General features: G+C 42.7%; 3 protein-coding genes and 1 pseudogene across 6 annotated transcripts; 2 read left to right on the plus strand and 2 right to left on the minus strand.

Moving 5' to 3' along the window:
* The first annotated feature begins 7,264 nt into the window (after positions 1-7,264).
* ALG14 (ALG14 UDP-N-acetylglucosaminyltransferase subunit) lies at positions 7,265-26,513 on the plus strand. 2 transcript variants are annotated; one of them, XM_073356994.1, is made up of 4 exons: positions 7,265-7,521; positions 10,844-10,995; positions 12,441-12,563; positions 25,356-26,513. In XM_073356994.1, the coding sequence occupies exons 1-4, from the start codon at positions 7,389-7,391 to the stop codon at positions 25,584-25,586; spliced, it is 639 nt and encodes a 212-aa protein (XP_073213095.1). In that variant the 5' UTR covers positions 7,265-7,388; the 3' UTR covers positions 25,587-26,513. The 2 variants fall into 2 exon arrangements, with proteins under 2 accessions (XP_073213095.1, XP_073213094.1); XM_073356993.1 differs by lacking the exon at positions 7,265-7,521 and adding an exon at positions 7,979-8,362.
* Positions 26,514-62,057: 35,544 nt separating this feature from the next.
* Positions 62,058-114,578, plus strand: CNN3 (calponin 3). The gene is made up of 7 exons (XM_073356995.1): positions 62,058-62,273; positions 106,847-106,968; positions 107,442-107,508; positions 109,302-109,439; positions 110,790-110,906; positions 112,674-112,820; positions 113,470-114,578. The coding sequence occupies exons 1-7, from the start codon at positions 62,217-62,219 to the stop codon at positions 113,815-113,817; spliced, it is 996 nt and encodes a 331-aa protein (XP_073213096.1). The 5' UTR covers positions 62,058-62,216; the 3' UTR covers positions 113,818-114,578.
* A 6,793-nt stretch (positions 114,579-121,371) lies between these two features.
* SLC44A3 (solute carrier family 44 member 3) lies at positions 121,372-195,174 on the minus strand. 3 transcript variants are annotated; one of them, XM_073356997.1, is made up of 15 exons: positions 195,044-195,174; positions 193,775-193,882; positions 189,945-190,087; positions 189,031-189,089; positions 177,113-177,206; positions 175,334-175,503; positions 172,732-172,821; positions 171,704-171,828; positions 169,992-170,178; positions 153,761-153,926; positions 143,695-143,851; positions 140,268-140,351; positions 128,782-128,919; positions 127,956-128,192; positions 121,372-126,367 (listed from the first exon to the last, which is right to left on the minus strand). In XM_073356997.1, exons 1-15 carry the CDS (start codon positions 195,068-195,070, stop codon positions 126,227-126,229), a joined length of 1,926 nt encoding a protein of 641 aa, XP_073213098.1. In that variant the 5' UTR covers positions 195,071-195,174; the 3' UTR covers positions 121,372-126,226. The 3 variants fall into 3 exon arrangements, with proteins under 3 accessions (XP_073213098.1, XP_073213097.1, XP_073213100.1); XM_073356996.1 differs by having other exon boundaries at positions 189,031-189,167; XM_073356999.1 differs by lacking the exons at positions 175,334-175,503; positions 177,113-177,206 and having other exon boundaries at positions 189,031-189,167.
* Positions 195,175-237,797: 42,623 nt separating this feature from the next.
* Positions 237,798-239,425, minus strand: LOC140916623 (transmembrane 9 superfamily member 2 pseudogene; annotated as a pseudogene).
* Between the last annotated feature and the right edge of the window lie 48,933 nt (positions 239,426-288,358).

Here is a 288,358-nt window from a genome sequence, read left to right on the forward strand (position 1 = left end):
AGTTTTGCTGGAGGACCTCTCGGGATCTCAGAGGATTTTCATTGCCATCTCTCACACATTAAATCGACAGAGTGAGGTCGGTGAATCATTAACAAAGAAGCCTTCCTCCCAGTTGTTAGTCACTGATGCTTACTAGGTGTTGCCAAAACAGAGTTTACCAGTTAAATAAAAATCCTCCACCTTCTTTTGGTGTAGACACATGCACAACTAGGCTGATGCAAACCAATTTTACATGGACCTAACTTTGTAGTGTAGACTAGACTTCAGCTGCTCAACATTCACTCACTTGACTTTTGTGATATTACCATTTCACTAGTTAGGAACTGAATTTCTAATGTTAAAGAAAAAAATAATTAAACCCAACCATGGACTTTTAGGTTGTCTTCGTATTAGGGTGAACAGGTGTCCCGATTTTACAGGGACAGTCACAATTTTTGGGTCTTTTTCTTATATAGGCTCCTATTACCCCCGCCATGTCCCGATTTTTCACACTTGCTGTCTGGTCACTCTACTTCGTACAAAGAACAAAAAGGATACAAGCCCATTTTCCTCTTCCCTCTTTCTTGGCAGATTGCCTTTAAGATTCTAAATCCACCATTGCCACATACAACTCATTAGAGAATTACCTTTTTGAAGAATTCAAGTTTACTGAAGCAGCCCAAATATCCTACTGTACTTTTCAGACCACTTATCTGCTACAATTCTTATGTAGAAAGTAAAGTTCCTGGGACCACTAATTCTACTGCAGCACTACTTTTCCCAGGAATCCAGTATTGGCTCAGAAATAGCAATTTCCTAAATGGTATATTGCCCTTCACAGAGAAGTTTTACATGACGTAAAAAGAATCGAATAAGAAATCTTCTATTATACAGAAAAATCTATAATCTATAGTTAATAGATGTCTTAATATTAACATGAATCTGTTAAAAGGGAACACTCTCAAGTTAGTGCACACCATAAGTCAGATCAATATATTTCAGCTTGAAACACATCAAAATCCAATGGAGCTAGAGAATATTAATAAGACATTCCTAAGTATCTAGGAAGGTATTAGAAACAAAAGATACACAGGCATTCATTTCAGGTTACTTATAATTTAATACTTTAATTTAAATATAATTTAATTTAATTCCTTCAACAAAACTTTTCACTTACCAATTAAACTGGTATCAGTAAAAACTACATCAAACTGTACTAAGAATGTCAGACAGGGGATCTGACCATTAGACAAGCAAAGTTATTTACAGCTCACTTTTTTGTCTCCTGTTAGGGTGAAAATACTTTCAGCATATTACATTTCTAGCTTTCCTCATTAGAGGAATAGGAAATTGTAATAGGACTATGAAGAGATTGAACTTGCCTCAATTTAATTTAACACTTACATACCAGTATAGTTTTCCAGATAGATATTGAGTGTACTAGCAAGCTCTCTCAAGGAGTAGTCACATTTCAAAAAGACAATGGTTTTCTTCTCCTGCTTTTTCCCCTCTTATCTTTGGACAACACAACACTGCCTTAGGAGTGGGCCATAAACCATCTTAGATTACAAGAGCATTTTTTCCATTCACTTGCTCTAAAGTAAACTGAATACATTAAGTATCACTTTCCTTAAAGATAATGCTGACTGACTTTAAGGTGGGAATGGTTTTTTTCTCCTAAATGAGAAGTTCAAAGCTAATTTCCTGCAGCCATGGCAGAGACTTTAATAGTACTCTGAGGTAGCCATTTGAAGTGACAGCCCTTATAATCATAATATAAACTATATGTAAAACTTGGCACTTATAGATCTCTTAATTCCAAAGCATGGTACAAACTAACTAATCAATAGAGACCCTTCAGGATGAACTCACACCTTCCTTTCAGACATTGTCAGGGTGAGTAGATTTCACATTCTCCTGGACTATTAATAAAAGTTTTTTGGTCCCAATAAAAGAGCGCAACAGTAGCCAACACCTTCCTTGGTCAAGCATCCAGATTTACAGGTACCCCACAACTTTTCAGCTAAAGTGGTTACTTTGGGATTTTGGGAGACTTACTAGCTCTAGCCATACACTGTTACTTGCAGGCATTACTAATATTGACTAATACTGAGACCAAGTATTGTACAAGGATTTAGTAATAATGATGAGGGCTACAACCAAAGACAAGATAGAGTTTGTCAAGGGGAATACGTTGGGGTCTACCAGCTACAAGGAGACTTGCTTCCTGACTCCAATGGCTCCATCGCCTACAGCTATCTGTATGAAATCCCCATCTGGTATTTGCTGGGACATGGAGCACCCTAGACTATTGAGAAATTGTCATAATAAGGAAACACAAATCTAGGTTACCATTTATTTAGAGCAGGAAAAGAGGCTGCTGTATCAGAAAGGGCTGCTAGAATAAGTCTTGATGTACCTCCTCCAGTCAGATGAAGACCAGCAGTTTTATTATTATTTATTTAGAATAAAAAGAAATGACCAGATTCTATTCCAGTCGAGATTTGCTGCCATTAGATTACAGGATTGTCCTTTCAAACCTCAAAGGCCTTATATTAAGCAGTTTTACTCAAACTTTGAGCCTTCCCCAGCGCCAAGCAGTCTGCTGTATGTACTGGTTGAAATGCCATACTCCTTCCTCCAGCAAAAGTCCCAGTGAGTAAGGACAGCAGCACTTGAGCTTCTGAGTTTATTCAGCAAGGTCACCAGTTAACTTTCCAGACTTCCTACAATTCACTAGCTTTTCTTCCCCTTCAAGGCCAGAGATCTGGCAGATCCTCAACATATCTCTTCAGCAGCAAGAGCAGGTTTTTCAAAGCAGATCCCTCCCTCCATGCTTCTCTTTTAATTTCACCCTTATTTTTAATAACCTGTCTTGACACAACACCCTTCCATTATTTAACTCACATTTTTGGATGAGTAACACTAGTCTCCAATAGTACGTGTTATCTAAAAAGAGGACGTATACAAAATAAGTAATGTGATGCTGGAGAAAAGAGGGAATCTGATGACCAAGTCTGACTCTCATGCTCTCACAGCTATTTATAGATTCCAAGATTGTTTCAACTTTCAGTAGTGGTTGCTCACTAGGCCAAATGATGAGGGGGGGAAAACAAGGGAAGAAACAGTGCTAGAAAAAATTATTGAAATAAAACAAATCCTACCTACCCTCTCTCCCAATGACCTGCAACATGAAGACATTTATTTTCAGAGAAAGACAGTGTTTTCCTCTTGTGCATTGTCTACATATAAAATTAGCACTTAAATTGCTTTGGGTGCTAATCATTTTATTTTAAAGGGTTAACATGTAAATATGGCACTTCTTGCTAAACACATGTTCCCTGTGCCTTACATTAGGGACAAAAAATAAGATTCTACTACCCCGTACTCCTGCTAGTGATACATAGACAACAAAGCTACAGAGAAGTAAGCAAGATTTTTTTTATCGAGCTCATGAGTCATCAATGGAGTTAAGTAAGAACCTGGTTGCTTCCCCCCATTAAAAAACCATCTGCAAATGACAAGAGAGGAAGAAATCTTTGTGAGGTCCCTCTTCATAGAAATCTCCCCCCAAATATTCAGTTGCGGTGGTGGAGGATCCATGCCTTTGTGCTAACTCTGTGTTCCTGATTTCCCCTGCCCCAGCAGAATGACTGCAAGACAATTGGTTGCATTTGTGTATATATGGACAGGATTTTTCCTGTAGAATCATGGTGCATTGTTACCAGATGTGCCCGTTACTTTGGGGTATGCTCATCTATTCGGGTTACTCTTTGGGGTGTTGGGGGTTCTGTAATTCTATTAATGTACTGCTTATGTCACTTGTGTGTTCATATGGAGCTCTACTCCTCCTTTCTGCAAGTCCCCTCCCAATGGGGCTATCCTGCAGGACCTAGGTTCCCCAGGACTGGGTTCCTCCAGCCCTAGAACCAGATGAATACGCACACACTAACAGAGCAAGTCTGAGCAGACCGGGTCAATCAGCACTCTCAAGCTGACCCCCTTATATGTCCCTGTACTCAATGGGCTGGGTCAAGCAGCACTTTCAAGCTGACACCCTTATGTGCCCCTGGTCTCAATAGGCTGGGCCAAACAGCACTTTCAACTGCCACCCTTATGTGCCACAGGTTTAACATGTCCCTATCCCCACTTTCATGTCACAATTGTACTGGTAGTAACCAACTTGATGAGCAAACCCCACAGTATTTTGGGCTCTGCAGGGATCTTTAGCTTAGATAAAAGAAGCGTTATTGCAGAGTAAATGTAAAAGGAAAACACAAAAGAGTAAAGTTTAGAGAGAGAGAGAGAGAGAAGCAACCAGCTTAACCATAAAAGTTATTTATTGAATAATAGTGATAACTACGCAAGGAGGGCTAAACAAACATAATGGTTACATTTTTAAAGGTTAATACCTGAGGTATAAAAGAAAACAGAGACGGGGCAGGGGGAATCTCACCCACTCCATAAGGCTTGAACTGGTGGGGGTTTTCAGGTGATGGTGGTAGCTCAGGGTCCTGAATGCTGGAGACAGGCAGAGCCCCCAGCACGATCAGTCAGGAGACTGAGTCCCAATGGAACTGATGCAGAGTTTGGATCCATGCATCAGAACACTGACTGGAGGGTGAGTAGGGATTTTTGTAGAGAAAATACAATGGTTTAAGGGAGAACACTAGATTTGTTTATAGATAAACTGATGACTCAAGTTTCAGAGTAGCAGCTGTGTTAGTCTGTATCCGCAAAAAGAAAAGGAGGACTTGTGGCACCTTAGAGACTAACAAATTTATTTGAGCATAAGCTTTCAAGAGCTCATGAAAGCTTATGCTCAAATAAATTTGTTAGTCTCTAAGGTGCCACAAGTCCTCCTTTTCTTTTTTTTGATGACTCAAGGGTTTTCTTTAGGCTAGACAATAGGAGCTGATCACTCTTGGCTATGGGTGGTGTTTTTTTCCCGGGGAGCTCACAATGCAACTACGCTGCTTCACTATTTTGGATATCAATCAAGGATTTACAGTATTACTAGAATTGGTCTGATAACTGCCAAGCTGGGTGTGTGCAGGCATAGGTTCATTAACATCTGGAGCAGAGATCCCCCATGATGCAGTACTTCCCTGCTTTTTCTGGTCCCAGAGTTCAGTGGGATTCTCTGTTCTCCATTCTGTATGCAAACGGAGATGTCTCCCTATCCCATCTTTCATCCAGATGAGGCTAGGGGAGTTGTCTCTGTTTTCGATTCTGTATGCTAATGGAGATGTCAATCTTGTCACCCTTGTCAGCAGGGCTCTAGGTGTGTCTCCCATCCGCCCTTTATTGCTCTCTGCAAGTCTTTTCTCAGATCAGTTTTGGTTTAAGCAGAGGCTGGGGGTGGGGGGGTCTTTAATAGAATCATAGAATATCAGGGTTGGAAGGGACCTCAGGAGGTCATCTAGTCCAACCCCCTGCTCAAAGCAGGACCAATCCCCAACTAAATCATCCCAGCCAGGGCTTTCTCAAGCCTGACCTTAAAAACTTGGAAGGAAGGAGATTCCACCATCTCCCTAGGTAACGCATTCCAGTGCTTCACCGCCCTCCTAGTGAAAAGTTTTTCCTAAAATCCAACCTAAACCTCCCCCACTGCAACTTGAGACCATTACTCCTTGTTCTGGCATCTGCTACCACTGAGAACAGTCATGAGTCAGACAGGCTAGATACTGCGCCCTGGTTCCCCAAAAACACAGAGCTGACTGGTATCAGCATTAGCCAGAAAGACTCAACTTACTTCAGATCCCAAGATGTAGATTGGCAATCAGAAAGCATATTTTTGTTTGTAAATTGCAGATTTTATAAGGAATCCATGATTGACATGAATCTTATTAAAAATGAGGATGAATTAATCTTCCAAGATTGATGGGCTGGGAACATGACCCACAAAGATTCTAAAGGGATGAATAATGGTGAGGGAGCCAGCCAGGAAGTAGGGTTGACAGGCAAGTGCAGGACTCTTTGGTCAATAGGAAGGCTGGGCCCGCAATAGGGTATCTGCAGTGAATTACTGGAGGAATCCTGTAGGGACTCACACTTCTGCATTAATAAAATATCTCCTATTGAAGTGATACTAAAGTAAATACCTTTCTAAATAGTAAAACCATGAAATATGTTACCTTGGATTTATACATTGTTATAATTCAGAGGCATATTAATTGCATGTACATATTACACCAAATATGTGTGGTTTGTGAGATCCTGAGGGAATCTGCACACTTCAATGGAACTATATGGATACTTCAGAGAACAATGGGTAGATGTCCCCATTCAATTTCTCATAATTTAAGCAAGTTGGACACTCCTTTCAGCTGACGGCAATATGCATGCCGAAAAAGATAAACTCGTAAGATTGGATAGACATACTACATCTCTCACAATTAAATTCAGTAGTATTTATTTGTACATGTTGCAGAATTTGTCACTGAAATAGTGTAGAATTCCAGGAACTCACATAGCTTAGCAACTGTGGCAGTGAAAGCAGATGCCAATTGCTGCTGTTCTCATTAATAAATGAAAATACTTGTAATTTTATATAGGTACAAACCTGCTCTGCCTTTTCTTTATGCAAAGTCTATTTCATTGGCTTTTATTTAAAAAGACTCTGGCGTTTGTTTAGGAATGCATATGTAGTTACTTACCTTCAATTGATACCTCTGTGCACTAATTAAAAACAGAACTGCAATAAGGACATTCTTAAAACATTTTCTTGATTACTAAATTTCAGTGGACCTACTGCTTAAGCAGCAACTACACCCACAGAGTTTGCTGGATCAGGCCTTCACCAGTTAGGATATGACACTGCTTTGCAAATGTGAAGCGCTAGACAGACATTTTTATTCCTCCCCCTGAGCGCCCGCTAGCTAAAAAGGACTCCAACTTTCTTCTTAAGCAAGTGTGCTATCCGACCCTGTGTTCAGTGAATACCGGCTGCTCCCAGCTCTGACCTAGCTGGTCCCACTTGCTCACATGCATCCGTCACCCACTGACTCCTTGTCAACCGCGGGCAGGTTCACAGAGCTTTTCACCAGCCCGCAACAACGGCGGCGCTGCAGGGCCCCCGGCGCCTCACACCGAACCCGGGCCTCCAGCTTCAGCTTCCTACTAGCTCACTGCATGGGAGCCCGGCGCCCGCTTCCGCAAGGCGCGCTGGAGAGCGGCGGGTCAGATGCGGGGGGGGGGGGAGCGGAGGCATTCACTGGGGCGCGCGCGGAACGACCTGCCTTGACTTTCCGGGGGGGGGGGGGGCGGGGAGAAGGGAGATGCTCGCTTGCCACATTACGAAGCGCATATACAGAAGCGAGTAAGTTTGAGCTGCTACGGCCCCCGTAGCTTTCGCGTCGTGTCTTCCTTGTTCTTTGGGATTCCGTGTCCGCCCCTGTCGGGCTTTGATGGATGCCCTCCCGGCCGCGCTGGGCGCCGCTGCCCTGCTGCTGCTGCTCCTCACTGTGCGGCTTTTCCTATCGAGGCGGAACAGCAGCCCGCGGACAGCTCCCCTCAGCCTCCTGGTGGTGGCCGGCTCCGGTGAGTAGAGGCGGGCCCGGTCCGGCCGGCAGAGGGCAGCACAGCGCACCGGCAAACTCCCACGGGCTGTCCCCGCCGTGAACTACAGCTTCCAGGGTGGCCTCCGAAGCCCTCGGGAGCGGCGCATGCTGGGACGTGTAGTCCTGTGGGTGGCAGCTGGGCGGCGGGTAGTCTGGGGCATGCTGGGAAGTGTAGTCCTGTGGGTGGCAGCTGGGCGGCGGGTAGTCTGGGGCATGCTGGGACGTGTAGTCCTGTGGGTGGCAGCTAGGCGGCGGGTAGTCTGGGGCATGCTGGGACGTGTAGTCCTGTGGGTGGCAGCTGGGTGGTGGGTAGTCTGGGGCATGCTGGGAAGTGTAGTCCTGTGGGTGGCAGCTGGGCGGCGGGTAATCTGGGGCATGCTGGGACGTGTAGTCCTGTGGGTGGCAGCTGGGCGGCGGGTAGTCTGGGGCATGCTGGGAAGCGTGCTCAAGCCCTGCGCGGCGGTGCTGCTTGGAGCTGTCGTGTTTCCGGGCAACAGCTGTGTCCCGACATGGAGAGCTGGCCGGCGGGGCCTGACTTCTGCGGCAGGGCGCCCGCCTCGGCGGGAGGGCCATAGAGAAGCAAGAGGCAGGGTGGAAAGTGGAGTGAGGTTTGAGGGACAATATGAGGAAACCTGTGGGGGCATTAACAGGGATGCCAGGGTGATGCTTGGAGATGCCCCGGGAGTCATGGGTCATGCTTCGGCAACCAGGTGGGCCAAAGGGCAAAATGCACCTAGGCTGGGGGGGGAGGCTTTTCCTATCGAGGCGGAACAGCAGCCCGCGGACAGCTCCCCTCAGCCTCCTGGTGATGGCCGGCTCCGGTGAGTAGAGGCGGGCCCGGTCCGGCCGGCAGAGGGCAGCACAGCGCACCGGCAAACTCCCACGGGCTGTCGCCGCCGTGAACTACAGCTTCCAGGGTGGCCTCCGGAGCCCTCGGGAGCGGCGCATGCTGGGAAGTGTAGTCCTGTGGGTGGCAGCTTATACCCCACACTACGGCCAGTAATGCTGTTAGTGCGCTGTTGTATGTTTCTGCTGTAATATGCAAGACTACTTCATCCACCACTAGGTGACAGAGTAGTATTTTATTATGTTAAGAGTGTAACTTTTCCATTGCTAGGATTGCAAAAATCAAGCTCCAACAGAGATGGAGCCCTTTCTGTGCTACCATGGTATACTTATTTATTGATAATATTGACATGTATCTCCTGCTGGGCTGGAACTCTGGGGCTGTAATACAGCTTGGCAACACTACACAGCTGTATGGGCAGCATGTGAAGTATAGGATGTGGAGGGAAATTACGTTAAATATGTCTTTTAGGACCTTGCTATGCTTTCAAGGAAATAAACAATAACTGTATCACTTATTCTTAAGGCACAGAAAACTAAGTGTGAAAGACACCCTATACAAGGAAATGTGGGGTTAAGAACAGATGGAATGGGCCTCTTCTGGAATGACAACAGAAGAGTACATAATACAACACACACAAATCTAAAGAGAAGAATTAAGAATGTGGTAGCATCTTTTGCTCCATTTTTAGCTTTTTTTTTTTTTACAAGCCACCTGCAGTGCATACTTAGGTTTTTTACTTATAATTTTTTTTCTTAAACTTCATTTTTGCATACTTTTAAAAAACAAACAAAAAACCACAAGATACATTATATCTGCTATGTGAAAATCACTCTCACATCAAACCCAGTGAAGGATTAAGGTAATTATAAAAATAAATAAACCACACTAATAAAGATACACGATTGAGTTTGAACCTGGGAGCCTCCTCCTATAGTGCCACTATAATAGATTTACATATAAAGATTTTAAACTTTCAATCCCACTACTGATCTAAGGAGATCTCCTTCAGAACACATCCAAAATATACTATGCAAAAATGTAAGTAAAATTGACGATTATGTGTTTTTGCATAGGTGCTGAAATATGGGAGTCTGGATACCATGGTTTTTTTTCTGTCAGTCTCCTGCCATGTATAAATGCCTATGGCATGCATCCTAATGGCATATATTGGGTGTTAGAGTCTTCCAGATGCTATTTGCCACCAGTGAAAATGGACAGCAGCTGCCAGAGTACAACTGGTTTTACTTACTTTAGTTTGGTCTACCTCTGCAATTCCATGGCAGAGTGAAAGTAACTAGAGCCCCAATCCTGCTTCATTTGAGTACATAACTGTTTGCAAGATCAGGGCATAAAATAGTACTGTTCTAGAGACTGATCCTGTATGCCCGAAGGACAGGGAATTCCTGTCAGCTTTAATGAGTGTTGCACTTGCAGCTTACAAGAGTGGGGTCATATTCAGTTTCAGTATTTAACTGGCTATCTGGGTTGTGTGTCTTTGCATATGAGCATAGTGTAACTGTGTGCCTGCTCCTCCTAAAAAGAGAGAAGAACATGCAGGAGGAAGAAAGGAATAAAAATGAGAGGTACCTACATTTTAAGACTGGCCTACCAAAATTTTGGTACCCAAAGTTGTCATGTTATTAATGTATAAATGAGGTTACGTATATAGAGTTGCATGAGGTTCTAATAACAGGCAAATTGACCATTTCAGGGATGATATGATAGTCCTCCAACTGTTATAGTTGTCTTACCTTGACATACAGGACCAAACTCTGTTTTAACCATATTATTAAAATCACTTTACAGCCCAGTGAAGATCAGGCGCTAGATTAGTTACACTGGTAGAAGCTAGTGAAAAGCAGGTGGCAGGGAAGAGTTGGAGTGATACAAGGACATTTGTAATCACAGTATCCCACATTGCTTCCAGATGGCCAGCATAGACCCAAAAGTGTTGGTGCTGGCTGGTAAAGGGATCATGACCTGGAATGGCTTGCATATAGTGATAATGTGTCGAAGGCTTTAAGTCTGACCATAAGACATAGTTAAGACAGGTGTCAAACCCCATCCTCTCTGCAACTGGCAAGTGTGCTATAAACAGGTCAAGATTAAACTGTGCTATAACCAGAACAGTTGGCTCAGCTGTATTTGTGGCATAGACAGGACATTGGAAAACAAAGTCTCTGCAGTATGTCCTCTGTATGGGCCTGGTCCAACTCCCATTTAAAATCAGTGAGTCTTTCAATTAACTTCAGAGAGAGTTGAACTGTCTCCATATTATCTTAACCATCACAAACAGCCCCTAATTAAATTCCCAGCTCTCAGAGGAGGGTAAGTGATGCTAATATTAGCAATGTTTCTTAAAGGAAGAAGTGACCCCCAGCACCATGTTTTCAAATGGAAGTTGCCAAATATTTCATATAATAACTAGCTTCGATGTTTTTTTTCCCCCCAGGAGGACACACAACAGAAATCCTGAGGTTACTCAGCAGTTTGTCCCAATCATACTCTCCTAGACATTACATTTTTGCAGACTCAGATAAGATGAGTGAAGATAAAATACGTACTTTTGAACAAAAAAGAGCTGAAACTTTCTCCAATTCCCAGGTCAGTTAAATACATACTCATAAGAAAGCTTGATCATTTGTACACGATATAGTACAGTAGAACCTCTGAACACCAGCATTACAAACTGACTGGTCAACCACACTCCTCATTTGGAATGGGAAATATGCAATCAGGCAGCAGCAGAGACCAAAAGAAAGCAAATACAGTACAATACTGTGTTAAATGTAAACTACAAAAAAAAAAATAAAGGGAAAGCAGCATTTTTCTTCTGCATAGTAAAGTTTCAAAGCTGTAGTAAGTCAATGTTCAGTTGTAAAACTTTTCAAAGAACCACCATAATGTTTTGTTCAGTGTTACAAACATTTCAGAGTTACAAAGAACTTCCATTCCTGAAATGTTTGTAACTCTGAAGTTCTACTGTAGTTTAAAATCACCTTTTAAAGGATTACTGAAAGACTCTGGCATTTGTTTAGGAATGCATATGTAGTTACTTACCTTCAATTGATACCTAATCTGTTCTATTACCAGCAGGATAGTGAGTTTGTGTGTGTGTTTTTTGGAGGGGCGTGAGGGGGTGAGAGAACCTGGATTTGTGCAGGAAATGGCCCACCTTGATTATCATGCACATTGTGTAGAGAGTTGTCACTTTGGATGGGCTATTACCAGCAGGAGAGTGAGTTTGGGGGGGGGGGGGGGGTGGAGGGTGAGAAAACCTGGATTTGTGCTGGAAATGGCCCAACTTGATGATCACTTTAGATAAGCTATTACCAGCAGGACAGCGGGGTGGGAGGAGGTATTGTTTCATGATCTCTGTGTGTATATAAAGTCTGCTGCAGTTTCCACGTATGCATCCGATGAAGTGAGCTGTAGCTCACGAAAGCTCATGCTCAAATAAATTGGTTAGTCTCTAAGGTGCCACAAGTACTCCTTTTCTTTTTGTAAATATTTTTTGAAATCGTGAGTAAAACAACAGAGTATGCTGGCCACTGACTCATTAGATTCTCTTCTTGATTACCTCCGTTTTTACGCTACTGTAAGTCCACTCCCCGTTTACACTTGCAAAAGTCAGAAAATTGTATCTGATGAGTAAAAACACAAAAATGTCTTAACAGTGCTTTGTGTTGTCCACTAGGTGGGGCACTAAGTTAACATACTGCAGATGAAGTTGCTCTTTATGTGTACTTTTATTGAGCTAGAAGTGTTTTAAAGTAATGTGGGATGGGATGAGGGAGCAGAGTTCTGGTATTCTGGTATACAAGACGTATTGTTTTTACAGCACCCCAAAGTGTATTATTCACTTTACACAGCAAGGTCCTTGACCAAAGGGTTTACACTCCAGATTTTAGAAATAACAAGTGCATGTAATAAGGAAACATACAAAATGAACAACAAACAAATGTTTTTATAGTAACATGGATATATATGCTGTCACATATTCTGCAGAAGGAATGTAATTTATTTCAGTTGATCCTACTCTCTTCCAGTTTACCCTTAATCGTATTCCCAGATGTCGGGAGGTGCGCCAGTCTTGGAGCTCTTCAGTACTGACAACACTGTACTCCATACTTTACTCCTTTCCTTTGACTTTCAGACTAAAGCCAGATTTGGTATGTAAAACAAACCTTGTTAATGATGAAATGCTAATCTGTTCTAAACGGGAGTAGCTGTTTGGGATATCAAACCATTAACGAATATACAATATGTGTACGCTTAGGCTTACGGTCCTTACTCAGGTAAAACTCCCATTAAGAAAGGACCACAGGATCAGGCTATAATGGTATGCTAGAACAAAATCCATGCTCCTCCTTACCAATCCAAAATTCTGTGTTTCTAGTTCACAATAGACTAAATTCTTAAACACATAAAGCTGTGTAGTGCTTTCACTCTCTACTATTTAAGATGCCTATGGTATCATCTACAGCGGCAACAGAATTTTGAACTGATGTCAGGGAAGATATTTCTCTGTAGTAGGATATCTGAGTAATACCCTGAACATGCTTAATAGAGAACCTTTGGCATTGTAGTAAGAAGCGCAGTTGTCAAATATGACACCGTGGCCTCACAGTCAGGAACTGCATGTTGGAAAGGACACCCTGCAGATTTCTTAATAGCCACTAAAAAGAAGGGAAGTGTTAAATTTTAGCGTGGAAAATCTACAGTTGGACTCCGTGGCTGGGGACTGGTAAAATATCTGTAGTCCTGTGGCTGTGGAGGATAATAATTATTTACTTTAGCACAAAATGTGGCTTAATTACTTATTGAATGATGTACGGCAAAGACTATTGTATGAAATTTGCCAAATTTAATTGACATACTGTATGTAATTTTACATATTTTACGGTAAAGTAAAATCTTTGTAATTGGCACTTTCAGGTGTCAAGTAAATGGTTGTCCCGATGAAGTGAGCTGTAGCTCACGAAAGCTCATGCTCAAATAAATTGGTTAGTCTCTAAGGTGCCACAAGTACTCCTTTTCTTTTTGCGAATACAGACTAACATGGCTGTTACTCTGAAACCAGTTAAGAAAATTTCTTAGCAGTATGGCATGCATATTCACTGTAATGAATTATTTAGTGTACTAAGCACCTAAGAATATATTAAAGTAAGTTTAAATCTCTTGTCATCCATATTAGAATAGGGATGCAGCAGGAAACAAACATAGGGTTGCACATTAGAAACCTAGGATACCAAAGTATCCCTTTAGGTTTGCAAGGTAACTTGGTAACAAGGTAATTTGTAAGGTAACTCCCTTCTCTTCATGTGTCAGTATATTTATGCCTGCATCTGTAATTTTCACTCCATGCATCTGAAGAAGTGGGGGGGTTTTACCCATGAAAACTTATGCCAAAATACATCTGTTAGTCTTTAAGGTGCCACCGAACTCTTCATTGTTTTTGTGGATAGATACTAACCCAGCTACCCCTCTGATACTTTAGGTTTGCAAGTAACTTAGAAAACTTCATTGAAGCTCATTGCACTCCCTCCATCATGCTGGTAGAAGCTGACACAGTCCAGGTTGCATGTGCTTCTTGATGTTTATCTCTGCAAGGAGTAGGAATGCAGTAGCACAAGCTACCTGCAATCCCTGTTCTTTAGCCTTGAGTGTGGGTGTGGCCCATCTGGGCAGGGAAGGTTCAGACCAAACAGGGATTCAGTACTTCACTTGAGCAGTACATGTCAATAGGGTTCGGACTACATTTTAAAACTGCCCTCTGTTTCTGTATTTCTCTCTTTGGCACAGAGCCTCGAGGCACTTACTGGCAAATCTAGCTTCAGGTGCCCATTTACATGAACTTTTCAACTACATGTCAATTTATTCAATTTTAGAGTCACTAAAATTAATTATTTAGCCTGTTCCCTGGCAATGATCTCATTTAAGCAGATATGCCACTTACCAAAATGTAGATTAGGATGTAACCTATTGTAGTAATTTTTTTCATTTGTCCTCAAATATGTAAATTCATGCTATTTAAAGCCAACGTGTTTCTGTTACTATCACCTAGTGTAATTTAATAAATCATAAGCAGTCACAATTTTGTCATTCTTGGATTTATGAATATATTTAGTAAAGATGCGCCAAACACAAAAATTTGAATTGGAACCAAACTTCCCCAAAGTTAGTGCGCTTGGATTCAGGGTTTTGGTTCTGACCCATCTCTAATATAATCTTCAGTTATCTAGTATACTAATTCTAAATAGTATCAAGATTAACTACATATGCAGTACACTGCAACAAGATAGTTTCTGTAAATCAGTGGTTCTCCACCTCTCCAGACTACTGTATCCCTTTCAGGAGTCTGATTTGTCTTTTGTATCCCCAAGTTTCACTACTTAAAAACTACTTGCTTACAATATCAGACATAAAAATACAAAAGTGTCACAGCACTATTACTGAGAAATTGCTTACTTTCTCATTTTTACCATATAATTATCAAATAAATCAATTGGAATATAAATATTGTACATACATGTCAGTTATAGTATATAGAGCAGTATAAACAAGACATTTGTCTTTATGAAATTTTAGCTTCAACTGACTTAGCTAGTGCTTTTTATATAACCTGTTGTAAAACTAGGCAAATATCTAGATGAGTTGATGTACTCCCTAGAAGACCTCTGCATACCCCCAGGGGTACATGTACCCCGGTTGAGAACCACTGCTGTAAATGATCTGTTTATGGGCCTGATCCTGATCTCATTGGCTTAATTGGTCCAGATAAGTTTGTGTCACAACAAACCTGACACGCAGTTTAAATAAAACAGAAGGTCAAGGAGAAGTCATTGTGGAGCCCCCTGCTGTTCTCTCCACACATTAATTAAAAAAGAAAAGCAAAGAAAAGGTAAAGTGCCTTTTATCCAAATTAAATAGACAGCCTGTAGGAGATCAGAGTAATGAGTACATTAGGAAATTTAATGAATATCTGTTTTATCGAGTTATCATTATGAGTGAAATTGACTGGAAAATCTAACTGAGCAGCTTAATATGCTACCAAAGGAGCCGACATGGAAAATCATATGAGAAGAACACTGTGAAGTAACTAACTGTTATATAATTCAATTGATCCTTTGTTTGTAAGAGGAACTTAAAATAACTGTGATATTTCCTGGTAGAATTGTCAGAACTTGTGTCAAAATTGCTAATTTATTGATAGTTTAGTATACATGTAATGCTTTTAACATTTAAAAAAAAGTCTGTCTTGATAAAATGAATAATAGTTTAAAGAAAGAGTACATCTTTGCCAAGGTCCATAAGCCCTCTGCACTGAAATCCTACACAGTTTTATTTATTAAGAAAATTTAAGAACATTGTAAATTTTTAAACGGCATACATCAGTGATCACTTCAAAATATGTGAGAATAAAAGTTAGAGTGCTTGTAAAGATTATAGAATAGTTATGAGAGCAAAAATAGAGACTAAAATACCTTTTTTGCCTATAAAAAGATTCTAGATGTGCAGTACGTGAAACAATTGCTTATATTTAACTTTCCTTGGGTGAAAATGTGGTTAGTGATCCGCACCTCCCTACATTCTTGGCAGAATATCATGTTCCGTACTTTATAAGACTTAGGAGAGGGGGAAATGAATACTAGAATTGAGTTGACAGCATTTGTGTAAAATTTCTGATATAAAAATCAGCACCCAAATATTACTTTGCTTAGTGTTCCAAAATTTATCAGATCAAGTAAAGAACCAAGTATTTGTAACATTGGAAGCTATAGAGACTTTAGGTTTTATCGGTGTAGGCAAATATTTTTCTGCTGTACTTTCTCTTGGGAAAAAGGAGGAGTTTGGAATACTTCTAAATCATTTATATACAGGAATGACTGATCCTACAAATCCTTGTGCACCTAAAACCCCTGCTGACTTCAGTGGAAGTTTTTAGGAGCATGAGGAATGCAAGATCTGGCCTTCGTGAAGTGAAACATGTCCTGGGCATCAGAAAGTCCCAAATGCAGCAGAACTGCTGCAGTTCCACTCTTCAGTAGGTGGAGAACAAGGAGAATCCTGCAGTGAGCTCCCTGTGTACCGCAAAGGCAAGCTTCGCAGTGGGTAGACTTACGATGGCATAACTAGTGGGTCCATGGACCAAAAAACTATAAGGGAAGCAGCAGACACAGCTGCACTTTTCAGAGTAGCAGCCATGTTAGTCTGTATCCACAAAAAGAACAGGAGTACTTGTGGCACCTTAGAGACTAACACTTGTGTTACGTGCCTTGTCTCTTAGTTGTGGGGAGGATAACATCTCCTTTCATACCTTGCCTCGGGCTCGTGGCAAAGCCCTGTAGCTTGTGCTTTGTGCTAGGGAGCAGAGTTCAGCATCCTATCCTGAAGTCATTAGGAGTTGAGGATGCTGAACAATTCTCAGGAGGCCTTTCCAGCTCAGGTGCTTGGTTTGAAAAAAAAAAAAAGAAAAAGAAAAAGCATTTTTCATAGATTAGATCTAATCCTTTTCAGACATATTCTGTGGCTAAGATTTTCAAAAGTGACTAGTGATTTTTGTTATCAAACTTGAGACATCTTAGAGGGGCCTGATTTTTAGAGCACAGTGCTCATCGTTTTTTGAAAATTACATCCCTTTAAAGTGTTGTATCAACCAAAATCACAAGTCACTTCTCAAAATCTTGACCTATATTTTTATATCCAAGTACAATACCTTAGAAATAATTAAGCATTGTAAGATGCCCAGTTCTTAAGCGAGTTAAGTTCACCATAACAAACGTAGATAAAGCCTCACACAATGAAACTGTATATGAAAGGAGACCGTTATTTCACTTAGCTAAGATTTTTCCATTCTCTGTACTATGTTCAAAATGTCTTAAGTTCACAGCACTTGAGCAAGTTGCTATGATGGACAATAAGTTATTGTTCCTTTATATCATGATTCTCATTAGATCTTTGTGGTAAGCCTTTCCTATTTTTCACTTTTTAAACAAGTGCACTGTGTGTGATTCTGCTAGTAAGGGGAATCTGGTAACTTGTTTTGTGTGCCAAAGCATTCCGCCCCACCCCCCATAGTTTGTCTGGTACTGTACTGTTTTTATATTATGTCTCATCTATTATTATCCTTTTTTAGATAAAAAACACTTAACATGTTCAACAGAAACCAAAGTAGGAAAAGGGTCAGCTGTGTAAGTTGCACAGTATATAAAAGGAAGGAAAGTTTAACAACACAAAATTAAGTCTAAGTTCTCTTCCGGGATTTACTAAAACATGGGGGAGTCTTCTGTTCTTTGTTTAATACTTTACACTTATATAGAACTTTTCATCTTCAAAGCACAGGGAAGGAGTGGGGGCAGAAAACCTAACTGGCTTCAAGACTGAGCTTGATAAATTTATGGAAGCGATGGTATGATGGGACTGCCTACAATGGCATGTGGCCCATCGGCGGCTACCAGTAGCAAAAATCCCCAATGCCCAGAGATGGGACACTAGACGGGGAGGGCTCTTGAGTTACCTGGGAAAGAATTCTCTGTAGTATCTGCCTGTTGGGTCTTGCCCACATGCTCAGGGTCTAACTGATCACCATATGTGGGGTTGGGGAGGAATTTTTCCCCAGGTCAGATTGGCAGAGACTGAGGGGGCTTTTTGCCTTCCTCTGCAGCATGGAGCACAGGCCACTTGCAGGTTTAAACTAGTGTAAATGGTGAATTCTCTGTAACTTGAAGTCTTTAAACCATGATTTGAGGATGTCAGTAACTCAACCAGAGGTTTGGGGTCTATTACAGGAGTGGGTGGGTGAGGTTCTGTAGCCTGAAATGTGCAGGAGGTCAGACTAGATGATCATGATGGTCCTTTGTGACGTTAAAGTCTATGAGTCACTTTACCATTGTTGACCAGTTCTTACAACAACATTACCAATTACATAAGTCAGGTCTCCAGAGGGAGACAATGTTAGGGTTAAGGATAGAGCTGGGTTCCTGGCTCCCAGTCCTATGATCAGCCTCTAGATTTAACTTCTTTCTAGGTATAAATCTATCTCACTCATCCTCTACCTCATGAAAATAATTAGTGTTTTACTTTTCCACACATCACATAGTTTTATATGTAGCATATCAATTGCTATCTTATGAACATGTTTATATGCATATAACAAAAGTCACACTTAACTACCTCAAAAATACCTTTTTCAAAGTTTCTGATCCATGCTAATGAAAGCCACATTGACAATTGTGTTTTTTAAAGTTCAATTGTAGGGTCGTTGTCAAGCAAGCATATGTATATACAGTTTTTAGGTTTTATTATTCTTTTTTCTCCTTGGAAGGTTTACTTTTTGCCCACCCTAGTCAAAAGAACTTCTTAATGCTATTTTTATAAGCTCCACATATTGTAATTTGCTGTTACGTATTATAAAACTTTTTATTTAAGTATTTTTATATAGCTCCCAACAGTACAGCATATGGGTGCCTCAGTTAAAAACATGTAGTTAAAATAAACTGCATACAATAATACTGCACACAAATGGTAGACAGACTGCAGCTGCTTTGGTACAGTGGCTGCCTTCTCTAAGGAATATCTGTTTTCTGAAAATTAATTCCAGAGTCTAGTTAGCCAGTTGTACCTTACTAGAGGGCCCGAAAGGCCACTAAATTGTGGCTCTGGTGATCTGTTTGATGTAGTGAGTTCCATAAGTGAATGTGAAAGTCCTCCACTGAAAAATGCTGTGGGCTAAAAAGTTTGGTCACTTTCAGTCATTTTAATTTCTTGATTTCATTGAGGATCCTGGTTTATTTTGGTAATTCTCTTCTTTTTCTCCATGGAAACTGTTTTTTGGCATTTCTTACCAATCCTCCTTTGAGAATACTAAGACAAACAACTAAAACACTTTTAAAGTAGTCCCTGTCTGTCAGTCTATAACAAGTTAGTAATATTTTTAAAGGCCCTATTTTTTTCTTGCTGACTTCTTATTCCTTTTGTACTTGAAACTTTTCTTACAATTTCTTAAATGAAGCCACAAAGCTCTTTTTAAAAAACAAAAACAAAAACAAAAAAACTGGAATTTTGCCTTTTTTGATTCTTTCTTATGTATAAAAAGAGGATCTCCAGATTTTTTCCCCCTTTGTTTCTTATTCCCTTCCTTCACTCCCCCTGCACTTGTTTTTTACCTTTAGAATATCAAGAATGTGAATTTGGGACTTCCCTAGTGTTGCTGGAGGACCATGGGAAGATCTCAGAAGTTTATTGTGAGCTTTCACACTTTAACTGAAGTGGCTGTGGTGTTAAAGATTCAGCAAATACTTCTTTTTCCCCCCAAATACATCAATTTGCCATTGAACTGTGTCAACAAAATCAAGGAGTTTTTAAGTAGTCTTACAAAATCTGTTCTCTGCACAGATCCTCAGCTTTCAATCTCTTGGCTCTTCAGAGATAAGTCTGGTTTTTTTTTCAGTAATTCTACAGTTTTCCAATCTAAATAGGTCCTACAGAAATTTCTAATATAAAAACCAAAACAACATTCAGGCCTCCACTGTTAATTATAATGAAGCAAAAGACCCCAGCCCATTGTTTTTCCCTTTAAACTCTTGTTAAATTGTCCTTTAATTTTTATTGTCCAGTGATAAGGTTTCACTGCAGATAAGCAATGCCATGTCAAAATTAGCATTAAAACAAAGAACCAATTGACAGGCCTTTTTCATTTATAATAAAATGATAGAGCATGACATTGCTTTATCCATCCATGAGGATACTGTTTATCCATCCATGGATACGGTTTCTGAAGGTTAAAGAGCAGTATTTCGTCTGGATCTCTTGCTGTTTTGGTGCACTGGCATGATGTAATGAGTTGTGATAGTTACCTATTTTACGGTATTTAATAAGCAGTGATCAAATACCAAATTTATAGAAGTGACTATCTGACTTATCATTAAGATTTAACCCTTTCACCCTAGCCTGTATCTTTTTTATAATAATCACTATAACATTAAAACTATATTAGGTACTTTACAGACAAATTTGAAGACAAGGGGTAAAATTTTCATAAGTGCCTAAGTCCCATTTTCAAAAGTGACTTGGGAATACAAGTCTTACTGACTTTCAATGGCAGTTCAGCTCTTAGGGTTATATTTTTAAAGATATTTAGACACCTGTACATTGAGTTAGCTTTGAATCACCCTGGTGGCACAAAGATGTCTGGAATCTTTGGGTGACACAGAGCCACTATAGCACTCTTCTGCCACCACCACTCCCATCCTGGTTTATTGTGCAAGCAACGAATTGGGAAACGGAGATATGGCCAATGCTTTCTTAGGCCTGGCTTATCCCCAGTTGCTATAACATCCCTTGGGGGTCCATTATCAACATAAATGGGAGAAGCCTGAAGCCTGCTCTAAGTCATAGGCCATTATGGAGAAGCTAAATGAATTATTTGCATCAGTCTCCACTGCAGAAGATGTGGGGGAGATACACACATCAGAGTTATTCTTTTTGGGCAACAAATTGGAAGTACTGTCACAAACTGATGTGTCAATAGAAGAGATTTTAGAACAAAAAATAAACTGAATAGTAATAAGTTACCAGTACCAGATGGTATTCACCCAAGAGTTCTAAAGAAACTAAAATATGAAATTGCAGAACTGCTCATTGTAGTATGTAACTAGCTCTGAAGTTAGCGTCCATACCAGATGACTGGAACTAAGAAGCCATGGGATAAGAGGGAAGGTATTACCTCACCACCTTGTCTCTCTAATATCCTGGAACCAACATGCTAAAAACACCACTGCAAATTAATGAAATTATTCAAGATTGTTAACTCCTTGCATTCTGCTTTGGACTTACAGAGGGCTCTCTTAAAACTAGGTGACTGGGCAACAAAATGGCAGATGAAATTCAATGTTAAGTGCAAAGAAATGCACTGTGGGGGGTGAATTCCACTATATATATATATATATATACACATACACACAATGATGGGTTCTAAATTATCTGTTACCACCCAATAAAGAGGTCTTGGAGTCACCGTGGATAGTTTTCTGAAAACTTCTGCTCAAGGCACAGCAGCAGTCAAAAAGGCTAACTGTATGTTAGGAAAGGGATAGAAAATATAATGCTACTATATAAATGCGCCCACACCTTTAATATTGTGTCTAGTTCTGGTTGCCCCCTCTCAAAAAAATATAGTGGAACTGGAAAAGGTTTAAAGACGGGCAACAAAGGTGATCAAGGGTATGGAACGGCATCCATTTGTGGAGATACTAAAAAAGTTAGGGCAGTTCAGTTTAGAAAAGAGATGGCTAAGGGTGGGATATGATAGAGGTCTATAAAATCATGAATGGTGTGGAAAAAAGTATTACTTACATTTTCATGCAATACAAAAAATGGGTCACTTCATGAAATTAACAGGCAGCAGGTTTAATACAAATATGAGGAAGTACGTTTTCACACAGTGCACAACTAACCTGGGGCACTCATTGCCATGAGATGTTGTAATGGCCAAAAGTATAACTGGGTTCAGAAAAGAACTGGATATGTTCAATGACTATTAGCTAAGATGATCAGGGACGCAACCCTGTGCTTGGGGCAACCCTAAACGTCTGACTACCAGAAGCAGGGAATGGAAGATGGGTGGATCACTCCATAATTGCCATGTTCTGTAGTCTTCCCCTAAAGCTGTGTTGGTGACAGGATACTGTGCAAAATGGACCATGGTCTGACTCAGTATGGCAGCTTTTATGTTCTTATGCCAGGAGCTAGTCAAGCAACCGGACAGCCTCAGAGTTGAGTGCACAGTTGTCTTCAATTCACTGTGTACACCACCTCCAAGTTATGATGAGCATTATCCTGACAAGTAGCAGAATCTATCCCAGAATACAGAAAAGCAATGAATTTCTCTGATATTGTCAGGCTCACAAAGAGCAAACTCTGTGGAATTTTCTAACAGAAATAAGAGAGCAATAGCTATTGATAGGTCTTACATTAATTTTTCAAATTTCTACTAAGGTTGTAGGGGCTTTGTTGCCCTCCTTTTGATTACTGAATTTTATGAACCTCAGAAGAGCTGAAATATGTAATTAAAGGTATAAATTGGAAAAATAAACTAAGTAAATATAATAACTCGCAAGTTCTCTGCTTTTGTTGGTTTTGTTTTAGCCCTTTGTCTGACATTTAATCTTTGTACGGCTGTGAGCTGTTTTCTGTGTTTTAGCTAGTAAATGTCATTCATTCTAGTACATTGTTGCATTCACTTACACTAAAGCAGCTTTCATTTGCAGTGGCTGCCATGTGTCAGAGTTCACTCTGTGCTAGTTTTGGGGAGGGGGAAACTACAGGTCCAGCTTGATGCCTTTCAACAGCCATAGAAAATGCCGCAAAACAGGTAAAGCAGTATTAAGTCAAAGTGTTTCGCTGCTGCCCTTAGGATTCTGAATAGCAGAGATCAAATTGACCAGATTATGCTGCTGCTGCAGTGCTGTGGGCTAGTCTACACTGGCGATGCTAAAGTGCTGCTGTGGCAGCACTTTAACGTGGCTTGTGGGGTCGTGGCGCAGCGACGGGAGAGAGCTCTCCCAGCGCTCTAAAAAACCCACCTCTGTGAGGGGCATAGCTGCCAGCACAGGGAGCGCAGCTCCCAGCACTGGGGCACTGTTTACACTGGCACTTTATAGCGCTGAAACTTGCTGCGCTCAGGGGGGGTGTTTTCATATCCCTGAGCAAGAAAGTTGCAGCGCTGTAAAGTGCTAGTGTAGACAAGCCCATTGTCTGTGTGCAGACTCAGAAAGAGAGTATCAGTTTACACTTAATTCACATTTGGAAGATTTTCTTTGTAACCATTAGGGGGTAGAATTTTTTTTAAATGAAAGCTTAAGTTCTGCAGACTTCAACATTCATTCTCAACAGCTTGGAGAGTGGATTTTCAAACCCTGGCGTAGGTACTCAATATTTAGCACAGCAGCAGTTTTGAAAATACAGCATATTATTTTGATTTTAAAAATCTAATATGTAGAGTTGTTCTCAACCGACTCTCATCTTAACCAGATTTGGGCTAGTATGAAAAGAATTCCACTGTAATTGTATTATACAAATATATTGGTATTTTGTTACTGCTTACATGTAACAAAAACATTTCATGGTTAATTGGGGCAATGCATAATACTCAGTACTTCTGACTTATTATTTCAAAGATTAAGAGAGTATAAAAAGTGTTACCCATTAAACTCTCTTTCCCCACTGTAAATGTTAATGAAACTCAAATGTGAATAATTAATTTCTGTAAGAACCACACTAAAAAGTGACATTAATTTATTTTGCATATAAGCTTGGTGGCTTATTTTTTCTCCCACGAGAAAATGTTGTCCTAAACTGTGTCATCCAAAGACTCCCAGATGTCTCTCAAACTTACTATATGTAACTTTCTACCCAAAAAAGTCTTTAAGAGTTGGAGAACTGGGAAAACAAAATTTAAGTGCCTAAAATAAGTATATTTCACACAAACTTTAATGGTCTGATCCTGAGAGTGCTGAATTAATGGGAGTTGCGTGTGTTTTTAATTAGTTTTGCTGACTGGAGCAGGGGACAGGGAGCCAAGACTCCCAGGTTCTGTGTTCCTGGGTACGGGACAGCTGTTCGATCTTAGCTAAGTCACTTTTGGCCAGAATTTTTACACGTGAGTGCCTAAAGTTTGGCACCTAAATATCAATTTAGGTGCCAAACTTTAAGTACTTAAATAAAAGTGGCCTGTTTTTAAGATGTACTGAGCACCTGTAGGTGTGAGAAATGCAGGACTGAGTCTATAACACAAATTATGTGACCCTATTATCTAAAATTATTCCTATTTTATATTACATCCCAGGGAAATAAAGTTGTTTTAGCCATAATAAAACACAGTGTCTCCATTATTTACCAAACAATCTGCAACTGTTCCAAATGTGCTGATAACAGTCTCATTCAGTTTGGTAACCCTGACCCCTGCCCCTGGAATCAGGCTACTTTTACTTAGGAAACTAATGGCTAGCCTACACTGGCAACGCTAAAGCCACCTCCACAAGAGGCACGGCTCCCAGCGCTGGTGCACTGTTTACATTGGCACTTTACAGCGCTGAAACTTATTGCGCTCAGGGGGGTGTTTTTTCATACCCTTGAGCAAGAAAGTTGCAGCGCTGTAAATTGCCACTGTAGACAAGCCCTTAATGTGGGTTAGATGGCTAAAGGCATCCTAGTTTGAAAATGTTGGCTTAAACCTCTCTGTGCCTCATTTTACCAATCTGTAAAATAGAAATAATCTTTATTTCATTAGAGTAATTAATGTTTGTAAGGCACAGAGCCTCTGATGACAAGTGCAAAGCATTATTATTAATTATATGCATGTAGCTACAAAAGAGCATAATGGTAACAAGTTTTGGTAAAAACTCCCAAGTGCTTACTAGAAAACCCCCAATAATTCAGCAGATCAGCTAAAAAGCCTGATAAAAGCCCCAATTCGGCAAAACATTTAAGCATGTACTAAGTGTTTTGCTGACTCAAGGCCAAAATTCAGGAGGTTTATAACTATATTGCCAGTTTCAAGAAATCCTAATTAAACTCTTCAGGCTTTATTGTACCCTAAGCCCATGCAGGGAACTCCTGTTATCATCAATGAAAGCTCTGCCTGAGGCCAGTATTTGACCCCTATGTTTTGCTAGTAGTGTTCCTGAAAGCTATCGAATTTTGATCCCTACACAAAAAAGTCCCTTCTAGGAAAGGAGCAACATCTCCCACCTTACGACAACATTTGACATTTAAAATATGTTTTTTGGCAGCTGTTTGTTTTCTTGTAAGCCCTACTGTAAATTTGCCTTTTCTTTTTGTTTAGTTTTAATAAATGTCTAAGTTTTATACATGTAATAGTTTATGGAAACATCTAAGGTCTCTATACAGTATAAGAAAATCTGATATTTGACTTTTGTTCTTAAATATTTTGTTTCTCTTAGATACTGTGCAATGGACCAGGAACATGTGTTCCTGTCTGTATATCTGCCCTTCTTCTTGAGATACTGGTGCTAAAGAAAGTTATCATTGTATATGTAGAGAGCATCTGCCGAGTGGAAACTTTATCCCTGTCTGGAAAAATTCTTTACTACTTTTCGGATTACTTCATTGTTCAGTGGCCTGCTCTGAAGACAAAATATCCCAAGTCTATATATCTTGGTCGAATAGTGTGACAACAAAAGACAAACTTTCTTTGTAATGAATTCACATTTCTGCAGGTAGCTCCTCTTAATGCTTAAAGGAATATATTTATTTTTTCCACAGGTACTTGATTTGAGATTTACTGGTTGTTGCAAACCAAATGTATAAGTCAAACAGCCAAGACTTGAAAGCCGACTGCAATAAAGAGTTACATTAAAAAAAAAAAAGTTATTTCTGCATACACATTTGTTGCCATCATGTGGATTTATTCACCAGCTTCCCTTCACACTTGTAAGGGAATAGCATTGAATCATCTCAGTCCCAGGTTTCAGCTAATTGTCTTGTGACATAAACAGGAAGATTTGTCTACAAATAAATATAAGAGTTTGTCTGAATTGTAGCATTTCCTATAAGGAAACTTTCTGTAGTATTCTAAAGGGTAAAAAACATGGTCTTGTTGTAATACAACAGACTGTTTCCTGTATGCAAGCAGCAAAGTGCCTAGCGAATCTTTGGAATATAAAGAAAACAGTTATATTAAGTTGGCTTCCATACAATTAGCACTCTACAGTCTTCCAAAACTCTGGACATTAAATCAGCATCATTTTTTCTCTTGATTTGTCAAAGCTGCTTCTGCTATCCAAAACATACCTCTTGTTTAAATTAAGATAAATAAGACGGTGACAGATATTCTGAGAGAGATGCAGTATTTGTATAGTCGAAAGATACACACTTCAAAATGTACATAAAAATATCCTTCGCAGCTTTCCATCATAGAGAAAACTGTCACAGTGGAGTATTGAGCTGTTTGGCCCAGTTTGCTGCTACGTGTATTAACAATGGCAATAGAAATGGGGAAAAATACCTCTCTTGCTTGGTGAATTTGATTTCTGTATATTTTGTTTTGTCTGTTTAAGAAAAGAATCTCTTTATTTCAGCAATACAATGCACATTTAATAAAAAAGGTTTTTTTCATGGAAAATGGCACTTCATATCCGACAACATTTAAAAAATTATTTTGTGGGAGAATGAAGTATGTGTAAGTGTACTTTAGTCTTTCAAGTTCATCTGGCAAAATGTAGTCCTATACAATGTTCCATGCATAAAGAAATATAAACACATCTGTCATCTGTAGATATACACACACGTATGTTTCTGGCTAGAAAAACACATACAGAGAAGAAAGCTCATAGAAGAGTGGAAATGCTTTATAGAGAATGTATGAACTGACTACAAGGAGGCCAAGCAGCAGCTCCGCAAGCAACCACGTGGGGATAAAGTTCTGAGGCCTTTTCCACTACACCAGAGGTCAAAAAAGTCATGGAGGTTATCTTGGTAACTAGAGCAAGGATTGGTTTATTTCCACAGAAATAGTGGTGCCTGCTTTTTGGAAATAAGGGTGTGAGGAGACATTTAACCTGTTCCCTGGAAAAAGTATCCTGGTATGCTAAGTCCTGTATGAGGGCCAGGTGTTGCATCCCATCTGCAGGTTTAATAATTCTTAGTGGGGGGAGGAACATAATTGCAAAGATTCCATTAATTTGGTCACTAATGTGTTTCAGAACCCTATATATTTTACAGGGTCTTAACATAGACAGTGACTTAACACAAAAGGAATGCTAATGGATTAGAGTTTTGTATGAAGACATCTTTGTGCAGTTTGTATGGATCACCACTTAGGTCCTTGAAAATGACCTGATGTGAGTTATGATGATATGTGTAAGTTTTTCCCTTGGTAACTGGAATGAGGACCATGTTATCAGGACTTTCTGCACAGTTGTAGATTGGTAAGAAGGGAGACACTGTTTTATTATGGCTAAAACTACTTCGTTTTATAGAAGCGTTACCTAACTTATTCTGTGAGCTGGATGCCGCCCTCTACTGCAGTAAGGCACTCGAGTTGAGGGGGGAGAGGGCATAGGGACCCTCTTCCCCTGCTCCCTGTAAAAGCAGCAGTGCAGGATCTCTCCCTAGAGCAGCGGTCCCCAAACTTTTGAAGGTTGTGCTCCCCATTACCCATATCCAGCTCTGGGGTGAGTGGGGGGAGACGATGGACGGGGTGAGTGGGGGGAGACGATGGATGGGGCAAGGGGGCCAAGGCTGGGGCCACAGCTGGGAGCGCGGCTGCAGCCACGAGTGGATCTGTGGCTGGAGCCAGGCCAGGAGTGGTAACATGCCGAGGCTGGGGACGGGGCCAGGCGTAGGGCTGGGAGCCAGGGACATGTCTGGGAGCAGGACAGGAGCAGAGCTGGGGAAGGGAGTGCTGGGTAATGGTCCTCCCTCCTTTGTGGGGGCTGGGTTGGGCCCTGCTGTGCCGATGCATGTTCCTTCATGCCCCCCTGGGGGGGCATACCCCACACTTTAAGGGACCTTCCGCCCTAGAGCTTAAAAGCCCACAAAAGGACTCAATGAGTGTTCCCTCTTATGCACCATGTCCTCAAGGCAGTATGGTCTGTTGATGAGAGGGTATGTCCAGTTCCCAGGCTTACTAGTATATATATACACCACAATCAGGAACATGCACTGCTGGGGTCACATGCTGTTCCTATTTAGAGCAGCAGAAAAGTGTACACCACCACACCTCGTACAAGCTCACCCCATAGACTCCTTGGGTAAGTAGGAGTTGTAGACTGGTGGGTGTATTATGAGCAACCTTGTTCCCGTTTCCAGCATGCCCAGGGCAGGATTTTACCTTCTGTATGGATTATCAAATGCTGTGTGGATGAACTGTGTCTTTGACGGAAGCCTTCAACAAAACTTGCTTTAGTAATCATACCAGGTACAACAAAGAGGAGGAGTGTTCCTGGCTTTAACTGTGTTAAGGGAAATTTTGTAATCAATTAAATCTTTTCAAGGAAAAAAACAAACCTCAAATGACTGTTCTAGTTCTCAAAAAACCTTGCAGAGCTGAAGTAAATTAGCATTCTCGCCTTTTGTTTGTAGTAGGTGGGTATAACCAAACTATCATTTTAAAAGAAAATCACATTCTTCCTGCTTTCAGCAGTGAAACATTGTGCTAATGCTCCACTCCAAAGACTTAAAATTAAGTGAATGTGTGAAGTGATTTTACTTGATTCTCTTTTGCTGTATTTATTTCCCCTTAAATAAACCTTGACATTCAGATAGACAACTTTGTACCATATACACGCCTGAGCGTGATGAAATTGTCATTAAGCTCTGAACCCAAATTAGTAGTTGTTACTTGATTCCAACAGGAGGAGAGAAGGGAAGGGAAAGGGTCGGTATTTAGTGAAATGTAAGTATTTAGTGAAAACACAGAATAATTTTTTAATCCCTCCCTGCTCTCTACCTCAGTTAAGGCACCAAAATCTGCATTTTTGCCCACAGTGCTCCTATTGTACCTGTTAGTACATGAGTGTGGAAAGTAGATCACAGGGAAACCACAACACAGTTGGCTGGTGTTAGGGAGGGTTATTTAGATGTAGGGATGCTTCCCTTCTTTCAAAAAATGAGAATATAGATAAATGCAGATTTGAAACAAAATGGAGCAGAAAGTACATTTTTAAAGAAAAAATATGACTTTATGGAAATATCGTTCCCAGAGTTGGCAAAAGATTCAGAAAGGAATGAAAAGCATGCAAAAGATTTCTTCATTCAGTTTGGGCCTGGGAGCCAAATTTGAAAGGAGGCATAGTTTTCATGGTGGGTAACCCAGAGGTTTATAATCCGACAAGTATGCTAGATGTTTAGAATGAATGATCTCTGTTTTCACTTGGTTGTCATCCTGCAGGAGCATATGCTAGGAGCAGCTAGAATGCGCCGCTCATTCCAAAATGCAATGAACTTTCTAAAAATTCTTGCTCTGATCCTACTTCCCCTCTCTCCCCACCCACTGCAAAAGCTAGGTGCCACTTAGATCATAATAAGAATGATAACAAAGAAAGGATGAGGAGTTATAGAGTTTGAAAGATGACTTCTGAGATGTGCCCCAAAAACTCGAAACAAAATCTCATGGCATTCGGCCAGTGAACCCAACTAGTGATAATTCTTGTGTAAGTATTCTGAGGTAAGGTTGTTCTATATTACAACATTTCCCAACCCATTAATGATTTTTTAGGACTTGAGTCTCAGTTTTGAAAGTGACCTCTAAAACTGCACCTATAAAAATATTCATATAGGTTTTTGCATGCACTAACGCCCTTAATTTCTGATGCAGAGTTCAATGTATAACTACCCCAAAAAAGAAAAGGAGTACTTGTGGCACCTTAGAGACTAACCAATTTATTTGAGCATGAGCTTTCGTGAGCTACAGCTCACTTTCCCAAAAAACTAGATTGTGACTTGGGCTACATGCGTGCCGTGGGAAGTAAGAAGCCTCTTGCATACCTGTACATGGACAACCAAAATTTGCATAGCACCTGCTTAGTCCCAACAGAACAGAGTCAGCCCCTCAGGTGAGCTGGTCAATGCACTTGACTGAGTGTGACAGGAGTCATAATTTGTTACTGGTATAAGCTGGGGCAATTATTACTCTTTTCAAGCAGGGAATTTTGTCTCAAAGGAGTGCCTGAGATATTCTCAGGGATACTCATCATATGCACAAACCCTTGATAAAGGCACAATCTAGTTAAATATATTTTGCCCTGTGTCTTTTAGACCTTTGATAACAGCATTAAATGTTTGCTTTACCACTGTTTCCCTCTAGAGACTTCCTCTCTTCTTTGTTCATCATCATGTTTTCTACAGCAACTTACTAATGCCTTCACAGTTGGCTCAAGTACATTGACTACACGGTTCTTGGATTTTCCTTTTGTTCTTCTTGTTCATGGAACAATCTCATGTATTAACAGTTTGTTACACCACCAGTCAGCTTGTAGACAGAGAAAGAAGTTACAGTAATAGCAGACATGAATTGCTGACTTTAGTGGCAAATTCACATGTGCTAGTACATTTATCAAGCTTTAGAGTAACAACAGAGGCCCTTTGAGAAAAAGATGTTTCACAAAATAATTGATCTTGAACACGTGACTTGAACACTATTCCTCTAGTGCTACTACCAAGTGATGGTGTGGCATGCCACAAAACCAGATCTTCCTTCTCTAGGAGAATTTTTTTGAGATGCTGATCCACCTAACAAGTATTTGAGACCCATCATGATTTAAAAAACAACCAACCAACCAAACAACAACAAAAAAACCCACACACCTCAGATTTTCTGTTTTGCACTGAACTTCTGACCTGGAATGACATTGCTCATCTGGAAGATGAATTAGCCACAATTCTAGAACACTAGTGATGTTCAGACACTCAGATTGTTTGTTTGATTTTTTAAAATGTTCTTTATGTAAAGTAAAATTGTCCCTATGCACAAATAGCTCCATTGACTTCAATGGAAACTATGGAACACAGCCTTTGCTGGTGTAACTCCATTGGAAACCAGTGGAGTTTCACCAGCAAGAATTCGGCCCCATTGGTGTGCATCCAAGGGTAAAATTTAGCTTTTAACCAGAAAATACTAAGTGAGGTGTTACACTTTAAAACGAGATGTATCTTTATGCACTCTCCATGAGAAGACAACTCAGTACATTAATAATAATATAGCAATTATTCAGGAAAAACATTACAACTAGAGTTCTCAAATCTCCACACAAACTGTTTAAAACAGAAAAATAAATAGCTTTTCTTACAGTGACTTTTGGAAAGATAAGATAAGAATATTCTTCACCTCTCTTAATTTAACTGGGCAGAGAAGAAAGTTGCACAGAAGTTCAGAACTATTCTTATGGTTTTCTTGCCCTCTATCTTGTGATTAAGAAATTCTGCATTATGCCATACCACTTCATGGCCAGGGGAATGATGTGTAAATTACACCTTCTGGTGCCCCAGCAAGGCTAAATTGTAGTGCTTGATACAAGGTCAGAGCCAGGAAGTTCATAGCACCTGTGAGTAGTTTTTCTGGCCCTGATGTCATATGTAGCTGCCTATTTTGAGTGATAACATCTCACTGGAGGCATTGGTAGAACCAGTGTTAGTTACTCAAAACATTTACTGAGGCCAGCAGTGACAGTCTTAAGTTCCTTATATATATTTGACATACACAAACTACGTATGTGCCTATTGTTTGTCCTTAAAAAAAAAAGGCATTGCTTTGATTAGATAATGTTTCTAGCTTCAAGGTTAGTGAGAGTGTACCACCAAGAATGATGCTAAGAGGTCAGAATGATGTGATTACACATCCTCTTCCATGAAGAAGCAAATGTATTTCAAATCTAGACAGCATAAAGCTCGCCGACATCCAGATGCCCAGCAAATGCAAGAGAAAAATGGCATAATAGGGTATAAAAATATTGTATGGTGTCAATCTTAAGATCCAGGAGGTTAAAGTAGGTCTGTCTGTATAGACATGATTATTGGTATTTATGGTGGGAGAATCTTAATGGTAACAATAACGTGAGTTGAAAGACTGGGGCCAATTTGAGAAGTGAGTCTGTGTGGACATAAGCTGATGCAACTTCCTACTTCCTGACTTTTCATTGTCTTCTATTCATTAAATTAGACAAGTGGTTCTCAACCTGGGGTCTGCACTTCCATTTGAAATTTTTTTAGGGGTCTGCAAATGGAAAAAAAGTCTGAGAACCACTGAGTTAGACCACCTTAGACTTCCCTAGACTCACCTTTGAATTTGTCTCATGGACTTCCCAAATCACCCATTTCTTCATTTTTCTTTCCGTTCCTCTTTCTTCTCTTCTGCTCTCATTGGCACATTTTGCATCATAGTTACCAGTTTGAAAACCTTCATTGCTCTTTCCCACCATTACTGGAGCTTGCTTTTTCTTTTTTAAATCGTTTTAAGAGGGTGCCTTTCTTTAGTGACAGATGAGTACCCGTGATGGTATTATATGATGGGCCAGTGCTTGTTTTGTGCTTCTCTTCTAAGACGCCAGTTGGTTTAATAGAAAAGTTATTTTGTGGCATTTTAAGGGATCGTATTGGCTGCTTAATTTAGTTTAATCATTAACTGAACTAATACATTTTAGAGTTTATTCTTTGCAGTATTTTCTAAAGTTCATGTCAATGAAATTAATACTGATTTAAGTCATCAGTCATTAAAAGCAGACTTGTGTGATGGTTAGTTTCCTAGATATGTTTTTATTCTTTGTAGTGAAAATGAAATTGTTCTCAGTGTAATATTAATTAACAGTTCTTACGTGCATTCTGGATGGAGTATTGGCTAGGAAGGTGGTGGAGTGGAAACGCATAGCTTCAGCAATGAGCCTCCAATAAACTTAGTGCTCCCTGCAATGGTGCAGGCAGGGCCAGGCTACATCATTGTTAGAAGCAGCACTTCCTTAGCCCATTTCTGTATTGGCAATTTTCCTCCATGTCATTACTCCCTCTCAACTTGAGGAAAGATAAAGAGCTTGGATCAGTGGAATTGAATGAATGTAACAGAGGAAAGTGTGACCTATTTTATCTCATCTTTATAGAAAACAAGTATTGTTTTCAATTACTGTCTTAAATGGCTGTCTCTGTTTAAAATTACTTATCTGCCTATATGCTTGCTGGTTAGTAACCATCTCTGTAAGACTTCTGCATCTTCTCTTAGGGATGGGAGGGAACAGTAAATTACTATATTTTGTTTTAGCTAATGGGTTACAGAGAAGCAGACACAGCACAATTTACATTCTGTTATAAATTAAGTGTGGGTGATGGTATATGCTTAGTGGCTGAAGCCGGTATGTACGATAAATCAGAGTTAATAATATGAATAGCGGGTTTTGGCATGAAGTAATAAAAAGAGGGAGAGAGAGTGCAAACTATAACAACAACATTTAACCAAACTGGAAAAAGGCTATTTCAGATCGTAATCATACTTACAGTAAGCTGAAGGACAGGGATTTCAATAGAGAGTTTGGTAGATTTGTAAAATGGGTGTCACTTTCTCACCATAAACCCCATTTAAAAGAGTTTATATGCTCTGCTTGGGGGGTGGGCGGGAAGAGAGCTCTATAGTGAGTTTAGCCTTCATTCTTCAGTCAAGTCCCTTTGTGCTATTTGCAAAATTCATCCAGAACTGAAGACTTAATTCTACTGTCCTTACTCAGGCAAAAATCCCACCAAAAATTGAATTGATGAGCTTCAGAACTTTACTCAAAAGTGTGACCAAGCTGCAGTCTCAGGCAAGACTCCAAAGGAAGCCAGTGGGAATTTTGCAGAAGTAAGGGCCTCATAATCAAGCCCTCAGTTTGATCATCAAAAACGGATATGCCATCTGCATGTGTACATTACTGATTATCAATGGACTGTTTGATTTAAATTTCCAAGGCAAGATTGACAAAGGCTGCTTTAAGAAACCCAGTGTTTCAGATTACAGTTCTGTTTCTGGTATTACTTAGCAAATCATTGGCAAGTAAAAATACTTCACACCTATTCCAGGGATTATTTTTCTCTCTCTTTCTCTCTCTCTGTGTGTGCGTGCACGCGTGCAATTGCCTAGATTTGTATCCTGAGGTAAACCAGGTCAAAATGGAGGCACCTAAGAAAAATTAAGTGAATATGAATAATAATAATAGTGAATGAACTTTCACTGAGCCTCTTAGCTTGAAGTGCTGTACACAGTAAATGCCTGAAGGACATTAAAATCAGATTACACACTTCATAAGTGTTCGGAGGAGTCAAAATCTGTGTGTTACATTTTGTAGCAATCCAATAAAAATAAAAAATAAAATATCAAATTATTCCTTTGTTTGGAGAGCTGTTGCATATTTTAAAACAAGTGGATATATGCAGTAAACATTTTTCATAATTTTTTAATATGGATTCTGATCAGCACTATAATTGTTCTATAGCATGGATTATGTTAGTGTTATTTCAGTGATGAGCTACTAGTCTAGATAAATGGTTGAGTCTTCCTCATCTGAGGGAGAGGCAAATGGTAACCAATCCAGTTGTAGGATTTTCACATCTAGTCCCTCCTCCTCCTCTTGACATTCAGGCAGGCTTCCTCTCTTTATTCCCATTTAATCTTTCTCTGCTAAAATGCCAATCATGATGCCAATTATTGCTCTGAATTTTGGGATGCAGATCCAGAACAGCAGAGTTCACTAGAAATTAGAGGCCACTGCACCTGTGGCACCAAACAGCCATATCAAATGGTAATGATCTTCAGTCACTACTGTCTTGGACTGGATTTGAATTTAAGACCTAGAGGTAAAAGGCTGGATCCCCCATTCTGAGTTCTGTGAGCCATCCATTCTTGAGGGTGAAAATTTTTCATTAAGCTTACAATTCAGGGAGAATAGTATTTAAATTGTGGAAAAGTTGTATGACATCAGGGATGTATTGTATGTAGTGAATACAATAGGCTCACTCAAGTTAAGCTAATTAATGGAACAGGATCTGCATATCATGTGACAGGAGGAAAAAACAAACACCAATTCAGATACTTCATTATGGAAAACAAAAGGGTTTTCAAAAGTGTGTGTTCAAATAACAAATTTTATTCTTTGATGGATTTGGCACTCATGGAAATTAAGAACTTCTATACTGGTTAAAGCAAGTCAGCACAAACTGCAAGCTTTCCTAATGTAGCTCTGACTAACTGTTTCTCATTCATGGTCTTCAGTATCCTTGATATCACAGTTCTGGCCCTGTTCTGTGTTGAGACTACCTGTTGTATTGATAATGATGGAGTGGTGTTTGAGGTGGGTAAAGTTAATCAAATTCACTTCCATTTTGCTGTCAGACATAAGGATTTGAACCCAGATCAATTCTGCTCTTCATTGGTTTTCTCACAATAAGAATGATAATCCTCTGACGGGAAGTGTTCGCTCAGTGTCAGTACTTTGCCGTCTCTAAGATGAATTCTGATTCAGCACACCCCACCATGAATTCTTGTTCAACATCCAGTTTCTTGTGAGCCGAATCCATGATCTGTTTCTTAGAATTATTCATCTCCAGCAACACAGCTTATACACTGCAGTGAGTATTGAAGGGCCAAGAGCAGCCAAAGTGCAGTATAGATTCAAAACAGCTCTTAGCTTAGACAAAAAAAAAAAAAAAAAAAGAAACCCCACCAAAACACCCCCCCCAACACACACCTTTTCCAACTCAAACATTGCACAGAATACATTCCATAATCCTTATTAGTCCAAATATGATTTTCAGTATAATATTATTTGTTCTATAAAGAACTAAATTCTGAGAAGGAAAAAGTATATATTTTATGCACACACCCCCTCTCTTTTTGTATATTCACCTGTATTTTTGTTATTAGTTATTTTTTTATTCTTAATGATGTCAAATGGACATTAGATATCCACAGATTTAGGGTAAGCATTTTTGGCTCAGTGAAAACATGGGATTATATCAGTTTCCTGATACACAAATTTAGAGCTGGAATGAAAGTATCTGAGGTACCCATCATTTCTTTGAATGAATTTGGAACGTGGACACAGAAGTGATATTTTGTGAGACATTCTGGATAGTGTTACTTTGGTGAGTAATATTTTGGACAGTGAGTTGGTAGTACTGGCCCTATTATTTGGCATTTCAGCGGAATCATAATGCAATCCTCATGGGTAATATAATATGCATTGAGTGAATCTATTGCAGATTGATGTCAAAGGCTTTAGCCTCTGATATTTCTGTATCCACGTCCTTGTGCCAAGCCTGTGGCAGATGATATATTTCATAGGGAGATATAAAAGTTGGAAATCAAATGTTTGTGATATTTTGTATATTGAAGGTATTACTCTATGTCTGTTGTATGAAATCAGACTAGACAGCTGGATCAAGATTTGGTGTAGAGTCTCTTAATTGTAGGGACATGTGAAATTGCTTTGTTTCTGTACTGTGCAGTTGATCAGAGGACATAAGAATATTGAGTCATTCAGGATTATAATCCTTTTATGTCAGATTTTTTTAATATGTATTTTCAGCTGCAGGGTGAAATTGAGAAAGTCTAAAAGGAGCATTTTAAAGAATCACTCCATAAAGGACAGAAGGGGAAGGATAGATATGAACATATAGTCTTATCAGTGTGTCTCAGATGCACATATTCCATCTACACATTAACTTCCAGCGAACATAATGAACATCCAGGTGAAAAACTGAAGCAGTAGGACATCTGTATATTTGCAAGTCATGTTGCACCTTACTTCGTTAAACCTACATGGTATTTATATTATAATAAAAAGAAGAGAACAGATCTCTGCTTGTTTGATACTCATTAAAACTGTGCAATGTATTTTAAGTTCTAATTTTCTGCTCACAGTGGTTCAATGATTAATACTTCCAGCTTTATTGTTATACTTTCCAACCAAGTTCTGTTGCCTTGAATTTTACTACTTAGTTTGGGATACTAACCCTAATCCAGCTTCTAGCAGTCAGAGGTTTAGGGACACCTGGAGCATAAGGTTGCATCCCTGACCTCAGCCAATAGCCATTGATGGTCCTATCTTCCATAAAAGTATCTAATTCTTTTTTTAACCCAATTATACTTTTGGCCTTCAAAATGTCCCCTGACAACAAAGTTTGTTATGTAATACATTATGTATTAAAACTAGGGCTTTCAAATAACAGTTAACTCATGCGATTAATTGCACTTATAACAATAGAATACCAACTGAAATTTATTAAAGATTTTTCGATGGTTTTTTACATTTTCAATATTGATTTCAATTACAAACACAGAAGTGCACAGTGCTCACTGTATATTATTTTTATTATAAATATATGCACTGTAAAAATGATAAACAAAAGAAATAGTATTTTTCAATTCACCTCATACAAGTACTGAAGTGAAATCTCTTTATCATGAAAGTGTAACTTACAAATGCAGATTTTTTTGGGGTTAGACACTTGCACTCAAAAAACAAAACAGAGTAAAAATTTAGAGCCTACAAGTCCACTCAGTCCTACTTCTTATTCTGCCAATCACTAAGACAAACAAGTTTGTCTATATTTTACGGAGATACTGCTGCCTGCTTCTTATTTACAGTGTCATCTGAAAGTGAGAACAAGCGTTCTCATGGCACTGTTGTAGCCAGTGTTGCAAGGTATTTACATGCCAGATATGCTAAACATTTGTATACCCCCACCATGCATTGGCCACCATTCCAGAGAACATGCTTCCATGTTGATGATGCTCATTAAAAAAAATATAATGCATCAATTAAATTTGTGACAACTCCTTGGGGGGAGAATTGTAAGTCTCCTGCTCTGTCTTACCCACATTCTTCATATATTTCATGTTATAGTAGTCTCGGATGATGACCCAGCACATGTTTGCTTTAAGAACACTGTCACAGCAGATTTGACAAAACGCAAAGAAGGTACTGATGTGAGATTTCTAAAATAGCTACAGTACTCAACCCAAGGTTTAAGGATCTGAAGTGCCATCCAAAAATCTGAGGGGGATGAGGTATGGAGCATGCTTTTAGAAGTCTTAAAAGAGCAACACTCTAATGTGGAAACTTCAGAACCCAAACCACCAAAAAAATCAACCTTCTGCTGGTGGCATCAGACTCAGATGATGAAAATGAACATGCATCAGTCCACACTGCTTTGGATCGTTATCAAGCAGAACTCATCATCAGCATGGACGCATGTCCTCTGGAATGGTGGCTGAAGCATGAAGGGACATATTTACATGCCAGATGCGCTTAAGATTCATATCTCGCAATGCCAGCTACAACAGTGCCATGCGAATGCCTGGTCTCACTTTCAGGTGACATTGTAAACAAGAAGCTGCAAATTGTAATCAGCCTTGTTTGTCTGAGTGATTGGCTGACCAAGAAGTAAGACTGAGTGGACTCATAGGCCCTAAAGCAGGGATCAGCAACCTTTGGGCACATGGCCCGGCCTGGCCTGCCAGTGGATTTCTTTGCTGGGCTGCGTGCCAAAGGTTGCCAATCCCTGCTCTCAAGTTTTACATAGTTTTGTTTTTGAATGAAGGGTTTTTTGTACATAATTTTACATTTGTAAATTCAACTTTCATGATAAAGAGATTGCATTAAGGTACTGGTATGAGGTTAATTGAAAAACACTATTTCTTTTGTTTTTTTACAGTGCAAATATTTGTAATCAAAAATATAAAGTGAGCACTGTACACTTTGTATTCTGTGTTGTAATTAAAATATATTTGTCAAGGTCAGGCTTGACAAAGCCCTGGGCTGGGATGATTTAATTGGGGATCGGTCCTGCTTTGAGCAGGGGATTGGACTAGATGACCTCCTGAGGTCCCTTCCAACCTTGATATTCTATGATTCTATGAAAATGTAGTAAGCATCCAAAAATATTTAAAATAAATGGTATTCTATTGTTTTTTAATTGCTTGACAACCCTAATTAAAACCAAGGTTTTAAATCAATTAGTTGCTGTACAGAGACTGCACCATAATTAACACTGACTAATCTATTGTTAATGGTTTCTGGCATAATCTTTGAGAATCTAGCTGATAAGAGGTACTAAGGACCACATTTAAAAAAAAAAAACAAGGCACCTAAAGTTACGGATAGACACTTTTGAAAATGCCAATAGGGGTGGGATCAATAGAAGTACTTAGGCGCCTATGTCCCCGTTTTGGCTGCATTGAGAATCACTGAACTCCTACCAAACCCTGTAGGTGCCTAACTCTGTTGGCACATATGTTTTTCAGGGTAAAAGTTCCCTCAGCACCCATGTTATTGCCTCTGCAGATGAACAGTGCTGCCTCTCTCTAGGCATCCACACATCTATCTCCTACCTAAGGCCCAGAGCAATCCATGAACCAGCGGAAGATGGGCATAAGTAGCCTTATGATTAATTTGGATGCACAATGTACTTGTCACCAATAACAGATTCATTCATGCCCAGCTCAGGCAGCCTCTGAGCCAGCACTGGCCACTGCAGAAGTCATAGAAAGTCATGGAATCCGTGACAGACTCACAGCCTTAATAATGAGTCATTCTCTCTTGCCCAGTGACTGTTCCACTATGGATAAATACCTGAATAGTGATTGGGTGAGAGAGACATGACATGTGGAAAAATTGGAAAACATCCAGTGGAGGGCAACAAAAATGATTACGGGACTGGAACACATGACTTATGAGGAGAGGCTGAGGGAACTGGGATTGTTTAGTCTGCGGAAGAGAAGAATGAGGGGGGATTTGATAGCTGCTTTCAACTACCTGAAAGGGGGTTCCAAAGAGGATGGATCTAGACTGTTCAGTGGTAGGAGATGACAGAACGAGGAGTAATGGTCTCAAGTTGCAGTGGGGGAGATTTAGGTTGGATATTAGGAAAAACTTTTTCACTAGGAAGGTGGTGAAACACTGGAATGCGTTACCTAGGGAGGTGGTGGAATCTCCTTCCTTAGAAGTTTTTAAGGTCAGGCTTGAGAAAGCCCTGGCTGGGATGATTTAGTTGGGGATTGGTCCTGCTTTGAGCAAGGGGTTGGACTAGATGACCTCCTGAAGTCCCTTCCAACCCTGATATTCTATGATTTTATGAAAAACCCCTTTATTCACATTAAAAAAAAATCACATTTAAAAACCTATTTAAAATGTTATAAAGTTACAATACATACACAAAAATAGGAATAAAGTAAAACACAATATTAAATATGGATCACTAAAGCACTATCACCACCAAGTTCACTCAAAATATTGTTAACACGTCAATGAAAAAGTTTGCAAGTCAAGTCCATTTATAAAGGTCTGATCAATCTGCAGCCAGGCCACAGTCAGTGTGTGGAACAGCCCTACCACATCACACCCCTCTACCCTAGCTACTCTGTTCTGGTGAGATTCAAAGCTGCCAATTTTGCCTCACTCAGCAAAAAGATAGGCAGGAAGACAGCCAACTGCCAGCACTGTATCTCACTCCCAGAGCAAATAGGAGTGTGGAGAAAACCAGTCCCCAACCTGAAAAGCTGCAAAAACAAAAAACAAAACAAAAACAAAAAACCAACCACCAAATGGGGGCAACAGAAGTGAAAATGGAACACCATGTCTGAAGCCAAACAAAAGGGGCACTGTGCAGACACCTCAAGGGTAATATAGTTCACAAAACAATTAGTTGCTATGATAATATGCAGGATCCTCCACTGTAAGTCACCAGAGCATCTAGGAAGAGGCTTGTACAATGTCCTCCAGGCCAGGGACAGTGTCACTCAGAAACATAAGCATCATCCAGGCTGTCTCAGGGAGATCAGAGAGGGTCGGTTGGCTGGCCTGGGATGACGGATCCTCCTCACTCCCCTCCAGGAGGTGTCGGGAGGGGACCGTGGCACAATTCCACACATGCCATAGAGCCGCTTCTTGGTCATGGTTGCAAAAAACATTTACCAAATTTTCAGGACAACAATCTACCTGGATGCATAAGGTTCTCATCCACGGAAGAGAAGCAACTAGTGAAGGCAACACAGGATTCTCCCCTGGAAGAACAATCCCTGCAAAGACTTTCTGCAAATACTGATCAGCCCCGTGAGGCAGCAATGTCTGGACTTCAGCGAGGACCTTATCCAAAAAAACAAAACAAAACAAAAAAACCCACCACAGACTGGATTCTAGTCTGAACAGCAAGAGCTGTTGCCAACTTCCAGCTTGACCAACTGGGAACAATTAGGTGGGACATCTTGGTCAACCTGGCCTGGAAAAAGACCATTATAGAATGGAGGCAAATTAAGGTCCTGTAATCAATCAGGTACCAACAAAAATAGGTGAGGGTCAAGCCCATCCCCAGCACAATGAAGGAGAGAGAAGGCAAGGAATTTTCTGGCCAGCAGGGAGTCAGAGTACAACAACTGCTGAACAGACCAAAGGGAAAAGGCTGCTACCCTGCTGACTAAGGCCACATCTACACTTACAGCTGTGCCGTGGTAAGATTGCTCATGTAGCTGTGTTGTGCCCACAGGAGAGAGCTCTCCTGTCGACATAATAAAACCAGCTCAATGAGTGGCGGTAGCTAAGTTGGTGGGAGAGCATCTCCCTCTGACATAGCACTGTGCACATGAGTGCGTATGCCAGGTGTGATGCACTCCATATGATTTTATGAAAATATGCTAATGAGCGTGAATATAATATAACTGGAATATGCTTCATGCAAAAGGTCTCTTGTAAGGTATCATTAGAAAGCTTATAATCTACTGAGTGTGGTCATCCTATTTGTGTAAATGTATCCTTGTATCTGAAACTAGAAATATGAAATATAACTCTGAGGTCCTATTGTAATTATGCAAAGTATAGGCCATTGTCACGGTTCCTCCCCCACTCTGAACTCTAGGGTACAGATGTGGGGACCTGCATGAAAAACCTCCTAAGCTTATCTTTACCAGCTTAGGTCAAAACTTCCCCAAGGTACAAAATATTACACCTTGGACTGGCCGCTACCACCACCAAACTAATACTGGTTACTGGGGAAGAGCTGTTTGGACGCGTCCTTCCCCCCAAAATACTTCCCAAAACCTTGCACCCCACTTCCTGGACAAGGTTTGGTAAAAAGCCTCACCAATTTGCCTAGGTGACTACAGACCCAGACCCTTGGATCTTAAGAACAATGAACAATCCTCCCAACACTTGCACCCCCCCTTTCCTGGGAAATGTTGGATAAAAAGCCTCACCAATTTGCATAGGTGACCACAGACCCAAACCCTTGGATCTGAGAACAATGAAAAAGCATTCAGTGTTTTACAAGAAGACTTTTAATAAAAAATAGAAGTAAATAGAAATAAAGAAATCCCCCCTGTAAAATCAGGATGGTAGATATCTTACAGGGTAATTAGATTCAAAAACATAGAGAACCCCTCTAGGCAAAACCTTAAGTTACAAAAAAGATACACAGACAGAAATAGTTATTCTATTCAGCACAATTCTTTTCTCAGCCATTTAAAGAAATCATAATCTAACACATACCTAGCTAGATTACTTACTAAAAGTTCTAAGACTCCATTCCTGTTCTGTCCCTGGCCAAGAGGACTACAGACAGACCCAGACCCTTTGTTTCTCTCCCTCCTCCCAGCTTTTGAAAGTATCTTGTCTCCTCATTGGTCATTTTGGTCAGGTGCCAGCGAGGTTACCTTTAGCTTCTTAACCCTTTACAGGTGAGAGGAGCTTTCCCCTGGCCAGGAGGGATTTCAAAGGGGTTTACCCTTCCCTTTATATTTATGACAGCCATTAATGATGGTTTGGAATCTTGATGGCTCCCATGAACTATGCCTCTGTGAACTGGGAAGCAGCAGCTAAGACCCCCACTAATCTTTAGGATGCTAAAAAACCTTATGGTACAATAAATATATGAAGAGAACAAAAGCTTCCAAGGTTTTTAAAAGATAACTGTGGTTAATGCTACCAAAGGCCTTATCCTAGTCCACTGAAATAAGCCCCACATCCAGATCCCAAAGTTTGCTAACAGTAAAATCACAAATTAAAGTTATACAAATTATAAAAAAAAGAAAATAGAGCACCTGGGAATAAACTATTTTTGATCAAGGTGTATCAGAGTCCAGCTCCTTCAGTTGGTTAGCTAAGGCACTGGATAAAATCCTAGAACAGAGAAGGAAAATAGGCCTCCAGTTCCATAAATCACTTTTTTTGTGCAGCAGGAGGATACCTGCCCTGCGGCTACTGAGGCAGCTCTTTTTCCTTGATACACTCCAGCACCACTGGAAAGAAGTCATGTCTGATAAGATGCCAGAGATGCTTATAGAATTCAGATGGCAGCTTATCAGTAGCTGAGGTCTTGCTTGCAGAGAGCTGCTAGATGGCAACAGAGAGTTCATGCAATGACAGCAGGTGGCCAGCCACCACTTTTCCTCATCGGTCAGATGGGTAACTTTTAGTGCAGCTCCTCCATTGCTGTACAAGGAATACTGTACAAGGAAATAGCTGCTTTCCAGATCTCATCAGGGTTAGCTGTCAATGACCATCCCGCAACTGGAGGTGAAAAAAAAAAAAAATCTGTCAATGGTCCATAGTCTTCTCCAACCCCCAAAAAAACCTTTTAGGAGTATCAGTTTCATGCAGCTGAGTAAAACAGGCCCAAACCACAGCTGCTTGCACCTTCTCTTCCAATAGGCAGCCCAGGAGCCAGTACTTCTCAGTTAAGGCTTGGTGAATCTGCACCAAGTTTCCCACATCAAGATTGCCATGAAGGCCCCAGATGTCTCATTCCAGGGCTTGATGCAAGGACTGCATGGCAGGCTCTACTTCTGGCAAAACAGTCAGATCTGAACAATTCTGACATCTCAGCACTGTCTAAAGGACTAATACAGCAGCTTTTGCTGATGTCAGCACTCCCAAAACACAGCAAACATCTACATGAAATTCAAGTCCTTAAACAATTTGGTATTAAGCGCCAGTGGGAAACACATGCAGGAAGAGGGAGAGATATTGATGATCAGACAAGTGAGTGGGTATTGGATCATATTAAAGAAGTTCTGTATTAAAATCACAAATGAATTTGATTCCCCATAGTTTAAATTCCAGGGTATTACTAATTAAGAGGTCTCTTGGTTTTTGGTACTGTTTCTCTCCCTCTATGTGTAAAACTTGCAAGCTGCTAATTGTGTTAGTACATTCTAAGACAGAGTCTGTTCTCAAAGCAATTCACAGAGAGAGAGACTCAAAGCAATACTCTAACAACAGAAACAGCACCCAGAGACTCCCCGCCCTTTTGTTGTAGTAACAATTGTGATTAAAATAGAGATAGAGGATGTATGTGGATGGATGCTTGGTGTGGATAATAACTGAATGATCACGGAGGTGCCAGCCTAAGAATCCAGTGTCCATCGGCTGAAGAAGGTGTCAAGTGGAAATAACCAGAGGACCCCCCACCCGCCCCCAGAGGGCAGACTGGAATCCACCCAACAGCCTCAAGAATGGGAGAACCAAAGAACAAGATAACATCTTGGAGCCGTCAGGAATGTGCTATCTGCTGACTGATTCAGCAACAGCATGAAGCAGCAATTCCCATAGACTGGCATAGGAATTTCTTCCTATAAAAATAGACTCTAAAAAGTGAGAACTTTGGGGTCTGATTCTGCAAACCAACTTCCAGGAGCATCAGATGAGCATCTGGCGAGGCCCTGCTCCCTCCTCATGTCCAGGCCACCTGGCCAGTGGCTTGCCATGAGCAACTCTAAGGCTGGTAACTATGATAACAACCTTGCAGAACCTGTGTGTGTGTGTTTGTATGAATGAATGTGTGAATAAATATGAGATTGAATGGAATGTTATAGCTATAACTAACTGCTTACTATGATTCTTTCTGTATTCACAATAAATGTGGTATTTTGCCTTTTTCCCTTTAATAAGATCCTGCTGGTTTTTATTTTATTGGTATAACATGGGAAACATGGAGAACAGAACAAACATATTCAAACTGGCCTTCATGGTATAAAAGCAACCCAGTCTAGACCCGGAGTTATGGTTGTGAGTAACCTTTAGCCAAGAGTACCGCCCAACAGTGGGATGAGAGAACCTCCGAACATCTACTATCCTAAAGGTCTGCAGGAGAGAATAGAGTTCCCTGGCTCACTGAGGGTGTGGCTCCTCGTGGTTCCCATCTAAAACATAATTTACAGTTTAATTGAAATCCCCTACCGGAACAGTAACATCAGGGTCAGAGCTAAGCATGGCATAGGCAAGTGTCTACAAAAAGGAGGCATGGTCTCACCCCAGGGTGGGAGGCATACACAGTAAAAAGATGGGGAGGGGTATGAAACAGTCCCAACATGTATCTCCACCTGGAGGAGCCAGCCCTGTACAGTTTCTTTCAGAGGGGATCTGTGCCCTTGCACCTGGAAAAAGAGAACAGCTACCCCTGCAGTGACATTGGAGCCATGGCTCAAGAAAGCTTCCCCTTCCCTCAACCAGTTCTCCTGATTATCATGGGCTGAGTGAGTCTCTTGCAAAAGGACAACTGCAGCCCATTTTGGGCTGAGAAATTCAAAGAGTTGTGCACTTTTATGACCATCCTGGCATCCATTAATATTTAGAAGTTGATCTGCATCATAGAGACTAGAAGGAGAGAACCAAGGAGCAGAGAGAAACAATGGAAAGTAGAAATACTTTGGAAAAAAAGCCACAGGGAAGCCCATAGGTGCCAACTTTTACTTTTCCCCAGGGATGCTCCACCCACACTCTACCCCAAGGCTCCACCCCCACTCCACCCCTTCCCTCAAGGCCCTACCCTTGCTCCACCTCTTCCCGCTCCCACTCTGCCCCTCCCCAAGGCTTCTGCCCACCCTCCACTCACTGGTCTTCACCCTCCCCCAAACCCCTCTCAAGCCGCCAAACAGCTGTTTGGCAGTGCCCTTGATTAGCTGATCGAGGATGCTACCGAACAGCTGTGGATGGTGGGTGCCAAGCACCCATTATTTTTTCCCCATAAATCCATCTCATCTGTGTGTTCATACCCCCATCTGTAGAGCAAGCAGAGACAGGTTCTAGAAAGAAGTGCTCTTCAGCCTCCAGGACTTGCTTCTCTCTAGGCACAAATGACAGAGTCACAACAGAGGCGTTCTCTGGGGGTGCTGCTCCCTGGATAATGGCAGACCACATAAGGCATGGGGCAGGGATAGAATCTGGCAGTGCAGATGTAGGCTCTGTCTCCTGCTGGTCCCTTGATGTCCCAGCCTCCTACCCCGCTACCCTGGGATCCCACATTCTTACCAGATACCCCAGAGCCAGTAGTACATAGTTAGAAACCACTCAAGTGACCAGGGTCACCACACAAGAAATATTTAAGGTTTTCAGAGATAGCTCTGTATTATCCACCACATCCATGAGGTCCTTTACTTCCAGTTTCAAGGGCTGTTCAGGGTTATTGAAAACCACGTAAACCTGGCACCAGAATGACATAACATGCCTCACATTTGGGTTCTTGCAGCTTAATGAATCATCCCTGAACAGCAGAAACTGCCTTCTCATAACATGGGAGAGCAGACATTTGTGTCTCATTGTGAAGGGGGGAATTGGAAAAGACCTCTTTCAGTAGCAGAAGTAAACAAGGGTAAAACTGGAAAAGAAAACTCCTTGCCCCAGAGCCCCTTCTGTACCAAACAATTCACAAACTGCTCCTGGGCCAGGAAAAATCATCCCTATAGATTTGCTCATTTGAGAGTCAGATTTATATTAGCACAGCCAATAACTTTGCTTACATTCAGCAACACATCCTCCATAGCTTGAGAGACAGCAGGTACACACTGAACCCCATGCTTGCAAATCACTAAACCCACCTGAAGTGGACCCCATGAAGAAGCCCAACACACTTCCCTCCTCCCCAAAGAAAAACAGGAGAGAAACAGCAATTAACAAAACAAGACAAACACAAACACAGCTAGTATACAGCACATACCAAAGATAGCCTCACTCTCAGCCAGTCCCACAATCCAGAGAGACTGACTCTGAAGTCTAGTGGTGAGAGCACCCACCTGGGAAGTCAGAGACCCCGGGTCTAGTCCCCCTGCTCCAACCACTCTTTATTTAACCAGTGTGTAACAGCTTCAACAGGAGAGATTGAGGGAGCCCCAGATCAGAATATTTCATAGCTCAGTGACTGAAAAACTCTGAGAGGTGGTAGATCCCTGTTTAAATCCTCTCTTCCCCTCTGGTAGAGCAGGGTGGGACAGGGAGGCAATTCACCCTGGGTCTCCTATGCCCAGATGGGTCCTGTAACCACTGGGCAAAAAGTTGTTAGATGAGGAGTAGCACCACCACTTCCTCCAGCCATTTTGTGTGGAGCAAGGCAGGCACCCAATTCATTCCCACAAGAAACACTTTAGGCACGTAAGCTATCTGACTCTAGGCGGCTAGTTCCTGTTTGTGAATCACTAAGCAGAGCTAGGCGTCTCCCTGCAGCCTGGATTTAGGAGCCTATCCCTCTTATCAGCAACTCTCATTGGCTAGGTTCGGTGGCTACATGTCTAGCTTGCTGGCTTTTGTGGATCATAGTCTAAGATTCCTACCTGTCCTCATTCATTGTATAGGGAGTCTAGGCACCTAACTTGGCTTTGTGGATTGCCATGTGTTCCTGGATTCTCTAGGTGCTATGATACTCAGCATTGCAACACCTATGTCCCATTTGTGGATCCCACTCTAGGCACCTATCTGTATCTTTAGGCACCTGAATACCTTTTTTTGAAATCTATCCCTAAACAAATAAAGAGTGAAAAACAATGCAATTACAATGCTGCCAGTGTACTTTTCTGGTAACTCGGGACTGAATACAAGCACAATAGTTGCAAGTTAAACAATCTGAGATGCAGTAGTTAAATCACTCAGGATTCTGTACTACACTGTAACCTAAATTATCAGATCAATTATTCTTAAATCTCTGTGATCCAAATTTGGATCATGCCCTCCAACATCTATTACATAAATTGAAACTTCTGTTGATTATCTGAAAATTTATTTATCCAAACAGACTCAATCTCTTTTGAGATTTGAATAGCTGAGTCTGTACTGTATAGGACAAAGGTGGCCAACCTGTGGCTCCGGAGCTGCATGTGGCTCTTCAGAAGTTAATATTGCGGCTCCTTGCATAGGCGCTGTCTGTGGGTCTGGAGCTATAGATGCTAACTTTCCAATGTGCCGGGTGGTGCTCACTCCCCCTGCTCTGCCCCCACTCCATCCCTTCCCCCAAGCCTGCCATACCCTCACTCCTCCCTGTCCTTCTCCCCCCCACCCCGGCCCCGGAGCCTCCTGCGCATGCGAAACAGCTGATTGCGGCAAGTGGGAGGCGCTGACTGGTGGGGCTGCCGGTGGGTGGGAGGCGCTGGGGGCTGGAGCTGATGGGGGGCTGCTGACATATTACTGTGGCTCTTTGGCAATGTACATTGGTAAATTCTAGATCCTTCTCAGGCTCAGGTTGGCCACCCTGGTATAGGATTTCCAGCAGGACTGTAGCAAACCTGACTGAGTCAGAGGCAAATGCTGCTACTTCATCTCATCCATTCACTCATCATGGGTGAAATTCAGCTTTTTATCCTATGCAGCAGTTCAATCTCACATAAGCCCCAGTGAGAATTTCATCCCTTGTGCATTCACTCCTTTATTGTTGAAATACCTTCATCGCCTCAAGACCAACATGTGAGTTCACAGGGGGAAAAAAAAGGAATAAGAATTGAAAACATTAAACGAGTAGTTACTAGAAAGTTTTCCCTCAGAGTTTTTGGACTGCCACCTTTAAGTGAGGTAAGTCCCTTTTAAATCAATACAAGCCACGCAATTTTTTTGGCAAGCTAAGGAAAAAGAAAAATGTGGTTTCTTTCCTAATCCTAATAGTATTTTTCACATGTAGCTCCCTTTTCACTAGCATTACACCTTTCTTTATGCAACTTGCAATGCAACGTAACTAGACGCCCATTTTAAGTTTCTTCGCCAAAAGTAATGTGCTTTCAGTAAACAGGTGCAGAGAAGGCTTAAATGTGATCAGAGAACATCCCTCTATTCTCAGCATCTTTCAACTTCCTGTAATTTAGACCATCAAGGAACTGATTTGCTGATTTTAAGTGGCAGCTATAAGGAATTATGGTTTCTTTATAGAATTATTTTACACTGGATATCCAATTTAAAGATGAAAGAATTAACTATATGACATAATTTTGATCCCATCTGAATGGTTTGCATCCAATTACAAAACATCAGTTGTTAAACTTAAATCTCAGATATTGAATTACCTATTAATGGGGGGTTGGAGTTGGGAACTGTATTGTTTGAAGGATTTGTGATGGGATGAGAGACTCTTCCCTCTAAGGCTCTGATTCAGAATAGCACTTATGCACATTGTTACAGGGAAACCCTGACATAGGCATTCTTCTGCAGCCAACCTCAGCAGCACAAACATGACCTACCTCAGTTTCCCCTTCATCAGCCTGTACAAAGAATATTGCATGTCTCAGAAATAAATTCAAACCCTTTGATTTGCATAGATAGCCATAGTCCACAAATCCCTTTTGGTAAAAACAGTTCTTTCCAAAACACTAAAGTAAAACAAAATTACAATGCAGCAGCTCTTCAATCCCATTCAAAGGTCACCATTCTCAGGCCACCCACAAGTTATTAACTATTCTGTCCCAGGGCCATGTTAGGGGGCTTATTCCTTCACCCGCTTCCTTCCCTGGTCCTTCTCGCATGAACAGAGAGCAACAATACCCGAAGTCCAAAGGTGCAAACAATTCGATGTTTACTGGGGTGAACTTCCAGCAAGCATGATTCCAGTTTCCTTCCTTAGTATCCTCCTTCCCAGCTCTGACAACACAGAGCCTTACACCTGTGTCCCTGTTCCCATTCCTGCCCTTAGCCAAACATGATTCCAATTTCCCCAGCCCCATTCCCTGTTCCCATTTCCCCTTTTAGCACAACATGATTCCAATTTCCTTACCCCCATTCCCTGTTCCCATTTCCCCCACCCGCATGCCCACCCCCCTACTTCCTGATTGACTGCAGACTATATAGTAAAACTTGAGTTCTGCTTTGCTATACCTTAACCAATCATTTTCCTGAAATTTAACTAACCAATCCTAACATATTGTAGCATGATTATGTAACCAATTATATCCCACCACCTTAAATAGTTTACACCCAGCAAAATTAATTATACAGTAGACAGAAACAATCACCAAAACAGACAGAGATTATACAGACAAACAATAGCAAAGTGGGAACTATAATGACAAAACAATACAGAAGTGAGGATTTCACATCCCAGCTATTGATAAGTGAGTTCTTGCCAGACAGGATGCTATCAAACTAAGTTTCCTTTTACATTTTCTAGGCACTTCCCTTTCTCTGGAGGTGATAGGCATTATCAGAACAGGATTGTATTCCTAACAGCCCAATAGCACCTTATTTCAATGTGACTAGTTTGGAATGTGAGGATGTGACCGTTCAATTCCCAGTTTATGGCTGCCTCTGTTGCTTAGCCAAAGGCCTTAGCCTAAGAACAGGGCCTCAGACTGTCACAGTAAGAGAAGGCCCTTACACCGGCAGACAGTGATTTTGATTCTTTCTTTTGTACCTCTATAACTAGCCAAGTGATAAGAATACACCTAAATTCTTAAAGTATAGGCCTTTACAGACAGGCCTGAATATCTATATCCTAACAGGCCACACCCTCCAACCTATCTACCTGAGAGTTCCAGGAGTCACATCTCTCCCATGAGCTGTCTCCTGAAGCCCCATGTCAGATCTCCCACAAGAGGACTCTCTGCAGCATCGCACCCTCAGCCTTCTTGCCTGTAAGTCCTACCCCTACTCTGGGGATGCTCCCTCTGGAGTCAACCCCCATCTTCTGGGCTATGCTTTCGCTGACCATGCTGGTTCTTCCCCGCATTCTTAGAGGCCTCTACACAAGCCTTCCTGCAACACAGCAGCATTCCCAAGATCTAGCCTATCCTCCTAACATTTTCCCTCAGAACTCATCACAAGCAGCTCACAGTTACTGTTGTCCTTCAAGACTTCTGGCAGCTCTTTCTTTCTCACTGCTGTTCTCAAGTATCTCAACTATCTTACTTGATTCTCTCATGGTTTGTTCACAGGGAGCCCCTTTATATGGTCCAGGTGCCTTCTCTTAAGCCCAATTGGGAGACAGCTGACCAGCCACAGATGCACTGGACCCCACTCCATCTTAAAGGGAGCAGTCACAGAGTGATACACATGCTTAACTTTAAGTCTGGACTTAAGTTTCAGTGACTTCAGTGGGACTTAAGCATGTGCTTAATTGCTTTCCTGAACAGGGATGCTTTCCTGAACTGGGCCTAAATCACCTGTTCAAATCAAGCCCAGTTTGGTGCTGACTAGAAGTTATTACCATCTGATGGCCTTTGGTAGCTTATGTTATGCTGTCAGTTGGATGGCATAGAGACCACCAAACCTGTTATGTACCTCTGTGATGTTCTGTCCTGAGCCAAATCAAATCTGGCACTTTATGAAGTAGAATGCCTGTGAGGGATAGATAGCTTTTGATGCCATCCAATTGTGTTTTCGCTCTTCTGGGGTGGCAGGCGAGGGAGATGCTCTTTTCCATCCTGCTTTAACTGGGTCAAAGTCAAAGATGATTCTCCCAGGGAAGTTGGTAGGCATTTGGAGCAGATGACCATATCACTGTAGGGAACACTGGGGGACCACTGAGTCTGCGGGACCTGTTTAGTTAGAACATGGATCTCTTCCTTTGATTTTAATTTGTACCATTTGATGTCTTCCATCATTTGGAGACGCTTCAGCTGAATTGTGTCTAATTTCTTTTCAGTCTTGACTGTGAGGGGCCATGTAGTAGCCTCAGTCCATTTCCTACTGGAGACCGAGTGATACAACAGAACTATCACTACATTAGGCAGCAAATTAACCTTTTTTGCAGTCTCAGCAAATGTAGGATGCCAATGACTGTAGAAGCCATGGAACCTAAACTGCCTCCACCCTTTGAGTAGACCCGCCAGAACAGGGCTGAGTGGGGAAACAACTGATCTGTGGATAAACAGGTACTATGAGGCACCTTCCAGACAATTATTCTCGTCAGAAAAAAGCACATGTACTTTATTGTTGCTTTTAGATACATTCTAGTCAATACTAGAAACATACAACAATTAAACAATTTAAAATAACTGCAATTTGTACAGGCTACATATCCTAAATAATTAACTCTAATTTTAATCTTAGCAATGAAATTGGATCTTTGAAAGTTAGTTAAGTGGCTTTGATATCAAAATGAAAGATGAGAGTATCCTGTGGCTTTAGAAATTCCAAATGTGTAAACTTTCCCTCTACTTTAGGAACAGCCTGTGAAAAGAGACAAAGCAAATGCTGACATCATCCGGGCTACATTTGTTCAAGACCACATATTTCTATTTATGGTATACTCATTCCAGTTGAAATTCAGGATTGTTTGTCACAGTCATGTAATCACAGTGGTAAATACATTTAAAAAAATAATGAATTATAATTTTTGCCTTCTCAGTGTGAGGTTAATTAGGGCCAACTGAGGACACCATGAGCCTGCTCCTATTGCAATCGATGGCAAAAGTTCTATTATTTTCCACGAGAGCAGGCTCAGGCCCTATGTCTAATTAAGAATATGTGCATTTGTACAGAACATCTACTTAAAAGCTCCTACAGTCACTTTGGAATTACAACCCAAATGGAATTTTAAGAATGAAGTCCTACTTTCCAGTGGATTACTGTACTGCTCTTTTCCAGTTAAAAGAAACGTCTTGTTTAGAAGATTGTGCAGATCTGCTAGTTACATAGATTTTTTACATTGTCACACTTTTTAACAGCTGTAACGACCTCCATCACATACTTCCTGGCAGTTAATCCCCCCCAGAAAATAACTCTATCAACAATTATTGCTTAAATTAAGACTTTTTTTTAACCTCTGTGATGTGTCTCTCTTGTTACCGCCTTTTCTTTTTGACACTTGAGCAGACTAAATTCCATTTTATTCAGCACAGATGAACTGATCTGACCTTTTAATATGATTTCTGAGGTTGGAGATTGTTGGGTCTGAAAACTAGGTTCTATTCCGCTCATGTATGACATTCCTTTTTTTGTGTCCTCCATGAAAACAAAGCTGGAAGATTTCACAGGCCAACAACTGTATTTTATATCTATTGGACATTACTTATGGCACACAGATAAGAGCATCCATTTATATTACACCTATATCTCCTTCACTGAATTTATTTCATTGGCTTGAGCCAAATAAAAATAATAAGACTGAATCCAAAAGAATATGGGTTTTTAGCCCTTCCAAATGACAAAACCTCACCAATGGATGGCATTATAGTCTTTTCAGAACTATATTGAATATGCTGAGTGTCTGTGGTCTCTTGGAAAAAATATTTTCCCTCTCTTTTTAAAGGGATTCAAAGTCAATATTTACAACTTCTTCTCACACTGCAATTTGCTAGAAGAGGAGTTAGATTAACTGAAAGAGAAGTATGATGGGGCAAGCGAATCATGAAGTATGCTATGCAGCATGTCTAGGTCCTTAAATGTTCAAATCCAGACTCCAGCGAGAAACTGCTGAATTGGAATTCATTTGCAAATTGGATACTATTAATTTAGGCTTAAATAGAGACTGGGAGTGGCTAAGTCATTATGCAAGGTAGCCTGTTTCCTCTTGTTTTTTCCTACCCCCTCCCCCAGATGTTCTGGTTTAACTTGGATTTAAACTTGAAGAGTGGTCAGTTTGGATGAGCTATTACCAGCAGGAGAGTGAGTTTGTGTGTGTATGGGGGTGGGGGGGATGTGAGAAAACCTGGATTTGTGCAGGAAATAGCCCAACTTGATTGTCATGCACATTGTGTAAAGAGTTGTCACTTTGGATGGGCTATCACCAGCAGGAGAGTGAATTTGTGTGGGGGGGTGGAGGGTGAGAAAACCTGGATTTGTGCTGGAAATGGCCCACCTGATGATCACTTTAGATAAGCTATTACCAGCAGGACAGTGGGGTGGGAGGAGGTATTGTTTCATATTCTCTGTGTATATATAAAGCCTGCTGCAGTTTCCACGATATGCATCTGAGGAAGTGAGCTGTAGCTCACGAAAGCTTATGCTCTAATAAATTGGTTAGTCTCTAAGGTGCCACAAGTACTCCTTTTCTTTTTGCGAATACAGACTAACACGGCTGTTACTCTGAAACCTCTCTTTTTCTGAAGAGAGCAAAACTAACTCCTTTGGACTTTTAAATAGCTTCTCTTCCTTTTAGTTTGTTGTTCCTAAGTTTATAATGTGATGGTTCCCGCTGTCCACCGACCTTTGGAGAACTATCCTTCTGTGACAAACTCATGAACCTGCTTACTATGATTATTATGTTTTGAGGCAGTGGAAGGTTTTTTTGTTTGTTTTTTTAAAACATTTTAGACAGATTTTGATTATGTTACAAATGATAAAATCTAAGCTATTACTATTTTTTCCTGTTTATTGGTTTTGTCTAGTTAAAAATAACTCAGAAGAAAGGAAAGGAGTACTTGTGGCACCTTAGAGACTAACCAATTTATTAGAGCATTAGCTTTCGTGAGCTACAGCTCACTTCATCAGATGCATATCGTGGAAACTGCAGCAGACTTTATATATACACAGAGAATATGAAACAATACCTCCTCCCACCCCACTGTCCTGCTGGTAATAGCTTATCTAAAGTGATCATCAGGTGGGCCATTTCCAGCACAAATCCAGGTTTTCACACCCTCCACCCCCCCACACAAATTCACTCTCCTGCTGGTGATAGCCCATCCAAAGTGACAACTCTTTACACAATGTGCATGACAATCAAGTTGGGCTATTTCCTGCACAAATCCAGGTTTTCTCACATCCCCCCCACCCCCATACACACACAAACTCACTCTCCTGCTGGTAATAGCTCATCCAAACTGACCACTCTTCAAGTTTAAATCCAAGTTAAACCAGAACATCTGGGGGGGGGGGTAGGAAAAAACAAGAGGAAACAGGTTACCTTGCATAATGACTTAGCCACTCCCAGTCTCTATTTAAGCCTAAATTAATAGTATCCAATTTGCAAATGAATTCCAATTCAGCAGTTTCTCGCTGGAGTCTGGATTTGAAGTTTTTTTGTTTTAAGATAGCGACCTTCATGTCTGTGATTGCGTGACCAGAGAGATTGAAGTGTTCTCCGACTGGTTTATGAATGTTATAATTCTTGACATCTGATTTGTGTCCATTTATTCTTTTACGTAGAGACTGTCCAGTTTGACCAATGTACATGGCAGAGGGGCATTGCTGGCACATGATGGCATATATCACATTGGTGGATGTACAGGTGAACGAGCCTCTGATAGTGTGGCTGATGTTATTAGGCCCTGTGATGGTGTCCCCTGAATAGATATGTGGGCACAATTGGCAACGGGCTTTGTTGCAAGGATAAGTGCCTGGGTTAGTGGTTCTGTTGTGTGGTATGCTACTACAGGACAGGCCTAACAAAGAAAATAACAGAACGCCACTAGCCGTCACCTTCAGCCCCCAACTAAAACCCCTCCAACGCATTATTAAGGATCTACAACCTATCCTAAAGGATGACCCAACACTCTCACAAATCTTGGGAGACAGGCCAGTCCTTGCCTACAGACAGCCCCGCAACCTGAAGCAAATACTCACCAACAATCACATACCACACAATAGAACCACTAACCCAGGAACTTATCCTTGCAACAAAGCCCATTGCCAATTGTGCCCACATATCTATTCAGGGGACACCATCACAGGGCATTTTTGCGAATACAGATTTTTGCGAATACAGACTAACACGGCTGTTACTCTGAAACCTGTCAGAAGAAAGGGACTCACTCTGTCACTTTTCATGTACTCTGAACACAATCAGTCTGAACTGTTCCCCACTTCTGAGTCAGATTGTCTGCGCATGTGTGTTTCTACATTTGTTATTTTGTTTTTTCCTTTTTGATTGATTGAAACCTCTCTGGCACCCACTATGCCAGCTCTGGTTACATTGCTGCTAGTGGATATGTAGCTACAGTATCATCTTTCAAAGGAAGGCAACTGTTGTCTCATAATTTAAGAATAAACTAGACTTGTGCCATAAGTTGTCTTTTTACATTAAAAAACAGTTTAAAAGAATTATGACTTATTTATCCATAAAAACTACCATTTTCCATCAACCATGCAGGAAGTAAGAGAAATCAGGACAAAGAAACATCTTATGTACTGGAATCAATGTCGGGGGAAAACAAACAAAGCACTGAACTGTGAATGCTGATGTAGATAAGTCTTTCAAGTTTGGGGTAAATGTAGTTTTATTTTCACTTAGGCCTCATTCCCGCAAAGACTTACACACATGAATAATTCCATTGAATCAATTGATTTACTCATGTGCACACAGGTAAGTCTTTGTACGATCAAGACCTTATGCCTCAATTCAGAAAAAACAGCGAAGACCATGCATCCTTCCTAAATAGGGACCTTAATTTGTATTTTATTATTCTATTGTCATATCATGGCCCTTGTCCTACACCAAAGTCTATGTGAGTTTTGCCATTGTCTTCAATAGAGCACAAATAGGCTCCATGTACAGGAATTCACTCACAAGATGTGAGTCCAATGCCATTGAAGGTAGTTACAAAATCAGGCTGAATTTGAGTCTGAATTTGGCCCTTTGTATTTCAGTGTATGGTGTCTTTTTTGCTTAGGTTTTCTTGATGATGATTTTGAAATGCTAGTAAATATCATTATGTCTAGTTTACGAGGTATTCATGATTACCAAGAAAATCTATCTTCTACAATCTGCTAGAAAGAAAGATGAGTGTGATACAAACACTTTATAGCATTAATAATTGTTCTACAAGGCAAGAGAAACTCTTATGGGATGAGAAGATGAGAGAAATCTGTTAAAGTAGTTCAGAGAGATACAGCACCATACACACAGTAGGGTATGTTTAATTATGGCACAGAGGGCATTTATTGCTGAGACTGTATGCACCAAGGAATTGTGAAACTAATGATCACATTATACTAAATTATATGCTTGGAAAATTGTAACAGATTTTTAGGTAACACATCAACAGAAATTATACAGACTTGTCTGGAGAAATATTAAAGACATTTTCAAAATTAGTTCAGATAAATTAAGTAACCAGGTGAAAGCATGGGTTCTGGTACTATAAAGCTTCATGTCTGATTATTTTGTAAAGATTTTATCCTTTTTCTATGCTTATTATATTGCTGCATACTAACATTTATTCTTAATTTGTGTTGACGGGCAAGTAATCCCAAAATTTGTTGGGGACAGACCCACAGGCCCCAATCTTGCATTGAATTCAATGGGTTTATTCATGTGCTTAAAATTAAGCATGTGCATAAGTCTTTGCAGGATTGGGGCCTAAAATAACAGCACTAATACCTTGTGAAACATTTTCTACAGCTGGGATTCTCCCCGAAACATGGGGTTAGTTCATCCCTGGAGAAAGGCTACTGAGCTCAATGGAGTTTGTCATGGTCTTTCTCCCTCTATCACACATCCTTGGGGTGTGACATCATCTTATATTAAACCCCTTATCATACAGATCTGGGATGGAAACTCAGCTCTCTGGCTGGATTCTGCTGGAGTTTCTCTCTTCTGAGGTTCAAGAAAAAAGAAAATGAGGAACGGAAAAACAAATGAAGAAGCTCAAACATACCACAGGCTTACCTTCCTTCTGCTTCTGATAAGATGAAGTTTGGGCTAATGTCCTCGGTAGGCTACCAGAAAGTGTCTTGAGGCAATCACTGGGGGTCCAGTCCACTTTTCAATCGGGGGGACTCGGTCCATCTGTAGCATATGACCGGGTTCCATTCTCAGCCAGGCTCCTACTCTAGAGAGGGTATTACAGGTCTGTCTTCCTCCCAGAGCTCTTCCCCCGCTTCCCGTTGCCTATCTTGGGGAGTATGAGTTCCCAGCCTCCAATCTTCCATACCCAGGTAGTCATCAGCACAGGTTTAGGGCCTGGGAGACTCTGCCCTCCGGAGGAGGCCCACAGGAATCTACCCCTTCCAGGGTAGTCATAGTTCCCAAAAATGGCAAAGAAAAACAAGCTAACTAATCAAAGGCAGTATTCGCATATGGCAAGGGGCCTCCAGCAGTCTGTAATAGTTCAGCACAAGGCAGTGGGGAGCAGAAGCTTGCTGTAAATGGAGAGGGAGAGGGAGGGGAGCTACTGAAACTTGGGAGTGTGGAGAAGTAAGCTCCGGGCTGGGAAAGGACATCACAGCAGTCTTAATACCGATCCTATGGCAGTTCCTCAGCCACTGGTGCCCAGTCCTTCACCCTTCCATCAGCAACTAGCATCCTGTATGCCAACAGCCCCCGGCCCCTCAGTCAGATGCCAGTGCCCTGTCCCTCATCCCACCAGTAGGCACACATGTTCCTGCCCCTCTCCTGGGCCAGGTGTCTCTGCCAGGACCTACAGTGGCTGGAAGGTGGGATGGAGCTGGGTCAGGGAGTCATATGACCATCCACTTCTCCCAGCCAGCTGGGAGCATACACTGTGTCATCCCTGTGCAGTCCCTGCACACCTCCCTGGCTCATTCAGCCATTGCAGCTGGCTGAGTGAAAGAAAATGGACAGAGGAGAGCTCTTCCTGTTGCCCAGCAGCTGGTCTGTGCTCATGCACTGCAGCAGTCCTTTGGAATCTGCTCTAGCCGACGCACTCCAACACATGCACACAGGGGCAGAAAAATAGCCAGGTTCTTCTCTTGCCTCCACAAGATATTGTGAGGGCAGAAAACATTGTGGTGGTTATGGGTGGGGCAGGAACAACCATAGCCCCTCCTCACACCCAGTTTCCTGGCATTAGACTACCCCACTCTCCTGGTTCTACACCCTCAGACAACTCATTCACAGGACTTCTAAAGCAGACATTCAGAGTTGAGCCCACCTGCTACTTCCCAGTTGGGGTCAGGAATCTCTTTATGACTTTACAAATAGTTGCTGAAGAAATAATTATGATGTCACAAAGAGGATTATGAGTTCATGTGGAGAATAACTTTTACTTTGTACAAATCCTTTCCTCACACAAATAGCCATAGTAATAAAGAATGTAGACAAATGATCAAAATATAAGAGATTTACATATAATGAGCCAGATTCCGCAGTATGCATCAGCTGGTTTGTACCACTCTGGATGGATTTATAGGTTTATGAGGTTCTTAATACAGTGTTTTCCAAAGTTTCCCATGAGGCATAAGTACACTACTGATCACAAAATCAAGGACAATTTGATTGATCTACAATTTGATGTCCAACATGAAAATGTTTGTCTTATTTACGCATTAAATAAGAAATTTGCATAGCAACTCATGAGAAAAGTTTTAAATGTCATTTTAAATGTCATGGATTCCCGCAACCATTTTTGAGTCTAGAAAGGATGGTTGAGAGCATTGTTACAGAAGGGCCTAATTCAACTTTAGTTGAAGTTAATGGAAACATTTCCACTGACTTAAATGGGTATTGAATCAAACCCTTGGTAATTTGTCCCTTGAGGTGCCTGAAAACCAGTCATCCCAAAATCAATGTCCAAAAAATTAACTGACCTACCTTATCCTTGACCTAAGTCATCATTTCCCTTCCCCATTCTTCAGTTCTCTCCCTTCTCATCTACAGTACAGTCTCTCTAACATGTCTGAAGGGGTAATTTGTCTGATACGTAGCAGAGATGAGTTCTGCTTTCCTTTAATTATGAACAACTCCGGCTGTTTTCCATAGAGGCTTTATAGAGTTGTGCAGTGGTTTAGGTTCAGCTGGTTCATGACACCACAACAAAAAAATCTTTTTGGCTACCCATTCTCTCTCTCAAGACTCTTATGGCCTGATCCAGCTACAGCTGAAACTTTACTGAAAGATTCCCATTGATTTCAATAGGACTTGGACCAGCGTTTATTTCTGTTTATAATGCCATATTTACAACACAAGACCCAACACAAACCAGTCTGTCTTGCCAGAAATCAAACAGAAAATGCCTCAGCCTGGGCTACTGCCTTTGGGCCCAACCCTGCAAACCTTTATGCACCAAGGTGTACCGTTAAGTATTCACCTTTTGACTGACATTTTCTAACTTATTAAATCTGAAATGTGTTTAATTTGATATTTATATTATAGATTTTAAGAGCTGTGAAGAAGATGGCAGAAAGATACAAGGCAGAAAAAGATTTTGAATAGCCAATGTGGTATCCTGGGTGGATCAAAAGGACTACTCATCCACAAAGAGATTAGCAAAGGATTGTACGGAATGCGCTCCCCTCGTTGCACACCTCCAGTAATGGAGATGCTACATAAGAAGAAGAAATGGAAGTCTATTATTGGGGTAAATATTCTGCACAGTGAATTTAGTCATGTGACTGACTAATGCTAACACTGTAGGGTGAACAGCTGAATGCTTACCTCACTGCATTAAGCTGAACAAGGAGTGACATCGGTGAATGTTATGTGCGCTGAATCGTGCAATACCATAAGCACTGCACTCTGTGCAGGGGCATGTTCACCTCTGAAACTCCCCAAATTCTTATTCTTTCTTAATCTCATTGCAGTTGTTCTTCCTCTTCAACTCTGTCTCACCTGCTTCTGAAGTTTTACTTGAGTGTGAATTCACTTATTGAAGTTTCAAGATGCCATAGTTACAGAGTGTAAAAATATTTTGGTTTTGTGAGTGACTAGTAGTGCTTGTGTAATGGTTTATGTCCTTTTAATTTGGTACCACTGTCCTATTTTGGATGGCATATAACACCTACTAGGGTCTCCTCCAATGGCTCAGCCAGTGGAATTATTCTTTTAATTTAATAGTTAGAAGCCCAGGTTTTTGTAGTCAGGAGTAAGGGCTTATCTCTTTGGTCATGATGTCACCCAAACTGCAAAATATCACTCTCTTTCTTTTCAAATTTTCTCAATTCTTTTGTGCTTTTTTTGACATTTTCCTCTTGTTGTGTTGGGACTTTTCAACCTATTAGCAACTGGGGGATGGGGAGAGAGGAATTTCTACTTAGGAGGGCTATGGTGGTTCAGGAACTGGAAAGGTGGGAATGAGGTTGTTTGCTGGAGAGGTTGTAGTAAGGTTGGCAACTTGGGGAGTCAGGTTACTCATCAGAGATGGGGACCTTGTCAGGTTGCTCCTGAGAGGATGGGGTGTGCAATACTCATGAATCCCATGACTAGTATTGCACACTCACTTCTTCACAAATCCATGAATACAGAGATGTTGAACTGTGACTGTGTAGGTCCTTAGTCATTATTTCTATTCCTTTTACATACAGTTGGTGGGCTGCCAACAATGTTAGTTGCATATGTAGCTGTGAAATATTGCAATGGCTCAGCAGAATAGAACTGGCAAAATACAGGTAGTGACATATAGCAATCATCATAATTCCAGATGTGAAATGGTTTGCTTAGGAGAGTGAGGCATTTGGTAGGTCTTTTGAAATAGCCAAGATTTGTCATGGTGGTGAGAGGTACAAGGAGTTTGGCAGAAGATAACAGAATTAAGGCTCCTATTACTCCTCCCTTGTAGCTTTATATCCCTTGAAGACTTTCTGGGGTCTCATCAAAGAGAGTGATCTCAGACAGCAGACTATGATTTCCGATTTGATTAGTAAGTCTCTTTCTCTCTCTGTAGATAGATGTAGCATGTGTTAAAAATTAGTGGCCGCTTCAGATTCCACAGCAAGGTTCCAGGGCACTGAAATGATTTTTCCATAATGCTGCTGCTGCAAGGTTTGAGCGGCTGCAGATTCTTTCCTGTTGACGTTTCCCCCAGGCTTGGCAAAGCTGCCGAGCAGACCGCTCTCCTGTTACCAGCTCCCAACCTGCCACCTCCCCGCGCTCCCCCTGCCGTCCCGTTCCCAATCCCCCTGCTCCCCGGCGCTGCCCTCTCTCCAGCAGGTGCCCACGCTGCACCTCCCCCAGCTGCACCCAGTCCCTGACCCACCCCCGCCTGCCAGCGTCTCCCGCGGTGCCCCACGCGCCCTCACCTACCCCGCGCCCCTCCCGCTCCCCACCCAAGCCCCCCGTCCGGCCTCCGGATTGGCCCGCGGGCTGCTCCAATGGCGGCGGCGGCGGGGGTGGGGGCTGCGCGCGGGGGGCCGCGGGGCCGCGGCCGGGGGAGGGACTAGAACTTTCCGCCGCGGCCGGGCCGGACTTTCCCCGCAGCAGCCCCAGCAGGAGCGGCGAGCAGAGCGCAGGGAGCGGCCGCCACCCGCCGGGGACACGGACCCTCCGCAGCCGCCATGACTCACTTCAACAAGGGCCCCTCGTACGGGCTCTCCGCCGAGGTCAAGAACAAGGTAGGGGTCCGGCCCGCGCGCCCTGGCCTCGTCCGCGCGGGCGCGGTGGGGCCGGGCGCCCCCTTGGGGGCGGGGGCGGGCTCGGGCTCCTCGCTAGCTCGCCCGCCGGCCCGCTCGCCCGCCCGCCGGCGCGCTCTTCCCGCTCGTGGGGGCAGGATCCGTCGTTGTCTCCCGGGCGCGGAGTCACTCCTCGCGGCCCCTGGTCTGCCCGCCTGTGATCGCCGCCCCTCGCTCCCTCCGCCCGGGCAGGGGTGCCGGGCAGCGGTCGCCGCGCCTCGCGGCCCGGCCCTCGCCCACCGTCTGGCGCCGGGCTCCCTCCGCGCAGCCTTGCGGGGCGCGCCAGACAAAGGAGGATGAGGCTCCTGTTGTACTGGCCAGGCAGCCCATCGGGGTGCGGGCGTCCCTCTGGTCTCCGCTCCGCGAGGCCGTGACCCACCCCGCCCCAGAGACGGTGGCCGCAGCGGGGAGAGCGAGGGATGCTCCGGGCTGCGTGGCTGGAGCCTGGCTCCTTGCTGGCGTTTGTGGCGTGACTGAGGTGCGCCTCGCCAGGGCAGCCTCCTGCTGAGCTTTCTGCCAGCCCAGCGCTCCCCCTCCCCTCCCCTCCCCTCCCCCGGGGGTAAGCGCAGGGCTTAATTTGTAACGAAGGGGGCCTGGAGCTCAAGCAATTAAGTACCAGGGCTTAAGCAATTGTTTTACTTTCACAAGTGATGCGACAAGCCCGGAGGTGCCTGGGCTATGAACTGCCAAACCCGGAGGTGCCTGGGCTATGAACTGCCAAGCTCTGGAACAAATTAAGGACTGGTCAAATGCCTGACTCTGCCCGACCACTTGGGGCATATTGGTCTAGTCAGTAAACGTCGTTGTCACGCTGAGGAATACGGTGTTTTCAAAGTTAATGTTCCCTCCTAGAGTTTCCTAGGAGCAGCCGACTTATGTAGTATGTGTCTGTTTGTATCAATGTGTAATATGCCAGCACTTCCCACTACATCTTCCTTCTCCCCCAACATTGCGACTCATTCCTTCTACCAGGCTGCATCACTGCTAGTGCCCCCCACCACAACCATGCTTATCCCTTCATGTATTACTAGCTTCTTCTCCCCCCTCCTCCCCACACACGCCCTTTCCACTCTTGCATATACTGTCCCTCCCGTAGCTTTCTAGTCTGCAACTTGCTAAGGGGATGAAATTCCTGATTCACCTTTGTAGCTTTTAGGATTTTAACTCTCTCCATTAGATTTGCATACAAACAGACTGTGTGAAAGGTGGTGGAGGAGCTGGGTGGTATTTGTCTCCATGTTAATTAGTGAACCCTTTGGTCTGGGAAACAGATGAGAAATCCCCCCCAAATAATTCCAGCTCAAGCTCTGATACATTCCAATCACATTACATCATGGGGTACTGAGGAGAGACCAGCCAATCGCGTGGGCGCTGTGCACAGAATGCTCATTGTCTCCTCTGCTGCTCCAGCCAAAAGGGGGTGGGTAGAAGAGAGGCACAAAGGAGGACTAGGGAGGGTGAGGCTGCGGCTGCAGCAGCTACTGCTGCTGGGGTTTTAGTTTCCATTAGTCTCCTGGGGAAGTAAAGCATTTCAGGATTGCCACCATCACATTAATCTCATTGCCTAATGCAAAAAGGCATGCTCTGGTGGCACCGAAGCCACAATAAAATACGTTCCTGCAGTACTACAGTCATGGCAGAGACACATGGTACAGATAATATTAATTCAGCAATTTCTTCTCCTTTTGATAGTGATTTAAATCTGTTTACGAAATGTGTGTGAAAATACCTCCCAAAGTACCTATTTTTTGATATTAAAACAGTTCTAACATTAGTAGCATAGCTGCTTCTGTACATCCTTAGACCTTTGAGCATTGTTTCACTGGTTTTCTTCTGTTGTTTTTGATTTGGTTGTTATCTCTGTTCCATTATTCTGCACTGTGAAAGATGCTTTTATTAGTATCCCATTATATCAAATCTTAAATGATAGTATTCAGAGCTGAGAAATTGTTTTGGCACAGGCAAAAATCTTTTCAACACAAAGTACACTACTAACACAACATAAAAACATAAGAATGGCTATACTGGGTCAAACCAAAGGTCCATCCAGCCCATGTCCTGTCTACCGACAGTGGCCAATGTCAGGTGCCCCAAAGGGAGTGACACTAACAGGTAATGATCAAGTGATCTCCCTCCTGCCATCCATCTCCACCTTCTCAGAAACAGAGGCTAGGGACACCATTCCTTACACATCCTGGTTAATAGCCATTAATGGACTTATTCTCCATGAATTTATCCAGTTCTCTTTTAAACCCTGTTATAGTCCTAGCCTTCACAACCTCCTCAGGCAAGCTGAGAAGTCCTAGCCTCTTTAATCTCTTGTCATATGGGACCTGTTCCAAACCCCTAATCATTTTAGTTGCCCTTTTCTGAACCTTTTCTAATGCCAGTATATCTTTTTTGAGATGAGCGGACCACATAGAATCATAGAATCATAGAATATCAGGGTTGGAAGGGACCTCAGGAGGTCATCTAGTCCAACCCCCTGCTCAAAGCAGGACCAATCCCCAATTAAATCATCCCAGCCAGGGCTTTGTCAAGCCTGACCTTAAAAACTTCTAAGGAAGGAGATTCTACCACCTCCCTAGGTAACGCATTCCAGTGTTTCACCACCCTCCTAGTGAAAAAGTTTTTCCTAATATCCAACCTAAACTTCCCCCACTGCAACTTGAGACCATTACTCCTTGTTCTGTCATCTGCTACCACTGAGAATAGTCTAGAACCATCCTCTCTGGAACCACCTCTCAGGTAGTTGAAAGCAGCTATCAAATCCCCCCTCATTCTCTCTTCTACAGACTAAACATTCCCAGTTCCCTCAGCCTCTCCTCATAAGTCATGTGTTTCAGACCCCTAATCATTTTTGTTGCCCTTCGCTGGACTCTCTCCAATTTATCCACATCCTTCTTGTAGTGTGGGGCCCAAAACTGGACACAGTACTCCAGATGAGGCCTCACCAATGTCGAATAGAGGGGAACGATCACGTCCCTCGATCTGCTTGCTATGCCCCTACTTATACATCCCAAAATGCCTTTGGCTTTCTTGGCAACAAGGGCACACTGCTGACTCATATCCAGCTTCTCGTCCACTGTCACCCCTAGGTCCTTTTCTGCAGAACTGCTGCCTAGCCATTCGGTCCCTAGTCTGTAGCTGTGCATTGGGTTTTTCCGTCCTAAGTACAGGACCCTGCACTTGTCCTTATTGAACCACATCAGATTTCTTTTGGCCCAATCCTCCAATTTGTCTAGGTCCCTCTGTATCCTATCCCTGCCCTCCAGCATATCTACCACTCCTCCCAGTTTAGTATGATCCGCAAATTTGCTGAGAGTGCAATCCACACCATCCTCGAGATCATTTATGAAGATATTGAACAAAACCGGCCCGAGGACCAACCCCTGGGGCACTCCACTTGACACCGGCTGCCAACTAGACATGGAGCCATTGATCACTACCCGTTGAGCCCGACAATCTAGCCAGCTTTCTACCCACCTTATAGTGCATTCATCCAGCCCATACTTCTTTAACTTGCTGACAAGAATACTGTGGGAGACAGCGTCAAAAGCTTTGCTAAAGTCAAGAAACAATACATCCACTGCTTTCCCTTCATCCACAGAACCAGTAATCTCATTGTAGAAGGCGATTAGATTAGTCAGGCATGGCTTGCCCTTGGTGAATCCATGCTGACTGTTCCTGATCACTTTCCTCTCATGTAAGTCCTTCAGGATTGATTCTTTGAGGACCTGCTCCATGATTTTTCCGGGGACTGGAAGAGGTGAGGCTGACTGGCCTGTAGTTCCCAGGATCCTCCTTCTTCCCTTTTTTAAAGATTGGCACTACATTAGCCTTTTTCCAGTCATCCGGGACTTCCCCCGTTCGCGACGAGTTTTCAAAGATAATGGTCATGAATCAGGTAGGCAACACAATGAGAACATTTGAAATGGTGTTTGCATCGGGTATAAGAGTTCAAATGTAATGGATTTTTAAGTAATTAGCATGAGCTATTTATCACCCTGAGTTATACTGAAGTAGTAGCTGAATATAAAAATAAAGACAATGATGATGATGTTGTGCATAAATTGTTCATTTCTTGCAGTGTTGTTTTTTTGTTTTTGGTTTTAAAGTCAGTGCCTAGGGAGGCTATCCAAACTGTCAGTGAGAATATGAAATATCTATGTGCTCTTTTTAAGATGTTCTTTTGTCATTTACAAGATGACGGGCTACTTCACTGCTAGCTTCGGTTGGGTATAATGCAGTGCATCCATAATGTAGCATGTCCAGGACATTTTAAAAACATACTGAACATGTTCAGCTAGTCTAAGGAGTCTCACCAGATGATTCCTTCCCTAGATTTCTCTATAGCAAGCCTATGAGTCTGTCATTAAGGCACAAGACTGGCTGTCAGGTTTTTACTTCTCGTTCTGCCATTGACTATGTTAAAGGGGTCTTTAATTTAGCAGGCTAAGGGTTAACAACAGCCAATGCCTGAAAATTAGAGCCAGACAAATTCAAATGGAAACAAAGGCACAATGTTTAGCAGAGGGTGTGATGAACCATTAAAACAAACTATCAAGTGCAGTGGTGGATTCTCCATCTCTTGATGTCTTCAAATCAAGACTGGGTGTCTTTTTAGAAGAGGTCACAGCCTTATTATTGGGTAACTTACTCTTAGAATTTCATCCAGCAACCCCTACAGGCTATGTTCCATGTTATACAGAAGGTCAGACTAGATGATCTAATTGTCCCTTTTAGCCTTAAATTTTATGAATCTATGCCTTCCTGTGAGACTTAGAATCATAGAATATCAGGGTTGGAAGGGACCCCAGAAGGTCATCTAGTCCAACCCCCTGCTCAAAGCAGGACCAATTCCCAGTTAAATCATCCCAGCCAGGGCTTTGTCAAGCCTGACCTTAAAAACCTCTAAGGAAGGAGATTCTACCACCTCTCTAGGTAACGCATTCCAGTGTTTCACCACCCTCTTAGTGAAAAAGTTTTTCCTAATATCCAATCTAAACCTCCCCCACTGCAACTTGAGACCATTACTCCTCGTTCTGTCATCTGCTACCATTGAGAACAGTCTAGAGCCATCCTCTTTGGAACCCCCTTTCAGGTAGTTGAAAGCAGCTATCAAATCCCCCCTCATTCTTCTCTTCTGCAGGCTAAACAATCCCAGCTCCCTCAGCCTCTCCTCATAACTCATGTGTTCCAGTCCCCTAATCATTTTTGTTGCCCTTCGCTGGACTCTCTCCAATTTATCCACATCCTTCTTGAAGTGTGGGGCCCAAAACTGGACACAGTACTCCAGATGAGGCCTCACCAATGTCGAATAGAGGGGAACGATCACGTCCCTCGATCTGCTCGCTATGCCCCTACTTATACATCCCAAAATGCCATTGGCCTTCTTGGCAACAAGGGCACACTGCTGACTCATATCCAGCTTCTCGTCCACTGTCACCCCTAGGTCCTTTTCTGCAGAACTGCTGCCTAGCCATTCGGTCCCTAGTCTGTAGCTGTGCATTGGGTTCTTCCGTCCTAAGTGCAGGACCCTGCACATCTGTATGTGGTATTCAAGATGTGGGCATACCATGGATTTATATCAGGGCAATAAGAGATTCTCTGTCTTATTCTCGATTCCTTTTTTTAATGATTCATAATATCCCGTTTGCTTTTTTGACTGCCGCTGCACACTGTGTGGACGTCTTCAGAGAACTATCCACGATGACTCCAAGATCTTTCTCCTGATTCGTTGTAGCTAAATTAGCCCCCATCATATTGTATGTATAATTGGGGTTATTTTTTCCAATGTGCATTACTTGAAATTTAATGTGGATAAATGTAATTTGCCATTTTGTTGCCCAATCACATAGTTCTATGAGATCTTTTTGAAGTTCTTCACAGTTTGCTTTGGTCTTGACTATCTTGAGCAGTTTAGTGTCATCTGCAAACTTTGCCACCTCACTGTTTACCCCTTTCTCCAGATCATTTATGAATAAGTTGAATAGGATTGGTCCTAGGACTGACCTTTGGGGAACACCATTAGTTACCTCTCTGAAAATTTACCATTTATTCTACCCTTTGTTCCCTGTCTTTTAACCAGTTCTCAAGCCGTGAAAGGATCTTCCCTCTTATCCTATGACAACTTAATTTATATAAGAGCCTTTGGTGAGGGACCTTGTCAAAGGCTTTCTGGAAATCTAAGTACACTATGTTCACTGGATCCCCCTTGTCCACATGTTTGTTGACCCCCTCAAAGAATTTCTAATAACTCTAAACCATGTTGCTTACTTCATAACTGGTAGTTTCACCTGTTTGTAAAATACCAAATCCAGCATCAGACTTAACAGATTCTAATATGCTGTTTCATACTGATTTATAGTCAAGTGTAAAATAAACATGCACCCAATGATTCCACTAAAGACTAGCCCAAAAATATGTAGAGGATTTTACAAAACATCCAAAATATAATTTTCTTCCTTGATATCTATTGACTTTTTAACATACTTATGTTTAGTTACAAACCTGGGGGAATCTGGCTAAGCAGATGCCTATTTCCAGGACTTTCTTTTAGATTTCTAGAATTGTTTGTCTAGTAAGGTTACAGTAAAAATGTGTAAAATATTTGAGCATGTTAATTAGAAATAATGCCTTTCTGCTTGATTGAGGTTCTTAGCTGTTAAAAGAAAAATAATTTTACAAGTTGTGGATTATGTACATGGAGTAGTAAAGAAGCTTTGTGTTCTTTCTTTCACTTATTGTCATCAACTTACTTAAACTACTGGGCCCCATGAATGTCTGACAGCAGTCCATAATACTAAAATAGTAAATAAAACCGTGGAACCCATTTCCATAGAGACTGAAATGTTTCACCTTGCTGAGTCCTTGTTATCTGAGTAATGAACTGGTTTCTCTGCTTTCTTCAATAGGATTGTCTTTCCAAAAAGATTCCCTCCGTATGCAATTTACGGTTGATTTCTATCCTGTCTTGTGGCTTCACCCAGTAACATCTGTCAACTCAACACCAACATAAAGGATTTTAGAATGGAGTTAATTTCTCTTTTTGTAGCACTGGGCATCTGTTCTCAGAATTTTGTCCTTAATGCAGAGATCAAACACAAGATATTATAGTGCAGCCAGACTTGCAGCTTATTTCCTAATAGGACTCTTGTGTGTGAAGTACAGTAGAACCTCAGAGTTATGAACATGACCAGTCAAGCGCACACCTCATTTGGAACCAGAAGTATGCAATCAGGCAGCAGCAGTGGCAGAGATTCCCCCCCCCCCCCCCCCAAAAAAAAGCCATACTGTGTTAAACATAAACTACAAAAAAGTAAAGGGAAAGCAGCACTTTTCTTCTGCATAGTAAAGTTTCAAAGCTGTATTAAGTCAGTGTTCAGTTGTAAACTTTTGAAAGAACAACCATAATGTTTTCAGTTACAAATGTTTTGTTCAGAATTACAAACATTTCACAGTTATGAATACCCTCCATTCCTGAGGCGTTCGTAACTCTGAGGTTCTATAGTAGGTCTTCCCTTCATGTAAAGTTCCAGAAGATCAGGAAGAAATGGCTCTACTAAGGTCCAGGTGATCCTTTCCCAAAACTACTTGTGTTTTGAGAATGGGCTTTGTTCATCAGTTGCTTGATTGATCTTTTTGACTTTAGTGACCCAGTTTTGTCACACCTTTCTAAAAATATTCATGCACATGGCAAACATTCGTTTTTTCCTTAAATTTTGATACTTGTCACTATCTATCTGCCCTCTGCTGAGGCAGGTAGTCTTTATCAGATTGAAATACTCAAACAAAACAAAACCCAAAACGTTTTCCTCATGAAGGAGCGATGTTACTGCTATGCCTTGATAAGCATGCTACACTAGGTCCAACTGAACTGGGTAGAGATGTCTCTTGATTTTGTTTTATTATCTCATTTGGCATTGTAACAGTTGTCAAAGATATTTGTTACTGTACTATTGTTTGTAAGAATTTTTTTTTTGAAAAAAAACAACAACACAGTTTTGGTGCTCCAAAAGCATTATTTGATTTTTTTAAGAGTAATTTGGAGTGTCAGAAGCTCCATCTACTTTTTGCATTACTAGACTCTAATTCCATGTTTACTCTGAGAGAACTTATCTTTTCCCTTTTGTTCCTAACCCCTTAGTCATTATTAGTAAGGTGCGTTGCCTCTTCTATGGAAAACATTTCTCCCCCCATTCAAACAGATGTCTATATATTTGGTGGTAGCATAGGTATTCAAAGGTCTTATCTACACAAGAAAATTGTATGGACTTAGTTAAATCCATGCAACCCCCTTGTGTGGATGCTTTTGTTTCAATTTACAAGTACCTTCTATCAATTTAGGTTAAGTTGATTACTTACTAACTTAAGTTAAACTGATAGAAAGTACTCTAACCAAAATGAGTGCATATATAAGGGAGTTAAATCACTTTGTACCAATTTAAATCTGTTTACAACTTTGTGTAGATAAGGTCTCAGAACAAAGGTTGATTGATTCCATATTTTGTGTTTCCTTCAAAAGACTGGACAGAGTTTTATATCTGTGGTATCAGTTTTGAAGTGGGGGCCAAATAAAACTACCTTCAGTCAAGATACAGACTTTGCCTGAAATTTGACTTCCCCCTCAGTGTACTATACTATTACAAATGAAATGGCTTGCAGTTGGCAGGAGTCTGTGCTTCCGTCTTGTGGAAAACATAAGGTGCCAGACAGTGTAGGGGGAAAGGGAGGAATTATTTTCTTGCTGGACCAGGGCCATGTGCCCATCTCTTTCCAATCTCTCCTCTCCTCTCTCCCCCACCCTCTGCCTCAGCTAAAAAGCAAGTCTCTTCCCCATCCTCAGTATCAAAAAGGCATGAGACCTCTGGATGTATGGACATTTTACTAATCTACGTTTTTAGGATGTGTTGACAGGCCCCAGCAAATGCCATTCTCAAATGCTATATCTGCTGCTCCTTTCTGCTGGGGGTTGTAGGTTTTTTTATACTTGTAGATTGTCTAATTTTTCCCACAACTGGAAAAGGAAGAATAGACACAAAGGGAGAGTGTTGAACTTATTGGGGGGAGGGTGTCTGTAAATTTGGCATGGTATTTTGTTCCCTATGTCTTATTGCAGGGATGAGCAAACTTTTTGGCCCGAGGGCTGCCTTTGGGTATGGAAATTGTATGGCGGGCCGTGAATGCTCACAAAATTGGGGGTTGGGATGCGGGAAGGGGTGAGGACTCTAGGGAAGGGGGCGGGCTCTGAGGTGTGTCCAGAAATGAGGAGGTCATGAGGAGGTCAGGGTGTGGGAGGGGGCTCTGGGCTGGGACAGGGAGTTGAGGTGAGGGCTCTGGCTGGGGGTGCGGGCTCTGGGGTGGGGCTAGGGATGAGGGGTTGGGGGTGCAGGAGGGTGCTTTGGGCTGGGACCAAGGGGTTAAGAGGGGTATCAGGGCTGGGGCAGGGGCTTGGGGCACAGAAGGGGGTCGGGGTGCAGTTTCCGGGTGGTGCTCACCTCAAGCAGCTCCTGGAAGCTGTTGCATGTTCCTCCTCCAGCTCATATGCGCAGGTGCAGCCAGGCAGCTGTATACGCTGCCCTGTCCTCAGGCGCCACCCCTGTAGCTTCCATTGGCCCTGGTTCCTGGCCAATGGGGCTGCGGGGGTGTCGCTTGGGGCAGGGGCAGCACGCAGAACCTCCTGGCTGCCCCTACATGGAGGAGCTGGAGAGGGGACATGGTGCTGCTTCCAGGAGCCATGTAGAGCCATGGCATGCAAGGAGCAGGGCAAGCCCCCGACCCTGCTCCCTGGCTGGAGTGCCAGAGCAGGGCAAGCCTACCACCCTGCTCGCCAGCGGGAGCTTGAGGGACTTGTCTGAAGGACTGGATATGGCCCCCAGGCCGTAGTTTGCCCACCCCTGTTTTATTGCCACATTCCATACTGTGCTTGGCAAAAACCATCAGCTCCAGCAGGAAATTGACACAAGAATAGTTTTTCTGACCCATGTGAAGCTTACTAATTTTCAGTTATTCTCTCTCTGCAGCTGTGACCTTGAAAGGGAAAGTGCAAGGATGCATGGGCAGGGGAGTGTGTGAAGTGTTTAATTTTAAGCTGGAGAGAGCTAGCTAAAAGAAGCTTGGAAATAAAACACCTTCTCCATTTTGAAAGTGTGCAGGAGTGGAACATTGCCCCTGCCTCTCTCCCAAGGAGAAAACTTGAAGGAATTTAAGTGAAAATTTGTACTGAATAATGCCAACAAGTTTGACTTTGTTTCTCCTGCAACAGCTGACAGAGAATTTTTTAGAGTGTGATATCTTCAGTTATTGTAGGGCAAACACAAAATCTTGAATTCAGTTCTTTGCCCACAAATGACCTTTTTCTGAATATTTAAACTTACAATTTTTATTTCTGTTACCTACTTAAGAGTTTCTTTTTAAAGCTTTAGGGTTAGTGATTTAGGAGTGTGTTAGAGTCTTGGGTGCCTCCAACTGGACAGGTTGGCCCTCTGTCCTCTCCCCTAACTTCACCTAAACTCAAATATTGTTGCCCCACTTATTTAAAAAATAAACTATTCACTCCTGTATATCTTTTCCTTCTCCCACACTGTATATACTTCTGCTTCCATGCTCTATTTCAGTTGCTTTGCCTAATTTTCTTATAGCAATAGAGGATTGCACATGTGCTGCTGCACACAGTACATCTCAAGTAGCATCACCTAGAGGAGTGTAATGAAAATGAATAATGTATAGGTCTCGCTGTGCTCATATTGTATCTCTGGATGAGTTGTGTGCAAAGGTATAGGAGATCTTCTGCAGTGGTGATCTAAAAATGTAGGATTTCTGCAGTCTAGTTTTTCCCTCATTGTATGAGGTAAACGTATACGTTAACACCTATAAAACATGCAAGAGATCTTAATTACACTGTTAAAATTCAAACATTTTCAGTTTGAATTATAGTCAAAGTTTTTGTTTCCTCTATATGGAGAATAAATTAAATCTGACATTATAGTAGAATTCTTTGTAAAAGAGATTACAAATTAAGTGCAATATTCCCAGAGAATTTACCAGATGGTCACTTGTATTTAAAACCCAAAGATATTTCAGAGTACGTAATGATGTGATGTTCTTATGCTCAAATAACAGTACTCAAGTCTCATTATTTTCACCTGACTGTAGCTCTTTAAATGAATAAACATTTGCTAGTTAAACATCAGTTTGATTGTGAGTAACACTAAAAAAATTACTTCTTGTCTTAATTCTGTAGTTTGTTTCCAAAGAAACTATGAAACTCTCTGGATCCATGTGTGAAAGGAATTGAAATACTTAAACTCCAGACTTTTTGGTAATAGGGGACTGCAGTGGAAATAATTCTGTGGTTGTAAAGTATCTTTGTGGTTTGTTAGGAGACTTCTCTAAATCTAATATTTGTATATATTAATCATAAGTGTCTCCATATTGTCCCTATTAGCAGTTACTCCTAAGTGTTCTCTGCATTAACTGATATATAGGGATTATGGAATATTGACCAGAGCATTTTTATTTGCTTTAGTAGAAGCTTAGCAATATGCAATATTTGGGTGCAGTGGACCCAGTGCAGGAAGAGGTGGTGCATAATTATAAGCATATTCTTGGAGAGAATGATTCAACAAGAAACAAGTTACAAAATGTAGATAACGTGGTGGTATAGTGAATCCATACTTAATTTTGCATTCTATTAAAGCAGTTAGCTGACACTGTCCAAAGAATGCGATTAATTATATACATTTACATCACTAAACTTAAAAGTTTATATATATTTTCTGACTTGAAGTTAAGATGAATTTCCACAGGTCCATGTAGGTAAACAAATGAATTGTCAAGAGTAATGTAGCTTACATAGAATATTCTAACTAGTCACTTCCACTGTTTCTATGCTTGGGCTGCGTGCACGCTACAGCTTAGGTTGGTATAAGGTACATCGCTCAGGGGTGTGAATAAGCCACCCCCCTGAGTGATGCAAGTTACACTGACTGAAGCGCTGGTGTGGACAATGCTGTGTTGGTGGGGGAGCTTCTCCCATTGACTTAATTACTCCAGCCCCCTCAAGTGGCTGTAGCCAAGTCAACGAGAGAGCTGACACTCTTCCGTCGGCTTAGAGCAGGGGGAGTCGAAGCGTTATTGGAAATTGGGGATGATTTAGAATAGTAGGTCTAAATCAGGGGTACAGATATCCATGGGAGTATTCAGAGGTATTCCAGGGGGTACATCAACTCATCTACATATTTGCCTAGTTTTACAACAGGCTACATAAAAAGCACTAGGTAAGTCAATACAAACTAAAATTTATACTGCTCTATATACTGTACACTGAACTGTAAGTACAATATTTATATTCCAGTTGATTTTATAATTATATGTTAAAAATGAGTGTAAGCAATTTTTCAGTAATCGTGCACTGTGACACTTTTGTATTTTTATGTCTGATTTTGTAAGCATGTAGTTTTTAAGTGAGGTGTAAATTGGGGGTATGCAAGACAAAGACTCCTGAAAGGGGCACAGTAGTCTGGAAAGGTTGAGAGCCACTGATTTAGAACAATCACAAGATTCTTGTCCTTGCTTTTTAGGCCTTCCTAACTAACTCCCATCTTTCAGAGATGCTCTAGTAACTTCTAATTTTTTTTTTAACATAGTGCTTAGACTAGCAGCCCTATTCATGGATCATCCTATTGCTAGACATTGTACAAACAGATGGTCCTTACCCAAAGAGCTTACAGCTTAAACTATAAAACAAGAGACAACAGATGTATACAGACAGATAGCTGGAAGAGTACAAGGAACCAGTGAGACAGTATTGGTCAGCTTGATGGGAAATGATATCAGTGGCCTATCCATTGTCAAGTTTTGCATAGGCAGCACAGCAAAGGAAAGTTTTTTTTAATTGTGACGTCAACCTTTGCACCACTCAGTTTCTAGTTTTTACTGCCCATCAGTCAGCTTCTCCTTCATACACATTTGTGCTTTCTCTCATGCTGCCCCTCATGCATAGGAAATCCCTCGGGGTAAAAAATGCGTCAGGGACTACCTTATTCCCCTGCTCCTGCCATGCTATTTCACTTCATCCTTCCCTTTACCTCCATTAGAAACAACCCCACATCAACACAACATGTAAATAATGAAATCATGCCAATCACCACCATGTTCCTTTGCATGGATATCTCTGTCCCCAACCCCATTGTCTGTCTTTGTCTTTTTAGGTGTTCCAGAGAACTTACCAGATGGTCACTTTGTATTTAGACAGTGGCCAGCACAGCGGGACCCCAATTCTGCCTTTGGGTACTCCTATAAATGTTTAATACTAAAATGTTAATATATGAACCAGACTTACTATAAAGTACTAAGCCAGTTGTAGCAAAAGCCGGTTGGCGTTCAGAGTTGACAGTCCATATTTGTGATTACACTCACGTTGTGACACCCTACTGTCTAGCCCAGGGGCAGACAAACTTTTTGGCCTGAGGGCCGCATCGGGTTTTGGAAATTATATAGAGGGCCATTTAGGGGAGGCTGTGCCTCCCCAAACAGCCAGGCGTGGCCCGACCCCTGACCCCTATCCCCCCTGCTGCTTCTCACCCCCTGACGCCCCCTCCTGCCCCATCCAACGCCTCTGTTCCCTGACAGCTCCCCCTCCGGGACTCCCGCCCCATCCCTCTCCCCCCCACCCCCTGTCCCCTGACCACCCTTGGAATCCCCACCCCTGACTACCCCCTGTCGCCCCATCCAACCCCTCCTCTCCTTCCTGACTGCCCCCCTGGGACTCCTGCCCCCATTCAACCCTGCTGTTCCCCACCTTCTGATCGCCCCGACCCGTATCCACACTCCCGACTCCTGACCACCACCCCCGCCAAACTCCCCTGCCCTCTATCCAATCCCCTTGAGCTCCTTACTGCTCTGCCTGGAGCACCAGTGGCTGGCAGCTCTACAGCCGTGCAGCCTGGCTGGAGCCAGCCACGCCACCACGCAGCACTGAGCACTGAGTCAGGCTGGGCTCTGCAGCTGCGTTGCCCCAGGAGCTCGCAGCCCCGCCGGCCAGAGCATTGCGCTGGTGGCGCAGTGGGCTGAGGCTGCGGAGGAAGGGAAGCAGCGGGGGAGGGGCCGGGGGCTAGCCTCCTGGGTCAGGAGCTCCGGGCCAGGCAGGAGGGTCCCGCGGGCTGGATGTGGCCCGCGGGCTGTAGTTTTCCCACCTCTGGTCTAGCCAGAGCAATGTGACAGTGTTTGTGCTGAGCCAAAGACTAATCCCATTTAAAATGAAATAAATATATACTTAGGAACTTCACAGATTTGAAGAGTACAAAGAACCTTATTAGTATCACACCCTACATTAATTAATAGAATTATCAAACAACTCCTGAAATTACTGAGAGACACTTGAGTTGGACACAGTAAAAATGGTGACTGTAAAGTTCTTAAGGTTGCCAATGTAGGACAGATAGGCAATCAGAATTAAGTTGCTAAACAGTTTGATTTTCCCAGAAAGCTTCAGCCAATCGTTGAATAAACCACCGTTTTGGTGTCATGAGGTTTCTTTAACTATTTAAAAAAAAAAAAAGTCTCTTGAAGTACTGACCATTTTGAAAGTGCCAGAACACCTATGGACTCTGATTTGAAATACTGAACTCCTTAAGTACATATTGGTAATCTAAAGTTTTAACAAACTAATTTGTCCAATAAGAGAAATTTAATCTTTATTGCAATAACTTAACTATTTGACTAGTCCTCCAAAGTCTTTACTGAAACTGTTAGTAATGGAAGAATATGAAGCTTGCTGAGTCTAGTAACATGTACAGAAAGGTTAGCTGCATGACTTAAGCTTATTGTCTGCATCATAAGACTGTTTGAATTAAGAATGTGGGAAAGACAATTTGCTTGAGTCCTGGTTGAACCAAACTGAGGAAGTGGGATTGGGGGTCTCTGAATTAAACAAGTTTAACTTGTATTTCAGTAATGATTGCTTGTTAAAATGTACAGCTGAAGTTGTTTTGAATGCACTGTCAGAGTATGACTTTATTTTGAAATTTTAGATAAAATTTTGCTATATTCTTGATGCCATATCAACCCCATAAGGGTATGACTCATTCATTATTTCATGCCGATGAAGTTTCAGTGAATTTGATTTTCTCTCTCCTTTATTTGTGAGCATCTTAAATCAAAAGACATCGCTTAATTTTTTGCAGTAACCTGCCTTTGAATATAAAGGATAGATAGAAGCTTTTCTATATTCAGAACTGTTAGCTTCTGTAGCTATGTAATGCCATATACAGTGTGCATCTAACACATCCTTTTAAGGAAAATTTTTTAGAGATTCCTATCCCCTGTGGAACTGTACAGGAAAGGCTTCCAATAAAACAGGCTGGAGGCCAGGACACGAAGGGCAATTTGAAACAGATTTTTTCTAAGTGAGATCATGTGAAAAATCACTTTCTTCCCTTTAAAACCTTTTTGCTAAAAAATACTTTACAAGTAGTCATTCTAAACACTACACACTGTTCTGCCTCAACCCGTCCCTCTTGTGTAACTGTTCGATAATATAAATTTACATTTGGGTAAGTTTGATATTTTTTTTTAACAGCATGTTTTAAGTTTGTTGTGTGACAATATGTTCACTGACCAATTAATCTGATGAAGTTTCTCTGCAGCAAAATAAAAAATTTGAAATACTATAAATATTTAAAGCTGTACTCCAGTTTGTTGCAATTTCTGAAATCAATGCAGAAGCTTCCCATATAGCGGATACTAAAAACCTATAACTTATAGGTTAAAAACCTATAACCTTTGGTTGTTTCCACAAAAGCTCATTTTATCTTTACCAGACATGACTGGATTTAACATTTCATAATAGATACCAAAACATAAAGGTTTTAGTCATGCTGAAGGAACTTGGCGGTAAAGAGTTTCCAAAAGAGCATTATGTTGAAGAATGAGTAAATTAAACTTCAGGTATCATATACAGATTTTAATTCCACACAGAAGATGTAGTCTGAGCATACCTGACTAAATGGCTTTTTCTTCAGTTGTGGAGATTTTGTTTTAGGAAACTTTTTATTGCAGCAGTGGTCCAGTCTAAATACAGTTAGTGAAGAATGGGGACTGTCTTCAAGAAAGTAGATTAATAAGATAAAATATCATAATGCTGCTATATAAATCGATGGTATACCTAAACCATGAATACTGCATGCAGTTCTGGTTACCCCATCTCAAAAAAGATGTTAGAATTGGAAAAGATATAGAGAAGGGCAACAAAAATGATTAAGGGCGTGGAACATCTTCTGTATGAGGCAAGTTTAAAAAGACAGATTTTTCAGCTTGGAAAAGAGATGACTAAGAAGGGATATGAAAGAGGTCTATACAATTGTGAATGATGTGGAGAAAGTGAATAAGGAAGTGTTATTTACTCATTCACGTAACACAAGAACCCTGGGGTCATGCAGTGAAATTAATAGGAAGCAGGTTTAAAACAAACCAAAGGAAGAAGTACCTCTATGTAATGCACAGTCAACCTGTGGAACTCGTTGCCAGGGGATGTTGTGAAGGCCAAAACTATAAGGGGGTTCAAAAAAGAATTAAATAAGTTCATGGAGGATAGATCCATCAATGGCTATTAGCCAAGATGGTCAGGGACACAACCCCATGCTCCGCGTGTCCCTAGACTCTGATTGCCAGAAGCTGGGAGTGAACACCAGGAGATGGATCGCTTGATGATCGCCTATTTGTTCATTCCCTCTGGGGCACCTGGCATTGGCCACTGCCAGAAGACAGGATGCTGGGCTAGATGGACCATTGGTCTGACCCAGTATGGCCGTTCTTATGTTCTTAAAGTTTAAAAAAAAAAAAAAACCTAAAATGCTGTTTCTCAGTAGTACCCTTTTAAATAAAAAAAAGGTACCCAAAGCACATTAGATGAAATATAAAAACAAACACTGAAATGCAACCCTTCTGAAATAGAATGTACTTTAACAGCACAGCAGCCAGTAACATCAGGTTAGGATGAAGTAAAGATCTATTCTCTTGAAAGATGGGAAAATTTGGAAGGCAAAATGTAACTAATTAACTTGGAGTTTGGCCAAGATACCAGCACACATTTCATCCTATAAAAGGGGTCATGAAACCTTTAAAGGACAAATGGCGAGGGCTTCTATTTTACGCTTCGTCTGAAATATGGCACTACCATGAGTGTAGTGCTTTCTACTGTATTGTTTCAGAAATAAGTTGGGTTGAAGAGTGCCCCTGCCTGTAGCATCCGGGTTTTTCTTAGAGGGGTTGGGCATGCCCAACCCCATAGGATTAATGTAGATGGTTTAATGTAGACCAGGGATTCTCAAACTTCATTGGACTATGACCCCCTTCTGACAACAAAAATTACTACATGACCCCAGGAGGAAGGACTGAAGTCTGAGCCTGCCCGAGCCCCACTGCCTTGGGTGGGGGTGGGCAAAGCCTGAGCCCCACCACCCTGAGCTGGGGGCCAAAGCCGAAGACCAAGGGCTTCAGCCCAAGGCAGGAGGCCTGTAACGTAAACCCAGTTGCCCAGGGCAGAAACTTTCAGGCTTCAGCCTTGGCCCGAGATGGTAGGGCTCGGGCTTCGACTTTGGGCCCCAGGAAGTCTAAGCCAGCTCTGGTGATCCCATTAAAATGGGGTGGTGACCCATTTGGGGTCCCGATCCACAGTTTGAGAACCACTGAGTAGACCATAGACAAATACAATGATCTGTGGTCTGACACTTTATTGTGAAATCAATGATATAGTGAGGTGACGGTGACTACTGACTTTTCATTTATTAGATTGAAAAAGATCAGTATCAGCTTTAGAATTCCTACTGCATCTAGGAGAACTACACAGTAGATTCCACTTATTAGCACCCCCTTAGTGGATGGTTAAAAGTTGCCAGGAATAGGCAGTTGCTAGTTAGTAAAAGGCAGATTTGCCAGGTTGTGTACAGGTACGAAGCACTGGGACATGCCTTCTGTGGCTGCAGCAGTGCAAACTGCTTGCAGCTGCTGCTCAGTGTGTTCCAGGGCTTCCTTTTAGGTTGCAGCCAGAGAAAGCAGCATTGGGGCTGTATGGTGCCTCCCACTGCACTTTGGGCTTTATCATGTGCTGGCACAGGGGGCCTGGGCTTGGGAGGTCCTAGTGCTTCCTTCCCTGGCTGCAGCCCTTGTTTTCCAAGGGAACCAGGGGTTACAGCCAGGGATGGAAGTGCTAAGATGCATGGAATCCTGGCTCCTGCTGCTAGCAGAGGATGCAGCCTGGAGAGCCCAGAGATACCATTCAGTCCCATGGGCCTCCAGTGCCCCCACTCCTTGTAGAAAGCCCTGGCATCAGGGTAGCAGCCCCCTTCTCTGCTGCTTTCATGCCCACAGCCTACCCTGGGGCATGGGCTTGGCACATCCCAGTGCTTTCATCCCTAGCTTTAATGCTGCAGACCTACCTGTGGCCATGCTTTTCACATGGAGTGAAGGTGCCAGGGACCCACAAAGCTGCATGGCACATAATAAAATTGCTAATAAGCAGCAAGCATGTTACCAATAACTAGACCAATTAACATTCTAGTCAGTTGGATGATTCCAGGTAAAATGTTTCTATTCAAGGAAAGTTAACAGGTTGCTGTTAAGCAGAATCTATTGTATAAGTAAAGACAGGGTATCAACAAAGGAAAATAGTTTAAAATACAAGTAACTAATCTTTCTTCAACTGTTTTCAGGAAATCTTTGTCCTGGGAAGCAGATGTTGCTTATTCAGAATCTATCAGATGATTGGTAATCCATTATATAAAAGGAGTTATTGTCCCAAAAATTATTAAGTGATGAACCATAATTAATTTTATCTTACTGGTAAGAGACCCTCCTGGTGTCATTTATTTATTTATGTAAAAGTAGTTTCATTTTAGATCATCTTACAGCTATCTTAAGAGAGAGCTTTCCTGGATGCAGACCTAATGATGTACTGTAATGGGCAGATCCAGAATATTATCAGGCACTGGACAATGTCTTTAGGGATACCAGGGTTAAGAATATACTTCTTTTCCATTTCCCCCATTCTTAAATCCTACAAGGATTCACCGTGGGATACAGAGGCAGCAGCAGATTCTTAAGGTGGCTGGTGAACCCAGCCTCCCAAGTCTGTCAGGTGCTGGGGAAGCAGAGTGGGGAGCAAAATGGATCATAAGGGTCTGAAGCAGCTGATGGATAAGCTCTTCTCACTCCCTGGAGAAAGGAGACTACATATCTTAGGCTTGAATAGGCAACTACACTCCCACCAGGAAACTGGCTGAAGAGTGGAGAAGGCGCATGGCTGCAGAGAATTTCTGTGAGTGCAGTTGAGGGTGTGGGTTTTTTCTCCCAAAACCTGCATGGAGGCTTGTCCTAATGGGCAACATTTCCTTACTTTCTCACACCATGTCTTCTAGCTTCCTTGCAATCCTGACCTATGGAGACTTGCTGTGGCCCCAGCAGTTAAGTTGCTCGATCCTGTATTTGGTGGACTGTTTGGGTTTTTTTCCTCCCATCTTTTGGATTCTAGAAGGTGGGGTGTTCTTGACAGACTGTTACAGCAGATGCCTGCCAGCTGCCTGAGAGCTGCCTTGGTCTGCCGTTTATGTGCAGTCATCATCCAATCTTTCGAGCAGATTGTAGAGGCATGGTTTCAAGACAGGAAATCAAATTTTAAGAACCCTGAATTGGGGTCTACTGTGCAAAGTTTCATAGAGAATGAGGGAGATACCGATTTTTCCTGGACATCATATGTACTTCAGTTTGCCTGCTTGATTGTATTCTGTGTGACTGCATGTCGTTAAATCAAAGAAAGCTGTCAGGAGGGAGACTCGTTTAAATGTGCTGATATACATATGCAGGCGAAGTCGAGGCACAGATGTGGTCTTTTGCTGCTATTGGTGCAGAGTGGAGGAGTATAGCTTTTCTCTGAGTTTTCATTCCGTTCCCCCCCTGGGTTTCTCGCCCTGAGGATATTGTTGCCTCTACACACAATAGATACTTAGCCAATCTGTAGTATGAAACTCACGAAGAAGACTACGTTTATAAGCAATTGCTGCTGCTTAGTTAGTGGGTAATATCAAAGGTGGGACAAGAAATCCTAGGAGACTAGAAGGGCAAATTAGTATTAATTTTAGGATAGAATGTATATTGGAATTTCTTGCAGCTGTCTATCTGAAGTTCACTAGATTGGTAGCTGAAAGGAAACTATTAAAACAACCACTGACACCTGATCATCTTGTTATTGTCTCACTTCTTTTTCCAACCCCCAATAGATAAAAATCAAATCAAATCATTGTGGTTTGAGAAAAAACGTAAGACACAGGAAACTTTGAGCCATGTAGACAGCATGATCTCTGGTAGTATAATTAAAGACTACACTTCAAGATTTCTTTTGTTCTGACTCAAGAGAAGTGTTGCACTCAAATATTTAATGGTTCCTTGTCTCTCCCTCCTGTTAAAGCTTTGATCTACATGATTTTCTGTACTATAAGATTTCCACCATGATGTTTAAAATAGAAAATTCTGTTTTAAAAGCAGAAAAGCATGTCTCATAATTAGAGGGCAAAGCAGTAGAGATTAAGTGAAGAGCTTGTTGGCATGGCAGGGTGTTAATTTCTGTGATGGCATGTCAATTTGCTCTAGTTAATACTATCTTGGTAATGTATCAGACGCATGTGAAGACATGGTCTGGAATGGTCTCTGCTACAGTGGCAAGCTATTTGTAACAGAAAAAGGGTAGATTAGAGTAGATAAAAGTAAAAATAAGATTCTGAATAAATCACATTCTGCTGCTGATAATTGGGTTTGATTTCTGAATACATTTTCTATCAGTTTTTAAAACTTTGTGTGGAGCATGGTTTGAGGATGGCTATCTTACTTATCCCCAGCTCTTAGCTTTGTTACATGTAATGTTGCTCATGACTTGTCTGGGAGAATCTTTTGAAGCTTGTATCTTGTCTCAGTCCAGGTTCCTCTGAGAAACTGGGCAGAGCCTTTTGTGGCTTCTGTTAAGACTTGCATACTAGGCAAGGATTTTCATGAACTCCCCTTCACTCTACTGTTAAAAACTTGAAAGAGAGTGCATCACTGATCAGGGCAACAGCATCATTATTTCCTCCTTATGGTCCAGTAAGGGCCCCCACTCTTAAGCGACGGCGAAGAAGCCAGAAACCTTTCTTGGGCAAGTCTCTCTCCCTCCTGACGGGGGTATTTTCAGGCTGCACAGATTCCTGCCTACACTCTGAATTCCTCAGCAAAGTCAGACTATCTTAAGCAGTCCTGATTTACTTCTCTCCTCAGAGATTATAAACAGTGTAATTACCCACAGTTAAGTTACCACACAGCTCTTTCTAAGCAAGCACACTTATTTTTAAGGTGAAAGCATTACAGAATAAACCTATTACAAATAACAAAAGAACCCACATGCATGCTAATAAGCTTACCAGAGATCATCCCAACTCCAGCAAGGACTCTGGCCGGTGAACAGTCCTTGTGACCAGAGAAAACCTTCTTTGTGGGGTCTGAAGTTCATAACAGCTTTTGTTCAGCACGTGCAGCCCCATGTATCCGTGAGTCACTGTTTTATCCAGTCTGAGCATCTGATCGTCACTGGACCTCAGTTAATCAGCAGATAAAAGTCCCCTCCTCAGGGTGCAGCTTCAAAAGGTTGAGTCAGGAGGTGAGAAGTTGCCTTCCCCTCCTCTCAAGTATTTCCTAGGAGTCCCATTTTATAGTGTTTGTCTGCTCTAGCACATTTGTTTCCAAGAGTCCTTTGAAGCTCATAACACTTCCCAGGGTTTACATTAGCTATATCTCCTCCCTAGAGATATTTCATTCAGTCCCACAATAATACATATACATTTGCATTTTAATAGACGTCTAAGATACTTGAAACTTAAATCAGTATAGTTTAAATAAATTCAGTAAGGTTCGTCCAGGATATTGCAGGAAATTTCTGTTATTACAGGAAGAATGAGAAAAGAGGCTCCCAGCAAAGACTATAGCAAAACAAATGGTGTAAACACCCATTTGCCTGTTTCTTGATTTGAAGAGGCCAAGAATGCCTTTTCTGAACACAGTGTCTTTCATGGCAAATTGCATGTTTGTGGGCCAATACCCACTAGAAACCAGCAAACTCAACTTCATTGATATAAGTCAGATTGAGAGAATGCATTTCCACTGTCCAAGTGAAAAGCTGCTCTGCTAACAAACTTGTCAAAACTTAACCCTGAAACTATACAGTTGATTTTTTTTTACCTTTATATTTGTTTTGTAATAGTTTGAGACTAAATGTGTGAGTAGAATATTGGTATTAAAAAAAAAAAATCTTAGCTGATCTGGATGAAATTTGGTGTGAGGTTAATATGTTCCTAAACTTCTCCCACCAGACTTGTGCCTCTGCTTCTCTTTTAGCAGAAAAACTGTAACTTATGTGTCATTTTAAACAAGGCTATGAACCCTGCCAAATTTTGCTATCACATATAGCACATATTGAGGTGTGTGCATAACCTCAAACATTATCCTTTTACTCAAAGAAAAGTCCTGGCCATGTCTCCAGTTCTGAGGTATGTGACAAAGTTCCTCCTCTGTCTTGATGGGTCCTGCGCTTTTTGGCGGATTTGCTCACCTCAGAGGTTCACGGCAGCCCTCAGTTGGGCTGCTTCTGCTAGAGGCTCAAACCTGCCCATACACTCGGCTAACCTCATCACTGACCAGCATGGGGGAAAAGGAGAACAATCTCCACAGTCTCTGTTGTCCCACATAGTGGGTCAGGGACAGGCCAGATCCCTTTCCAAATTAGATCTTCCCTTCTGGTGTTGCTCACAGAGCAGGCCAACTCCTCTTGTGTCTGATCAGGAGTTGGGGAAATGGGGGGAACCCAGGCGCACCCTCTACACCGGGTTCCAGCCCAGGGCGCTGTGGATAGCTGCTGTCTATGTCTCCTGTAACAGGTGCATGACAGCTACAACTCCAACTCCCTGGGCTACTTCCCCATGGCCTCCCCCCAGCACCTTCTTTATCCTCACCGCAGGATCTTCCTCCTGAAGCCCGATCACACTTGTACTCCTCAGTCCTCCAGCAGCACGCCTTCTCACTCCTTGCATGCACTCCACTAACTGATGGGAGGTTCTTTTTAAACCAGGTATCCTGATCAGTCTGCCTGCCATAATTGATTCTAGTATGTTCTTAATTGTCTCCAGGTGTCTTAATTAGCTTGCCTGTCTTAATTGGTTCTAGCAAGTTCCTGATTGCTATAGTGCAGCCCCTGCTCTAGTCACTCAGGGAGCAGAGAACTATTCATCCAGTGGCCAGTATATATGCCTTCTACCAGACTCCTGTAAGCCCACTGCTCGGGTTTCTCTTGACCAGGTCATGCAAGAGGGCACACCCTGCCCACCCTCCACCCCAGGCCCTCTGGACCTTTTCATCGGGCCCCTGCCCCATGGGCCTTCCTGAGTATCTCGCCCCTTTACCATGAACCGGCTGCACGAGTTGCAGCTGGTTTGGTTCCAGACCGCATCACGAAAACATCTGTACAGGCTCGTGCTCCACACCCTTCACATCCTCACCCTTGCGTCCTACCTGACGCAAAGTGGCAGGACCTCCTGCCACCTCTAGAGGGTGAGGAGCCCCAGTGGGCCAGCCTATACTCTACTCTGCTCCTGAGGCCCGCTGGGGATATCAGTTGGCGGCTCCTTCACAGGGCCGTGAGCACGGGCGTGTATTTAGCACGGTTTACCCCTGTCCCAGACACCTGCCCCTTCTGTGGCGTGAGGGAGACTCTGGCGCACATTTACTTGGAGTGCGCCAGGTTGCAGCCCCTATTCCGGCACCTCACAAATATTTTGTTACGTTTCTGGCTACGCTTTTCCTCTCACCTCCTTATCTATGCACTCCGTATTGTGGTCCCACAAAGCCATGGGACCTCCTGGTCAACCTCTTCCTGGCCCTGGCTAAAATGGCCATCTGTAAAACCAGGGAGAGGAGGTTGGAGACTCCTGTGACTGTGGGGCATATTTCCAATCCTCCATCCATTCATGCATCCTCTGGGTGGTGTCTGCTGGCTGCCTTTGAGGAGCAGTGGGCACTGTCTGGGGTTCTCTGTTCGGTGTCCCCGTCAGGTTCCCTTCGTTTAGCCCTGTAACAGGAACAGGAGTGAGGTTATGTCATTAGTTGTCCCCTGCAGTTATTTGGTATACTGGACCTGTGGATCCTGCCCTTAGGCTAGGGGGAGGTCCTTTAGAGGACCACTTCCTGGATACCAACAGGACCAGACTCCTGTACCCCACTGGTCTGGGTCTGTCACATGTGGCATGCAGTTAGTTGCCTTTTAAGGAAAAAGTGAAAATGAAGTGAAATGAGAACAAACTCCTTTCAGGGGTCCTGGAACAATTTGTATAATGGACATAGGCTCTGAGGCTGGAACACCCATGGGGGGAAAAAATGGCTAAGCACCCAGTGGCAGCCCCCCAATCAGTGCCTCTCCTCCCCAGCGCCTCCGGCCCACCACAATCAGCTGTTCCATGGTGTGCAGGAGGCTCTGGGGAGAGAGGAGTGAGGGGGGGGGACACGCACCCATGGGTGGGGTCAGAATGGGATGGGAAGAATCGGGGGCAGGGCCTTGGGGGATGGAGTGGAATGAGGGCAGAGCTGGGGGTGGAGCACCCCTCATTCACAAATGAAACCAAAAAAAAAAAACCCTCCAAGCTGCTGGTGTGGCAGCTCCTGCACCATTTACATTTGAAGTAGAATACTAATATTAAATAGTTAAGATTTGTGAATACAAGTAGTAACTGTGCTAGATCTATGGATCAGGATGTTTGAATTCAGTCTGACACATATTCTAGCACAGGGGTTCTCAAACAGCGGGTCGGATCCCTCAGGGCGTCGCAAAGTTATTAGATGGGGGGGTCGCGAGCTGTCAGCCTCCACCCCAAATTCCAGTTTGCCTCCAGTATTTATAATGGTGTTCAGTATATAAAAAAGTGTTTTTAATGTATAAGGGGGGTTGCACTCAGAGGCTTACTATGCGAAAGGGGTCACCAGTACAAAAGTCTGAGAACCCCTGTTCTAGCAGATAAAAACATCTGGCTCACAGAGCACATTCTTCAGGTGAAAATTACAGTTTATTGATACATATTAAATTCCTTTTTGAAAGAGAAATCAAAGCACACTAGACTGAAAATCAGTTGCAGACACTGCTTGTGCTCTGGTAACTTGCTCTCCATGTAAGACTAGCATGATCTAGTGGTTAAGAGTACAGAGCTGAGAATTGGGCGTTACAAGTTCGGATCCTGACTTTGAGGCTTAATGTATGAATCTTAAGTAAATCATTTAAATCTAATTGTTCCTTAATGCCAACTTGTTGGGGAGTTTTGAGACCTAAGCAGTTAATATTAAGTGGTTTTAGACAAAATACTATGTAAATGTTAAGTATTATGGCATCGCAGACAAAGAGCATCAAAACAATCTCCATTATAATCCTGCTTCCATTCACTGACAACTCTGAAACTCACCTTTGGATCTTAAATTTCCATGCTTGTATCAGGTTGGGAGTTGAAGGATTTTGAATTCTCATCATTCCATTTCTATAGATGGATGGGTTAGTCATTTGAAAATTAGCTGTCTGTGATATGAAGAACTCTGGGGTGAAAGGTGCTATGTAATAATTCAAATATGTAAATTACTCAAGAATACTTCATTGGACACAGTATATTGGTATTTCTCCAAATAAATCAATTTTAGCCTGTCATTGTAGTTTTATTGCACTAAACTTATTAGCATAAATTCAGCTAGTGCCAAGTTGTCTAATGGTCATTAACCAAGTATGAAATTCTATGTTAAGATTTAGAATGGAAAATATTTGTTGCCAAGCACAATAAAAGGTGGATTTCTTTCGTACCCAGGAAGCCTGTGCTTCAGGATAGCAGTGGTTTGGTGATGTTTGTATTATGGCACTACTTGCACTTTTTGCCAGCCAGCAGAGCATTGAAGTCCTGGTGTTCATTTCCCTTCCTCCTCCTACCCTTCCTGGTTGTTTTTTTTTTTTTAAAGAAACAAACCAAGTGCAAAAAGAAGATAAAGGGACACCATCTTCACATAACATCGAGTAAAAATGTTTTACACAAGAATACTATAATGAAATTGGAGGGTTTTTTAGTTTTATTTGTGAACTTGACAGCACTGAACATAGGTAGTGTCACTGCTTCCTTTGTATTGTTAGACAGTTTCTCCTTTTGATTGTGTGGGTCTTCTATACAGCATCAGGGATAGTGGGGAAAAAAGCCTTTGCAAGTTTTAGCTCTTTTTTCAAGTTGGTGTTTCTGTAAAGCAATACTGAAATTGCATGAATGTGCACAAAAGTCAGGAAAGGCCAAAGTTAAGTTTGCGTGTGCAACCTGAACACTACTTCCTTATGTATTATGAAGCACTCTCACCATGATCACACCTTTTCTCAAATAATACAGTAAAATAGCATATAGAATGTATTTCTGCACCCTTGGATACACATTCAGAGTGGCTTAAAAACCCACTTGTTACTCCTGGGGGAATTCTGTGCCAAAAATTCGGCGTATTTTTATTTGTCAAAATAACATATTCACGCCAGTTTCAATTATTTTTGGTCTTTTATTTCAAAATACCTGTCCGCAAGTATGTCTAACAATACCGACAACAAAAAAGATTCAGGAAATGTTTTTTTGACATTTTAGATTCCTTCCTAGGCATATTAATACAGAACTGAGTAATTCATTTAAACTACACTATAGAACCATATTTCCCACCCCCTCAGAAGCAGTGCAAAGGCTTGGGGGAGTCAGGAGTAACGAAGGAGCTGAGGGAGAGGGAAGCAATTGCTGGGAACTTTGGAGGGTGGTTTGGTATGGGTGGGAAAAGTATAGAATAGCTTTTTTTGGGAGGGGGGGAGGGATTGTTAGGGACTTCCCCCATGCAGACCCTGGCTGACCCCTAGCCTCTACCATTTAGTGAGGCACATCTTCCCTGTCCCCATGTGCCCCTCTACCCCCACACCTACTCTTCCCCCATCCTCATGTGGCCCTGCACCCCCTACCCCTGTCTTGGTGCGCCACTTAGCCACCCCACTGTTCCCCTTCCCTCGTCACCACGTGGCCCTGCATCTCCCTCCCCGTTGTGGCCCTGTGCCTCCACTCCCATTCAACCCCTGCCTCAGTCTGTCCTCCACCACTAGTCCTTACGAACCCCCTGTCTGACACCTCCCCTCCCACCCAGCAGTCCCATGCTGTCTGTCTCCCCATAGCTCATCTCCTGACCTGGCCGGACAGGCACTGTGAAGAAGGCAGGCTCTTTCTCTTCCCTAGCTGGCTAGGAGCTGCTGCTCTATTGCCGTAGCACCCTCTGGTGGGCAAAAGGCAGAACTCAGCAACTTTCAGGCCAAAGCCTTTTTCTGTGCAAAAATTTAAATATGCATGACTCATTAATTATGCACACACGCAGTGGTGCAGAATTCCCCCAGGAATAACTTATTGACTAGTAGGGAAGTTTCCAGGGGAAGTGAGTTGGAGAAGGGCAAGACAAACTTTTTATTTTTCAAAAAAATAATTAGCATTTCAGATATGAAACAAAGGTGGACAGTGATTTCATTCTAAATCTGCCGACTGTTTCTGTGTGTCTTTCGTACCCGGTGTTATGAAAATGAAAGTGTTAACATGCAAGAATGAAAAATTACAAAATTCTACATAAAGAAAAGGCGTACTTGTGGCACCTTAGAGACTAACACATTTATTTGAGCATAAGCTTTCGTGAGCTACAGCTCACTTCATCGGATGCATTGTATCTAACATTGTAGAAACATTGTAGAAAGTGTTTGCAGTATTTAAAAAATAGCACGTTCAATTAAGGACTGTATCATAATGCAGATGCTCAAGGGACCTAAGTACTTAATTGTACAATGTTAATTTAAATATTTTTAAATTAATTATGAACTTGTTATAAAAGGGTCACTTATCTGAAAAGGTTCCTGGAAACAATAATTTATAGCAGCATTTAAGACAAGTACTGTGAATGAAGCTGTTTAAGTAGTTTTTCTGTCTTCACTGGAACAGGCTTTCTTTTGCCACAGATGTAATTGTAAAGGCTTTAAAAAAGACCTTCTGATGCAACTACAGCACTTAAAGGATCAGATTTTGCCAATAAAATTGTCACTTGGCACATAAGAGATTCTTTTTTCCATTATTACTATTTTAGTACTTCTCAGTATATTAAAGCTTCCAATTTTCCCTCATAGATAGCCATCAAAAGAAAATTTGGAACAGGTCTGGCAGATTACTTAGGGAAAATTTGAAATATTCCCTAGTTTAGTATGTTAGGTAACTTTTTTGATCCTGTCATTAAGACCAAGAAATTGGGGGAGGGATAGCTCAGTGGTTTGAGCATTGGCCTGCTAAACCCAGGGTTGTGAGTTCAATTCTTGAGGCGGCCATTTAGGGATCTGAGGCAAAAATTGGGGATTGGTTCTGCTTTGAGCAGGGGGTTGGACTAGATGACCTCCTGAGGTCCCTTCCAACCCTGATATTCCATGATTCTGTGATATTATCCAGTATTATACACTTTTATATCTTTGACTCCTGCATCTCCTCACTCTATTTTCTCTTTTGCTTAACACTTGTCACATGTTTGAAGTTAGATTGTAAGCTCTCCAGGATAGGGAGTCAGTTCCTTGCTGTGCTGAGGTATTGTTGGATTCTATAAATTATAAATCCTTGAAGAAACTTTCACCAATTCTTTTCTTGGACTCTTGACAATCAAGTATTTCACTAGTCCAAGGAAGTTTGTGTTATGTGCCATGAGTGCATCATCTAATCCCAGAGCAGTAAAAATCACAATAATCTTGCATTATCGTGTAATCACTGAAGCTGACAATGAAACAGATTTTAGTGCTAATAAAATAAGACTTTTTCCACCAGGGATTTGGAGCAATCAGATTTTTGAATTGCTCCACTCCAACACTAATAGTGACTGTTCCAGCTCCGCTTCGACTCTGCTCTGCGCTCCGACTCAAATTAATTTTTAACTAAATAAAAAAGTGCATATTGTAATTTTGAAAAACTTTTTATTCAGACTTTTAAAACAATTTAAGTGTCATCAACCATTATACAAACTAGAATAATTCATAATTCATTCTGTAAAAAATTATTGCAGCAATTGAGTTCTTTCATAGCCTGCCGCAAATCATTTTAAATGAACTTTAAGCCGAAAACAGTCGCTCTACATAAGCTTGAGTTGTTGGCATGCTTAAAGGAATTCTACAGGCAGCCTGAATGCAGTGTGGGTAGCTGCGAATGGCCTCAGAAACCGACTTAAATTTTTAGCTTACCAGTAGACTCCATCGCCTCACAATCTTCCTGAAAGTTTCTCTCGAATAATGCTTCATTATGAATCGCAGAAACTCACCGGCGTGCGTCTTGTTTATCCAATTCCTTTTCGAAGGTGTCATCTTCTGAAGAATCGGTGCTTGAATTATCTCCATTTCCCTGTGATGGTTGAAGACATCTCAGGGATGGACACTCGAACAAGTTCAGAGTGGAGACGGAAGTTTGAGAACAACCTGCTATTTCTGAAGGATGTGAACTTTCTGAAACCGCAAATTTTGTTTGTTGATGATTCCTTTTGTTGTTTTTCGTTTTCTTCAACCTCTTTCACCAAGTTCAAATGTAGCAATAGATTTTGTTTTTCGAGTCGTCAAGCAATATCAAGGAGCCCTTCCTTTGCCTTTGGTATTTCCCTTGAGGTAAGAAGAAGCCAATACCATGGGTCAACATAAACTCCAGCAAGGACATGAATATTGTCAAAAGCTTCTCTTCGCGTTTCTGCATGGAGGATAGAATTCTTTCTGCAATTTGTCCACCATTTTCTTGCAAGAATTTTGACGGTTTTCACCATTCCTTCATTAAAACTCCCGGGGTTACAGCGACAGCTTGAAGATTCATGGTTGTTCGGTTTGGCTTTGCCAAGAGGTCTCCCAGGTTCTTCACTTCGTCCCATTCAGCTTTTGTTAACTTGAATTCTCTTGTTCCAGCAACAGCCACTTGTTCACAGTAAGATTGAAAAACGAGAAACCAATCAATCATAGCAAGTAGAACACTTCGAATACTTGGGGTTCATAGTTTGACAACAGCTTGTCGAATTTTTGCCAGTAATTTCTTTGCATGTTTTGTTCAGTCCATCCCAGATTGCCAACTGAAGAGTGTGAATACCACAACTCATCAGTTGGATTTCTGAGTCGTCCTCATTCAGCCATGATGGAAGTATGAGGCTAGGGTCATTGACCCATTGCGCAGCAGTTTCCATGTTGAGTTCGATTTCACCCATTCCTTTAGTTCCTTCATCAGGCAAAATAGCGTTAGTTCTGTCCACATCCCTGTTCTCAGAGGTAGAAATGGTTTCATTGTTCTCGCTCAGATTTTTGACGGCATATGTCATGTTTGCTGCATTGTCAACGCAGATGCTCAGCACTTGCATTTCACTGATCCCAATTTTTTCTAAAATAGTTTTTATTTGACTTTTCACATATGAAGAATTGTGACGCCCTTCAGTGTCGATTATGTCCAAGGTTTTTACCACAGCTTTATCTTTTCCTTCTTCGTAGTACTGAGCATTGATTGCAAGGAAATTTCTGTTTCTGCGAGTTGCTGCATCCGTTTTCAGGTAGCACAATTTTTGCTCCAAAGCTTTCTTGAGCTCTTCACAACCAGACTCAGCTGTGCTGACAACTAAATGATGAACCGCATTTGCCCCATTGAAACGCCAACCTGCTGACCCATTTCACCTGCAATTTTTTGGAATCTTTTGTTCTTTAGCCTGAAGGTAGTGAGTGGTGTTGAACTCAAGCAAACCATTTCCATCAGCCCTTCACGGAAAGTATTGGCATCCATGGTGACTGTAACCTTTGAGGATTTCAAATATGAGTCAAGTTTTATTTGCTCAATTTTGGATTCCTTTTCAGATGAAGCTCCGCAAAAAATCTTTTCTCCAGGAGTTTTCAAAGAGCCAGATGAATGTCGTTTAACCGTGTCAGCTTTCTGTTTTGCCTCCTCTTCCTGGTCCTATTTTGTAACCAGAGCCGCACAGTTTTCAGGATGGTTATGTTTTACATGCCGCTAAAGGTTGAAACTTTTCACGGCACTTGCTTCACTTGTCTTGAAGCTACATGGTTTGAGCTCGCCATTCACTTCCTATTCCACCTTGCACGTTGCCGATTTCTTCTTTGCTTTTCCCAAAAGCCCAAATGTGGGCTTTTCAAATTCAAAAGTAAAGACGTCGTTGAGATCCTTTTCCGTAAATCGACTATTAATCTTGGGGGGCAGATCTGATTTTTTTTGTTGAAGCCATGGCCAAAACTACTTGTGCTGCTACCGCATCCAAACGTTTCTTATGATCTTCGAAAAGCAATGAACAAAAGTATTACTTTTTTTATAATGTACCTGCTTGTGATATCTTAACCATTTCAGGTACTTCAAATTTATTTTGGATTTTCTGGACAAAAACTATCGCATTTTCTTTGTACACAAAATTATTAAAGTATATTTTAATATTTTAACATGTTTCTTGCAGTTTTAATAAAGTAAGAAGTATTTTAATATACATAATATAAATTTTTATTTATAAATTGCAAGTTAGTTTTTCATATGAAATTTTGCGGTAAAATATTTGAAATATTTTCCAAGTTCTTAATTAATATCCCAAAAATGCTTTAATATAGATATATCAGTGAAATTTGGTATGTGCCATAGCGTTAGTACCTGCTATTGCTGTTCTACAACTAGTTTCAGAGCAGCAGCCGTGTTAGTCTGTATTCGCAAGAAGAAAAGGAGGACTTGTGGCACCTTCGAGACTATGCTCAAATAAATGGGTTAGTCTCTAAGGTGCCACAAGTATTCCTGTTCTACAGCATTAATTGTTGGGATGTAACGAGGCTACATGTTACAAGGTTGAAAATAAACTTTAACAGGAAAGCAGATTCAAATTGCAAGCACAGTCCTTTTAGTAAAGAGAGCAAATTTTCGGAAATATGTTTTTTTCCTTCATCAGGCTGGAAACAGAGCAAACAACAGGTTCTATCTTGTATAATGTTTCCAGCCTGATGAAGGAAAAACATATTTCCGAAAATTTGCTCTCTTTACTAAAAGGACTGTGCTTGCAATTTGAATCTGCTTTCCCGTTAAAGTTTATCATCAACATCATTCAAATAAAATTATTTAAACTGCAGGCGTCATGAACTAGGGGACTGGGCCAATTTTATTTAGTATTTTTTATATCTTCGACTATTTAACAGATATGACCCTGGAATATGATTTAATGCTAAAACATGTATTAAAATTGTATTCTTAGTTTATTTTGTATAATTAACTGTTTCCGAGAAAACTGTTTTACAAATTTTAATCTGCTTAGAATGATACAAACAATTTTACTTATTACTTATTTTTCAACTTTGGGACCATAAATTTTAAACGTAATAACCAAAAATTATTAACTTATGATGGAACATAATATTACTGCTCGTAGCCAGGGGCAGTCAACGACACGCCTTTCGTGAAATATGAAATAAAAAATGACCAACCGCCAGTTCGGGACACCTATGGTTTAAATAATTTTGGATGATGTAATATGGTAGCACATACTAACACTAAGACACAGATATAATTTCATCTCTTTATATTAAAGCGTTTTTGAGATATTAATCAGAAATTAACTTTTCATCACGTCCTTGAAGGGACTGTAGCTCCCTTATGAAGAATTTTAGGACACGTGTTCACAGAAATGTTTTTTCTTACAATGACCTAGGGATTCAATCCCAAAGTTGTGTTGGACATTTTACAATCACTCTGGATATATCACAAAAATCACTCCTAATTTATGCAAAAATGTTTACTGTATATTTATATGCCTGCTGCACGTGACTTTTTCAGTAATTTAAAATTACAAACAACGCTACCAAAAGACCGTTGGACAGATAATATAAAATAAGTCCATATGGGATATGGGAGCATGTACAAATGAACAAATGTACCAGTAACGGCAGCCCATGTGAAAAATGAGCTTAAGTGGTTAATATCTCTTGTGATATCTTTATATCAATAAACAAAAACATTATTTTTTTGCAATGTACCTGTTTGTGATATCTTAAATGTTGCGTCTTGTCACATTTTTCCGTAATCACAGCGTCTCGTTGATCAACCGTTACAAAAGAAGTATGAACACACTTATCTAACTAATCTATGCGAGTACGCCTAACCTTGGCACAAGGGTGGGAGCACGCTGCAGTGTTGCCGGATGTCTGATAATTATCTGATTCTTTAATAAAACGTATCTGTACGTTAAATCTTGATTCGGCTGAAGCGGGAATAACTGTGACATATTACGTAAAGTGGTAAAGTAGATGTTAATTGTTATGTAATCTGAAACTTTTTGTCACCTTTAGGACTTTCTTGCTAAATATTCATTTTGGATTGAAAATGGGGGGGGGGGGAAACTGAAGCAGTGGAGCAATCAAGATTTTCTGTGCTCCGGCTCCGCTCCACCTCCGGGCAAAAACCTGCAGCTCCATTGCCCCAGGCTCCAGCTCTGGGCTCTGCTCCAGAGCTCTGCTTTCCACATGTATGATCCATTATTCATTTGCATCTTTAAGCACAGCAGTTACAGTTGAGAAGGCACTTTCATTTTATCCTCTTAAAATATTTTAAAACCTGTTTTTTAAAAAAAAAAAAAAAAAGGCAGATCAGGCCTGTGCTTTTCACTTATGCATTAAACCCAAAGTAAATATTTTTTCAGTAGAGTTTAGTAAAATTCCATCTGGATATTTCTGAGTTATGAGAGAATGGGGGTAGGAGGAGAGGTATTTCGTGATCTTTTGTGGTCAGCTCACCACTTCATTTTAAAACATCAAACTTGGAATGTGCTTAATATACAGTGAGGAATGTGTTTGCCAGCAAGTGTGGAAAAAATGGTTGAGAAATCAGCTAGACTTAATTTTTTTTAAAAGTTTTTTGGAGTATTAAAAAGCAGGTGTTTATCGAAGTGCCATGAGTCGGTCCAAATCTAAGTAGGTATAAGAGTGCATGACCATCCCTCCCCATCAATCTCAGAGGGAGGCCATGCCCCCTTCCTCTCGGGCCTCTCTTTAGGCAAAGATTGGTGCAGGATTAGCAGTGTCTAAGGCCCTGGCCCTCTAAGCGGGGCCAAGTGGCAGGTAGTCCGGAGTCCCAAACAGTTCGACTCCCTAGCTCTGGCAGACAAATGCAGGCCTTTTGACCTAACGTGGGGAGGCTGCCACCCCAGGGGTGGGGTTGGGGCACCCAGGCCCACCCTACTCCACCGGTCCCAGCCCAGGGCCCTAACAGTGGCGGAGTGTTCCGCCACTGGATCATTGGGGATCTGCCTGAAACATGGTGACCTGGATTGAGGCAACAACCCAACCAGACTATAGTCTAGTGTCCCTGGGCTTCTTCCTACCGTCATTTGGTACCTTGACTCCGTTGGTGTCCTCCCTCTCTCCGGGGTATATAGCCAGTGGCAATCCCCGCAGCTCCTCAGCATCTGGATTGGCTGGCAACTCTGGCAAGGGATCCTCTTTGGATTCCAGGCCCAGCAGTGGGTGGGAGGCATCTGTCTCCTCCAGAGGCTCCAGCCCAATTGAGCGGCAAGACCTGCCTTTTATACTTCCTGTCCCACCCCTCTGCTTCTGGAGGTGTGAGCGTGGCTGGCTCTGCCCACCAGAGGGTGGGTGGGGTTTCCTCCCTGTCAATCTCAGAGGGAGGCCATACCCCCTTGCCACAGTGGGATTGAAGGGGAATCCAGCATGTATGCTGGCCTTTCTGCTCATCCTGCATCCTCTATTGGGATGAATATTTTAGACTGCAGTGTGTTCTGGAGGCTAAGTCCCCAGACCCAATATTTATTTTTAACATTTGTTTGCACCTTTCCAAAATACCTGTCTACAATCTGACAATACTTAATACATTGAAGTTCTACTGTAGATCCAACCTTTAAAGTAACAGACACCTTGGGAATGCAGGTTGTCTCTAACTCTGAAATGTTTGTAACTGAACAAAATGCAGCTCCGGCTCCAGCAGTTCACACTCTGGGTCAGGTTCCAGAGGCAGCTAGGCAGCTTCTTTCCCTGGCCTGAGCAAGCTTGTCCCCTTCCCAGCTGGGGTGGGAGGGGTGAAAACAGCATGTTCCCCCCCCCCCCCCCCGAGAGTGTATGTGTGTGGAAACAGCACCCCCCAGCCAGGGGAGGGGGGTGAAAACAGCACCCACAAACACAGAGCCCAGTGCTGCTCCTGTTGCCTTGGGCTGGCACTGGGGGCTCACAACTTTGCCGGCAAATCTGAGCATCTTCAACTCCTAGTTGTAAGTGGGTGCCCTGGCTGTGGGGGTGCGTACAGGCAGCCCAGATGTGCCTACCTTTAAGATGCAATACAGGCATAGTACAGTAATTGCTGTTTGGTTTTTTTGGTCTCCGCTGCTGCCTGATTGGTTACTTCAGATTTCACATGGTGTTCTGTTGACTGGTCAGTCCGTAACTCTGGTGTTCATATCTTTGAGGTTCTACTGTATATAACTAGCAGAGTTGGAGGGGGCTTGTACAAGCCCTTGTTAACAGAGCAGGCCATTGGGCCCAATGGCAGAAAAAATAATTGGCCTTGGAAATATAAACAGGTGTAAATGGATCACTAGGGCTGAAAGGAGCATAAGACTTGGGACAGGGCAACTAGTCATTGTTTCTCCCTCGCACTCCCCCCCCCCCCCCCATGTAAAACGAGTCTGTTGTATCTAGAGTAAATTCTAAAGAATGATCTTCTGCGGAGCTGTATGATCATGGTGAACAGGAAAGTATGGTGGGGGTTATGTTACCTGTAAATAGATGAAAATATATAGAACATTATTGTTGTTTAACAATGACACACAGAAGCATTTTTGGATTAAAATCTCAGCAAATGTTGAAATGTAAGCCCTGAGAGCAATCTCAAGTAAGTGTGTGTGTGTGTGTGTGTTTCGATTTTATTGAAGAATAAGTTTTGAATCCACTTTCTTTGCATTGGAGCTGAAGGGTATTGTGTTTTGCCCGTGATCACTTACTCTGGCAGTGTTCCTAATAGTTTTGTAAAGACAACTGCAGGATGTCGGACTAGTTTGCTTCCTTTAGTCCCCTACTATGCTCATTTCTGCTTCCCCTGATTTTCTCAACTAGCTGAGTCTTGGTTGGTGGATCAGTCTTTTCCAGGCTTGCCTGTCCAGTCTCACTCCACAGCCACTCCATCCTCCCTTAAAGAGTCTACCCACCGTTATGTTGGCTGTCAGCTTCTCCACCTGCAAACTCTAGTCTCAAATGCTTCTTACATACCCATACCATCTCGGCCTCCTCTCTTGCACGTTCTCTGGTATTGTAGACCTTGGTCTCACTCTTGCTGACATCGTTCTGCACGTGGTCCGGCATTGCCACCCCTCTGTGCCATCAAACATCTCATTTCAATGGCATCTAGTCTTAAGTGCCTCTCTTTGTTCATCTCTGTCTGATCCAGACAGATGTGGCCTCACCCTGATTTTGTAGAGTTATCCCTTAAGTAGTCTGGTCATAAAAGTGGCATAAATCGCTCCACTCCGCTCATGTTGCAACTGACTTCCCCTGCACTTAGCAGATGCTTGGATTTCTCTGATTTCTCCATTTGCTGTTAACTACCCTGAAGTTACCCAGGGCATCCACCTAGGATCGCAGCTTCTCAGATCAATACATTCTTGAAAAAACTCCACTCTTCTGTTGTTCTAATTTGTGTACCTGTTGGCTCAAATTTTGCAGTGGTCTCCTAAACTTTTCTGTGCAGTCAGCACCTCTAATGCGTGACTTAGGGTATGTCTACACTACGAAATTAGGTCCAATTTATAGAAGTCTGTTTTTTAGAAATTGTTTTTATATTGTGTATTGTGTGTGTCCCCACACAAAATGCTCTAAGTGCATTAACTCGGCGAAGTGCTTCCACAGTACACAGGCTAGCGTCGACTTCCGAAGCATTGCTCCCACAGTTCCCATAGTCTCCACTGCCCACTGGAATTCTGGGTTGAGATCCCAATGCCTAATGGGACAAAAACATTGTCATGGGTCGTTCTGGGTACATGTCGTCAGGCCCTCCCTCCCTCTGTGAAAGCAACGGCAGACAATCGTTTTGCGCCCTTTTTCCTGGGTTACCTGTGCAGACGCCATACTACGGCAAGCATGGAGCCCACTCAGCTCACTGTCACCGTACATCTCCTGTGTGCTGGCAGATGCGGTACTGCATTGCTACACAGCAGCAGCTCATTGCCTTGTGGCAGCAGAGGTGCAATAGGCCTGATAACCATTGTCATCATGTCCTAGGTGCTCTTGGCCACGTCTGTGAGGTCAGTCAGGAGCGCCTGGGCAGACATGGGCGCAGGGACATAAATAGGAGTGACTCGACCAGGTTATTCTCTTTAGTCCTGCTGGCAGTCATATTGCACCGTCTTCTGCCAAGCAGCCAGGAGGTGAGGATGGCTAGCAGTCCTGCTGCACCGTCTGAGACCAGCCTAAGATGTAAACTATAGCTGGAGTGGATCAAAACAAGAAATAGACCAGATTTGTTTTGTATTCATTTGCTCCCCCTTCCCTCCCTCCATGAAATCAATGGCTGGCAATCGTTTCGGTGAGGTCTCTCAGGGGCACCTTGAAAAGTTTAATGGAGATTCAGTCCTACCTGGAATAGCAGGGGGAAGGATAGCTCAATGGGTTGAGCATTGGCCTGCTAAACACAGGGTTTTGAGTTCAATCTTTGAGGGGGGGGCCATTCTTTGTGACAATTGTTTTTGTTTCTCCTTGATGTAAAGCCACCCCCTTTGTTGATTTTAATTCCCTGCAAGCCAACCCTGTAAGCCATGTCGTCAGTCACCCCTCCCTCTATCAGACAAACGTTCCGTGCCTTTTTTCCGTGCAGACGCCATACCACGGCAAGCATGGAGCCTGCTCAGATCACTTTGGCAATTATGAGCACATTAAACACCACGCGCGTTATCCAGCAGTATATACAGCACCAGAACCTGCCAAAGCGAAATCGAGTGAGTAGGCGACATCAGCACAGTGACGAGAGTGATGAGGACAGGGACACAGTACGGCCCTGGCAATGTGGGCATCGTGGTGCTAATGGGGCAGGTTCATGCCGTGGAATGCCGATTCTGGGTCCGGGAAACAAGCACAGACTGGTGGGACTGCATAGTGTTGCAGGTTTGGGACGATTCCAGTGGCTGTGAAACTTTCGCATGCGTAAGGGCACTTTCATGGAACTTTGCGACTTGCTTTCCCCTGCCCTGAAGTGCCAGAATACCAAGATGAGAGCAGCCCTCACAGTTGAGAAGTGAGTGGCAAGAGTCCTGTGGAAGCTTGCAACGCCAGATAGCTACCGGTCAGTCGGGAATCAGTTTGGAGTGGGCAAATCTACTATAGGGGCTGCTGTGATCCAAGAGGCCAACGTAATCAAAGATCTGCTGCTATCAAGGGTAGTAACTCTGGGAAATGTGCAGGTTATAGTGGGTGGTTTTGCTGCAGTGGGATTCCCTAACTGTGGTTGGGCGATAGATGGAACCCATATCCCTATGTTGGCACTGGAGCACCAAGCCAGCGAGTATATAAACTGAAAGGGGTACTTTTCAATGGTGCTGCAGGCACTGGTTGATCACAAGGGACGTTTCACCAACATCAACGTGGGATGGCTGGGAAAGGTACATGACGCTCGCATCTTCAGGAACTCTGGTCTGTTTCAAAAGCTGAAGGAAGGGACTTTCTTCCCAGACCAGAAAATAACCGTTGGGGATGTTGAAATGCCTATATTTATCCTTGTGGACTCAGCCTACCCCTTAATGCCAGGGTTCATGAAGCTATACACGGGCAGCCTGGACAGTAGTTAGGAGCTGTTCATCTACAGGCTGAGCAAGTGCAGAATGGTGGTAGAATGTGCATTTGGACGTTTACTGACTCACTTAGACCTCAGCGAAACCAATATTCCCATTGTTGCTGCTGCTTGCTGTGTGCTCCACAGTATCTGAGAGAGTAAGAGGAGATGTTTATGGCGGGATGGGAGGTTGAGGCAATTCATCTGGCCGCTGGTTACACTCAGCCAGACACCAGGGCGGTTAGAAGAGCACAGGAGGGCGCACTGCGCATCAGAGAATCTTTGAAAACTAGTTTCATGACTGGCTAGGCTACGGTGTGAAAGTTCTGTTTTTCTCCTTGATGAAACCCCCCACCCCCTCTTGGTTCACTCTACTTCCCTGTAAGCTAATCACCCTCCCCTTCCCCCTCGATCACCGCTTGCAGAGGCAATAAAGTCATTGTTGCTTCACATTCATGCATTCTTTATTAATTCATCACCCAAATAGGGAGATAACTGCCACGGTAGCCTGGGAGGGGTGGGGGAGGAGGGAAGGACAAGGCCACACAGCAGTTTAAAAGTTTAAAACTTTAAAGCTTATTGAATGCCAGCCTTCTGTTGCTTGGACAATCCTCTGGGGTGGAGTGGCTGGATGGCCGGAGGCCCCCCCACTGTGTTCCTGGGCGTCTAGCTGAGGAGGCTATGGAACTTGGGGAGGAGGGCGGTTGGTTACACAGGGGCTGCAGTGGCGGTCTGTGCTCCAGTTGCCTTTCCTGCAGCTCAACCATTTGCTGGAGCATATTAGTTTGATCCTCTAGCAGCCTCAGCATTGAATCCTGCCTCCTGTCATCACGCTGCCGCCACCTATCATCTTCAGCCCTCTCTTCAGCCCGCCACCTCTCCTCATGTTCATGTTGTGCTTTCCTGCACTCTGACATTGTCTGCCTCCATGCATTTGTCTGTGCTCTGTCAGTGTGGGAGGACAGCATGAGGTCAGAGAACATTTCATCGCGACTGCGTTTTTTTTGCCTTCTAATCTTCGCTAGCCTCTGGGAAGGAGAAGATACTGTGATCCTTGAAACATATGCAGCTGGTGGAGGGAAAAAAAAGGGAGAGTGGTTTTTAAAAACACACATTTTATAGAAGAATGGGTACATTTTCACGGAAAACTTTGCTGATAACATTACATACATAGCACATGTGCTTTCGTTACAGGGTCGCACCACGTGGCTCCCCCCACCACGTGGCTCATCCCTCCCCCACCGCATGGCTAACGGCTGAACAGAAATGTTCCCTGCCACAGACAAACAGCCTAGCAGGAATGGGCACCTCTGAATGTCCCCTTAAGAAAAGCACCCTATTTCAACTAGGTGACCATGACTGATATCTCTCTCCTGAGGATAACACAGAGATAAAGAATGGATGTTGTTTGAACGTCAGCATGCTGCCATGCTTTCTTATACAATGATTCCAGACTATGTGCTCCTTGCCTGGCGTGGTAAAGTGACCTACCATGGTGGACAGAATAAGGCTGCCCTCCCCAGAAACCTTTTGCAAAGGCTTTCGGAGTACATCCAGGAGAGCTGTATGGAGATGTCCCTGGAGGATTTCCACTCCATCCCCAGACACATTAACAGACTTTTCCAGTAGCTGTGCTGGCCGCGAATGCCAGGGCAAATGAATCATTAAACACGCTTGCTTTTAAACCATGTATACTATTTAAAAAGGTACACTCACCAGAGGTCCCTTCTCCGCCTGGCAGGTCCAGGAGGCAGTCTTGAGTGGGTTCGGGGGTACTGGCTCCAGGTCCAGGGTGAGAAACAGTTCCTGGCTGTCGGGAAAACTGGTTTCTCCACTTGCTTGCTGTGAGCTATCTACAACCTCGCCATCATCCTCTTCCTTGTCCCCAAAACCTGCTTCCGTGTTGCCTCCCACTGCATTGACGGAGTCAAAGCACAGGGTTGGGGTCGTGGTGGCTGAACCCCCTAAAATGGCATGCAGCTCATCATAGAAGCGACATGTTTGGGGCTCTGACCCGGAGCGGCCGTTTGCCTCTGGTTTTCTGGTAGGCTTGCCTCAGCTCCTTAAGTTTCGCGCGGCTCTGCTTCTGGTCCCTGTTATGGCCTCTGTCCTTCATTCCCTGGGAGATTTTTACAAAAGTTTTGGCATTTCAAAAACTGGAATGGAGTTCTGATAACACTGATTCGTCTCCCCATACAGCGATCAGATCACGTACTTCCCGTTCGGTCCATGCTGGAGCTCTTTTGTGATTCTGGGATTCCATCATGGTCACCTCTGCTGATGAGCTCTGCACTCACCTGCAGCTTGCCATCCTGGCCAAACAGGAAATGAGATTCAAAAGTTCGCGGACCTTTTCCTGTCTACCTGGCCAGTGCATCTGAGTTGAGAGCGCTGTCCAGAGCGGTCACAATGGAGCACTCTGGGATAGCTCCCGGAGGCCTATACCGTCGAGTTGCATCCACACTACCCCAAATTCGACCTGGCAAGGCTGATTTCAGCGCTAATCCCCTTGTCGGGGGTGAGTAAAGAAATCTATTTTAAGAGCCCTTTAAGTTGGAAAAAAAGGGCTTCGTTGTGTGGACGGGTGCAGGGTTAAATCAATTTAACGCTCCTAAATTCGACCAACTCCTAGTGTAGACAAGGCCTTACTGGAGAATAACTTAATGTGGGTCTATTTGCCAGTTACAACCATTACCACCAGTGGTTTGTTGGGGTGTGACCATTTTGCGTGGGATAATCTTACAATCCTTAACCATCTTCTGACTTCTCTATCTACTATGCAGTGAGTATGGTAAACTAACAAAGTAACCAGAGGTGATGTTGCCCTGTTTAAAAAAAACAAAACAACAAAAACAAAAAAACAAAACCACCTCAGTCAGTTTCTCTCTTTTGGTTTCTCTTAAATGACAGAGAAGGTGGAACACAGATTTTTGCAAGAGCAGCAGTTATTGTGCAGGGTTGTTCATTGTACTGGTATACTTTTCATTTTGTGCTGAAAATGAGATAAGTAAAATCTGACAGTTTATACTAAATCTAGATGAGAGAAAAGTGAAGACTATAGTCCTGGTTCATGACTTACTCCTGAGAAAACTCTGTACCAAAAAAGTAAAATTCTGCACATTTTATGTCCATAAATAAATGTGGAGGCTCCAGCATGGCAGTGGGGAGCACAGGTCACTGGCTGTATGGAGGTGGGAGATCACCCTGCAGCCCCCTCCCCGGGTGGACTCGGTGCTGAGGCTGCACCCAACCCAGTGCAAGGGCCGGGCCTGTCCCAGAAACACCCCAGGGTCCTGCCCCTCCATGCCAGGTGCACCAAGATAGCAAGCAAGAGGGACAAACTCGTATACATGCCCAGCCCTGGCCCCTGATCCAGGTGAGGAGCAGGTAGGATCCAAGTGTAAAGGGGCTTGCTGTGAGGGGATCCAGGTGTAGAGTGAGAAGGTTCTGTGCGGGGAGCTTGGTGGGGGGGGTCTGGGTGCAGTGAGGGCTCTGGATCTGGGAGTTCTGAGGGGGGGAATGAGATTCAATGGGGGGATTTGGGTATGGGGGGGTCCAGATGAGTGGGAGTTGGGCAGCCAGCGGAGCAGCTCCCAGTGTACAGTGACCACTGACCCACAGCTGAGGAGTGATGAGGCAGGAATTGGGGGTAGGTACAGAGGTTTCTAGGGTGGGTCTGACCCAAACCTGGCCCTGGCTGTTCCTTGCAAGGGAAGAGGAAGTCCTGTTCTCCTCATCCAAGCTGGGACTAGCAGCTGAACCTGGTGCAGGTTAGGAGTCACCAGCCTTCTCTTCCTCCTCCTCCCCGCCCGTGATTTCTCTCTCCACCAGCTGCTCTGGGCGCCAGAAACATGTCTGTGTTGCTGAGGAGGGGCATGTGACTGCTTTTGTGGCTTCCCTGTCAGAAGTTATTTTTCTGCAGGGAAGCAAAGAAATCTGTGCAGGACATGAATTTTGCATGCACATCCCTTTAGACACCAAGATCTAATCAGAATGATGTGATTAGTGTTTAGTTTGGTTTTAGGCAGTTCATGTTTGTGGATTGTATTTGTTTCTAGTCTTAGTAGTCATTCATTTGTAGTCCTGGTAGTCTATCAATCTGATCAGTGCCATGCCTTCTCAAAGTGGTCACTGGTCTCTCTCTGACCACAGGTTTTTTTGGGGCTGCAGTCTAGGAGTGAATGGGACAAGTCTTAAGTAAAAACATATGTTACCTGGTAGGTATGACTTCCTTGTTAAGTAGTGTTTTGGTTCTATTCTTTAGCTGAATTGTCTTTCCATTAAACAGAAATATTGTGGGTTTATTTTCTACACTTGACTGTTGGGTTTGTCATGGCAATTTGTTCTTATGTTTATTCATGGAAGCTGTTACACTTAAGCCTCATCTCACAGTTTAGCTGGCATAGCTATGTTGGTGAGAAATATGAAGAAAAAAAAAACCCCTACATGATATAACTGTGCTGCTCTAGTGTAAAAGTACTACTTATGGCAAAAAAGTATAGATTCTCTTGACAGTATAGATTGCTTTGCTTTGATTGGGGAATTGGTACAAACTATACTAGTGTAGCAAGACCTTAGTAGTACTGAAGAAGTTGTTGGTGTAGATGGAAGGAATGTTTAACTGATCTTCAGTGTGACCTGTAAAGGAAAACAATTGGATTTTTGCCTTTTATGTGATAGTTTTAACTAGTTGTTTTTAATAATAGAAATTCTAGTTCTGCCTGTACTGAAGGCCTCTGGTTACTAGAGAACAAATACAATGATGACCTCAAATGTCAGAGTGAAATCTGTGTATTTGAAAGGGTCAGGAGGATATTTAGTCAGACCATTTAAAACCTTGTTTTTGTTAAGACCTTCTTAACTTCAAAGAATAACATAGGCTTCCTCCCTCTGAAGTATGAGTCAGCATGCTGTCCCTTTAGTTGAATTATGAGGTCTCATAATTCATACCGTCTTAGGCATCCAGACAATCCTCAAGCAAGCCAGGTTTGGTATTCCTGATATTTAAGGTAAAAGACAAGCAAGAGAACTCTATTGATGTGGGGAGGAGGCAGCAACTCTACAGTCTTCACAAATCATAGAGTCAAGAACGGGCATAAACCCAACTTAATCCTTTCTTGGTTACCTATAAAACACTTGTATAATGGCCAAAAGTGTCTAATTCATTATCTGAGCAGTATCGCCAATGGTGCTGGAACACTTTTTATAGTGGGGGTGCTATGAGCCATTGAACCAAACTGTAAATCCTGCATATAATGGAAACCACTTCAAGTCAGGTCTGCAGCACCCGCCCTGTACCTTTAGTTCCAGCACCTATTAATATCTCAGTGATGGTGCAGGATCCAAAAACCTTTGTTCTCATAAGATGAGAACATTTATTCATATGTTGCTATTTCACTTGCTGCTATTGTAGAGCTTGACTAACCGATTTCTACTGCATTGGGAAATTATCAGAACACTGGTATGTCTGAGAAATGTTATAAAATATCCTATGATACAAATTAGGTTTACATTTGGACTAAAATATTTCAGGGGAGAGCACAATGCCATCTCTTTTTAAGTAACTAATTTGTATTACAGATTGCCCTGAAATATGATCCACAGGCAGAAGAAGATCTACGCAATTGGATAGAAGAGGTTACGGGGCTGACCGTTGGTGCAAACTTTCAGTTGGGCTTAAAGGATGGCATAATCCTATGCGAGTAAGAAACAAATTTTCTTTTTATCTTAGTTAGTTTTGCTCTTTCCAGGTTCTAGAGAGCACTAGCTGAGGACTCCCTTTTGAATATATCACAGTTCTCAATAATTAGAATACAGTTACTACCAGGGAAGAGTCTGCTTCCATGTCTGCTTTCTCTTCCTTGGGCTCAAGAAAGACTGAGAATTGAACCCAGATCACCGGCATTTCAACAACATTTATCAGAGATATGACACTACAGTATGAAACTGGCACATTTTTATGGATTTGTGTATGAATTAAGAGACTTATCAGATTTCTTCGAGCCTAAAATAGGCCCTTTACATAAATCTAAATCTTTTAACCATGACCAGACATGTTTTGCATCAAGTCACTACATCTATGGTAGCATGAACAATAAAGATTTTTCCATAATGCCTGTACAAATAGTGTGAAAATGAGATTCACTATTTACACATTTCATTAATTTTTTCCCAGACTTATAAACAAACTGCAGCCAGGATCAGTGAAGAAAATCAATCAATCAGAACTAAATTGGCATCAGGTAAAAAAAATAAAAAATCCCACCTCCTTTGTTTCCAGAACTGACGTGAATGGGATTTTACTGCCTCTTTACTTAAATCTTTCCAGTGGTTGATTAACTATGTGTATGAAGTCTTAAGCAAATGGGTAGACTTGGTTGTCCTCTAAATGCTACTTCAGTACAAATGTTTAATAGCAGCTTTAATTACTAGCAGAAATTTCAGGTATTAGACAAATAGCAAGACTACTTCCTTAGGAGGAAAAATTTTTAAAATGTCTGTCTTAGTTAAACTTTTAACTAGAACTTTCCACCCAGCCAAAGCTGCTAAATACCACAGTCTATGCCATATGAAGTTAACAGCCCTGTATGCCATACTGTTCAAGGTTATTGCATGAAATGTCATTCTGCAAAATAGGAATAAATACCACTGAAATCCTTTCATTACGCTTTTTTTAAGCGGTGTTGGACAAAATATTGGTATATAACTCAAAAAAAGATTAAAATGGCAAAATGCACAAGCAGTAATTGTATCTCTGATATCCAGATTAAAATTTAAATTAGGCTACAAATTTGTTCTTGTACATAAGGATTGGTCTGTCTAGTACACAAGACAAGTTATGCTTGATAGTCCCTTGTAAATGGTCTAGGACTGGTCTAAACTAAACAGCCTTAAGAACAGTTCTTCTGTCATGCCTCTGAAAGAAAAGGCCAAATTTAGTCCTTACTTATGCTCTATGCAACCCCCCTCATCCTGACTGGGACCTAGAGGCACTACCCAAAAACAACTAATAAATAGTACCTGAAGTTAGGCTGAATATGTCCCAGTGAGTCAACAGTAAGATGCACAGTAAAAACAGGTATTTCACATTTGACAGGTTATTAATGAACCAGTTTAAGTTAAGTTGGACATTAAGTGCCTTCTGAAACACACCCGTTATTCCATAATTTCTATAAATTGTAGTTCTTCCTTCAAAAAAGTATTTTATAACACAACTCCGTGGAACTAGACTATTGGCACAGAAATTTGACTTTTTTTTGCAGGGGAGGGGTATTATTGAAACCAGTGGCTCTCAACCTTTCCAGACTACTGTACCCCTTTCATGAGCCTGAACGGTCTTGCATACCCCCAAGTTTCACCTTGCTTACAAAATCAGACATAGGTGTGCTGTGACACATGTATTTCTATTGCTGAAAAAATTGCTTGCCTTTCTCATTTTTACAATATAATTATAAAATAAATCAACTGGAATATAAATATTGTACTTACATTTCAGTGTCTAGTATATAGAGCAGTATAAACAAATCATTGTATGAAATTTTAGTTTGTAGTGACTTCGCTTGTACTTTGTACGTAGCCTGTTGTAAAACTAGGCAAATATCTAGATGAGTTGATGTACCCCCTAGAAGACCTCAGCGTACCCCCAGAGGTATGCATATCCCTGGTTGAGAACCACTGATTTAAACTAGAACATCTCTGGGGAAAACAGACAGATGCTGTGTAGTGCCTTGTCAAAGACATCTGCCAGGGATGTCAGCCACTAGCCACTGTTGGAGACAGTGGCCAGACTAGATGGACCCCAAGTCCGATCGGGTATAGCAGTTCTGTGTACAAAACAAAAAATCCAAATGCAGAATGAATGATTGTTATGTTAAGCTTTACCACCCATTTACTTTGCTCTATGTTGTGTCCCATCTGTATTACATCTTGGCTAAAGTCTTCAAGGCAGGGAGCTTGTCAAAGTTCCTACTGTACTTTTGAAGCTATAAATATTTTCCAAAATGAAACATTTGCCTCGACATGTTTTATTTTTCAGTTGGAGAACATTGGGAATTTTATCAAAGCCATCCAAGTCTATGGTATGAAGCCACATGATATTTTTGAAGCAAATGATCTTTATGAGAATGGGAACATGACCCAAGTTCAGACTTCACTTGTGGCACTAGCTGGTCTGGTAAGTATTTATCTACACAGAATATACTGTACCACACTGAACTGGTAGAAATCCATGCATTGGCCAGAATCATTCCTTCCACTCAAAAGCATAGAACACTTGGCAGGCAAGTCCTTCTGGTATGCTGCTCTCTCCCCCACGGGTCCTGCAGAAGCCACACTTTGGGTGCCTTGGTTTCTCCCTTGTCAAGGTAGGGGGTACAAGGATTGTGAGTAAGAGAGGGTTGGGATTATGAAAGTCCCCTGCTTACATGTGACAACCCAGGAAGGAGTTTGACACAGTATTAACTCATGCTAAATCTTCTCCACAACAGCTGTTGAGCAGCCACAGAGTAACTTTGCTAATGGTGGCTTGATATATACTAAAGCTATTCTTGCAGGGAGCAGAAGCCAAGAGGGTTAGCTGTCCGTACAGGACAATGTTTTTTCTGTGGACTGGGGATGTCCTAGGTCTGTGAGGTAGGAAGGTCTTGTGTGTGTTCTGAGTACAGCAGCCAAACCCCATTCGCTAGAGGAGAAGTCTGAGAATGTGGAGGTTAACCTCAGAATCCTTAATATCTTTAGACCCTCCCCAGCCCATGGTTTTTTCAGGGTGAATACGACCAGTGAATCACATGTATTACTCCTTCTGAATTTCACATGGCTATATGAATAATTACTATTGTGGTTAGCTATGTAAATAGTAGAAAAAATCCTGCCAAAGAACACTTACCTCATTGTACAGGATGACTGTAGTTGAATATTAGAAAATGTTTCTAGCAGTAAAAGATATACATACTAAATGTAAGGTTTCAGAGTAGCAGCTGTATTAGTCTGTATTCGCAAAAAGGAGTACTAGTGGCACTTTAGAGACTAACCAATTTATTTGAGCATCAGTTTTCGTGAGCTACAGCTCACTTCATCGGATGCATCCAGTGAAGTGAGCTGTAGCTCACGAAAGCTTATGCTCAAATAAATTGGTTAGTCTCTAAGGTGCCACTAGTACTCCTTTATACTAAATGTAAGACTTTGTCAAGTAATACTTTCTCTTTTCAAGCAAATCAAAAACTTGCTGGCCAATATTTTAAAGAAGTGACTAATGATTTTAGGTGATGGTTCTTTAGTTCCCATAGTGACACCTTAAAGGGACTGATTTTCAGAGTACAGAGATGCAGCACTTTCTGAAAATCAGGCCCACATAAGGCATCTTAAATTTGGGACCCAAAAGTTGAGGCACTCAACTATTAGTCACTTTTGAAAAGCTTAGCCTGCTGTCCTTGGATGGGGTGTAATTCCTTCAAGAAGTTCTAGTGGCAAGAAGTATGATTTGAAAAGTGAGTGTTCACTTTTTGAATGACTTATTTCTACTTAGGCAAAAACCAAAGGATTCCATACCACAATTGATATTGGTGTCAAATATGCAGAAAAGCAAGCAAGGAGTTTTGATGCAGGAAAACTAAAAGCTGGCCAAAGTGTAATTGGCCTGCAGGTAAGCATGAGATTAAAGTTTTGTGTATGGTAAACCAAATTGAGAAACCATCCTCAAATGTGATAGATAATTTGCTGTTTGAAAAAGCAATTGATTGTAAAGTGGTATTCACTTAAGGGCTTGTCTGTATGAACGTTTAGTGCATGGCAAATGTAAATCTACCACACGCTAGCCTGCTGTGTACGAACTGTCCATGTGGACATTGCCATTGCAAACTACAAGTTCTCTAGTGCGCTTTGTAGTATCCAGCAGCAGGCTCGCATGAGGTAGATTTATACCACAGCTTGCTGCGTGCTGTTTATGTAGACAAGCCCTAAAATGGGTTGCTGGTTTCTCACCTAGAACAAGTTCTCTTTCTGCTGTTAGTGTGCGGTTTGTGTTCTGTCCTTGTAAACAATTGATAGGATTTCTAAAATTGAGTGACAGTCAGTGAAAGGAGTTTCTTCCTCTACTGTAATCTCTAAATTAGGCTTAGTAGAATTAGATATTTATCAATAAATGTTAATTTCACTGTACACACACAAGTAGATAAAAAATATTTCCATTCCTACAAATGAGCAAAGAAAGAAAAATGCTGTTTGAGAACTTGAGTCCCACCTTACTGTTTATAAAACATGTTGTTTTACCAGCATTAGAAGAGCTGGAACAGGGGGTGCTGTTTAGGTAGCTTTAAACTTTTTGAATTGCAGCATCTGCTATCATTAAATAATTATTCATTGACCCCTTTCATCTCCCCATATGTTCCTGCAACTGTGAAAATTTAAATTGGCAAAAATGAAAAAAAAAAAAAGCATAACCTTTAATTTTACACAACTGAATATTTAAAAGCAATGATCATGCTTAAAAATAAACATTGATCTGTCAAAACTATAAAAAATAGAATTCTGCCAGGCCTAAATATAATAGAGATACAGAAGTGGGCTTAATGGTTCTTGTAAACATTGTTTCTCTATCCCAAAAAATAGTGGTTTAGAAGCAAGTTAGAAGCTTGCTGGATGCAGTGCTACTTTGAATTTTGAGGGGTCTGTTCTTTCCATTTTCTGTGCTAATCAATCAGAATAAGACAATAGCATCAAACGTTAATTTGTTGTACCACACAACTGCAAGTACAGTAGAACCTCAGTTACGAACACCTTGGGATTGGAGGTTGTTTGTAACTCTGAACAAAACATTATGGTGTTCTTTCAAAAGTTTACAACTCACTTAATACTGCTTTGAAACTTTACTATGCAGAAGAAAAATGCTGCTTTTAACTATCTTAATTTAAATGAAACAAGCAATTGCTTTGCCTTGTCCATTTTTTTTAAACTTTCCCTTTTTTAGTAGTTTACGTTTAACACAGCAGTGTATTTGCTTTTTTCTCTGATACTACCTGATTGCGTACTTCCGGTTCCAAATGAGGTGTGTAGTTGGCTGGTCAGTTCGTAACTCAGGTGTTCATAACTCTGAGGTTTTACTGTAATATGATATGAATTAGCCTTTCCATCATAGCTAAAATATGCATTAGTGCACAAAATGAAATTAGGTTTCTCTCTCTAATCAGCACCCTATTGGACATAGCCATTGAAATATGGCATTGGATTACTTGTCATTCTTTGCTCAAGAGAAGCTCAGTATCTGTTTAGAAGTGAACATTAAGGTCAATGGCCAAGCTGTAACTGCTTTCTCTATGTTAAGGTCCAACCAATGCAATTGTTGTTTGGATCTCTGTTCTTGGACTAGGTCTCCTTGAGTTGCTATATCACCCTTTTTTGTGTTTTTATAAAGATGGGAACCAATAAGTGTGCCAGCCAGGCAGGTATGACTGCTTATGGGACCAGAAGGCATCTCTATGATCCAAAAATGCAAACTGATAAACCATTTGACCAGACAACAATTAGCCTACAGATGGGTACTAACAAAGGGGCCAGTCAGGTAAGCAAGGTTACATGTGATACAGTATTTCAAAATCAGCTATTGTCATGACACTGCAACACTCCGGGGGGCAGGCAGATAGGTGACAGGCTGAAGGGGTGGATCTGCATCTTGCTAAGGAAGTCTTCAGTTGAGACCTTGGGGTGGGCACAATACCAGTAGTGCATCCTTGCAATGATTCAAGAGCTGAGTCTCTTGTGGGCACATGATCTACTTCCTGCTGCAAAGAACTAGAGGGAACAAAAAACAGTGCCTACAGCCAGCCCCTTTTTCTGGCTGTATTGTCAGAAAAATAAGGGGAAATTTCATTTCACATACTCACTAGCCAAAACCAAAATGAAAGACAGCTCCCTGGGCAGTATCCTGGTTGAATGTCCACCATTCCCTTTGCAACATCCAAAAGGGGGCATGCTGGGCTTCTCAGCAGGGCCTTCCTACTAGGGGTTGTAGAGCTATAGCTTAACCTTTTTCACTGCTGTGTTTAGTAGGTGTTAACTGTTGGTCCTGTAATATTATTGTATTTTAAGTCACTTTTTCCATTCAGCTTGTACAAGTGGATGCTGTACATACAGAACTCAGTGTCAGGATTCTTAACTGAATTTTAGAGTATCCTTACCATAATGATTACTTTATTATCCTGTTTCACTAGGCTGGGATGCTGGCACCAGGCACCAGAAGAGATATTTATGACCAGAAGCTCACATTACAGCCAGTGGACAACTCTACTATTTCACTACAAATGGGTACTAACAAAGTGGCTTCCCAGAAGGGAATGAGCGTGTATGGGCTTGGACGACAAGTGTATGACCCGAAATATTGTGCTGCTCCAACAGAACCTGTAATTCATAATGGAAGCCAAGGAACAGGAACTAATGGGTCAGAAATCAGCGATAGTGATTATCAGGCAGAATATCCAGATGACTATCATGGCGAGTACCAGGATGACTATCAAAGAGATTACCATGGTCAGTACAGTGACCAGGGCATTGATTATTAGATCTGAACCACATGCTCAGTATATTAGTCCATTATTTTATTCAGTAAAAACAAAACTAGCCTTGTGGAATTGTTACCCGTCTTCCTACACACTATGCTTAATGTTCCTAAAGAAAGATTGCCTTACATACATTCCTTTTTCCTTTCTCTGCCTTTTCCCTCTTCTAGTTGCCTTTAGTGCTGTAACAGTTGTAATCTACAGCATAACCAATAACTGCATATGAAGTAAAAAGGAATACTGTGAAAGGGGAGTACTCTTGTACAGCCAATTCTTTTAATAAAGATCTATGCATCTTCACAATCCCCTACTTAAATAGGTATTTACACACCACATCCACCCCTCCTTTTACTTATTTAGTACTTACCTAATTTCTGCATGGAACACTGAAAAGACTTCCATGCTTATGTTAAATGCTAAAAGTTAAGCTGCAGTATATTAGTAAATAATTACTTTATTTCTGCAGTATGGTTTGCTTTTTTAAAGTCAGACAGTAGACAGGATAAATGTGCATTTGTGATTGTGTATTCATTCCATTATCTAAACTGACCAAACTCCTAGAATAGTTGTCTTACTAAAAAGGGAGCTTGTACAAAGTCCTTGAGCCCACAGAAGTCCCATGTTTTGATGGTGCATTTATTTTTATTGTATGTGCCATAATATATCCATGTAGAAATGCTTTTTCTTCCTTGAACTGTATTTATTGCCACATTTCTCATCATAAACTGATCCCATTGTATTTTTATAAATATTTTTTTCTTGAAGGTGCATGACTTTGATGTCTCATTTATTTGTTACATTACGATGCTTAGAACATTAGTTACCATAGAAATTATTCCCAAATCTTATTCTTGGCTATGTCAAGGTAATCTAGAACCCCCACAGCTCAGGAAATGTTCTGAAAAAAATTCTAGTGGATCTATGTCAGGCCAGAGTATGAAATGTTCTTTTCAACATTAGAGTCCTAGAAAGGGAGGGGGTCCCCTGCCCCTGCAGATCCCAACTGGGAGCAGCATACAGAAGAGAATACTCTCTCCAATCCCATGAGCTACTGGGTGGAGCATCTGTAGGGTTTCACTAGGTGGTCCTCCCTAATGTTGAGAGCAATATTGTCTAACTACACATTCTGCAGGAATCTGCTCTGCTTACCCTCGCTCATTCCCCCTCACGCCTCTAGGTATGAAGCAGACATCAACTTGAAACATGGAGTTTGTATTGACCCCTATGAGAATAATCTGTGGAGGGGAGAATAGCAGTTTATGATGAAAATGCAATTACAAAATCCAGAATCTTACAATTTGGGAATAGGAGAGTTCATTTCTCAACACAATGAGGAGTTCCAGAATTACAACAGAGCCTCTGGTTTGGCCTATACCCTTGACATGGCAGCATGTATATTCATACTATATCTGCTACTCAGAAGTGGTGCTTCAACTAACGCTTAACAAATTGCCAGAGCATTAAGTGTAGCATTCAAAAACTACAAGCATACGAATCTTAGGCAGCTGCCAGCAAACCAAAAAAAAAGGGCATTATTTGTGAGTGGAACAGAAGGCTATCTCCCTCTGTGTAGACTACTGAGAAGCAACACTAAGGGTTTGTCTACACTTGAAACGCTACAGTGGCATCATTGTAGCATTTCAGTGTAGACATACTTATGACAGAAAGGCTTTGCCTGTTGTTGGTGTAGGTAATCCACCTCTTCCATCAACCTAGCACTGTCTACACCAGGGGTTAGGTTGGCCAAACTGTTGCTCAGGGCTGTGGATTTTTAAAACCCCTGAGCAAGGTAGCTGTAGACCAGGCCTATCTTATTTGCCTTCTCTAACCACTTTAACAATAGCCTAACACTAGGGCTCCTAGGGATGCTAACAAGGCTGTGCCAACATTAGCAGTGGAAGGGGGACAGTTAAACTGTAGATGGGGTCTTTGATGTGAGTACTTAAAGAGTCATGCTAATAAGCAAGCAGCCTGAGCTTGTGAAGGGCCCTTCCTTGAGGAAGAGAGAGAAACTGCTTGTTTGTTACAGAGTTCCTGCTGTTTGCTTTTGATATGGTTTGATATCAGACATTTTCAGCTGGCCTGATGACTCTAGCTTAGCTATTTATGTCTAACAAATCATCCTGAAGTAGCTGCTTGAGTCAACAGAATTAAAAATAACCATTTCACATATTAAGGGAGGAAAAGAACTGTCCATCAAACCTGTGAACTATATTTTTACTGCAGTTAGTTCTGTATAAGACAGCATAGGAGTTCAATCCCTATGAAAGTAATTCATCTCAGTGCCCACCTATCATGTTAAACAAAATGCTTAAAAGCAGTATTATGACTACTATGTCAGTTATGTCATATGGATTAGTTTCCTGGAGCTTGCTTTTTTTTTTTTTTTTAAATAAACTTACCTTGCTCATTAGGACCACAATCCTGGTCCAGCTGAAGTCAATAGTACAGGATCAGACTCAAATACATATAATTATTTTCTCCATTATGATGCAACAGGGAACAAGTTAATTAGCATGTAATATGCAAATCACTTTCCTCAATCTATAAACACAAGTTTTCATTTTTCAGTAGTTTAAGGTATCATGACTCTGAATTTAGTGGACAGTCCACACTAGGCATGAGGGAATACCCACATAGTGCTTAAAATAAACTATAAATTTCGTACCAGCTAACTAATTGGTACATACATACAGTCACAAATGTCATTACCTGTTTTCTTAAAAGCCCATGCTTTGTGTACAATTGTATTTCAAATTCATGTACTTTGAAATACACTAAAATTGATTAATACACTAATCCTGATGTCAGTCACTTAATGCTGTACTGTCATGCTCATGACTTCCATGTGGCAGACCTGTACATACCACACTAGTGCTGTACATCCGAAACAGACTCCAGTACAGACTCTTACCTGCAACATCCCTTCTGATTTTAAAGTTCCCCACTACGAAGTGTGAGTGCCTGTCAACTGCCAAATTTTAAAAAGACCTTTGTTCACAGGAAAGGTACTGTAAGGGCAGTGGCATTGCAGCCTTCACCACAATGTCTTAAAGCTGGTCTTAGATGAGAAGGTATGTTTTTCAAAACAGACCTTCCTTCCCTCTACCATTCTAGAAAGACTTATTGAGTCAAGGCCCTTACTCATCCAGACTCATGGAAATTCCATTTAGCAGCACGGGCCTTGCATTGAGGAAAAAGCTATTCTTCAGCAGTAACTGATACCCTCCTAACTTTGTGATTTAAGTCTTAATCTGGCTCCATTATGTTCTGTAGACTGATAAAATTAAGGGAATGTTGTTATAACTTGTTTATCAATTCTTAAGATAGTCCTTTTGGAAGTGGTCTCTCTGAAGAGTTCTTTAGAAGGGAAGCCCAACCCCACTCTAGCCACACGCAACAGGTTTGGTCCTGCCTCTTAATGTAGCAGATCAGAGGAATGGAGAGCCAAGACATATATTGGGATCAGATTTTACTTTTAAGAGCCTGCAAAAAATGAAACTGACCAACCTAGTTTTACAGCAACACGTAAACAGCATAAATGGTGAAAAGTAAGTAAAGGCAACGGAATATAGGACATCAAAAGACTAAAGGCATTAAGTTGGCAGTTGCACCTGACAACATTTGATATTCAAGTGCTCTAAAGTACCTTTGAAAATGATCAATTAGGCATTCTTTGAAAGATGTAGTTAAATGTATTCGGGAAGTGTATCTTTCACACAAAAGCTCATGTTCCTATTTAAATGCTTAATCTCTAGAATTGTCCTTCCTTTCCCACTTCTAACAGATGTAGCCATGGAAAGATGACACAATGCATAAGATAAACCAAAAACTCAAACAATAGGAAACCATTAAAAGACATCTGTGGGAGAACATGGAGATGAAACAATGATAGAGGACTACTGTTAGCTTAGTCTGGGAATTAAATGCAATATAGCTTAACTGTCCTCCAACATATTGGAGTGAGAGAAGGTAGCTAGTCAGTAATCCCTCCACACATTTTCTTAACATACTCAAGTTCTTCAGGGTAAGGAAAAATCTTTCCTTTGTAATAACACTGTACAAGTTTAAGGGACTATCCACATTATTATAAGACACGAACTGAAAATCCAGGACTTTCTTTTGAGAAGAAACGATATGTTGTTTGGTAGGATACTGAATGGCCATGGATACTTATCAGGTTTCTGAAGTCTTAAGATTTTCTGAATTTTGGTAGGGGTTAGAGCACTCAATTTTTTAAAATAGGAATGTACACAAGATAGGTAAAATGGTATCTTTTATTAAACCAACTTCTGTTGGTGGAAGGTACAAGCTTTCAAGCTAGATAGAGCTCTTCAGGTTCTGAAGAAGACCACCTCTGCACTGCTCGAAAGCTTGTACCTTCTACCAACAGAAGTTGGTCTAATAAATTACCACCTCATCCATCTTGTCTCTCATACATCCTGGGACCAATATGGCTACAACTCCACTGCAAACAACTATGGAAGATACTGTACTTAAAGATCATGTCTCCTTTTCTTTGGCTTTAAGGTCCCTGCACGGCTTTAAATTTACCATTATAAACTATACTCCAGTTTCTGACATAGCATCTTTTAAGTGGGAGGTCATAAGTTTTTTTCTATTTTTAAATTTCTTGTAAAATAAAATTTTATAAATGATTTTCTACTTTCCTATTGCTGTTTAGAAGTCTTTTCAGCAACAGAGAAACTGATTACACATAAAGTGCTATTAAATGCACACAACAAACTTACATGACAGAAAAAAAATCTATCAACTTCTTTAAGTTATAGTCATACTAGGGGTTGCTTGCATCTATCATGGTCACTAAGTTTTCAGTCAAGGACTATTTTCAAGATGATCATGTACCTTTAAAATAAGTCTGTGCTGTTTAATTAGGAAGGACTCTTGAGTGGGTTAAGTACAGTACATGCTGTCCTCTGTTTGGCCTGAAGGCTGCTGATCTAACAATTGGGTCACAGGACTAACCCTATATGAAGTTGTCCTGACACCATCTAAAGGTAGGGTAGATACTCAAAGAGACAAAGATAGAATACAAATGAATCATTAATGATATCTTATCAAAGATAGGTGAGAAAGTCTGTTAGCCTTTGTCTTTGCCAATTGGATAGAGCAGCTATTAGGGGCAGGCTCTCACATAGTAGGAATTCACTTCTGGGAGCCTGAAGTGAAGTAAATGAACTAATTTTAGGCCGCCTCACAAAATACCAGCATAGTTTGATATACTTCTGCTGAACATAGGTATAGACATGACTGGAGAAGCTTTCACGGTGTCTGGCTGAGGTATGTGCCACTTGGGTCATTCTCCTTTTACAGCAGAACCTCAGAATTATGATCACCAGAGTTACGAACTGACCAGTCAACCACACACATCGTTTGGAACCAGAAGTGCACAATCAGGTGGCGGTGGCAGAGAGAGAGACAGACACAAAAAGCAAATACAGTAGAGTACTGTGTTAATTGTAAACTACTAAAAAATTAAGGGAAAGCAGCATTTTTCTTCTTCATAGTAAAGTTTCAAAGATGTATTAAATCAATGTTCAGCTGTAAACTTTTGAAAAAACAACCATAACATTTTGTTCAGAGTTACAAACATTTCAGAGTTACAAACCTCCTCCATTCCCAAGGTGTTCATAACTGTGAGGTTCTACTGTACTAAACTCTCCCAACGCTGGACCCAATTGCCCTGTCCCAAGGGAAGAACCTCAGTAGGGGGCTAAAGGGGAAGAAATCTCCACAGTATTTCCCTTGTGGAATTTTCTCCCCAGTGCATGGGTTTTCAGGCCGGGCTTGCTGCCCACATGGAAAAGGCTGCAGGGCCTGCCCCCAAACCTTAAGTTCTCCTAGGACAAGCAGGAAGCTGGGTCCATCCTCATAGAGGACCTGTGTCTCTGACCACCCCAGTAGCAGTAGGGCTTTCACAGCCAGTGGCCATCCCTGCAATCCCTTATATACAGCCTCTAGGGATGATCCCACCCACTGCGTGCTCCCCTCCCCTGTATGGATCCCCAAACCTATAGAGAGTGTTAATGTCTGGCTGAAAAGGTGGGAGATAAGGAAATGCTGACACAGAAATGTCTAAGTCTCCTTTTCACATGGTGGGGGTAGGAGGGGGAAGAATCCATAGATTTCAGTGGAATGGTCTCACCAATTTTTATTAGAAGACAAGAGAATTGCCACCAATTGCCTTTGCTGCCTCTGATATTTCCTCAGTTACTAAACAAACTGTCCTCCTCCACCTCTGAGTTTGTTCTTTAGGGCAGCAAAGACAGGAACTTTCTCTTACCTGCAGAAACGTTCCAGCTCATAGACTGAAACCATCTGTACTGCCTGTATATTTCTGCTAGAGACACCTTCTGGTCTCCCACTCAATCCTGCCCTCAAACAGGAAGTTCAAGCAGCTCTGGGGAAGAAAGGGGGGGGGGGGGGGGGGCCGGAAAAAAAGGATTGTGTAGCACTGAGTAAATATCGACATCAGATCTAGATCTACGTGAATTTAAAAAACTCACTATAATATCCTGATCTTTTGAAATCTTCTCCAATTTCCTCCCAAAAGAGAAAAATGGATCCATGTATCTCACAGAATGAGAAAATTTTGACCTCATGAAAATGTATGACATCCAGGACCCAAACCCAACCCCAGAGCTCAATGAAACTTCAATTGTGCATAAAAAGACATTCCCTGATGCTCTTTGAGGGTTTTATTATTATTTAAAAGTTTTTGTCTACTCCTTCAGCATCTCTTCTGGAGGCTCCTCCTCTCTCCCAGAGTCTTCTTAGGACTCCATCCTTTGTCATCTTTTCACTCGCTCCCCATGAAGTAATTTCCTTCACTCCCCAAACTACCACTTCTATGCCAGAAACGTCCACATCTACTTCTTCACCCTAATACTCAACCTCTGTCCAATCACGTCTGCCTCTCTATGCCATTTAATCCTATGATCTCAGATCAACATAAAGAGCCCAGCTTATTTTCCCTGCTTTCTGTCACATACAAAATGTCTGTTCATTTTTATTTACAAACATTAGTATATCTAGAGGATTTATCCCTCATCTGCCGTGTAGAGAGGAGCCAAAGTGCTGTTCATAATTTTCCTCTATTTAAAACCATTCCTCACCAAAACCACCCATCCACCTGCACAAAAAACCCCTCCCCAAACCAAAAAACAACTGACCGACCTCCCACAAATCCCCATACCTCGTAGCCATTGTCTTGGCTGAGGGAAACTGGAGATAATTTCCTTCCAATAGCTTCAATGTTGCTCCTTAATTGGGTCTACAACGGGGGGAGGGGGGGGTTGGGTTGGGTTATTAAGGGATATTAAATGGTCCAAATGGGAATGATCTAAAAGAACCTTCTTTACAATTCAGTGCATCAACTGACCCAGGGACTACTGGCCAATATTTTCCATATAGGTGCATACAGAATTACTGGTGGGTCACATCAGCTGACTTATCAAGAAGGGCCGATACCAAAAGGATAGCTCTTAGACTTTGTCAACTTACGGTTTTTAAGCAGCACCACAAACCTTACAGGAGATTTGTTTATTAATTCAACTTTTATAAAACATCATAAATACTTTTACATTTTTTAATAAAATCAGATATGCTGGAAAAATCCATTACTGTACATAAAAAAATTAAACAATTAAATCTCTAATTTTTTCTTCAGTGCAAGAGGTACAAACCAGGGTTTACACATCTAAAAATTACTTTGTCCCAACGTATCTGTAACCTTCACTTTGTTTTGTCTGAATTTCTGCTATTACTGCTTAGCCTGCATGCTTTCAAGGTCAATCTCAAATTCAAGTCTACAACGGGGGGGGGGGGGGGGGGGGGAATCAAATATGTAGCACTGGCCCAGATAACTTTGTCAAAATATTTGTAAAATGTGATCTTTCAAGAAAATAAAGGGGGATTGTGCACTCTTGTATCTGTGTATCCAGGATTTTCTTTGGTGGGGAAACTATTTTGTATTCCACTTTTGTGCTTTTCAATAGGTTTTGACTAAATTCACCAAAAGTACAAAGAATGAAGACACCAAGCACAGACATTCATAATCAGAACAATAAACTTAAAACCATGAATTCTAACGGAAGAGCTTAGGTTATTTCTCTGTACAATAATGCCATGGAAAAAGTGTAAGGGCCTGAGGCCTGGTCTACACCTAAAACTTAGATCAACCTAGCTACATTGCTCAGAGCTGTAAAAAATTTCACACCCTGTGGGAGGTTAAGTCGACCTACCCCCCACGGAGATGTAGAGAGGTGAAAGGTACCATCAGCCTAGGCACCGTCTCTCAGAGGGTGGATTTGCTAGAGTGACAGAAAACCCCTTTCCATCGCTGTAGTGTCTACACTACGATGCTGCTGCAGTATTGCTGCAGCCCTGCCGTTGTGCCTCTGCAGCAGTTGTAGCACAGACCTACCCTGGGTCTGCAACCTCTGAAAATAAATCAAATAAAGTCACCCAAATATATGGTTATGAGCTGGACCAAACCTTCCTACGGGTGACTGGAAGGTTTGCCTCGGTATTGTGACAGGCAGACAGAACACACAGAAACTGAGGATAGACTCAGGCGATGTCTACACTATCACTTATGTTGATCAGGGGTGTGAATAAGCCACCCACTGAGGACCATAAGTTACACCGCCCTAAGGCTGGCGTGGACAGTGCTGTGTCGGCAGCAGAGCTTCCCTTATTGGGGGTGGATTAATTAAGTCGGTGGGAGAACTCTCTCCTGCTGGCTGTGAGTGGCTCCACTAGACACCTTACAACCGCAGAGCTACAGCGGTACAGCGGTGCTGCTGTAAGCGCTCTAGGGTAGCCGCAGCCTGAGTGAGTGACACTGACAGGCTGAAGAAGCAGATGACAGTGGGCGCCTCACCCTGGATGACACGTGGGGAGAGGTTTTTGGGTCAGGTGCAGACTGAAAAGACTGCTCTTGGTGCTGTTAGCAAAAGAAGCTGTTTCCTGCATGTTTAGAAAGACAGGACTTGGTACATTCGTTGTAAACAACCAAAACTGCATCAAAGAAACACTTGGCTTTCACCAATTTGTACTCCCACCTGGAACACTCACCAGGCCCCAAACTTTGACTAGTCACTTGGGTCAAAAAGGGGCAACAATACTGACTTTCTTTCTGTGCATGACACAATTTAGCAGGACGTGGAATGGGTGCTGCTGCTGCAGAACATTTATCAGCCAACCCTGGCTTTATTGAGAATTATATTTTGTGCTTGGGTGACAATTGTGCTGAGTTCTAAACACACGGAGTCAGATTCTCAGCTGATGTAAATTGTCATAGCTCCATTAAAGTCAACTGGCAACCTTTTTCTCTGAGAGCTTGTCTTCACAGCAACATAACTCGAGTTTGTACACTCAAAAACTGCATCTGAGCTAGCCTACCTCAAGCAAGAGCAACCACACTGCAAAAAAACCATGGAGTTACAGAGTGATTTGATTAGCAGTACAGAGTAATTGGATTAACAGAGTGATTGGATTAGCTGCTAATGACTTGTAACTCAAGCTGTTACATCCCCACAACATTAGGAGCTTGAGCTTCAGCATCACTTGAGTCTCAAACTATCCCATCCCTTCCCTGCCTAAACAGGCTCGAGCATAAAGCACCATTTAAGGCTAATGTCTACACTACAAAGTTAAGTCGCTGTAATTAAACAGCAGTTGCACGTCCACACTAAGCTCCTTGTGTCGGCGGAGTATATCCACAGTAGCAACTCTTGCATTGACACAGAAAGCAGTGCACTGTGGGTAGCTATCCCACTATGTAACTGGTCACAGGGTGTTTTGGAGAGGGTTTGCAATGTCACATGGTGGCAGGTTCAATGTCACATGGTGCAGGTTTCTCAATCCCATCATTCCGTGGGCATCCTACTAGGTTTCCAGCTGCTTTTCAACTGCCCTGGTAACCTGTGAGCCAGCCATCTGTGGCAGAACGCTTGGATCCTGCACTGCTCTTTAGTATTGTGCTGGCCTTATAACTACAAGGCTATAAGAGGAGCTCAAGGCAGGGAGCTATTCACCAACACCCTGACCCCAGCCCCCTCCTTGTAGAAGCAGCATGTCTGCAGCTCCGCACCAGAGGTGACTATTTGCCTTTCTATGCCTGCCACAGCTCTTTGAACTGCTGTACGTCCCTATCGGAGCCCTTCTCCTCCACTCCCCGAGCAAGTTTCTGAGGCTGGAGCAGAGCTGCATCTGCACAGCCTCCTCTCCCCCATCCAGGAGATCCACCACCGGGTACTCAAGGCAGGGTACTGTGTGGAGCCAGCATGCTCAGGTGGGAAGTTGCTATGTGAGATCTCCACCAGGAGCAAACAGGAAGAGCAAGTTCAAAACTTCCCTGGGCTTTAACAGGTGAGGGGCGTTCACTTGTATACTAGGCTGCAGAGCAGGGGAGTTCAAAATGGTGACCAGAGCTGTCAGGGTTGGCATTGTGGGATACCTCCTGGAAGCCACTTAGGGCGACGTATGCAATGCAGTGTTTACTCTGACACTGCATCACTCTAACTATGTTGCCCTAAGCTCTATTCCTCCCATCAAGGTGGTTTTATTACATCAGTGTAGCAGGCAAGTTAAAGTGGTGGGAGGAGCATTGCAGTATGTACACTTCTAGTTAGGTTGACATAAGCTGCCTTATGTTGACAAAACTATGTAGTGTAGACATGGTCTAACTCAAGCTAGAGATCTGTGAGTGTGGATGGGAGTCTAGGGGTAACACTGAAATTATAACTTGAGTTAATTGTGCTTGAAGTCAGACCCTTAGTCTTTAAGTCTGAAACTGCATCTTGAGGGGGCATCTCCCTTCTTTTACCTCCTAATTTTTAAACAGTGTAAAGCACAATCAAACAAAAATGTCAGCTTAAACCATGGCCAGAAGTGAGAAGCTCTAGCCCACTGACTGGTATCAGCTGGTCTTTCTTTCATTTGCCGGCCTAGGTTGATAATGTAGGCCCTCCCATACAAGCATCCCAAAGTGCCTTGTACAGAAACAGGAAAATGCATCTGCTCTCTTTTCCTTTGGAGATTTTTGTTTGTTGCCTAACCCTTTTTAAGGTTGTTAATGTTTAGCTTAAGGGCCAATTGATCTGACTGTGACACGGTTCTTCCCCCAGGATCAGGCTACCCAGAATTCACACTATGAAGTTCAATATCTTGCGGGGAGTCTTGGGGTAGATGACAGGAACCCTCACACTGAGGGCAAAGTAAAACCTTAAATACCTTTAGTACAATAATGGATAAAGCTAGAATAGACCAAAGCCACATAACATGACAGAGATAATACAGGATCAGGGGATACGAGTCAACAGTGTGCCCCTGTTGCCAAGAAGGCTAACGGCATTTTGGGCTGTATAAGTAGGAGCATTGCCAGCAGATCGAGGGACATGATCATTCCCCTCTATTCTGCATAGGTGAGGCCTCATCTGGAGTACTGTGTCCAGTTTTGGGCCCCACGCTACAAGAAGGACGTGAAAAATTTGGAAAGAGTACAGCGGAGGGCAACAAAAATTATTAGGGGGCTGGAGCACATGATTTATGAGGAGAGGCTGAGGGAACTGGGATTATTTAGTCTGCAGAAGAGAAGAATGAGGGGGGATTTGATAGCTGCTTTCAACTACCTGAAAGGGGGTTCCAAAGAGGATGGATCTAGACTGTTCTCTGTGGTAGCAGATGACAGAACAAGGAGTAATGGTCTCAAGTTGCAGTGGGGGAAGTTTAGGTTGGATATTAGGAAAAACTTTTTCAATAGGAGGGTGGTGAAGCACTGGAATGGGTTACCTAGGGAGGTGGTGGCATCTCCTTCCTTTGAGGTTTTTAAGGTTAGGCTTGACAAAGCCCTGGCTGGATGATTTAGTTGGGGATTAGGTCCTGCTTTGAGCAGGGGGTGGACCAGATGACCTCCTGAGGTCCCTTCCAATCCTGATATTCTATGAACCAGATTCTCCACCACATCTGAGCACTGCTCAGTGCAGGGAATTGGGAAATCTACACTAGTCCCAGTGTGAATTAGAACAACCTAGCACTACAGTAATTTACACTTAAGGCCTTTTGAGCCTTTATGCCAATGGAGGACCAATGTGGCTGCGAGGAATCCTGCCACATGCTCTCTCTGGGCCTCTTCATCCCTCTCTATGCTTGGGATGGGAAGGGTGGTTGGCACAAAAGCCAGTTCTGCCTGCTTTATACCAGCAGAGTTCACTGCTGGCCATGCATGGCCAGAATCTGGCCCTGAGCTTCCAGTGTCAGTAACAGTGATTAGTATGAAGGGATGAAAGCCCTGGGGCTCAACAATTTGGCTGCTGCGAGAAATCACAAAGTAGAAAATAAATATTTACAGTCTATCCCCATTCTTGTAGTACACCTGGGAGACATGTTATTTGAGGTCCTCATCACATCGTCTTTGTTCCTGTTTCACCATAGGCTGTAGCTCTGTACCATCTTCATTGTTTCGGGGGGTCTTTTGCTTTCTGTTTTTTCCCCACTCTGTTAGCTTATTGCTGTGATTCACAAAACTCTACAAAGCAGAAATAGAGGATGAGGTCATCCAGAAATTTAAACTGTTATATAAATCAACAACCTGGTGAATCACTGAAAAGGAGTACAATTAACATGGAGCGTTAAACCCTTTAACTAGTTCAAGTGGATGACATTGGAAACTGGCTATGTCAGTGGGATGATTACAGCTGTTGAGGACAGGGCACTCTCTCTACAACCCCCCTTACTGGAAAGCTTCATTTCCCTCTGGCCCCAAGGGCATGGCAAGTTTGCCAGGGAGTTAAGGCCAGAGTTGGAGAGTCTGGCAGTAGGGATTAGGAAAGAAAGTAGACAGCAGTGCAGTGCAGGCAGGGAGTGGCTATAAACTGCCTTCTTGAGGCAAAAATTAAAGTTATACACATTCTGGCATTTGGCAAATAGTTTCTGGTTGATAGAAGGAGAAGTCTCTCATTTGAAGAAGGAAAAGTTTGGAGGGCCAGACTCCAAAGTTTCCACACTCAGGAATGTATCACGCTATTCATGACAGAACGTAAGCATGTGGTTAAGTGCTGTCCTGAAGTGGGGCAAAAAAACCAAACTGTCTTCTTTTGGCCAAAGGTTAAATTCATTTATAGGACGTTTGGGTGTTTAAAAAAACCCAAAAAACCCTGAATTCTGTGAATATTACAAGGAAAGTAACAACTACCATTTCAAATCAGATATTATGGCATTTTTTCTGATGAAATCCATCGAGAGCATCCATACTGTATGGGTTATTCTGGCTGCTAAATTTATTTTTCATGGACCAGTAACACTGTCTTTGTCACATGGCATGTGAGGAAAAATGCAGACCTGTCCAGAAAGCAGCATGAACGGAAAGAACATCTGTCTCTTTAACCTTCCTCTCCATATGAAAGAGAAGGTATATGTACATTTAAACATTCCACATGCCTTTGTAACTAAAGCACCTTTTACCATCACTAACTACTGAACATTTGTTTAAACTAAAGCTGTCTTCCTAATCCTTCTAATGATTCTCCATGTAACATCAGGAGTCTGACACAGGAATTCCCATGGTACAGATAAACAACCCAGTGGAAAGAGACTGATTAAGTTTGCCAGACATGGATGAGGCTTGTTCAAAATTGTAGTGTCTTCAGGGCTCACCATAGCTATCTGAACAACTGCTGAAAACTAGAAGGAACATTTCTGGATGCAAGTTAAGATACATTACATCTACATTTCTAGTTTTAGGTCTTCATGATGTAGATGGGGACTCTACATACTGGGTCACCTATTAATTTGTTAAGCACCAATAATGTATTTAACTTATGCAAAACACAAACAAAGATGGTCTTTATCCAGAGAGGCTGGGTGTAAAAGACTGAAGCAGATGCACTGGGAGACCCAATGGGAGGTGTTAACTTTATTACACAATTTGTATCCTTTTGTCCAAATCATCTAAGGAGCTGGAGAAGGCATTTATTGTAGGTTAGTTTTTAAGGGGGGGAGAGTTGGAGGAAGAGTGAATCTTAGGCACGAGAACACCACTTGATCAATACACTATTAAAACATATTACTGAATTTATCTGCCTGCTAAAGTGTCTACGTTACTGTCAAGAGTTTACCAGTAATTCTTGATCCATGAAATATGGCTTCTCTGGAGATCCATCATTTGTTTCCATATCAACAGCAAAACAAAAAAACAGGGCATCCATGACCACTTCGAATACCGACAAAAAGCTGTGGGCTACCAAGCAGGCAAAAAGTGCAACTAGCAACAGAGGAACTACCCATACATGGAACTCACGATGGTAGTTAAATGCCATTAACCCTCCAAAAACTGTGAAACATACAACAAACACCTGTATAAAGGGGAAAAAAAGGAAGCAGCTATATTACAATATGCACCAAAGCTACAGCAAATATTTTATTGGCTGATGTTTTAAAGACAATTTCTTTCATAAAGGGGAGAGAAGGCTTGAGATCGATCAATCAATTTGAAACTATCTACCTGTTCACACAGGACACATGTGGGTACACAGATTTACTATCATTGTTATTCTTGTCCTCCCATCCATGTCCCTTCCGTATGTTTGTTATACCCACTTGTCATGCCTTGTCTTAAGTTCTAAGGGGCACTAACTCTCTCTTACTATGCATTTGTACAGCATTTAGTGCAATGAGGCCTCTGGATGCTTCTGTAATACTAATGATAATAATGAAGTAAATATAATAAGCAGTGAACTAAGTTCCTCCAACGAAAATGCAAGAACCTGATTCTCCTCTCACTAAGCCCATTTTACATCAGTGTAACTCCATGACTTCAACATGACTACTCCTGATTTAATTGGTGTACGTGAAAAGAGAATCAGTCCCTAATCTTTGTCTTCATTATTACAGAATTCAGCCTATAGTTAGTCTATAATTAGGAGTTTATTCACAGTCTCTTACCTTTCCTAGAAAAATGATGAAGTCTCCAAAGCAATTAATGAATGCTATATTAGCAGAATTCTTTGCTAAAATAAAGAGAGCATCCTTTGCTGAGGTACAAAAATTTGTCCCATTTATGGCCGTTGTGGTGTATACATGCTGAAATGAGAGAATAAAAAGATAAAATGATTGGAAAAAATCGTAGAAATCTTTTAATCTGGAATTTACTATAGGAAAAAGAAAGCCTTAAAATATCTTTGGAAATACTGATGTTGTGCTTGCACATACAAGAGTTATTTTGCATACTCTTGCAGTTTAACTTCAAGCAAGTATAACTATGCCTGTAACTTCAAACTGACTTTTCACATAACTTTTACGCTGGGTAAATAAGGACAAAAGTAAAATCTGTATTTCTGAAACTACCTCTTTCCAATTTCTTTTGGACCGATGAAGAGCCACCCCCATGTCCTTTGGTAATGAATAACTAATATGACATGTAAATTACAATGAAACTCGTATCTGGACATATGCCATGCTGGCAGCCTTTTCTATGTATATGCTAGCTAGAGTGTTGTAGTTGGTAAATTGTATAAGTGAAACAAAAGGTAACCCTTCTTATTACACTTTTCATATTAAAAAAATCAATGATTAAACAAGTTTTATGTGTGACCCTTTCACTTACTATTGAGCCTTTGAATTTTCATGGACCCATAACCATAAAAAATACCGCTTCACAGAAAGACAAAAGAATAATGAAAGAGTGGCAGGGAGTGTCGGGACTAGATCAGTTGGTCCTATGAGGGGAAAACTTATGTTGATTTCAGTGGAAATTGCGGGCACTCAGGATTTTCAAGTAGGTACCAAGAATTTTGCAAGATTAATATTAATTGTCTTCGGGTGGAGTTTTGCAAAGGCAGACTGGAGGATAGGCTTATAATCTACTTCTATAGGATTCTTCTAGCATTTTTCAAAATAGCTTATATCAACATAATGGATAGAAATCATCAATGAGGAGTTGAATTAGTATCTGAATAAGGAGCAGGAAAAACGTCACTCTTGATATATAAAACATAGTTATTCTATACTAGTTTTTGAGAAAAAAAGACAGATTATACAATATTAAAAACATTAGTTAAATTTGGCATGCTCACTAAGACTAACAGCATGCAAGAGTTTTTGTGCAAAAGGAATTTGACGGCCCCACCATTTATTTAGGGATTAGAATACCTTCTGCTTTGCTTGTGAGTGAAAAAAATTCTCCGCGTCTGCTGAAGAAAATATTTATTTCTGGTCCAACTTTCCAGTTTTTCTTATTATAAATCAAAATGCAGAAATGCCCAGCACAGCTTCTATCTCCTTTACATATTCCTGCGATGCCCAGTTATGTACCATAACTTGATAACTAACATCTAGGCACCAAGTCCTGCTATAACATAAACTGATATGACAGTACCTTAAAATATTTTAAAAAGGGAATTTATAAAAGCAAATTAAGACTTTTAGTATAAATGTAGTAGCAGAATATTCATTTTATCTGATGAGACAAGGGAAATAATTTCAGTTCCTAAATCAGTGAAACTACACAGTGGGGACATGTAAGCAATGATGCTCTTTCACTGGGAAATTATTATATAGCACCAAATGTGTTCCAAGTGCTTCCACAGAGCTTAAAATAATTAATATCAAGACTGATTTCTACAGCACTGGGCAATACATACTTAAGACAGCAGAATGGACACAGTCCACTCTGTGGAATGTTTGCATGAATATCTGCTTGTTCATATTATTTAAATAAGTAGGTTAGAAAAACAGACTCCTGTACTAGACAGTTTCATTTGTACTCAAGCTGCTCCTTTCCCTTGCCAGTACGGTAACAATGTCTGTGCAGGGGATAAAAATATTAGCTAAGGTATCTATTAATAATAATAATAATAATTAGCAATACTATGGGCATAGCATGTCTTCCATCTGAAGATCTCAGTGCACTTTACAAACTTTGATGGATTTACCTAACACTGTGACACTATGTGCCTTCAGTATCATAAGCGTAAAGGCTATTACCTGCTCCTGCTCCACTGACGTGGATGTGAGTTTTGCCATTAACTTCAACGAAAGCAGGATTGGACCCTATTTATATAATTGGCACAGTCTCTTCTCTTGAATATTAAAAGAATAGTATGCACTTTTCATTGTACAAGCCCTATTTCCATCCTTCAAAAGACAAAAAAGCAGGTTTCAGCTCTGTTGGGTTGTGAATACCACCTGCATGACGATCTGTGGTTCCACAGCAGACACAGAAGCAGCAGCAGCACCATTTACTCAACACTTTGAAATCTCAAAGAACCGTATAAACATTAACTGAATCACCACAACACCCAGCAAGGCAGACAGGTAAGTAATGATGCAGTATTACAGGAGTAAAAAGAGGCACAAAGCGATTGAGTGAGTTGTCCAAGGTCACAAAAGCAGTCAGTGACTGAGGCAGGATTAGAACTCGAGAGTTCCTGGCTTTCACAGTGCAGGCTAAATCTCACAAACCAAGCTATCTCCATGCTTTGATCAAATTTATAGTTACAAAATAAAATGTATGGTTTAGAGAGCAATTCCATGCACTTTAATCACATTTTACTAGTTTATTATACAAACAATGAAATAACACATTGGTCCTACACATATAAAACCTCAATCTCACAGTTCAGGTCTCTATGGTCCTAAACCACTAAACCACTTATGTACCTGCCTAATTTGAATCATATGAACAGGCCTACTGAAATAAACAGGACTACCTGCATGCTTGACATTATGCACATTACTGGAGGGTTTTGTTGGATGGTGGCCTTAGCCACTGTGAAGAACTGGGGTCATTATGCCTGTACAATTTAAGAGTGCTGGTTGGTATTGTGAAGTTGATTTAGGAAAAACTGCTGTATCACAAGTGTCTACATGCAAGTGGAGCCCCCACTGCTGGCAGGTACACACCAAACTGATACAATGTGGGTGCTTTGGACTCAGTGACCATAGTCAGGTATCAGAGTAGCAGCCGTGTTAGTCTGTATCCGCAAAAAGAAAAGGAGGACTTGTGGCACCTTAGAGACTAACAAATTTATTTGAGCATAAGCTTTCGTGAGCCACAGCTCACTTCATCAGATGAAGTGCATCCGATGAAGTGAGCTGTAGCTCACGAAAGCTTATGTTCAAATAAATTTGTTAGTCTCTAAGGAGCCACAAATACTCCTTTTCTAGTCAGGTACAAACACCTGGGTACAATGAGTGAGCTGCATCTTTACAAAACCAGTTTTGGCTTAATCCCCTGAAGAGTGGAAGAACGAAGGAAGGAAGGAGCAGTGGAAAGTTACCTGAAAGGTAGAACAAAGGAAGTCAGCAGGGTTTAAAAAGCAAGCCACACAGGAATATAAGAGCCAGACAGGAGGAAGAAGCAAGGGGGAGGAGAGAGTAAGGTCACCCAGCATGTAGCAGCCTCATGGGACAAAGTGCCCTGACCACTTTTCTGAGCTCAGATGGCCCCACGGCCTCTGAAAACCCATGGGACTCCGACCCCAGCCCAAAAGAATGCCCTGGAGTGATGACGAAACTAAGACAGGGACATGAATTTAGTGTTTATTATTTTATATGAGCTACACTCTAATGTTTTACGTGATCAAGTATAAAAGAGAATAAATGTGTTAGACATGCAGACTCTGTGTGCATGTTAACTGCTTCACAACCGCTGCATGTACCTTAGAGAGTTAAACTATAAACCAGAAGCTTAACCCCTTTGGGGTGGAGTTCTTGGAGAGGGTGTGTTTAACAACAATGTAGCCTGAGGGGTCACCACTGCACTCAGAGGGATTAGGCAGCTGGACAGCAAGTTCCAAATCACAAGGAGGTGCCAGATGGAAGGTCTGAGCCCTGAAAATGTGCCTAGGGACCCAGAAATGAAGAAATGGCTGGACTCCATTCATACTCCAGGGGCTTAAAACACACAGGAATCTAGAGCGAAAGAGGCTTGGATTTCCCTCAAAACAGTATTAGTGAGTGGCTGAAAAGGGGAACTTGCTAGGATCTGCGACAATCACCAGCAACCAACACAGACAGAGACAGCCAGACAGACAGACAATAGTTAAATCAGTGTCCCCAAACTGAGCAGTCAAATTAGTTACACCCCAGAAGAGCTCTCTTCCTTTTTGGACATTCACATTTACATTATGCCCAACCTAACAGCTATTTGGAAAGAGCGGCCCAAATCCTAAATCACAAGGAGCATTTCCAACATGTTACGAAATCTTAAACGTTCCACTGTTTTCTAGTTATTGGGAGTATTCACCAACTCATTTCCTTTCAGATATATTTGCTGAGTAAGAGAAGGTAAATCACAGTCAATTTAGAACTTGCTCTCATTTGGAAACAGGCAATATAAATATGTTTTTCAATAGATTTTAAACTTTTCCCTTAGCTTCTGTTTAATATACCAGTGATTTTGCATTAGCGCAGTCCTTCCGAAAGCTACAGGCAAACAGTTATGACATCAGAGTTGCGCCATAAATCAAAGGGCCTGGGATGTCGTAGATAAGACACAACCTCACTCCTTCACTAAAAAGAGTTAATGTACCACCACCACCTTTGTGAAGAACACAGCCCTCTTTGCTTTGAAGCCTGGGAACCAGACATATTTCTCAGTATCAGGACAGATAAAGAAGGAATGTGAATGTTTACATATTTTCTAATACCACAGTATGCAAGAAAACTATTTAGAAAAACATCCTTCTATACTTCACAACACAGAATGTCAAGGGTCTTGGAAAAACTGACATGCTAGCTTCAAGAGAAAAGCACTGTGGCAGAGATCCAGGCTGTAAATTCCCTGTTTGTTGAGAATAATTGCTACTTTGCGTAACAGCTGAATGCAGTCCTCCATTGAAGGACTGGCTATAACGAAATGAGCTCAGTGAAAAAGAATTGCCATCACAACAGAGTCATCTTAAAAAAGAAGCCAAAACCAAGCTGTTCAGATATCCCACTTCAGCTTCTTCTGCCCAGCCTGGCCTGATTTTCTCCTTGCTGCAATAAAGCCACAGAGTCAAGAGGGCTGGCCTGAAATGTGGTGGATCTGAGTTTGAATCCTGCGTGCCATAGAGACATGCTCAGAGAATGAAAGCTGGATAAATAAGAGACTATGATGTCACTCTGGCTAGCGTACAGAGCAGTATCAGAGCAGACTGTGGAGGAAGCCATGTCATGCCACCTTTGAATAGAGGGAGGAAACAGAACAACACAGGGCCTTTGAGAACCACAACAAGGAGGAAATGCAGGACTCCTTTGGAGCCTTGGAAAATGCCATCTCTTGAAGTCTCAGGAAATTAAAAAGGGCTACTTATCCAAAGGGCTGCATTAAAACAACCAGGCCACCAATATTGCGGCCCTCCAACAACTTTCCTGATGTGCCCCACACAGACTCACAGGCCCACCTTTCTCAACTCCTTGATCTTCAACCCTTCCCACCACTGAATCCTTGCCCCGCTCAAAGGACTACTCATGCCCCTCCAATGTCTTCTTGTTCTTTCCCATGCATGTAATCTAGTCCCTCCCTGGCTATCAAAGACAGAGCAGTACTGATAGCACATTCTCTGTCTCAGCCCCATCTCTCTCCTTCAGCAATTCACTGCTGCATCTGGCTTTCCTCTCAACCCTGGGACCTAACCATAAGGATCCTGCCTCTATCGACCCCGTAGCCATAATATATTTCTATATTAATTACTAACAATGTTCTCTGTAGTTAGTGCTACATGGATTTTCATTTGAATGTTCTCAAATAAACCTGCACTGAGCCCCAGCGTAGTTCAGGAGCTACCCTTCTGAAAAGCACCATTTCTGAATTCCTTGGCACCTGCTTCCTTGTTTTAAAAAGGAAGTTCAATTTAGCAGACGCTAATGGACATTCACAGATCACAGTCAGGTCTATGAACTACACTTGCTATTAACTGAGAGCTTATTATGGGGTCAAAAGTTCAGTTCAACCTGCATCAATGGAAACATAGGCCAGTGCAGTATAATTGTTCTCTGCTCTCCACATAGTAAACTATACAATAGAATATATAAAACTGAAGGAGTTTTTATTTCCTGTTGAGGCATTTATGAAGGCCCTTAGAGAAAGCAAACAAGCTTTTTTTTTTTTTTTAAATGATTTAACTGAAACTATTCATTCTTTTATTTGACTCTGTTTTTTGTGAAGCCTGAAAACTCTAGCCTACCATCTAGTAGCAAATCTGCCAGTGACATTAAATACAGTATTTTTGGGAGGATGGGGACGAGAAGAGGTATTTGATGAGGTAAGACAGTAAGAATGTTTGGCAGTCTGCAGAAGAAAGTGTATTTACATTAGTGTTTCTGGATTTTGTCTGCATCCACATCACTTTTGCACAAGGTATTTTAATCCCATGACCACAAAGCTCTTGCCAGACTGCCACCCAAAGGTTTAAATTACAGAAGAAAGCCCACCAGTAGACATGAACATGATTGTTAACCAGGGTTACTATTACTTTTATATTTATACACTAAGGCAGTTAAAATAATTTCATAATTTTGCTGAATTTCAGTGCCAAGAAATGGTGAGCCATAACACTGGCTATTATCAATAATGGCCACCACAAGGTTCTATATGACATTGCAACCTCAAAATCATGGTACTGATCAGAATAAAGAAACCACACACTTCTCAGCTATTCCTTCAGAAATCTGTGTGCTGCACTTTGGAATGGGTGCTTGCCAGTTGGCTGCAGATCAACCCAAACCGGACACAGAAAAGCAAAATTATACTTCTGGTGATGTACTGTAAAATAAATTTACTGAAACAAGACTAAGGAAAGAGATATGTCTTTGAAATACCCAAAGTTAAGGCACTGCCACAACTATTTAAGAGAGGAGACAGAAATTATGACTACCAAACCAAAAAAAAAAAAAAAGAGGGGGGGATTATTTTTATGGAAGAGAAATTTCAATCCACCAGATTTTATTTGACATGATTTGGATAGGTTTCTCTGGGCCTTACTGAAATCATGAATGCAAGATGATGAAAAAATCTATGGTAATTCTAACAAATGTTGGCAAACAGAAGGATAATGATTTTGTATTCATAATGCACCTTTCATCCAAATAGATCCCAGAGAGTTTTTACTAATGTATTATACACATGAAAATAAGAAATACAGCAGCTTATGGGTGAACTGTTTAACACAGTAACGTTACGCCACAGGACAGAACCCAGTTGCAAGTACAGAGGGAATTTAGGCAGGCAGAATGTAATTACCCAAATTGTAGTCCAAACAGGACATTGGGTTAATACTCCTGCTCATGCAGAAAATGTCATTGGATCTTTAATGATTATAAGAGGCCACTGCAACAGAACTCTATAGTCTGCACATGTTGTAACTATTAGTGACTAAGGAGTAAACCAGGTAATGGCAGGATGTCTTTGAGAGTATGTCTACATTGCAATTAAAAACCCACTGCTGGCCCATGGGGCTGTTTAACTGCAGTGCAGACGTTCGGGCTCAAGCTGCAGCCTGAGCTCTGGGATCCTCCCACTTCGCAGGGTATTAGAGCCTGGGCTCCAAACCGAGCCTGAACATCGACATAGCAATTAAACAGCCCTTAGGTTAAGCCCCGCAAACCCGCATCGGCTAGCACAGGTCACTAGGTTTTTTATTGCAGTGTAGATATCCCCTTGGGTATCTCTTGAGCAAGGTCCTGAGAGATCTGAATGAGACTCAGAGGAGTGCTTTGGGATTATGATTCACTTCAAGGAGGCTGTGTTTGAACTGAGCTGGGGGGAGAAGAACATAGACATTACTATATACCAGCTGTTTTCTAGCCTAGGACCTGATGCTTTGAGTTAGTGAACTAAAGGCAGAAGAGTGGAGATACTGCAGTGCAGATAATCCTGAAAATCCACAGACGGGACATTTATTCAGTGAACAGGCCTTAATGGAACGTTTAGGGAGAAGGTAATCAGTAGGAGGTTCTTATTGCCTGAGCCATTTTTTAAATCTGTGGATGAGTGAAAGGGCAGTTATAATCTCTTTCCATTATTTAGAGATATAGCATCCTGTTCATGTTTTGGTATATTTAATATTAATATCATGTTGTTCTGCACATCCAAGCTACTGTTTCTATTCCACATGCAGGTTTTTACATATTGCATGTGAACAAATATATCTTTTGGACTGTACCATATAGATAAAAGGAAAGAAAAGCTGAATAAGAAGCCTAAATGGATCCACACTTGAACAACATTATGTTGTAACAGATGCTTAAGTGGGGGATCACCAAATCCACAGAGCACTGGACAGTTAAAATAACATAGTAAAATACCCCATGGCTGGCAATGGGCTAATTCTCCACCTGTAGGAGATGCACATGACAATCAGGGCCCAAGTTTAAAATCTCATCTGAATGATGGCATATCCAACTGCACAGTGCCCTCTGACAACATAACGTGCCACTGGGTTGATACTATCTCACAGGTAAGAGTGCTATCATCTGAATTACCAACATTACTTCCTGGGGCACTTGCTATTCCTCTGCAAGTTTCCCATCCAAGTACTGACCCTTTCAACCCTGCTTAGCTTGCGAGATCAGAATTTGTGTCATTCAGATTATTTAATTCCTCCTCAGAGACAGGAAGGAGAAGAAAATATCAGTGTTGGAATGATGGGGAGAGATTTGTAATCATTTTTAAAAAATGTGATTTCTTCCCACCTATCAGAGTTCCCAATGGATTTCTTTTTAGAATTCCCAGGTAACGATGCATTTGGTAAGGGAATATTATCGCTGATAAGCAAGACTGGGACAAAGGACAAACACAGAATGGAAAATGTCAGTACACACAGTAACTCTAGGGTCAACTTCAATGACAAATGTTCTACATTTGAGTAACTAAAACTCCTCTAAAAAAAATCTGAAAAGTACTAAAAGCTTTAAAAATATCAGAAATATACAGACAGACCAAATTTTTAAAAATGAGTGCCTAAAGTTAGGTTCACACCTAAGTCCAAATTAAGGAACTAGATAGGTGGCACTCAGCAACTTCCACTGATTTCAATGAGAGTAGCTGAATGTTCAGCACTCTTGAAAATCAAGCCACTTATTTAGGTGCCTAAAATTGGGCTTATATTTTTTAAAATCTTGGTCACAATTTTGTGAACTTGAAGCCTGGTTCATATTTACTTACCTAATCACCCCCCCCCCCAAAGTGCATAAACCTTATTTTGTTGGAGGAGGGGGGGAAGGATTAGACAAATTGCTTATCCTGCATAATACACTAACCTGTGCTCACTCTTACTTTTCATACAGCTATAACTTCTATAGGTTACCTTACAAAAGGTTTGTGGTTATCTTCTTTTCTAAGCTTCTCCTATATGCTATGTTGCTGTGGTTTTCAAAGCTGAAGCCATGGTCATCTTTGCCAAAAACATACCCAAACAAACAGTTTAACAACAGGCACAGTAATATGATCTTGAATTAAAAAAAACCAAAACCAAAACAAAAAACCTTCAGTTTTTAATTTTTTTTAAATTCTATTTTTTACTACAATGGCCAAGGAAAATAACAGGAAATCTTTTAACAAAGTGAGAACTGAAGCACAAGCCTTTGACCCAAGCAAACAGTATTACAATAATTAGGTATTCTTGTAACAAACACATAAATAACATACAACAGCAGCTGGAGAAAGGAAATGCTTTTATATTGGCTATCATCTTTGAAGGGCAGGAAGCCAAGGTGAAGGGTGACAATAACATGCTTGGAGTCTAAACTAACTACAAGGCTCTTAACCAAGTCAGTGACCATGAGATCTAACCCAGAATGTAAGCAGAGAAAGTTCACCCCACAGAACTAATGATTTTCTTGAACAAGAATTTAGTGTGGTCTGGACTAAGACATACCCTATTTCTTCCAAGCCATTCAGCATTCATTTTCATTTATGCAGCCACTTTAAAACAGCAAAGTGCAGCTCTAGCAGAATCTGATTTAAGAGTTATCAAAGCTCAACTTGTACTGCCCAATGGCATCTTCAGAACTGTAGCTTTAGAGGGAACTGGAGTAAAACTAGAAGATGTGGAAGAAAGGACCAGGAAGAAAAGAGTAGAAGTCAAGTATTTTAAAACTGGCAGTATGTAGAAGATCAATAATTTCCAATAAAAACACTTCGGAAAATAACAGTTAAAAAAGTTGTCTTTCTAAGAAAGGGAATACTGTATTTTGTGGATGCCCCATTTTGGTTTATCTTCCAGATATAATAATACTGAAAATCAGAAAAGACCAGTGAGAGAGTTTTTTCTTTTAGTGGAAGCTCCCAGGGTGGACAGTTATTTATCACTCTAGATTGTATTATAAACTCTCCAGGGCAGGCACCATGTATTTTGCTATGTTTGTATAGTGCCTGGCACAATTAGTTCCCTAAACTGAATGCATAAGGTCTCTAGGTACTGTTTATCCTACAAACACAATAATAAATAATAAGCCACACAGTGTCCATGAGCCAGCAGGAAGCTGGACATCAATTAGGCTTCTTGCATCCTCTAAATCCTCTATTTGGGCCTCCTGCATCTCAATAGCCTGTCACCTGACTGTCAGAACTCTCTGGTTTTCTAACCCTTGAAGAAGGGAAAAGCCCACTGTAGCTTTTCTAATAATATCTTTCTAAACTGGGGTTCTAAACTTGGGGTCAGTACCCCCCAGGGGGTGGCAAGGTTATTACATGGCGAGTCATGAGCTGTCAGCTTCCACCCCAAACCCCATTTTGCATCCAACCTTTATAATGGTGTTAAATATATAAAAAAGTGTTTTTTATTTATAAGGGGGGGGAGGGTTTGCACTCAGAGGCTTGCTATGTGAAAAGGGTCACCCGTACAAAAGTTTGAGAACCACTGTTCTAAATTATCAGATCTGCTACACCATCCGTTACACCCAGCTACTTGTAGCTGATTGTAATCTCCCTGTTGCTTTGCCACAAGCACCTCTGGATATGCTAGTGAAACAAACAACCCACAAAAGCCCTCAAATCTAGTTGGAGAAATGTTGCCAACACCCATCTTCAGTTTGTCTACACAACTTTGTTTTTAAAACTCAAGTTAATTGATTGCCAGTTGACTGGGGTTAAATGTTTGTGGTGCATCCAGACTCGCATGGACAAATGTGTTAGCTAACTCAAGTTAATCAGCAATCAATTAATTTGAACTAAAACAGTCTGATCACTCATCTGGCACGTCTACATTAATCTTCCTGATTTTACACACCAAGATTGTGCCTGTGTAGGACAGGATTCTCCCATACTATAGACAATAGTTTATAACATTTAAACTAATATAGCTAGACACAATGTGGACAAAGACTCAGTGTGAAATGAACTCTATGACACAGAGTACAATTCATTTATATACAGGCTTCGCTATATTGAATCTAACTTTACTTGTCGATTACTTTAGATATGCACTTGATATAATGTATTGTACCTGGTTAAAGTATCTGAGGCACCTTTCTAGACACCAAAAGCAGCAGAAACAGCATTTGAACATGCATCTTGCACATGCGCTCTCCTGCAAGGAAATGAAGTAACTAGTTAGTGCAGACAGATTTTATATAAAACTGACATTTTACACCAACTTGCTTAACAGGACACTGCAGTTCTTCTCACAAAGCAGTCATGTAAACAGCAGAGATTTCCTTCCTGCTTATGGGAATTGTTTTTATTTCAGATCCTACAGTACTAATGATTGATGAGCTGAACATTTTTTTCCTTTGGATGGAAGATTCTACTCTGGAAGGAAAATAACTGCCGTAAGCAGCTTTGGTTTGCTAACAGCTGCATGTAGCACAAAGCACGCAGGCAAATCAGTAACTGTCAGTGTACTGATCAATGACCAACAGAGAGTCTAAAAAAATAATAATTTGTAAATAAACTATATATATATTAGAGAGAGAGAGAGAGTATTTATATTCTTTGTAATTTATTTTTGGGCCGTTTTTCAACTTTTTGAAATAACTGGAACCCTGTCTGACAGAAATATAAAGAATAGAGAGATTTACACAAATGTGCGCATGAAGAAATGCACACAGGAAATGTCTACATAGCAGCTGGGAGCATGGATAGACACGCTAGCTCTGCTTAAGTTAGTGTGCTAAAAATAGCAGCGTGGGCGTGGCAGCAGCTCAGGCTACCCACAAAAGTACAAACCTGCCTAAACCCCGGGGTACATACTCAAATGGCTAGCCTGAGCCACCACCCAAAGCCACCACAGCCACAATGCTATCTTTAGTACGCTATCTCAAGTGGAGCAAGCGCATGTCTTGTCTATCTGTGCTGGGAAGCACACTCCCGGCTGTTGCTATGTTGACATACCCATGGAGTACTTTAATTTTATTAGGAAAAGTGAAAACGGCAGGCTTAAATTCTCAAGGAGATCACTCCTTTCAGGAAACAGTTTGAATTCTTACAAAGACTTTGAGGAATATTAGCTTTATATTAAACAAAACAAAACAGGGAAAACATCTAACATTACCTCAAAAACCAAAGTTGTTAATCCTACAGGGTATTTTAAAATATAATTATGAAATCCTACGTCTTGAGGGCCACTGTGGCATGGCCATTTTCCCCAGATGGTATTTAAAGGCAAATTCCATTTGGTAATATTTGATCAAAAGCCTTTATCTTCTGTCTTCAGGGCTCAGAAAGGTTTGGTTTTGTTTTTTTAAAAGTAAAGCTCTTAGAATGGCTGCGTGACATCTTCAGGTCATATGCATAGCTGTGGAGTTGTATGGAAGCAGTGAAGGTGAGAATTTTTTAATCTGGAGTTTAATATCCTTGCAAATTTTCCAGCATTCAATATTTTTTTTAAATATCACCACAGAATAATACCCTGAGCCCAACTGAATGGAAATACTTTGCGATGTCGTGCTGGAGATCTGCGTTTATTAAAAAAGCAGCATGCTAATTTCCCCACAGTGGACAATACTCATCCCCTTCCACATTAAAACCCAGAGGAGGAGACTCTGCAGGCTGCAATTCCTCCCGGTAATTCTGTCAGGAGGGAGGGAGGGGGCTGCCTGGTAGGAAAGGCCCAGATGTCCTTCTACAAACCCATGAAACTCCAGGGACACCTGTGCAGACGCTCTGGCCTCTAGCAGTACCCTCCCCTCTCCCAGACAGCATGACTGCAAAGGAGCCAAGGATCCCCTTTCTCCAGAGGGAACAGGGACATCTGTGGAAAAGGTAATACAGTCTGGGTAAGTCCTGTGAGACCACAGGAGGGATGATTTGCATCCCATCCAGTCTGCCCACTCCCCAACCACTGCCACCTTGTGGGCCCCTGTACTTTGTGGAGGGGAGTCTGCAGGGTCCAGGAATATGGTGAATTGTACTCTGGTGTGCCAGAACAGAGTGGTATCACTGGGTGGGGGATCTCCTCCATGGATTTGGGGGAACAGTCAGGAGCTCTTTAGGAGCTGTTTAGGAGCTGCACTGCCTAACTTCAGAGGAAGACTTGTCAAGTCCTCCTCAGCTGGAAGGCTGGATGCTGGGCAGCAGGGTCATGGAAGGTAGAAAAGATGGTGACAACATATAGGATATACCTAGGATACAAATAAACCCTCTTTGCTAGACAATATTGGCTCATTCAAAATTTATCCAGAATTTCCAGCAACTAGCAAATCTGCTTCAGATGTACAACAAAAGCAGCAGACCATAAAGTTTCTGGGTAGTTTAATCTTGTGATTAATCTGTAATCTCCCATTTGTTCTTATGCATTATTTGTGACTTTTACACAGACTCCAGTGAATGTCTTGTATGCTTGTGGTTTTATGAACGCCTTCACAAGTGGAAAATAAAACATATATTCTTCCTAGTAACAAAACCCTTCTTATCCATCATATTTATTGGCAAAAGGCAAGCCTCAAGGTGTTAAACCTTGGATGTTTGGTTCAGTTAAAGGGCAAAAATTTCCACAAATGGGTGCCTAAAGTTGAGCAACTACATCCAAGTTTAAGCACCTAAAAAGAGTAACTTGATTTTCAGAGGTGCTGAGCACCCACAGCTCCAATTGACTTCAGAGAACGTTCTGAGTGCTCAGCACATCTGAACATCAAGTCCCTCTTATTTAGGCATTTATAGGGTGCCTGCAAGTGGATTCCTGCACTCATATGGAGCCCCAGTGATGTCAGTGGAGCACCACACAGACGCACTACTGCTCCTAATTTATTACAAACTGCTGATTTAGAAATAGAGCTGGACACCTCATGAGAACCAGCTCCTCCCATGAGATTTCCAGAAATAACCACCATTCGCATTCCTGTGTTATTATGGTACTTCTGTTTCCAGCAGAACCCTGGACATGCAGAAGTGCATGAAAATTAAAAAGACAAACAACAAAAACACTTAACCACACTTCTTTATGCTTTAAAAGATATGCTGAAATTCTGGACAAGAATGTGGGCTAGTTCTTATTTTACCTATTCTTTTTATATACTCTTGAGCATCCCATCACAAGGCAGGTGAAATCACCTAGAAAGGAGAGCTTTCATGCTGAAAATAAGCCATTCTTGGTAAGTTGGATTGTTTAAAAAATTATTATGATGTGAGAGTTTTAAAAAATCCTTCTGTCATCTCTAAATTGTTCCTTACTCCTCATACAAGATTTTACATTAAAAAAGTAAAAATAAATCACCTTTGATTTTCTTATTTAAAATTTAAAAAAAAATCTGATCTGAGGCAGAAAGGAGTAGATACAGACAAGGAACTATTTCATGAAGAAATCAAAATAAAACACACTACAGATCACATTTCTATTTCTTACACAGAGTCTTACACATGTTTTTCAGTACATTTCTTTCCTGAACTTCACCCCTTAACCATTGTACTACTGTGTTACACAAGCATATACCCACCTTTTCTTTCAGGGCATCATAAAGGTACATAAGAATAATTCTTGGAATTCTCACTATTGTGATTAAAAACGACCCTTTTACAACTGTTCCTTGATGATAGCAAAAAAGTACTGATATGGAAGACAGGATCAGGTGTCGTGGTGAGCTTCTCTTATTTCTAGGGGGGGAAAACAAACAGCATTTTAAAATGTTATCGAAAGAGAAAATACAGTGAATTCTACTGCTGTTTAAACAATTAATATCTTTTATTGTTTCACTTTCTTGTAATACAAGTATTACTGGGAGGGCATATCTAGTGGAATCCCATGGAGGTCAGTCCTGAGTCTGGTGCTATTGAATATTTTCATTAAATGACTCGGATAATGGAATAGAGGGTATGCTTATAAAGTTTGCAGATGACGCCAAGGTGGATGGGATTGAAAGCATTTTGGAGGACAGGATCAGAAATCAAACACAACCTTGGCAAATTGGAGAATTGCTCTGAAATCAACACAGTGAAATTCAATAAAGATAAGTGGAAAGTACTACCCCTTAGGAAGGAAAAATCAAATGCACAACTACAAAACGGGGAATAACTGGCTACATTGTAGTAGTGCTGAAAAGGATCTGGGAGTTATCATGGATCACCAATTGAATGTGAGTCAACAATGTGATGCGGAGAAAGCTAATATTCTGGTGTGTATTAATGGGAGTGTCATATATAAGTCATGTGAGATAATTATCTTGCTCGCCTCAGCAACGGTGAGGCCTCAGCTGGAGAACTGTTTTCAATTCTGAGTGCCACGCTTCAGGAACGATGTGGACAAATTCGAGAAAGTCCAGAGGAGAGTAAGAAAAATTACAAAAGGTTTAGAAAATGTGACCTATGAGGAAATGTTAAAAATCTGGGCATGTTCAATCTTGAGAAAAGAAGACCAAATCTTCAAATATGTTAAGGACTGATATAAAGAGGATGGGGATCAATTGTTCTCGATGTCCACTGAAGGTAATACAAGAAGTAATGGGCTTAATTTGCATCAAGGGAGATATAGGTTAGATATTGGGGGGGAAAAATGTTGTTATAAGGGTAGTCAAGATCTGGAATAGGCTTCTAAAGGAGGTTGTGGAATCTCCATCAATGTAGGTTTTTAAGAACAGGTTGGACAAACACCTGTCAGGGACGGTCTAGGTTTACTTGGTCCTGACTCAGCATAGGGGACTGGACTTGATGACCTCTTGATGTCCAGTCCAGCCCTATAGATCTATGATTCTATGATCAATCTGGTATCTCTTTTAGGGCCTGATCCAACTCCAGACTTTTATTGACCTCAGTTGGGAGTTGGATCAAGCCCTAAGTCCAGATGAAGGAAAACAAGTTTAAATCTTTTACTGGATTAATTAAGTGGATAGGCCATGACTATTTTTGTGCGCTCAGTAACAGACATCACAACAGGAAAACTGGCCTGGGGGGGAAGAGGGAGGAGAGGAAATGTTCCAAGTAAACATAAACAGTGAATGAGAATTATTCTTCCTTTGAATGACTGTGTCCTGCTCCTGTCATCTTTCTAGCCCCACTGCACTCCTTATTTGATGATGTTACAATAGGAGATCAGTCTGCAAGACTGGGTCCACTTGCTCTGAGACAGTGGTCAAACTAAAAATCAACAAACAATCTGGCAAGATCTTACATGCAAAACTAAGATTTACTCTCTGATGTCACTGTAATGATTGGGCCAAATTTTGCTTTCAATTTTGCTGATTTAACTCCAGAGGAATTATATTGCATTCAACAGGTTTATTTCAGATTTACAATGGAGTACATGTGAGCAGAATTTGCTCTAATGTGTTTAAAATATTATCTGGCCTACTCGTAACTGAAAATACATAAGTCTACTGCATTTTAGCCGTGATGTTTTGAGATAATAACATAAATGTTCTAAAATCTAAATATACACATGAAAATTAACTTCATGTTTTATCTTATAAGCGATGTCAGAATCCCACATGCAAGAGGTTTTTTTGTTTGCATTTTAAAGGTCACTTTAATATGAATCAGACACAAGAAATGGCATGACACAGCTCTCAAGAATTTATACTAATTAACGCTCCAAAACCAGGAAATGAACTCAAAAATAAATAAATAAATAAATGACTGAAATCAGTCTTCTCAGCTCAACAAATCCCCCCAAAAACATTTTGGGAACTTCAAATACACAGATTACTATTCACAGTAGTTACATTAGCATAAAAAGGCGAAGAGACCCTTTTATTAGCAAACCCTAAATAATAGGCTCAGTGCTGAAATATTTACTCAAGCGAAAATACATTGAATTAGGAATTAAGAAAGAATCAGACCCTAAATTAGGGATCGGCAACCTTTGGCACATGGCTCGCCAGGGAAAGCCCCTGGCGAGTTGGGCCAGTTTGTTTACTTGCTGCATCTGCAGGTTCAGCTGATTGCAGCTCCCACTGGCTGTGGTTTGCCGCTCCGGGCCAATGGGATGTGCTGACTGCCCTTTCCGCAGCCCCCATTGGCCTGGGACAGTGAATCGTGGCCAGTGGGAGCTACAATTGGCCGAACCTGTGGACACTGCAGGTAAACAAACTGGCCCACCCTGGCAGGGACTTTCCCTGGTGGGCCGCGGGCGAAAGGTTGCCGATACCTGCCCTAAATCATAACTAAAATGTTCACTCTTCATAAGGAACTTTTGAAGGATTCATTTATCGCCTTTAAAATGAATATTTACAGAAAAAACTAAGAGCATAAAAAGGGTTTGTGTGTATGTGTGTGAGAGACAGAGCAGCTGGGGGGGGTTTGAAAAGGAAGGTCTGCAAACACATTTTTATTAAATCTTCACCACAGCAGGGATTTACACAACTAAGTCAAGAGAGGTATCACAGTGCTGCAATAATCCGGAGTATATCACTGCAGTCCTTTCATAACAGTAACTACTTTGCAGCTATAAAGTCATATTTATATATGTCTATGCACCACATTATTTTAAATAGGAAATACCAGCAAAGCGGTTGCTAGTATGCAACAGTTTTGATCTTATGGCCAGGGGAGCAGCTTGAGGGATGGTGATATTTTTATGTAGAGTGAGTGCTTTGATAGCCTTTCTTAAAAACATCATTCTTGGTTTATCAATACATATGTATTTCTGACATATAAAATTTCACCCCTGTACTACTGCTCTTTTCTATTCATGATAGCTTACAGTCAGACCTGGGAAAATTAAAGGTTAAAGAACAGCAAGTTAAAATATTAACCAAGTTTAGAAAATATAGGAAGGCAAAGTTTACAACTCTGTTAATAGTTCATTTGCTGCTGAAGAGATAAGTATAATTTTCCTTCTCTACTTTAACAGTATTGATTAATAAGTTTGGTTTGCATAAACCTCTACAAAATTTGGAGGCTGTTTAAACCTCCTTGGTCTACCTGAGAACTGTCATGTTCTAATGAGATTTCATTATGGTTCCAGGCATGTTGGAAATTGATTTTCCTTCTAATCATGAATCAAAACAGGAAGTACCAACTGTAAGAAAATGACCAAATTAAGAGAAAACAACCCACTAGTGGTATTTGTGTCTCAAAACTTAGTTTGCCTTGAATCAGTTATTTTATCTTTATGGATTCACACACACCCATAGCTCCAGATCCTGCAATGAGCTCTGTGCAGGTGGCCTTGTACTCACATGGAGCCCACTGAAGTCAGTAGAGCTCCAAATGGACATGCGTCTACCTGCACAGAACTCACTGTGGGACTGAGGCCTTAGTTTGAATTTTCCTTTGATATTTTTGTTTCATTGCCTATGCATTTCTTGATTTATACAGAACAATATTGCACCAAGTCCCTGTGAAGTTGTATTTAATATCACACCGGATAGCTGTACTTGTGCATTTTATTTCTAATTTTGTCAACTCCCATTATTTTATTGTGAATCTTTTGATATTTTTCTTAAAACCACAGCTTCTGGAGTCAAATTATTGTAGGATAGTTGTAGCTTTCGTTTAAAAAAAATTCTCTCTTTTGGTTGTGGAACAAAGCTTGAAAATGGCTCAGAAACAAAAGGAAAATAAGAACCCAAAATGTTTGTTTTTTAAACAAAAAAAAACCCCAAAAAACTCATGATTTTTAAGCCAATCATGATTTTTTTGAGCCTGACTCATGATTTTTGAAAACTCACAGTTGCAATACGCCTCTATGTTGCGTTCAGCTCATGAAGCATTTTACAGAAGAGAGTTCAAGAGATGGAATGTAAACATAATTTTTAAAAGCTATTAAAAGCAATTACTAATAATTTAGTGAAAAGTATTAATCTCATTTTTTAAAAAAAACTAGTGCAATAAAATATAGCATGTGTAGTAGGGCAGATCGTATACTCAGATCTGTCTGTCTGAGGACTAACACATAATGTTTCTCCTCAGTGCCGAAAAGTTCCCAGAATACATATTTTTCTTGTTATACATAACACCATACTAAAAAGCAAATGTTCAGCTATTAAAAATCTACTATCAATATTTACACAACCGTTTGCTTACCTGCTCAAATACACTAGTTTGAGTAACTGTACACTGAATTGTCCTTTTACACGTATAAATGCAAGTTTATGACCATGGAAACAAACATTCTCACAGATATTACAGACATGGATTTTCAATAGGCTGTTGAAAGTTTGGTCCTCGTTGATCCCTATTTGTCTGAACCTACAACGCACTAGCTTACTGTGCACTAACTAGCCATGTGGACCCTGCTGCCAAGTACTAAAAGTTCTGTAGCGCGAGCCACGGAGCCACTTAGTACACAGCATGCTGGTGCGCTGCATATTCACACCCTAGCTCGCAATGCACTAACTCTCCATGTACACCAGCCCCAAGTGCCTGATCCTGAGAGATGCTGAGTACACTCAACTGCTACTGAAGTCAGTGGGAGTTGTGGTGCTCAGCAGCACTTTTTAGGGTATGTCTACACAGCAACTAGACACCCACAGAAGGCCCATGCCGACCAACTCAGGCTTGTCACAGGGCTGGGCTGCAGGGCTGTTTTATTGCTGTGCTTCTGGGCTTGAGCCTGGGCTCTAGAACCCTGTGAGGTGGGAGGGTCCTAGAGCCCAGGCACCAGCCCAAGCCCAGAGTCTACACAGCAATGAAACAGCCCTGTAGCCCAAGTTGGCTGGTACAAGTCAACCATGGGTGTCTAGCTGCTGCGTACACATACCCTTAGAATCAGGTCCTAAAGCCCCACTCCTACAAACATTTACACACACTCTTAATTTTAAGCATACATTACCCCTTGGGGCATTCTGTGCCAAAAAATTAAAAATTCCGCACACAATATTTTAAAATTTTGCAAAATTCTGCAAATTTTATTTGTCAAAATAACCCTACATAATCATGCCAGTTCCAGTTTAAATTACTTCGGTAATTTATTTCAAAATACCTTCAGCAAATATGTCTGTAACAATACAGACATGCACAAAAATTCTCCCAGGAATAGAGAGTTTAAAAAACACCTGTGATAACCCAGTTCCTGTTTCTCTTCCCTCTGCCCCCAGAGCCCAGCCAGGAGGCCAGACACCCACAACCCTTCACCCCCAGAGCCCGCCTATGGGGGCCCCTGCCAGCCAATATACCCAAACCCTCTTCTCCCCAGCTTTCAACCGCAGGACCCCCCCAGCCAGACACCCATCCCCCTCCCGCCCCAGAACCTAGGGATCCAGAGGGAGAAACAGCCTGATGCTTGGTTCCAGGCTTGCATGGAGTTTCCTGAATGCCACCATCTCCTTCCCTCAGGGCACGCTGGGAACTGCAGCTACCAGGAACCCTCTAGCTCCCTCTCCTTCCTTCCAGCAGTGTCTTCTGTGTGCAAGCTGGACTCTGCCAAGTCCACTGGCCCCTAGTGGTGGCTAGCAGCACGGCAGCCCATTTCTGTGGGGGAAAGGAAATTCTGCACACACAACGTTAATTTCTGCAAAATTCTGCATTGCGCAGTGGTGTAATACATGTAAGCATTTGTAGGATTGGAGCCCTGATCCTGCAAACACTTAAGCATGTGAGTAAAATTACTCACAGAAGTACTATGGGACAATTTGCACGAGAACAGCTATTCAATATGCTTGAGCATTTGTAGGAGTTGGGCCTTCAGTAAATAATTTTGGGTAACTAGTCAAATCCATAAAACCTTTTTCTTTAAATCAGTGACAGGGACAACGTCTGCTTGCAGTGAGGAGGCAGCAGCTATGCACTTAACCCCTCAACACATGATGGAAAAAGAAAAGGAGTACTTGTACTTGTACAAAGTACTCCTTTTCTTTTTGCGAATACAGACTAACACGGCTGCTACTCTGAAACCTGACATGACGGAAATAAATCCTTATTCAAAACAAACCAAGCTAACAAGATTTCCACAAAGAGCTTTCTCCAAAAAAAAACAAAAAACCAAAAACGGGCTGTCAGGAGAGCACTCTCTTTTTGCAAGTTATAAAAGAGTAGCCATTTCATGAACCACTATTTCTTTTATTAAATTAATAAAGCCTCTTAGGAATTTATCTTTTATCTGAATAGAAGAAAGCAAAGTGTAGTTTCAGTATTATTATTTCAGGTCAAACAGATGTCACCTGTAAAGCTAATCCAGCTGAAACAACTCTCTGCCCTCCCCATTTTTAATTCCGCTTATGGACAGTGGCTGCGAAGTGTTTTGTGTGTTGGATTGTTGTGCGTTGAGGAAGCAGGTTTCCTCAGAGAAAGGCTGTTCCATTTCCTGTGGCCATTCACTAGCTAGAAGGAAAACCTCTCCATGGGGTATCATAAACAAAGCACTTGTGACAAGCATTTATAAGGCTGCATCACAGAACACATTAAATTGCAGATTCCTGGTGACAAATTCATTTTTGCCAATAAGAACTAAGATCGTTCACTGCCCTCTATGAGGTCTATAATATTGCTAATTCACCTTTCTATCCCCCTTACCTCACTGCTTTGATTTATCTACTTATCTGTACTGACAGATCGAGGGATAGGAAGAGGGATCACCACCATTAAATATATATATAGCATTTCCCTTCCCATGCACAACTCTCTCAACACAATGGCTATCAGTTGCCAAGCAAATGAAGTACATGTAAGGAGAGAGATTTCAATGCAATTTGGAGCACAGAACTTGTCTACTCCAAGAGCCCAATCCTGGACCTCACAATGGTGGTGGGAAGTAACTGGAAAGCTGGTAGGTTTGGTCTCTTGAGAATTACCTAATCCTCTGGGGGCAGAGAGCCAGCACAGCAGCTTCAATGTTGCCTTACCAGCCCTGGTTGTAGGAGGCATGGCCAGGTTGTCTCCATGTCCTGGGGATTCCTAGCTTCCAGAATAGTCCTTCGGGTAGCTGGCAGCCAGTGCAAAGTACAAGAGCTCAAAGGCTGCACTATATTTTTCACCAGGGACTGCCTTAGTAGCCCTAAGATCAGTAGAGCCCTGTGCGGATACAAAATTTATATCCGTAGCCGATCCGCAAAAATGATCCACAGATGCAGATATCTGCACATATAAAGCGAATATCTGCGGATTTGCTGGGCTCTAAAGATCAGAGGTGTGTGTGTGCAGTATATGAGAGTAGCTTAACGTCACCTTTTCCTCCTCACCCCTGAACTACTCCACATGCACCTTGGAGCATCGTAGTCTCTGGGCCAGTGCTTTATGCAGCACTGCGCAAACTGTCCATGCTCAACAAATAATGGCAATTTAATGACTGTGGCCTTCAGTATAGGTGTCAAATCAGAGAAAGCACTGGTGCAGATGCCCCTGTGAAATGTGGAAAGATTTCCGCCCCAACCCCCAAGTTCCTGAAGCAATGTGGTTTGGACCAAATCTTTAGCGCCTTATTCAGGCAAACTCCCAATGACTACTGCTACCCAAAATTAATGGAGTAAGAATCTCAGGATTTGGCTCTCTAGTACAGTGGCTCTCATCTTTTCCAGATTACTGTACCCCTTTCAAGAGTCTTATTTGTCTTACATACTCCCAAGTTACACCTCACTTAATAAGTACTTGCTTACAAAATCAGACATAAAAACAAAAGTGTCACAGCAGACTATTATTGAAAAATTGCTTACTTTCTCATTTTTACCATATAATTATAAAATAAATCAATTGGAATATAAAAATTCTACTTACATTTCAGTGTATAGAATATAGAGCAGTATAAACAAGTCATTGTCTGCATGAAATTTTAGTGCTCTGTTATTGAAATCTGAATTTCTCAATCTTAAACAATGAATAGTTATACTAGAGCAGTGGTTCTCAACCAGCGGTATGTGTGCCCTGGGGGTACACAAAGGTCTTTCAGGGGCTACATCAACTCATCTAGATATTTGTCTAGTTTTACAACAGGCTACATAAAAAGTACTAGCGAAGTCAGTGCAAACTTCTTTTACAGGATTGAATGCCATGCTGTACCCTCAGGAGCAAAGGGCCAATTAACTACATACAGCTCTGTAGGAACACTAGTTACCTGTGTTGATCCTTCAGTCAGAGAAAGGAGATTAAGTAGGAAGTGTAAACCGGTGAAATGGTAACAGATTATGTCAGCATACTGATCTTCTCCCCAAACCCTTTAAAATGGGCATTTTAGATTCTGCACTTGGAATACTTTAAAAAAAATGTCCACTGGCTAACACCAGTTCAGTCTCAGCTCTATTGAGAACCCAAGAGCATATGAGCTTCTGACAGTGTTTTAAATGCTGTGTTGATTAAACTTACTTTGAGCAGGGACAGAAAACACAGTGCTTAAAATGGTGGAGGCAGCCAGCAACCTGTCTACTCTAGGGCTCCCAACATTGCTAACACCAATGGAGTGGAATCAGAGTTCCAACAGGGGAAAATTTTTGGAAAAAAAAAAATCCTGATTGTGGATAAGGTCTAAGCTGGCTTTCCTGTGGGAAGAGTAGAGTTCATCACGAGTTTTCCAAAAGAACACTTTCTATCCAAAAGTGCTGACTTGTCAAAATCAAAATGTTCTGGGGGATTGTTTCGATTTGGATGAAATTTCAACAGGAACCAGGCTGGTTTCCTGACAGCTTGCCTGATAGCTCCCTGTCAACCTAAGAGCCTGGATGCCCTGGGAGCCCCAGCTCCCACACAACCCAGATCCCCAGCTCTGGGGCAGCCTGCCAGGTGGGCTGTTGTGCTTCCCAGGCAAACTGCTACAAACCCGTAGCTCACACGGATACCCATTCCCCAATGGCCATACAGCTTTTCTGCAAAAAAAAAAAAATCCTTTTTTGTTGTTGTTGTTCCACTGTGGAATAAGAATTTTTTCGAAGTCTCAGACTTTCACAGAACAGAAAATGTGTTACCAACCACATTTGCGTGGAATGGAGCAGAGGAAACACAGTAATGTAGTTAGAAGATCAAAACATTCCCCTGCAGTGTTGGAAATTGAAACAAAAACAGCACTGATTTACTGCATGAAACCCATCTTGTTTCACTATCCAATATGAAGGAAGTGCAAAACGTAAAACAGGATAAATAGTAAGAAGTAAATGAGATTTTTACAATTCCTGTACGTCTAGCTAAGGTGGTGTCTTGGTAACACAAACTAAAACACTTCAAGTAAAAATATTTGAATGGCATGACAAAAGATTTTCAATTATTTTCTACAGTAAATTTTAGAGGCTTATTCAGCCATACCAGATTAAAGCCTGGTAGGAGGGATGGAAAGGAGACCAAGTCACACTACTTTAGAATTACTCTGGCAATATATGTTACACTTTTACTTAGAACTACCAACATTTACTGAGAAAAGGTTAAAACTAATCTGGGTTTTGTCAGAGGAGTTACACGGGTTTGCACGAGGGCTTAATTTGGCCCAAAATTTTCTAGGACTTAGAGAGGTGATACATGTCACATGAGATCGTGTTCAAAGCCTTGCAATGAGCTGCTTGACTTTCTAGTCTCACATTCTTAGAATAATTTAGCTCCCAAGATACTACCCTAAATATAAATCCAAGGCATTTTATAGTGGTTTTCCTAAAAATAGACAAAGTCAATGCTAAGAAAAAACCAACTATACAAGGAGGTAAATTTTGCACATACCGGTTAAAATAGCAAGTAACCACTGCTCCAGCGATAGTCATTTGCTGACAAGCCAGGATGAATTCACTTGTCCAGATAAGGCCGACTAAATGGTACCACCACATGTAGCGAATGCCAGACAGAATTTTATATTCTACTTGTCCTCCTGAAATGACTTGTGCACTCCCTGAGAAATCAAAGATATCAGAATATTAAATCACAACTCAGCAAACAAAACAGAACTTACGCATGTCCCATATATCCCATGTATTCACTTTTCTTCAGTAAAGTTATAAAATAGAATCCAGCTGTTTAGTTCAGCAATATTTACTAAAGCACACAACTAATTTTGAGAAAAATATTCTCATAGGTCCTAATGCCTCAGTTTTAAGTCAGGTCACTTTTACAGTTGCCAGTAAAGACAATAGGATCTGTGTTTGAGCAAGAATTTAGGAGAAACCAGGTTAAAACTTCAGGATCTGCTCTAAAATGAATGTTTGAGAAATAAACGAAAAATCTTCATTATCAAAATCTGAAATCAGATAAAGGTAAATTACAGAAATGTCTAAAAATTAAGTTTTCACTTATGAGGACAACAGCATTATTATGCGGACAAAGCACAACTGGAGTTGCAGCGAGCAAGGGATGCAAAGGTTAACAAGAAGGGTTTCTACAGGTACATTAGCAATAAGAAGGTGGTCAGGGAAAGTGTGGGACCCTTACTGAATGGGGGAGGCAACCTAGTGACAGATTATGTGGAAAAAACTGAAGTACTCAGTGCTTTTTTTGTCTTGGTCTTCACAGACAAGGTCAGCTCCCAGACTGCTGCACTGGGCAGCACTGTATGGGGAGGAGGTGAGCAGCCTTCAGTGGTGAAAGAATAGGTTAAGGACTATTTAGAAAAGCTGGACATGCAAAAGTTCATGGGGCCCAATCTAATGCATCCGAGGGTGCTGAGGGAGTTGCCTGATGTGATTGCAGAGCCATTGGCTATTATCTTTAAAAACTTGTGGCAATCGGGGGAGGTCCTGGATGATTGGAAAAATGCAAATATAGTGCCCATCTTTTAAAAAAGGAAGAAGGAGAATCCGGGGAACTACAGACCAGTCAGCCTCACCTCCATCCCTGGAAAAATTATGGAGCAGATCCTCAAGGAATCCATTTTGAAGCACTTGTACGACAGGAAGGTGATCAGGAACAGTCAACATGGATTCACCAAGTCATGCCTGACCAACCTGATTGCCTTCTGTGATAAGCTAACTGGCTCTGTGGATATGCGAAAAGCAGTGGATGTGATATATCTTGACTTTAGCAAAGCTTTTGATATGGTCTTCCACAGTATTCTTGCCAGCAAGTTTAAAAAAGTATGGATTGGATGAATGGACTATACGGTGGAAAGAAAACTGGCTAGATCGTCGGGCTCAGTGAGTAGTGATCAATGGCTTGATGTCTACTTGGCAGTCAGTATAAAGCAGAATGCCCCGGGGGTCTGTCCTAGGGCCAGTTTTGTTCAACATCTTCATTAATGATCTGGATGATGGGATGGACTGCACCCTCTGCAAGTTTGCGGATAATGCTAAACTGTGGGGAGAGGTACATACAATGGAGGGTAGGGATAAGGTCCAGGGTGACCTAGACAAATGGGAGGATTGGGCTAAAAGAAATCTGATGAAGTTCAACAAAGACAAGAGCAGAGTTCTGCACTTAGGACGGAAGAATCCCATGCACTGCTACAGCTGAGGACTGACTGGCTCAGTGGCAGTTCTGCAGAAAAGGACCTGGGGTTACAGTGGACAAGATGGTGGATATGAGTCAACAGTGTGCCCTTGTTGCCAAGAAGGATAACAGCATATTGAGCTGCATTAGTAGGAGCGTTGCCAGCAGATCGAGGGAAGTGATTATTCCCCTCTATTCGGCACTGGTGAGGCCACATCTGGAGTATTGCATCCAGTTTTGGGGCCCCCACCACAGAAAGGATGTGGACAAATTGGAGCGAGTTCAGCGGAGGGCAACGAAAATGATTAGGGGGCTGGGGCATATGACTTATGAGGAGAAGCTAAGGGAACTGGGATTATTTAGTCTGCAGAAGAGAAGAGGGAGGTGCGATTTGATAGCAGCCTTCAACTACCGGAAGGGGGGTTCCAAAGAGGATGGAGCTAGGCTGTTCTCAGTGATGGCAGATGACAGAACAAGAAGCAATGGTCTCAAGTTGCAGTGGGGGAGGTCTAGGTTGGATATTAGGAAATACTATTTCACTAGGAGGGTGGTGAAGCACTGGAATGGGTTACTGAGGGAAGTGGTGGAATCTCCATCCTCAGAGGTTTTTACGGCCCGGCTTATCTAAGCCCCCTGGCTGGGATGATTTAGTTGGGGTTGGTCCTGCTTTGAGCAGGGGGTTGGACTAGATGACCTCTTGAGGTCTCTTCCAACCCTAATCTTCTATGATTCTATGATTATACTAAAAGAGCAGGGAGAGAAAGATTGATGGGAAAGGTTAAAGATATATATGCACCATTGAAACAAAACAGAATGAAGTATATGTTATAGCTGTGACAAAACTAGGTTTTAGAATATTAAACAGACAAAATTCAATCCAAAAGTGAATGACATTGCTTTTTTTTTTAAACAGAATGTAGATATCTTTAAGATAACAAGAACTCTAAGGCTGTTTGCATCAGATGTGTATTCTTGAACATGAACACACATTTATATCTAATTATGCTAGCAAATTTTATTTCCACTTAAGTTGACGAGACGTGAACGTATTTCTTAAACAAATGAGGGCCTTACACAAAAGCCTAAAAGTAGCTACACAAAATTAGTGATGCACCGTCCCAAATGCTGAGTTCGAGTTAGACACTCCTATTTATAATTCCTGAATTTGAACTTTTGTTTGGGGGCGGGAGACAGAAACAGGATACTTTTTGTGGAAGGTCACTGGATCTGGAACTTACTCTCTTTATCACTTTGCCAGGGCTCAAATTTGCTGACCTTAAGGATACATCTCTAAGGGTGAGCTGTGGATATTCCTTGGTACTAACTTCCAGTACAGCATTGGTGCTGTCAATGTCAACTCTGTGAGTAGGGGCATGATAAGGAACTGTCCACTGATGTCCCTGCGGCCCGTGCTGCTTCCCACAGCTCCCATTGGCCGGGAATGGCGAATCCCAGCTACTGGGAGCTGCGGGCGGCTGTGCAAATGTAAACACACTGTCTCACGGCCCACCAGCAGATTACCCTAATGGGCCGCAGGTTGCCCACCACTGGTCTAGTGAGTAGAGCTGAGAATTGGAAGTCAAAACAGATGGGTTCTACCAAATTCAGGTAAACCTTGTTCTCATTGTTCCTTGGATCAAGAGTCATACCCTGCAACATGATGCAGCTGGACTAGACTACTAAAAAAGTTCATAGGTTGTAACACAGACTAGTTAATTGTTGCCCGTGAGGCAATCCTCACTGAAGTGAAGACAGTGATGCATGCACTGGTTATTTCATGTTCAGAAAGATGTCTGAACAGGAAAGCACTGTCATGAGCTGCAGGCATTTGAGAGAGGTTAGGACTGTGCACTGCTGTAAGCATGTTCATTCAGTGGAATACTGCTACTGAAATTTGGTTCTAATGTTTTTTAGACCTGTGAAAATTCAAGTTACTTTACAAGTGGAAAATCCTTTGATACCATTTCTCTCTTTCCCCCACCCCACCCTCTTTTTTCTTTTTTTTTTTAAAAAGCAGACCCAAGAGTTATTTTTCTTTCTCAGAGAACTCTGAAATGGAGCACATTTCCACATACCATCAAAGTAAATTTCATCCCATGCACTGTACATTTGTGTCTCATTTTGTATTCTGAACATTTCTCAACTCCATTAACTCTTCCAGCAGTTTTAGGCTCCTATGTTCTTACAACATGTACAACTAGCCAAACATGCTCATATATCAATTGTAATCATGACCAGCAGCAACTGTGCAATACAGTGGATAAGATAAATGGAGGTCTCTTCAGCATTCAATTTCATTTGAAGAGAAGTCATTTCCTTCAGTAGCAGAACTGAGGACTTTTTCCTGGTGTTCAACCTTTACTTTTGAACATTCCTATTATGCAAATTGTTAGGATATTTTACTTCTGTGCCAACAGACTGGTTAAAACAATTAATGAATGTCTGCAGCACAAACAGTAATTTCATTGCTCTTAACACCCACTGCCATTTAAAATAATGACTAACAGTAACAGCCTTGGCTAAACAGAAATTGTCATGGGCTAGTATTGTGTGCATGTGTATCATTGCCCTCTGCTGGATGTCATCATGTGTCGGTGATCACTTTCTTTGCTGAGTAAGAGGAGCCAAAGATCATGTGTAGTATTCCCTCATGGTGTCTGTCTGTGCCTGACTGATACCCTTTGTATCTATAATTACCAGGCACATACAAATCTGATGACAGAATAATGCATTATATTATGTTTCACATATAAAGATGAGAGTATATTGATAGCATGGATCAAACAGCAAGGATCTCTCTGACATCCTATTAAAAAATACATTTCCTTTCCTCGTCATTCCAGTGTGATCTGGTCATGGAGGCACAAAAAACAGAACAAAACCCCAGAATATGGTTCTACTTTGTCTGCAGTATATTTTTCTTCCAGCAGCATAATCACAGCAGAGAAGTCGTTCTCCGAAAATCAGTCCTGCCACTGCAGCCATTTGCCAATTCCAAGTGGTTAATAAGTGACTAAAATCCCCATTGTTGGGCCATGACATTGCAGAAAGCTGCCTAATCTATATATACTTTTCTTTGCATCAGAGTAACAAATCTAATACTTCAAAAAAATGTTAGTCAGATACCAAGATGTTGCCATAGCATTTTCAGAAAGACTTTGAAAAGTTTCTCCATCTGATTCACTAGCCCAATACTACAGCCTTATATCAGTCACAGCCAAAGAGATGCACAATATCAATATCAAACAGTGTATTTTGTGACTTGCAGACTTCTGTCATACATTCTACGGGAGTGGCTATTGGGAATTTTTTACTGATGTCTGGAGAAACCAGAAGTTTTAAACGGTTGGAACTCCTAGGAACCGGAAATCATATTTTCCTCAATTAATCAATTCCACTGTGGGCAACAAAGAACAATTGGCCAGAAAGTACTAACTCAGAACTGATTTCCCAGTTCTTGCTACTATGAAAATATTTTCCACTTTTAATGCTTCCTGCTGCAGAGTCAGGAAAGGTTTCACCATTGTTCTATAAAATTTGTGTTTCCTCCCAACTGAATTTACTTTGTAGCTGCTCCTTTTTCACACATGAGAATATACAATTAAGTTAGCTGGATTTAGTTGGAATATCTTGGATCTGACAAGAAATTTACTTTTACCACTGGTTTATCTGCAGCACATCTTTACTGTGATAGTTGTACTCCTCACTATACTCAGAGATACATTTTCATTATGTGAAAATCTCGCCTAGCACTCCTATCTTACACTTATGCTCAGTATCCTATTCCTGATGTGGATTTCACTGTTTCTGCCAAATTCATATATGAGAGAACACACATTACAGTACCACTACTGGAATACCACAAGGCCATTTCTAGTTCTACAACAAAACAACCCTACTGGATTTTCAAAATCCTCACTGAGCTCCATTCTCATTAGAATACATAGTTACAACCGGTGCCACTTGATTTTTGTGCTAACTCCAGTCTCTTGCAATTTGGCATCTCATCTGGCATTTGTCCAAGACATATAGATTTGCAGTACACTTCGCTTCAGCCGCTCTTACAGCCCCTGATTTAGCAAGGTAGTTAAACAGGTGCGTAACTTTAAATATACAAGTAGTCTCACTGAAGTGAGGCTGCTCATGTATTCAAAGTTAGGTATGTGCTAAAGTACCTTGCGCAACCGGGGCTATAGTTATCTGATCCTCCCAAGGAGTTAGCTTCTTCTCAATGTAACAATAGATATTAAAAATTACATAAACAAGGTGATCTGCATGGATGGATAAAGATCAGCTGCATCACAGTTGAAACATGGATCAAGTGCCTCAGAGTTACAAGATGCACAGAGGTTGTAAATATTACAGAACTGCAAGAAGCACAAGGGAAACCTTAACAGGTGCAACACAGTAGCAATTCAATTTCATTAGCCCATCTCCTCAAGCTGCACATAACTAAAAACAGCTATTTGCTGAAAAAATGTAAATATATATGATATCAGAAAATATTTTGAGAATGATGTTAAGTCCAAAGTAAAATTAAGTGGGCGCTTAGCCGAAAATTAGAAACTGCTATGACGGAAAGGTAAAGATTTTACAAACTGAGCCCCTTCTGAGAAACACAGAAGGCTGGAGTTCTCAAATGACCAGCACCTGGAGGTTCAGAGCAGTATTCTGATCTCCCTCAAAAAACCCAGAAACAACAGAGAGCAAGAAAAAGTTTTCTTCCATTTCCACAATCAGTTGATTCCAGAGAGAGTGGAAAATACAAAAGCTGTTCTGATAATACACTATGGAATACGAACCTTGTAAAACCTAGATGAGATTTTATATTGAAGAGTGTATTTAAAACAAAACAAAAAATTATTTTTTTTTGCAGACTGTCAAATAAAATACTATTTATTTTAGAGTAGGAAGATTTACCCCTACTGTATGGAGTTGTTTCAGATTCTATACCTCCCCCAGAAACCCCTGCTAACTTTTTGCCATTTTACAGTAAAATTTTCTTTGAAAAAATAAGTGTTTCTCTCCCCCCACATGCAAGAATAATACAGAATTAACAGAGAAAATTGTGAAATTGGCTTGCACAAAGTTTGCCGTCAATTGCACAAAGTAAACCTATTTTACTCTAATTTTAGGTGTTATTTGAATAAGAATCAGAAAATATTAAGCTATATAATTGCTTACATAAATGTATACAGTTAGTGTACCCTCCCAGGTAGCAAAAAATGTACCAAATCTAGTGTAAAGGTTCCAGAGTTAGTTGTAAATCAACATGTTGTAATGGTATCATCAACCAGTGAGAATGCACCTTAGAAAATAGCTACAAAACAAGGAAAAGTTGATTAAAATCAATTATTTAAATCAAGGCTTTCTCCTTGGTCATTTAAATCATGATTTAAATTGCTGATTTATATCATCTTAATTTAAATCAATACACCCTGTGAAGAACTATTACGTGGCCCTGACCCAGCAAATGACTTAAGCACAAGTCTAAGTGCACTTCTGGATTAGGGCCAACATGAGTAAGAGTGTCAGAAACTGGCTCTTACAGAGCATCATATGGATTTAGATATTTAGAACTTAATAATTTTGAAATATGAACACCTGAACTGTTTCCTAATGGTTAGAGCATGGGATTGGGAGTCAGAATGACTATTATATTCCTCATTCAGACTATCCTCCTGTGTAAAAAGGATTTTGAGAGGCTTAGTTGTTCTCTGTAAAGCACTTTGAACTCCTCTGATGACAGTACATTAATTTTGCACTTATGTTAATCTTAATAAAGTATGACAATTGTGACAATTCAAGCAATGATGAAAGATGAAAAAACGGATACCTATCTTTCGTAACTGCTGTTCTTTGAGATGTGTTATTCATGTCCATTCCATTCTAGGTGTATGCGTGCCCACATGCGCAGTCGTCGGGTGATTTTTGCCTTCGTGGTATCTGTAGGGTTGGCAGTGGTGCCCCCTTGAGGCCACACACATGTGCTGGTATATCAGGCTCTGCTGTCCCTATGCAAAAATGAAAGGTTTTTTCATTTTTTCTTCTTCGAGTGCTTGCTCATGTTGATTCCATTCTAGGTGACTCACAAGCAGTGCCAATGGAAATGGGCTCGGAGTTCACGGTCTTGCAGCACTGCCCTGCCGAAGCCAGCATCGCCCCGGGACTGCTGGGTCAGCGCATAATAGGATGTAAATGTGTGGACAGACAACCAGGTAGCAACTCTACAGATGTCCTAGATCAGCACCTGCGATAAGGCGGCACCAGATGATGCTTGAGCTCTAGTCGAGTGCGATTTGACTATTGTCGGTGGAGGCACACTAGCCAGCTCGTAGCAGTATCAGGGATGCAGACTGTGATCCAGGATGAAATCCTTTGAGCAGACATAGGCACAGATATTCTGTCTGCCACCGCCACGAACAGCTGCACTGGCTTTACGGAACAGCTTTCTCCTATCGATATAGAAGGCCAACGCCCTCTGGACGTCCAGTGCATGTAACCTGCACTCCTCTTTGGATTTATGGGGCTTCAGAAAGAAGACCGGTAAGAAAACATTCTGGCCTGTATGAAACTGGGAAACTACCTTGGACAGGAACGCCGGGTGTGGCCGCAGCTAGATCTTATCTTTGTAGAATACCATATAGTTGTGGTTCTGATGCAAGCTCTGATCTCAGACACTCTGCAGGCGGGCATATCCGCCGCCAGGAATGCAACCTTCCAGGAGAGAATGAGAAGAGAGCAGGAAGCCAGAGGTTCGAAGGGAGGCCCATGAGCTTCGACAGCACGAGATTCAAATCCCAGGGAGGGACAGGATCCCAGACATGAGGGTAAAGAGACACTCCAGACCTTTCAGAAACCAGGGAGTCATGTTGTGAGTGAAGACCGACTGCACTTGGAATGGAGGGTGGAAAGCCAAAATAGCAGCCAGGTGGACAGTGATCGACAAAAAAGGACAAGCCCTGAAGTTTGAGGTGCAGAAGATAGTCTAGGATCACCTGCAGCAAGGCCCGCTCGGCCCAGATGTGCCAATCCAAGGCCCAGCACATTAATCTTTTCCACTTTGCCTGATAGGTCACGCTGGTGGAGGGCTTTCTGCTACCCAGCAAGACCTGGTGCACCTGGGTCGAGCATTCCTGCTGGTCCGGATTCAGCCATGCAGCAGCAGCCAGGCTGTCAAGTACAACGCCTCCAGGTTTGGGTGCAGGAGACTGCCGTGGTTCTGGGACAGGAGGTCCAGCCAGAGAGGGAGCCGCAATGGCTCGGTTACCAAAAGTTCCAGCAGCATGCCAAACCAGTGCTGGCGAGGCCACTTGGGGGCTATCAGGATAACCCTCGTCCTGTCCTGTTTGATCTTCACGAGAACACTGTGGATCAATGGCACTGGTGGAAAGGAGTACATCAGGGCTCCCGACCACAGAAGCAGGAAAGCATTGGACAGGAACCCCTGTCCATCTCCTGGAGTGAAGAGAACACGTGGCATTTCCTGTTCTGGCGGGACACAAGCAAGTCCACCTGAGGAGTTCCCCACTTTTGGAAGATCATACTGGCCACCTCTGGATGGAGCAACCACTTGTGGTGAGACAAGAAGGTCCTGCTGAGGTGATCTGCTAGCACATTCTTTGTGTTGGGCAGGTGTGTGGCTACCAGATGAATGGCATGCCGCATACAGAAGTGCCAAAGGCTGAAAGCTTCTTGACAAATGGCCAACAACCTGGCTCAGCCCTGTCTGTTGATGTAATACATCGCAGCAATAATGTCTGTAAGTACCAGCACCACCTTGACCCTCAGGTGGGGCAAGAAAGCCTGGCAGACCAGGCAAACCGCTCAGAGCTCCCTGACATTCACATGGAGGGACAGATTGTCCCGCAACCATCAGCTCTAGGTGCTCAGCTCAGCCAGGTGGGCTCCCTAGCCCAGGTCCGAAGCATCAGAGATCAGGGTCAGCAACAGGGACGGGGTCAAGAAGGGGACTCCTTCCAACACTGACCCAGTGTCCAACCACCAATCCAGGGATGACAGGATGTTATCCGTCGCCAGGACCACCCAGTCTAGAGTGTATCTGTTTGGGGTGTAAACCAACGCCAACCATGCTTGCAGAGGCCAGAGGTAGAGCCTGACATGACTGACCACGTATGTACAGGCGGCCATGTGGCCCAGCAACTACAGGCAGGTGCGAGCCGTGGTGAGCGGGTGGTTCTCGACATGCAACATCAGGTCCGACGTGGCCTGACAACACGCCGCCGGGAGGAATGATCTGGCTCATGTGGGGTCGAGAACTACCCCTATGAATTCTACGCATTGGAGTGGCCTTAAGGTGGATTTTTTCTTGTTTATCAACAGACCCAGGTGGTGGCAGGTGGAACGCACCAGATCGAGGCTTCTCTGTACTTGATCCCGGACCTGCTCTTGATGAGCCAGTTGTCAAGATACAGGAAGACCTGGACCCCTCGACGTCTGAGGTAAGCAGCCACTGGTGCCACACATTTTGTAAAGACCCCTGAAGCCGATAAGAGGCCAAAGGGAAGTGCTGTAAATTGGAAATGGCATTCACCCACTATAAAATGGAGGAAACGTCTGTGACCTTGGAATATGGAGATGTGGAAATGCCCTACAAGTCGAGGGCAGAGTACCAGTCTCCCAGATCCAGGAAAGGGATGATGGAGGCCAGGGAGACCATGTGAAACTTCAACTTTTTGAGAGACTTGTTGAGTAGGAAGTAGTGGGAGAATCGTTTCCCTTCATGTACTGAGTGACCGCCTCCACCACCCCCAGGTGCAGGAGGTTCTCAACCTCCTGAATGAGGAGTTCCTTGTGAGAAGCATCCCTGAAGAGGGATGGGAGGGAGGGGCGGCCGAAAACTGCAGGGTGTAACCATGAGAATCTATGTCCAGCACCCAACAGTCCAAGGTGACTTGGGACTAGACTGAACAGAAGAGACGAAGATGGTGGAGGAAAGCAGGGCGGATCCTGGAAGGTGACTGGGGCATCACTCACGTCCGCACCCTCAAAACGAGCCATTCTGGCCCCTGGAATGTTTTGCTGGGCCAGGCTGCACGGGTGAGTGGGAGGAGGAAGGGTTACAGCGGCTGAAACTAGCGTCTCTGTGTCTTCTTTTTGCAGATCCTTGACGAGAGCGCCACGGTCTAGGCAGCAGGGGCGACCAGAACTACTTTCTCGCAGGCTGCAGTGTATGCACGCCCAGTGAGTGAAGGGTGGCCCTGGTATGCTTTAGCCCATGCAGCCTTGCATCCATCTGGTCAGAAAAAAGACCATTCCCATTGAATGGGAGGTCCTAGATGGATGTCAGCATTTCTTAGGAGAGACCTGCAGCCTGAAGCCAGGAGCTGCGCCTCATTACCACTGCAGACGCGACTACCCCGGCTGCCGAGTCCGCTGTGTCCCACGCCATCTGAAGTGAGCAATCTGTCAGCCATAGTGCCCTCCAGGGTGCCAAATTCCTGGGCCAAACCCTGTGAAAGGGATTCCTTGAACTTATGGAGGGATTCCCATAAAGTTCTAATGGCCCAAGAGGGCCTGATGGTTCGCCACCCAGAACTGTAAACTGGCCGTCGAGTAAATTTTTTCCCCCAAACAGATCCAACCATTTGGCCTCTTTATTCTTGGGGGTCGAACTGGTATGCCCCTGCTTGTCTCTTTCATTGGCCGCAGAGACCACCAGCAAGCCTGGGGGAGGGTGGGTATAGAGGTATTTAAACCCTTTGGCCAGGACAAAGTATTTCTTTTGGGCCCTTTTTGATGTGGGAGGAATGGAGGAAGGAGTTTGCCAGAGGCCCTCGGCAACCTTGAGGACACCGTCATACACTGGTAGCGAGACAAAGGTTGGGGTAGAGGCTGACAAGACATTCAACAAGGTGTCTGCCTACTCAGCCATTTCCTCCACCTCCAGGCTCAAGTTCTCAACCACCCAACACAGCAGGGCCTGGTGTTCTTTGAAATTGTCCAGCAGGCTGGCCCTCGAGGGTCTCGCAACCACCTCATCTGGGGAAGAGGACATGATTTCACCACCAGGGAAGGCTCCGGGGCATCTTCCCCTGTCTGGGAGGGAGGCTTAGGGGTGGGGACAGTGTCCTCTGTCTTGACCACAGATCATGCCTCATGCACAGAGCCTGGTGCCATCAACGCCGCCAGCTGTTGCTTTGAGGTGGCGGCTGATGAGCAGTGTGAAGGGGGCATTGCCACAACCAGCATTCCCCATGCGCCCCAATAAGGCCACTGGCCATGCTGCCAAGTCAGCGCTGTTGATGTCGATGCAGCCTCGGGTGCCCATTCGCACCGGTGCAGTCTAGGTGAGGGGCTGAACTGGGCTTCCGTGCCAGAGGAATCCCTGTCCGGTGACCACAGTGGGGCCATCGACGCTTGGGTCTGTTGAATGACTGTTGTTGTTGGAGAACAGTGCCCAGTGCGAGGTGATCGGTGCTGGTATCAGGAGAACCGGTGCCGGGGGGACTGGAGACGCAACAGAGAGTGCTCCCACGAGGCAGGTGACCGGGCCCTGCGCCGAGAGGACGATCGGTGTGAGGGTGAGCAGCGTTGGTAGTACGGAGACTGGCGTCTTGCTCTAGGTGATGCACGTTAAGACAGCGGTGACCGCAAATGTGAACGAGCCCCAGAGGGTCTGGGCTGCTTTGTCTAGGGGGATCAGTGGCACTCCACTGCCCCGTTAAGGGTCTTAGCGGCTGGCTTGCCCTCGTGGGGAGCCTTTGCCGGTTCCTTAGGCGCATGCTGCATTGGTGGCACGGGCGGAGGCCTGTGTTCTCTCGGGGAATCTATGAAGGCGCTGGTACCACCAGAGTTTTTGGTCCCATGCTGCTCCCAGGAGTCGGTGGTGGACCTTTCATGGAGCTAAAGGCCTCGACCAGGGAGGTACAAGTGCACAGCTCCAGAGTGGCCAGGGGGCCCAAAGCAGGTCCCTTGCCTGATGACCATGGCCCTTTTTGCCCAGTGCTGCGGAGTCATGCTTTTTGGTCTTCTTTTTGGGCACTGGAGCCAGGGGCGCACTGCGCACCGAGGCTGAGGTACATGGCGAGTCCTGATGGGGCTGCACGAAGGCCGGGCACAGGGTGGACTCCATGAGGAGAGCCCGTAGCCGAATATCCTGCTCCTTTTGTGTGCAGGGCCGGAAGTTCTTACAAATTCGGCACTTGTCTCTAACGTGTGACTCCCCTAAGCTCCTGAGGCAGCTGCAATGGGGGGTCACTTACAGGCATAGGCCTGCTGCAGTCCGAGCAGGGATTAAACCCAGGAGACCGGGACATGCCCCTCCTGGGGCAAAGTCCCTGCTGGGACCCTAACTGCTAACTATTAATTACACTTAACAACTACATAACACTAACTACTAGAAACAAACTACTTACAAGGCCCTAAGGCTCGAAGTCAGTAGACAAAAAAAACCCGCTAGCCCTTGCAATGCAAGGAAAGGTGCTCTGACTAACCACCATGGGCGGTAAGAAGGAACTGAAAGGGCGTAGGGTCAGCGGTGCCTGATATACTGGCACGTGTGCATGGCATTCAAGGGGGCGCCACTGCTGACCCTACAGATACCGCTAAGGTAAAAAATCTCTGAAGACCGTGCACCTGGGCGCGCACACACCTAGAATGGAATTGACTTGAGCAAGCACTTGAAGAAGAATGAAAATGAGTTACTCAATAGAAAGTTTTTCAAACTACATTAATGGCATCTAGTGGATTATGGGTGTTACTACAGTTTTCTTTTACTCAACTGGTAGTAACAAACAAGTATCACTTGAATTATTAACAATAGCCACTGTTTAACTTTGATGTACGCCCATGCCATAATCTGATTAGAAGCAGAATTAAAGCTCATAAAAGCTCACTTGCAATTAGGAAAACTAATGAACACATGGGTTGATATTTCTGTATCTACTTAACACCTACTTTAACACTCATACTGTCACTTTAGTTTGTTTTAAGTAACATGCACATTCTCACTATAAATATTAATACTTTAACTGGCTAAATGGCTGAAAATTACAACTATTGACACATCTGTTAAAAACAACCCAGGCACAGGACTGAAAACAAACTCTTAATGAAGTATACAGCAATACTCGGGAAACACCCAACTATATCATCTTGCACTTCTCATCAAATTGATCCTATTACACTAGCCAAAATATTTATAACCTCTACCTCTCTTCTGTATCCCAAAGAGACTAATAACCTTTTTAAACACGTTGGACTCACTTGGCATTTTCCGAATTTAGATTCAACAAGGACAAACTTCACACACAGTCTTTTGTTGCACATTGGAGACTTACAGTAAAGGTTCCTTTGGGTTTTTGTGCATTCTCTCATAGTCAGCTCTGCTTAAATGAAGAATGTTTGTGTTGTTTCCTCTAGCATTCCTGGCCATTAGTATTTCAAATTTAGTGTATTCTGATTCATTCTAACTAACAGCTACCAGCTTTACTAGAGTTACTGTAGTTTACCTGACTAATACCTTGTACTTAGATCTAACTTCTGACCAAATAGAGCTGTTCAAAAACTGCATGAAAAGCAATCCTATACTACCTAAAAATGAGTAGTTACACCCATACAGCTTAAATGCATAAGCTTTATCCAAATTAATAAAAGGCCTTAACCCAGAGGTGGGCAAACTACGGCCCGCGGGCCACATCTGGCCCGTGGGACTGTCCTGCCCAGCCCCTGAGCTCCTGGCCGGCGAGGCTGGCCCCTGGCCCCACCCCCACTGTTCCCCCTCCCACACAGCCGCGCAGGCAAAAGGGCTGCAAGCTCCTGCCGCTCTGAGCGGCATGGTAAGGGGGCAGCGGTGGGGGGGGGGTTGGGTAGGGGGTCCCGGGGGGCAGTCAGGGGACAGGGAGCGGTTGGATGGGGCGAAGGTTCTGGGGCGGTCAGGGGTCGGGGCACAGAAGGGGTTGGATAGGGCATGGGAGACCTGGGGGGCCTATCAGGGGGCAGGGGTGTGGATAGGTCGGTGCAGTCAGGGGACAGGGAGCAGGGGAGGTTGGATACGGGATGGGACCCCAGGGGTCAGTTTGGGGCAGGAGGTCCCAGGAGGGGGTAGTCAGGGGACAAGGAGCAAGGGGGGGTTGGATGGGTCAGGGGGCGAATAGGGGCAGGGGACAGGCTTTTGGGGGGGCACAGCCGTCCCTAACCGGCCCTCCATACAGTTTCACACCCCGATGTGGCCCTCGGGCCAAAAAGTTTGCCCACCCCTGCCTTAACCTGATGAAAGCAACCCACTACCTAAAGCTCCAATGGCCTCCTGAGCTATACCACTGCACTGACCATTCACAATTCTGAAAGGGGTGCTTCCCTTTCAGTAACAACCACATAGTGCAGCATCTGGCATTCCCAGGCCACATGTGACCAGCACAAATAAGGCACAAAAATTACAAGCTAAGACGAGTGCTTTGAAGAAGCATCTAGGATGACATCTCAAAGCAAAGTAAATCTGTCCCACAAGAACTGATGTTCAGTTTGGCAAGAAAGATTCATGAAGAGCCTACGGGGGCTGAAAATTTGGTGCCACTGTGCCTAACAACTTTGGAGAAACAGCAAGTCACCTGCCAGACAAATGCTTCAACCAAGTGCTTCTGAAATACCTCAACAGTTGGGGATGGAAGAGGAAAAAGGGGAGAAAGAGAGAATCTCTCTACAAATCTGCAGAGCTTTCCATCAAATGCTGGGAAGAGATATTCAGAATAATTTTACATCTCTCACAGGAGGGAAGGCACTTTCCTGTTGTTCCCATAGTAGAAACACATTAATTGCACAACTGCTGTACTAAATCAAAGCACTCCCCCCTTTCTGTTATGCTCCCCATTTACAAAAAGCAACAACATAGTTTGGATCTGGAATGACACTTTTTATCAGGAGTGTCCAAACTGCGGCTCTTCAGAAGTTAATATGCATAGGTGCTGACTCCGGGGCTGAAGCTCCACTGCTCAATCCCAGGCCCTGCCCACACTCCACCCCTTACCCCAAGGCCCCTGCCCCTTCCTGCCCCCTCCCCTGATCCTGTTGCACTCTTGCTCCTCCCACCTCCATCCCAGAGCCTCCTGTACACTTCGAAACAGCTGATCGCGGCAGGCAGGAGGCACGGGAGGGAGGGGGAGGTGCTGATTGGCAGGCCTGCCGGCGGGCAGGAAGTACTGGGGGGAGGGGGACTGCTGATGTATTACTGTGGCTCTTTGGCAATGTACTTTGGTAAATTCTGGCTACTTCTCAGGCTCAGGTTGGCCACCCCTGCTTTATATTATGAGACCTAAACAAGAAAGAACAAAAGTAAAGTCTCCGTGAGAGTGCACAAATGTGTTTCTCCTCTAACATGCTGTATTATCTTTGACTCACAAAACAGCAGCTACTTCTGCAGTACCCTTAGAAATGCGAAGGTGAAGTAAACAGAAAACAAGATCATAACAGATATATTACACCTTGTACACTAACACCAACATGTTCTGTGTTTAAAGACCAAATTTTAAAACAAGATAGTGTACACCCATGACCATGATAAAATACAACTACTTACCTGCAGTTCCTAAGCTAAGTAGCACAGCAACCCAGAACACCCAGAAGAAAATGAGAATCAAAAAGGTCCATAGTGGCTGGAACAGTAGGGAAGGGACCCTGCTAATTATTTTATTAGCAACCCAAAAGAGCTGTACAGTCAGCTGAATCCTCTTCCTTAGTACAAATATGAGGGAAAGTAGAACCATCTATTAAAAGAGATGAAAAACAAATCAGAAAAATACTAAACTAGGAATTTCTTTCTTAAATTATCAGAAGTTGTCAAATTTTGTAGGGGGAGCATGGTGCAGATTTCACAAAGGGACCGCAGGAGAACATGTCTTTTCATAAAATTATTATGCACTAAATCTTTAACACTGAACTGCAAACAACACCTAAAAGACATAGCACACTGGAAACTATAAAACAATAAACATTCACAATAGAAGCTGCTTCACCACTTTTCTAGTCTGCTCTACAAAGATGCCAGAAGCTCTCAGAAGAGCCACTGGGAGCAGATGATGTATTTGGAATTCTACAAATGGCAAATGTATTGCACCTGAACAAATCTGCATCCAAAGAAACCTTTTCTTATTCTTGTATTTAGCAAGAGAAGAGGTGCAGTGCCCACCGTCTGATAATGTACAGAGAATATGCAAGCAAGCTCCAGTGTATATCACAATAATATTGGTCATTTTAACACAATACAGACTGTTCATTGTGTGCAACCACATTTTCTTTTAAAGAAACATTAATGTAACTGACTCATTTCCCAACAATATATGAACTATTCACACATTCATACTGGGCTACGATGCTAAATAAGGTGAAACATTCATTTCAACAGCATAAAGTCATACTAATCAGGTTGTGTGGTGAACAGGAGGTGGATGACTGGAAGGCAAAAATTTAGCACTACAGCTTGTGGCCAGCAAACTAAACAGCAGCACTAAGCTTCCACCCCACTGCAATGGCTGTTACCTTGTACGTGGCACAAAGGAGCATGTTGGGTCCACAGGATTCACATTTCCATGGATCCAGTGTCTCTCTGCTCACTCAGCCCCACCATTAGCTTAACTGAGGATGGCCTATAGACCCACACTGCAGCAGTGTGCCAAGGGCAAAAGTCCTGCAGCACAGCTGCTCTGCTGGCATCGTCCTACAGCCCTAGCACAGGGTTTAAGTTTGTGGAGAGCCTTGTACAGACTCTACATGATACAGGTGAATGTCCCATAAAATGTAAAAAAAGGATTAAATAATTATAAGCAGATCTTATTTGGCTGCAAATGGAAAGCAGAATGCACCTGAGTGCAATCCACAAAGGGATAAACTGACCATGTCATGGTTGAATCACCATCACACAGCCTCAGTTACTCTCTACAGTGGAGTCAAGTATCAGAACGGTAGCCGTGTTAGTCTGGATCTGTAAAAGCGGCAGAGTCCTGTGGCACCTCACAGACTAACAGATGTATTGGAGCATAAGCTTTCGTGGGTGAATACCCACTTTGTCGTTATTCACCTACGAAAGCTTATGCTCCAATACGTGTGTTAGTCTATAAGGTGCCACAGGACTCTTTGCCGCCTCTACAATGGAGTTTCCACTTTTCTATGTCAAGCGTAAATAAAGGAGGGAGCACGTGCACTCACATTGCTATAATATAGTTTTATTTCAAGGTTTCAGATTACCATCTCTAACATTAAGCTCCCCAAAGATCATTCTGTAAAATTTCTCACCGTAATCACGGTAGATAGGATAGCAAATCCAAGTAAAAATTTTACATTTTCCTTTTCAGTTTCCAGTTCTATGCTTGGGTCGTTGGTGTAGTCATAGTAGAGCCACCACAGAACACCTGAGACAACTAGAACAAACACAAATCCATGAAGGTGCAGACAGTGCTTCACAAGTGACTGGCAAGCTAATGCACACAGGTTATGGCTCTGTTACCTTCTCCTCTTCAATTACAAATTAACTGAAGAATGGAGCAGTGTAGCACAAAGTGAGAAACATTAGGTATAAATCAAGGGTTCTCAAACTGGGGGTCAGGACCCCTCAGGGGCTCTCGAGGTTATTAGATGGGGGGGTCACGAGCTGTCAGCCTCCACCCCAAACCCCACTTTTCCTCCAGCATTTATAATGGTGTTAAATATATAAAATGTGTTTTTAATTTACAAGGGGGGTCGCACTCAAAGACTTGCTATGTGAAAGGGGTCACCAATACAAAAGTTTGAGAACCACTGGTGTAAATGCACATATCTGTGCTCACAGAATAAAATGGTGTGGCTGGTTTGCTATTTTGAAGTCAAAGCCAACATTAAGTCTGGTCTTCTTGCAGCTTTGAAGTTACAGCCTCATTGCAAGAGATAAACATAACTTATAAGATAGCTCACATTTCAGGCTTTGATCATTCTTAATAGTTCTTTCTTTATAAAGGATGCATTGTTAAATTCTCTATTTAAACTTTGTTGGAAACGTTAACACTGATCATACTCAAATCATTTGTCAAAAGAAATACAATCTACAGACATCTATAAATAATTGAAATAAAACAAACCTCTCAGCACCCTGATACTACAGCTAGATCTGCATAGTCAGACCTTTTCATCCACACAGAGAAAGGGTCCAGCATGGATCCGATTGCAGGACTGGGACCCAATTTAGCTTACTGAAGGATACCAGAGGAGAAACAGGTTTGCTGTTTTTTCCTTTATGTTTTTCCTTCAAATGCGTTACTTAAACACCCATTATAAATAAATATACTTACATAACAATCCAAACACAACTAGTGTCACGAAAATATGGATCAGAAGTGTGGTGATGAATCTGAAGGTTAAAACCATTATTAAAGAGAAGGCTGGAAAATTAAAAAAAATATATAGAAAGAGTTAACTTCAGATGACTGTTATGATCTATTTAATCAGACTAATTATTTTACAAAGAAAATTTAGTTTTTTCTACATTCCAGATTTTTTATACTTGTAAACACTGATCTCAAAAGCAGAGACCAATAGGTTTTAAAACTGAAGAGATTCTGTTTTGACCAGAAATGTTCCAAAATCAGGCCCTAAAATGACCAGAATTAGTAATTATGTAGAATAGTCAGGTTCTTAGGGTAAATTCATTACTGGCATAACCCTTGCCTTCTGAAGTCCATTCTCTCTAGGATGGATTTACCCTCTGTTCTCTCATTCTGAAGCTAGTTTTTGTTAATTTCAACTTACTCACGAAACATGAAATCAAAGCTATCAAACTGCTTTTTTTTAATGCTGAAAATGTAAAATGTAAAATTACAATTACCTATTAATAACTAGCTTAATTACTTTAATACTTATAGGCATATCAAAATTTTTCAGTTTACATGAGTAAGACTGTTACCTTCCTGTACTGTAGCTGTTGCTCTTCAAGGTGCGAGTGCACATGTATATTCCACTCAGGGGTCCATGCTGAGTGCACCAAAGCCAGAGAACTTTGCCTAGCAGTACACTGATGGGGCAGCGCTACCATAAGGGCGATCTCCTCAGTCTCTCTGTTCATCCCTGTGGTTCCAATCTACTGATTCAGTATCATAGTCAGATTTCACACCCAGCACTAAACAGCCTGCACCTCACAGCATGGATGCTGCATGGCTAGACAAGGAACAGGAGTGCTGTTCTGAAGCCGTTCGACAGGTTCTACTAAGGGCTACCTATCTGGCTAATGGAAACATTTTTCAATCTGATCCCTAGGCTGCAGGATTCTACCAATACAATCCTGCATTCAGAACATTCTGGAGCAATTGTTGCACCTCCAGTCCTCTGGTCCGTCTCTCAGTTTGTGGAGGGTCCATTTGGCAGCGATTCTGGCATTTCATCCTCCATCCAAAGCAAATCAAAGTCTTCTCAAACTCCATGGTAGTCAGATTTCTGAAAGGATCACTTCTCTTCCCACCCGTGCAGGAAGTGATTCCTCACTGGAACCTTAGCACTGTGTTGGAGGACTCATGAGTCGTCCATTTGAGTCCTTGGCAACTTTGTCTTTTGGTATAGTAGAGACAGAGAATCAGTTATTTGTGGCCATAACTTCTTCGAGTTGAGTTAGTGACCTGCAGAGCCTCATGGCATATACCTAGTATAACCAGTTTTTCAAAAACAAGGTCACTTTGGTGCCACATCTTAAGTTTTTATCTAAGGTCGTGTCAAAATTTCATCTTAATCAGACAATATTCACCTGTATTTTTTCCCAAACCTCATTCAAGCGCTGATGAACAGCTTTTTCATTCCTTGGATGAGACACAATGTTTGGCATTTTACTTGAAGGGAACTAAACCATTCCGTTCATCAATTCATCTTTTAGTTTCCTTTGCAGATTGCATGAAGGGTCTATTGGTCTCCATGCAGATGACTTCCAGGTGGATAACTTCCCGTATTAAAACAGCTTATGGGATAGCTCAGACTTCGCCTCCCCACAGGTTAAGAGCTATATGACTAGGTCCGAGGGGCATCGGTCACATTTCTCAGTGGTGTTTTCACATTGGACATTTGCAGGGCTTCTACTTGGTTTTCCATACATACTTTAACCATATATTACATTATTATAATGGAGTGCAGATCAGATGCAAATTTTGGGAAGGCAGTATTAAGCAGACTCTGAGCCCCACTTCCTTCTGAAACTACTTGTGAATCACCTGAGTGGAGCACACATCTACAATCACTCGAAGAAAAGACTGTTAGTTACAGTACAGATAAGTGTTGTTCTTCAAGATATAGGTGCAGAAGTGTATTCCACGACCCACCCTCCATCGCCTCTGCATCTGAGTCTCAATTCTTAATGTTTGGTGAAGGAACTAAGAAGGGTCAGAGTGCTCTTAAACAGCTTGGGAAGGAGCTAATGGCCAGAAGGCACCATCCCTACAGGTACTACTAGGTAAGGTTCTCTGGCTTTGATGTGCTTGGCACATGCACACTCAAGGGAAATACATGTCTGCAATCACTTGAAGAAGAAACTACTTTCTAAGACCTCAATGGCCCCCTAAGAACGGCAAGAAAAGAGGAAATAGTATATATCATTAAAACACACCTCATGCTACGATAAATTCTGATTTTATAACTTTTTCACCTAAAGTTTTTAATGGAGTCAGACAAAAAATCAAACAAGTGATGCAGAGTAAGTTTCCAGTCTGGTTTCTATAAATCTGAATTTCATTAGTCTACTAAATGTCTTGTGAAAGCAAAACAGCAGTTCTCTCTTAAACAAAACAAATGTTTCTATGCAGCAAATATCAAGCGTCAATATTTTTAAAAATTGCATTATTCTTCCTACAAAGGTTTGAAACATGAAATTCTATTTTAACAATTTTTTTAAAATCCCTCTTCTATTCATAACTTTACCTAGTGCAAGGACACTCAGTCCTATTACAGTATCTCTTCCTGCCATTATTCCACTCAGAATACGATGAAAAGCATCGACTTCATTTACCACATTTATCAAGATGGACGCAAACTGCGAATAGCACTCAGGGTTTTGTGGAACACAGCGATTAAATAATGGGAAGGATTTGCTGGAAAGTTAAAAAAACAGAGGTGGGAGAAAAGATTGATTACTGGAGAGTAAGGTTTCAGATACATTCAGGGATCAATCCCGCAGTCCCAAAACAAGTGCAATTCCCAATCAAGTTCCTGAATTTTGTTTATATGTTGTATTATGTTTGCTTGCTTTTTAGTAAAAATGAAATACGTTAACACTGCCACCAAAATAAAGAAACAGTTCCAAATTAAAGTAAGCAGTTTATGCTGAATTTGGAATATTCAGACTGAACTTTAGGCTTCCCCTGAACTATTTCAGATTGTCTCAAAACACGTTTCAGAACTTAAGCCAACATACAGAGATCATTTCACCCTACCCACTAAACTGCAGCCTTCTAAACTTCTGGGATAAAATAGCACAGCCAATTTAACAATGCACAGCAACACTGCACAGTAGTTTATAACGGAAAGTGAGTATCTCTACCTGATTAAAACGATGGGAGAGATTTAGGAAGGCAGAACATATTCAGCTAAATTGGAATTTGCTCAGGTCATTGTGATTAATACTCCTACTCTTAGGAAGAGAGACACAGGATCTTTCATGGCCACAAATAGTCGGCAGGTCAGTTATATTTCATCTGAAAGACAGCACGTCTATCAGCATAGTGCCTTCATATGAGGTATTGGTTCACTATTGACTCAGGAACAGTACCATCTACTGAACACCAACAGTGTTTTCTGCTCATTTTTGGGCTCCTATTCAAATATGAACTGGGCTTGACTTGATTAATTTGGGAGAATGGATGGAATCAAAGCACAAGTTAGTACGGCTGTAGTAATAAGTATAGGTATTTTCAATACACACACAAATTTTGCAGAGTGTTTAAGATATTCCAACAATCTTTAGGGTGTATTAAGCTAGACCTGACCAGCTTAGAATACAAGTAGCCCAGTCAAATATTTACATATAAAAATAACGTTATTTGGCATTGTTAGCCAAGTGTCTTAAATGTACTATCCCTCTAGTCTTGGCAATGCTACACTAAGCCAGCAAGAAGGTTTTTTAGATCTCAGAGAAACTCATGTGTGTGTCTAAAAGGACACAGCAGTCCATCAGCATAGTATGCCTCCCTAATTAATAAGTAAATGGTGACTGTTACTAGGGAAACTGCTTCGACCAGTTTTGCTTTTATGAGGAAGTATCACATACATAATAGAAACTGTTCTCGAGGATTTCACGCTGCAGAGAGGAAATACAGATTGTCAAAGAAATAAGTGTGAGGTGCCCTCTTTTCAATTTATTTCATGGTTCACCTCTGAAAGGTCTCTCATGCTCTTTTCCTCACTTTCCTTTGTGCAGCGGAGTAGGGAAGCATAAAGAGTCCAGTTCTGTGCCTTCAGGAGGCAATGGGACTTCACTTGAGCACATGCTTAAGAATCTCTGCTGAACAGGGGTATGAACAGTGTGTGTGTGTGGGGGGGGGGTGTATAAACATGAGAATTCAAAAATATAAAATCAAAGATATTAAACAAAGTAAAATCATTCTGATGGTTATGCATCAAGTGAAAACACAAAATGGGAAGGACAGTCTTTGAAAAGTTGTCTTGAATAAACAGTGCAGTAAAGCACCCTGTAATTCTTACCTTGGTGGAACTGGCAGTGTGGGACAAAGCTCAGCTGCCTTTGGATTTAGTGTGTAACTGGATATGTTCAAGTTATAAACACAAAGGCAAGAACCTATAGAATAAAAACCCCACACATGGTAACCTGTTATTAGTTCACATCCATTTCTGGGCAGAAAACACACTTCTTAAAAATCTAAATAAATAGCACTTAATTGCATGGCTGCTCAAATCAATTGCTGTTTTCAAGATTTTGTGCAGCATAATAAATATTAATTAGCAAAACTGCAGTGTTTTTCCTCAATAATTTTGTATTTAAGTAAAAACAAAAACAAAACAAACAAAAAAAACCCCATGATGCTAAACACTGTTCTGTTTAGGAGACAGCTTAAAATCTTATACAGTCCAGATAACAGTTTCATGAATCAAGATCAAACCCCTATCTGTTCTCTACAGAGAGTAATATTTTCAGTTTTTCCCACTTTTATCACTAAATTGTTGTAACTTGGTTTAGGAGAAGCAAGTACAACCAACTGAAACACTGGAAACCCCAAATTTCACTAAACTCAGATGATTATACTATTTTCTTTTCTCTCATTTCTCATACCTCCAGAAGCCTCCCCTTAGGGCCAAATTCAGAGATGTGTAACATGGTATAAATGAGACTTACTTTATACCCATTTGCTGGGCAGACCAAGCTTAGCCTGAGAAATTCGGCAACTGATCTAATAGAAGGTCACTCTAAAAATAAACTGCAACCAGCAAGTCCTTTAGTTGTCGCGATTTACTTTGCCACTGGAAATGGTCTTGTTGACCAAGAGTACATAAGTTGGTATGGAACTGCTCCTCCACCTTACAAATTTCTGGCACAGTTTAATAAGTCCCAGAGTAATAGGGGAATGGTGAAAGTGACAGGTGATGGACACCGCTGGGAGTCATAGTTGTGAACCTGCACGTGGGTAGGTCAAGACTCTGCATTGACTTGGGGTGATACTGTAGTCCAGCAGCATCTTGATTGACTCAGCTGCTCGACTCAGGAATAGCACAGTTGACCTCAATCAAAGAAGGGTGCTAAAAAAGTTCTCCTGAAAATTGCTCAACCTGAACAGCCCACTGAAGCTGGAGGACATCCCATCACGCAGTCAAAATTCAAACAAGCCTTGAAAAGTTTCCTTTGTTTCAATGTTGCAAGGTGGACTGTTTGTAAGCTGCTTTACTGTCCAAACCAAACTAATGGTCCTGCCCGGTGGACTGCTTCAGTTGCTCAAGAGCTTGAAGGATATTGTATCCACATTGCAGCTCAGAGAAAGATGTGACTTGCTGAAGAGGGTCAACTGGCTGAGGAGCATGCTAGGTATACTTTCTTCTGGAAGGGACACCCACAAAATGAGCCAACACAGGAGCTGGCTTTGCAATCAGAAGAAATTGTGTCTCTTCTCTGGACAGCCTACCCATTCTATGAACGACAGACTGAGAACTCTGACTGCCTCAAGAGGTGAATGTTACGCTTCAACAATCAGGTCTTACACACTAACAGTGATTAACTCTGATGAGGGTGTGACATTTTGGAGTTCAACCCAGACTAGTAAGGGGTTGTGTCACCACCTACCCTGCACCTCTGGGTGCTTTCAAAGCTATGCTTCTGTGGTTCACAGCCTTGACACCAACAGCCTGCACACAAGCATGCAGGTCACACCCGGGCTTCCACCGCCCAGTTACTATTTGTAGAATGACCTTAATACTTCTCTGTCCTGAATTTCCCCAAAATCATCTGCCAATCTGCTGAGGGCCCCAGAACTGAGTTACTGTATTACCCTCTCTGACTCAACAAGTGAGAGTTTTGCTGCTGCTAAGCTGTATGACAACTCCCTGACACACCAGCTTGTGTGCCTTGCCAGCAAACTCTTCAGGGCTCTGCCAGCCCAAACCTTGCCCTATAGGTAACAAACAGTGAACCCCAACTCCCAAGTTCCCCAGAATGCCTCCCTTCAGCGTGCAGCCCTCTCCTGGAACATTCACAGAACTTAATAAGCTCTTTGCTCCTTCAAAGAGACCATGCAGATCATTAATTTAACTGGGGTTTGACAAACACACTAATTTCAGTCACAGCTCTCAACTGGTTTATAGTAAAAGTAAAACAAGTTTATTTTAAAAAGGGCTTAGGATTAAGTGATATCCAGTATAAGGAATAAAGACACAAAAGACTACAAACAAACAAACAAAAGTAAAAATATGCTGAAAATTGTTTTAGTCTTAGAAGCAAGTTACAATCTTTGCCTAAGCAGGTTTCTCACCAAACTAAGTTCCCAGAAGACTTCAACCCCTTTGGCTGAAGGATCCAGCTCTGGCTCTTTGAATCTCCCAAGTGATGGACAACTCACCTATCCTTTTGCCCTCCTTGTATCACCACAAAGTTCACTGTATCTGTCTCAAGAGCCTAGAAGGCTTCCTGCTGTTCTTCCCTTCTTGTGGATTTCCTATCCTCATGCTAATTTGTATTTAAATGGGGCTTCCATTGTTTTGATTCCACACTGCTTAATTTACATTGGAGACAGATAGATAGCTGCCCTTCCTCCTGTCTGGAAGAAACCCTGTTTTTCCCTGTATTTGATCACAGACTTTAAAGCATAATATCAGTGAGTATCCATAATTCCTCCGAGAGTGTTAATACATACATTTCACAATGATATTAATCACCAGAGTGTCACTGGCTTTCATAAAAAACCTTACTAGATACAATTTTAGAATACAGTAATATTGTATACAGTCAGTTGATTCAATTGCTTATCATTTGAGGTTCAGAACCCTGTCTTTATTGTTAAGAGGCTACCTCCCCCACTTGCTAATTTGATACCTTTTTTTAACCTTGCATGTAAATGTACATTCACTGTCTCTGCCTGATGACCAGGCTTGTCAGATAAGGAAATGACAAATTCCTTTGTCTGAGGCAGACTGTGCTTATGTATTGCTTGCCAAACACATTTTAAGAACATATTTCTAGTGCATATTTATAACTTTGTTCACATCCCATACATAAGTCACACAGGAATATTAATGAGGATATATTACATGCCAACTTTGGAGCATATATCACGACTAAGGATACAATTCTGTCACGGAGGTCATAAAGATCATGAACTCCATGACTTTCCGGGACCTCCATGACTTCTTCTGGGGCAGGGCTGGAGCAGCAGACCCTGGAACAGCTAGCGAGTGGCCAGCCCTGGGGCCGAAGGAACAGCGGCCGTGGTAAGCTCTGGAGTTGTTGCAGCAGCAGCCAGCCCCAGAACCTCAATTTGGGACAGTTCCTCAGATCTGTCACCCAAGAAAAATGGCTCAGGTTTGGGAATCTCCCTCACATCCTCAACAGTGAAGACCGATGCAAAGAATTCATTTAATTTCTCCTCAATGGCCTTATCGTTTTTGAGTGCTTTGCTGAGGCAGCTAATAACTTTGGCTTCACCATCAGCCCAACAAAAACCAAGCTTATGTACCAGCCAGCTGCTCAACAGCCTTACCAAGACCCATCAACAAGCTTGGAAGGTACCAGGCTCCAAGCCATCAAACAGTTTACTTATCTCGGCGGCATGTTGAACAACGAAGTGACAACTGACCACGATGTGGATGCGTGAATTAAGAAAGCCAGCACTGTATATGGTCACCTCTATCACTGAATCTGGAAGCAACATGGAATATATCTACAGACCAAAAAATCAAAGTCTATAATGCTGTTGTCCTCACTACATTGTTCCACGGGTGCGAAACATGGACCTGTTACCAGTGGTATGTGAAAAATCTTGACAGTTTCTATTTGTGACACCTACAATGATTGCTGGGCAACAAATGGCAGGACTGGATTTCCAACACTGAAGTCCTAGCAAAAGCTGGTTCAGTTGGCATCAAGACTCATTTGATCAGTGCCCAAATGGAGACGGACTGGCCATGTAATTTGTATGCCTGAGACTCATCTATCAAAACAAGTCTTATATTCCAAATTAAGCTCCAGCAATCTTAAGTGTGGAGGGCAGATTAAATGCTTCAAAAGACACCCTGAAACAAAATCTGCAAAAAATGCACATTTTGAGTTGAATAGTGAGCAACTGGTGATTGAGCATTCTTAAGGGTACGATTCGGTGATTTTCCAGAACCTCCATGCCTTCCAAAGTGGCAGAGCTGGAGCAGCGGCCCCAGGGCTGAAGCAGCCAGGGCCAAGGGGGGAGGAGAACGGGGGTTAGGCCAGCCCCTGCCACAGGAGTGTTAGGATATAGAGTATAGGCCTTTACAGACAGGCCTGACAGGTGGGGAAATTGGAATCATGTTTTGCTAAAGGGGAAAATGGGAACAGGGAATGGGGTGGGGAAATTGGAATCATGTTTGGCTAAGGGCAGGAATGGGAACAGGGACACAGGTGTAAGGCTCTGTGGTGTCAGAGCTGGGAAGGAGGACACGAAGGAAGGAAACTGGAATCATGCTTGCTGGAAGTTCACCCCAATAAACATTGAATTGGATATAATTGGTTACATAATCATGTTACAATATGTTAGGATTGGTTAGTTAAATTTCAGGAAAATGATTGGTTAAGGTATAGTTAAGCTGAACTCAAGTTTTACTATATAGTCTGCAGTCAATCAGGAAGTGGGTGGGTGGGTGAGAAATGGGAACAGGGGTGGGGAAATTGGAATCATGTTTTGCTAAAGGGGGAAATGGGAACAGGGAATGGGGGTGGGGAAATTGGAATCATGTTTGCCTAAAGGCAGGAATGGGAACAGGGACACAGGTGTAAGGCTCTGTGGTGTCAGAGCTGGGAAAGGGGACACTAAGGAAGGAAACTGGAATCATGCTTGCTGGAAGTTCACCCCAATAAACATTGAATTGTTTGCACCTTTGGACTTCGGGTATTGTTGCTCTCTGTTCATGCGAGAAGTACCATGGAAGTAAGTGGGTGAAGGAATAAGCCCCCTAACATCTTGGTGCTGGTGACTCACTCGGATGCATCGCATCGGATAGGTGAGTGGCAGCCTGTAAGTCCCCCTCCCCAACAGTCCGTGCAGCTGCTTGGAGGGGGTATCACGAACTCTCGTGATGGTAGTTGTGGGTTCTGGCAAGCCAGAGTAAAGGATTTTTTGGATAAATGGATGAGGAAGAACAGGGGCCCATACCAGGTGCAGGGGTCAACCTGGGATGAGATTAAAAAGGAAATGGAGGAAGTGTTAGGGGACCCAGAGGGATGGGGGGTGGCTGAGGAGCCCCCCCTTCTTTGGTATATGGGTAGTGGAAGAAGGTCCCTACTCATTGGGACTGAATGCCTTCCAGGGAAAGGAAGCACTTCAGTCCGCTTGTGAGAGGTTTGAAGTAAGGGCAGCATTATGGGAAGCTGCCAGTAATCTTTCAAGTTTGGTGCTGCTTCAGCAAGGGCTGCTGAAGGGTTGTAAATTAGTTATGGGTGGTTAAAGATGATTTGGCACAACAGGGTTTAAAGTCAAAAGCAGAGTTAACAGACTACCTTTAGAGACTGGAGCTGGGACTTGGTCCTGGGGGAGTGGAGAGAAAGAAGAAGAAAAAAAAAAAAAGGATTCAAAGTGCAAAATGGCAGGGTTTGCAGGAGCAGGTAACAACCCCCACTCTTCTCCCAGAGCCAGAATGAGTACCTGGGGATAAGGGTTCCCAACTGTTTCAACCCAGGGAGCCTACTCTTGACTCAGAGCTAACTATGTCCTTTTCTCCTTTTCCTTCTTCTTTTCTTCGGTTTACTTAATTTGTTGCTGGTAGCCTATACTTTAAACTGACCCGACAGGTTTAATTGGTTTCTTTCCACCTCTCCCCCTGCCTTTCCACACTCTTTTTGTTTTTCTGAAGTTTTAATGGAGTGTACTTTGGATACTTATGTGAGATGTTTTTGGTTATTTTGGACAAAGTATGAGGGAGGTCTGCTGTATTCCACTGGAATTTTTGGAGTAAAAGATCCATGGGCATCCATGGAGACAAATGTTTTACTGCCTCTTTAAACAGTCTCAAGGCAAAGACAGCACAAGTTAAGGCAGCTGTGTGGCAATAATTGTACTTGGTGGCTAAGTTGTTACAGATAAATTGCACTACCTTAAAGAACTAAATATAGGAGTAAGTGAGTGAAAAGTTACAAATAGCTTTTGCAAAAATTGATAATACAGGGTTTTCAGGAAAGTAAACATTTGGGAGTTGTGGAAATGGTAAAAGGTAACAGTTGTGGTGTTACAAGAAGGAAGTTTTTGTTTAATGATAAAACCCAGTTATATAAATATAACTGTATGTGCAACTCTGTGCAGTCACATTGGATGGAAGCTTTGTAATTAAATTATCCAAGGGGGTCAGGTAGAGTGGCTACTACCACCACTCTGCTTCTGTCCCCAGAAGCCTTTACAGCTATTCTGAAGGAAAATTGGCTCATTTCCCACAGAAATGGTCTATAAGGGACTGCTGCAGGCAGCAGGAGGAGAAAGAATCTGATCAAAATTATCTGACTATTGGGTAATGTAATCAAAATCACTAAAGGAATGTAAGGGGTTTCTATTGGAACTTAACTTGGCTGCCCCTGATTGTGTCTAGTTGTACAAGATGGAAGTGTAATCGGGGTACAGTTGTATAAAAAAGAGTAATCACAGTGCAAGGGATGTTAGGCAAAAGAGAATTTTGTGCATGTGCACAGGTAAAAGAAAAGGAAAAGGGGAGGAATGATGGGAACACTGAGCCTTGGGGTGGCTCTGGGAGATCAGATTGTTACTTTGGTGGGTGTGCATGAAAACTCTGTGGGCATGGGGGAGGCAGTTACACCTTGTGTAAAATGAATATGGCTAATATAATGTTATGGAGGTTAAACTATATGGAAGGAATGTGCATTTTCCCAGGACGTGTGCAGTGTATATTGGAGAAGGGGTAAAAGAAATGCAAATAAAACATGGTACTTCATTAAAATCCTATTAGGGCTCCAAAAGGAGCCACAATAGGTTGTGCTTTCTTTTTCAGATCTCTGTGTGTTTCGGAGCAGGAGATGAAAGTGGAAAGTAATCAGAACTCTAGTGGAAGTGAAATGTTTCCCTTTTAAGACAGTCTCTGAGCTGGTAATAGCTTTGGATCCAGAAGCAAGCTAGTAAGCCTCTCTGTAAAGCTTGGTACAGCAGAGAAACTATTGCAAACATGGTCTGTTGTACAAGAGGGGAAACGGAGGTACACCACCTCATGAATTTCATAAATGACCAGTGAGTGGGGTAATTCACTAACCTGACTATAGAACAAAATAAGGGGTAATTCTTCTGTTTTTCCTGCAATTAGCAAGGAAATTTCTAAAAGAAAGTGATATTATTATTAATTATTATTATTATTATTAAGCAATAATCTGTCCCCACCAGGGGGGTGGAAATTTTTTCTTTTGTTTTTCAGACACTCTACAAGCAAGCTAGCACCAGCGGGAAAAATAACCCAGAATACCATCGATCTGTGTTTTGTGTTTGTCTGTGGTGTTTGTCTTGTTGCTAGCATTGTTGTGTTTTAATGAACAGAAAACCTCATGACATGGGTGGGGGGTGGCTTCAAAAGGCTGACCTGGGAGGGGAGATGTGTATGGGAATGCAAAATGCTCAACTAGGAGGCCAGCACCTGTGTAATAGCTACCGTGGTACCTGGAAATGGAATGGCAACTAAGGTGGTCCCCACAAGCCCTATGGAAATAATGAGAAGGGGAGGAGCTCACTGGGAATCAATGGAGGGGTGTGTAAAATAGTGTAAATCAACAGAAGATGTTTGGATGTGCCCTTCTCCTATGACTATGGAGGAGCAGAATCAATGGCCTACGCAAGGGGTAGACAATTGGGTGTACTGTGTATAAGGTGTTTTGCTGGGAATGTACATATTGCTGGGGGTATAATTACACCAGCCCATAACCAAACTACACCCATCCACATGCTGCTGTCTGGACTTTGGTGCACAAATGGATCTGTGAATCTTACTGCTGTGAATAAACAAACCAGGGCATACTGCCTGATTCCATACCAAGTGGTCAAGCTGGTTTGGACAATATCCCATTTCTCTGGGAACATTCAGTAGACTTATGATATGGACAAAAGCATGCAAAACTTGCAGGAACAGCTTGTTGCAACTGCCAGCAACTGGACACATAAGATCGTGACCCTGTCAAAGGAGGAGAGGCAGTGTTTTGGGGGTGTCTCGGATGTTGGACCATACTGCAGTGGTCAGAACTTGGTGTTGCTGTGGATTTTGTATTGTTAACTGTACTTGTACTGTACTGCATATGGAGATAACCTATAAGTAATGTAATAAGCCCTCCAAACCCTGCAGTGTTCTAGACAACCCGGACCCAACCTTCTCGGGCCCACTATAATGGGAAGTCTGGAACACTAATTGGAATAGGTGTGGTATGCCCGTACGAGAGAAGGTGCAGGGCACTATACAACACAAGGGGCAGTGGGACAAATGGAATATCCACACCTTCCACCTTGATGCCTGGCCCTATCAGGAAATGTGTCGCCATATGTCCTATGCTTTTCCAGGGATACCTGGGCAGGAGGATCCCAAAAGAAAAAAAAGGGGTGGAGTGTTAGGATATAGATATTCAGGCCTGTCTTTAAAGGCCTATACTCTAAGAATTTAGGTGTATTCTTATCACTTGGCTAGTTAGAGGTATAAAAGAAAGAATCAAAATCACTGTCTGCCAGTGTAAGGTCCTTCTCTTACTGTGACAGTCTGAGGCCCTGTTCTTAGGCTAAGGCCTTTGGCTAAGCAACAGAGGCAGCCATAAGCTGGGAAGCGAACGGTCACCTCCTCACATTCCAAACTAGTCACATTGAAATAAGGTGCTATTGGACTGTGAGGAATACAGTCCTGTCCTGATAGTGCCTATCACCTCCAGAGAAAGGGAAGTGCCTAGAAAATGTAAAAGAAAACTTAGTTTGATAGCATACTGTCTGGCAAGAACTCACTTATCAATAGCTGGGATGTGAAATCCTCACTTCTGTATTGTTTTGTCACTATAGTTCCCACTTTACTATTTTTTGTCTGTATAATCTCTGTCTGGTTCTGTGATTGTTTCTGTCTGCTGTATAATTAATTTTGCTGGGTGTAAACTAATTAAGGTGGTGGGATATAATTGGTTACATAATCATGTTACAATATGTTAGGATTGGTTAGTTAAATTTCAGGAAAATGATTGGTTAAGGTATAGCTAAGCAGAACTCAAGTTTTACTATATAGTCTGCAGTCAATCTGAAAGTGGGTGGGTGGGAAATGGGAACAGGGAATGGGGGTGGGGAAACTGGAATCATGTTTGGCTAAGGGCAGGAATGGGAACAGGGACACAGGTGTAAGGCTCTGTGGTGTCAGAGCTGGGAAGGGGGACACTAAGGAAGGAAACTGGAATCATACTAGCTGGAAGTTCACCCCAATAAACATCAAATTGTTTGCACCTCTGGACTTCGGGTATTGTTGCTCTCTGTTCATGCGAGAAGGACCAGGGAAGTAAGTGGGTGAAGGAATAAACCCTCTAACAAAGAGCAGTGACGGGGCTGGAGCAGCTGCTGGAGTCAGCCCCAGGACTGCCGGAGCAGCAACCAGCCCCCAACTGCCATAGCAATGGCCCCCAACAGCCCTCCTGGCAGCGCTCCTACTGTTAGTCTGCTCTGCTCAGGGTATTTTTAGTAAAAGTTAGGGCTTAGGTTGTGGGCTTCTGTGAATTTTTCTTTATTGCCTGCGATCTTGTCCCTGATTTTTACTAAAAATACCTGTGACAGAATCTTAAGCTTAAATCATACTGCATGGTACCACACCATAAGGCAATGTGTCCTCGACTTTGAGAGGAATCATGCTAAGCAACTGGAAGCACAGCCCCAGGCACAGAAACAATGTGCAGCTCAATCAATACAACCAGGCATATGACCTGTGACCTGCGCGATAAATGTTCTTCACAAATTGGTCCATGGAGTCACACAAAGACCCATTAGTAAAAACTACGATTGTCACAGTCATCCTGAAAATCCTGGTGACTAGCATCATCACCACCCATTTGCTGATGTGTAAAACAATGGAGTCTACATTGGTATAAATTAAATGCTTTGGGGACAGAAGAAGGTGTATCTATGTGTATGGTCAAGAAAGAGAGGAGGCTTTTTTTCTTGCTAAACACTTCTCTTCGGTGTACGAGTTTCACCCATCTACATTTCCTTAGACTCAGTGGGTCATACTAAGTGGGAATGTAAATTATACATTATTACATGTAAGTCTAAGGGAGCCTACAGAGAATTTAAGTTGGAGCAATATACACGTTGGAGGGTTGGGAAGATGGTGGAATTACCCCAACTTCAGCTCCCTCTAGGGTCACCTCTGAATCTGGCTCCAATTCTCAGTTTCATTAATACTGAATCTTTAAAATGTAGATTCCAAAGCTATGCGAATTTATTAAGGGAAACAAGCACAGCTTTATTTCTGCCTTATCTTCTGCATTTCATTATCATCGTCAATCACCAATCCTCCAGACAGGAGGCACACAAATACTCTAAATACCTAAGTATGGGGGTCTTGTTTTTTCCCATTAAGATAATGGCAAAAACCTTATTCTTGTAAACTGAAGCAGGATTGGGCCCTTAATGATTTAGAATGGAATAAAATATCGTCCAGCCTCAGACCTAAGAACTTTAGTCCAGTATCTTCAGGCCCTCTGCTGGTAAAACACTACATTACCATAATGCTAGTGAAAAAGCAACGCTTGGATATACTCAAACCAATTAAAATGCAATATTGTACGCTCTCTAAAGACAGATATGCAAATTCTTTAAATGTGGGTGGAGTTTCATGTAATGTAATTCAGTTATGCTGAGATTATTTAAGGAGCATCACTGGGGTACGCAGCTCTCGATGACAAAAAAGTATCAAATAATAATCAAATCTCAAAATTACATTAAAAAAACCTCATTGTAAATAGCTATTCTTGCCATCCAATCTATGAAAATCAAAGAGAACAATTCTCAGAGCGCTAGTCATTGCCTGCCAAATGCCAAACACTCTATTCAGCGAGCAGTGTTGGCCAGGTTTATGTAGTTTATTGTTTAAAAAAGAAAAAGAACCAGATTTAGAATCAGAACTTCCCTGCCTTGTGCCCAGAGAACTCAAACCCTGCGATTTTTTACAAAATGCTCTGAATAGTATATAAATAGTTTCTTAATTGTGCGTGCTGGGGTCCTCCAAGGAGCATTTCAGACTTCCACATTCAGCTTTGTATTCTATACATGGATAGCATTGGGTAGAGGCCAGGTAATTTTTTGTCTCGGTTCTCTGGTATCTTGAGTATGGAGTCTTAGCTGTGTAATGTACTGCTGAGGTAGGGATCAATTTTCGCTTACTCTATTTAAATGTTGAAAAGCAATGCAAAAGAAGTAACTGTTTTTGCACAATAGCTATTTGTCTATGTTTATTTAGAGTATCAGAATACAATCAAAATGATTCTACTTTGGCTCTGAAAACAAAACTCATTACATACAAAGGGCTCACAGATCTGATACGTCGATGGAATAACAGTGTTTCACTATCGTTTTAATTGAATTTGAAGGATCCAATTCAAAGTCAATGCAGATTTCTGAAACATACAAATGGCATCCATTCACTAACTCCCCCTCCTCTGAACTACTTTGTCCTCAATAGCCACCTTTCTGCTGAACAATCCAGTCCTGTGCAGAAATGCATACAACAGTTTTATACACACAAGAGATCCATAAAATTTCTGATAACTAAAACATTTAAATAAGCATGAACTAGAATATGCTTTCCATTGACTTAAATAAATTAATGATAAAGTAAACATCCAATGTAACATATTTCAAACAGGAGTACATTTTATAGGATTTAAAACTGCATAACTCTTCCACACACAGATTAAGGAATCCAAACTCTTTATTACATACCATTGTTCTTTGCAAAAAGCTGGATGTCTTCCAGAGTGTTAAGTTGCTCTTGAGGACAGCTAGATACACACAAGGCGATTGAATTGATTTTAAGGTTTTTAATTTCCAGACCGCACGAATTCAAAAAGAACACATGTCTAGGAAGGAGGGAAAAGATTCTCTTAAGGCAAGCTTTCTATTTTTCATATCATTTTGAACCTGCTCACTATCTTTAAAAACAGTACAAAACATGACAATCGGTAATGTGTTCTTCCATACAAAATTGGAACACCTGGATTTTGAAGCTAAAAGTTAAAAACTGATTCTACCACATGCTACATTTTACACTATATTTTTACCTCATCTTAAATCAGATTATAGGCCCCAAACATGCAGTCAACCCACATGGGCAGGCCATTACGTTCGGTGGAGTTTCCTGGGGTACGTGAATCCAAAGGCAGGATCAGGACTATAATTTTTGCAATTGCTACTGTATAGTATTCTTGCACTCTTATTTGTATCTCTCAGCCCTGGTCTACACTGGGGAGGGGGGGTAATCGATCTAAGTTACGCAACTTCAGCTACATGAATAACGTAGCTGAAGTCAACATACGTAGATCGACTTACCATGGTGTCTTCACCGCGATGAGTCGACTGCTGCTGCTCCCCCGTCGACTCTGCCTGCGCCTCTCACAGCGCTGGAGTACAGGAGTCCACGGAAGAGAGCTCGGGGGTCGATTTATCACGTCTAGACTAGATGCGATAAATCGATCTCCGCTGGATGGATCGCTGCCCGCCGATCCAGTGGGTAGTGAAGACATACCCTTAGTAAAGTGCCTATATGCACCAAAGTTTTATTTACTATAGATCATTTATTCCTTCAACAATGATCAAATCTCAAGTGTTCGATTCATTTAAAAATCTGATATACTTACTTTTTATTTGTCATATCCTGTCCAGAAAGAGGTGCACCTTCAATATGAGTGTTCTTCCTACCACATATATTCCCATAGCTGTCATACCCATATACAAGTCTTTCTGCAGATCCAGCTGTTACAGCATAGCCAGTTATAAACATCTATTAAAAATATGTTATATTATTTTTTTCTTTTGAATTTATGATACACAGAATACTATGCTTTTTTTCCTCCCCCATTCAATGAATATTCCTTGTTTAACCTACATAATTTTTGTCTAGTGCTTGAAAAACCAGGCATCAAATTTTCAAACATTGTTTACACTGTAATGAATATTTCAGAGTAAAATTCACCCCTGCCTAGAAGGCCAGAGCAAGGCCTTTGGACCACTTAGGCCCCACAGTATGTTGTCTTTAGGACCCTTCCAAATTTATTATAGAACTTGGAAGGTGTGTAGTTAATGAAGCAGGAAATTACAGGAAAAGAAAAAATGGTCTTGTGCTTAAAGAAGCTGAACATCCTGGAAAACTGCATTCTAACCATGGCTACATCAGAGTTCCTGTATAATACTGCACAAGTCACTTCCACCAAACTTTTCACAGGTGTTCAGTAATTGTGTATTCCTCATTTTCTGGGTGCCCACTGTGAGACACCTGTGGCCAGATTTGCAGAAGCTCTGAGCACTCACAGCAGCAACTGAGGTCAATTAGAGCTGTGCCTGAATATATAAAGTGATGTAAAAATGAAAGTACTGTACTCCTGGGGACACACATTGAATGAGAAGGATAAAAGAGAAATATTGATTAACTAGCGATTCACTGAAGGAGGCTGGGCTCCAACACAAAAAAAAATAGTATGTGATCATGTAACTAAAGACTGTAGCATAATACATATGCATAAAAACACCAAATTAAGGTTGCACAGGCAACATTACTTATGGCATTTCCTAACTTTTGCATGCTTGACTTTCAACTTAAATATTCTTTTAAGGAGTTGGGTTTTTTTTTTAAAAAAAATGTAATTAGTCTGCACAGAACTGAGCCTCATCCTGCAAGGAATTAAGTGCGTTCATTACTTTAATCATATGAGTAATCAGATTTGTACTTAGGTGTTCAGAGTCTAGTGATTTATATCAGCAGTTCTCAACTGGGGGGTCCACAGCCCAGTTTCAGGGGGATCCGCAAGCTCCGAGCCCACGGGTGGAGTTGGGGCAGCATAGGAGGCGTTGCCCCACCCAAACTGCAGTGCCAGAGCGAGGCAGTCCCATAGGCAGCTCCATACTCCCCCCACATTACTTCTCCCCCCATCTGAGGTTCTGCCCCCTGGCCAGATCAGAGGCCGGAAGCCAGAGGCGGGCAGCGTGGGGCGGTTGCTGCTCTGGCTGGTCCCATGCAGTGGACAACTGTGGCACTCTCCCATCTCCTCTTTCAGCTGCTGCTGGTGCCTGGGGCTGCAGTTGCTCCTCAGCCCCCTTCAGCTGCTTGCATTGCCAGTAAGAGCTGCCCGGGTGGATGAACCCAGCTCTGGGGCCAGCAGCGACCACAGGAGAGGGGCCCTCCTGGCACACAGCCCCTAGTTACCCTCTCCCTGCATCCTGAGCTACACCTCTGCCTGCACACAGCTCCCAGCTACCCCCTGCCTGCACACAGCCCCTAGTTACCCCACCCTGAGCTACACCCCTGCCTGCACACAGCCCCTAGTTATACCCTCCCTGCATCCTGAGCTACACCCCTGCCTGCACACAGCCCCTAGCTACCCCACCCTGCACCCTGAGCTACCCCTCTGCCTGCACACAGCCCCTAGCTACCTGTCTCCCTGCACCCTGAGCTACCCCCTAGCTACCCCACCCTGAGCTACCCCTCTGCCTGCACACAGCCCCTAGCTACCTGTCTCCCTGCACCCTGAGCTACCCCCTAGCTACCCCACCCTGCACCCTGAGCTACCCCTCTGCCTGCACACAGCCCCTAGCTACCTGTCTCCCTGCACCCTGAGCTACCCCCTAGCTACCCCACCCTGAGCTACCCCTCTGCCTGCACACAGCCCCTAGCTACCTGTCTCCCTGCACCCTGAGCTACCCCCTAGCTACCCCACCCTGCACCCTGAGCTACCCCTCTGCCTGCACACAGCCCCTAGCTACCTCACCCTGCACCCTGAGCTACTCCCTGCCTGCACACAGCCCCTAGCTACCTCACCCTGCACTCTGAGCTACCCCCTGCCTGCACACAGCCCCTAGCTACCCCACCCTGCACCCTGAGCTACCCCCTGCCCGCACACAGCCCCTAGCTACCTCACCCTGCACTCTGAGCTACCCCCTGCCCGCACGCAGCCTCTAGCTATCCCCCCTGCACCGAGCCACAACCCTGCCCACTCAAAGCCCCTAGCTACCCCTCTCCCTGAGCTACAGCTGCTGCACACACTCCTAGATGCCCCCTGCCTGCATCCTGAGCAGTTTTCATATGCTCTGAGCTGAGCCCCACCCCCCGTTTGAATTATACATTTTTGGTTGCACTTTCCCCCCAACCCAGACAGGCTGGGTGGCCTGCTAAGGTGAGTCAGGGGGTGGAGGTGGCGCTTCCTCCCCAGGGCCCACCGTACAGACTTGGCTCAAGCCCTGCAGGGCCATGCCTCCCCCAACTAGAAGTCAAACTATACCTATACCCAAGCCCCTCCCCTTGGAGTTTTTATAGCATGGGGGGGGGGGGGTCAGAAAGAAAATGGTTAAGAACCTCTGATCTATATCACTTGACTATTGTCATGCCTGAATTTTTATATATTAATTTCTCTTAATATGGCATTGTAGTGACTCCATAGTTAAGGTTGCTGTGTATATGTGCATCTCAACTCTGTCACAATAAATATTTTTAGATCCAGTTTATTTATACAATAAATATACTTCCAGCAATCAGACAGCTACCTCAAAAGTAGTAAAAAAGAGATGCAGTAGCCTTTTGTGACCCTACTTCTAAATATGAAAAATTCTGACAGATGGAAGTTATAAGTCCAACAGAACTTTATTTGCTAAGCTAGCCCATACTGCTTCCATATAGATTGCAAACTAAGACAAAAGCTCAGCACACTGAATCTGATCTACAACTACTACTAATAAATGGCTGGCTGCAAACATTAAATGATTACAAAAGGGTATGCCAACATGTATGCGTCAATAACGTGCACTTCCAGATCATGAAACCACCTGAAACACAGCCAGTGTGAATAAACACTGGATGTCACCACAAATTTGTTTCAAACTAAAGGAAACCATAATTCAAATGTGAATAATAAAATAATATCGCAGAGAGTAAGCAATAAGAATAATGAAAGAATAAAATTGCTGGATACCACCATGGTTTGACATGTCATATCTACATGTGCATTAAACGCAGAGTGGCATACAAAACTCATCCTGCTTCTCAAGTCAGTTTAGTTTATAAAGTGTGCCAGAGACTTATGCAGAGTTCTTTTGCATTAATTGTAATTTTTTAAAAAAGATGTCAGAAAATTGAATAGGCTATGATTACTAATTTGCATTGTGGTAATGCCTAATGGCCCCACTGTCCTAGACATTGTACATAAACATAACAAAAAGACAGACTCTGCCCCAAACAGCTTGTTCTAAGTACAAGAAGATGATCTTGCCATTGGATCCTTGCAAGCACCTGGTCGAAGGGTCTGTGTGGAGCTAAACTGACTTCATTGTGGCTTTGTGCAAGCACAAAGTTCTCCTATCTGACCACAAAATCGAGGCCCTATAATTTCTGCAGTGAGGTCACCTGAATTTTGATTCAGAATCACTTTAAGCTTACAGTAGTTCTACGTAAGATTTCTCTTTCAACAGATAGCATGCTTACCAAACCAGCCCAAAAAAGAAAGAATAAAATCAACCAGAGTACATCTGTGCATTTTCTATAAATTAGAGGTCTCCATTCTCTTTGTCCAGAAATCCCATCTACAGAAACCTAAAATTAAAAATAAATTTTAAGTGTAATTAAAGTTATAGTACTCAGTTTCAAACATCTGAAAAGCAGTGAAAGAGTAACTTAGTGTGCACAAAATGTCAAACGTTTGGTAATGTGTGTATTCTTAAGGATAGCAAATTTATTTTAGGTGTAGTGCACAATATTGCAATTTTAAATCACCTAACTGTCCTCCAAATAATGGAAACTACTTTAGAGTGCAGGGAAAATGGGACACATCCAGACAAATGATAGCTATTCACACGGACACCAACATCCGGAGACTACTACCTACTCCTGCAGAAGACCTGGCCCACGAGTACCCTGAGAGGTGCTTCTATGTGACTATACTGGGCGAAGAAGAATTGTCGAACAACTTTAAGCCAGCACATTCTCTCCTCCTTTTTTCTAAATACTTTTCCCCCGATGTAGTGATCGAGTTTGCTGCTTCTTAGCATTTGGACTCACTGAAGTGTCATATCGATCAGTTTAGTATCCGACAACAGCTCTATCGGGGGGCTGTATTCTGTGCCAGCCAGGGGATGGACTCGATTTAGCGCCAGCTTTGATCTCAATCACGCCAGCGTCAATGGAGTTACTCTGGACTGGCATGGCTGTAGCAGACATCAGAATCTGGCTCCTAACAGGTCTTTCCCATCTCGGACTACTAGCGAGGAGTTGTGAGAGTCCTAGAGGGGGAGGAAGCCACCCAAAGACCCCGAAGCGCCAGGTAAATGGGATCTCCGTTCGCAAGAGCTAAACCCGCACAGAAAGAAAAAGGGGGGAGGGAAATGCCGCCCCTGGTTGGGGAGCGAGGGCCGCTGCCGAGCCAGCGGCGACGAGACTGGGAGTGCGTTGAGCAGGGGATTCCCGTACTCGCCACCTCAGGGGACGTGAGGTGGGTGCCCCGGGCTCGCAGCCTCCTCCCTGGACCCTGCCACAGACGCTCTTGCAGCAGGAGGGGGAGACTTTACCCCCCGGGCGGGAAAGGCAGCAGCTCCACACTGCGGGCGGGCCACCAGCCTGTCGCTCCCCCGCGGGGCTCGCAGCTGGTCAGTGCAGCCCAGGCCCTTGGTGCGTCCCACGGAGGAGCTGGGGAAGTCGGGGGGGCTGCAGCTGCTGCCGGCCGCGGGCGCCCTTCCCGCCCGGACAGCGGGGTCTTACCCGGTACTCGCCCCAGCAGCACGCCATGCCGAGCAGGGAGGGGGCGCCGCGCGCGGGGGCCCGCCTGGAGCGGTGCAGGAAGTGGAGGGCCGCGCTCAGAGCCGCCCGCCTGCCCGGCGTCCAGCGGCGGCGATGCGGTGCAGAGACACGGCCCCTCCTCCCTCCTTCCAGCCCAGCGCGGGGCGGACCCCTGCCCGGCTCGCCTCGCCTCGCCTCGTCTCCTGCAAGGGCCGCTGCTCGGCTCCCAGCCCCCGGGCAAGGGGCACCCCCGCCTGGCGCGCACTGCGAGCCTTTCCCCCGCACCCCTTCCCCCGGGGAGCCAAGGCGGGGAGCGTGTCCCCCGTTCCGGTAGCTGCACCGGTGCCAGCCCGAGCGTGGGCGGGAAAGGTGCCATCTGCGGGCAGAGCTTACTCCCCTGCTGGGGTACAAGCTTCGCACAGTCGCTTTCCCTGGCTAAGGGTTTGCATTGTACAGGCGCCGCCGGCGACACCAGAGTCTGGCTGAAATCAGAGCAAAGCCCCAGTACAGACGTGCGTGCTCCTCGCCCCCTTCGGGGCGTATCCGAGTTCAACCCTTTAAAATGAGATGTTAAATTGAGGAACTTAAACCTCTGCAAAAGACCTCTTAAGCCTCGTCTACATACAGTTTTTGCATCCATTTAGAAACCGATACAGTTAAATCAGTGCAACCCCCTAGTGTGGATCAAAACGTGCCTCCCAGTGCAAATACTTCTATATCAGATTAAGTGCATCTGCCCTGGGGGTTGCACTAGTTTAACCATATCAGTTCACTTTAACTGTAACAGTTTCTAAAGTTACATACACTGTATAGTTTGTATAGTAACATCAGGGTAAAAAACTGTGTTTAAACCAGGCTTCTATTAGTTTAGCTTGCATTAGTAAATTTACAGGCAAAGCTAAACCAAATAAGCCACTCTTGAACTGAACAAAGAATGTCCACACAGGACTTTGCACAAATGGTTTCACTAAACAGTTTAAATGGTAGAAGTTAATATGCTGTCCATGACCTGTTCCTCCATTAAGCCCAACCTGGTCATGTCCCTCCCTGGGTAGGATGTCCTGCCATTTAGAGGATCCTCACCCTCTGGCTCAGACTGACATTGTATTTTTGTATTATTTTCTTTGGCATCCTAACATCTATTTGTCTTCTGCAGTGTTCCCACCATCATAATCTTTTTGATTGTAGCCAATCCCATACTGATTTCACATCCTACTCTCCTAACTTCTTCCCTTGTCTTAAAGTCATTCCACTTTATACCTGACATCTTTTGAAGAACTCTCATCTCTACTGCCTCCAGCCTTTTGATATCTGTTTCATTTAATTCAGCTACTTCCAGACCATGGAGTAATCTGTTAGAACATTGGTGTGATAAATTTGTACTTTGGTATCAAATGTTAATTTTTTTCTAGAGTTAAATTCCTTATCTTATGCAGATGACATCCTTCAATTAGCAGACATATTTGAATTAATGATGATATTTTTTGCTACTATGGAAAATTGGTGTCATTGACTTGGACTTGGAATAAATGCCAAGAAGATGAAGTTGTTGCACGTGGAAAATGGACAATAGATAAAGTATTAAAATGTAGTAGTGGTGAAGTCATAAAACAAGTAGAATCTTATGTGTTCCTAGGAAGCTTGATTAGTGCTGACAGGTTCTATCAGAGACAAGGTTAAAAGGAGATTTACCTTAGCTACACGTGCTGCACAGAAACTGACAAAATTATGCATTGATGAAAACATCTAAGAATAGTATTATGAAATGAACTTGTCTTCTGGTGAGAAGTCAGCCCAACGCTGTATTTTTCTCACATAAATGGAGTTTGTCCACTTGTTAAATGATATTCTTTTATTTCATAATCTCCATTGGCATTACATGAGAAAAAGTGTCCTGTTATTAAAATGAAATTGTACCTTATGCCTGTAAAATTTGAACTAAATTTTATAACAGTATTGTTGGAGGGAAAGTAAACAAAGGAGGGTTTTTTCCACAGTTGGTGGTCATATCCAAATGTACAGAACTACTAGGATAAGATTCAAGATAAATAACTCAGGTAATGGAACTCATGTTGCCTAGCAACCTGCAACTAATCTTGCTGGGTCTACTAATGAATAAATCTTTTAAACAATAACATAATGTAGTACCCCAGTAAGACATTTAAAAGCCTGATCCTGAAAACACCTACACACATGAGGAGTCCCAGCAGCCTGGTTAAATTTCAATGTAAGTAATTATATTCTCTCTACCTACATTACACTGCTAAACTCTAGATTGCATTTTCTTACCCATAGAACTCAAACATCAGGGTCCTATGGGAACAGCAACCAGGAGTTGTTGAGCCAGTACAAAGGCACAGGTACAAAGGTCTTGCAAATGGGAAGCCATCAGATTTTGAGCCAGGGCCTGTAGCCTATTTCACATGGTGTAGGAGCAGATATCACTAGTAACAGAGAGGGAAGAGGTAAAGAGGTCCTCAGAGAATCCCCTTGCTTTTTTTTTCTGCGATGCGGAGTGAACCAGGCCATGGGTATCAATATAATTAATAGATGTTCACAAAAGAAACATAAAAATAATAATAGCTAAGAAGTGAAAATATCTAGCCCAAATGAGATGGCTCAGTCTCACTTTAGTTGTTGTATAGATATAATACCAAAGAACATGCAGCTCAATATCGAGCCTGAATAAGCATTTCTCATAAGAGAGATGGATGCAGTGGAGCTGCTATACACCTGCTATTGAATCATGTAAGTGGACCCAGGATAAGAAGATTGTTAAAGGAAAAATATGCCCATTTGAGAAGGAAAACTATGGGAAATTTCCTGAATCCTTTTGGAATAGCAAAGGGGTATTTCACTTTTCCAAAGCCTCAAAATGGTTTTGTTTAAATAAATCAAATCACTTTCTTGACTAGTGCAAAGACTGGGAATCCTTTTAAAAATTCATTTGACAAGGGAGGTTCTCAGTCCAATCTTATGGCACATGTCTTAACAGTATCCGAATCCAGTATCCAATTTGATATCCAAATGTGACATTGCAGCATGTGTCAGAAATAATCTCATTGCAGCATTCTGGATCAGTTTATGTTAAAAAGATGCCAGTAAAGTTGCAGAAAGAGTTACTGTCCAGTCTGAATGTGATATTCTGTATTAAACCATGGGATAACTATTAGAAATTGAATGGCTGTGTACAGCAAGAAGCTTGTTCTTTTATTTCAGAACAAGTAACTGATTGGCAGCCTGGTGGCCATTGGAAGTGCAGTTCTGGAGAGCTAAACTTTGAGCTAACTTTGAATTCATTCACAGTTGTGCTTCCCAGAGTTTACAGATGTACACTGGCTAGTCTGGATAGGGTGTTTTGAAGTTACAATTAGTTTATTCATTAGTTTAAAACACAGAATTTGTAGAGATATTTGAAATACAAAATGTTTCCTATTTCTCTATGAATAACCCACTTACATACATTTGGTAATTATCTATGTATTGTCAAAATGCCAACTATCACATCAGTTTGATGTGTCAGGCTTGCATTTTGTAAACTAAATGGCATGGAAATTATTTAGGTTATTATATTAGGGCTTGATCCACGGGATGTGAGCCACAGCAGCAGAGTATTTAAGGCACCCAGGACTACAAGACAGGGAGTGATGCAACCTCTTGCTGGTCTGGGTTGCACCCAAAACATTGCAGGTGCATTGACACTTGGTCATGCAGTATTCTTTTTAAACTCTACAAGATTTGTCTACCTGCTTAACTTCAGGATGCTACTAAAGTATTCTGTGAAAAATCTGTTTGCTTTCCCATTGTTTCACTGAAGTAAGCTAGGTTCTATGACTCTACATCAGAAGCTATAGAAATGTAATGAGAGCAGACTCAGCATCCCTACCTTGCTGTGCTGATGTAGGTGCTCAAGGCCTTATCCACAAAGGGACTTATACGGGGCAATACTCAGTGTTGCAACACCTAATTTTCAGGTGCCTAGAAAATTAATGAAACAACAGTGGGGCCCACAAAGCCTGAGTTAGGCACGTAGGCTCCCTACACATTGCATGCGGAGAGATAGGCGCCTAATAATGTGATCCACCAAAGCCAGCACGCTAGGTGAGGAGCCACCTAAGCTAGCCAATGGCAGTTGCAAATGAAAGGGGTATGTACTAAGTTCCGCCCCCTCATAGAAGTTAGGTGCCTAAATCCAGGCTACAGGGAGGCACCTATATCTGCTTGTGATCCAGAGCTGGGAACCCTTCTCTTGGATTCAGGTGGCTTAGGTGCCTAAGCTCTTTCTTGCAAGAATGAGTTAGGCACCTGCCTAACTATACACAAAGGGGATGGAGGAGAAAGTGATGGTGGCTATTACACTTTGGATAAATATTTAAATAGTCATTAGGCCAGAGAGAGAATTACTCTATACTTTAGCCTGGTGGTTAAGGCACCTACCTGTGAGGTGGGAGACTCTGGTTCAACTCTTTTCTCCCCATCAGGCAGAAGGGGCAATTGAATCCAGGTCTTCCATATGGAAGGCAAGTGCTCTAATAACTACTGGGTTAAAAGTTATAAGGGGTTACCATCTCCTTCTTGATTCTGAATGGGCCCAATCCAGTAGGTATGTGCAGAGTACACCTATTGTAAGGGCCCAACAGGACTATCTTCCCCTGGTTTGTAGATTGTGCTGAGGCATAGGCATGAGATAGACACCTAGAGTGAGGCAGCAATGCCCATGCCCAGAGGGAGAAACTTAGGGAACTTTTAATTCCCCAAATCAGGGGGACCTGTGGCTGTTGGCTTTGTAAGTCACAAAGGTTAGTTGCTCTGTTAGCCACCAGGCCTGTTTTTATTTAACTCTTTGTGTGTGTCACAACATTTGATCTGATTCATGGTTTGTGAGACTGACTGATTAGTTTCCAATTAAATTAACAGAAGTTGTATTTTCCCAGGCTGTTTCTGAATGTTTTGGGAAGAGGAGGAGCCAAAGCTAAAACCCTGATCTGACTCCGGGCAAACATTCAGGTGGTTTGGAATGCAAACACAGGTCCATGTCTGAATTTTGAAATTGACCCCTATCTATGTGGTAGGTTAAACTAAATTCCTGGACACAGTCACCTGCAAAACATATGGTGTTTGACATATGGATTGCAACCTCATTGCCCTGGCCCTTTTCTAGGGAAAACCAACTTTGATCTAGTAACAGCTCATGAAAGCTTGACCATAGATATAGCTTTTGCTACCAGGTGCTACAATCTTGAATAAAGGGTGTTTTACTTTCTAACCATAACTCCTGCTCAATGGAAATAATTTTAATTAAAAATGTCTTACAAATGATGTGCTAAATAATGCAGTTATCAGTCAACAATTCTTATTTTCATCAATTTGTAGTTTTCCAAATATATATAGTCCATTTATTGTCTGCTGTTTTCATAATTTGTAAAAAGTTTTATAGTCTTTAAACCACGATTTGAGGACTTCAGTAGCTCAGACATAGGTTAGGGGTTTGTTACAGGAGGAGTTGGGTGAGATTTTGTGGCCTGCGTTGTGCAGGAGGTCAGACCACACCAGGGGTCCCGTCTCACTGCCGGTCTGGGGTCCCGTCTGCAGACCTCGATCAGTCTGCTGCCAGCCTAGGTCAACGGAACCCCAGGCTGGCCATGGGCTGAGCGGGCCGGTGGCGTAAGATCAGCATTTTAATTTAATTTTAAATGAAGCTTCTTAAACATTTTGAAAACCTTGTTTACTTTACATAACGGCAATAGTTTAGTTATATAATATATCGACTTATAGCGAGAGACCTTCTAAAAAACATTAAAATGTATTACTGGCACGTGAAACCTTAAATTAAAGTGAATAAATGAAGACTCGGCACACCACTTCTGAAAGGTTGCTGACCCCTGGACTAGACAATCAGAATGGTCCCTTCTGACCTTAAAGTCTATGATTCTATGATACTGGAGAAGACAACAAACAACAACATGCTGAGATTCTAAAATGTAACAGCTTGCTAATTGATAATCCAAACCTCATTACCCTATACCTGTACTTCATCATGATGAAAAATTGTTATATTTCTAAGCAATGAATTAGACCACCACTAGGTGGCATAGAATAAAATTACACATCATCTGTTACTAAATTGATAACACAATAAATGATTTCTCTGATTGTGTTTAAAATTCTGGGAAATACTATTGTTAAAATTTTTCATTTAGTTACCTGCAAATACAAATGTGAGGTCTCATTCTGCAAGTACTTACTGCCAAGTAGAGTATTTGCTACCATGATTTAAGTCAAGTAAGCACTATGTTCTGTAGTGTTTACCAGAGCAGGCCCTAAATTACTGATTTGGGAGTCTTTCCATTGACTTCAGTTAGCTTTGAATTAGGCACTTATTGAAAAATCATTGTTCCATTGCTATTCTCCTTTCTTCACCTAAAAAATGTAACATACTTCAGGAATGTTGCTCAAAAAAAAAAAAAAAAAAAAAAAGGTCATGCCTGCTATGAAATCTAAAATTGGAACCTGAGGAAGAAAGGCAAAATAAAACATACATAGCTATATCAGACACAGGATATTAGTAACCTTTGTGTCAAGATAAGTCACAAATTGTTATTAACTTTCTCCTTGATAATTTTCCGTGAGGAAATACATTTTTAAAATATTAGCAGCCTCTTAAATGCACACTCGTTAACATTACCTTGTGAACTTTCATTAAAAATTTATTATTCAAAGAGAAGCTAATCTTTTTCCAGGTTTTACTGCTTATTTTGAAAGTGGGAGAGTGCAAGACTATAGACAAGCTATTGTATTTCCTTTAGTCATATTTAATTTGTCCGTCTAGAAAAAATACAAGAAAGACAAAATTCCTTTTGCAAAATCCCTTAGCCTAGAAGGGTGGCCGGTACGTCCCTCGGCCAGTGCCGCTTCCCACAGCCCCCATTGGCCTGCAGCAGCGAAATTCAGGAAAGCAGTGGGGGATACTGTGCTGTAGACGTTTATTTTTTCTTTCCTGTTTCTACATAGGCAAAGGCAAATTCACTCATGAGGTAGCCCTCTTCACCATGCAAACCACTGGGGCACCATTTGGACCTAAGACACTGTTGGAATACATTCATTTTACTGAAAGTGATTTAGCTTTATAATTGACTCACTTCAAGCCCTTTGTAACATTCTAAGGAAGTTAGTGTCTCAGGGTTACTGCTCTCTGCCTTAGATGTCATGTTAATTACAACCCTAGACAATTAGAGTGATCCTGTAGCGTTGCAAAATGTCAGATTTAGAGTATATGAAATATCTTTAATGATAAATTACACTTATGGCACCAGGAAAAAAGTGCTTTAATTTTAAGCTTTCCAAATGTTAAGAATATCAATATCCATCTCAAGTCCAGAGAACTAGGCTGGTGCTCTGTTTGCTATTTCTGCCTGGCCATACCAACGGAGATGGAAGTGAATTGTTCTCAGCTTCAAGGAAACTGACCCACAAATACAGTGAAGATTGGGAATTTCATTAGGTTCCCAGTAGGCCACTTTGCTCTGTAAATTATATAAAAGGAGGGGGGAATGGAAGAAGCCCTTTAGAACAAGGGTGATATGGGAAAGTGACTTGGGACAAGGACAAATCGGGCAGCCAGCTAGTAAGAGCAACATTAGTATGATCTAGCCTCTATAACAATATACCTGTGGATACACACTCACATCTGGATGTGTGAAAGGGACTGAGGCTTTCTAGTCCATTAACTGGATGGAAATCATAGCAACCAGCATTTGTACCAATTCTGTGTTCACTTCAAAGGAATCTGCCTGAACTGAGCAAGCTTTAAACAAAATGGCTGGCAGGTGATTACTGAGTAACAGAACAAATTAATCTTATCGAAGATAGGGGAAGCCCTTTGTCCAAACATAAGAACTTTCATAAGTAATTTCCTTCTCTTAAGAGCAGTTCATTTTAATCAAGTGGGTTTAACTAATTTATGTGTATCTATGAAATGTAGCTATGTTGAATCCAAAGAGTTAGGTTGGAGTTCTGACTTTGGACTGGTGCACTGGTAGAATCACTGAAATTTGTCTGCCTACAATTTTGTGGTTACAGATTTCCCCCAGAAGGTGTCAGTGTAATGCAGGTTCATCAGTCATATTATGAAAAGAAAAGGAGGACTTGTGGCACCTTAGAGACTAAAAAATTTATTAGAGCATAAGCTTTCGTGAGCTGCAGCTCACTTCATCAGATGTCATATTATGTAATTACAGTGATATCAGCACTAAGGACTAAGCACTGACTCCCTTCAAAGTGGTTGCTTAAATATCACCAAGTGGTTTTAAGTACAGTTTTGCTTGATTTTTAGTTATAGGACAACCGTGCAACTGATTTTTGCTGATTCCTTTGGTGGCTGCTTAGGACCGTTTTCCCTGTATTTATCACATCCCATAGCATGAAGGAATGCATCTAGACTTTGTTTCCTCCATGTGGGGCTTTGGAAGCATGTAAATTACATTTTCACAAAGTGTTTGTTTAAAAAATAAAAGCCCTGGCAACATATAGTGATGTTTTGGTGGCAGCTTGTCTTTTTTCTTTCCTTTCTTACTATAAATACTCAAATTGATACACTGAGAAGACCTATTGAGTTAGATCACCTCGTCCATTCAGGATTCCCCAACCTGTTGATTGCAACCCCCAGGGAGGTTGTCAAAGGGGCTCAGGTGGCTGCGGATATGCAGACCCTTACTGTGGGGGCATGCAATAGAATCAAGAGGGGAAATAGGAGGGCAGTCTCAGGAGAGCTGTATTGTTGCAGCAACACTGGGCAGTCCCTCCCTGTGGGCTGCACCCAGGAAGGAGGAACAAAGTGCCTGGACGCAAATGGGGGAGGAAGAGAAAACACAGACCAGCCCTCCCCCAATCCAGGAGTGTAAAGGCAGAGTTTTGAGGGAGAGAGAGAATATCTGGATGGGCTGGAGCAGATGGGAGGGGAAAACAGGTGGGGAGTGGAGAGGATCTTCTATGGCTGAGGCACAGAATTAATTTCTTTTGTGTGGGAGAGGCGCACTATCAGCTGGCACAGTACAGCTCTTCCCATCTCCCTTCCCCCTCCACCCCCCAAGTCCCACACCTTTTTTGATCTATGACCCACAAAACAGACGTAAAATTGTCCTTTGAAAATTTCATAGGTTTCAAGATGATTTTTTTGGCTCTCTTGTGGATGTAGATGGGAAAAAAAGTTTAGAGGCACAGACCTAGTCACCTCCTGCCAGCACAGCATAGATCCTCAGCCTAGGGACTATACTAGTTACTAACCTAATAACAGATACTATATATATTAGGTTAACTAAGAAAATATATGTGCTGTTTGCAGATGGGCAGGCTGCCTGTCTCTGTAGCACTTGTACAGACAGATATGATTTCCAACAAGCAGCACATTAAATTGTGCCAAATGGCAATAGCTCCTTTACGATGAGGAATGAGGACATGTTTTGTAATAACCTATGCAAAATTTTAAAATAGTTTAGAATGGATGTATGTCTAAATAACTATGTACAACTTGGCACAACTATAGACTATATAATATGGTGCAGGTTATTATAAAACATGTCCTCACTCCTCATTATACGGGAACTATTGCCATTTGGCACAACTTAACCTGCTACCTGTTCTACCCCAGAAGGGTTCCATTTAGGTATTATATTGAATAAATATATAGAAATACCTAACTGGAATCCTTCTGGAGTAGGGAAATGGATAGTAAATCATCTGATGCATTGAGTTTCTCTTTGTAAATTTTATTTGATTGGCAGAACTGTATGAATTGTGAAGATGTTTTGTGCTACTGTCCCTGTTGGAATAGACATCAATAACGTTTGAATTTGTACACTAACTTTTATTATGCTTTTGTCCCGGTTTATCTTTCCACAGGCTCAACTGCATAGTTGGTACGAGTTTAAGAAAAATATTAAGTTAAAATACTATAACTTTCTCTCCTGATATCCCAGTGAGGTGCAATTTCAAGTAATATAGTAACTACAAAATATCACTGCTGCCAATCCCTTTTCTCTTTTGGAAGAGGAAATTATGCACATTCAGAAACACAAAATAAATGTATCTGAGTGTGTGTCCAATCCTACAAGGTGCTGAACACCTAGTATGGGGCAAACCCAGTAAGAGATATAGGTACTCAGCACCTTAAGGGCCTAATCCAAAGCCCACTGGAGTCAATGGGAATCTTTCTACTGGACTTCAGTGGGCTTTGAACCAGTCCCTAAAGGAGGTATTTAGCAACTTGTAGGATTGGGCCCTAATGAAAATGTGAAGCACATTATCAGTCAGCTTTTTCAAAGCTTACTGATAGCTTTGATACTTCAGATGTTTATTGATAAGGTATAGAAAAACACACCTCTTCTAATTTTATCTCTGACTTCTGCCAAAAAGTTAATTATGAATTAGGGCCTGATCTTGCAAACCCTTAGTCACGTGAGAGGTCCTTAGACAAATTATCCCATTGAAGTCAATGAAACTACTTACATTAGAGCTTGCAGCATCAGGCCCTCAGTTTGGAACTGGTACATTCTTTTTGACTGGGTATAGAGATGTGGTTCTTTGTTTGTGAACATCATTGCCCGGCAAAAGTGAATTTGCCCTATGTCTTTGCATTGTTTCATACTGAACTGGTGTTGGACAATGTATTAATGAGCAACGTATACCTGCCTAGGTAGATAGACCTGTTGTGCTGAGTCGCATATTGGTCTGAATGAGAATGTAAGTCCTCTGGGTGTAGGAACCTGGCCTTTTTGCATGGTCTTTAAAGTCCTGTGGTTTATGGTGCTAGCTAACAAAATTTTCTTTAAGTAGATGAAAGTACAGTTTTGATCATAAGGGGCCTGTGTCTGCTCTCACTTATGCTGGTTTTACACGAGGATAACTCCATTGATTTTAATTAAGTTACTCCAGATTTACACTGCGTAAGTGACAGACGAATGAAACCCAAATTGTTTTCCTCATATTTGAAAATCCCATCTCATCAAATAAATGGAGATAGGAAAACCTTGTGCAAGGTGTTCCTTTTATGTTTTATAGATTTTATTATATCAGCATTCCAAGTCAAACTACACTGTGAGTTTGAGCCTACAACACTTACTAATGAGTGCAGTACCTCAATGCAGGATACAGCTTTTAGTTTGTGATTTTGGTTTTCTGTATCACTTATGCAAATGAATGTAAAATACAAGAAGTAGATCTAAAATCTCACTGAAGTGGAGGTTAGAGGAAATAACCGGCATGAAATTAGTGCTTGAAACTGGAACGTCTTATATGACATCCTGCTGAATCACTATGTTATTAGCGGAAGGAAATGTGACATTATATTTGTTCAGTGCTAGCATGTTCCCTTTACAAAGAAGTGGCAAGTTGCTTTAAAAATAGTGATGAATCAAGATGTCTGATCAACATTTGCGAAGTGGTTACTCAGTATGAACTGGTTCATGGCTAATAGATCATCCATTTCAGCTGTTCTCAAACTGTGGGTTGGGACCCCAAAGTGGGTCACAACCCTGTTTTAATGGGGTCGCCAGGCTGTTCCAAAGCTGAAGCCCGAGCCCCTGCCCTGGGCTGACCCAAAGCCCAAGGACGTCAGCCCAGGGTGGTAGGGCTCAGGTTACAGGCCCCCTGCCTGAAACTGAAGCCCTTGGGCTTTGGCTTTGCTCCTGCCCAGGGTGGTGGGGCTCAGGCTTTGCCCCCCACCCCCACCCCACCTGGGGCAGTGGGGCTCAAGACGGCTCAGGTTTCAGTCCCACCTCCTGGGGTCATGTAGTAATTTTTGTTGTCAGAAGAGGGTTATGGTGCAATGAAATTTGAGAACCCCTGATTTATTTATCTGACTTGTTACCTAGTCTACTATGGATTTACCTTGCCAACCATTCTATAGAAGTGTTTTTCATAAAACAGGCAGGACGTCTCATAAATTATGCTGCCCCATCTTTAAAACAAAAGAGGAGATACTGTCTTTCTCCTTAATTACTCACAAGATTTGTGAAAGGAAAAGAAATGTAACTGTGGAATTAACAGAATGGCAGTGGGGCAGAGTGTGAGGGAATGAGTTATTTTTTAAAATGTTAATTCTGTTTGTTCAGAATTCTGCTGAATCAGTGCAAAGGCCCAAAACTACAAGCTCTCACTCACATTAGTAGTTCTATCCACAGGAGACTTCAGTGTGTCTCCTCACATGAGCAAGGACTTGCAGGGTGAGACTCTAATATCTGATATGTCCCCTGTCAGAAAACTATGGATCACTCCTGCAAGCTCTTACTCACGTGTGTTGTTACTCAGAGAGATAATCTCATTATAGTAGTCCCAGCTCTTAAGGATAAGGGCTACTCTGACCCTATGTGCTACTCTTGCAGAGGGATAGGCTCTAGGATCTAATAGGTCTTTTCTATATCTTAACTAATATGATCCCTATTGTCAAATAATATTGTCAGCACTGCTACATTTAAACGTCATGCACCTAATGGTGAAAGTTGCTTATCCTCAATTATATGTATCAGGTTCAGCTGGTTATTGCCACTGGGTGGTAGAAGTTTCACTTTAGTGGCCACATGAGTTCTGACTTAATGGTTCTGTTCAGTTGTCCCGGTGTACTCAAATGCTAACAAAGTATTTGTAAGAATGTCACTCATGTAATTTCAAATATAACTTTTATATAGCTTTCAATGTCTGTTAAAAGATCAGTTGAAACACGAATACAACACATTTTAAGAGTGACAGAAAAAATCAGATTTCCTATTATAGAAGTAAAATTAAAATTTACTATTTTTATGGTATTGTCACTAAAATGGTTTTATTTTTAATCTTAGATTTAGGAACTATATTTCTCTGACACAAATTTTCAAATGATAACACTACTACTGCAATAATAATTCACTTGTGAATATTGTGGTCATGCTTATTACTGAATCATGCTTTGGCTTATCTCAAAAAAACTGAAAGCTTCATGTTTCATTCATATCGGTATTTGTTTGTATTGATAAGTAATTTTATTTAACACTTTTGTGGTATTATGTAAAATGAGGATAATGATACTTATCCCTTTTGAAATACAACTTAAATCTAGAGAAGAAAAGGTGTACATAAGATCTAAGAATTATTATTTGATTTATTATTATCAGTTGCACAAATGTCCATGTGTTTTGTATATCGGGTCATTACTATTATGATTAAACAATGGAACAGTGTAAGCAGCCCTGTTCCAGTATCACTGAAGTTACTGGCTAACTACTAGACTATGTTAATGTTCATGCAACAAAAGGAAAATATAATTCTACTAGATAAAAGAAAATATTCTCTTTTTTCTAAGAAGCAGTTGTGTTGCACAAAACTTTATTAGTTGCAGTGTGTAAAAGTAAAGGAACAACACTATTACATATGATACAAAAAATGTGGAGAGTAAAAATATCTATATCTTTCAGTTGTGTGGCTGCTGAGGAAACACCAGTCTGTAGCAATCATTGCATGTTTTATAAAGGAAAGATGTATTTTTGGAAAACAGGATATTGCTTTTCTTTCTAATGACTAAAAAGCATAAGCGTGGTGTGCAGTGACAGTTTTGCAAGGCAATTTTTGCAGTAAAATACAATTCAGTTCCTGTTCACGTAATTGCCTACTGTTGTGCAAAATGTAACACGAACTGCTTAGGAAAGTTTATAAAACCCAGAGATATACCTATGACTGGGAATTCCCTTGATCCTTCCTGGTGACTACCAGATATGGATGTATTGGATCAGAGGGAAGGAATTAGCAACCATGGACCAAACTATGCAAACCTTGTGATTTAGTCTTTCCTCATCCAGTGAGCCTATCAAACACATTACTCTACAGATTGTTTTATTAACATAGCATGCCATATAGCCAGAAGTAATCAAGTGTTCTCTCAAACTTTGGCTGATAAAATGACATGCCTCAGCAAACAGTGAGCTGAAATCCAGCTTTGGTATATGAACACAGCTATACTAGAAAAACCAGTCAGGTAAGAGCAGACTACAGTTCGAATCCATTTCTGGCTTCCCTCTGAACCCATAGACATGTCACTCTGCAGGTTATTAGTGGCTTTGGCTTGTAGTGCTGGAAGTGTCATTCCAAAGCAGACTCACAGTCATGGAGCATGCTAGTAATTTGCATCTTTCACTGCATATACACCCTGATCTCTCTGCAGTCCATAACTTCTCATTTGCTCAGCCTATTACTGCAAGAATGAATTGCATAAAGCAGTAGGGCTGTGTATGGAGCCATGAGAATCTGAGCCTTAGATTCTGTCTCAGCTCTGTCATTGACTTACTAGCTGGTGGCCCCAGACAAGTCACTTCACCATTTTGAACTTCTGTATCTCCATCTGCAAAATGGTGTCAAAAGTTCATCCATTCTTGTACAGTTCTTTAAGATCTTTGGATGAAAAATGCTATATCAAAGCTGAGAATTGTTTTTATTATGTTAATCTGTGCAGGCTCTATCATGGAGTCAGATAATTATAGCAAACAATATGCAGAAAGAACATACCCATAAGTAAATTATATTCTAGGTATATCTTGAATGAATGCTGTAAAAGTTCTTAAGTTACCAACCAGTATGTGTTGTGACAAAGTTCCTCCTCTGCCTTGGTGGGTCCTGCGCTTTTTGGCGTATTCACTCGCCTCAGAGGTTCATGGCAGCCCTCAGTTTGGCCGCTTCTGCTAGAGGCTCAAACCTGCCATTCACTCAGCTAACCTCATCACTGGCCAGCATGGGGGGAAATGGAGAACAATCTCCAAAGTCTCTGTTGTCCCACCTTGCCAGATCCCTTTCCAAATTAGATCTTCCCTTCTGGTGTTGCTCACAGAGCAGGTCAGCTCCTCCTATGTGTGATCAGGAGTTGAGGGGGGAAATCCAGGCCCGCCCTCTACACCAGGTTCCAGCCCAGGGCCCTGTGGATAGCAGCTGTCTACATTTCCTATATCAGCTGCATGACAGCTACAGCTACAACGCCCTGGGCTACTTCCCCATGGCCTCCCCCGAGCACCTTCTTTATCCTCACCGCAGGATCTTCCTCCTGAGGCCTGATCACACCTATACTCCTCAGTCCTCCAGCAAGACACCTCCTCACTCCTTGCACGCACTCCACTAACTGATGGGAGGTCCTTTTTAAACTAGGTATCCTGATCAGTCTGCCTGCCATAATTGATTCTAGTATGTTCTTAATTGGCTCCAGTTGTTTTAATTAGCTTGCCTGTCTTAATTGGTTCTAGCAAGTTCCTGATTGCTCTCGTGCAGCCCCTGCTCTGGTCACTCAGGGAACAGAAAACTATTCATCCAATGGCCAGTATATTTGCCTTCTACCAGACTCCTGTAAGCCCACTGCTCGGGTTTTCCTAGACTGGGTCCTGCGACAGGGCACACACCCCCAGCCTCACCCCAGGCCCTCTGGACGTTTTCATCAGGTCCCTGCCCCACGGACCTACCAGGCCGTCCCACCCCTTTACCACGAGCTGGCTGCACGACTTGCAGCTAGTTCGGTTCCAGACCGCTCCAAGAAAGCATCTGTACACGCTCATGCTCCAAACTCTTCATGTCCTCACCCTCGCGTCCTGCCTTGACACAAAGTGGCAGGACCTCTTGCCACTTCTGGAGGGTGAGGAGCCCTGGTGGGCCAGCCTATATTCCACCCTGGTCCCGAGGCCCTCCGGGGACATCAGCTGGCAGCTCCTTCATGGAGCCGTGAGCACGGGCGTGTACTTGATGCAGTTCACTCCCCTCCCAGACACATGCCCCTTTTGCAGAGTGAGGGAGACCCTGGTACACATTTATCTGGAGTGCGCCAGGTTGCAGCCCCTATTCCGGCTCCTCCTAGATATTTTATTACGGTTTTGGTTGCACTTTTCCCCTCACCTGTTCATCTATGCACTCCCTATCCATGGCCTCACAAAATTGCAGGACCTCCTTGTCAATCTCCTAGCCCTGGCCAAAATGGCCATCGACAAAACCAGGGAGAGGAGGTTGGCCTATAGGGTTTCCTGCGACTGTGGAGCGTATTTCCATTCCTTGATCCGTTCACACATCTTGGCAGAGTTCCTCTGGGGGGTGTCCACTGGCTCCCTTGACACCTTCGAGGAGCAGCGGGCGCTGTCCGGGGTTCTCTGCTCGGTGTCCCCTCAGGTTCCCTTCATTTAGCTCGGTGACCTCACTCCCGTTCCTGTTATCTCATTAGTTGTCCCCCGCACTTATTTGGAATCCTGGACCTGTGGATCCCCCCCTGAGGCTGGGGGACAGTCCTTTAGCCCACCCACTTCCTGGATACCAACAGGACCAGACTCCTGTACCCCAGTGGTCTGGGTCTGTGTATATTATTTTGTCTTTCTACCAGATTCAAAATGAAGTTAAGCAAAACTATTTTTTTTTTGTGCCAGAAGAATATGTATCTTTCTCAAAAGGATTTTAATTTGAAATGTGCTTTCCCCTAGAAATCAGCTATAAAGCAGAGAAGCTTCTATTTCATGTACTGGTGCCCACGGATGAAGTGTGAAAGAAGACAATTTCCTGTTTTGTTTTATTGTCCAACAGTAGAAAAACCCCATAGTGATGCATGTCAGTTTTTCCCGGAATAATGCAATTTCCACTCTCACAAAAACTCAATCTCAGGGATGCAAGCAGTGTATTTGCACTTGATGATCTGTAGCAGATCTGGTTGCAGTCCCCAAAGGGGCACTAACACTCACAGCCTGCATTACTTTTGACTAAAGTTATACAATTGTGTGTGAAGTACTGTGGTGGCAGGGTCCAAAGTAAATGTTAAGTCAACAGCTGTGTAACTATGTGTATCATGTGTGGGATGTTAACTGGCAGAAGTTCAGGTTTGTGGGATGTGGCTTAACTTATTTTTATCTGTTGATACTCTGGACTTTATGCTTCAGCTCTTCTTATTGTGGCATGTTCAGAATCTCTGGTTAAAGTAATAAAAGGCATGTGAACATTTACTCTCCAAATAAACTGACAGTGGACAACCCGTCTTTGTTTCTTTATGTTACAGTTTGTATGATGTTATGTTAATATATTTTGCACATTAATACATTACTAGTCTGTCCTATTGCTGCATGTTTTTAACTCTAATATGGTAGAACCTACATGCTCTCGTGTTCCAAAGGTATTATCTGTGTTTAAGGTAGTCTGAAGGAAATGTTGGGTCTGCCATTCCCTGACAATGCTGTCTGTCACAAATCTTCACAGTTTAAAAGCTCTACATGTAATGTATACTACTTCCTTTCAGCAGGCAAGGTCATGGCTTTTTTAATCCTCACCCACTTCAAAGCTTTTTCTTTTTCTGATCTGCAACACACCCCAATTAAAGCCTTGAATAACATACAAAGGTACAAATCATCATCCTACAGTGGAGGCCTAAGTCAGAGGAATGATTCCAACTGGAATGTTAGATGGAATTTAGGAACTAGAACAGCTAAAGTCTCAGAAGCTGAAGCTCCAAGTTAGAACATAGTAACAGCTGTACTGGGGCAGACCAATGGTCCATCTAGTATCCTGTCTTCTGACAGCGGCCAATGCTAGGTGCATCAGAGGGAATGAACAGAACAGGCAATCATTGGGTGATCCACACCCTGTTGTTCACTCCTAGCTTCTGGCAGTCACAGGCCAGGGACACCCAGAGCATGGGGTTGCATCCCTGAACATCTTGGCCAATAACCATTGATGGACCTATCTTTCATGAATATAATTCTTTTTTGAACCCCGTTACAGTTTTGGCCTTCACAACAACCCCTGGCAACAAGTTCCACAGGTTGACTGTGCATTCTGTGAAGTAGTACTTCCTTTTGTTTGTTTTACCCTGCTGCCTATTAATTTCATTGGGTGATCCCTGGTCCTTGTGTTATTTGAAGAATTAAATAACACATCATTACTCACTTTCTCCACACCATTCACAATTTTATAGACCTCTGTCATATCCCCACTTAATCATCTCTTTTCCAAGATGAAACGTCCCAGTCTTTTTAATCTCTCCTCATATGAAAACTTCCATCTCCTTAATCATTTTTGTTGCCTTTCTCTGTATCTTTTCCAATTCTAATGTATCTTTTTGAGATGGGTGACCAGACCTGCACACAGTATCCCAGGTGTGGGTGTACAGTGGATTTATACAGAAGCAGTATGATATTTTCTGTCTTATTATCTATCCCTTTCTTAATGGTTCCTAACATTCTGTTAGCTTTTTTGACTGCTGTTGCACATTGTGTGGATGATTTCAGAGAACTATCCACAATGGCTCCAAGATCTCTTTCTTGAGTGGTAACAACTAATTTAGATCCCATCATTTTGTATGTGTAGTTGGGATCTGTGTTCCCTCCAAGGTGCGCGGCCGCCAAAGAGTCAATCAAGTGCTGCCCACTTGATTAGAGAGCCATGCACATCTGGCGATGTGTGTTCACGTGTCCCTCTCCCGCTGCTCTGCAGCCGTGTTGCTCTTGCCCTCTGCCTTGGAGCTCCTGGCCTGCAGCTCCAGGGACCCTCCTGCTTGCTGTGCAGAGCAGAGGGGACAAGGGGGACGCTGATGTCAGGGTGTCCCCCTCTCCCCCGCAGCCGATGTACCTCATCTCCACAGAATGGGGGAGAGGGGATAGAGCTCAGGAGCAGGACAGAATTGCTGGCAGCTGCTGTGGTCTGAACAAGCCTGGTGAGTACCGCTGTGCTTAAAGAAACAGCGCACAGTCTCTCATAGACTTCCTCAGTAGCCAGCCCACACACACACACACACTTTCTCGCTCTCTCTCTCTCTCTCTCTCTCACACACACACACACACACACACACACACAGAGTCTCTTTTACATACTTGTGGTGTTGTTGTTGCTACTTCTTGGTACTTCCTGCAATGCACGTCGATTCTCTGTAATTTTATTCTTTCAAAGTGCTGTTATTTTAGTTATTTGACTGGTCTATGCATTTCATAATTTTACTTTTCTCTGATGCTTAAATTTAATTATTTGAGTAGTGAGTTCTAAAATGCCTAACCTGTCCTAGCTGGAGTAATTATCCCTATGGTAAATTTTAAAAAATATATAATATATCTGGGGGGGGGTTTCTACAGGTGGTGCACATAACAAAATTCACTCTGCACATGGATGGAAAAAATTAGAGGGAACATTGGTTGGGCTTATGTTTTGCAATGTGCATTACTTTGCATTTATCAACACTGAATTTCATCTGCCATTTTGTTGCACAGTCACCTACTTTTGTGAGATCCCTTTGTAACTCTTCACAGTCGGCTTTGGACTTCATGAACTATCTTGAGTAATTTTGTACCATCTACAAATTTTACCACCATACTGTTTACCCCTTTTTGCGGATTATGTATGAATAAATTGAATAGCACTGGTCCCAGTACAGATCCCTGGGGGATACCTCTCTCCATTCTGAAAACTGACCATTTACTCCTTCTCTTTGTTTCGGTTTTAACCACTTACTAATCCACAAGGACCTTCCCTCTTATCGCTAAGAGGCACATGAGGAGGTTTGCAACAGATAAGCTCATTCTAACTAGTCCAAAAGGAAGAGAACTGAACACTGTAGAAATAATGTGCCTTGTCTCAGAGCAGGACAGAGATCCTAAAGCTTGAAGTCATCAATCAGGAAATGGAATTTTGAAGAATAGATGAGTGGAGTCATCTGATAAATCTCAGAAACAGTTTCCTGTTAACTTTAGAGAGACAAGGTGGGTGAAGTAATATCTTTTATTGGACCAACTTCTGGTGGTAAGAGAGAAAAGATTTTGAGCTTACCCAGAGTTCTTCACATCTGAGAAAGGTACAGTGTCACAGCTAAGGGCACATCTATACTGTCAAAGTTACAGCGCTGCTCAGAGAGCACTGAAGGGAAACTGCTGTTGTGTGTTCACACTGTCAGCTGCCTGCCCAATAGCATGTTCACGCTTGTGGCACTTGCAGTGGTATTCGTAGCGGTGCACTCTGGGCAGCTATCCCACAGAGCACCTTTTTCTCTGCTGCTGCTAAGACTTGTGGGAAGGTGGAGGGGGTCACAGGGCACGCTGGATCCTGTCCCAATGACCCGTGATGCATTGCTTCGCATCCCTGTGCTTCCAACCACATTTGGCGCCATGTTTCAACTATTTGTGTACTGCGCACCCTGCCTCTTCAGGATGCAGGAATGGATCCCAAACTGTTGACCAGTATGCTGCTGGCTCTGACTAACACGTCATGAGTAGCAGTGGAGTTATTCCTTAAACTACAAAGGCAAGAGGAGTGTGACATTGATCTTGCCACGCGTAGTAGCTACAAGATGAGATTGCTTGTGGCATTCACGGAGGTGCTGACCACAGTGGATCGCTGCTTTTGGGCTCGGGAAACAAGCACTGAGTGGTGGGATCACATCGTCATGCACATCTGGGATGATGAGCACTGGCTGCAGAACTTTCGCATGAGGAAAGCCACATTCATGGGACTGTGTGATGAGCTTGCCCCAGCCCTGTGGTGCAAGGACACGAGAATGAGAGCTGCCTTGCTGTTGGAGAAGTGCATGGCGATCACACTGTGGAAACTGGCTACTCCAGACTGCTACCTATCAGTCACTAATCAGTTCGGAGGTGAAAGTCTACCGTTGGACTTGTGTTGATGGAAGTGTGCAGGGCCATTAATCGCATCCTGCTCCGAAAGACCGTGACACTGGGCAATATGCGTGACATTGTAGATGGCTTTGCACAAATGGGCTTCCCTAACTGCGGAGGGGTGATAGATGGCGTACATATTCCAATTCTGGCACCAGACCACCTAGCCACCGAGTACATTAATCAGAAGGGGTATTTCTCTATGGTTCTGCAGGCACTTGTGGATCACCATGGGTGTTTCACAGACATTAACGCAGGATGGCCTGGAAAGGTGCATGACGCATGCATCTTTTGGAACACTGGCCTGTTCAGGAAGCTGCAAGCAGGGACTTTCTTCTGGACCAGAAGATCACCCTAGAGGAAGTTGAAATACCCACTGTGATCCTGGGAAACCTGCCTTAATGCTGTGGCTTATGAAGCCATCACTTGAGGCAACCTGACAGCAGCAAGGAGTGGTTCAACAACAGGCTGAGCAAATGCAGAATGACGGTTCAGTGCATTCTTGGGTGCTTAAAAGCCCACTAGCACTGCCTCTATGGGAAGCTAGACCTGGCCAATGACAATATTCCTATGCTTATAGCTATGTGCTGTACACGCCATAATATTTGTGAAGGGAAGGGTGAAAGATTCACTCAGGGCTGGACCACAGAGGCTCAATGCCTGGAGGCTGAGTTTGAATAGCCAGAGACCAGGGCTATTAGAGGGGCACAGCGCAGGGCCATAAGGATCAAGGTGCCTTGAGGCAGCAATTTGAAGCTGAAAGCCACAAATAGTTGTTGCTATGCTTGGGATTGCAGTGCTTGTAGGAGGTGATTGGTCCACATGATGCAAAAAGGGGGTTTAACATAATTATAAGTTGCCTTGTAGGGCTCTTTTTGTTTTCAAATAATAGAATAAAGATTGCTTTCAAACCAACAAAATTTTTTTATTAAAAGGCAACAACTTGAGGAGAGAGTCAAACAAACAAACAAAAAAAAAAAACCATCAGCAGGTAGGAGAATGGGGGAAGGGAAGGTCCCAGGAGGGGGAGGGGTCCCAGGATGGCTAAAGATTTGTATTTGTCCAGGGATCGTATCCAACCTTCTCCTTTGGAGTACAATGTGGCAGGGCCAAACTGCAGAGGGATGAATGCAGTGGGTAGTAGGAGTCCACAGTGCTGGACTCTGAGGGGGGAGGAGTGGAATGCCGCAGGTATAGACTGGAGCCAGGAGGTTGATAAGAATGTGTTAGCGGTGTCTGGGGGGTGCATGGGACAGAGTTTTGTGACAGCAGCTGTAGGGGAGGCCAGGCACAGAGCTGCTCAGTTCGAAGAGCTAGTATTACCTGGATCGTGTCTGCTTGGCACTCCATAACCTTTAAGATCTGCTCCGTTGCTTCATTCTGGCATGCCACATTCCCCTTTCAGTCCCTCTTCTTGCTGTCCTGCCACTCCTTTAATTCCTGTTTCTCGGCGGTGAGTGAATCATAACATCATGCAGAAAATCCTCCTTAGTTCTTCTTGGCCGCTTTCTAATTCTGCACAGCCATTCAGACGCTGATAACAAAGAGGGATGCTGGGCTCCCAAGGTAATCTTTGTGAAGTTTAAATGTATCATTTTACAGAAGCAGTATTGTTTGCAATACAGACAACACTGATTCATAGCTTTAAAACACAACCAGTACTCACACACTTGTCACTAACTGGCTGACCCCAGGCAAGCACACATGAGCCACAAGACCCCCAAAATGGTGAGTAGCCACAGGCGCAGGGTAAATCACTCTTCCCAGACCCTGCTGTACACTGGGCATGTGGCTCTTAGGGAGAGCCAGCATTGTAGGCAGTGCCTGATAATCGTTCCTGTCCCCACACTTTCCATAGGATGTGATCATTATGGAAGATACCTCGCTGCTGAGGGGGAGCAGGGAATCAAGGGAGGGTTTTCTCCAAGCCTGCGGCTTCTGCCCTGGCCCCTATGTGGCTCACATGTGTGCAGCTATGGTCCCCCTCCTCCCCCCACCCCATGATGGCAGAGTGGCATGGGAAAGTTACTGTTAATGGGGCAAGAAACAAAGCAGCTGTGCCAAAGAACTGAGTCAGCAGATTGCCCAGTATCTCCATGAGAGTTTCCTTAGGCAGATTCCCGTAAAGTGAGGGAGTCAATCAGCAGCCTGTTTCGCTGCTCAGACTAGACATGCAATGGGAGACAAGCCTGCTTTCTGCAACCCTCCTGCCCCCAACAACTCATTTCAGCGAGTTCCAAAATCAGATCCACTTACCAGGGGCCTCCTCTCCTGTTTGCACTTTGCCAATCTCCAATAGCTGTGACTAGCCTCCTCTGGAGTAGAAAAGAGCTCCTGGCTGCATGGATCTCTGGTCTCCAAGTGATCCTCTGCCTCTGGGTCCCCTACCCCTACCCCTCCCACTCCACATCCTCATCCAAGATTTCCTCCTCCTGGCTTGGTCCACTCTCGACTGACATGCAAGCCACTGAAGTATCCACAGTGGTCTTCGCAGTGGAGGTGGGGTCACCGCTGAGTATCACATCCAGCTCCTTGTAGAACCAGCAGTTGGTGGGCGCAGCACTGGAGCAGCAGTTTGCCTCCCGTGCCTTGTGGTAGGTGTTCCACAGCTCCTTCACTTTTACCCAACACTGCAGTGTGTCCCGGTCATGGCCCCTTTCTGTCATGCTGGGTCAAATTTGGGGTACTGTGGACACAGTTAGACAGTATTGGCCTCCGGGAGCTATCCCAGAGTGCTCCATTGTGACCGCTCTGGACAGCACTCTCAACTCAGATACACTGGCCAGGTAGACAGGAAAAGGCCCGCGAACTTTTGAATTTCAATTTCCTGTTTGGCCATCGTGGCAAGCTGCAGGTGACCATGCAGAGCTCATCAGCAGAGGTGACCATGATGGAATCCCAGAATCGCAAAAGAGCTCCAGCATGGACTGAACGGGAGGTACGGGCTCTGATCGCTGTATGGGGGAGAGGAATCCGTGCTATCAGAACTACGTTCGTTTTTGAAATGCCAAAACATTTGTCAAAATCTCCCAGGGCATGAAGGACAGAGGCCATAACAGGGACCCGAAGCAGTGCCGTGTGAAACTTAAGGAGCCGAGGCAAGCCTACCAGAAAACCAGAGGCAAATGACCGCTCTGGGTCAGAGCCCCAAACATGTCGCTTCTATGATGAGCTGCATGCCATTTTAGGGGGTTCAGCTACCACTACCCCAACCCTGTGCTTTGACTGCATCAGTGGAGTGGGAGGCAACACAGAAGCAGGTTTTGGGGACAAGGAAGAGGATGATGGTGAGGTTGTAGATAGCTCACAGCAAGCAAGCGGAGAAACCAGTTTTCCTGACAGCCAGGAACTGTTTCTCACCCTGGACCTGGAGCCAGTACCCCCCGAACCCACCCAAGGCTGCCTCCCGGACCCACCAGGTGGAGAAGGGACCTCTGGTGAGTGTACCTTTTAAAATACTATACATGGTTTAAAAGAAGCATGTTTAATGATTAATTTGCCCTGGCATTTGTGGCTCTCATGGATGTACTCCTAAAGCCTTTGCAAAAGGTTTATGGGGAGGGCAGCCTTATTCCGTCCACCATGGTAGGACACTTTACCACTCCAGGCCAGTAGCACGTACTCGGGAATCATTGTAGAACAAAGCATTGCAGTGTATGTTTGCTGGCGTTCAAACAACATCCGTTCTTTATCTCTCTGTGTTATCCTCAGGAGAGTGATATCATTCATGGTCACCTGGTTGAAATAGGGTGCTTTTCTTCAGGGGACATTCAGAGGTGCCCGTTCCTCCTCGGCTGTTTACCTGTAGCTGAACAGAAATGTTCCCTGCTGTTAGCCACAGGGAGGGGGGAGGGATGAGGGGCTAGCTACACGGTGGGGGGAAGGCAAAATGCGACCTTGAAACGAAAGCACATGTGCTATGTATGTAATTAACAGCAAGGTTTACAGTGAAAGAGTGTACCCATTGTTTTATAAAATGCGTCTTTTTAAATACCACTGTCCCTTTTTTTTTCCCCTCCACCAGCGGCATGTGTTTCAAGGATCACAGTATCTTCTCCTTCCCAGAGGCTAGTGAAGATTAGAAGGCAAAAAAAACACACTCGCGATGAAATGTTCTCTGAGCTCATGCTCTCCTCCTACACTGACAGAGCACAGACAAATGCGTGGAGGCAGACAATGTCAGAGTGCAGGAAAGCACAAAATGACCGGGAGGAGAGGTGGCGGGCTGCAGAGAGGGCTAAAGCTGAAAGGTGGTGGCAGTGTGATGAGAGGAGGCAGGATGCAATGCTGAGGCTGCTGGAAGATCAAACTAATATGCTCCAGGGTATGGTTGAGCTGCAGGAAAGGCAGCAGGAGCACAGACTGCTGCTACAGGCTCTGTGTAACCAACCGCCCTCCTCCCCAAGTTCCATAGCCTCCTCACCCAGATGCCCAAGAACCCGGTGGGTGGGCCTTGAGCCATCCAGCCACTCCACCCCAGAAGATTGCCCAAGCACCAGAAGGCTGGCATTCAATAAGTTTTAAACTTTTAAAGTGCTGTGTGGCCTTGTCCTTCCCTCCTCCTCCACCCCTCCTGGGCTACCTTGGTAGTTATCCCACTATTTGTGTGATGAATTAATAAAGAATGCATGAATGTGAAGCAACAATGACTTTATTGCCTCTGCAAGTGGTGATCGAAGGGAGGAAGGGAGGGTGGTTAGCTTACAGGGAAGTAGAGTGAACCAAGGGGTGGGGGGGGTTTCATCAAGGAGAAACAAACAGAACTTTCACCCCGTAGCCTGTCCAGTCATGAAACTGGTTTTCAAAGCTTCTCTGATGCGCCCCGCGCCCTCCTGTGCTCTTCTAACCTAGTATCTGGCTGTGCGTAACCAGCAGCCAGGTGATTTGCCTCAACCTCCCACCCTGCGATAAATGTCTCCCCCTTACTCTCAGATATTGTGGAGCACACAGCAAGCACCCATAACAGTGGGAATATTGGTTTCGCTGAGGTCTAACTGAGTCAGTAAACTGCGCCAGCGTGCTTTTAAATGTCCAAATGCACATTCTACCACCATTCTGCACTTGCTCAGGATGTAGTTGAACAGCTCCTGACTACTGTCCAGGCTGCCTGTGCATGGTTTCATGAGCCATGGCATTAAGGGGTAGGCTGCGTCCCCAAGGATAACTATAGGCATTTCAACATCCCCAACGGTTAGTTTCTGGTCTGGGAAGAAAGTCCCTTCCTGCAGCTTTTGAAACAGACCAGAGTTCCTGAAGATGCAAGCATCATGTACCTTTCCCAGCCATCCCACACTGATATTGGTGAAACATCCCTTGTGATCCACCAGTGCTTGCAGCACTACTGAAAAGTACCCCTTGCGGTTTATGTACTCACCGGCTTGGTGCTCCAGTGCCAAGATAGGGATATGGGTTCCGTCTATGGCCCCACCATAGTTAGGGAATCTCATTGCAGCAAAGCCAACCACTATGACCTGAACATTTCCCAGGGTCACTACCCTTGATAGCAGCAGATCTTTGATCACATTGTCTACTTGCATCACAGCAGCCCCCACAGTAGATTTGCCCATTCCAAATTGATTCCCGACTGACCAGCAGCTCTCTGGGGTTGCAAGCTTCCACAGGGCTATTGCCACTCGCTTCTCAACTGTGAGGGCTGGTCTCATCTTGGTATTCTTGTGCCTCAGGGCAGGGGAAAGCAAGTCACAAAGTTCCATGAAAGCGCCCTTATGCATGCGAAAGTTTCGCAGCCACTGGGAATCATCCCAGACCTGCAACAGTATGCGGTCCCACCAGTCTGTGCTTGTTTCCTGAGCTCAGAATCGGCGTTCCACTGCATGAATCTGTCCCATTAGCACCATGATGCCCACATGGCCAGGGCCCATGCTTTGAGAGAAGTCTGTGTCCATGTCCTCATCAGCGTGATGATGTCGCCTACTCGCCCTGTTTCGCTTTACCAGGTTCTGGTGCTGCATATACTGCTGGATAATGCTTGTGGTGTTTAACGTGCTCCTAATTGCCAAAGTGATCTGAGCGGGCTCCATGCTTGCCGTGGTATGGCGTCTGCACAGAAAAAAGGCACGGAACGATTGTCTGCTGTTGCTCTGATGGAGGGAGGGGCGACTGATGACATGGCTTACAGGGAATTAAAATCAACAAAGGGGGTGGCTTTGCGAGGAACAGAATGGCCCCCTCAAGGATAGAACTCAAAAGTGGGTTTAGCAGGCTGTTGATTTCACGGAGGGAGGGAGGAGAAAATGAATACAAAACAAATCTGGTCTATTTCTTGTTTTGATACACTTCATCTATCTTTATAGATCTTGCTGGCAGCAGACTATGCAGTACGACCGCTATCCATCGTCATCTCCTGGGTGCTCGGCAGAAGAGGATGCAGTATGACTGCTGGCCATCATCTTCTGCTGGCTGCAGATTAAAAGACAGTGCACTGCCAGTAGAACTGAATCGCCATGAAATGAAACTTAAAAGAGAAATGACTTGGCTGAATCACTCCCATGTTTGCCCACTCCCATGTTTGACCTCATCGGGGTTGGTTAAAAGAGCACCCTGGACTATGTCGACGACAGCTACCAGTCATACTGCACTGTCTGCTGCCAAAAGGCAATAAACTGTTGCTGTGTAGCAATGCAGTACTGCGTCTGCCAGCACCCAGGAGACATACGGTGACGGTTAGCTGAGCGGGCTCCATGCTTGCCGTGGTATGGTGTCTGCACAGGTAACTCAAGAAAAAAGGCACAAAATGATTGTCTGCCCTTGCTTTCACAGAGGGAGGGAGGGAAGGGGGGCCTGACCATATGTACCCAGAATCACCCGTGTCAATATTTTAGCCCCATCAGGCACTGAGATTTCTACCCATAATTCAAATGGGTGGCGGAGACTGTGGGAACTGTGGGATAGCTACCCATAGTGCAATGCTACAGAAGTCGATGGTTGCCTCAGTACTGTGGACACACTCCGCCGACTACATGCACTTACAGCATTTGTGTGGGGACACACACAATCGACTGTATAAAAACACTTTCTACAAAACTGACTTCTATAAATTTGACCTAATTTCGTAGTGTAGACATACCCTTAGTAAGGCATTTGGTCAGCTTCTTTAGAAAGGAATTTGCAAAGTTACGTGCCCAATCAAGAAGCATTTAATGAACAATGTATGTTGGAAGGCTCCAATCCACATAAGAAGTCTTCCTGGAGACATTCAAGATACCATGTGGGCAATGGCTGCTGCCTGTAAAAACTCAGTCATGCATGCACATGTGATTCCAAAACTCCATTTTGTAAGTGGATTTTACACAGGGGGAGGGAGGGGGTGTCCACCCACAAGAGAAAGTCTATTTAAACCCCTGGAAGACCCCCTCCATTTTGTCTTCAGCTGGCTAAAGAGAGCGCCTCTCCACCCCCCAAGGATACCTGAAAGAAACTGGAACAAAGGACAGTAACTACAGGAGGTGTGAGTGACTGCTGGACCAAGACTAGAAGGAGACTAGTCCGTAAAAGGAAGCTTACTGGAACTGGTGAGGTTTTTATCTGTATTCAGTTTTATTACTGTACTAGATTTAGACTTGCATGTTTTATTTTATTTTGCTTGGTAATTCACTTTGTTCTGTCTGCTATTACTTGGAACCACTTAAATGCTACTTTCTGTATTTAATAAAAATCACTTTTTAATCTATTAATTAATCCAGAGTATGTATTAATACTGGTGGAGGGGGGCAAACAGCTGTGCATCTCTCTGTCAGTGTTATAGAGGGCAAACAATTTATGGGTTTACCCTGTACAAGCTTTGTACAAGGTAAAACAGATTTATTTGGGTTTAGACCCCATTGGGAGCTGGGCATCTGAGTGTTAAAGACAGGAACATTTCTTAAACTGCTTTCAATTAAGTCTGCAGCTTTGGACACATGGTTCAGATCCTGGGTCTGTGTTGGAGCAGGCTAGCAGGTCTGGCTCAACAAGACAGGGTGCTGGAGTCCCAAGCTGGCAGGGAAAGCAGGGGCAGAAGTAGTCTTGGCACATCAGTTGGCGGCCCTAAGGGGGTTTCTGTGAGCCAACCCGTCACAGTTGTCTCTTATCTTTGTTAAATGTATTTGTACTTGTGAGACAGACAGTGGGAATTCAGAAAGGTGATCACTTCATTTCTGGTCACTATTCCAATACTAAAAGAAACATACTATAAAACCTCTTTGTGTAAGCAGACCCAATCAGAAACATCCTAGCAACTGTAAAATTTAAAACAAAAGAAACTTTAGGATTTTTTTTTAAATGGGCACATAATATTCTTGTCCTCTGGACATTTCATGTAGAGTTGTAGTAGCAGTAATTTATTCTTTAATTCTTCAGTTGTGGGGTGAGGGAAACACAAAGATCTCAAAGATGCAGAGTAAGGTAGATATAATGTCCCAAGCAAATGATGACACAAGCCAAAGAAAATTATATATGGAACTGGAAAACACACTCTGGGTGGAAAGTCATTGTACATGGAGAAGCAGGGTACAGAAGAGAGTTTAACAGTCTTTCCCTGCCTTTCCTACTACTAAATCTCTGTACAGTGAAAAAGTTAAATACTTTTCTCTTCTTATTTTGGAGCTTTTCCCTGCCATGGAAAGAACATATCAAACATTGATTATTACATTCAGAAGCTTTAGATTTCTAGATCAATGAAATATGGGAGTATGGTTTAGTTAGGGTTTATAGTAGAGATGGTCTAGAGCTGCAAAGTTCAGATCTGGATTCAAAGTTCTAAGTTCAGAGATGTTTGGTTCAACTCACTGAAATAAATGACAGGCATCTAATTCAGATCCAAATTAGAACTTTTGCAAAGTTTGTGGGTGTTTGAACATGTAGTTTTGGGTTTAGTCCCATCTCTATTAAATGGTATAATCCAATGTTTTAAGGAGTGACACTGGAGGCTCTATAGTAATGGTTACAGAGGCATTGACAGAATGTAAAAAGATATTTTAAAAAAAATAGAGTCAAATATTTTCAACTACAACTAGAGCTGAGCCTCTATTTGAACTGAGCCCCTTTTTCTGCTCATTGACTTTTCATGTGAAGATTTCCTCAAACTTTTTTGTTTAAAATTTATCAAACAAATTTTTGAATTTTGTATTCTGTGAATTGATCATGAATATTCTGAATTTGAGTTGTGCATTTGTGGATGGACAGATAAACCATGTACTATTGTTTGTTCCCTAATTATATGAATGTGCAAGCTTTTATGGCACTGTGATGGTATACAAACCCTACCCTGGAGAAGAAGGGGTTAAGGAGCAGCTGTGATTTCAGTTGTCCCTGCTGCACTATAAAGCCTGCACAAGCAGGAGGCAGAGCTTAAAAAGAGAAGCAGAGCAGCTCAGAGGGAGACAGTGGAAGGGAGCAAACCTTGCTCTGAGCTCTTGGGAAGGAGTATCCCAGAAGCTCTTGCTGCCTGAGGCTTGGAGATGGACTCCATGCATCGGAAGAAGTGGGTTTTTTACCCACAAAAGCTTATGCCCAAATAAATCTGTTAGTCTTTAAGCCACAGGACTCCTCGTTGTTTTTGTGGATATAGACTAACACGGTCTGATACTTGATATTTACTTTGTATATTTTGCCTGTAATATTGATACTTTGTGTTTTCACAGTGGTAAAGCTCTTGAATCTCAACATCTACTGTAATTATATAATGGTTGTCTAACTTCTACCATAACTTCCTGCAACTGTCAAAATGTAAATCAGTAATAAAAAAAATACTTAAATGTGAGCAACATTTTTAAAACAAATAAAGTTTTGCCAAACCTAAGTATGTAGTGTGTGGGCTGTTATGCTAAATACTGCAATGGGCATTGTGCATGAGATTATAGGGTGCAATATTGCAAATCCTCAATGTTAGAGTAGTTCACACTCACAGCAAGCCTGGAAATCAAATAGACGGTTAGACAAGGAAACGTATTCTCCTACCCCTTGACTCATACAAATGACTCAGGGATGTGAAAAATCATTATTTTGTTTAGTACTTGGAAAGGAGAGCAACTTCAGGAAGAGATGATAGAACAGACCGCTGCAACCTTAATCCAGAATCCCAAGCTCCGTTGGTAATAACTTAATTCTTCACTCTTGTGTTTTCCTTGATCTTTTCACCACCCACACCTCCACTCCCCAAAAACCCCCACAGTGGGCCCAGAGGTGAATGGGTGATAGAGGCCGCCTCATCCTTAACTATGGTTCCATCAGGCTTGAAGCATGCTCGTGGGGTAGAGTGAGGAAGCTCACTGCTATTGCTCATGCTGTTACTGACCTGTGAATAAAGAGAGAACTCTTGTCTGGCCCTTTTCACAAGAGCTACTGTAAATTCACTAAAAACAAAAAAATAAAGGATAAAGTGGAAAAAACCTAGGAAAAAGTTAGTTAAAAATAGAGTTGGGGAGAGCATGTCACTGTATCTGAAGTACTCTAGGCCAAACACTGCTCTAAACAGTGCAGTGATAGGGAGCAGTCCACAGACCAATGTGTCATTGGATACCAGGCTTCTTCTGGTACAGAGCAGAATTGCACAGGGCAACTTTGCTGCTCCTCTGAGAAGGTGCAATGTGCCCATTCCTCATCTGCAAGTCTGCTAACTAGCAAGGTGGAGCTGTACATGCCCTGTAGCTCACAGACCACAGCCCCTTGAGAATGGAAGGCCAGATCCAAAGCCTTTTGAAGTTGATGGAACGACCATCTCAGGACTCTCTAGTCCAACCTCCTTGCTCTCAAGTGTTCTGTATGGAATGACCTGCCCTGCTGCTTGTATAGAATGAAGAGAAATCCTATGCCTTTACTCCCACCCCCCCACTTTGTGCACAAACACAAGGCAGGAATGAGTCCTTTGTCTCAAAGGCAGAACAAATACAATGTATCCTGGCCTCCCTAGATAAACACCAATGAACAGCCCAGAGAAATCAGAGGGAAAAAGGCCTATTTGGGCACCATGTCCACTCCCACCTTCACTGATAAACAGAGAATGCTCCCTACAGTGCATCTTCCAGGGCTCTGTCCAGACCAGTTTGGAAATAGGTCAGGTAATGGAACTTTCATCACTTTCCTTGGGTGAATCTTCCCCTGCCAACAGATCTCTCTACTGATATTCAGCCTGCATATTCCTGCACATTATTCCTGCCACCACCCAAAATAATGCCTGGTCCTCCTTATTTATACTTTTAATATCTGTTATGATCCCACCCAATTCCAAGAAATAATAAGACCCAGGAGCTAAAAATATGATCTCACATCAGTGAGAATCAAGAGTAATTGTGTTAACTTCAGTGGAGCTATCCTGAGTTTGCGCTGGTTTAGCTGAAAGAAGAATCTGGCCTGCTATAAATATTTCACTTTTTAATCTTTCCCCATAAATCAATCTCTCCAGCCCACTCACATGTTTTCTTTCTTAAATTTCCCTATATTTTATAATGAGATGCCCTGGACTGAATGTAGTACTCAGCACAGCTGTATGGAGAAGGACTTTTAGATCCCTGCTCTCTGCCATGAAGACTCCACATGCAGGCCAAAACTACACCGGCCAATTTTGTTGACTATAGCATTGCAAACTCATGCAGTTTTCTGTCCACTGTTATTCCAAAGTCTCTTTCAGCATTACTACTTTCTAGGTTTCTCCTCTTATTAGGCTGTTTTTGTCTCTCAGAGGATCAGAGCCTCAGCTTGTGTAAACAGCCATAGTTCCATTGATTTCAATGGGGCTACATCAATTTACAGTAGCATCTGGGCCAGTGACCTCAACCACCATTCCATTTTCCTCTAGGCCAGAAGCAATTCAAAAGTACATACTTATAATCCTTGTGATCTTCATCTGAGCTTTGCATATAGTCCACACCAGAATGGATTGGTTCTGTCAGCCTCCATTCCTTGTAGCGGTTGTTGTTCCTTTTAGGTTGTCTCCTCACTTATTAGGACCTGTTAGCATCAGGGTGCTCAGAGGTCCCATGTTTACAAGTCTCCCATTCACTGGTTTGAAAGTTTATATTCACTAACTCCCATCTTTGTTACATCAGTTCAGTATTCAGCACCCAGCTTCACTCAGATCAAGCTCTCTCATTGATTGGATTCACTTGTTGCTATCCAACTTCCATTGTTAGCTGGCCTCTTGCTATCTACCTTTGCGTACCCTCTGCAAATCACTCACTTCCTGTTCCACACCCAGTTTTCCCAGGGCCCAATACCAACTTCACAAGTAGTCTATTTCATACATAGCCCAAATCACTACAGTGGTCTCAGCTCAGAATCTAGTCTCTCCAGTTCAGTGGGAGCAACGAGTAAATATTCTCACAGCTTCTAATGTCAAACTCAGCATTCTCTAAAAAGTGCTAAATCCAAATACTCATTGAATTTTAGCCACTGCCTGATCCTCTGATCAAGCACTCCTGGCATTTGTCTCTCTCTGGGTACCTCTAGACAGTATGCTTCTACACAGGTTCATACGCAGGTAGCCCCCTAGCACTGGTAAAAATAACAGTGTAGATAGTGACGCATGGCTTAGGCAAGTAGAGTACAGACATGCCTGAAGGGTGGAGGTATGTGCCCAAGTACATACCTACAGAGCTCTCTACTCACCCAAGCAGAGCCTCCCCAGCTACAGTGCTATTTTTAGCAGCTTAGTGTCCCACTACTTCCCTGTGGTTGGAGCCCTTCCCAAGCATAGGTAAAGGCTCCATCAGCTCCAAGTTGCTCGAGCCTTTCCCCATAAAATGAAAAGACTCCAGCCATGGGGAAAGGCTCTGGTGGGGGGGAGGCTGCCTCCCTCTGCTAGCACCTTTCCTCACTGCAGTGAAGAAGGGCTCAAGCAGCAGGGAGCTGATTAAGCCTTTCCCCACTGCCTCCCTCCACCAGAGTCTTTCACTAACACATGTAGCTATACACTGCAGAACAGATACAGCCTGCTGTTCCCTTGGCATGTAACTACACATATCCATGTCGCTGCCAGTGGTGTGTAGGGCAGGCACAGCCTAACTTACAATCTTGTAGGTGAGCCAGCAATTCAGCCAGAGGATGACAGAATCTGGGAGTTATGCAAGCATATCTAAGGGTGGGACTTATTCATAGACTGTAAATAATGCAGTAAGAAACCATGCAATCTTTTAAACATTATTTCACAATATCTAGTTAATGATCATCCTTACTGAAGTCATTTCGGGAACAACCACTTCTGATGTTCACATAACCAGCCAGTTTTGACTGTGTTGTTCCTGCTCGTGTTTTTTTTTTTTTTTAACACCACCAGCCTGGATAAACGAACAGTAGAAGACGCTCCCTTGGCTTAAGTTACTCCTGAATACAGAAGCCAACCTTGTTCATTTGGTTTGCTGTTGTTTCTTTACATGTGTGAATGTTTGGTTCATCTTGTACAACTATGGGCCCATTGAAAAACAACAATGACTTTTACCAATGAACAATAATTAATTATTTTAGGATTTATTATAATTATTATTATTAAATATTTGTACTAGGTGCTATACAGACATATAATGAACAGTCTCTGCCCCAAAAAAATGTAGATTCTGAAAGACAAGACAATAACTGGATGAGATAAACAAGCAGGTGCAGGAGGGGGAGTTGATATAGGGGTATAAATAAATATAAGAAAACACAGTCTATTCTCAGCCATATAGTAATAGTGATCAGAGCCGTCATCTGCGTAACCCTTAGCAGATTACAGTTTAATGTATGGATTATGGAAGAAGTGAGGTTTGTGGAAGGACTTGAAGGGGAACAGTGATGCTTTCAGCCTCTAATTAGTTCTTTTACTTCATGAGGGAATCAGAGAATGTTTTCAAACTGAAATGTTTGTGCCAAATTCATCCCTGGGGTGGCTCCATTAAAGTCAGTGGAGTTGCACAAAGATTGAAATTGATCTCTGCAACAGAGAATTTACAAAGGGCCACATTCCAGTGGGAGAAGGGGGTTGTTTGAACATGATGGCCTGCATCTGATGGGTAAGGGGACTAATCTTCTCAGTTTGGAAACTAACTGGAGCAGGAAAGGAAGGGTGTTTAGGAGGCAGAGGTGGTACAATACTACTCAAACTTGATGTGTCATAAACAAACTGAACCAAGGTGGCAAAGAATGTAAGAGAAGAAATTTTTCACTTGCTTATATAACTATGCTAGGAGTCTGCATAACAATCAAGAGGAACTGGAAATTCTCATGGATGAGAAGAAGTTTGAAATCATTGGTATTACTGAAACCTGGCTGTGATGGGCTTTGTACCTCATCAACCCCTTTGATTCCAGGGGGCCGAGGTTAACCCTGCCTCCCGGCTTCTACGCTGGTTCTACCACCTCCCCGGTAGTCAGGGCTGTATGGCCCAGTGGCCAGAGTCCCTCTAAATCTTCTTCCTCTGGTGGGATAGCACAGCCTAGCAGCCAGAGTCCCTATAGTGCGCTCCTAAAGCAGCATGACCCAATGGCCAGAGTCTTCTAAAACTTTCTTCCCCTGGTGGGATAGCATGGCCTAGTGGCCAGAGTCTCTATAGTACACTCCTAAAGCAGTGTGGCCCAAGGGCCAGAGTCCCTCTAAGTCCTCTTCCCCTCATAGGATAGTGTGGCCCAGCAGCCAGAGTTCATCTATCTCCTTTGAGGTAAGAGAGGGGTCGGTGAACTATGTGGTCACAAAAAAGGCAGGGGAGGTTTAGAGACTCATGGTAGGGGAGCCTGGGCCCACACACCTTCACCGGGTTCCAACCCAGGGCCCTGTCATTGACGGCGTGATCCACCCCGGGTCAGCGGGGAATCCTACCGCAACACACTGCCCTCATAATGGTGGGAGATACCCCTCCTTTCCCGGCTCACTTCCTACCAGTTCTCCAAACATGGCATCAGGGTCTTCAGGTTCCTCAGCCCCCGCCACTCCCTGGGGTCCCCACAGCTGCCAGTCTCTGGTCCCACTTCCTGGCCCCTCGGCTCCCTCCTGTACAAGTTGCCACTGCTCCTGAGCTGGAGCCTCCACTGGGCATCCTTCCTCAGCTGCCAGCCCTGACTGAGCAGCTCTGCAGGCTTTTATACTTGACTCCCTGTTGGAGCATGCCCAGCAGAGCCTCAGGGGCGTGTCTTCCTCTGCCAGCAGGGAAGGGTTGACCCTCTCAGTCCCAGTGCGGGGCCAGTCCTCCCTGTCACACTGCTGCACAATTTGTGTGATTGGAATGTTAAAATCTGTTTAGGAATGACAGCGTAGGTAAAGGATGTGCAGAGGTGTGTGACGATGCTGCCTGTGGGAGCCAGCTGAGGTCACTCAATTAGGGTGAACTTCAAACAGAACGGGGCAAAGAAACCCCAAACACTGGTGCATATTCAAATACTTAGATTTACCAAGCCAGCACAAAACAGCTTCTGTAGTACCTCCCTGGTTACTCACAAGTCCAAATAATGCAGTTCCCTTAAAGTACCCAGCCTCAAGCCTCCATCCAGACACTCATGTCAAACATATTATGATAAATTCTGAAAATCTTATTTCATCATATAAAAGAAAAGGACCTGACCCCAAAGGACCAAGCCCCAGACCCAGGTCAAATAATAACTTAGATCTTACCCCATATACACGCTTATAGCCAATTCTTATTAACTAAACTAAAATTTATTAAAAAAGAAAAGAGAGAGAGTGTTGGTTATAAGATCAATATACAAACAGACTTGAATTTAATTCTTGAGGTTCAGATACATAGCAGAGATGAGCTTGTAGTTGCAAAAAGTCCTTTTAGATATAGTCCATAGGTTATAGTCCAATGTCCATATTCAGGGTGACTCCAGTCCGTGACTGGGGATCTCAATCTTTATGGCTTAAGGTTTCCCCTTCTTAAAACCCAAAGCAGATCTGAGATGAAGAAGGATCATGTCCCAAGGTTTTTATACATTTCCAGCAGCCTTTTGGCCTGAGAAAACAATAGGCTTAACTGTCCGTCTCCAAAAAATCATGGCAATTAGCACAGGGTAATTTATCCATTAAACAGCTCAGATACAGGTTACCACAACCTTCAAAGAGCCATATAGACAATAATACTATTTCACTCAAAAAGAAAAGGAGTACTTGTGGCACCTTAGAGACTAACCAATTTATTTGAGCATAAGCTTTCGTGAGCTACAGCTCACTTCATCGGATGCATACTGTGGAAAGTGTAGAAGATCTTTTTATATACACACAAAGCATGAAAAAATACCTCCTCCCACCCCACTCTCCTGATGGTAATAGCTTATCTAAAGTGATCACTCTCCTTACAATGTGTATGATAATCAAGGTGGGCCATTTCTAGCACAAATCCAGGGTTTAACAAGAATGTCTGGGGGGGGGGGGTAGGAAAAAACAAGGGGAAATAGGTTACCTTGGATAATGACTTAGCCACTCCCAGTCTCTATTCAAGCCTAAGTTAATTGTATCCAATTTGCAAATGAATTCCAATTCAACAGTTTCTCGCTGGAGTCTGGATTTGAAGTTTTTTTGTTGTAATATAGTAACTTTCATGTCTGTAATTGCTTAACCAGAGAGATTGAAGTGTTCTCCGACTGGTTTATGAATGTTATAATTCTTGACATCTGATTTGTGTCCATTTATTCTTTTACGTAGAGACTGTCCAGTTTGACCAATGTACATGGCAGAGGGGCATTGCTGGCACATGGTGGCATATATCACATTGGTGGATGTGCAGGTGAACAAGCCTCTGATAGTGTGGCTGATGTTATTAGGCCCTGTGATGGTGTCCCCTGAATAGATATGTGGGCACAGTTGACAACGGGCTTTGTTGCAAGGATAGGTTTCTGGGTTAGTGGTTCTGTTGTGTGGTATGTGGTTGCTGGTGAGTATTTGCTTCAGGTTGGGGGGCTGTCTGTAGGCAAGGACTGGCCTGTCTCCCAAGATTTGTGAGAGTGTTGGGTCATCCTTCAGGATAGGTTGTAGATCCTTAATAATGTGTTGGAGGGGTTTTGGTTGGGGGCTGAAGGTGACGGCTAGTGGCGTTCTGTTATTTTCTTTGTTAGGCCTGTCCTGTAGTAGGTGACCTCTGGGTACTCTTCTGGCTCTATCAATCTGTTTCTTCACTTCTGCAGGTGGGTACTGTAGTTGTAAGAATGCTTGACAGAGATCTTGTAGGTGTTTGTCTCTGTCTGAGGGGTTGGAGCAAATGCGGTTGTATCGCAGAGCTTGGCTGTAGACGATGGATCGTGTGGACATCGTACCAAAAGGACTGAAGGTAAAAAATCCATTACAATCTACATACCACACAGACTATGCTGACAGCTTGTGCCACACGCTCTCAAAGAAACTGCGGAATCACCTGATCAACATCCTCTACAGCAAACAGGGAAAGATTAAGAATGAGCTCTCAGAAATGGATACTCTCATAAAAAACCAACCTTCCACACAAACTTCCTTGTGGCTGGACTTTACTAAAACTAGACAATCCATTTACAACACACACTTTGCTTCTCTACAAAAGAAAAAGGACACTAAACTTTCTAAACTACTACATGCCACAAGGGGCCACAGCAATGGTTCCCTCAACCCACCCAGCAATATTGTTAACCTATCCAACTATAAATGGCCCTACTTGATTATCATACACATTGTAAGGAGAGTGATCACTTTAGATAAGCTATTACCAGCAGGAGAGTGGGGTGGGAGGAGGTATTTTTTCATGCTTTGTGTGTATATAAAAAGATCTTCTACACTTTCCACAGTATGCATCCGATGAAGTGAGCTGTAGCTCACGAAAGCTTATGCTCAAATAAATTGGTTAGTGTCTAAGATGCCACAAGTACTCCTTTTCTTTTTGCGAATACAGACTAATACGGCTGTTACTCTGAAAACTATTTCACTCAAGTATCTTCCTAAATGTTAATATTCCCTTTTTGATCTTTGAATCAAAGCTATAGCAATAGACCAAACTTGTTTGCTTACATGACAAGACCTGAACAAACATCTACTCTTCTATCTCTAACAATGCAGACTTGCATTTCAAAGCTCTATTCATTTACATATCTTTCTAACCAGTCTTTAAAGTTAGGCCCTGGGTCAGGTCAATCTGTGAGTTAATTAACTCTTTCTGGCCCTGTCACCTTTCAATGAGATATTAAATTACACTCATGACGTCACAAGGTGACGCTCTGCATTAAAAATGCCATTACCTATTTCAGTGTTGTTGATAACTTAGACCTGAAGGATCTTGAATGACTGACTAACAAAGTCCAGGAGAGCGTACTGGTGGGATTCTGTAACAGATCACTGACTCAAACTAGAAAACACGATGAGTTACTCCTTGAGCAACTGTCTGTAATGTGTGGAAGGAGAAATTGTGTTGTTATGGGGGATTTTTGCAGGTGTCATGTTGGAGAGCTCAGGCAGCCAGTAGTAAAACATCATTAGAGCTTCTAAAAATTAGAGATGATTTTTCTAACACAAAAGGTGTTAGAAACACTGCTCATGAATAATTCTGTTATGTACTTCATTACAATGGATAAAGATGAATTAATCACTTGGCTGAAAGTTGGTGGTTGCGTAGGGACCAGTCATCACAACCTGATTAAATTAAACAGAGAACAATCCCATCTCTCTCTCTCTGTATATATATGTATATATATCAGAGGTAGCCAAACTATGGCCCGCGGGTCACATCCGGCCCGCGGGACCCTCCTGTCTAGCCCCTGAGCCCCTGGCCTGGGAGGCTAGCCCCCAGCCCCTCCCCCGCTGTTCCCCCTCCCTCGCAGCCTCAGCTCACTATGCCGCTGGCACGATGCTCTGGGCGGTGGGGCTGCGAGCTCCTGGGGCAATGCAGCTGCAGAGCCCGGCCTGAGCCGGTGCTCCGTGCTGCGCGGTGGCGTGGCTGTCTCCAGCTGGGAGGCTCGGCTGTAGCACCACCAGCCACCGGTGTTCCAGGCAGCGCGGTAATGGGGCGTGGAGCAGGGGGGGTTGGATAGAGGGCAGGGGAGTTTGGGGGTGGTGGTCGGGGGCAGGGGTGTGGCTAGGGGTCAAGGCGGTCAGAGGGCGGGGAACAGCGGGGTTGAATGGGGGCAGCGGTTCTGGGGGGGCAGTCAGGAAGGAGGGGGGGTTGGATGGGGCAGTGGGGGGCAGTCAGGGGTGGGGGTTCCGGGGGCAGTCAGGGGATGGGGGAGCTGGATGGAGCAGGAGTCCCGGGGGGGCCATCAGGGGCAAGAAGCGGGTGGGGGGGACAGGGGCCGGGCCATGCCTGGCTGTTTGGGGAGGCACAGCCTCCCCTAACCAGCCCTCCATACAATTTCCGAAACCCGATGCAGCCTTCAGGCCAAAAAGTTTGCCCACCGCTATCTATCTATCTATCTATCTATCTATCTATCTATCTATCTATCTATCTATCTTTGGTGATTCAAAAGGGCTAATTTACCAAAGCTGAGCAAAATTATCAGTGAAATTGACCAAAAGGAAAAATGTGGACAGACAAATGTGAATGAATTTTGGGAGTTCTTTAAGAACAGTCTATTAGATGGCCAAAAAGCCAATGTTTCAGGTCAGTTCAACAAACCAAAATGAAATGTTTGAATATCAGAAAGTTTCATTTTGACTGAAAATGCTGAAGAGAAATGTATCACCATTTCTGAATCAAAGTTGTTCACAACTTTTCATTTTGTGAAAAATTTTGATATTCTAGATTGGGGAAAACAAATGTTGAAATATTGGTATTTCCCACACAATGGCCATTCTGATTTTTGCTCAGCTCTAGTTATCTGATACGGATCCATTCTCTACAAACATCAGCTTGAATAATATATATCGGAATCCTGTACCTTCACGGTTAAAAATTTAATCCAGTATCTTACTAGTAAGGAATTGCAGTTGTTCTCCATATGCTCTCTACAGAGGGAAAATATAATACATACATGAAATACAAATTCTCTACTGCTGATATTTTTCCTGAGTGAATACAGTTGAATATTGTTTCATCACCCAAAGTCTACACTCCTTGGAGTCTGGCTGGAACCAATTTCTCCCCCACATATCTTAACACTCCAGAATTTTGAGGAAGTTTGGATCTGCAATGAAACTTAAGACTCAACCCCTAGCTTTTTATTGGACCGGATGCAAATACCATCTGGAGCTGGATTCTGATCCCAACTTTGACTAAGTCCCATCTGTAATGCTGATTCGAGGTAACATTAGGACACGTCATACTTCAGGCTGGGAATATAATTTAGAGAGAAGGGATGTTTTTTTTCCTGAGATATGTCAAGGTCAAGGATACTACTGCCAAAAACATGTTTTTCTTTTTCTTCCCATGATCCAAAATGCATGTGCTCGGCTGATGCTTTAAAACTTTTACTTTATGGTGTAAAATATGAAACTTAAAATGGCCTTTAAGCATTTATTTATTTAAGATGACAGAGGAAGGAATGAAAATATGCTAGGAACACCCACAGCAGTGTTATTAAATGCAATAATAACCAGGAGAAGAGAGAGAGAGAAATGTTTTTTCTGTGATTTAAGATTAAAAGGTTGCCAGTGGGATCAACTCCATTGACTTCAGCATAAATGGTGAAAAGTAAACTAGTGGTTGAGATTAATATAATTTAGACTTTGTATTGTTTTCTTTTATTTCTTTCTATAATTTCTTTGACTACTTTCTCTGTGATTTTCCACAAGTGGCTCCAAATCCCACAATTTCCCATTGAGCTTTCTGAAATTTCTTAGTGGATTTGAGCTTTATAAAATAAAGTAATATGGGGGTAGGATCAGGCCCTAAGATATTAGCAGATAACATACCACCTTTCTTTAAAGTGTGTTACAAAGGTGGGCAAGTATTATCCCAGTTTCACAGTTGGGAAAACAGGCAACAAAAAGAAAAGTGACAAGGGCAAAGTGACTTATGGTGGCTTATGTTCTAGAGCACACCTCTTCCCTTGGCTTTCCACTGATAAGATCATTGTTTTTCAGTGTATGATTTTTAATTTAACAATGTTTCTTTTAAAAGCAGTGATCAAAATATGCACTGATAGAAGTCTATTAGTTTCAGCAGAGTCACCACCTGTCCTGCATTTAACCAATGATGTTGAAGAGACACCATCAATTTGAAATCTAGCTGATTTTAAAAACTGTTAAAAGCAGTTTCAGAAGTGCATCACCCTGTGCCAATTTTTGTGCTTTCATAATCACAATCATAGCCACCATTATGAGCTCAGTGCTGACAAATTTTAGGACATGATTCTGAAAGGTGTGTTGAACAACTGCATCTCCCACTAAAAGTTGTGCCCTGAGAAATTAAGGCCTGCTCCCTGTCAATGCAGTTAGGATAGTTCCCTTAACAACTGCTAAACTAAGACCAGTTTCCTGCTTGGTGTTTATTCTACATATGTGTGGCTTGTGGCTATGTATTTTTGTCTTCTATTTTCATAATTTAAAAACATATAGTAATTGACCAAAACATTATAGCATTTGTGTATCTGTGGCTTTTTTTTAACCATGACAAAAGAATAAAAAGCCACGAGTTTATTATACTGGATTAGGCATCAGACCATCAAATTAAATATACTGCCTCTAGCAATGGCTGATGTGTAGTGCTTCAGAGGAAGGTGAACCTGTTCACAAGACACAAAACAATTGTGCAAAGCTGTGTGAATGTAAGAAATTCTTTTCTGAACCCTCTGGAGATCATCTTATGCCCCGCAGCATAAGATTTGATCACCTACATCTAGGCTAGTAGGGATAATCACAAATATCATTATTGGTCAAAGTTAAAATTCAACTACAGCATGACTTTATACAACAGTTTTCTTAGTTCACAAAAGTCAACAAACAGCTCTCAGATGGTAGCAATTTTCAGTCACCATCCATCTGTGATGGATTCTTACTCATGAAAGGTTTTTATCCAATTACCAATCTCCTGACCCATGCAGTCTCCTATTTTGTAACTTCTAGGCAAAATAAGACCATGGCTTCCACCTGTCAACTGTTACTTTTACAACTATTCTGTCCAAATTGTTGGACGTGATTTTTTTTTCTTGATGGATGCACAAAACCCTTACTTACCTTACTTTCTACATGTTTCTCTCTCTCTCTTTCTAAATTGTCAAATTTGAAAAGTTAACTTTAAAAAAATTATCTGTGGTCAATCCCTAACCCATTTTACTAACAAACCAGAAGCAGGCAAAAAATCCAATCGTCCCTGTAAAAAGGAAAAATATCAAAACCATGATCATAGTATACCCAAAGTAAAAAATGGTACTAGCAGTTCCCGTTATTTGGAGTTTAGAGAAGAAGTAATGAACAGCATAGATAAAAAGATAAACAGCTGTAAAGCTGCTTGTTAAGAACGATCTCCACCACCAATGATAATCCTCTGCACATAGATGGAAATAGCACAGCAAGACTGTAGTCTCAGAACATGTAATAAGAAGAATTATAAATACTAAGAACAGGAAACCAAACATGTAGTACATTTGATGGGACCAAATACTGTTTAGAATGAAAAAAAGCTGAATATAAATACAACCAAATGGCAAGATGCCACCCATGATGATACCAGGCAACGGCTTTGTGAAAAACAACTGCTCCGGGATCTGACGAGGAATCTGGTTTGTACGAACTGGGTGTTCAATAGGCTTTTCTTTGAATCCAAAATATGCACCAATGAAGGTTAATGGGTCAGAAAATTCCAAACCACATTGCCAGGATAGCAACCGGCGTGCCAAAGGGGATGGCAGCTGATGATCCCTTCACCCACAGAATAAGATTCATAATGAAGAAATCAGCGAAGACAATACCAGGGCACAACAAATGTAAGCAATGCTAAGCAACTATTTATTTTTTCCCATTTCTGTGGTTACTGCCCAGAGGCTCCAATTCACTAGATTACTTAAATATAATTGTATGGTATAGATTTGGTAGAAATTATATCTGACTCAAATCTGGTATAAACTTTTCAATAATTGTAACGAGCCCTGCTACTGCCATTGTTATTAAAGAAGGAAAACTAAAGAACTAAAAGGAAAAACTAAAACAAAAAAGCCCCCACAGGAATAAAAATATCTTGTAATACTATCATTTTGATCATGTGTATGTGACTTGCTGAGTAATGTTAGCCCCATAAAAACAACAATGCTATCCTCATTCTTGGGAACTGCTGCTTGTTCATTCAGACCACATCCTCTGCACATCAAGGATCTTGCTGAATCTTCTCCCATAACATCAGTGGCAGTGTTTTTTTCTATCACTTCTTTCCGTTTCTAAGATTACACATTTTCCAATTTATTTGATTGCTCCAGAAAAAGCTGTGTCACTGTAGCTCGTGTGTGTAGCAAATACTGTGTCAGAAATTGCTTGTAATGGTATGACAGAAGTGGAGTGGATATGTAATAAGGTCACAGGAATGCTGTAGGAATTTCTATGTATTAAGCTATTACTACTGATATGCAATAATGATCTGGACACTGTACGTGATCAGATCAGTGAGGTTATTCTGTATTGGGTAAGAAGACTTCCCCATGTGACTGTATTGATGTAATTTTTATTAGGGTTAGTTTATTATACACCTACAACGCTTGAATTCAATGGGAACTGTACAGGAAGGCAATACAATGGCTTCCCAGATAAGGATACTTAAGTACACGCTAGAAAGTCAATGGAGGCTAGCTGTTAGCTTCAGAGATCCTGTATCTTGTCTCCAATATGTGCCAAATCTTACGTCAGGCTGCAACTGAAGATCAAAAGACCACCACACAGCAAATGAAGATGTAAAACCCATGTTGCCATGTCTTCTCTGCTATTGTTATCCATGCTACAATCACTCCTTCATGTACTGTGCAGAAATGCCCTAAAGAGTTAAAAAGCCTCTCTGAGGAGGAGAAGAGTGGCTTCGCTTATGAACAGCTGCCGGGGCAGACAGGCTCAGTGGAGGAGGCTGAAGGAACTGGGTCTCCCAGATGCAGAGAATGCTAAGCCTTAGGGAAGAACTAGATATGCGTGCAGTATGCTTTATTATTTTTAAGATATGTTTTCTCTTAAATAACACTTGGCTTTAAGAAGAGGCCACTCAAGACAATCTGCCACCTTGGGCAAAACTTCAGTGTGCAATCCCATCCTATCCTCTTAGAAGTTCGCAGTAGGGACTCGCCCCACTGCTCCCCATACAGCTGCTCAGCTCAACCACAACAGGACCCAGGCACCCCACACCCTTTTCTGACCCCCTGCACTCTCTCCCCTCCCAACCCTACCAGTCCATCCCTGCTTGCACCCTCTGCCCCAGATCACACACACACACACACATACACATACCGTTTCTGGATGAGCGCCTCTCTGTCGTGCTCATAGCATGGGGTGGCCACTATGCGAATCCAAAGTGGTGGCAGCAGCAGGGGCCAGGATCTGCTTGGGCACCAGTGTTTGAGGGGGCTGGGTGTGGCATGGCAGGTGCAGGTTGGCCACTAACATGGAGCCAGGCTGGTCATTGTGCTTGTGGCCAAAGCCCCAGCAGCACTCGCAGTGCCACTAGAAGCAGCTCTGAGCAGCTCAGCTCCTGAGCTGGGGCCAGAAGCCAAATGACTGGGGATGGGCAGCAGCTGCAGAGGGGGCAGGAGCGCTTCCCCAGAGCCCTGGGGGGGCCGTTTCCTACTTCTAGGAGCCCACCTGGCATAACCCCCTGTTCCAGGGAGCCCTATCCCCCGTGCCATCCATGGAGGGAACCTGGGAAGATCCCCAAATCTGTCACTTAAGGCAGCTGTCTAGGTTGCCTATCTGCCTAGAGCAGCCACGGGTCTTAAGGAAGCTGTTTGGTCACAAATTGACACTGTTATGTCCCAGAGGGAGAAAAACTGCAGAGGCTGAGCCCAAGTCAGAACTTCTAAAGTGATCATGGCTGATACCCAGGGAACTGCCACCCAGCACCTGGTCTGAGAGTGGGAGAAAAGCTTGATTCAACCCCAAGAAAGAGATGATGGCTCCAGGCCTGAGACCTAAAGCCTAAAGAGATCAGGAGGCATTAGGGGTGAAGTTTGGCTGGTAATTGTATGGCTCATTCAGTTGCTTAAAACATTCCTCCCTACATAATGGTTTATTTGAATGTTTGGCCCTGATGTGTTTAAACTGAAGCAATTTTCTTTGATTGTTCAACAGAATGGTGATGCTTTGTCCAAGCTCCAGCTAAGTCTGTGTTTGCTGGTTTCAGGCTATTTACCTAAGACTTTTCCCATTCTCCATACATGTTGTTTTCTTTGTGCACACTAGTTAATGGTTAGTTGAGGTCATATAATGCTCCCTTTGTGCATTTGTGTTTTTGGCTGTTGCCAGGCAAAGGCTATTTTTCTTCCCTGGAAAATATAGTTATTTATTTTCCCATATAGGTAATGTGAGAAGAGATTAGGGTATTTACCACCACTTCTAAAGTGAGCAAACATTTGTAAGAAATATTTATTGGAAAATACTTGTGCTGTACCTAGATTAACATACACTGTAGATAAATGTACCACGTCTATATAAAATCTGATAGAGGCTATTCTTTTTAAAATTTTATTAAACAAACTACTCCTAGTTTAAGGATTTAATTAAATGCTGTTAAGATAAACTTGGGATGACAGAGCAGTCTAGCAGTTACAGTAGGCACCTGAGAGCCAGGGCTCCCAGATTCTATTCTTGACTGTCACGGATTCATAGTTTGACTCTGGCCAAGTCATTTAACCTTTCTGTGCCTCTATTTCCTCATCTGTAAAAGAGAGAAATCTCCCTTTTGTAAAATGCTTTAAGATCCTTGGATGAAAAAATGCAAAGTACTGTTACTATTATGTCCTTGGTTTGCCTTCTCCAAAATGTCTAATATGCCCTTGCTGCAGTGTAACAAAAAATCAAGAATGACATCCTCCTTGTTTGTGGGCTCTGTCTTGCTAGGTGCTGAGCACCCTCAGATCCTTCTGATGTCAGTGGGCCTAGTCTTCCTTTCTCATTGCTGTAATTCAGAATGAACTCATGTCAGAGATAAGGAGAAGGAGGATCACACTGTATATGATCAGATCAGTGAGGTTATTCTGTATTGGGTAAGAAGACTTCCCCATGTGACTGTATTGATGTAATTTTTATTAGGGTTAGTTTATTATACACCTACAACGCTTGAATTCAATGGGAACTGTACAGGAAGGCAATACAATGGCTTCCCAGATAAGGATACTTAAGTACACGCTAGAAAGTCAATGGAGGCTAGCTGTTAGCTTCAGAGATCCTGTATCTTGTCTCCAATATGTGCCAAATCTTACTGAAGATCAAAAGACCACCACACAGCAAATGAAGATGTGAAGCCCATGTTGCCATGTCTTCTCTGCTATTGTTACCCATGCTACAATCACTCCTTCATGTACTGTGCATTGAGAGTGGAAGTTCTTAGCATATTACAGGAAACATTTGGCATCAGGCCCAATGATGGGAAAATCTCAAGTGGATGGGAGATAAACAACCCCAAACTTAGATGTTTGTCCGAATGTTTTAAACCTACTACGATTTCAAAACTAGTATGGAGCTCTCATGAGAAGACATTTTTTGTTGTTTTTGTTTGTATTTTGTTTTTCGCTCTAGGCCATTTCTAGTACTTCTTCTGCTTATAGTAAGGTTGGAAACAACCTGAGCACAGTCTCTCTCAGTGTATATTTTCCCTTTCTGAACTGACTTTGGCCAGAAACCTCAAGCTGAGGTTTAACTGCTTTTTAATAAAAAACATTGTATATTTTTGGTGGGGTCATGCAATGAAACAGCATTAAACCACCGGGAACTGATTGAAATCTGGCTTGGGTCACAGGCAGAATCAGTTTAGTGGTTTCAGTTTAGTCCAGGATGAACACTTTTTCACATCATAAAACTTAGCACAGAGTTTGGTGTAACGGACAGTCTGTTCTCTGGTGACATCTAGGATTGGAACAGGCAAGCTTTTAGGTCACGATTGAAGTACATTGGCTGGACTATGGCAGGCAGCTTGGTGCTGTCCATGCAAGATTAAATATTGCTTGACATCTACAAAGCTTTGCTAGATGGCCTGCAATAGTGTTACTGTCGTGGCAGTTAGATACTAAAGACTGTGGAAAAGATTTGTGTTGGCAAAACAACAAGCAGAGGACAGTTTGGTTAAAAAAATGCAGGGTCGTAGGAGGAATTTTACTTTATTTACTTTTCTATCACTAAAAGCATCTTTACTGCCAGTTTGAAAAACGGAACAGTAACAAACAGGCAATTCATCCTAAAGTGACCTTTCCCAGTGCAAATTCTCTTCTCAATATTTCTTCTAGACCGGGGTGGGCAATCTTTTTGGCCTGAGGGTCACATCGGGGTTCCAAAACTGGATGGAGGGCTGGGTAAGGAAGGCTGTGCCCCTTCCCCCTATCCGCCCCCTCCCACTTCCTGCCGCCTGACTGCCCACCTCAAAACCCCCGACCCATCCAACCCCCAACCCCCCGCCCCCTCTCCTTGTCCCCTGACCACACCCTCCCGGGACCCCTTGCCCCTAGTCACCCCCCCAGGACTCCACTCCTATCCAATCCCCCCTGCTCCCTGTCCCCTGACTGCCCCGACCCCTATCCACACCCCCACCTGCTGACAGGCCCCCTGGGACTCCCATGCCTATCCAACTACCCCCTGCTCCCTGTCCCCTGACTGCCCCCCAGGACCCTCTGCCCCTTATCCAACCCCCCCGCTCTCCACCCCCAACCCCCTTACCATGCCACTCAGAGAACTAGGACCGGCAGCCGCGCTACCTGGCAGGAGCTCACAGCCCCGCTGCCCAGAGTGCGGGCAGCACAGTGTGCTGAGGCTGCGGGGGAGGAGGGACAGCAGGGGAAGGGCCAGGGGCCAGCCTCCCTGGCCGGGAGCTCAAGGACCAGGCAGGACGGTCCTGCGGGCCGGTTGTGGCCCGTGGGCCGAAGTTTGCCCACCTCTGTTCTAGACTGTAGATAACATTTTTGAAAAGTCATGTGAGTTTGCAGTAACTAGGCAAAAAGTTCAGGCGACAGGAAATAATGTCTAATAAAAGGAGCATGTGACACGTAGGCACAAACACAAGCTTCTGCAGATGTTACCAAGCCACTTTGATCCTGTGTTAGAACAAAGCACTCTTCAGTTTGGTATTCTTAAATCTCAGTGCTAAAGCAGTTAAGATTTAAGTAATTTGCATTATGTTAAGTTTCTAAGAAGCTGCACTAGCAATCGTTAGGGTTTATATAGACAAGATTAAATCCTGTTAACGTCAGTGAGAGTTATGCTCACATATAGGAGTCTGCAATATGAGCTGCTTTTGGTTCCTTGATTGCTTCCAATTTCCTATGTAGTACGGGGGGCCAAAGTTGCTTCCGTCCCTTTGTATTTGCTTACCCTATTGCAAGCATTTCCCTCAGATGCAGATCTTGTAACAATGATCCATGCCATTGATCTCTGTAATGAAAGACTGCAACATCATCTACAGTAGGGGTGAGCAAATTATGGCCCACTAGCCATTTTGAGCTCCCGCTGAGGAGTGGGATCTGGGGCTTGCCCTGCTCTGGCGATCCAGCTCCATGCAGCTCCCAGAAGCAGCAACATGGCCCCCTTCCAGCTCCTATGCATAAGGGCAGCCAGGGGACTCCACTCTGCATGCTGTTCCCACCCCAAGCACTGCCCCCAAAACTCCCATTGGCTGGGAACCGCAGCCAATGAGAGCTGCAGGGCTGGTGCCTGCGGACGAGGCAGCATGCAGAGCCGCCTGGCTGCACCTCCATATAGGAGCCAGAGAAGGGACATGCCGCTGCTTCTGGAGCTGCTTGAGGTAAGCACCACCCGGAGCCTGCACCCCTGAGCCTCCCCCTGGTGCCCCAACCTCTTGCCCCAGTCCTGATCCCCCTCTGAACTCCTTGATCCTAGCCTGGAGCACACTCCTGAACCCCAAACTCCTCATCCCTAGCCCCACCCCAGAGCCTGCAGCCCAAGCCAGAGCCTGCACCCCAACCCCCTGCCCCAGTTCTGAACCCCTCAATCCCAGCCCAGAGCACCCTCCTACACCCCAAACTCCTCATCCCCAGCTGGAGCCCTCACTCCCCCCTGCATCCAACCCCCCAGCCCAGAGCCCCCTCCCGCACCCTGAACTCCTCATTTCTGGCCCCACCCCAGAGGCCGCACCACCAACCAGAGCCTTCACCTCCTCCCCCCACACCCCAACCCCAATTTTATGAGCATTCATGGCCCGCCCTACAATTTCTATTCCCAGATGTGTCCCTCAGACCAAAAAGTTTGCCCACCTCTGATCTATGAAGAATGAAGGATAAGGGTCACTTAAAAGATACAGCTAGTGCATTACAGATAAATCCTGGTTTCAATTACACCAATGTAAATCCAAAGTGACTACAAATTGGTTCACTTCTGAATACAATTTCAGGAGGTGATTGTTGAGATCTGCATGTTTTGGGTTCTGACTACTAAAGAGATCACCTCTACCTTTACACATAGCTGTGACATTTGAGATCAGCTGGCATGCTTTTTGCTAAGAGGGTTTGAGAATTATATTGAGCTTTATTTGGATGGAATTCGTTTGAGGTTGATATTTGTCAACATGTTGTGTATTAGTTTTTATACTCTGTACATAAATGGTCAGAGACAGTGGATTATCCAGGTCTTGGTTGCAAGACAAATTAAAGATTTTTAATACTAGCTTTAAAATTTTGCTTCTTTCATGACACTACTTCTGAGTTCTCATGTGCTGTATATTTCTGTATTCCATGAATCTGGAAAAGATTAATATACAAGTGGGAGGGTTGTGGGGGAATAACAGGAGCATCTGACTCATGTAATTAGAAATGCTAGCCCACCAACTCAGCAAGAATGAGGTAAGAATGCCCAGGGAGGGGGAGGGGGGAAGAAAAAATGTGGAAAACAAGAAATAAGGATTGTGTTCAGTATGTACCTGTGAATTTTGTAGCCCAGAAATTTTGCTTTAAATGAAAATTTTACAAAACAGACCATTTTGTGGTTCATTCAAATATTTGTATCTTTTTTTTGTGATTGATACTTTTATTTTCATAAAGAAACAAATAAAAAATACAAAATGTCTTGTATATGTTACCAAATACAGCACATTTCACAGGATAACCTATAAAATTATGCAATTACAAAACTTAACAACTTGTCAAGCTGAAAGCAAATATTTATCTTTTGATATAAAAAATGATCAGTGGAACAAAGTAGAATTTCAAATTTTGACATTCAAAAGCAGTCAATTTCACTCAGAATGGTTCCTTTCGGGGGTGGGGTGGTGGAACAGTTTTTTTCCTCCCATTTTTTGTTTTGTGAAATCTGATCACTTTTACCAATTCCTGTTAAATCCATAATTTTATTGCTAGGTTGTTGCATTTTTTGCTAATATTTCATACAGCCCTAATAGGTATGTGTATGTGTTTACACCAGGGATCGGCAACCTTTGGCAAGCGGCCCGGGCCAAGAGATGTGCTGGCTGCCACTTCCCGCAGCCCTCATTGGCCTGGAGCAGTGAACCGCAGACAGTGGGAGCTGTGATCGGCCAAACCTGTGGACATGGCAGGTAAACAAACCGGCCTGGCCTGCCAGGGGGCTTACTCTGGTGGGCCATGGGCCAAAGGTTGCCAATCCTGATTTACACTGTGATCTCCCCTAACAAGTTTACTAGCAGTCACCACACAGTGAGATGCCACAGTTTCCTCTCTCTACTTGGAAAAGGAAATAATTGAGATACTGTAACTTTGAGGAATCCATTAGCAAATGCCAACTTTCTAAGAGCAGCCATTGTGTGTGCATGCATGTGTGTGCATAAAAATGAGTACATAATGGAGTGGGGGTGATATAACGTACAGATATGGGGGGCAGGGTTATTCCACATTTAAGGAGAAAAGGGAAAGGACATCATTGTGGCAGGTTTGACTTTTTTATTTTTTTTAAATAAGCATAAGTCTGAAGCATAGCAGGGATTTAACAATATTTAGTTCTTATATTTAATTAACAATATTTAGCTCTTATACCAGGCTTTTCTTTCATAGATGTCAATTGCCGTACAAAAGGAAGGTAAGTGTTATCCCAGTGGAGGTACATTAGTGAGCAGATGGTGGTTTAAATCAAAGGTGCATGATAAATCCAATGTTTATATGGATATCAACACCATATAGTAGTACATGTAATGCATTTTAAGTGGTGGTCTTATTAAAGCCCCTGTCATAGTATATACCTGTAAGAATAATAAGATATGGCAAAAACTATCTGCGAGGGAAGTCAATTCTTCATCTTGAATGTAGTTGTGGGCCGCTAATTTTGAGCATAATATCAGTTCCCTGTCCTGCTTACTGAGATGGGCTGTTATTCATGAATGGATTGTTGGATTTTTCATTTGCTTTAGTTCTCTGAGAGTGCTATGGCAAAGAGGTGTGTTTTACAACATGACTTGAATTTGGTAAAGATAGGATTCTTTTCTTCTTAACTTCCTTATGAGGATGACAGAACATATCCAATATTGCGGGGCTAAACTGTGGGACAGAATGTAGTGAGAATACAGTATCTATATTGTCCATCACAGTACTAGTATCTAAAGTAGCTGTGAACAAATCTAAGAATACTATTTAAGGCAACAGTCCCCAAATTTTTCAGGGTTGCGTGCCCCTTTACTCCTGTCCGGATGCTGCCTCCCCCACTCCCCCGGGCCAGGAGCAGGGCTGTGACTGTGCGGAGGGGGGGGATACAGACAGGGGTAAAAGGGCCAAGGCAGTGGCCGCAATTGGAGGTGGGTCTGGGGCCGGGAGCAGGGCTGCAGCCAAGGGCCAAGGTGGGAGCTGACCCGCAGCCCAGCTGCGGTGGGGGCTAGCAACTGGGTCCGCAGCCAGGTGTGGCTCTGCTCCCAGCATGCCCCCAGCCTCAGCCCTGGACTGGAAATGGGCTGGGAGGGAGTGGGAGTGGAGCCACGCCAAGACTAGGGATGGGGCCAAGTGTGGGGCTGGGGATGCAGCTGGGGGCAGGACCAGGTCCTGCCACACACCCCTGGACGTTCCTCCGTGCCCCCCTGGGGGGGTGTGCCCCACAGTTTGGGGACTCTGATTTCAGGCAATTTTTTCATGTATTTTCTTTTTTCTGCACAGAACTATTATAATTTTCTCAAATCCACTTTTATTTCTTGTCTCTTTTTAACCTGTTCTAGTGAAACAGTAAAAAAGAGCCAGTAAGGCACTCTTCCTCTAAAAAAAATGCACCAGTGTCTGCGTTACTTGGGTCACACACACAAATGCAGACAGGCAGGAAGACTGAGAGGCTACAAGTGTTACTCATTATACTGACTGCTTTACTTACTCACTACTTTGCCATGTGTGGGTAATGTGGTCATTATAAACCATGGCTCTAAAACTCGTACGCACCCTTCAAAGATATACACATGATTTATTTCCAATAAGTAAAACCTCCCATGTTTTTTGTAATTATATATTTTAAATAAACACTCATTTTTGGTAGTGCCCTATTCATTTTCAACTTCTTGGTGAAAAATATTATATAATTTCATGGACTTCAGAGGCATTAGTCCTGACTTACACCCGTGAAAGTGTGATGAGATTCAGGAACATTGTCTGTAATTTGCTTTGAAAAGCAGCAACTGCACCTGAATAATAACTGGATAAATTTGTTTAGAATTCTAAATATTGTGTTTTGGGTGTGCTGCTTACACACTGATCTGGCTTGATGATTAATAAGAGATAGCATACAGTATTTTTTCATTATATAGAAGGGACAGGTATAGTTGGTACTAAATTAGATAATGCACATAATGTTCCTTGACTATGGAAATACATAGATGATTTTAAATATGACATTAAAATCACTCTCTAATATGAGGATAATATACTACTGGGCTAGTTTTTGGTGCCATTGAAGTCTGTACAAAAGGGAGAACGTGGCCCCCTTGTGTTTAGACTGCTCTGGCCGTGCAGTGCTACAGGACTGTTGAAATAATCCCCATCCAGATCCCAGTAATATTCACATAATTAAATCTTAATCGTTAGTCCAATATCTGTGATGGTCATTGGTGTAAGCTAAGCATTTCTAGTAAAAAATCTTTCTTTCAGCCATATGACCAGCCCCATTGAATGACTCAATGATTAACTGAATATTTACTTCTGGGAGTAGTAGGCTGACTTTGGTATTAAAATTTTAAAATTAAAATATCTGCAGCATACCAATGGTCTGTGGGGGGAACCCCAATGTTCCAAAGAACCTGAATTGTTTCCAGATAATGGCCTGACTCTCTCAAGCCTTTTTCTCTCTTACTGTGATCACTCAGAAACCACGTATGCTCTAAACATGGTCTTTCTGCTCAATCTGTGGTAATTACTGGAACTTCCATATGTACCGAGTGGCCTCATTGTCATTGTGTAATGGATGATGGCGTGGGAAACAAGAACAGAAACTGGAAGTGCTGCAGAATTGCAAAGAATCAGTCTTAATGAAGAAGCACATTTAGTCACCAAATCTGTGGCTGGGGATTCAAATCAATGCCAGTTTTATGACCTGGATTTAGACAGAGGAAAATAATTCAGCAGCAATTATTCAGTAATTATTAGGTTTGGAATGGACAGTTACTAAAAGTTCAAAGTCGGAACCTAGCTGTTTCTATTAAAGCTCTTCCTTGAGTACTATAGCACTGATATTGCTTACATGGAAGCAGGACAGCATCCTAAATGTAACTTTTGAAACACAACCTCTTATAAAATCTGACTAAACTTGTGCAGAGTTCCGAGGAAATAGTCTGATAAGCTTTGAGAAGACAGTTTATCACAAGTCACCCTTCAGTAAAGTTCCATCCTCCCGATGAGTACTCTCACTTATCTTTTCTATTCTGGTCCTCCTCTTTATTACACCACCAGGAAATTCAGTCTCTCTACAAGACCCTCCTGTCCCTATAAGATACCATATTTTAATGACCCTGAAAAGAATCATACCACTGGTGCAAGTGGAATCAGGGCCAACTCAACTTATCTATAAAACAGGGATAACAAACTACCACATTTTGGGGTCACATCCTGTACTCAGCTCATGGAATGCCTATTAATTCAGTATATGACAGAATAAATAACCAGACAGCATTCAGTATGCAACTGCTTGACAACTCATTCAATATTTCAGATAAGAATAATCCCCCTTTGTAAACACAAGTAAATATAAATATAATAACATGAGTTTCTGAACTGAATGAAACGCACATTTTAGAGTCTGATGAATACTAAAAAGTTAAAATGAATAAGGGTGAGACATTGCTACAAAGCCAGAACGCTCAATGCCCTCGCTGGCACTATTTCCTTAGATAATGCTATTGTGCTTCTTAAAAAAACAAAACAAAATAATACAAAAAAATCACACACATTGAAGAAAAATGTACGGACATCAGCTGTCAGTTTGATAGTTTTATCAGCCTGTGCTTACAACTTTAACAGTGCTTAAACAAAAGGAGTTACCTCATTTTCCCCTTGTCACAAAAATAAAGAGAAGGGTAACCAACTTTCTGTATACAGTGCTATAAAATCCCTCCTGACCAGAGGCAAAACCCTTTCACCTGTAAAGGGTTAAGAAGCTAAGATAACCTTGCTGGCATCTGACCAAAATGACCAATGAGGAAATAAGATACTTTCAAAAGCTGGAGGGGGGAGGAAACAAAGGGTCTGTCTGTGTATGTGTGATGCTTTTGCCGGGAACAGATCAGGAATGCAGTTTCAGAAACTCTGTTATGTTAGTAAGTAATCTAGCTAGAAATGCGTTAGATTTCCTTTTTGTTAAATGGCTGGTAAGCTGAGCTGTGCTGGATATAATGTATATTCCTGTTTTTGTGCCTTTTTGTAACTTAAGGTTTTGCCTAGAGGGATTCTCTGTGTTTTAAGAAAAGGAGTACTTGTGGCACCTTAGAGACTAACACATTTAGTCTCTAAGGTGCCACAAGTCCTCCTTTTCTTTTTGTGAATACAGACTAACACAGCTGCTACTCTGAAACCTGTCTCTGTGTTTTGAATCTGATTACCCTGAAAGGTATTTACCATCCTGATTTTACAGAGGTGATTCTTTTACCTTTTCTTTAATTAAAATTCTTCTTTTAAGAACCTGATTGATTTTTTCATTGTTCTTAAGATCCAAGGGTTTGGGTCTGTGTTCACCTGTACAAATTGGTGAGAATTCTTATCAAGCCTTCCCCAGGAAAGGGGGTGTAGAGCTTGGGGGAATATTTTGGGGGAAGACATCTCCAAGTGGGCTCTTTCCCTGTTCTTTGTTTAACACGCTTGGTGGTGGCAGCACAGGGTTCAAGGACAAGGCAAAGTTTGTACCTTGGGGAAGTTTTTAACCTAAGCTGGTAAGAAAAAGCTTAGGGGGTCTTTCATGCAGGTCCCCACATCTGTACCCTAGAGTTCAGAGTGGGGAAGGAACCTTGACAGGCCTCAATGACACAATGAAACCCACTGCCTTCAGTGGGATTTCTAGGGTGTAACTAAAACCAGGATTTGGTCTAGTGAGTGCAATGACCATCCTGCTTTTGGGGATATGAGAGAGAGAGAATGTCTGATATCTAGAATACATCTAGTCTTGGTAGAGATAGCACCAGCAATACCAAGTGTCTTCAATGAGAATGAAGATTTAGTGGGATATAGGGAAGTTTGTGGAAAAGACCAACTCTAGTTTCAGCAAAAAGATGAAATGAAGTACTGTGTTGGGCTGCTGCTGTATGGAAAAGTGTAGTTACAAACAGACACAGAATATTAAATGGGGCAATTAAGCAGACACAGGTGCTAAAACAGGTAATATGCTTGAATGTGGGGAAGCACAGAACTGCCAGAAATGATTGTCTTCAACAAGTAACCTTGAAGGCTGGACCTAAAACCTAAATCTTCAGGAAAGCACGCAAAGAAGCAAGGTGAAATTAATTGGGAGACAAGTGTTTCTGACTTTGCCAGTGTGACTTCGTTATTCTGACAACATTTTGTCAGAGAGACAAGGTGGGTGAGGTAATATCTTTAACTGGACCAGTGTTTGTTGGAGAGAGGAACAAGCTTTTGAGCCAAACAGAGCTCTTCTTCAGATCTGGGAAAAGAACTCCCAGCATCACAGCAAAATGCAAGGTAAAGCAGATTGTTCAGCATGGGTAGTTAGCACATAGAAGTAGACAGCCTGTTAACAGCCCTGCAGTCGGGAGTTCCTTTACATGTTATGAGACAGACAAGGTGGGTGAGGTAATAGCTTTTATTGAACCAACTTCTGTTGGTGGAAGAGAAGCTTTTGAGCTTCAAAGAACTCTTCTTTGAGTGTGGGAAAAATAGCCAGTGTCTCAGAGGATGCATCTACACTGCAATAAAAAACCCATGGCACAGAGTCTCAGAACCTGGGTCAATTGACTCAGGCTTGTGGGGTTAAAACTTGCAGTGTAGATGTTCAGGCTCAGGCGAGAGGCTGAGCTGTGAGACCCACCCTCCTCATGGGGTTTCAAAGTCCAGACTCCAGCTCCAGGCCCAAAGCATCTACACTGCAAGTTTTAGCCCTGCAGCCTGAGCCCAATTAGCCTGAGTCAACTGACCTGGGCCAGCCACAGCTGTGCTGTGGGTCTTTTATTGCAGTGTAGATATACCCAGAGTGTCACAGCTAAATATAAGGTGAAACAGATTAAGCATAAGGAGTTAACACATGTTGCAAGAAACCATTCAAAATGAAGTGGGCAATTAACACCTCTGTGGTCATAGGACAAGGAGTTAATAGGTTACAAATTGTAATGAGTCATAAAACCACTGTCTCTGAAACCATGATTTTTAGTATCTGGCAGAATCATGAATTTAAGTTTCCAGGCTTGTCTTTTGAAGGTGTAGCGCAGGTTTCCTTCAAAGACTAGGACTGTGAGGTCACATATGGAGTCGTTGCTTTGAAAAGTGTTCACTCATGGATGATAAGAATATTTTTGTCTTTTATTATTTTTCTGTGCAAATTCATTTGAGAGTGTGTAGTAATTGTCTAGTTTCACCCCCATAGTTGTTGTTGGGCATTTGATGTGGTACACCACATCTTATGATAGGCAAGTGTAGAAGCCATGGATCTGGAGTGGTGTGTTGTGGGGGGTATTGATTATCATAGGAGTGAAGATATGGCTGCATGTTTTGCATCTGTTTGTTCTGACCTGGTCTGATGCCATTTTGAGTAGGTGTCATGATCTGTGGAGAGTTTGCTTCTGAGGATGAGCTTGGCAAGAATGGTGGTTTGTTTCAAGGACAGAAGAAAGGTTGTGGTCCCCTATCAAGTATGGCTTATATTTGTTTGATGCCCCATATGGCTTCCAGTGTGGGGTGGTAGGTAATAATTTGGGGTGTACAGTCTTTTTGTTTTCCTATACTGAAATAAGCTCTCTTGGGGTATTTGGGTGATCCATTCCATGATGTGATCTGCTTCTCTGATGGTGAAGGGGTTTTTAAGTGTGTTATCCTGGACTTTCTCCTTGGAGCATATTCTGTGGTATCTGAGTAACTGGCTGTAGGTAACAGATTTCTTGGTGTGTGGGGGGTGCTTACTGGCTCTGTGGAGGTATGTGCGGTGATCTGTGGGTTTTTTGTAGATAAAGTCTGTAGGGTTCTAATGTTGAAGCTGATGTGGGAATGTTCTAGAGAGTTTGATGGACGGTGATGGCTACCGCAGCTGTGGTGGAAATGTAAAAGAATTTAGTTCCTCTTTCCAAAGGATGAAAATATCATTGATGTATTGCTTTTGTGGTGCATTTTCCCCATAATTCTTCCATGAGTTGCCCCTTGAAGATGTTGGCATATTGGGGAACCGTCCTAGTACACATGGCTGTTTCCATAGTTTTAGACAAAGTGTTTGTTGTTAAATGCAAGGTTGTTATAGGTGAGGATGAAATAGATGAGTTTGATTGTGTTTAGGGTGGATACCTGAGTACTGGCCACTGTCTTGTAGATATTTGAGGCAGGCAGTCAGGCTGTTATGGTGAGGGATGTTGTTGGATAGGGAAGTGACATCCATGTTGGCAAGGATGGTGTTCTGAGGTGGGAGGTTAATGTTGTGGAGTTTCCTCCAGGACACAATCAACTTCCTCCAGAAACTGGCCTTTTATGTGGTGAATGGTTTGAGGATGGTTTCTAGGAGTCCCAGTATTCCTACAATAAGAGTGCCATGCCCAGGTATGATAGGTCTACTTAGGTTCCCTTGATTATGTATCTTAAAAAGCATGTAGGAGGTCCTTGGAATGGGTTTGTGGGGGATGAGGTTGTAGAATTTATCTTGGAGTTGTTTGGGGAAGGGTTTGATGATATCCTTAAATTCCTATGTGAATTGTGGAGTGGGGTCTTCTTTGAGTTCTTAATAGTAGGTGACATCAGAGTGTTTTCAGTTGTCCTCACTGATGTAGTCATCACAGTTGAGGATTATGATCGTGTCCCTTTTATCTGCTGGTCCGATCACCATTGGGTGATTGGTAGGGCCCTACCAAATGTTTAGTCTTCAGCTGCTTTCAGCTACCTGAAAGGGGTTTCCAAAGAGGATGGATCTAGACTGTTCTCAGTGGTAGCAGATGACAGAACAAGGATTTATGGTCTCAAGTTGCAATGGGGGAGATTTAGGTTGGATATTAAGAAAATCTTTTTCACGACGAGGGTGGTGAAACACTGGAATGCGTTACCTAGGGAGGTGGTGGAATCTCCTTCCCTAGAAGTTTTTAAGGTCAGGCTTGACAAAGCCCTGGCTGGGATGATTTAGTTGGGGATCGGTCCTGCTTTGAGCAGGGAGTTGGACTGGATGACCTCCTGAGGTCCCTTCCAACCCTGGTATTCTATGATTTAACTAGCACCTATGTATGTAGTCCATATAGGCACAATATCCCCCAAAGAAGTGGTACTGGCTTTATATAATGTCCTGATTAACATGCATACATACTAGTGTGTGTAAAATTCTTTGATAACTTTCTGTATGCTAAGCCAAAAATGCAGTCATTCTTTTGTTATAAGCATTATCAGACTATACTCCTTGAATGTCTGTTTCCTGGTTTTTAATAACTAAATGAATCTTTCTATAAATACAAAACCCTATTGTCAGAAGAAATCTCACTGACCTACCACCTATGACCCAAAATGTTTGTGATTATCCAAATTGATGTGACAGATCTGTAACAAAAAAGCCACATCTTGTCTTGTTGACAACTACTACATGCGTGATACAGAACAGATGTTTTGTTTGAGTAAGATTATGGTTAAAACACTGAAAGGAACGTGACCAGATAGCATTAATTCAGAAAAAATCAACAACTGTTCTGAAGTTTAATCGAGCGTAGTTTAATCTCCATTTGAAAACAAATTACTGAGATAAAGCAGTTAGTGAAGTTTGTGACTAATTCAATGCCTGAGCAACAATGACAGTGAACAGAACTCAGGAAAAAAGAACAGAAATGAAGTGAAGAGGAAACTGTCTTTTACTCCCAACTTCAAATTAACATTAAAAAAGTCTAGCTTTTTCCTGTCACTTTCATATCATTCAAAGCAAATCATCAGTCTTCCAGCTGAAGTAATTTTTATTCTCAGTATAATCCTCTACAGGCAGAAATAGTTTTATGGTGGGTGTGTTGTAATGGGGGGTGGGGTTTCCATGAAATTATGCTTACACTTTTACAAGGAAGGGAAATGAATGAGACACTTTTTGATAGGTCTTTCTAAGTAATTTCCATTCATCACAAATCTATAAGCCCACAGTCAAATTCATGGGCCTTATTCTTGCTTACACTAGGGCTCCTTTGCAGCACTCTGCCTTTAAAATCTCTTTGCCCTGCCAATGTAAAAATACTTTTTGCCCATTTTAAGGCCCCTTTACCCTACCAGAATAGTGTGATGAGGCCTTAGCATAATAAGAATTAGGCCCTTTATAATTTGAGGCAATGCTTACGCATTTTGAGTAGTATTTTATTCCACAAGAAGTCCCTCTGGAGTCAATGGGAATATTTTCAGAAAAAACTACTACAATGGGAATAAGAGTGACAGAAAAAGACCCTTTATCTGTAGTGGTGTCTGATCTGAGGAGTCAAGAGAGGGAATAAGTAAAGGTCTGGACTGGTCTGTAAATGGTCCTGTTGACAGTAATAAGTCCTACACTTAGTAGTATTTGCAGAATCAAGCACTGAAGTTCTAATCCTTGACATAAGTTACATGCCAGGGGGTTGAAGCTCCCTGTAAATGGGGTGGGACAGAGGGATAAGCGGGGGAGTTAGGGGAGCTACTAAAAGGGGTGAGGGAACAGCTGGCTCCAGGCTAGAAGGGGCATCCCCCATTGTTCCTACTGCTGGTCCTACAGCAATTCGTCAGTGACTGGTGCCTGGTACCCGTGCCTCTATACATTGGCAGCTGGCACTCTGTTTACTTGTGCCCCCACCCCAGTGGCTGGTGTCCTGGGTGCCTCCACCATTGTGTCTTCTCTTGTCTCCCACCACACCCCAATGGGTGGTTTGTGGGCACCCCAGGCTGGGCATCTCCGCCAGCACTCATGGTGGCTGGAAGATGGGACCCAGCTGGGCCTGGGTGTCATACCTACTCTCCAGTGGCTGGCCCAAGCATATGCACTATGGCATCTGCTCCAGACCCTCCCCTGGGTCCTGCTCTCACCTCTGAGCTAGTCTGACATGCAAAACACTGTGGAGGCAGAAAGGTTCCATCACCCTGGTTAGTTTTCTGCTGGCTCTCCACTTTCATGGCACAGCACATGCAGTTGCCAGTGTATCTTTCTTTCTTTATCCTTCCACACTCAGGTTCGTAGGACATTCACCAGTTTCTGTCGCTTATTTTGGTCTTGTGCTGCTCTGCTCAGGCTTCTGAATGTCATGCTGATGGATTTGGCTTTCTTCTCTATTGTTCTGCCTAATGTTTCTCTAGTCACCATTTTTGATCTGTTCAGGTGGTGCCCGTATTATTGATTGATATAGAAGTCATTGGTGGCTCTCAAGCTGTCTGGAGTGGCTCATGAGTGACAGTACCAACCTCAGGGCCGACTTAAGAAGCAGGGCACAAACCCCACACTGGTTATGAGCTCTATACTTGGATTTCACCTATGACGTATCAAGTGTGAATTCTTCCAGCACTGTAACAGCCTTCACAGGAAGTCACAGACAGTCCCCTTGTGTACTCCAGTTGATCTTGCCATCCAGGTAAGCTTGCCTTTGTGATAAATGGTCCCTTACATCAAAAATCACAATAATATTCAGATTACTTCCAGGCCCAAAGGATTGGTCACTTATCCCAGGTAAATTGCACCTCAGAATCTACACCAAAGATAAGGCTTGCAGCCAATCCTATAATAAAATAACTAAAGATTTATTAACTAAGAAAAAGAAACAAGTTATTTACCAGGTTAAAGCAAGTAAACATACACACACAAATGAGTTAGTCTTAGGTTCCAAAAGGTAATAGAAGCTGCTATAATATGCAAGCTCTATAAAAGCTCCATGATTCACCTAGGCCAAGCACAGGGGATCTCTTGCTTATGCTTAGAAATCTTGCCCTCTCCAAGGAGTTATCTTCACATACAGCACTGCAGCTGTAGCACTTTAATGAAAACACTCCTACGCCGACAGGAGAGCTTGTGCCATCTGTAGGGCCCTACCAAATTCACGGACCATTTTGGTCAATTTCATGGTCAGACGTTTTTTAAAATAGTAAATTTCATGATTTCAGCTATTTAAATCTGAAATGTCATGGTGTTATAATTGTGGGGCTCTAGAACCAAAGAGGAGTTGTGGGGGGTGGGGGGGAAGGGGGTCACAAGGTTATTGTAGCGGGGGTTGGGGTACTGCTACCCTTATTGCTGCACGGCTGCTGGTGCCGGTGCTGACTTCGGAGTTGGGCAGCTGGAGAGCGGTGGCTGCTGGCTGGGAGCCCAGCTCTGAAGGCAAAGGCACCCCAGCAGCAGCGCAGAAAGTAAGAATGGCAGCCGCCACTCTGTGAAGGCAGCAATGCAGGAGTCAGGGTGGCATGGTATGGAAGTGCCACCCTTATTTCTGTGCTGCTGCTGGTGGGGTGCTGACTATAGAGCTGGGTGCCTGGCCAACAGTTGCCACTCTCCTGCTACCCAGCTCTGAAGGCAGTGCAGAAGTAAGGGTGGCAATACTGTGATCCCCTCTAAAATAACCTTATGACCCTCCCCTGCAACTCCGTTTTTGGTCAGGACCCTCTGGTCTCCCCCGTGAAATTGGTATAGTAAAGGGTAAAAGCACATAAAAGACCAGATTTCACAGTCCATGACACGTTTTTCATGGCTGTGAATTTGGTAGGGCCCTACCCATTGGTGTAGCTAATCCACCTTCCCGACAGGCAGTAGCTATGTCAGTGGGAGAACCTCTCCTGCTGAAATAGTGCTGTCTACATGGGGGAGTAGTTTGCTATAATTATGTTGCTTGTGTGGATTTTACATGCCCCTGAATGATGTAGATACACTGATATAGGTCTGTAGTGTAGACCTGGCCCAAGTCCAAGCAGCATAGAGATCCAATTTCTTCTTTTCAGGGATTTTTATTCCTTTTCTCCCGGCATTCAAGCTGATGGGATGAGTTCCCTTGCAGGTCTCTGCTTCATGCAGGGAGAGGAATGCAATTAACAAAGTCTTTGTTTCACAAGGGATCATTTGGGTTTAGTGGGTGTTCTTGTGTGCAGGACCTCACACCTTCTTTAGGAAGCCAGCCTTTACATTAATTATTGCTTCTTTTCTGTTTGAGTTATGAAGTTATAGGTTTACAATGCAAACACTTAATATAACCTTATAATATGGGGTACAGATGTTAAGTGAGATTAATACATTCAGCATCCTACAAGCATTTCATAAAGTCTAAGCACTAAACACATTTTTATAAATCTAATAGCTATTTTAATAATGCAAACACACAGGTGAACCAGACTGGTTTTCAGCTATGCATTTGTCAGTTCAGGTGGGACCTAGCGGGTCTTGGCATGAGCAGGCATCTGGTCTGCCAGGCTCACAGTGGCATCCTCAAAGCTTGTCCTAAATATGTCCATTGCCATCTTACCATATCTGATGCTTTGTTGGTTTGCTCTCCTTAGAATATCAGACGTTGCAAGAAGCTCTTTCCAAAGAACTCTAAAGTCCTTTTTGCAGGCATTTACTTTGGAAGGCATTGATATTCTTACCAATTTCTGGTGTAGATTTCCATGAGTCTGATTTTTTGTGTCTGTGACAGATTTTCCAAATCTTTTCAAGTTTATGAAAGTTGTTTGCTGCTCTGGATACTTGTTGCTTGACATCTAATATGGTGTCACTGTCATTGCCAGTATATGGTGTAATGCTGGCAGACTAGTTACCAGCTCATGCCAAGGACCCCATCCCTCAAATGAATACTGACAAATAATCACTCAATATAACATTTACCTGGAACAGAGACTTCCCCCAATAGGGGAAAATATCACAATGTCCACAGAAAGAGGAATTGTAGGAAATACTGCCAGGTTAAAAATCAGAGGGCCAAATCCTGAGACGTGCTGAATAGTTGCATCTCCTAGGTCCTGGAGCCTGCTATATCTCCAATATAAAAGGAATAGCTAACAGGTGTAAAGCTGGCATAGTTGGCTCTGCCCTTCCCCTTTCTCAGCCCACCTGGGAAGGATGTAGCTGAGGCATAATGTGCTCTAGCAAGCTCCAACAGGCAAGTGACCATTGGGGGCTGTCTTAGCCAGGGCATAGTTTGGAGTAGTGTTAAGTTATGTGTTTTAAAGAAAAAACAACCCCAAACATTCACTTAACTGTGCTATATGCAACACCTTAGATCATTAAAGCTAAATGAATTTTAAACATCTAATTTTATTTCAATTTTTCCTACTCCATTTCAATTTCACACCAGCAGAAGTTGGTCCAATAAAAGATATTACTTCACCCACCTTGTCTCTCTAGTCCATTTCAATGTTTTTATAGTTCTTTTCACTTTTTTGCTTTCAGGTGCTAGTACAATGCTGTAGGACTTGGGTTGGAAACAGGGGCACATTTAAACAACAAAGAACTATGTACTTTGGAATTGAAAACAAAATTGTGCATATGTTTTGTAAGCACCTTATTTTTACAAGCTGTAAATTACATGATTATTTATTTCCTATGGGTTATAGGAGTGCCCAGAGGCCCCAATCAGTGTTGGTTGGGGGGGGAGGCAGGCCATTTTCCAGGTACTGTACAAACAGAAAGACATCATTCTTGCCCTGAAGAGCTAAATCTCAGGCCCAAATTAATCTTAGAATGATCCTGTTAAACTGTTAAAGATAAACACCATGATTTACAGGACCAGGAACTAAACTTCAACCCTCCATGCTCAGCCAACTATTACACGCATGCCAAAAGCATAAAGCTATTAAGCAAAAACTTTGGAACTAGCTTCATTAGGAACTTCCAAAACACAGAAATGCTAAGATAGGCTTATGTTTTTCTGTAAAGAATATTTTATACTTTACCCACCAACCCTAATTTGATGTTGTCATTGACATTCCTGTGCAGCCTGCAAAAGGGAGATTTTCATACTGGAAAAACCTGGAATTCTAAGAAATAAATCACTTTTCATATAAATTACCGGACTTATCATTGTATTCCCTTTGCTATTATTTCACATATTTGCACATGGATAAAATACTACTCATTCATGGCTCAGCTTCTCTAGCTTCATCTTACGTGAAGCTGTGATCATGTCTGTATGACATCACAAAATACTACAAAGATATGAACATCCCAAAATTCAGCACTATGGCTTCACTGAAAGATGAAATGGGAGAGAAGATGCATTGGGGGAGGTGCAAATGTTTGTTTAAAGACAGATACTTTTAATAATTAATGGTAGGGCTGTCAATTAATTGCAGTTAACTCATGTGATTAACTCAAAAAAATTAATCTCAATTAAAAAAATTAATCACGATTAATTGCACTGTTTAACAATAGAATACCAATTGAAATTAATTAACTATTTTTGGATGTTTTTCTACATTTTCAAATATATATTGATTTAAATTACAACACAGAATATAAAGTGTACAGTTCTCACTTTATTTTTATTACAAATATTTGTGCTGTAAGAAAACAAATAGAATTTTTCAATTCACCTCATACAAGTACCATAATGAAATCTCTTTATCGTGAAAGTGCAACTTACAAATGTAGATTTTTGTTACATAACTGCACTCAAAAACAAAACTATGTAAAACTTTAGTGCCTACAAGTCCACTTGGTCCTACTTCTTATTCAGCCAATCACTAAGACAGACAAATCTGTTTCCTTTTCAGGAGATAATGCTGCCGACTTCTTATTTACAATGTCACCTGAAAGTGAGAACAGGCATTCGCATAGCACTTTTGTAGCCAGCATTGCAAGGTATTTATGTTCCAGGTATGATAAACATTTGTATGCCCCTTCATGCTTCGGTTACCATTCCAGAGGACATGCTTCTGTGCTGATGATGCTTGTTAAAAAAATGTGTTAATTAAATTTTGACTGAACTCCTTGGGGGAGAATAGTACGTCTCCTGCTCTGTTTTACCTGCATTCTGCCATGTATTTCATATTATAACAGTCTCGGATGATTACCCAGCACATTTCCATTTTAAGAACACTTTTGCTGCAGATTTGACAAAATGCAAAGAAGGTACCAATGTGAGATTTCTAAGGATAGCTACAGTACTTGATTCAAGGTTTAAGAATCTGGAGTGCCTTCCAAAATCTGAGAGGGATGAAGTGTGGAGCATGCTTTCAGAAGCCTTAAAAGAGCAACACTTCGATGCAGAAACTACAAAACCCGAACCATCAAAAAAGAAAATCAACCTTCTGCTGGTGCCATCTGACTCAGATGATGAAAGTGAATATGCATCTGTCTGCACTACTGTGGATGGTTATTGAGCAGAACCAGTCATCAGTATGGATGCATCTCCTCTGGAATGGTGATTGAAGATGAAGGGACATCTGAATCTTTAGTGCATGTGGCACGTACATATCTTACAATGCCAGCTACAACAGTACCATGCGAACGCCTGTTCTCGCTTTCAGGTGACACTGTAAACAAGAAGTGGGCAGCGTTATCTCCTGCAAATGTAAACAAACTTGTTTGTCTGAACAATAAGTAGAACTGAGTGGACTTGTAGGCTCTAAAGTTTTAGATTGTTTGTTTGATTTTTGAATGCAGTTATTTTTTGTACATAATTCTACATTTGTAAGTTCAACTTTCATGATAAAGAGATTGCATTACAGTATTTGTATGAGGTGAATTGAAAAATACTATTTCTTTTGTTTTTTACAGCACAAATATTTGTAATAAATTACAGTGAGCACTGTACACTTTGTATTCTGTATTATAATTGAAATCAATATATTTGAAAATGTAGAAAACATCTGTGACATTCCCCTCTGGTGTTGTCTGGACCAGTGATCTGCTAGGCCACTCCAATCCTTGACTCTGGGAGCCAGCCTTACCCTGCTTTGCTGTGAGAACCCCCCACTCCTGGTCTGTTCACGCACAGCCTCTGGCATGTAAGCTGCTCCCAGCTACTTACAAGAGAATGACACTAGCCAATAGCTCTGGTCCCAGATGCAACCCTATGAGCCTCTGTCTTGCAGTGTCCAGTTATACCCGCTGGATGCTGCAAGCTCATATAAGTTCATCAATTTAACAAAGAAATTGATATGTAACAGGCTTGTTATCCCAAGGGGAGTCTCTGACACTTCAAATGCATTGCTTCAGGCAGAATAAACAAACAGATTTATTAACTATGAAGATACATTTTAAGTGATTATAAGTCAAAGCATAACAAGTCAGATTTGGTCAAATGAAATAAAAGCAAAACGCATTCTAAGCTGATCTTAACACTTTCAGTGTCCTTACAAACTTAGACCCTTCTCACCACAGCCTGGCTGGTAACTTTTCAGTCAGGCTCTCTGCTTTGATCAGCACTTTAGTCGCTTGATGGCAGTGGTGTCTGTAGTTGTAGGTGGAAGAGAGCGAGCACGGCAAAGTGTCTCTCCCTTTTCTTTCCTCTTGGCTTTGCCCCTGCCCCACTTCAGAGTCAGGTGAGCATTACCTCATCGCAGTCCCAAACTGCCCAAAGGAAGGGGGTGACTCCCTGGAGGGTCTAACGGATTCTTTTGTTGCTGCTTAAGCCAGTGTCCATTGTTCCTGTGAGGCTGGGCTGGGTTTGTCCCATCCATGCCCTGACAAGGTGTGAACTGCCTCTGTTCTTGGAGAGTTTTTGTATGGGCTTGCTTTAAGCCATGAGGATATATTTTCAGTCTCATAACTATACACATGAAATTATAACCTTACTATAACATTACTGTAACAATTACTATAACATCACTATAACGACCATGTTCAATGCATTATGAGCCTTCTGAAAACACCCACCATGACAAACTTTGCATTGGATACCCCACAATCATTTTATAAAGATGAACATGGGGGTGCTGGGTGTTCCCCCAAGATACAGAGCATCACAACATCCAAAAATATTTAAATAAATGGTATTCTATTGTTTAACAGCATGATTAATTTTTTTAATCGATTGACATCCCTAATTAGTAGGTATAGGGGGAAGCAGTGTTGGGACATGGATTAGATTTAGGCTGGGATTTGCAGTTTAGGTTAGAGGATAAATCAGGACTATGCGGAGCCCACAGGGGAGTGGAAGCAGTCGACTCACCGTGGTGAAGACACCACGGTAACTCAATTTAAGTATGTAGCTGAAGTTGCATAACTTAGATCTATTCCCCCTACCCCCCAATGTAGACCAGGGCTTAGATTTCCATGTAGCTGGCCAGAGGGAATAGCCTGTGTAGATGAGATTCTCATAAGCAAGTTTCATTCTGTCTAAGGTAGCATCTGGCTATTATAAATGTAGGGTTTTTTTTTTTTTTTGGCTAATGTACAATATAATGTCTTACAGCTGTGCACCAAGAAAATTGCTTTTAGTCACTCCCACACAGAATACTAGGACTCCCCCCACCAACAGGCTTTTCTTATGAGTATCATAATTTATGTGCTTAGTCACTGGGTTATAAATAGACCAATCACTATGTTTGGTGGAAATGAAGAGCTTAGCTTTGTAGTTAGTTGTGTAAGTAAGAACTGTGCGAAAACAATCTGAATGCGATTCATTGGCAGAAGTAATTTAAATATATTTAAAGGTCCTCTACACATATTTGGAATGATTTCTCACTGAGGGTGAAATTCATTCCCCCAAATTCCCATGTAAAACCCCAACTATTTGGGCTCTGTCTGGGTGGAGTGCAGGAAGGCTGAAGATGCCAGTAATAATTATATAAAGCCATTGCTTTGTATAGTCTGGCTTCTGGTCATGAACTTCCAGTTCACAAAATTTCAGACTGTACTTATTGAAAAAATCTGCTGACTGTAATCATTCAGTCCAGTAGAGAACAAACTTGTAATGATGTAAGTTTCCCAAGGCTTGTTGGGGGTATTTCTTATAACAAGATGTTTTCTGTTAGAATTAATATCTCTGTTTGCTTCATTATTCCTGGCATGACATCCCATTATTTGAAACTTCTATTACACTATGGCCTATAGGCTTAGCTGGAGAACAATAAAGAGACTATGTATGGTTTTAAGGCTTAATGATGTGAGTGGAAAAAGACTCCAACTGACTTCAATAGGCTTTGGATCAGGCCCTAAGAAAGAAATAGTATGCTTCCCCTCTGAATGACATGACTCCCTCGTCTCTGAAAATCTATGAATTAGAAGCGAGCCCAAACCAAAATTCCAGTTCTAAATGCACCACATACTGTGAGGCTGCTCAGCTCACATTAAGCTCTGAACTGTGAAGCTGCCCCTTCTATCTGTGAAGGATGAACCAAAACCCAGGATTCAAACACCCCAAATGCGGAAGAAATTTGTATCTGTATGGCTAGCCAATTCTGCTCTTTACTTGTATAATGGCCCATACCAAAACCCCATGGCAAGAGTTTGTTAAAACATTTTCACTGGCAAAATTGGGTTTGGTCAAAAAAACTACATTTTTCACACACACATAATTCATTTACAATCAAAATACACAAGCTCACAAAAATTCCCCAAAATCACACATTTCTTTTTTTAGCAAAAAAAACCTGACATTTTTAAATTATAAAACTGAGCATTTTTGGTTTTCAGTTTGTTTTTAAACAGAAACTTGAAAATGACTGGTTTTTGTCTAAACTTTTCCAAAAACATTTTCTTTAATAGGTTTTAGAGGGGAAAAGCATTTCATGACCAGCTCTATCCATAACCACATACCTACACAGATTCTGGGTAAGTTAAAATCTCAGGCCATGACTGTATTAGCAAGCATACAGTGGCACAGCTGTACCGATGCAGCTGCACTGCTGTAAGATTGCTCAAATAGCCATTCTATGCCGCTGGGAGAGAGCTCACCCATCGACATAATGAAACCACCTCCACAAGCAGCAGTAGCTACGGCGGCTGGAGAAGCTCTACCAGCAACAGAGCACAGTCCATACTGGTGCTTCTGTCGGTGTAACTTATGTCGCTCAGGCTTTTGGTGTATTTTTACAACCCTGAGCAGCATAAGTTATACCGACAAAAGGGGTAGTCTAGACATGGCCTCAATCTGACTTTTGTGGCCTTTTTGCTCTCGACTATGAATGAAATAAAATGTTGGGATCTTACACAGTATTATGGTATAAAGGCAAGAGGAAATAATGCCATCTTGTGAAGAGATGGATTTTCTGACTCTATTATTTCACACAGTTTAAAAGAATCACTCAGTAGAACTTCTGTCCCCAGGCATCACAGACCTGACTCATATGCTACTATGGTACTATTGATGAAAATCACTCAGTGCTCCCATTTTCATCTATGACACACATTTGAACCACTACGAAACTCCTTATAAGGCAATCATATTGGCTTTTCTTTGAACAAATGCTAGTCTGTTTGGACTTAATTTAAAAAAAACAACAACAGCTAAGTCTTATTCCCAAAATCTGCAGATTTATGATGGAGAAGGGGATTTCACAAGCTTTTAAGTGATTTGGGATTTGAAAGCAGATGTACTGAGCAGGAAAAGCTAGCTGCATTTTCTTTTGAAATGTGTCGGTCATTATAAGAGATCCTCTTGGGTCTTTATATTTTGACAATAATATAAACATTTAAGACATTTTAATGGAATTCACAGAGTTACAGTACATCCAGAGGTGGAGCCTTGGCTTTTCCAGGACTGTAAATGTCCTTATAAGCCTTCAGAAATGTGTCTTTTTGCTTCCCAAGAAAGTAGAGTCTTGATTCTGTGTGTCTCTCACTCATGTCAATTAGGGTCTTACTCCATGAACAGTCCCACTGAACTCATTCAGGACTAGTCACAGAGCGAGACACTGCTCAGTGTGATCAAAGGTGACAGAATATCAGGCCTTTACATTTTGGAGGCACCATCAGTATCCACAGAAACAAGGTTGCATTTCCTTGTAGACCTCAGCTATATATGCATTGGTAACTGCAGATAAGCCAGGCCAAACAACACCTACACACACTTTATGCCAATCATATTGTTCTGGGCATGGGGTACTGTTGTAACGATCCTTAACGATGATTAAGGCTCCTAAGCACTATGATAATAGACAAATAATCTTATTAAATTAAATAAGCATTACATTTATGTTTTAAAATGGAATAAAATATAACACGATAAACAATTTGGTTGGATTTTTGTATTCAAAATCTTATTTTTATTTTGTAGAAATAATAAAATAGTTATATGCAGGAGTGAGGATGGGGGTTAGGTTTGGTAGTGGTTGATCATTTTATGTAGAAAATGAGGGTCCAAAATTGAAATACATTTCTGGCTGATGTTTTTGAGGTTAACAACATAGTTAGTGAGGTTGCTGGCTAGCATATACAGAAGTATTTGTTCAGTATGATATTTACAAAAACACTCTGGCACACTTTTGGTCACACTTTTAAGAGGAAATCCAATAAACGTAGTGAATGAGCACAATGTACTGCATACCCAAAAATCTAATAGCAGCAGATATTTCCTCTTGAACTTCCATTATATACAGTGGTATTCTCAAGGGTTACTTAGTGTTATGCATCCAAATATGATATACAGAAAAGCATAGTGGCTGTACCACAGAGATTTCCTTTAGCTCACAGGGTGTAGTTTTTCCCCAAGAACCACAAGGATTCCAGTATGAGTCCTGAATGAAGTTGTATGTGTACACACAAAGATATGGATCTCTGCTAAATGACTAAATCCAGCAGGTCTGGTCACCAACTGGTGAGACAGAACCTGAACAGGAATTAGAAAAGCGGGAAACTCCTCTTGATGCGACTAGTCTTTTAATGTGAGTAAACTTTTCCGTAATTGTATTTTAATAATTCGTCACTTGCTGTGCTCGTAATTTACAAAAATAAATGGTGACCCAACATCAGACAAGAGCTAGAGAAGAGAAAAGGAAATCTGGGTCTGAAATGTGGCACTGTTCCATACAAATGAAATATATGAATGAATCAGGGCCAAATAAAACATCCCAGACTAGTATATGAAGGTTAGAAAAACATTTATTTATTGGGATTTTCCTATGAATAATTGGAATGATCCAATTATTGTCCAATAATTGGATCATTAATTATCCAATAATATTGTCCAATTATTTTCCAGTGAATATTGTCCAATGATCATTGACAATGATCATTGTCCAATGAACAATTGGAAACCAGTACAAAAAGAAGGAAATACCCTAAAAACATACTGCCAGTTTCTGATCTCAGTTATACCTGTGTGAATCAAGAGTAATTCCACTGACTTCAGTGCAGTAATTCCCAATTTATACCAGTGTATCAGATCTGAATATGGTCCACATTGCTATCTATCATTATTTATTTAGATTTAAGCTACAACAATAATGAATTACAAAACAAAAAATGAATGTAACTGTGGGATTACTTCTGGAGAGTTATTTCAAAATACTTTCTACTTTTTAAATTTTTTTGGTAAGGGAATTTTTTCAAGGCAAGTATTCACCAAATATTGTAGCAAGGGTACCATAGTCTTGGTAATATTTAATATTAAGAATGGCAAGTTGATAAATATATTCTCTTTCCATTTAACAAATTTTATTATTCATATCTTTCTAAAGTGTGATTCGGTACTTCCACCAGGAGAGTTTAAAACTGAAAAAATATACTTACTAGTGGAATGGATTTAATTCGCACAAAATTGGTGACCACATTTTAGTGTTGGATTCCTGATCATTTTATCATCTTATTCATATGAAGCAACTTGGTGATACTTCTTTTATCATAAAACTCAGTTTAAGATTACCAACACAACCAATACCTATCTGTGAGAACCACGAAAGGCTGCCTAGAAAAAGATGAATGTGTTTCAAAAATCGAGAGATAGGAAAGCAGAACTTGGGTCTCAGGAAGTACTGAGGCAGAACTCCCATTTACTTCAAAGTTAACAGGAAGTTTCATCCTTATTTTCTTGGACAAACTGTACAAAATAAAGACCAGAAACGTATCTACCTCTATTTACTAGTCAATATCTTCTTTTTCAATAACAGAAAAAAACAAAGCATTGCAATGGTCTAGCCAGGATTCAGTCTCGGTTTAAATTCTATGATGATACTAGACTTAATTAAGATTCAGCAAAAGATTTTTTTGGTCTGTATTCTGGTTGTATGTGTTACTGTCTATTTCTATTTCAGGACTTATCTGCATAATCTGAAATAAATTTTTGAAAGCATTATGAAAGTAATTAAACTCTTTTCAGATTTTATACCAGGAATTAAACCTATCCATTCCTCCCTGCTTCACAATACCTTTATTTCTCAGGTGAACTAACCAACGATGAAGAGGTATTGCCATATTGACATCAGTTAACCAAACATGATTCATTCTATTCCAATATTGTTTAATCATTTTCTAATGATGCCTCAACAATTAGACAGTCCCAACCAATATGTAATATTCATGATTTTAATCATGGCTTTAATTTCTCTCCTTCTTTCCATTGATAAAGACCCTTTATGTTCCAATCTCTGTCTTGTGGGATGCTTTTCATTGCTCAATTTTGAGTTCATTGAACCTGGGCTGGCCCCTGTTTAGCTTTCAAATTTGGTTTAAACTTTGTGTACTAGTACAGCATCTCAGATTCTCTAGGACGAAATAGGGGCTTTAATTACAGGTGCAGATGTTAGTATTGCATATTACCTGGGCAGCCAGGCACTTCCTATTATAAGATCCTGTTTTCAGTTGCTTATAACTTTGCGAAACTTTAACCATTCAGGCTGAAAATTTACATCCCTGGTGTCTGTCTGTCAATTATGCTTATTTATTATTTTTTCAATTTTGGTCAATTGTGCACCCATTTCTGAGAACACGGCTTGGGAAGACTATGTTATATTGTCCAGCTTAAAAAATTCTGGAGACCTTTTTTTTGAAAAGCTCAAGTCCCTGCTCCAAAAAGCATGGGGTTGCTAGACATTTGGCAGGGTGGCCTTTGTGTCAGGAATGTTTCTTTTGCTGTCCCTGTGGAAATCTGCCCAAATTTGATTGGGGCTGAAAAACTGCCATTTGTTCATGTTCAGTAGAAACTTCTTACACTTTAGCATGTACATTTTTTCCTGAAGATTCCACCTGCTCTGGGCCTGCTTTACCCTGTGGCTAAACAGGACTTTCCTGCAATTGCCACTCTGGGCTGCTGCAGGCCTTGCCAAGTCCGGACACCTGAAATCAGAGCAGGGAGCCTTTCTCTCCTTTGTTCTCAACAACCCTCTGCTGACACCCAGGCAGTGTGGAGGAGGAAGCCACCTGATTCAAATGTTGTGGGGACAAGAACCAGATCTGCTGAGGGACTGGTGGTAGTAGATTGGGACAAGGAGACTGGGAGTGAGGAGGGACACTGGGACTGCAGGCTGGCAGGGGGTTGGACAGGGAAACTAGAAGTTGGTGTAGATAGGGAGATTGGGACTGGTTGTGAAGGAGACTGGTACTGGGAGGCAGGGAGGGAAAAAGGAATGGAACTGGAATTTAAAGCAGAGGTTGTACTTGTGGACTTGAAAGTTACTATAACCTCTGGATATCCATATTAACCACAAACAAAAAATACAGGTTTTTTTATTCTCTCTTCACTTACACCAATGTAAATAAAGGTAACTCCACTGAAATCAATATTACACAGGCCCTTTGTGTCACAGTCCAACTTCTATAGATTTTTACTCCTGGGGGAATTCTGCTCCACTCCGCATGTGCAGAATGTATGTCCCCCATGGATTTCTTTGCTTCCCGTCAGAAAAATGACTTTCTGATGGGGAAGCAAAGCGTAGCCACAAAAACAGTCATGCAACCCTCCCCAGCAGTATGTTTCAGGTGCTCAGGGCAGCCGACAGAGAGGTAAATCACTGTGGGGCAGCAGCCAGGAGCCCCCGGGGCTCCATCGGTGATTTAAAGGGCCTGGGGCTCTGGTGCAGTAGTGGCGGCTGGGACCCCTGGCCCTTTAAATCACCGTCGGAGCCCTGGGCCACCATCATAGGACCTAATCACATCAGCCACATCATCAGGGGCTCATTCACCTGCACATCTACCAATATGATATTTGCCATCATGTGCCAGCAATGCCCCTCTGCCATGTACATTGGCCAAACCAGACAGTCTCTACGCAAAAGAATAAATGGACACAAATCAGATGTTAAGAATTATAACATTCGAAAACCAGTCATAGAACACTTCAACCTTCCTGGACACTCAATTACAGACCTAAAAGTCGCAATTATTCAACAAAAAAAACTTCAAAAACGGACTCCAATGAGAAACTGCAGAACTGAAATTAATTTGCAAACTGGACACCATTAAATTAGGCTTGAATAAAGACTGGGAGTGGATGAGTCATTACACAAACTAAAAACTATTTCCCCATGGTAATTTTTCCCCTACTGTTACTCACACCTTCTTGTCAACTGTTTGAAATGGGCCATACTGATTATCACTACAAAAGTTTTTTTTCTCCTGCTGATAATAGCCCACCTTAATTGATTAGTCTCCTTAGAGTTGGTATGGCAAAACCCAGTTTTTCATGTTCTCTGTATGTGTATATATAATCTTCCTACTGTATTTTCCACTGCATGCATCTGATGAAGTGGGTTTTAGCCCATGAAAGCTTATGACCAAATAAATTTGTTAGTCTCTAAGGTGCCACAAGTACTCCTTGTTTTTTTTAAAAGGAAGAATTTTACACCAAAGATCTTGCCTGGGGATCCAAATGGCAAATTCTGTGTTGCCAAGAGAGCTGTAGGACTACTACTTTTTTTTCATGCCACATGTGAACTTAATTTTTTTAGTTAGAAAAGAATAATGATCTTTCTATCTACACTGGCATGTTTATGTATTTCTTTCATTTCTAGGGGGAAGGAGTTCAGCTGTTTCACTGTAACTTTCTTTTGGATCTACAACCAATTAATAAATACTGTAAAATAAGAAAGCAGAATAACACTGCAATTTGAAAAAAAAATTCCAAGGTCATTAGCATGAGTATAGAAAATAACCTCTCTGTAAACATGGTGATGTGTTTCAATCATTAAAACAGTATTACAATTAACTACACACTAGATCTTGGGCATGTTGATCCTTATGCAGTATTACATTGCAACAACATTCTGCACAGCAACAAGAGAAAAATATTCAGAAAAAATCCAGCCTGAAAATTTAGGCTTGTATTTTCAAGGATTTCTTAAGGAATCTAGATGTCTAGTCCCATTAAAATCTCAGCCTTAAAGTGCAGTTCTCCTCTGAAAAGTGTCCCTGTATAAATGGGGTAGGGATCGTTGAATCGTGGAAGTCAACGAATGGCTACGCAGGTGGTGTCGGAGAGAAGGCTTTGGATTCTTCGACCATGGGATGGTGTTCCAAGAAGGAGGAGTGCTAGGCAGAGATGGGCTCCACTTAACGAAGAGAGGGAAGAGCATCTTCGCGAGCAGGCTGGCTAACGTAGTGAGGAGGGCTTTAAACTAGCTTCACCGGGGGAAAGAGACCAAAGCCCTGAGGTAAGTGGGAAGCGGGATACCCGGGAGGAAGCACGAGCAGGAGCGTGTGAGAGGGGAGGGCTCCTGCCTCATACTGAGAACAAGGAGCGATCAGCGGGTTATCTCAAGTGCCTATATACAAATGCACAAAGCCTGGGAAACAAGCAGGGAGAACTGGAGGTCCTGGCAAAGTCAGGGAATTATGATGTGATTGGAATAACGGAGATGTGGTGGGATTACTCGCATGACTGGAGTACTGTCATGGATGGGTATAAACTGTTCAGGAAGGACAGGGAGGCAGAAAAGGTGGGGGAGTTGCACTGTATGTAAGGGAGCAGTATGACTGCTCAGAGCTCAAGTATGAAACTGCAGAAAAACCTGAGAGTCTCTGGATTAAGTTTAGAAGCCTGAGCAACAAGGGTGATGTTGTGGTGGGAGTCTGCTATAGACCACCGGACCAGGGGGATGAGGTGGACGAGGCTTTCTTCCGGCAAGTCGCAGAAGCTACTAGATCGCATGCCCTGGTTCTCATGGGAGACTTCAATCATCCTGATATCTGCTGGGAGAGCAATACAGCGGTGCACAGACAATCCAGGAAGTTTTTGGAAACTGTAGGGGACAATTTCCTGGCGCAAGTGCTGGAGGAACCAACTAGGGGCAGAGCTCTTCTTGACCTGCTGCTCACAAACCAGGAAGAATTAGTAGGGGAAGCAAAAATGGACGGGAACCTGGGAGGCAGAGACCATGAGATGGTCGAGTTCAGGATCCTGACACAAGGAAGAAAGGAAAGCAGCAGAATACGGACCCTGGACTTCAGAAAAGCAGACTTTGACTCCTTCAGGGAACTGATGGGCAAGATCCCCTGGGAGAATAACATGAGGTGGAAAGGAGTCCAGGAGAGCTGGCTGTATTTTAAAGAATCCTTATTGAGGTTACAGGGACAAACCATCCCGATGTGTAGAAAGAATAGTGAATATGGCAGGCGACCGGCTTGGCTTAACAGTGAAATCCTTGCTGATCTTAAACACAAAAAAGAGGCTTACAAGAAGTGGAAGATTGGACAAATGACCAGGGATGAGTATATAAATATTGCTCGGGCATGTAGGAATGGAATCAGGAAGGCTAAATCACACCTGGAGTTGCAGCTAGCGAGGGATGTTAAGAGTAACAAGAAGGGTTTCTTCAGGTATGTTGGCAATAAGAAGAAAGCCAAGGAAAGTGTGGGCCCCTTACTAAATGAGGGAGGCAACCTAGTGACAGAGGATGTGGAAAAAGCTAATGTACTCAATGCTTTTTTTGCCTCTGTCTTCACGAACAAGGTCAGCTCCCAGACTACTGCACTGGGCAGCACAGCATGGGGAGGAGGTGACCAACCCTCTGTGAAGGAAGAAGTGGTTTGGGACTATTTAGAAAAACTGAACGTGCACAAGTCCATGGGGCCAGATGCGTTGCATCCGAGAGTGCTAAAGGAATTGGCGGATGTGATTGCAGAGCCATTGGCCATTATCTTTGAAAACTCATGGCGATCGGGGGAAGTCCCGGAAGATTGGAAAAAGGCTAATGTAGTGCCCATCTTTAAAAAAGGGAAGAAGGAGGATCCTGGGAACTACAGGACGGTCAGCCTCACCTCAGTCCCCGGAAAAATCATGGAGCGTGTCCTCAAGGAATCAATTCTGAAGCACTTAGACGAGAGGAAAGTCATCAGGAACAGTCAGCATGGATTCACCAAGGGAAAGTCATGCCTCACTAATCTAATTGCCTTCTATGATGAGATAATTGGTTCTGTGGATGAAGGGAAAGCAGTGGATGTGTTATTCCTCGACTTTAGCAAAGCTTTTGACACGGTCTCCCACAGTATTCTTGTCAGCAAGTTAAAGAAGTATGGGCTGGATGGATGCACTACAAGGTGGGTAAAGAGTTGGCTAGATTGTCGGGCTCAACGGGTAGTGATCAATGGCTCCATGTCTAGTTGGCAGCCGGTATCTAGCGGAGTGCCCCAAGGGTCGGTCCTGGGGCCAGTTTTGTTCAATGTCTTCATTAATGATCTGGAGGATGGTGTGGATTGCACCCTCAGCAAGTTTGCGGATGACATTAAACTGGGAGGAGTGGTAGATATGCTGGAGGGTAGGGATAGGATACAGAGGGACCTAGACAAATTGGAGGATTGGGCCAAAAGAAATCTGATGAGGTTCAACAAGGACAAGTGCAGAGTCCTGCACTTAGGACGGAAGAATCCAATGCACTGCTACAGACTAGGGACCGAATGGCTAGGCAGCAGTTCTGCAGAGAAGGACCTAGGGGTGACAGTGGACGAGAAGCTGGATATGAGTCAACAGTGTGCCATTGTTGCCAGAAGGCCAATAGCATTTTGAGATGTATAAGTAGGGGCATAGCGAGCAGATCGAGGGACGTGATCGTTCCCCTCTATTCGACATTGGTGAGGCCTCATCTGGAGTACTGTGTCCAGTTTTGGGCCCCACACTACAAGAAGGATGTGGAGAAATTGGAGAGAGTCCAGCGAAGGGCAACAAAAATGATTAGGGGACTGGAACACATGAGTTATGAGGAGAGGCTGAGGGAACTGGGATTGTTTAGTCTACGGAAGAGAAGAATGAGGGGGGATTTGATAGCTGCTTTTAACTACCTGAAAGGTGGATCCAAAGAGGATGGATCTAGACTATTCTCAGTGATAGCATATGACAGAACAAGGAGTAATGGTCTCAAGTTGCAGTGGGGGAGGTTTAGGTTGGATATTAGGAAAAACTTTTTCACTAGGAGGGTGGTGAAACACTGGAATGCATTACCTAGGGAGGTGGTGGAATCCCCTTCCTTAGAAGTTTTTAAGGTCAGGCTTGACAAAGCGCTGGCTGGGATGATTTAGTTGGGATTAGTTCTGCTCTGGGCAGGGGGTTGGACTAGATGACCTCCAGACGTCCCTTCCAACTCTGTTATTCTATGATTCTATGAAATGGCTTTTATTGTGCCAATTATTTCTATATCAACTCTGCTTATTTTACAAGTAGAAAGAGTTAGGTAAGTCTGAGCTCTAACAGTCACACTGGATTCTTTCCTTCTTTTGCACCAGCACCAGTAATAAAGATTCTGCAAACCAAATTAGGCTCTCAGCTACATGTATGCAGTCTCATTATCTTTACTGGATTTGCACTGGTGTTACTAACTGGAAATTAGTAAATAATTTTGTTGTTAATGCACAAGAAGAAATAGAATCCAGCTCACTCGCTCAATTGTGTTGCTCCGCACAGCTAACAGGACAAAAAAAAATTAAAAAATCAGTAAAACTTACTTTTATTACAGAATAAGCACTTATGGCTCAGAATACACCTAAAAAGTTGATCTGGGGCCTGATCCTAAGCCCACAGGAGTGAGGAGAAGCCTTTCCACAGATTTCAATGGGCTTTGGATTAGGACCCTGTTGAGTAAGAAAGTGCCAGTTTTACACAGCTACATTTTAGAATAGGACCACTCTGCATATACTTTTCTTTATCAAAAAGATCTGTTATGTTGGTTGGATTGTTTATGAAAAATAGTTTCTGAAGATTTAAAAAATTCCATTTTATCAAATTTCCATTATTTGGCAAATTTTGATTCACTACACTGTCCTATGATCACGTAGTGTTCTCACCGTCCATGAAACCTTCATTCACAGATCTATCCATGAGCCTATCTAGTATTTCTTAACCTATTGAAGCAGCTTACCTCTAGTTGTTTTCTTTGATTTTTTTGTTTGTTCTAATGATACTACAAAAAGGAAGATGATTTGAGCTGAGAAATCTATTTACTGTAAATTGAGTAGGAGTTGTTTACTTTAACAGTGATGCAATAGAATAATTAATAATTTGTAACAAAGCTCCAAGCCTGTATTGGTGGGTCCCATGCTTCCGGGCAGATTCAGTGGCCTCAGAAGCTTGCTAAGGCCCCAATGTGACCTCCCTGCCTTAGCCTAGCAGCAAAGGCCACAACCTACACAGAGCTACTTTCATCACAGGTCAGTATGGGAGGTGGGAAGGGGGATACCTCACAGTGTCTGTTGCTCCTTTGGGCTTAGAAGGTGTTGTTCAGCCCCTGCCTGGATTGAGGTCTGCTTCCCCTCTCAAGGAGATCTCTGTAGAGTGGGTGGGAACCCAGGCCCACCCTCTACTCTGGGTTCTGGCCCAGGGACCCTAATGGTAGCAGCTGTTGGTAGCTTTCCCTTCACCAGCGGAACTGCTTCGACTCCCTGGGCCACTTCCCTGCAGCCACCTTTTCTACCTTCTCCCTTACCTCGGGCCTTCCCAACACTTCCTCTCCTCCAATTCTTTCTCTACCTTCACCCTTCCTCAGGCTTTAGCAATCACTTCCTCTCCTCTAATCTCCTTCCTCTGGAACTCAGTGGAAAGAGAGCTTTTAAGCAGTATAAATGGGACCTTGATTGGTTCCAGCTGTCTATATTAGCCTAACGGCCTTAATTGATCCTTTGCTGGTTAACTGTAATCAGATGCCTGCATTAGCCTCATGGCCTTAACTGATCCTTAGATAGGTTAAATGGCGTCAGGTGTCTTGATTTGCCTGGGGTAGCCTTTGTTTGGCTACCCAGGGAACAGGGACCTGTTCCTCCTGCGTCTGAGCTCCCTGCCTTCCACTAGGGCCTGGAGGGAGGCAGGGGGCTGCTGATAGGCTGTGGCTCTCGCTGCTGCTACTCCAGCTACATGCCCCTTGTCTGAACCAGACACCCCCCCTTCTCTGCTACCTGGTTGCTGGACACCACCCCATCCCCCGCAGTTGCTGCTGCTCCAACTGCATGCCCAGCTCTTCTGCTATGACTACACCCGGCCTGCCAGCTGGCGGAGGGATGCGGCGATAGAGCTGTTGGAACGGGAGGTCTTAGAGCTGGTGAGGCATCTGGCCGCCAGCCCCGAGGATCCATCCCTCTGTGGAGCATGCCGGGAGAAGCAGGAGGAGCTCCAGGCCCCCAAGGACCATCGAGCCTGGGGTGCCTTCGTTCGATCCTGCATCCACCTCCTTTGCGAGATGGATCGCAGCTCCCGCTTCTTCTATGCCCTGGAGAAAAAGAAGGGGGCTAGGTAGCACTTCATGTGTCTTCTGGCAGAGCACGGCACCCCCATCACAAATCCGGAGGAGATGCGTGGGAGGGCCAGGGCCTTCTATGCAAGCCTTTTCTCCCCGGATCCGACCAATCCTGATGCTTGTAGAGTGCTCTGGGATGGACTCCCGACGGTCAGTGCGGGTGACCAGGACCTGCTAGAGCTGCCTCTCACTCTGGCCAAGTTCTCAGAAGCCCTCCGCCACATGCCCACAAACAAATCCCTGAGCCTGGACGGGCTGACCATGGAGTTCTACCATGTGTTCTGGGATGTCCTAGTCCCGAACCTTGTCATCATCTGGGCTGAGTCCCTGGAGAGTGGGATCCTCCTCCTGGCATGCAGGCAAGCTGTGCTCGCTTTGCTTCCGAAGAAGGGGGACCCCTGCGACTTTTGGAATTGGCGTCCCGTCTCGCTCCTCAGCACGGACTACAAGGGTCGTAGCGAAGGCCATCTCGCTCTGGCTGGGGTCCGTGCTGACGGATGTGGTCCACCCTGACCAGACCTACACTGTCCCAGCCGGTCCATCTTTGATAATCTGTACTTGGTCCGGGATCTCTTGGAGCTCGGGTGTAGGGACGGTCTGTCGTTCGCCCTTCTGTCCCTGGATCCGGAGAAGGCATTCGACAGGGTGGACCTGGGCATTCTGCTAGCATTTGGCTCGGGCCCCAGTTCGTGGGTTTCCTCCAGGTGCTGTACGCCTCCGCAGAGTGTCTGGTCAGACTCAACGGGACCCTGACCAAACCGGTCAGCTTCGGGCACGGGGTGTGTCAGGGGTGTCCGCTGTCAGGCCAGCTGTATGCTCTGGCGATTGAGCCCTTCCTCTGTCTCCTCCGCCGGAGGTTGATGGGGTTGGCACTGTCAGCGTATGCTGACAACGTACTCCTCATGATCCAGGACCCAGGTGACCTGGTGCGGATGAAGGCTTGCCAGGCCACCTATTCGATGGCAAAGAGTTTACTCTCCACTGTGGGTACTAACACCATCCATTACTCAGTCTCCGGGTTGGAACTACCAAACCTTTGCTTGGCGGTTGTAGTGACTTTGTTGGGCTTTTTCCAGGTGCTCCCACACTATGGGGGTGACCCGGGCTGTAGCATCTCTCATTTGTAACACATGCTCAACTATATTCTTCCCTGTATTGGACTCCTCTTCCCAAATCTCCCTAGCTATATCTAGTATGCCCCAGGGGTGGCAACCATATAATAGCTCAAAGAGAGAGAATCCAGTGGAAGCTTGGGGAACTTCATGGATGACAAACATAAGGTAGGGCAACAGAGTATCCCAGTCCTTTCCATCCCGACTTACCACCTTTATTATCATGGCCTTGAGGGTCCAGTTGAACTCTCTCTACCAGGCCATTGGTCTGTGGGTGGTAAACCGAGGTTCGCAGAGTCTGGACATGGAGCAGAGGTCCTTCATTAACTTAGACATGAATGGCATTCCTTGGTCCGTTAGAATCTCTTTTGGTAGCCCTACCCGGACAAAAATTTCCACCAGTGCCTTTGCTATGGACTTGGAGGCTGTGTTTCTTAGGGGAATGGCCTCTGGATACCTGGTTTCATAGTCCAAGACGACAAGCATATATTGGTGACCTCGAGTTGTCTTTTCTAGAGGCCCCACCATGTCCATGGCTACTCGCTCTAAAAAGATCTCGATGATTGGTAGAGATACCAAAGGGGCCCTTAGATGTGGGCGAAGGCTGTGCAATTGACACTCAGAGCAGGAGCTGCAGTACCACCAGACATCCTCATGTACCCCCAGCCAGAAGAATCTGTGCAAGATCCGTACCTGGGTCTTCTCAACCCCCAGGTGTCCCCCAAAGAGGTGACTATGGGCGAGACTTAATATTGCCCTCTGATGTTTTTGGGTACCCGGAGCTGGTTTACCGCTTGTTCCTGCATTTGTACCACCCAGTACAGGAGGCCCTTCTTAATCTTGAAATAGGGCACTGGCCCTCGGGCCTTTCCCTCCACAGGCATCCCATCTATCTCAGCCACCTCTTTTCTGATATCATATCTGGGGTCTGTTAGGATATAGATATTCAGGCCTGTCTGTAAAGGCCTATACTCTAAGAATTTAGGTGTATTCTTATCATTTAGCTAGTTATAGAGGTATAAAAGAAAGAAAGAATCAAAATCACTGTCTGCCGGTGTAAAGGTCTTCTCTTACTGTGACAGTCTAAGGCCCTGTTCTTAGGCTAAGATCTTTGGCTAAGCAGCAGAGGCAGCCATAAGTTGGAAAGCGAACAGTCACATCCTTACATTCCAAACTAGTCACATTGAAATAAGGTGCTATTGGGCTGTTAGGAATACAATCCTGTCCTGATAATGCCTATCACCTCCAGAGAAAGGGAAGTGCCTAGAAAATGTAAAAGAAAACTTAGTTTGATAGCATCCTGTCTGGCAAAAACTCACTTATCAATAGCTGGGATGTGAAATCCTCATTTCTGTGTTGTTCTATCACTGTAGTCCCCATTTTCTTATTGTTTGTCTGTATAATCTCTGTCTGGTTCTGTGATTGTTTCTGTCTGCTGTATAATTAATTTTGCTGGATGTAAACTAATTAAGGTGGTGGGATATAATTGGTTAAATAATCATGTTACAATATGTTAGGATTGGTTAGTTAAATTTCAGGAAAATGATTGGTTAAGGTATAGCTAAGCAGAACTCAAGTTTTACTATATAGTCTGCAGTCAATCAGGAATTGTGTGTGTGTGGGGGGAATGGGAACAGGGAATGGGGGTAGGGAAATTGGAATCATGTTTTGCTAAGGGGGGAATGGGAACAGGGACACAGGTAAGGCTCTGTGGTGTCAGAGCTGGGAAGGGGGACACTAAGGAAGGAAACCGGAATCATTCTTGCTGGAAGTTCACCCCAATAAACATTGAATTGTTTACACCTTTGGACTTCGGGTATTGTTGCTCTCTGTTCATGCGAGAAGGGCAAGGGAAGTAAAGCGGGTGAAGGAATAAGCCCCCTAACAGGGTCTTCTGCCTGGTCTCTCCCGAAAGTCTCTCTTCCGGGACCTATCAACCCAAACTCCGAAGGGCTGGCCTCTACCCCCTCGGTAAGTTCAGTGGTATTGGGGTTGGGACCAGCTTCTGCTTTCTCCTCCCCTTTGGGGGACTCTCCCTCAGTTTCCCGTGCCCGTCGGCCTACCAGGGCAACATTCTGACCCTGAAGCAGGATCTGGGTGCCCAAAACCTTTGCCACCTTCCTTTCCCTCTTGGTTTTTCTGCCCTTCTTGAGGACAGGGAACAAATCTTGGGATATTTCAATGAAGAAGGGGGGGTGACTTTCTGTTAGGGATGATTCCTTAACTTCAGGGTCCTCTACTCTCTCTCGCCCCTCTGGCAGGAGCAAATTTCCAAATCCTGGGAAATCCCTTCCAATGAGCACAGGGTATGGGAGTTTAGGAACCACCCCTCCTTTTACCCCGGTGATGTTTCCCTGGATTTCAGTCCTCACCGGGATGACAGGATGATAACTAATGGTCCCATGTACACGTTACTCATGTACGTGTAGCCTCTATTAACTGGCTGCATTTCACTAGTTTCTCTGAAATCAGGGTGACAGCACTCCCAGAGTCCATGAGCGCCATGGTCTCTACCCCATTCACTTTCACCGACTTTGTATATTGATGTGGGGTGACTGTGACCCCCACAAGGTTGATTAGGGTGCATGAGTCTGCCCAGTCCCCCAGGTTACACTGGATGGGCTCCTCAATATTGGGACATTGCGTCACTAGGTGTCCCAATTCCCCACACATGTAACACCTATTAGGGGCTCTAGGAGCTCCTCTGTCTCTTGGGTTAGGGGTCTTTGCCTCATAGTTCTCTCCACTCAGGCTATTCCCCACCCCTGCGGGTTCCCGGCTGCTCTGTGGCCCCTACCCTCTTCCACCTGGGGCTCCCTGGATGCTTGGTTATCTGACCTTCCGGGGTTGGGGCTGGGTACTTGTTTTTTTTTGGGGGGGGCGCTTCTCTGGGTAGTTGGGACAGCTCTCGAGCCGCTATCTGTCTCTCCACCAATGTGATCATACTGTCCTAGGTGGAGGGGTTCTTCTGGCCCATCCATGCACAAAGATCTGGCGGCAGTCCCCTCATATAGTGGTCTATGCCCAAAGTTTCCAACATTTCCTCCAGGTTGCATGCCTCAGGTTGTAACCACTTCCATGCAAGGTGGATGAGGTTGAACAATTGGGACCTTGGAGGCTTCCCTCTTGGTACCTCCACTCATGGGACTCTGGGCCTGTACTGCAGTCATTACCCCTGGTCGCACCAGGATCTCCCCCTTCAGCTGGGGGTAGTCAACAGCAGCTTCAGCGGGCATGTCATGATAAGCTTTCTGGGCTTCTCCACAAAAGAAGAAAGTGAAGATGCTAGCCCACTGGTCCTGGAGCCATGCCTCTCGCAAGGCGGTCTTCTCAAAGGAGAGGAGATATGCCTCTATGTCGTCATCTGCCGTCATCTTCGGTAGACAACCGGCAGCCCTCCATACTCATGACCCTTCAGACCCTTGGTTTTTGGCAGTGAGGGCTTTCAGCTGTTCCATCTCCCCCAAGAGGGCTTGATCCTGGGAGGCCTGCCCTATCAATAATTGGTTAGTTTCTTGTTGTAGCCACATGGATTCTTGTTGCGCCATCGCATGGACTCGGGTGGCCTTCTGCTGGGCTGCAATGGCTTGCATCAGTGCTTTTATTACGTCTTCCACTGTGGTGAGGACACCCAAACCCAGTGCAGTTTTTTTTTTAAACTCTCCCCTTCTTCCACCATGCAGTGAATGATAAGTCCAAGATCCCACTGCTAACATGAGTTCTGACAAAGCTCTGAGCCTGTATTGGTGGGTCCCGCACTTCTGGGCAGATTCAGTGGCCTCAGAAGCTCGCTAAGGCCCCAATGTGACCTCCCTGTGTTGGCCTAGCAGCAAGGGCCACAGCCTACACCCAGGGCCAGTGCAACCACTAGGCGAACTAGACGGTCGCCTAGGGCACCAAGTGGTTGGGGGGCGCCAAAAAGCGGTGCCCTGGCTCGGCAGGGAGGAGCCGCCTTCCAGAGGCACCGGAGAGCCAGAGTGTCGGCTTGTGGGGGCGGCGAGCCCCAGCCATGGAGGAGCCAGTGTGGTGCAGGGGGGCAACAGCCCTGCAAAAGCGGCAGTGCTGCTAGTGGGGTGCAGCCACGCCCCCTGCCCCTCCTGCCCAGGCTGCGGCCCGGTGCCCCCCCCTCCCCCGGGGGCTATTGCAGGCTGCAGCAGATGCATGCGGGTGGCGGCCCCCGTGCACCCCCCTGGTTTCCCCCTCGCAGCGCTCGGGTTCTGTAGCTCCCGGGCGTGTAAGCCCCCGCCGCCTCTCCCGCTGCCTCAGCTCTCTGCGGGGTAGGGGCTGTGCGCGCGACAGCGTGTTTTGCCTCCACGTGTAGCCAGCGTCTGACCGGCATGGGTGTGGTAAGGGGAGTCCCAGCTGGTGGGCAGTCAGGGAGCAGGGGGAGGTTTGGATGGGTCGGGAGTTCTGGGGGTGGGGCCTGCAGGGGGCGGGGGTGTGGAGAGGGATCAGAGCAGTCAGGGGACAGGAAGCAGGGGGGGTTAGATGGGTTGGGAGTTCTGGGGGTCCTGTCAGGGGGCGGGGAGTGGTTGGATGGGGCGTGGGAGTCCCAGGGGTCTGTCTGGGGGTGGGGGTGTGGATAAGGGTTGGGGCAGTCAGGGGACAGATAGGGGGGTAGGGTCCTAGGGTGGCAGTTATGGGGGGGTCTCAGGAGGGGGCAGTCAGGGGACAGGAACAGAGAGGCTTAGGTAGGGGATGGGGCTCTGGGGGGCAGTTAGGGGCAGGGGTCCTAGGAGGGGGCAGTCAAGGGACAAGGAGCAGGGGGCGGGGTTGGGGATTCTGAGGGGGGCAATCAGGGGGTGGGAAGTGGGAGGGAGTGGATGGGGGTGGTACTAGGGTGGGGTTCTCCCCCCCCCATCCTCTTTTTTGATTGTTGAAATATGGTAATCCTAGGCGAGGAGGGAGCCCGGTCGCGCATAGCGGCCGGTGCCTGCATGCATCCGCTGCAGCCTGCAGGAGCCCCCTGCTCTCCTTAGGTTGGAGGAACAGTGTTCTCCTATAGCTTCCCGTTCTTCCTTGGCTGGTGGGGTGAGAGCTGCCTATGTCTGAACCAACTATTGCCTTGAACCAGGTGAAAACAGCAAGAACAGTGGCATTTATTGGACCCATGGTGGGGATAAAAAGGAATTTATAAAGCCAAAGACCACATGGGTACCACTGGTTACTACAGTGGACAGCTGGCATCCTGATGGGCATTTTAGTATAACACACTGGCTTAATGTGTGTGATCACATCTCACTTTATTGTCTGGTCTGAATGCCTACAACAAACTACTACCTCCTAACAGCTAGAGGATTTTTCCATTAGCTCAACGGGTAGAGGTTTTGTTTTCTGCACAGAAGGTCCATTTCAATCCCTGCTTATCCGTGTGGTATGTATATGTATGTATGTGGCCATGATCCGTTACTACAGCTGCCTCTTGTGGGTCGAGTGTGCTGACTAACTCACTTCAAAAACAAAACAAAAAGCCCACAGCCACCCAGTATGGACTATATTGTACAAATAAACATACAGTGTATAATATTGTAGTTTTGCACACAATGTTTTTTACAGTTTGACACACATTAGATTTATCTGTGGAATATGACAAGTCAGCAACACTAGTTCTGGGATGCGAGCATTTTGGTAGATAAACCCATAAAATGACTTTTCATTCACAATGAAAATGCTTCATTTTATGCAGTATCAGAATGATCTGCCACTTCTTCGTACAGACATCAAGTCTCATTAGATCAGGTTTTCCCTACTCCTCTGCCTAGTCAAATTAAATTTCAGGATTGTTGTACTTGTTCACCTCAAAGCTTTCAACAGTAGAATCTGCCTCACTTATCTACTATTGTTCTGCAGAACATTCATTTCCTGAGGAACAAACGAAAGTCAAATGTATCCTAAAACAAATCTTAAACCAGCAGCTTAGTTATAAGAGGTCATTGTGCAAAGCATTTGTCTCTGTGATGGCTTTTGCTTGCAGACCAGAATATTGGATGAACACAAAAGGCTCGTGATCACCCTAAGCCAGTGGTTCTCAACCTATTTAACATTGTGGGATGCATAGGCAGCCCACAACGTATTAGCTGGGCCGCAGGTTGAGAACCACCATGCTCCCCACTTAACTCCCCCCACAAACCCGTATGCTCAGTACCTTCCGCTCAGAGATCCCTCCACAGCGTGGGCCAGGAGTGGAGAGCTGGGCGGGGGGCAGGGATCCTAACCCCGGACCCTGCTATGAGGGGACCTTGATCCCAGCTGTGCAGGGCAAGGGGGCTGCCAGGATCCTGACCCTGGACTCCACCATGAGGTGCCGGGGGGCAGCCAGCTGCCCGGACCCTGACCCATAGTGTGCAACAGGGGGAACAGGCAGCAGCCAGATGCCCAGACCCCAAGCCCCGCCCTGGGGGCAGCCAGGACCAGGACCCCAACCCCAGACCCTGTCAGGACCCCGACCCCGGGAGCCCGGGCTGCAGCTGTGTGCTAATTGGGCCGGATGCGGCCAGCGGTTTGAGAACCGCTAAGCAGGTACTTGTGCTGGCCCAGTCCAGTCTGTGAGACTCTTTCTATTGACTTCAATGGGAGTTGATTTGGCCCTTAATTATCTAACTTTCGTAAGTGCTCTGTCCAATATCACTTTGTGTTTCAGAGTTTCTGGCAGTCTGTCCAACTTAGACTTTAGCTTTTCCCCCATAGACTTTTGCATCAAACTATGAGTTTCAAAGGTATTCTATGGCTCTCATTAGTCAAGTGATCAAGTTGCATATCAAACTTTTATAATTTATCCATAAACCAGGCAGTAAATCCTGTGTGAGAATGCCATGGCACCCTGACCTGGCCCCACATTTGGAGATATACTTTTATATTTATTAAAACACTGCAGTTTTCTCAATGAATTTAATTAAGAGTCACAAAGGATTGTGATACTTTATTATTTGAATGGAATCATAATCACAAAGGATTCTGGTGTAAGGGTTTTCAATTAACTTGAATGAGAGTTACAATGTGTTCAGGAAACTGTTTAATTACTGTCTAGAAAATTTAATTAATAGATTTCAAGGCCAGAAGGAGCATTCTGATAATCTAGTCTGACCTCCTAAATAACACAAGCCAGAGAACCTCACCTAGTAATTTCTGCCTCAAGATTATCACTTCTGTTTGAGTTACATCATATCTCTTATATAGATACCCAGTCTTGAATTTCTGACTGCAAATGATAGAAAATCTACCATGTTACTAGATAAATTGTTCCTTCAATGGTTAATTACCCTCACTATTAAAAATTTACACCTTATTTCTACTCTGAATTTGTCTAGCTAAAGCTTCCAACCATTGGATCTTATTATGCCTCTTTCTACTAGATTAAAAGACCTATGATCAGAATCTCTTCCCCATTTAAAGTACTTGTAAACTATGATCAACTCACTTCTTAATTTTCTCTTCAATAAACTACATAGAAGGAGCTTTTTAAGTTTCTCACAATAGAACATGTTTTCCAGGCCTCAATCTCTTTTCTGAAATTAGGAAAGATTAGAAAAAGTTGAACTCTCAACTTTTTATTTTGTTTCAAAGAGACACTTTGTATGGTGACTAAGCAACAATAGGACAATTGTGAGTAATTTAAAAAAGAAGATTCCAAGAGAGAGGACTGGAAAAGATCATCAGTATCCTGACCCTATATGAGTCAAAATTAGTTTAACCTGTCTAGCCAGGAAGAAGGGTAAAGGGTACACATAGCTATCGAGCAGGGGTGGCCAAACTTACTGGCCCCAGTTTTGGGCACCAGTACCACACTTTAAGGTCTGGACAAAATGGAGAGAGTCCAGAGAAAAGCAACAAAAATAAGAGGTTTAGAAAACATGACCTGTGAAGAAAGGTTGAAGGAACTGGGTATATTTAGGCAAGAGAATAGAAGACTGAAGGGGGGCATGATAATCTAATAAATAAAAGGTTTTAATAAAGAGGACAGTAACCACTTGTTCTCTATGTTGACTGAAGATAGGACAAGAAGTAATCAGCTTAGTTTACAGCACGGAATATTTAAATTAGATATTAGGAAAAGCTTTCTAATTCTAAGGATAATTAACCTCTTGAGCAGGTTACCTAGGGAGGCTGTGGAATCACTGGAGGTTTTTAAGAACAGGTTAGAGAAACACCCTTCAGGAATGGTCTAGGTATACTTAATCCTGCCTTAGTGCAGGGGGATGCACTAGATGACCTCCTGAGGTCCTTCCAGCCCTACATTTCTTTGATTGCAACTGTATATCATACTTTGTCATATTAGCCTATACCATATTGTAGAACATCCTGAGGGCATTCTGCACAAAAAAAAAAAAAAAATTCTGTGCATAATATTTTAAAATTCTGCAAACTTCTGCAAATTTTATTGGTCAAATAAATGTGTAGGCTCCAGCATGGCATTGGGGAGCACAGGCCACTGGCTGCACAGAAATTGGAGATCCCTGTGCAGCTCCTCCCTGGGACATGGACTCTCCCACTGAGCCGCCTGCACCCAGATTGCCCCACACAGAACCCTCTCAACACACACCTGGGTGCACAGGAGCTTGTTGGGGGGTTTTGGGTGCAAAGGTAATGGGACTCTACTGGGGGGTCTAGGTGAAGGTGGTTGGGGCTCGGGGGTGTGTGTCTTGGCATCAGGGGGATAGAGCTCGGCGGGGGGGTCTGGGTGTGGGGGGCTCCATGAGGTGTCCAGATGCTGAGGGAATGGGTCTCAATGGGGTGGGGATCCAGGTGCAGCTGGTTGAGGCTCAATGGGGTGGGGATCTAGGTGGCTCATCGGGATGGTCCAAGTGCAGGGGGAGTGGGGCTCATCAGGGGAGTTCTGAGTGTGGGGGGTCTCAGCGGGAGGGTCTAGGTATGAGGGGATCTGGTTGTATGCAAGTTGGGTGGATGGGGGAGCAGCTCCTGGTACAGGGATCCCTCCACCTGCAACTGAGGAGCTATGGGTGCAGGAAGCAGGGTCGGGATGAGTTTGCAGAGCTTTCTGCAGCTGGAGGAGAAATCCGGGAGTGGGTCTGACCCAGCCCCAGATGCTATGCAGGGGAAGAGGAAGTTCCGTCCTCCCCAGCCCAGCTGGGACCAGCAGCTGAGCCCGGCACAGGGTAGGAGCCATCAGCCAGGTCTTCCCCAGTCCCGTCCCCTGCCCCACAGTGATTTACCTCTCTGCTGGCTGCCCTGGGAACTCAAAACATACTGCCAGGGAGGGCTGCATGACCGCTCTTGTGGCTTCCCTTTGCTTCCCCAGCAGAAAGTCATTTTTTTGCAAAGAAGCAAAGAAATCTGCGGGGGGGGGGGGGGCATAAATCCTGCCCAGTGGCACAGAATTCCCCCAGGAGTAAACATTGAACCTTAAAAGAACAGTGTCTGCTTAGTCAACTACATTAACTTACAGTATTGCACTTGTTTATCCCACATTAGTTGTCAGTTATGCCATTCGGTTTTTTTTAAATGTTACCTGTTCATTTGCTGGTAAACAGGCTTTAAGGAATAGTTCTTCTTTCATTTAAAAGTTTTGAAGTATTGCATCTTGTATGTTGACCCTTCTTTTAGGCGACAAAACAACAGAGCTGCCAGCAGCTGGTCTGGTAATAGTAAATCTCAAGGGACTGCAAGATATCTATGTATCTCATTGGACACAAGAATAACAGACTTCTCAGAATAATTTGGAGAATACTCACAGTTGGCCAGAAACTCAGCTGGTATAAATTGGTGTCACTCCATTGAAATGAATGGGGCTAAGCTGATTTACACCAGCTGAGGATCTGGCCCAATTAAATCTATGCAAAAATCTCCATCTGTTTCTAAAGGCTGAACCATGTTGCTTTATGAATCCCACAGTATGACTAATGCTTCAAAATGTGAGATCCCCCAAAATGTTCATCTGTTTGTGATTTTCTAAGAAGTTTGAGCAGTAACTATAAATATCCGTGGACTAGAACCAGGTCTGCAGAGCTTGGGATATCTGATGTTCCCACAGTGCCATTGCAAGCATGGGCGCCAGCTTCCTCTGGGCCCGGGGGGTGCTTTGCCCCCTGCTCTGCCTCCTGCCCCGCCCCCACCTGCTTCCTTCCCCCAAGCCTCCACCCCCATCCTGTCTCCACTCCAGGCCCTGCTCCCACCCCTTCTCCCAAGTACCCACCCCTGACCCACTTCTTCCTTGCCCTGCCTCTTTCCCGCCTGGTTCTGCCCCCTCGCTGAGCACGCCTTGTCCCCGCTCCTCCCCCTCACACCCAGAACCTCCTGCATGCCACAAAATAGCTGATTGTGGCAGGTGGGAGGTGCTGAGAGGGTGGGGGAGGAGTTGATCGGCGGGGCCGCTGATGTGTTGGAGGCGCTGGGGAGGAGGGAAGAGCTGGCTGTCAGTGGGTGCTAAGCACCCGCTAATTTTTTTAGCCAGTTCCTATGACTGCAAGACCATGCTGTGTTATAGCCAGGGAACACTGTGGTAAGTTAGTGCCG

This window comes from Lepidochelys kempii, chromosome 8 (assembly GCF_965140265.1).
Source record: "Lepidochelys kempii isolate rLepKem1 chromosome 8, rLepKem1.hap2, whole genome shotgun sequence".
NCBI classification, from domain to species: domain Eukaryota; kingdom Metazoa; phylum Chordata; order Testudines; family Cheloniidae; genus Lepidochelys; species Lepidochelys kempii.

What these genes read in the sequence shown, in the direction of transcription:
- ALG14 (XM_073356993.1), top strand. Translation starts at nt 8,215, where the DNA reads ATGCCCCGGGAGTCATGGGTCATGCTTCGGCAACCAGGTGGGCCAAAG. An exon ending in CCTGGTGATGGCCGGCTCCG is followed by an intron (nt 8,363 to 10,843) that starts GTGAGTAGAGGC and finishes TTTTCCCCCCAG; the next exon opens with GAGGACACACAACAGAAATC. An exon ending in TCAGACTAAAGCCAGATTTG is followed by an intron (nt 12,564 to 25,355) that starts GTATGTAAAACA and finishes TGTTTCTCTTAG; the next exon opens with ATACTGTGCAATGGACCAGG.
- CNN3 (XM_073356995.1), top strand. Translation starts at nt 62,217, where the DNA reads ATGACTCACTTCAACAAGGGCCCCTCGTACGGGCTCTCCGCCGAGGTC. An exon ending in CCGCCGAGGTCAAGAACAAG is followed by an intron (nt 62,274 to 106,846) that starts GTAGGGGTCCGG and finishes TTTGTATTACAG; the next exon opens with ATTGCCCTGAAATATGATCC. An exon ending in CTAACAAAGGGGCCAGTCAG is followed by an intron (nt 112,821 to 113,469) that starts GTAAGCAAGGTT and finishes CTGTTTCACTAG; the next exon opens with GCTGGGATGCTGGCACCAGG.
- SLC44A3 (XM_073356996.1), bottom strand. Translation starts at nt 195,070, where the DNA reads ATGGCGTGCTGCTGGGGCGAGTACCGG. An exon ending in ACACTGCCAGTTCCACCAAG is followed by an intron (nt 175,504 to 177,112) that starts GTAAGAATTACA and finishes TTAACTTTCCAG; the next exon opens with CAAATCCTTCCCATTATTTA. An exon ending in TCATCATTTTTCTAGGAAAG is followed by an intron (nt 128,193 to 128,781) that starts GTAAGAGACTGT and finishes CCCTTTATACAG; the next exon opens with GTGTTTGTTGTATGTTTCAC.